Source organism: Stegodyphus dumicola, chromosome 9 (assembly GCF_044657685.1).
Source record: "Stegodyphus dumicola isolate Sdum_Otavi_A_Nest chromosome 9, ASM4465768v1".
In the NCBI taxonomy this organism is placed as follows: Eukaryota; Metazoa; Arthropoda; class Arachnida; order Araneae; family Eresidae; genus Stegodyphus; species Stegodyphus dumicola.
In genome coordinates this window covers 58,358,803-58,601,280 of record NC_140776.1, presented here as the reverse complement: position 1 = coordinate 58,601,280, position 242,478 = coordinate 58,358,803, and the positions used below count along the sequence as shown (strand labels likewise).

General features: G+C 34.2%; 1 protein-coding gene across 1 annotated transcript; it reads right to left on the bottom strand.

Moving 5' to 3' along the window:
• Positions 1-105,314: 105,314 nt before the first annotated feature.
• On the bottom strand, positions 105,315-236,995 carry ENGase (cytosolic endo-beta-N-acetylglucosaminidase). The gene is made up of 12 exons (XM_085823494.1): positions 236,843-236,995; positions 221,068-221,225; positions 211,905-212,053; positions 185,736-185,890; positions 173,962-174,110; positions 164,273-164,438; positions 149,812-149,915; positions 138,465-138,573; positions 138,125-138,303; positions 131,952-132,224; positions 128,069-128,192; positions 105,315-105,716 (listed from the first exon to the last, which is right to left on the bottom strand). The coding sequence occupies exons 1-12, from the start codon at positions 236,858-236,860 to the stop codon at positions 105,405-105,407; spliced, it is 1,896 nt and encodes a 631-aa protein (XP_085679620.1). The 5' UTR covers positions 236,861-236,995; the 3' UTR covers positions 105,315-105,404.
• Between the last annotated feature and the right edge of the window lie 5,483 nt (positions 236,996-242,478).

Here is a 242,478-nt window from a genome sequence, read left to right as displayed (position 1 = left end):
ATATAATAAACAAATTAGAGGTTGCTCTCTATAATCGTATTACTTTCGATTAAGCTCAAGATTCTTAGTACCAAGCACATATCGAAAACTATTATAATTCGGTTAATTGTATTGCAATTTTTCAGGCAGCATGAGGTTAAAAGTTCGCAGATATATAACTATATAAAATCATTATATAAAATAATCTCTCTCTAAATATAGATATAACTAATTATAACTATATAAAAACATTAGAACTCAAGGTTGAAAAAGCATTTTATTCCGTTTTAGAAGTTCTTTAGATATACTCTTAATTTTTTCATCTTGCAAAAGCTCAACTGCCAAAGGATGATCTTGTTGACGTATCCATTTACCATCTAATCCTACTTGAGCAGCGAAGGCTTGTACAGCAAACTTATAGCTGACTGTTAGATGCCAAAACTTGAAATTCCCACCAACATCTTGATACTCTTCGTGATCAATCGTGTCTCCGAAAACTTTGCAGCATTCTATGACTCGTTTGATGACCTTACGAAGAGGCTGCAAATTTCTAATAATAATCGTTGAAGTCGGGGGAAAATTATTGTTTACTATCTGAATAAGCTCTTTTTCAATATCAACAATAAGCTGAAGGTAACTTCCAATATTTATAGCTTTGAAAAGATAATAGTTGTATGGAGGTTCATTATTATTCAAAAGGTGAAGGAACTGCTGAGCCAGAAGTTTATTAGGAAATAAAAATACCGCTCCAATTTCCCTTACTTTCATGCTTCGTTTAATGCACCGACTGACGCATCCCATCTGAAAAAGTGGAATATGAAAATGATGTATTTTCACTCGGCTTCGTTTTTCTTAATAGAAAAAACTACATAAAGAAAAAAGTGAATATTTATTCATAAAACATTTGCTCATAAATCGTGATAAACTTCTATAATATCTGATTAAGCTGCCACTGCCCCTTTTTCTGAAAGAGAAAACTATCACCATTTTTTCTTAATTTGTTGAAGAATTTGTGTGTATATGTCAGAGGCATACATTCACGGCACATTAGGTGGCGGTGCCCCATGGCATAGTAATTCCACTGATATATTTTTGAATTAATTCTTATAAAATAACATCTGGGACTTTACTGGTTACGTGAGATTTCTAGTATAATACTAATCTCAGCTGAAAAAGATATATTTTGATGCATAAACATTGCCTACAAATTCCATTTGTAGGAGCTTTCTGACATATACAGCTTCCATATTCCACTCCCATGAATGCTTTTGGGATACAAGAGATTAGCGCGTCCAGCTAGAAAAAAAATCTATGACTAAAATCCTTGCGAAGGCTAGTTGATATTGCATATTTCTTGCTTTAAAAAAAAAAAAAAAAAAAAAAAAAAAAAAAAAAAAACCTAAGCGATTGTTCGAAATAAAACACAGTAGACCTCATCACCACCTATATTTGGCGGACTGGGTTTCATGCTTCTCTCAAATCGCCCTTTAAAAATAGGTGATCTTGGTACCTATTCCTCAGCTGAGAGAACAATATCAGTTCTTTGTACCATGGCAATACAGCCGACGGCGGGAGGCGAGCAATCTAGCCACTTGAGAAACGCATGCTTCCGGCGTGAATCCGTGATTCCAGCGTGATATATGGAGCATAATAATCTGTTTACATAGATTGCTCCCACCGATGGTAGAATTCTTGTTGGAAGCCTGCCAGGAAAGTTTCATTTCCATTTTTTTAGAGGATAAATGTTTCTAAGACCTAAGATCTAAGAGAAATGTTTCTAAGATGAAATTTTTCTAAGATCTCATCTCACATAAAAACTGACATTTTACCGTTATTACTAACTACAAACATTATGACCGCTTTTGTGCCTTTTTGATTGCTTGTGATAAGCAGTAGATTTTTGAAAAAGAGAGACAGAAAGAGATTGCAAAAAGATTTTACCCAAACATGAAATATATCATAATGCTTCTTGGTAAAACTGTCTATCACTTTTTTGGGCTTACCAGCAGCCGAGCGGTAAAGACGCTGAACACTGGTAGTTCGGCCCAAGGTTCGAATACCGCGAACGGGATGGCTGCATGGGCGTTTTCGTGGTTTTCCCCATATGTAAAGTGTATACGAGCCAGTTTCCCTTAGAAAGTCCTCCACGAAGGCATCCTTCCCCTTAGGCAGACAGCCATTGTGTGCTTTGCCATAATTAAATTAATTAAACTATCACTTTTTTGCAAATGGATCGATTTTTTACGCCCATGCGCAGAAACTTTGCGGAGTTAAACTTCTTAATGTGGGTGAACAATATTATTGGGTGCTCAAAAAATGTGGATAAAACTTGTAGCCTACAATTTTACTGATCCTAGACATTTGTTTCTAATACTATAAAGTTTCGTTAAAAAAGTATTTTAATTTTATTAGAATAATTCTTGCCTGGTAGGAGGGACGGTTTTACAAAAATAATATCTGATTAAATTATTACTTGTAAAAGGTTAGGTTAATTGATTAAGACAAAGCAGATCGAAGTTTCATTTGTTTGAGTGATTACTTATGTAATAAACATTATAATTAGTAAAACAAATTTATTTAGAATTTTATTTTTGTTTCGAAAGGAATCAGTGGGAAACAGAAGATTAATGGCTGTACACTTAATTTATTTTTATGATTTAGCAATTTATTTTTAAGGAATTATCGTATTTACTCACGTATTTTTTTTTCTCCTACCTTTTTATCTCAATGCTTTGAAAATTTTTTTAAATTCATGCAATTTTCCTCTTCCTCAAGGCATTCAGAACACGGGCTTCCTTAAATTAAAAAAAAAAAAAAAAAAAAAATGGATTCGTTGACGTAGTGGTTGTTTTTGTCTTAATAACTTTGTTAGTGGATTTTGGGTGTATGGGCTCTGACTAATGTAACAGTTCTAGTGAAGAAATTTTAGAAACAGGAGTATCTAAAGCTCTTTGATGATTCTGAAAATCATTATACAAGGTAAGACAGATTGAATGGTAAGGAAGACGATGACAACGGTGGAGATGGCAACGACTTGCAAACTGTAGAAGACCAGAATACCGACGCAGTTCCAGCAGCCCTTTTAATTTGAACCCCAGGGAGCAGCTGTGAACAGCAATACGAGCGGACGAGATTCGAAACACAGCAAAATAGAAATAAAGATATCTTACTAGATACTGTAATGTTAATATTATTATGCATTCGTATTAGAAGGTAGGTTTCTTTTAAATAAATAACATTATGATAGTCACCAGGATTTTATCTGCATATAGTTTTCATTTGTTACGTTTTTTACACTAAACACATCCTCCAGAATTATTCGCATAATTTTGCCCTTGATTTTCTCTATTTTGTTATGATAAAATTAGTAAAAAAACTATTCCAGTAAATACGGTCTATAACAATATACCAAATAATATACAGTTAAATTACATATTATTGTGAATAAAAATAATACCTATATACTTTAACATCCTCTACTATCACTGCTATTGTACCACGCATTATTTTCTCCTTTTTGTATTTCTCGTAGATTTTTTGCTCAATTCTTATGGTTTGTGATAGTAATTTTTTCATTCTTCTGCATTAAAAATGTAGAATCATTAGGTTATTTTGAAGCAAAAGACGTGAAAAATTAGCAATGTCCTCGCCGGGACTCGAACCTGGACCTCTAGAATACGCGCCGAGTGTGCTACCATTATACCACGAAGGCATGCTGGAAGGAGGGAGGAAATAAATTATATGCTCCCTCTTTTAAAAGGCGACTGGGGATTAGGGGGCCCTAGTCACCAAATTCCGATGATGACTAATTATTATTCATCACTTTTTTTCTGTTCGGGCTCCACTGTAGAGTCATAGGTTATTTTGAAGCAGAAGTGAAAAATGTGCAGTGCTCTCGCCAGGACTTCTAGAACACTGGACTTCTAGAATACATCGAGTAGCCTTCAAATTAAACTACGAAGGCATGTGGAAAGGAGGGAGAATATACCTTATCAAAACACTTAACTTTTCTTAGAAAAGGCCCGCTTTATCCATCCCCAGTTAATCAGAAGTTGGCTCTTATTATATTTTAAAACAAGTGCTGTTTTACCTAATGTAGAAAATTGATATCTAAACTGAGAGAAAAAAAAGATATCAGCCAATAAATTCATTTTCAAATATCGCCGTAATTAATAACAGTACGCGTGTATTCGATACTTTAAGAGCTAAGTATTCATTCCTTGAACTGAAGAGAGGTAACTTTATCTTTAAATCATAAATATTTTTCATGGCAAACAAATAGTTAGAAGTTATTTACGTGTAAGATGCCGTCATCGGTGTTTTTCAAAAGGTTTAAAATAATACACTTCAAAGAATGTTAATAATTCTCATGAAAGTCCTCATAATTTTAATAAAATACACTCTCATGATTAAGTGTGAATAATTCCCATGAAAATCCTTATAATTTATAACAAAATACATTCTCCTGATTAGATGTTAATAATTCTCATGAAGATCCTTATAATTTTTAATAAAATAGACTTTTCTGATTAAAATCCATATTTCAAAGTTGTTCTTAAGAAACTTTGCTCTAAATCTTGATGGGCAATTATAATAAAATCTTCATAGTCTAATTTTCTGTCTAATTTAAGCAAAGTCTAATTTACTGTCACATCAACTTAAAGTAATAATGCAAGTAAAATAAAAAATCTGTATTTGATACAAAGAAACAATAACGCTTAACAGTGAAATAAGGCTAGTTCTCCTTTTGGTTCAACAAAGCCTTTGGTCGTACTGCACTATGATAATTTTTCAAAAATTGCGTCAAAAATAAAACATTTACACACTCTTAAGTTTAATCTGAGCAAAATTTTGCTTAGTAAATCTAGGCTATCAATAGGTAAAATGTTAACATGGATAAATTCAAGAGTATACGTTGACCAAAACTTAAAAATACGCCGGAGCTTATTAGTTTTTGAGATAAATCATAATTCTAGCCGGAGCGCACCTGAGCTCCAAACAAGAAAGCTCGGGCACATCTTTAATGTAATTGAACAACAATTTCAGTAGAAATTTGATCTGGAAAATTTTATTTTTAATAATAAAATTATGTTAAATATCGATTCTGACTTTTGAATGCATGCTTCTCTTTTTTTGGAAAACAAACCCTTTGATGGAGGTCGAGACTTTTAAGGAAAGAAAAGCCCTACCCACATGTCAAAGGCTTATTCTTCAAAAAGTACAATGAATTTACAACAGTGGGTAAATTTTTCGTTCTAACGCTAGTGTCTTCCCGCGGAAAAGAGCACCTGCAGACTTTTTGGAACGATGTAACTAAAGATGGGGGATCAAAATTGTCATTTGTTGCTTTGTTCCAGCTAACCCTCACATTCGGTGAAAATTTGTTCCCCTGTCATATTCTGCTTAACAGCTAGAATTATATTGAGAGAAGATAGTGGTCAGAAAATGTTGGAACTCTTCCTTTTCTTTCATATCTGCAGGTCATCCGTTAAAATTTTCTTCATATCCTTTTATTATATATAATATTCTCCGTATTTTCATTAGTGACGCTTTAAACATTTTAACGTTTTTCATTGGTGCGCTGGAAAAAGAATAGTCTCGATTTCTGTTATCCCTTAAAGTAGTACATTATATTCGAACCTTAAATTAAACCAGTGACCGGTTCAGAAATTTCTTATTTTTTGGGTGAAATTGTAATTTTAGCCAAAACCCAAATAAGTCCAGTACTTAATTTTAATATTTAGTTAATTAGCTTTTATTTAATTCCTTATTATATTTTTATTAATAATTAAATAAATGGTGAATAATTAATCTTTACATTTTATTAAATTTTAATATTAATTTTTTAATTATTCTAATCCTCAATTATTTAATTTCAATAATTAATTATTAAATTGTTTAATTATTTTACTAGTCATTTTATTTATTTATTTTTTCATTTTTCTACTTTCCTGACGGTCTTCCACAGGGCTCCGATACTTCTAATTTTAGAAATTAAGCCCTGACGCTGACAGAAGTGCTTTTCCTAAGATTCATCTAACTAATTAAGCTATATCGATACATTTATGTCATCCTTTTTTAATATGATCTAGTAAACGTTACTAATTTATAACATAAAATCGGCCGCGAATCTGACATAAACAATAGCTAGTTTAAAAGAAAGATATCGAAATCAGTTTAGATTATGAAATGGTTATAAATTATCATTAAACTATAAACGAAACTTTTTCAGTTATGTTATAAAAAATTTTTTAAAAAGGTTTCAATCACCAAAAGAAAAAGAATTCCTTAATAAGAGTACTTCTTCCTTCAGAAATGAAATTCACGAAGAACGAAACTGGTACAATGAAAAGATACATGAAATTTAGCCTGAAGGTTTTGTGTTTCAACTCATCATGTCGTTCCAACATCATTTATAATTTGAACATAAATAATAAAGAGGAAACTATTATATTTCAACATAAATTTTAAAGAGGAAACTAATACACTTATAATTTATAATTTTAACTTAAAAATTATAAATGTTAATCACATTAATTCCCTCTTTAACATAACTGAAAAGATAATTAGCCTAAATTGACATCAGAATACTATAATAGTTAACTCCTCTTTCTAAAAAATTTCGAAGTTCCCCTTTTGGTAATGCACTATAAAATGTCTCTACTTGCGTTTTCATACTTTTTTAACCTTTAAGCATCATTTTTGTTATTTCAGTAAACAACATTCATGCGTGATAGAATGCAATGATTCAGAAACATCTCTTCGAATGCGTTTAAGCTATGCCACACGCAATAAATTTTCCAGAAATGGGGGAAAAAAAAAAAAAAAAAGAAAGAAAGAAAGAAATGGCGAATGCAATCATGTAAGCCCATCATTTCGTCTAGGACGAGTAAACAGCAAAGTAAACAAACAACATTGCTTTAAAAGATGCATCCCATTTTCTAGTAACCTGTTACGCTCTGTGTATTTCAGAAAACTTGAGAAATTACATAGTTTTAACAACACAAATACCTAACCATTGATTTCAGAAATTTTTCTCTTTTAATAAAGCATTTCTTTTCGCACGTTGTGTTTTAAGAACACTTTTGGATAATTTATGCGACGCGATGCGCTTATTTTTACATACCGACAAAGGCCTCTGAGCACTCCAATGAAAGGTAAGAGCTCTTAGTATCCGGTACGTACCACCATTGATTCGGATTCGTATGCGGGAGGCATTTCTCCTGAATAAGCCTTCTATTTCAAATAGGATGAAAGAGCGTTTCTTCTTCCCCCCCCAAAAAAAAAATATTTTCAAAATTGTTCCAGAGCTATTTCTTTGCGCTTTATCCAAAACACCAAAGGAATTTTTAGCATTTTTAAACAAGCGCATTTCAGGTGTTGCATTTATATAATGATTCTGACGCTTAAATATTTTTCAAGGTCTCTACAGTAGCTAATTCAGAGACGGTTTCAAACATAAGCTACATAGGCAGCTATGAGGCTCCCGTTTTCGGAACGTGCCAGCTAAGTTATTCTCATGAGCAACCGTAGAGAAACTGACCTTTACACCACGAAGGCATGCTAAGAAGACGGTATAAATACCTTATATACTCTCCCTTTTAAAGGGCGACTGGGGTTTAGGGGACCCAATCGCCAAATCCTGGTGGTGAAGAATCATCATTTGCTACCTTTTCTATTTCGGGCGAAATTTTAGAGACATTAGGTTATTTTAAGCAGAAGACGTGAAAAATCAGCAATGCCCTCGCCGGGACTCGAACCACGGACCTCTCGAATACGTGCCGAGCGTGCTAACCATTACACCACGAAGGCATGCTAAGAAGGCGGGAGAAATACTTTACACAATTACTAAATAAATGTATATATTTTGTTAATTATTAATATGCTTGATTTCTATAGGGGGCCAACTATACTGGTCGCCTAGGGCGCCGAAAATGCTGCAGCTATGCCTGATGTGATGATACCACTTTGTCTGTACATCGAAGAAGAAAAAAGAAGATATACTAATGTAAATCAAAGAAGCTTGTTTCATAATTTAAATCAGATGAAGGAAAACCATACATGTGAAATTTTCTGAAGCTCTTGCATGGATACTTGGTGAAATGTAAATCCTTAAGCTGTATTGAGTTCGCCTCGTTAATAACACAGCGGTCAGGCTGGCCTAGTGATAAAACGGCAGGGACTGGTCACTAAATTATCGGATCTGTGACAATTTCTGCTTAATCCGAATTTACTGAAATAACTCAATAATATCTGAAGATCCATATTCAGCACCGAGAATTCTGCAATAAATATTAACAGGTAATAACAATAGTCCAGAAAACTGATGATTTTTGTGAACAATAGCAGTTGATGCATCTCACATTAGAAATTCCTGGGGAATTATTTAGCACTGGAATCATTAAAGCAAATTAAGTACCAGATGGAGTACATTGATTTAAACTGTCACTGACTACATTGCAAATAGGGAATGCACCAATTATTTCATAGTACTACTACGAAGAGGAAAGGCTGTAGTGGTAAAATTGAAATGCCGATTTATTTTCATTTTCTTACGTATGTATGCATATTTTTTTAGTAGTTCAGAATAGTAACATAAAATCAGAAGAACCAAACACATTTAAAATATAATGTATTTTTATTGAAGTTCTTTTAGAGTTTTTTTTCTTTTATTAAAGAAGAAAGCATGTAATTATTATTTTTAGAATGCGTCCAGGTGAAGCTTCAAATCTGGTCACTCGGAAGAGTTTTATAATGCCATCATGACAGAGGAAAGTAATAGAAGTTCTGTCTTAAAATCAGGAGAGGACAAATACGAAACAAACAAGGTAGGCGTTTATGTCCTCCTCTTTGGGAATAAAAACCTGAAATATGGTTTTATCAAGTAGAAGCTTATTTCTCTAATGCTAATATTACTCAAGGTGAAACGAAATTTAACTATCGTTTCGCACAATCAGAGCCGAAATTTGTCGAAAATGTATAGGTTATTACCCAGAGTGATAAGAATGATAAATATTCAGCTGCAAAAGATAGACTCCTAAGTATTTTTGAAGAATGTGAGGGAAAAAGTATCAAACGATTGCTTACAGGAATTTCTTTTAGGTGATAAAACCTAGTCAATTTACTATGTAAAATGAAATTGCTAGTCAGAATTATATAATGAATAAAGTTTTAAGAACACTGTAGCTTGATTAATTTCCCGAATAAATAGGAAAAATTTTAGTTGTAAGCAACAAAAATTTAGATAATTTGCCCTCAATGGCAGATAAAACGCTTAAAATGTACCCCTTAACAAAAATTTAGAAGCAGGAGAGATGAAAAATGAGCAATGCCCTCTCAGAGAATCGAACCACGGATCTCTCGGATACGCGTCGAGCGTGCTGACCACTACACCACGAAGGCATGCTACGTAGGCGGAAGAAATACCTTATATACTCACCCTTTCAAAGAGCGACTGGGGATTAGGCGACCCAATCGCCAAATCCTGGTGTTGGAGAATCATCATCCCTGCCTTGGAGAACATAATATGTACCCTTCTGTTGTCGGGACTGGATTGATAAATGCGTGTATGTATGGGTGGATGTGTTCATGTATGCATGTATATATGTACGTACGTATGTGTGCGTGTGCATACGTATACACATATACGTATACACACGTACGTACATAAATACAGTTTTAATCCGGTCCTGATAACAGAGAAGTGCCACATAATGTTCGTTACTGGTAGAGGAGTAAATAGTGGTTAAATGGAAATGCCAGTGTATTTTAATTTCCTTAAGCACATATGCATATTTTTAAATATAATCTCTTTTTTTATGTTTGCGATGTATTTTTGTAATTTCAACTGGTCTCGAGGTTATAATAATTATTTTAGTAATTCAGTATGGAAAGATAAAAATAGAAGAATAAAAAAAATTTAAAATAAAATATATTATTATTTCAGTTTCTTTTGAACATTTTCTTTTTGTTAATAATAATGTATATAACTATTTTTTGAGGTGAATACCACCATCCGCAGCTATAAGGTATTGCAATTGTTGAAGCCCAATATTATATATACCGAAGAACACTCTAAAATGCATATAGTCTACGCTCGATTAACTGATGTCGAATTATCCGGATTGCGGATAAATCGAGCTAAAAAAAAAGGTTAAGTTTATTTATTGCTGAGGAATGAAAAAAATTACTTACACAAACAACCAGAATAAAGTAAAACTTCTACGTGAAAAACAAAAAGAAGAAAATGCGTGGGTTAGCAGCAGTAATAGCATATGAAATCATAGTATGTACAAATTGCATTTATGAGACCAGTACGTAATTTAATCGCGCATAATCTGGAATATACAAACATCATCCGCTAAAAAATGGCTAAGTCGCAAAAATAAATTAAGTACGTAGCACTTAAACTTCTGTTTCCCTTTGTCTGCTGTCGAAACACAAGAGTAAAAAAAAGGAAAAGTATGTTTTTTTTTTTAATACGGATGCAATTAATGTAAAGAAATGAATTTAATATCCAAAATTAAACTGCTTAAGAATACAGAAAAAATATTACTAGCATTTTTCTATAAATTATAATATAGGTTATTTCTCTTTGTTATTTTTTTTAGCCCAAAGATCGTTAGCCCAGAAGGGCTATTAATTTCGTTTTGGCATTTTGCGATAATTTACTATAAATGTCGGTTCACTTTAAAATTTTGTTGCCACCCAATTAAAGAGTCCTACGTTATATTATTGCATTGTAAAGAAATTAAATAATGATGAATCTGCATGAATGTATGTTTTCTCGCACTATGAACAAACAACAGTACCTAGAGATATCAAATTTTCAATAATGATTAAGAAACTCAACGATTTTAAAGTGAGCAATGGCAATCACTGTATGGAAAAAACATTTTTATCTCCAATGCGCGAGATTGTGTATCGGAAATTCTAAGGATATGGTCTTTTTAATTTTATGATATTGCTGTTGAACTGAATTTTATGATTTAAGTGCGAAGAACATGATAATTAATAATCAAAGGGTAAAATGCAAAATGTTTTAATAAAAAGGCCTCTTTGTGCATAATATAACATCTGAAAGGCTTTCAGACTTTTTTTTTTTTTTTTTAATGTTGTCTGATTAATTACGATCTGGGTTAACGGTAAGCGTCGTCCCCGGTATAAACCCAGTTAAATGGAAGCCCACTGTCAAACGGAAGTGTTGAGAAATACCGATGAGGTATTTTAAATTCAGTGTTAAGAAACGGATAAGATAAAATGAAATCTAAATGGATATTAAACTTTTTTGAGGAAGTGACGTAGAGATAACGCCTAGGATAATATATAATTTTTTTCTATGCGTTATGTTATCTTTTTTTTTTTTTTAAATTTTAATTTTAACTTTTAATTTACAGATTAGGTTACTATTTTCTGTACTATAGAGCAGTGCTCCGCAACCGGTGTGCCATGAGTAGGATATAAGTGTGCCGCAATCAAATACATGTATTTGACATTTTGCAATTTTTTATCATGTATTTAATACACAATGACAATTTTTTTCCTTAATAATGTCTATTTTAAATGTTGTTATATATTTCACTGTTGTGTGGTTGTGTGTGTGATTGTAAGTGTGTCAGCATTTGAATTTTTTCGGCACTTCCTTGATAACTCGGAACTCTTTGGTGTGCCACGAAATTCCAGAAAGATTTTTTGTGCGTCGCAGGTGAGAAAAGGTTGCGGAGCACTGCTATAGAGTAGTGCCAAGTTACTCAATTTTTAAGTAGTTCCCTCAAAACTAACCTTTTACGATGAGTCATGACCCCTTAATCCAAACAAAATAAATGAATTAAAACTAATATTTATTTAATTCCTTTCAGGATTTATGGCAGTTACTCTGCTGATAGTCAACGAGATTTCTGTAAGATCTACAACGTTCAAGGAATTAACAAAAATATTTTGATTTACTTTACATAAAATACATTCTTAGAGGATAGCATGTATTTGAAGATATTCAACTGCTTGAATCTAAAAGTTCAGATACACAGGGCGCTTTCATAAACGTGCCGAACCTTTATGCAAGTCGACAGCTCTTCGAAAAGAGAAAATCTTCATAACAATACTACGGCAGAATGAAAAATTCACAAGCTGAAGATCTATTTATCGCTTGAAATTGATCGTTGGAACCTTTTTTTCTAGTCCGGCAGAGCCGCCACAAAGGAGCGACAAGTGAGGCACTTGCCTCGGATGAACAACTGCAAGGGGCTCGAAATCAGCTATGAAAACTTCGAAATTCATTCTTAAAAAGAAACTATGATTAATTACTTCAATTTTAAGACATATCAAGAAGTATCAAAAGAATTTCGTGTCATAAATAACGAATTAAGAGAAAATTTACTAGCGTCAATTTATTCTCAAAAGTGCTGAGATTTCACAGTACTGTAAATGCTGTTTTCTAATATTAAAATTTATTGTGGGAAATAATCGTTCAAATTAACTTAATTATTGAAGTTAATTTATTTATTGTTTACACTAACGTACTAAGCTGCACAGACTGAATTTCTTTATGTAGAAAGCAGCCTGCTACCGACATTTGCAATTTTTTACCATCTTTCTTTTATTTGAATACCGATTTTTCTGTTTTTATCTCTCCATGACAATTTTTTTAAAGTCCACTAATTGCAAATAGATGGCGATTCAACTGCTTGAAGTTTCTTGCACAAGACCTAACACACATAAAAGGCTATAAGAATATTCTGAGTCATTTTTTATGTAGAATTTGTCATTGAACGAGATGCATAGTTCAAAATTTTATCATCCTATATCTATATTTAATTTGCGCCAGATCTGTATCGTATCGTGGCTTTCATTTACGGTTTCTTTGAATCAATTACATCTGCTACTGGAGGGATTACGTGAATTGGCATAGTAATTTGCCTCGTTTTTTGTAAAAATTGAATATAAACATATAAGGTAAGACAAGGCTTCTATTTTTGAGTTGTTCTACCGTTTGTAATGAAATAATAAAATTAAATAAGAGTTTGAAATTTTGAATTTTTAAGACAAACAGTTCTGGCTTATTTTAATATAAATGATATTGATGTGATAAGAAATAGTTCTGTTCCGTAGACTTTTAGATAATCGATATATATATATCCGATTAAAATATACTTATAATGGATAAAAATATATTTCTAAAATAAACGATTCCTACTGAAGAAATATATAAAATACAGTTCCGGAAAGATCAAAATAAGCAGGAAGAAAAACAAATGAATAAAATAAAGTTACGGATTTAAAAAGAAAAAAAACTGAAATTAAAACATCAGGCGTAATCAGACCAGAGGTGCAAACTAGTTTATTGTTGAAAATAACAATTAGTTGTAAACACGTATCATATTCGCGAAATTTAACACATTAAAAGCCCACGAGTTAAATGATGAGACCGGGTAAAAATAAAGCACGAAACATCATTAAATTTTATTAATTTTAAAACTGTACTTAATTGTAGGGATATGCTGAGAACGATAACCTATTAAAATTATTAAGTGATCGCTGATCTTTTGGCTATATTTAAATTACAGTTAGCTGACCTATAAAGTTCTGCTCAAGCTCAAATAAACCTTCCTTGCAAGTCCGATTTTCGTTTCAGTTATTGATTAATTAATTAATCAAGGCATAAAATAAGTCTTCGGCACCTTTATGAAAAACGATGAATTGCTATAGAGCTGCCCGCTCCTTTATGAAAAATGCCGGATTGGAATAAAGGTACCCAGATTTTCGTCAATCAGAACAACTTTTCAGTTTGTGTTTCTTAAGGAAGAATATTAACTAAACTAAATTAAGTTTTATTAAAAATTTACTTATTTTAAAGTTAAATTAAACTTTATTTTCATCGAAACGACAAACTGCTGTACATACAGAGGTGATGTACACATACATCCTTTGTCAGAAAAGTTCCAGGACAAAAGTCGTAAAAAAAAATAAAAAATTGCATTTACCAAGTAGTGATCTTTGCTATTAAAGCAGTCCCGTTGGCTATATATACACAACTGCCAACGTTTCTGAAGGTCTTGGAAGCAAGCAGGGAAATCTTCAACTCCGATACTTGCAAGCTAATTTGTTATAGCTCCGTTGGATGTCTGCAGTAATCTTGATGAAGCTTTCCTTTCAGTCACCTTTTCACTCACGGAAACAAGAAAAAAATCATAATAATCTTTGACACAAATGCGGGATCACGTCCAGCAGAAATTTTTTGTTCATCTGTTAGTAAGTGAGGGAAGATTAGTGCATTAAGTTTCCGTTTTCCTAAATCTTCGCGTAAAATCTTGACACACATCACGATTCAAATTCAGTTCTTTTGGTATTATACGCACAGTTACACGACGGTCTTCTTGCAATAACTGCCTTACACACTCCAAGTTTGTATCTGTGTGTGCTATAGACAGGCGACTAGCTTTGGGATCGTGTTGAAATTGAATCTCTATCTTCACGCAAACTTTTTTTACCACTTGAAAACACAACTTCTTGAAAGTGCCTCGCCTGCATATGCTTGCTTAACCATGTTCCACGTTTAACTAGGGATTTTAGTGAGCTTAAAGCAGAACTTAGTGATCACTCTTTACTCACAGTCAGCATCCATTGTGTCACCTTAACAAATGCAACAACGATTCGAATAGTGTGTTGATAAGCACAGCCCTGCCACATAGTAAGTTTGCGCGGAAACATGGACAAGGTAGTGTCAAGTAAGAATGCATACCAGGAGTAACATAAAAACATTTGTTCCTTTATAGCATTGCAAACTCAGAATTTTAAAAAACAAAAAATTGTCCTGGAACTTTTCTGACAAAGAATGCATATATTTTTAATCTAATCTTTCTTTTAGGGAAAGATTTAGAATGAGTATAGACCGCGCCTATAATAAAAACATCTCACACTAAATATTCAATATTCTATCACATATTCAATTTTTCATTCGTACTATCTAATAGTTTAAATATTCTGCCCGATTTCCTTTCAGTTATCATACATGTCGGTTTGAAATATAAAAAGGCATTTTTACTCTTAGTAAAGGAATGTTCGGAATTCCACTCCCTCCAGTCTATTTTTTTCTCAGTGTTTCCCAAAATAAGCATCGCATTGCGATTACGAGTGTTCTTGGGGGGAAAAAGTTGCTTTACAGAAACTCTCTAGAAAAAGTTATCTCTATGAAGGAATCCGGAAGAAAATAATATTAACTCGAAGAACGAATCTGGAAGAAAATAATGTTATAACAGATTAATAATAAATAAATATGAAAAACTATCAACAATAAATTTAATCAATAATTATAAATTAATTCATAATTTAAATGCATATACATAACTGTAAAACAAAACAAACAAACAAAAAAAAAAAAAAAAAAAAAAAGTTCAAATATCTTTTTACTTCTCAACAAAACTTATTTCATGACACGACCAATCGTTTGGGGACCACTGTTTTAGTTTGTTTAGTACACTTAAAAGTCTTTAATCCGGATGTCCATAATACGGACATCAAAGCTGCACACTTTCTGCGCATGCGTCAACTCATTATAATAATAACGCATTATATAATGCGTAAACGCATAATGCGTGCGCGTTTAATGTATAACGGACAGTGTAAGTTAAGCTAAAATTATCTAATTATCTATTTCAGTTAATGTTGGAGATTGCGTTGTTCCTTAATCTTCTAATTGGATCCGGCTTATTACTTTTTGCAAACTGTTAGAGCAATTTTATAAAAGTAAACTTAAATTTTCGATTATGTCAAAAAGAATGTCCGATTCTGGAGCTGCCAAAGGGTCTACAAAGCGAAAGCATGTTTCGATGTCCATCAAACAAAAAGTGGAATTGCTGCAAAAAATGGATAAAGGCATATCCTTTGTTTCTCTAACCATTCCGAAATCTGTTTATCAATTTCACGCTGCTCTGCGAGGGGGGGGGGAACATCGCGGCGCGCAATGAACTGGAAGTTGATCTGTTAACACTATCATCATCTTCAGGGCAGATGTTTTTACTTTATTCGGCTTATAATTCCTTACTAAATGTAGAATTTCATCTCGATGTACTACGTCTTTCATATGATTTAAATCAAATTCCTCGTCATTATAAATATCACGAATACACATCAAATAGTTGCAATTTTCTAATTTCGACTATGCGTAAAGTATGCTTTACGCATGCGCGCGTAGAAAGAAATGTTTAATAAAGTAAACAAATAAATATTAAGCTCTTTTTTTGTAAATTTTTATACCTTTTAGATCATAATTGCTCTTTATTTCATAAATTACGGTTTCATATTTTTAATTTTATAATTTCTGCATGTCATCTTATCACATTTAAATTGTTGATCTATAATCCGAGAAAACAGATAATCCGGAATCGTCGAAGTCCTGACGAGTCCGAATTAAAGACTTTTGACTGTATTTGAAATCTGAGTTTCCATAAAGCAGGACCGGCTCTTTCTACAAACGGAAGCAAATGCGCAGCTTTATGAAGAACGCAGGTTGGCATAAGTGTGCTGTCGGTCCGCTTGTGCACCTTCCCTATGCAGCGGTATCGTTATGAAGATGGCAGTCTTTAGAACGACGGCCAACTTTATAAAGGTGCGGCACTGTTATGAAGCTGTCTATATTTCTTGCAGTTAATAGGTATCAATGTAACAGAAGTTCGGCAATTGAGATTTTACAATTCATGATACATTATTCCTGAATTCTTTAAACTAAAATGAATTATAACCACAATCAGTTAAAATTGTTATATGAATTTACTTCTCTGGCTTTAAGACTCAGAAATGCAGCTATTTCATTAGACATTTCTCTCAGGTCTTGCAACCACACGGCAACAGCGCATTCAAAATCCAGACCTATATTTTTCAAGCATTGCATAAGTTCAGTATTAGAACTAAATTTCTTTTTTCTTGAGGTATGTAATTTTTTCCGTAATCTCTTTTGGCTCATTCTTCACCTACCTGTTCTTAAAAAATAAAACAAAGCTTATAAAGCATTAATATTAATCAAATTCTTATAAAATATAGGGTGTCCCAAAACGGCGCTGGTCTGTCAGACCGTGACGAACAAGTTTTACATAGGAAGCTGTGTGCAAAAATAACATCGTGCTATGCTACAGCAAGCACAGAAAGGGAGTCGATAGCGTCATGCGAACATGCCTATGCGCAAAAAAAGCTTAACGATGCAGATGAAGGAAATAATCATGGTTACAGAAAATGTTCAAAATTCCTTTCATCCACTGCAATGCAACGTCGACGCATGGATTCATGGACTCGTTTAAATTGGCCAAATGTATTACGGACACGTGCCGCTGCTTCTACGAAGCTGGCGACGAGGTCGATGTCAGATGATTTGTGTGTTATCGCATATACAGGGACTCCATGTATTCCCAAAGAAAAAATCCATAGGTGCGAGGTCCAGAGGATCGTAGATCGTTCATACGATTTGCATGACGCTTTGATCGATGTCTGTAGCCTCTGAATGTAGTAGGAATATATCGTGAACTCATGCAATATGCGCGTAACGTTGGAGCGAGGTACACTTAAGTCGTGTTCGATTGCTCTGATATTTGTAACCGGATTCTTCTCAATTCACAGTAGTATAACTTCATCTAAGGCAAGTATATGTGGAGTACATTGTCGAATGATGTGGCTGGTCACTCGGAAAAACCCAGCTTCTCTTAATTTGCGGTGTTCTTGGAATTAAACACGCTGGATGACTGGGCAGTGGTCTGTTTGAGAAGCGCTCTCAATACATGCGTTTCGTTGCTGGTCCATTTCCATTCATGGCCCAATAAACGTAATGCATATCGGCCAGTTCCTCATTTCTGAACCGATGCATCCGTCTTCTGTAACTCGTCGAATGAAATGATCCCACTTTCCTCACTCCAATACGCGTACGAACATCGCGGCCTCGGTTTCTGACACATTTTTCTGTGTAAAACTTGTTTATCATGGTCTGACAAACCAGCACGTAAAGTCTGCAAATGACTTTTGGAGACACCACGCATTTCAAATATTGATTTAATGGACGCGGGACAAAAAAAAAAAAAAAAAAATATATATATATATATTTTGTGACGCTCTGGAATGTTTTGTTTGTCGTTTTTAAACCTGGCAGCTTTAGAAACAAATAAGTTAAAAATTAAGACTCATCAGCCTCCTGAATATAAATACCAAATTACTTATAACGGCAAAGAACTGCAGGGTTATTTCTCCTTAGGGATGCTTTTGAAATAACAGATAACTGTGTCCATAAAAGTTCTTAACCGGCACTTACTTTCGCAACCGTTGATCGTAGCGCATACTTCATTTAAAGAAATGTTTTAAATGACGCAAATATTCATATTTTGGCCTTTTAAATTAAAGAAATCAATTTTGTAAAAATTACAAAATCTAACTTTTTAATGTTTTCTTCTTCCCTATACTTATATTTAGGAAAATATGATATTTTACTGATTAAAGTAATAAAACGCAGAGACTTTGAATCGTGCGACAAAGTAATCGAGATATTTAATATCAAAATTTTCAGCTTTTGACGTGACACGGGCCTTGAGAGTTGGGTTCATAAGTAAATTAGAATATATTGAGGTTGATTTTTTCCATCTTACCTGCCATGCAATGGTATTCTTTTGTGACTGACTAGTCTTTAGTTTATAAGTATGTCATATTTGGTATGCCGAAAGAATTTTCACACCAACAATATATAAGTTTTTCAAACGCTAAAAATGTGTTATTAATATTCTCACGTAGTTTTTATTACTTTAGAGTCATAATCTGATAATCATATAAAAATTTGTTAAAATAGAGCTATTTTAAATTATGAATGTATGCAAGTAATATACGAGTTTACTTGTACTGAAGCCTGCCTAATGCTTTTTTAGAACACGAATTCTGTAAGATTATGTGAATAAGATCGCCTTTTTTTTTCGGGGGGGGGGGTATTTATCACGACGCGTATAGCTGCTTATCTCCTAATCAATTAACATCAAAAAACTTGTCTTAATCTGATATTTTATTTTTAGTTGCGCACAAAAGCAGACATTTCTCTTTTCAAATTGCATACGACCCCAGAATACGAAATCTGATTTCAATAATAAATATCAGTTTTTGTAGCACACGGAGGCCACAATTTTCGTATCTTATTTTTTCTAATTAGTATAAAATTCTCCTAAATATAAATATAGGGATAACTTCATAATTATTATAAAATTGATCTGTTAAAATTTTAAACTGCCAAAACATGAATATTTGCATCGTTTAAAACTTTTGTAATTAGAACTCTATATCTATGATCAACGGGTGCGAAAACAGCTTCCGTATTGACTTTTGTAGACACGGCGTATATATTTATATTGTATTGCACCAAAATATAAATCTTCGTTTCAAACACAATTTTTTAATAACAGCCTCTTTCGTTCAAGTAGGTGTCAGTCAGTCGAATGGATAAGACTGCTAACACTTCTCCAAATTCAGTTCGCAGAGAATAAGCTAACTGCACGAGGGTTTATGTTTTTTTCCCTGTAACAAAAATGACAGTCAGTTTCTTGTAAAACATCCCTGAAACTTTCGTGGGCATTTCTAAAATACTTCACTGAAGTCTACAAAGATTTCATTCCTGAGATAGATAGACAGATCTTGCATGCTTTGCCATAATTAACAAATGAACCAATTTTTCAAATTTTCGAAATCTAATTTTTAAATTATCTTTATGACGGGAAAAAAAGATGGTAAGATCTTCTCGATGTTTTAATAGTGACGCTAGTTCATTAAAAATTTACTTAGAATAAGAACATTAAAGCAAACATATAAATTTTTAGAAAAATTTAAAAAGACGTTTGATTGAGTCATTCAGATTTACGAGAATAATAGTAAAATACTAAAACTAATAAAACTAACACTAAAATACTAAAATAATTGCAACAGTAAAAAAAATTATTAGCTAAATATAAATTTATGAGTTGACATAACTTATTCCTTTTGGTTGTCTTTAAAAATGTTGCACTGAAAACTTGAAGACCAAAGATTGCAGTTTTACCCGTTTTATATTTAAATAAAAATGTATAGGAAAATATTAAAAGGGGGAAATTTACTTTCAATTAAATTCAAAGACATCACAAACACTAAAGACATGTTTTTATCATCATTATGATGATAAAATGTAAAGTTTATAGAGATGATGCTAACAAAATTACCAGATGCTACAGGCCAAATTATCGAGTCAGAAATTACGATAAACTAGCGTAAGTATTTACTCACTTTTATTGATGGCCATGAAATAAGAAATGAGACATAATTCAAATATAACATTTTACATCTTGGTTGTTTGAGTAAAACTGAAATGAATGCAGTAGTTGATACTTTTAGTGGAATAATTTAATATCAAATGTGAAATTTCTATTGTCTTTATGGCATATATTTATAATAATGCTTTTCTGAAACAATATATCATCAACAATAAATGATAGTAAATGAAGCTAGCAAGCAACAATAACCCTTTCGGGAAACACATTAGGAATCTTTTTCCCATGTGATTTCTCATAAGCATGAAGATTTATAAATAAGAAAAATAGTAGTACGAGTCCGACACTTTCAAGCAAGAAAATCAAAGGAATATTTTTGATAAATTAGATGAAATGATAAATTTTGTAAAAAGATAACTTTATAAACATTATGAATAATATTTATAGCACTTTCATAGGTCATAAACGAGGAATTATATTCATTGTTTCATTCTTACTGCAAAAGGGAATGAAATGAAGATAACTGGATCTGTTCGAGCTGCAGGGTACTTCTGTATAACTAAAAAAAATTGAAGAAGACAAAGCTGAACTGACAGTATTTGCAGTAAATTGTGAAACAGTAATACATCACTTAGGGTATTGATATTGTGTAATAGATATTTCATTGAAGATCAGGGCTTAATTTCTAAATTCACAAGTACCGGAGTCCTATGCAAGACGAACAAAAATAAATAATTAAAATAATAAATAAAATTCAATAAAATATAAATAGATAACTAAATATTTAATAAATTTAGTTAAATTAATGATAATAGTTAAAAAATACCGAACCTCCTATTAATTGGAGATATGGATGAAGTTATAATGTAATTCAAAAATAAGAAATAGCTTAGCCGAACTCCAGTTCAATTTACGCCTTGAGTATATAGCACAATTTACTATTTCAAGAGACGATAGAAACAAAGATTACCTTTTCCAATACATCAAATAAAAAAGGAGTAAAAAGATTAAAGCGCAACTAATGAAAATAGAGAAAATACCAATTTAGTCAACGGCCATCTAAGTTACAGTGCCCTATCTAGTAGCATAAATAAACCTCGTAGGCCCATCCATATTAAAAAAAAAAAAAAGAAGAATGCTTTTAGATTTTACATTACGCCCACATGGGCGTTTTTTTAACGTTTTGTGTATTATCTTGATTTATTAACTATCATGTTCTTTGCACTTAAACCACAAAATTCAGTTCAACAGCAAAATGGCAAAATAATTTTTAAATGAGCATATCTTTAGAATTTCAGATACACAGACTTCGCAAGCTGGAGATAATTTTTTTTTTTTTTTTTTTTTTTTTTTTTTTTTGTACAGTATTGCCATTGCTCGCTTTGAAATCGTTGACTTTGTTAATCAAAAATTCGTTAAACGTTTACAAAATATGAAATAGATTATAAAACAAATTCCAAATTTGGGCCTCCAGACGCCCATATTCGGGTGGAAAGTATGTTATTCAACATTTGATGGCTCTAGGTACCATTGTTTTATCACATTGCGAGAAACATACATACATTTATGCAGATTCTTCATTATTTAATTTCTTTAAGTATAATACAGGGCTCTAATATTTGGTGGCAACAATTTAAAAAGTGAAACAACGCTTGTAGTGAATCAAGGCAAAATGCCAAAAAAAAAAATTAATAGTCCTTCTGGGCAAATTGCCCCTCTGGACTAAAAAATTCTGAAAGGCTTCAGATTTTACATTACGCCCAAAGGGGCGTTTTCTTAATGTTTTGTGTGTTACCTTTATTTATTAAATATCATATTCTTTGCACTTAAGCCATAAAATTCAGTTCAAGAGAAATATCGCAAAATAATTTTAAAAATCAGCGATGCTCTCGCCGGGATTCGAACTCCGGATCCCCCCACTTCTTCGCACGAAGACATGCAGCAGGGAAAAGCAGAAATTGTTTACAGTCTTATATCTGAGATGTGAAAGCTTTAACACTAAAAGTTAACTCCTTGTATTAATAATCATCAATGGATAAGAACCCAGTTTCATATGATGATTTTACGGCATTGGTATTTTTCTTTCATGCATTTTTCCATCACAGCTTTCATCCTTAGTTATTTACGATAGCATTTGGCTTCTTTAAAATACAAGGCAAAAGAAGTAAGCCCATTGCTAAGAGCAGTAGCTATTAATAGCAAGGAAATTTATTAGATAATAATAATAAAAAGTCCAAAGTGGCGTTTTTTAACATTGTCTGATTCCTTTATTTATTAAATATCACGTTCTTCGCACTTAAACCATAAAATTCAGTTCAAGAGCAATATCGCAAAATAGTTTTAAATTGAGCATATGTTTAGAATTTCCGATACGCAGTCTCACGCGCTGGAGATAAAAATGTTTTTTTCTGTACAACGTTGCCATTGCATATCCTTGAGTTTGTTAATCAAAAATTCCTTAAAGATTTACAAAATATGAAATCGATAATAAAACAAATTTCAAATTTGGTCTTCCATATGCCCATATTCGCAGTAGGATTACGCCATTAAAAATTAGATGCCTCTATGTACCGTTGTTATCACAATGCGAGAAATATACATGCATTTATGTAGATTTTTCATTATTTAATTTCTTCAAATATAATACAGGTCTGCAACACTTGGTGGCAACAGTTTGAAAAATGAAACGGAGATTTAAAGTGAACCAACGCAAAATCGCAAAACAAAAACGATAGTCCTTCAGGGACAAAGACCCTTTGGACTAAAAATGAACATATCTTTAGAATTTCCGATGCACAATCTCGAGCGCTGGAGATAAAAATATTTTTTGTATAGTATTGCCGTTACTCCCTTTGAAATCGTTATGTTTGTTAATAAAACAATCTTTAAAGTTTTACAAAATGTGAAATAGGTAACACATCAAATTAGAAATTTCAAAATTGGGCTTCCAGATTCCCATATTCGAGTGCAAACGTACGTTATTCAAAATTCGATGGCTCTATGTACCGTTGTTTTATCACAATGCGAGAAACATACATACATTTATGCAGATTCTTCATTATTTAATTTCTTTAAATATTATACAGGGCGATAATATTTAGCAGCAACAATTTGAAAAATAAAACAACGCTTATAGTGAATCAACGGTAAAATGCCAAAACGAAATTAATAGTCCTTCTGAACAAACTAAAAATAATCCTTTGAACTAAAAATAAATCATAAACAATCATTAACTGGAAAATCTGAATTTTATTTCTTTAAATATAATACAGGGCTCTAATATTTGGTGGCAACAATTTGAAAAGTGAACCGACATTTATAGCGAACCAACGCAAAATGCCAAAATGAAATTAATAGCCTTTCTCGGCTAACGCCCTTTGGACTAAAAATTCCCTATTCCCCGTAAGTTCCCTTATTTCTACCATTCCAAAAAATATGTAAGAAATGAACGACATAATAAAAAATTGAAGAGTTTTTGAACAACTAGGATTTTTGTCGGGGGTTGGATTAATTATAAGTGCGTGTTTAAAAATTACCGAGATAGAAAACAATTAGAATTCTTTTGAAGAAAAAATTATGAAGTTTTCTTATCCCAATTTTTAGGTCAACAATGTTAAGGAGAATCAAAACTGTAAATTCCTTCGTGGCACCTTTGGATTTTTATTTCAGCTTTGCTGATTTCGGAGGTCATAATTTTAGGTAATACGGCAAAAACAAAAATAAAAAATAAAAAATATGGAGAAAGAAAATATGCCATTCAAAATACAGGCTTCAGAAAAATATGCAAATTATAGCACTTAAGAGAGGAGCTCTAAATTAAAAAAGGATTTTATGCAAAATTTTGTTTTGAATTTTATGTGAAATTCGCACCAATTTAAAGTTTCTTTATCATACATTATTATATATTATTTTTAAGAAATGAATAAATGACTGGTTAAGTTACATACAGACAAACAGCATAGAAGTAAACATACTGTAACGGATTTTGTATATATGTAAATAATTTTAGTGAAATTATATATGAAACTAGTATTTTTTGCTTAATCTAACATAAAGTATTTGAAAAAGACGAAGCTCTGCGAGAAAAATAGGATTGAAAGGGCAAGTTTATTTAACATTGTAGTAAAGGGCTATCTCGCTAAACTGGCGAGATATCGCCAAGCTAACGATGGTTTTAACGACTAATTTATGTCGCCAAATTTGTCACAAAATCGTCAAAAGGTGCCAAACTTGGCTACGGTTCGTGACATTTTGGTGAATAGCCGTAATTGATCCCTAAGTGAAAGGTATCCGGCCCTTCTATGTAACTTTATCCGTGTATGCCTTCCAGTAAATTCGAGAAGTGGAAGGTACTAGAGATTTCTTGGAGGCCAGGTGAAAACTATAAATGACTGGAGACAGCATCTGCTCTCAGTTCACAGCTGACTTTAGAGTATTGAGATGGCTGTGAGAGCTACGCCTTTTAGATCAACTTTGCGTTGCGTTGCGTTTAACATTCTTAGTAGTGACGTTAGTTCTTTTCAGTATCATATAGCAGAATTATCAATAAGTGTGACTAGTAGTTATGCTGTAAGATACTGAGAACAGTTGTACGAGCGCTTGTAATCTCTACCGAAGGTGTGTGTACGGATCCATAAAATGTGTCAGCAGTTGAAGATTGGAGATGCTCAAAAAATGTTCATCAGCTGAGAAGTTTCTTGGGGCTTTGCAACGATTATAAAAGATTTATGAAAGACTTTTCTTCCATCACATGATCCTTTCATAAGCTGACAGAGAGAAAGCAAAAGCTCTTGTGGGCAAAAGAATGTCAGGATGCATTTAACAAACTGAAGGAAGCTTTAACGTCTTGACGTCATATTGCAGTGCTGCCCATGAGACTATCGGCTATTCCCCATCCCAAGTATTTTTCGGTGGTACCTTCGTCTGCCTTGTGATCTAATGTTCGCTCGTTCCCTGGATGCGCCTTCTTCACCTGAAGAGTACATTTAAGAACTCCTATGACGATTTGAAATGATTCACAATTTTGCTCGAGAGCGAGCGGCGGAGAAGATGAAGACCGAATAACGACTATAAAGCTACAAAACCTCGATTTAACAAAGGTGTCTTTATGGAATCGGATTCGACAGAAAAAAATCTCTCCTAAACTACAGTCGCCCTGGAACGGTCCTTACACAGTTTTAAACAGGATGCACAACGCCGTAGTTTGGATTCGTAACTCATCAAATTCTAAATCAAAAGTCGTTCATTACGATAGACTAGCTCTTACTATGGCCGTAGTGCGCAGTCCCCATAATTTATATAATATAAATAGACTATGATCCTATTTTTATAGAAAGTTATAAATTTATGCATTTATTTATTGGTTTATGTTATTCACTGAAATTACTATTTTAGTGTTGCACTGATTTTCCTTAGTTGTAAGTATGGCTTTCTGTCCAGGGATTCTTTTGCCCGCAATGTGCAGTCTTTGGGAAGGAAGAAATTTAATAGATTTTCTACACATATATCCTCGAAAACTTTTACGAAGACAAGTAGTAAAATATAACATTTTATATAGTCTGCCTCGAGTAAAGTAGAATACGGTACTGAAACAGAACACAGAGAATAAAGAAATCATTGATGTTAACAGACCCCTTTACTTTTAACGACTTCTGGCAAAATAACTCATACGTCTAAAATCAGTTATTGCCCAAATTTGGAAAACTACCCTGGAGGTTAGCAGTCTTATAATTAAAAAATCTTTTCCCCTTTCCCTCCAGAATTTTAGTTAAACAGTCGAGAATGTTTTCTCCTTTTTATAATAGGCCTTTCATCAAACGCAATATTACTCTTGTGGGCTCTCTCATTTAAAACTGGACTGCTTCTGATTACTTCAGTTCTCATGCTTTTTATAATAGTCCCTTCCTGTTCCTATTTTCTGGAATGCACTTAGAACTTTCAAAGATTACATGGGCAATCCATTTCCAGTTCTACTTGTCTCCAGATATTTTTTATGTCGGAATTATCTGATTTCTGTAAAAATACATAAGGATAGAGCTTCGGTCCACAATTTTCAGACAAATAAATGTAGTCGTTTCTTACAATTTTGAATTACATGCAAAGTTAAAATAAGCTAAGTTAAATACAGTAGTTTATGATAAGAAGTTTGAACATATTATTCATAATGTTGGGAATTTGCATTAGGTGCACCTGATGAGCCGAAACATTATGACCACCCCCATATTTTTCAGTGAATTCACCTAGATGACGACAAGGACAGTAAAACAGAGCCGGAGCCCCGTCCCTAGAAGGTCCGAAGCTTCCCATACAAGGCCTATAGAACTGAGACTCTAGGGCCTATCGGAGAGGGCGCCACCCCTCCCGGTCGCTTCAGAGGGAACAAAATCCCTAGACAAAATTTATCAATTTATCGGTGAAGAGACCGACGGGCGACCATTACTAAGAGATCCACAGGGTCGATCTCAACTTCGACTACTCAAATCATAAAGTTTACAATTCCCATGAGCGGCGTCACCACTCCCTCTCGCGGTACTATTTTTTAGACACTACAAAAGCCAGACATCGTCCGTCTCTCCACACCGACCTCCGAACCAACCCCCTCGGACGGCCATCGAAATCTGGCCCAAGACAAGACAGTACCAATACGGTCTTTGCCAAGCCCGAACCGACCACAGAATAAACGATGGTTCTAATCTATGTGAAGACTGATTATTTGCTCTGCAGGCCGAAGCTGCCTAGACACACAAGTCTAGCCAGTGATCTGGAAAACCCCGGGTCTCCCCCCATAAATGGTCGGTTCCGGTAATTCTGTCCAGTTGGACCACAGAGTTTGTTGTCCAGCACCGTTAGCCTACGCCAGCCGAAGCCGACATAGTTACCAGCGAGCGCCAGGAGGAAGCCGATGCTGAACTGAGGGAGATATGGCTAACCACCTCCCTCGGCACCCGCACCCTTAGATCAAACCCCGGGTCTTCTACCACCAGTGGTCGGTTCCGGAAATTTGTTCTCAGGACGACAAAGACACGTGATTAAATGCAAGTGGCAAACTGCTGATGGAAAAGGTAAGGAATCATTCTTGCACTTTTTTGCGAGTAATGAGAAAGGCTGCTGATCTAAGCGAATTTGACAGAGGCCATGTGGTAATGGCCCGAAGACTCGGAAGGAGTATCTCCGAAATTGCACGACTGGTAGGTTGTTCACTATCTGCCGTTGTTAGTATATATGCAAAGTGGTTAAATGACGGTGAAATCAACAATAGACGTCAAGGTGTTGGACATCCCGCGTCATCAAAGAAAAAGGACATCATAGACTGTTCCGCTTCGTAGAGCAAAATCGGCGTCAGACAGTGGTTCAGTAGGCAGCCCAGTACAATGCAGCTCCAAGTGCAAATGTTTCGGAACACACAATTCAGCGCATACTGTTGGATATGGGACTGCGCAGCAGACGTCCCACTCCCCCACAGCAGTTCAACCTCTGTATAAAATATTTAACCAAGCGTCATTTTAAACGACGCCTACTGTGTGCCCGGGAACATCCAGACTGGAACATGGATAAGTGGCAGACAGTTTCCTGGTCGGATGAATCACGATTTCTCATACTTCACGTCGTTGATTGTGTCAGAATACGCCATCTTCCTGGCGAACAGTTGCTCCCCCCTGTACAGGTCATACAGAGGCTGCTGGTAGTGGTATTATGCTTTGGGGGACGTTTTTGTGGTAGAACAGACCATGAAAGGTGTGAACTATCTGAACATAACTGCGAATCAGTGGCACCCTTACATGGCGTTTGTCTTTCCAACTGGAAATGGTATCTTCCAGTAGGACAGCGCCCCATGTCACAAGGTTCAACTTGTGTTGAAATGATTCGAAGAGCATAAGGATGAACTCAAATTAATGTCCTGGCCGTCTAACTTGCCGGATCTTAACCCGATAGAGCACATTTGAAATGTCATGGAGCAGCAGCTCAGAGCTTAAACACCACCATGTCGGAATATCTTGACTTTGTGTGACCGCTGATTCAACATTTGGTACAACCTGTCTCCAGTCATCTACTGAGAACTTGTGGCATCCATGTCAAGAGTAGTTGCAGCTTATTTGCCTACCAAAGTTCGCGCTACGCATTATTGAGTAGGTGGTCATAATGGTTTGGATCGTCAGTGTATATAACTACCCCCAAAACTTATTTTATGCCATTTATCAAGCACTATTTGAAAGCTAATGGAATAAAAATGCATATTCATAAGTTGGATTATCTTATGCATAATATTAGTTAAGAAGTACTTAACTCTTTAACGGTTTGACCCGGAATATCTTGTACTTTTACGCAGGCTCCTTAACGGTTTGTGCCCACCAGCGGCCGAGCGGTAAAAGTCGCTGAACACTGGTAGTTCGGTCCGAGGTCCGAATCCCGCGAACGGGCTGGCTGCATGGGTGTTTTCGTGGTTTTCCCCATGTGTAACGTGTATACGAGCCAGTTTCCCTTAGAAAGTCCTCCACGAAAGGCATCCCTCCTCTTAGGCAGATAGCCCTAGTGTGCTTTGCCATAATTAAATACACCACACCACCTTAACGGTTTGTCCCGGAATATTGTCATTTCAAACATAACCTCAAAATCTGACCGTCCCGTGCTTTTGTTAGACTTAAAAAATGCGATGGCTAGCCCGGTATTTTGTCTTACTTCCACCACCATATGCCTAAGGGGATAAGCATCGCTCCAACCCAACGACTTCATATAACAGTATATATCTCGTTGCTCCAACCCTGACGACAATAGGAAATAATCCTCAATAGCGCGGGGAGAACTCTTCTTGATGTTTTACGGTAACGGCCTTACACTGGTTATAAAGAAACAAGAAATTTGTTACCAGTTAGAAACTGAATAGATAAGGAACTAAGAATTTTTGTTTTAGAGTTATAATTAAGAAATAAAAAAGATTTTTATTGAATAAGCTTTTTATCTACAACTCATAAAATGGATTAATAAGTTGTAGGGTTTATATTTATTTTAACTAACATTTATTTTAAGTTTAAACTATCTTTCCTGTCAAGCCTTACTTTCCCCTGGAACTGCCAATGCCAGAATATGTAAATTTGAGTAGAACGCGCAAGCATTCAAATTATCAGCGGAAGTATTCTGATTTAAATAGAGAGGAAACGAGTTCGGTGTGTGATATTCTTACTTCACGAGCGCGGAGGTAGTTAGCGAGAAATTGAAGAACCCCGCGTTTCGGCCTATGTGCTTGGCGGGAAGTAGTGTTAACCGTTCAAGTGAGCTTCAAGTCTGCTGAATTAGCAGCGGTGTTGTAAAACGCGGTGAGTTAGTTATTTTAGAGAGCCTCGTAGTTAGAGTCTTGTCTTTAAGTTCTTTTCAGGTTATTATTTTTATTTGACCGCCGAGTTGGCGCCGTCTGTAAGCGTCAAGACCACGCAATTGTAATTTATTACGTTGAATAAAAAGGGACTTAAACCCTTCACAAGACTCGGTGTTTTATCCAGTTTCCAAAGTCACCTCTTGGTTGCGTGCAAGTTGGAGGCGCGCAACGTAACATTGGCGCCCGAACAATTATCGAACTGAAATGGCCGAAAATTGGATGGAAGCCGCTGGACAACACCAAGAAATGACAAGCCAGTTAGAAGGATTTGGATACCTGGTCCAGACTTTGAGAGCATCAATCAAGCCAAACGTCCATTTCGACGGAAAAAATTCGGTGGCGGTATTTCTAGAAGGTCTAGAAAAGCACTTTCAGCTCTACCCTGTTCCCGAAAGACAAAAAGTTGCCATCGCCACATCAGCACTAAGAGGACAGGCCGCGCTATGGTGGAAGAATATAGGCAAATTTTTATTAGGGGAATTTGGAAGCCAGACATATACATTTGAAAATTTCAAAAAATCGTTAGTAAAGGCCTTCCCCATAGTGAAAGATCGCGCACGGCTGGAAGCCGAACTATATAGTTTCTATCAACGGGATACAGCAGAATTGACGGACTTTATTCTACGAAAAATTAAGCTAACGGATATGCTGTATGGGAAGAAACCCGATGCGGAGATAATCCAAATAATATTACCAAGATTGTTACCCGCTGTTCAAGACTACTTTGAAATTAGAAACCCAAGCACATAGCAGGAACTCTTCGAATTGGCGGTGAAGTTTCAAAATCGCAGAATAGCGGAAAAAGCGAGAGGGGAAACATATTCTCAAAGTACCCGAAGGAAATCTTCAAAGGAGGAAACCAGAAATGGAAATCGCTCTTATGGAGGAAAGAACTATCAAGCTAACGCATCGGAACTCGAAGGTCAAGGTCCAAAAAGAAAATTTGAAAATAAGCATCCGCGTACCCAGAAGACACAGATTGAAAGGAAAGCGTTAAACGAGTAGAGGGGCCTGTGAAAGGGAGGGTCCAGACCCCGGAAGTTTTAAAAAAAACCCTCAAATAGACATTTAAATACGGTCATCGTAAAAAACTCACAGCTACCAATTATACAAGTCCTGGTTGGCGATGTACCAGTAGAAGCCCTCATCGATACAGGAGCAGAAGGAAATTTTATGAGTGAAAATTTCTTCAAAAAGAATTTTTATAGGGTACGACTATTTAAAACCAAAAATACGGAAATTATAGCGGCGCAAGGAAAAACATGTCACTGCATCGGGAAATTATCATTAAACTTACAGGTAAAAGAGGAAAGTCTCAAAGTATTAATTTTTGTGGTGAAAAATCTGCAACATTCTCTTATTTTAGGTATGGAGTTTTTAAGGGCCACGAGGGCCAAATTAAATTTTCAAGATAGTTCCGTGGTGTTGGAGATGGACCAGAGGGTGGTGGAACCTGTGGAGACACCTCAATTGGACCTTAGCCATTTGAATGACCATGAAAGTAAAGCAATACAGCAAGTGGTGAGTAATTTTTCTCATTTGTTTTCAGAAAAACCAGGAAACTGCCAAATAGTAACGCACAAGATTCAATTAAATGCCGAAAAATCTTGTAGGACTAAACCGTATCGTTATGATAAACAAAAAGACCTAATCATCGAAGAACATATTCAGGAGATGTTAAAGAATAAAATAATAACGCCCATAAATAGTGAGTACGCGAGTCCAGTCGTACTATGTAGGAAAAAGAACGAGTTTCCTCCTTCGGATAAAAGGGCTTGGAGGTTTGGTATTGATTATAGAAAACTAAATAGTATTACCAAATTTCTAGTTTACCCTTTGCCGGTTATAGACGAGATCATTAGACAGATCAAATCGACAAGATATATGTCTACTTTGGACTTAACGTCTGGCTACTATCAAATAGCTATGAGACCCGAAGATACACATAAAACCGCGTTTATAACAAAATCGGGCACTTATGCACTTTTACGCATGCCCTTTGGGTTGTGTGGGGCCCCATCAACATTCCAGAGAGCTATGGACATTGTTCTAAAGCCTGTCCTAGGAAAGTCAACTTTAATTTATCTAGATGATATAATTATAACGAGTAGTACGTTGGAACAACATATGAATGATCTAGAACAAGTTTTTAAATTATTAAAAGAGGCCGGTCTTACAATTAACGCCTCAAAATGCAAGTTCGCAACTAAAGAACTTAAATATCTCGGTTATAAAATTTCGCAAAAGGCTATAGAAACGCAAGATTCAAAAATAAAAGCTATTAAGAATTTCCCACCGCCCAACACCGCCAAGAAACTTTCATCCTTCCTTGGGTTATGTTCTTACTATCGATCTTTCATAAAAGATTTCGCTAATATTGTTGAACCACTCTTAGTAATCAAAAGAAAGAAGGGTAAATTTACGTGGACAGCGGAAGCTAACACAGCTTTTGAAAGATTAAAAGAAGCGCTTATTAATGCCCCTGTTTTAAAATTCCCGGAGGGGGACGAAAACCTGGAAATTGCAGCAGATGCGTCAGACTATGCGGTGGGTGCGGTTCTTATGCAAAATAACCATCCTCTGGCATTTTTTAGTAAAACGTTGAATCAGACACAAAGGAATTATACAGCTACAGAAAGAGAAACATTAGCCGTATTAATGGCTGTACACAAATTTCGAGTTTATTTCGGCAAATCGCCAGTAACAGTCTTTTCGGATCATGCGGCTGTTGGTAGACTTTACTCGGGGAAAAACCTAACGCCCAGGTTAATAAGATGGGCTTTAAAACTCCAAGAATTTAATATCAGAATAAAATATAAACCGGGTAAGGAAAACAACGTAGCTGACGCACTTTCTCGTATAAAACTGGACGATGAAGGAAATGAACTTAAATGCGCTGTGTTGACTTCAAAAATTTTAGATTCTAGAGATACGGTTATTACTGAACTGAAAGCTGATCCTGAAGTTGGAAATATCTATGCTTATTTGAAAGACCCCGAAAGCTTTGAGCATACAGATATCGATGCGATAAGAAATAGAGCAAAAACTATGAAATAATAGATAATTTATTATTCTATACGAAAACAACAAACGAAAATCTTGAGTATAAGCCAGTCATCCCAGCCTCGCTTCGATTTACCATTTTGAAGGAGTTGCACGAAGGAAAAACAGCGGGCCACCTAGGGGTCAGAAAGACTTTAAAAAGGGTACGCGAGGCGGTATATTTCCCGCAATTATACAAAATAGTAACGGCATATGTCAGGTCCTGCAATCAATGTCAGTTAATAAATGATATTAATTACAGCCCGGCCGGGTACTTAAATAGCATTCGCGCTACATTTCCGAATGAAATTTTAGGCATAGATCTTCTTTGTCCCTTCCCCCAGAGCGAGTTAAATAAAAATCGTTTTCTTTTAGTAATAGTAGATCATTTTTCAAAATGGACAGAAATTGTTCCACTTAAACGCGCGTCAGCCAAAACAGTCGCAGATGCATTCTTACACAGATACATTTTAAAATATGGTGCACCGATAAAAGTCATTAGCGATAACGGAAAACAATTCATTAGTCAAATATTTGAAAACATATGCAATGGACTTGGCATACGCCATATCAAAATTGTTCCGTATAGACCACAAGCTAACATAGCAGAAAGAGTTAATAAAAATATAGTAAAAATAATTCGCAGTTACGTGAGCACACATCACAAGCGCTGGGATGGCTACATAAATGAATTAGCTTATGCTTTAAGAACGGCACATCATGATACTACGGGAAAAACTCCAGCAGAATTATTCTTAGGCCGAAAATTAATTACGCCTTTAGATAAATTATTCTTTGTGCAACAAAGAGAGCAGGAGTTTAAACAAAAAGATGTGCAAAAGCTAATTGATCAGGCGCTTAAAACCTCGGATACGGCAAGAAATAGACAGAAACTATATTATGATAGAAAACGCCGTGAATCAGATTTTAAAGTTGGGGATAAAGTATTGAAGCGGAAATTTTCTTTATCAAGTGCCCCAGACAATTTTATGGCAAAGCTAGCTCCAAAGTTTGAAGGCCCCTATGTAATTAAGGAAATCAAAGGAGTAGTCTTATATCTTAAGAACGAGAGAGAGGAAATCTGTAAAGCAAGTCCCGACCAGGTGAAAAAATACTATAATCCAAATGATTTTGAAATCCTTAAAAGTTTCTTGCAGGACCCAAGTCTAAACGAAATAGAAGGTCCAGAGACAACAACTATTCCACCACCCAAGAAACAGAGAACTGAAGAGAGACCTAGCACTTCTACAACCCGGACGTCGGTATCAAAAAGAAAAAATAATTTTCAAACGCCGGCGTTTAAGAAAAACAAAAATACAGATGCACCGGGTAAAGAAACCGTGGTAAAGAGAAAAACACCACCTACAAAGGATTGCAGGAAAAATTATACATCAAGGAGAACGCGCACACGGCCACAGAGTCAGGTGCCAGCAAGGCCGCCGTTCCGGAAACTGAAACACCAACAGGAGGCACAAAAATACGAGGAACAGAAGAAATTCAAGGACTCCAGACCGGAGGACGTCAAGACCAGCCGTCCCAGGGAGAAACGGAAATGCCAACAACCAGACGATTACTCCGCCAAGAGGCCAGCATGTAGAGGACGCAAAAGAAAAAGTCAGGTGGACGACACTCGGAGGGCAGTAAGGAGAAGATTAACATCCATGAAACCTCTAACTTGGGACCAATTCTGCCAAAAACGAATGACGGAGTTTCAAGCATCGAAAATTCAAAGATAAGTTAAAACCTTCTATAATTTTTTTTTCTCTTTTGTTCCGAAATGTTATGCATAAGTACGAAGTTCTATGTTTTGACGAAAGTCAATATGTCTCGGTTGAGACTTAGTTTTGTTTTACTTTATTTAGCTAAGGCAAAAGTATTATTTTCTTTAAGTGTAAAAGCTAAAAACAAGCATTTTCTGTTGGTCGAAAGACTAATTCTGTTATGTTAAAGCCAAAATTTGGCCGAAGATAAAAATAACTTCGTATTCTTGTACTAATAAGAATTTTAGTTTCAGTGCCGCCAGCTTGGCGAAGAAAGAGTAAAGTAAAAATTTATTTTCTCTTATTCATTTTATGGTAAATTGTAAAAATCATATGTATTAAAATCTTGTAAATGTACGTAAATACTTGAATGTTATGTAAAAGTAGAATTAGTCTAGAAGCATAAAATTGTAGATGCTAAAAGTGAATGCTTAAAAGCAATGAAGTCAAAATTTAAGTATTAAATTGTAGATAAAGTCATGCTTTAGAGCGAAAGCCTGCATGTTTAAAGATGAATGAGGGGGAAATTAGAATGAATGTGTTTTGTAGGGTTCTCCACCTACATTTGAATTTTTAAGAATATTAAAGTAGCTCATGGAGTTGTAGAATGTCGAGTAAGGTGTGTCTATTTGGTTGTTGAATTCTAACAAATCATGGTGGTTAGGGGAAGTGTTGTAAGACTAAAACACGAATATTCCCGTTTGACACCACACACGGTGGAGAGCCAGGATAAAGTTAACTTAATGCTTGAAAAATTGAATGAATGTGAAGTAAGCAATAACTAAGAAAAACGAATCGTTTAAAAACAAAAATTTATTGTGTCAAGAAAGTGTAAATTATAATGTATGTAGAAAGATACTGATACTTAGAGAGCTTTATAACGAGCAACAGAATTTTAGTATACAAATTGTTACATAAGATATTTTTTGTGTAAACGAGGTTCTCGCCAATTAGTTCAGAATTAGAGAAACTTACAACAGGTCGTTTGTAGGACCTGCTTCCAAGTTTTCCAAATTCTGCCAGCGGCAAATGTAGGGTTTATATTTATTTTAACTAACATTTATTTTAAGTTTAAACTATCTTTCCTGTCAAGCCTTACTTTCCCCTGGAACTGCCAATGCCAGAATATGTAAATTTGAGTAGAACGCGCAAGCATTCAAATTATCAGCGTAAGTATTCTGATTTAAATAGAGAGGAAACGAGTTCGGTGTGTGATATTCTTACTTCACGAGCGCGGAGGTAGTTAGCGAGAAATTGAAGAACCCCGCGTTTCGGCCTATGTGCTTGGCGGGAAGTAGTGTTAATCGTTCAAGTGAGCTTCAAGTCTGCTGAATTAGCAGCGGTGTTGTAAAACGCGGTGAGTTAGTTATTTTAGAAAGCCTCGGTAGTTAGAGTCTTGTCTTTAAGTTCTTTTCAGATTATTATTTTTATTTGACCGCCGAGTTGGCGCCGTCTGTAAGCGTCAAGAGCACGCAATTGTAATTTATTACGTTGAATAAAAAGGGACTTAAACCCTTCACAAGACTCGGTGTTTTATCCAGTTTCCACAGTCACCTCTTGGTTGCGTGCAAGTTGGAGGCGCGCAACGTTACAAAGTTAAAAAGATAAAAGTAATTAAATAAAATTCTGCTATCGGGAGCGATTCAAGAATGCATGTGTACACGTATGTATGTTTCTGTGTGCATACATGTGTAAACATATTGTTACGAATTTGGTATTTAAAAAGCTAATGTTAGTTCAATTATAAATTAAATGGTTTTATTTCTCGCGCAGTGCAGCGCGTGACGAATGTTAAAAGAAAGCTAAGCCGGAAAAATTAAAAATACAAGAGCGCGTGCGTTAAATAAATAAATATCTCTTTTTGATTTCGAGAAAGTACTGGAAAATTCTAGCGCGTGATTTTAAAATCTTATAAAAGGAGGAAAACATCTCAGTTTGTAGTAGTTGCTTAGTTTGTTGTTGTTTAGAAAACTGCCGTTGTTGATTGTAGCGAATTCGCGGATTAGCGTTCTTTAGCTGTTTTGAATTACGTTCTATTGTACATTTAAGTAGATAAAGATAACTACTGTGAGATATTGTGATACTGCATGATAATTTGAGAAAATTTAAGCATTTCTGTTGTGATAATAATAAATTTTTGTTCATTTTTCATCGGACTTGTGCATTCATTTCATAACGAACCCGTACTCACGCAACAATTTTTGGTGTCAGGAGTGGGGTTTGAATGCCAATAACAAGAGGGATGGAAGAACAATTGAGACAGCTCATTACTGCTTTTGCTGCTTTCCAAGAAAAGATGGAAGCTGGCCAAACATCTTTTAAAGAAGAAATTAAAGAGAAAATGGATGCTGGTCAAAGGTCCGTTAAAGAAGAAATGAAATTGGGCCAGGAATTCCTCAAGGAAGAAATGAAAACGGCACAGGAACAAATGAAATTGGGCCAGGAATCCGTTAAGGAAGAGATGAAATCTCTTAAAAATGAGATGAAAGCAGGTCAAGACGAAATGAAAAGAGAAATTACCTGCGTAATAGAAAATAAATTTGAGGCTATGGAAGGCAGAATAGACGCGGTTGAAACTAAAGTTGGACAAATAGAAGAAAGAGTTTCTTCGGTAAAAGAACAAGTAGAAGAAAGAATTTCTTCTGTAAAAGAACATATAGAAGAGAGAGTTTCTGCCGTCGAACAACAAATTGATGATAGGGTTTCTGCTGCCGTCGCCAAAGAAGTTGACAGCCTAAAGAAGTGCATAGCGATGGTAGGAAACAATTCTGAATGTTTCAAATTTTTATCGATGCCTGCTCGTTCCGTTCTGAAACTATCTACATATGATGGGAAGACCTCCTGGCAGGTGTATAGGACACAATTTTCTATCGTTGCGGATGCGAATGGATGGGATTCCCAAGCTAAGGCCTGTCATCTCGCCGCTTCTCTGAGAGCAGACGCAGCGGATATCCTGCAGACGCTTCCCGAAAATCAAAGGCTAGATTTCGAAGCTCTATCCGGCGCTTTGGAGCTGCGCTTCGGCGAGAAATGTTTAAAAGACTACAGCAGACTCCAATTAAAATCTCGTCAACAGAAGCTCACCGAAACGCTTCAGGAGCTCGCCACGGATGTTGAAAGGCTGTCACATCATGCCTTTTCGGAGTGCCCGACAGAAACAAGGGAAATCCTGTCCCTGCAATATTTCATCGATGGCATCCGGGACCCTGAAATACAGAAAGCACTGCGAATGGCGGATGTTAAAGATCTAAAAAGCGCTTTAGTGTATGCCATGAAATTAGAGGCAACCCAGCAAGCCACCCGTCGAGACCGCCATCCAGGCAGAGCTGCTCAAGTCCAGGAGCCAGGGGATCAAGTCACTGCTCGTCTAGACGATTTAACTAGACAACTGAACGCCTTGAGACAGAATATTGGTGACAAGAAACCGACCGTAAAGTGCTGGAACTGCGGTGCTGAAGGACACATCCGACGAAACTGCAGAACACCCCAGGGCACGGATGCTAAGACCGCTCCTAACAAACAGCAGGGAAACTAATTAGTGGCCATCTCGCAGGGCGGAGGTTGCCAGATCATGAAAAGCCCCAGTTTAAAGCGCTTCAGATTTCTGCAGTGAGAGGCGGCAGTAATGGACTTTTCATAATAGGACATATTAATGGAGTTCCCTGCAATATGACGATAGATACAGGAGCCAACGTTACCATCATTCGAAAAGATTTGGCTCAACAACTGGGAAGCAAACTTATCTGGACGCCGCCCTGCGTTACCCTACAGACTGTGTCCGGTGAGAAGATCAACATCGATGGAAAAGTAAATGCTAACATCACGTTTGGAAGTGCCGCTTACCATCACACGGCATATGTAGCAGAGATCACTGATTCTTGCATACTCGGATTGGACTTTCTAAGGAAATACAATTTTTCCTTGGACTTTAAAAATAACGAATTGCATTCTACATCTGAGGACATAGTGTTATTTGGAGTCAATGATGAAGTTAAATCTGTCCATAAAATCATAGCACAAGACAATATCACAATACCGGCAAGAACAGAAATTTTACTTCCTGGATCCATAGCCGAAAACAGAAATTTCCGCTACGGCATCATAGAATATCCCAATAACTGTAATAGCCCAAAAGGAGTACTAGTAGCCTCAACACTCGTCGACCTATCCAGAACGGTTATCCCGGTGAGAGTCGCCAATGTAACTGAGAAGGGGAGAATTATTAAGAAAGGTGAAGTGGTTGCAGCATGTACTCCAGTAACCACCGTTGAAAGAAAGAGTAACATCCAAGAATCCGTGTCCTCAGAGAGAATTACATCGGAGTTATTGCAGAATGCGCAATTAAACGATAAAGAGAGGAATGCTACCAATCGCGTCATTAAAGATCTTCAAGTTGTTTTCTCCCGCTCGTCTTCTGACGTGGGTCGAACTAGTTTGACACAACATAGAATAGATACCGGCGATCATCCCCCGATCAAGCAACATCCAAGACGTCTACCGTTTGCTAAACAGGAAGAGGTGCGAACACTGTTAAAAGATATGAAAGAAAGCGATGTCATCGAGCCTTCAGTAAGTCCATGGGCATCTCCCATCGTCCTAGTCAGAAAGAAAGACGGCTCAACAAGATTTTGCGTCGACTATCGCCGGTTGAATGAGGTTACGAAGAAAGACAGTTACCCTCTTCCTAGAATTGACGACATTCTAGACACTCTTTCTGGAAGCAAGTGGTTCTCAACACTTGATTTAAAGAGTGGGTATTGGCAGGTAGAAATACAGCCTGAAGACCGAGAAAAGACGGCATTTACTACGGGACAAGGGCTTTGGCAATTCAAGGTGATGCCGTTTGGACTGTGTAATGCGCCGGCAACATTCGAACGTCTTATGGAAACTGTTTTGAAAGGCCTTTCCTACGAAGCCTGCCTCATATACCTGGACGACATCATCATCGTCGGAAAGAGTTTTGAAGAACATTTAGAAAATCTTAGGAAGGTGCTTCAGAAACTGAAAGAAGCCAATCTGAAGCTGAGTCCCGCTAAATGCAAATTGTTCCGAAAGGAAGTGACTTACCTGGGACATGTCATCTCTGCAGAAGGTGTGCGCACGGATCCTGAAAAGGTATCAGCCGTTAAATCCTGGAAACGTCTCGAAAATGTCCATCAGCTGAGAAGCTTCCTAGGGCTTTGCACCTACTATAGGAAATTCGTGAAGGACTTTTCTTCCATCGCAAGACCCCTACACAAGCTGACAGAGAGCAACCAAAAGTTCTTGTGGACAAAAGAATGCGAGGATGCATTTAACAACTTAAAGGAGGCTTTAACATCTGCTCCAATCCTGACGTATCCTCAGCTTGACCGACCATTTATTCTCGACACCGACGCGAGTAATGAAAGTGTTGGTGCTGTTTTGTCCCAAGAAATAGACGGCCAAGAACGTGTAGTGGCATACTGGAGCAAGTGCCTGTCTAAACCGGAGAGGAATTATTGTGTCACCAGGAAAGAGTTGCTCGCCATAGTCAAAGCTGTAGAACAGTTCCATCACTATCTATACGGCAGAAAATTCCTGCTCCGCACCGATCATGCATCATTGACCTGGCTTTTAAATTTCAAGAATCCTGAGGGTCAAATAGCCAGCAGGATACAGAGACTCCAAGAATATGACATCACTATCCGTCATCGTAAGGGATCATCACACGGAAACGCCGACGCCCTGTCTAGAAGACCTTGCCAAGAAAGCTGCCGATATTGTTCCAGGGTGGAAGCGAAATACGAGCTGCTGACTCCGGTCGCAAGACAAATTACAACATCAACATCGGCTGATCGAGAACCGTGGAGTGATGATGAAGTCAGGAAAGACCAGCTGGAAGACCGCGACATTAAACCCATAAGTGATTTAATGGAGTCATCAAACAGAAAACCTACCTGGCAGGACATTTCTATCTGTAGTCCTACAACCAAACAATATTGGGCACTCTGGGATTCACTTCACATTCGAAACGGCGTCTTATACCGGAAATTCGAATCGGATGATGGGAAGACGTTCCGATGGCAACTTATACTTCCAAGATCCCGAGTTACATAGCACCCCTACTGGAGGTCACTTTGGAATAATGAAGACCTTGCAGAGAGTTCGTGAGCGCTTTTACTGGAATAATGCAAAGGATGACGTGCAAAAGTGGTGCCGATCTTGCGATGCCTGTGCAGGTCGGAAAGGACCGAGGAGACGCAGCCGAGGCAAGCTGCAACGTTATAACGTAGGGGCGCCTTTTGAACGTATCGCCTTTGACATCCTGGGACCTCTGCCACGAACTGCTGATGGCAACAAATACATACTCGTTGTCATTGACTACTTCACCAAGTGGCCTGAAGCTTATCCTATTCCTGATCAAGAGGCTGTCACAGTAACTGAGATAATGATACAGCACTGGATTTCCAGGTTCGGAGTGCCTCTTCATTCGATCAGGGAAGGAATTTTGTCTCGGCAGTAATCAAAGAACTATGCAAACTACTCGGCATTGACAAAACTCAAACGACGCCATTGCATCCCCAGTCGGACGGCATGGTAGAGAGGTTCAATCGAACCATCCTTAATAACCTCTCATTAGTGGTTTCCAGAAACCAACAGGACTGGGACAAGAAATTACCACTCTTTTTACTGGCTTACCGCAGTGCTGTCCACGAGACTACCGGCTATTCTCCATCACAGATGCTCTTCGGTCGTGACCTTCGTCTGCCTTGTGATCTATTGTTTGGCCGCCCTCCGGATGCTCCTTCATCGTCTGAGGAATATATTCAAGATCTCCAGGCCCGGTTTGAAGTGATGCACAACTTTGCACGAGAGCGAGTCAACTTGGCGACGGAGAAGATGAAGACCCGCTACGACACAAGAGCTACTGAACATCAGTTCTACGAAGGAGACAAGGTGTGGTTGTGGAATCCGACTCGACGGAAAGGACTTTGTCCGAAATTACAGTCACCTTGGGATGGCCCGTATACAGTCCTAAAAAGGCTGAATGACGTCGTGGTTCGGATTCGTAAGTCTTCGAACTCTAAACCTAAAGTCGTTCATTACGACAGGTTAGCTCATTACTATGGCCATAGTACGTAATGTAAATAATTGTAAATAGTATCAGACCATGGTCCTTTTTGTTTATAAATGTGTATTTAGTATTTGATTTGCATTTAGTATTTGATTTGTGTTTAGTATTTGATTTGCATTTAGTATTTGATTTGTATTTAGTATTTGATAGCATTTGATTTGTTTAAGTTAGTTATTGCATTTATTGTTTATATTGTTTGATATTGTAATGTAATGTTTATGCCTCAGTTGCATTTATGCCACAGTTGTAAGTTTAGCTTCCTGTCCAGGGATTGTACTGCCCGGGACGTGCAGTCCTTGGGAAGGGGGCAGTGTTACGAATTTGGTATTTAAAATGCTAATGTTAGTTCAATTATAAATTAAATGGTTTTATTTCTCGCGCAGTGCAGCGCGTGACGAATATTAAAAGAAAGCTAAGCCGGAAAAATTAAAAATACAAGAGCGCGTGCGTTAAATAAATAAATATCTCTTTTTGATTTCGAGAAAGTACTGGAAAATTCTAGCGCGTGATTTTAAAATCTTATAAAAGGAGGAAAACATCTCAGTTTGTAGTAGTTGCTTAGTTTGTTGTTGTTTAGAAAACTGCCGTTGTTGATTATAGCGAATTCGCGGATTAGCGTTCTTTAGCTGTTTTGAATTACGTTCTATTGTACATTTAAGTAGTTAAAAGATAACTACTGTGAGATATTGTGATACTGCATGATAATTTGAGAAAATTTAAGCATTTCTGTTGTGATAATAATAAATTTTTGTTCATTTTCCATCGGACTTGTGCATTCATTTCATAACGAACCCGTACGCACGCAACAATATACATATGTTCGCACATATATACACGCATACATGAACACATACATCTATATATACTACATGCATACGTATATACACTTTTGAATCGTTTTCCGATAACAAAAGAGTACCATAATTTAATAAGTAGATCAATATGAAAAAGTGATTAAATAATATTCTTTACTAAATTCATCTACAAATTTATATCATGAATAATAAAGAAATTGGCGCCCTTGATATATTTATAAAGGCTTATATTTCTGACACTGCTATTCGACTACTTTATTTCGTTATTTAAGTTCCTACATTTTTATGATAAATTGCACATGAATATTGTAATGAGGCTTAATTAATATCTTACTTCCAATAAAATATGTTATAAATTATACTTTGCTTTCCGCTTTTTAAGAATTTATGAGTTTTGAATAAAAGCTTATTTTATATAAACTTTTAAAAATTTTTATCTTTTTAGTCTTAATAACGCGTTTTCAATAAAATTTTCCAGTTGAAAAATCATTTTTCAAAAATGAATAATCATTTATTTTAACTTCCAATAATTCTCTCATCTCCAATAGTCGAAAACATTTTCTAACTTGATTAATTCGCCCAGAAATTAGAAGTTACTTAAAAAATTTCATACAAATTCCCAGTCTTTCATATAGATTCCCAGCGTAAAAGAATGTTTTACGCTCGGAAAACATTAAAGTTTTAAGATTTTTATACTTTATATTGTAAACGAAAATATGTGCAAAAAATCGTATCAACATTCAATTTAAAAAAACTTTAATGGAATTTCTAAACTCGATTTACCATATTGTAGTGTCATCTTCAATCAATATGTATACAAAATTTGAACTCGATAGCTTATCAGTAAGTAGTTTAAAAATCTTTTACGACCTTCTATTCATAGCAACAAATACCATGAGTGAACTAAATATGTGCTACTTGTATGCAGAAATATTATTCTCTTTCAAACAGTTCATCAGAAGAATTTTCGTATATTTTTAATTACTTGAGTTGTATATAACTACTTATACTCGCGTATGAGATTTACTGTCATTTTGTAAAAATGATCTTCTTTAAAATATTATTTCGTCACTCCCACTCTTAATGATCTTATTACATTCTGATGAATGGAAGGTTGTGAAAACCAAACATTGAGTAGGTACTCATAAATCTAACTAATAAATGCTATGAAAATACACTTCATATACAAGTAGAATTTTTAGTTCCTGATGGAAAGAAATTTATGTTAGATTAATCTAGTAATCAGTAAAGTTTTATATCAATTTTAGTTTTTTTTTTTTTTTTTTTTTTTTTTTTTTTTGGGGGGGGGGTCTAACTTTCAGTTGCTTATGTGTGCATTCAAAAGCTTTGTTGCTTAAAATGTTAATAGCTTAAAAATATTCTCCGTCATACTTGATATTTACATGTTTTTACCTTAAGATTTCTTTAAAGAGATAGAATTATAATTGTATTCAATACAGATGGATTTAATGTACTTGAACTATGGCGAAGCGCGCGATTGTTTATCTGCTCATGAGGAAGGAAGCTTTCTAAGAGGATCTGGCTAGTATTATCTCCCAATTAACAATTACAGAAATAAAAAACTAAATAAAATAATGAAAAAAGTAAACATGTAAAACACGTCGAATAATCGAGAATTTACAAGAATACAAGCTAAAATGCATCAGGAAGATTTTGGGATGCGAAACTAACGGAACAAGTACTTCCTGCTATTCATTACCGGAAAGGTCTCTTATGGCTTATACATCACTCTGAGGGGAAGCGAACATACAGCTCTAGGCAATGGGCCTTCTTAACAGCGTTTTGTGAAAGCGAAACAGACTTTTGGGAGGGAGTTGTTAGACAAAAATACAGCCGTTTTCAAAAGCATTTTGTTCTGAAGGATCAGCTCGTGAATGGGTTAAGCAAAATGTAAGATTTAAAAATAGTTAAGCTACCTGATTTTGAGTTAACATGAAGTTCTTAGAATTTACATGTAGAAATTCTCGAATAAAGTGTTTTTCACCCCACTCCACTGGCAGACACTTAGCTGACTTAGGCTTCCTTACTGCTAAGGCCGGAAATGTTGGCCACTCTGTTGTGGAAGCACTTAATATGTGGTCCACCGATACCCTTATGAAGGGATAGACTACAAAAAATTCAAAAATCATTTAATGATTTTGGATTTCTAATTTCAATAAAATCTTGCAATATAGGCAACAATTTTGGAATGACTGCATTCAGAATTTTATTTTCACCCTAACCGGCATACAGCAATTGGCAAATTTCAGTTTTTCTTACAATGAATTTTGTCAATTCCTCGCCCTCCATTTGAAATCTACAATATAGTTCATTTTCTAATTTTACTTATTGCATACGAGGGAAAATGTTTTTAACATGGTCTGTTTAAAATTTTTGTACGAGCGTGCATTTGAACCGACAGTACCAGCTAAAGCCTTACCGATATATTTATATCAACTTAGAGCTTTACCTTTTAGTGCTGATCCCGCTGCTATTGCTTTCTGGTAATCTAGCATTATAAAGTGAATTTCTAACTTGTAAAAAATATGTACAACTGAACTCGATTCATCAAAACTTTGGTTGGGTTCTACGGTTGCTCTAAACACCTCTAGTAATTTACCAAAACCATCTAAACGGGTCGTTTGCTTGCTTAGGATCAAACCTAGCAGGAGCTAAAACATTTCTTTCTAGTCCAGGCGTTTCACTCGCCCTTGGAACTATTTTATTAATCAATACAAGATACATTTAAAATACAGTTTTTAAACCCAATTATTTCACTAAAATCGTAACAATAATTTCAGAACACACCATTATTTCAATTTTCTTTTCCAATTTAGCACTAATTTAACTTTACGGCTAGTTTAATCGCAAAATATGTTCAAAAGGCGTTACCCTAGTATGTTCAAAAAACGTTGAGTAACAATAAGTTCAAAATATATTGGGCAACAATAAGTTAAAAATACGTTGGACGCCAGTATGACTTTTGCTTCGTGTTTGCTTAAGATGTTTGGATTAATGTGACCAATGCAACTAGCTCAATGGAATCTAATTACAAAGTGCATCTAACTTTCTTTCGCGAGTTATCGAGATGGAAGGAGTAACTGCATGTAGAATGAAACTGAATAGCATTTAACATTAAAACTTTAATGAGTCTCTTTTTGAGTATTACACAGAACGTATAAAGATAACAGTCTACTCCACGAAACTAAAATTCACAATTCACAAATATAATCCTACGAAGAACCACAATTCACAACTTTTTATCAAGCTAGTCATAAAATCTTTTAACTTACCGATTTGTACAGGACTTTCTTTGCCATTACTTACTTCAGTCTGAATAATCAACAGCTACTGCTTCTAGTGATTCCATACGAGGTGTGACATAAAAAAACGAGACTAAGTGTGTAGCTTGAAAACACAGTGGAGTTGGCAACAACTGTTTTGGTGACGTCATGCCACACAACTCCTCTGTCCATGCGGCCAGTTTCGACTTAACCGACCAAGCCAGTGGGGAGTACTGCGTCATTGAGTGAACACATGCAACTGTATTCTGCTGGAAAAATGCCTAATGTTAAAACCGAACAGTGAATCAACATCAAGTTTCTTGTGAAACTTAAGAAATCAGCCACAGAGGAAACATTTCAAATGTTAACCGAGGCTTATGAAGATGAAACTTTGTCTCATGCATGTGTGTTGGAATGGCATAAGCGGTTTTCAGGGAAAAGGGACAGTGTGGAAGATGATGAACGCGCTGGGCACCTGCTTGGGCGTTCATCATGATTGAATGGGTTCCCAGTAGTCAGACTGTTCATCAATACTACTATATTGAAGCACTAAAACGACTTCGCGAAAAATTTAGGAAAAAAAGAGGCCACAGCTGTTGGAGTGATGGATGGCTGTTGCACCAAGACAATGCAACCGCTCACTCGGCCCTATCTGTTAAGCAGTTTCTGAAAAGCAAAAATATTACTGTGATAGGGTATCCTCCTTATTCACCTGATTTGGCTCCATGCGACTTTTTTTATTTCCTAAAGTTAAATCTTACTTAAAAAGAACCCATTTTACCTCAGCTGAAGAGGTTCAGGCAAACGCGGAGAATCTTTTGAAGGGCCTTCCAAAAACCTCGTTCCAGAACTGTTACCAGCAATGACAGCACCGAATGTAGAAGTGTGTGAATGCTGAAGGGAACTACTTTGAAGGTGATAATGTCATGAAGAACTGATTCTGTAAGTACAATGATTTATTGGACCAGTCTCGTCTTTTTTGTGTCACAACTTGTATATGATCTGCCACGCTTATGACCAGATTCAGTTGCTGTGCGTTAGGTAGACTCAGCTTAGGCGGGATGAGACATCCGACATAACTGCCAGCTACGCCGACTGACTACCGGTTCCAGTTAACAGCTTAAATCCTACGCTCTTCTCAAAATTTTTCATAACCCTCTGGACGGAACAAGCTCGTGACTAAATTCGAAGTGATAGAACCATATGCGATTTTCACGAAGTAAGTAATATATTATAGATTTTTATAGAAACTGTGAAAAGGGGAAATTAGAACTTTGCACAGAATGTGATGTGGTTTAAAATATTTTATTTTTTATTGATTCCATTTCATTCAATATTTACACTAAATGTGAGCTAAGTAAGTAATTATCTAACCAAAGCAGTAACGGATATGCAGTCAACAATGAGTCCAGGAGTCATTATTTAACTTTACCTAAAACTACCTTTTTTCGTGTATGGAAAAATGTTTGACATATAGTAACATTTCTGTGCACTGGGAGATCTAATGAATTACAGACGGTTCTGATGCCCGTCCTTCATTTTTGCAGCCTTCTCAACTTGGATCCAGAAATTCGAAAATTGCTTTCAAAATAAGCTCGATCTATGTCACTACAACAGAAGCAATTATCATTAACGACATCATTAAGGACTTGAAAGCTTCACCTTCATCATTAACCACTTGAAAGCTCTCATGTAGCGAGGAATCAGAATAACAATATGTAGTTTATTTTATTTTGTATTTGAATTTCTTTCAACTGGGTAACTTCCTTTTTTGTGAAGTTCCTGATGCTGCATATCTATAACGACAAAAAAAAAAAAAAAAAAAAAAAAACCCGAAGCTAGAGCGAAGCTTAAGAGCCCCCATCTGAGACAATACAAATCGCTGCTTCTATAAAACCATTATATATACTTGCATATATGTGTGTGTGTGTGAGAGAGAGAGATGGTGTGTGTATATGTATCTATGAATATGGAGCAGAAATGCCAGCCTCTTTCTACTTCCTTTCTAATCAAAATTTAAAGATGTAAATCTAGTTCATTAGCACATCTCAGTGCCTTCTAAGATCTTGAGCCCCTACGTAACTGCTCTTTTCGATAGCCCTTGTTTACGCTATTGGCCCTATCCTGATCTATGTGCTATTAAATTTTCTAGCCCTTAGTAGCATGAACGTTGAGTAGCAAGCTGAGCTTTAAGAGTTGATTTAGTATAAAAGTATCTCGCCTTAGCATCACGATTATAAGTTGAGATATTTTCCTAACCGATGCGATTCGAAGGAATGTTTTATGCAGTCGCTTTGTCTGAGTCAATCTGCTTCCTGACCTTGAAAAGGGTAATGTGTGTAGCACTTTTTTGCGCGTCCTCGCATTTGAGCGAGTTAATCCAAGTTTAGTGTTTTCCTTCTGTTGTTAGAATGGTGCTAACTTTGTGACAGCGAGTATTCCTAGTTGAATATGTCTTCCGTAATCATGGCCAGTACACATAAACAGTGAAAGAGCAGTTTGCCAGTAACTTTCCAGGTGACACCTGTGCCTAAAATCAAAACAGTATCAGAACGGCTGAAAACGAAAATGTTCTAGTTCAAAATTCGAATCTCTCATAATCCAAAATGAGATGCCTGGCCTGTTGAGTTTTTCATAAATTTTAATTAAACTTAATATTTACATATACACAATGTAGGCTAAAATGCCTGAATCGATTATTAAAGCTCAAAAAGCAAGAACTGAATAGTTCCCTCTAAGAATCTAAATCGAATTCTATTGCGTAGTGCATCGAATTCTACCTTCAACAAGAAAAATATTTTTCCAAGTCACGTGTTCAGAAGGGGAAGGGTTAAGTAAGCCAATAGATGGACTCCTATCGCCATCTCTTGGCGATATCGAAGAATATTCCTTAACACACTCCCCACATAAACTCTGGCAAGAGTTCATCTAACTCAGTTATACATACAATCAAGTACATAAATCACTCTTATATAAAAATACAAAAAATACTAATTAGTCAAACATTTCAATTCCAAAAAGGTTATACACATCATGTATCAATTAATAAATGTTATAACTAATAAATGAACTAAAATTTTTTTAATATTTTTAACTTAACTAAGAATATTCAATTGAATCATTAATAGGCAAAAAGAAAAGAAAAATACATAACTAAATCGTTAAAGTTCAAAATATCTAAAGTTCAAGAGGATATAGATGTTGAACAGTACGTTTTAAAGTCCCATTATCAGTTTTTAATTCGAATGATAGGACTTTACCATCACGTCCAGGAATAGTTTTTATGATTCTACCAAGTTTCCATAACAGTTTGTTTTTATTATCTCCTTCAATTAAAACATCTCCTTCTTTTAGTTCTGGTTGAAGTTTCAGATTCTTCAAGAAATGGGCAGTTCTAAGATCTATAGAGGCTGTCCACACATTTTTTAGACGATGTATATTGTATTCACAAAACTAAATTACATAAAATTCTTGTGTTTTAAATGTTCTATTTGACATCCCTTATTCTGAACTATCTTTCGACACCACAATTTCCAGGATAATAATGCCTTTTCAAGTGGCAGAAGAGGTATTCTATCCCATTCCTCCCGAACAGCTTTCCAGAGTCCAGTTAGGGTTTTGGGACAACGTTTGGATAATGCAGGTTTTAAAAGTCCGAAAGCACAAAAATCCATAGGTGACACATGGGGAGATTTAGTAGGGATATCAGTGAAGGGTATGCTTTGATACCAGTTTTTTGTTCCATTTCTTTTAGGAAATTTACAGTGGATTTCGATGTGTGACTGCTAGCTTTGTCCTGATGGAGTCTCACAGATTGATGGCACTGTGGGTAAAGCGATGGTATTTCATTCAGAAAAATTGGCGATAAAATATGTTCCTGATAGTATTTGGAGTTAATCTTGACATTTTTTGCACTCTCTTTATTTTTAACTTGCCATTATACGAAAAACCAGCAACAATCATGAATCCCTTAGAAAATTCTTTGAACCATGTACTTAAATTTTTTTCTCCCCTTTTATAATAACAAATGGCTCTTTTTTTTTTTTTGTTACAATCGTTTAAATGCACCCTTGCTTCATCTATTGTGACAATTGTTTTCCATTTTTCTTTGGATAAGTGTTTCTCATAGAATTCTGCAGCGTGTCCTGCGTTGAGCGATATGCCTTGGAAGAAGACGATGCGCATTGCGTTTTTCGCTTTCTTAAGATTTAAACCAACGTTTATCATTTTGTTTACAGTGGACTCCGAGCATTTTAATGATATGGTAACTGTCCTTTGACCAGGGGGATTTTCTTTTAACATTAAACAACGTACCTTTGCAATAGTCGAAGATGTCCGTTTTCCCTTGGATACATGTTTGGAATTTTTGTCCCACTTGAGGCTCCAACTTGACGTTGGAAATGTAGCGCGAATGCTATTTAAGTACCCAGCTGGGCTGTAATTAATATCATTTATTAACTGACATTGATTGCAGGACCTGACATACGCAGTTACTATTTTGTATAATTGCGGGAAATATACCACCTCGCGTACACTTTTTAAAGTCTTTCTGACCCCTAAATGACCCGCTGTTTTCGCGTCGTGTAATTCCTTCAAAATGCTTAATCGAAGAGAGGCTGGGATGACTGGTTTGTACTCGAGATTTTCGTTTGTTGTTTTCGTATAAAATAATAAATTATCTATTATTTCATAGTTTTCTGCTCTATTTCTTATCGCATCGATATCTGTGTGCTCAAAGCTTTCGGGGTCTTTCAAATATGCATAGAAATTTACAAATTCAGGATCAGCTTTCAGTTCAGTGATAATCGTATCTCTAGAATCTAAAATTTTTGAAGCCAACACAGCGCATTTAAGTTCATTTCCTTCATCGTCCAGTTTTATACGAGAAAGTGCGTCAGCTACATTGTTTTCCTTACCCGGTTTATATTTTATTCTGAGATTATATTCTTGGAGTTTTAAAGCCCATCTTATTAAACTGGGCGTTAGGTTTTTCCCCGAGTAATGTCTACTAACAGCCGCATGATCCGAAAAGACTGTTACTGGCGCTTTGCCGAAATAAACTCGAAATTTTTGTACAGCCATTAATATGGCTAATGTTTCTCTCTCTGTAGCTGTATAATTCCTTTGTGTCTGATTCAACGTTTTACTAAAAAATGCCAGAGGATGGCTATTTTGCATAAGAACCGCACCCACCGCATAGTCAGACGCATCTGCTACAATTTCCAAATTTTCGTCCCCCTCCGGGAATTTTAAAACAGGGGCATTAATAAGCGCTTCTTTTAATCTTTCAAAAGCTGTGTTAGCTTCCGCTGTCCACGTAAATTTACCCTTCTTTCTTTTGATTACTAAGAGTGGTTCAACAATATTAGCGAAATCTTTTATGAAAGACCGATAGTAAGAACATAACCCAAGGAAAGAAGAAAGTTTCTTGGCCGTGTTGGGCGGTGGAAAATTCTTGATTGCTTTTATTTTTGAATCTTGCGTTTCTATACCCTTTTGCGAAATTTTATAACCGAGATATTTGAGTTCTTTAGTTGCGAACTTGCATTTTGAGGCGTTAATTGTAAGACCGGCCTCTTTTAATAATTTAAAAACTTGTTCTAGATCATTCATATGTTGTTCCAACGTACTACTCGTTATAATTATATCATCTACATAGATTAAAGTCGATTTTCCTAGGACAGGCTTTAGAACAATGTCCATAGCTCTCTGGAATGTTGATGGGGCCCCACACAACCCAAAGGGCATGCCTAAAAGTGCATAAGTGCCCGATTTTGTTATAAACGCGGTTTTATGTATGTCTTCCGGTCTCATAGCTATTTGATAGTAGCCAGACGTTAAGTCCAAAGTAGACATGTATCTTGTAGATTTGATCTTTCTAATAATTTCCTCTATAACCGGCAAAGGATAAACTGGGAATTTAGTAATACTATTTAGTTTTCTGTAATCGATAGCAAGCCTCCAAGCCCTTTTATCCGAAGGAGGAAACTCGTTTTTTTCCTACATAGTACGACTGGACTCGCGTACTCACTATTTGTGGGCGTTATTATTTTATTCTTTAACATCTCCTGAATATGTTCTTCGATGATTACGTCTTTTTGTTTGTCATAACGATAAGGTTTAGTCCTACAAGGTTTTTCGGCAGTTAATTGTATCTGATGCGTAACTATTTGAAAACTACCCGGCTTTTCTGAAAACAAGTTAGAAAAATTACTCACCACTTGCTGGATGGCTTGACTTCATGGTCATTCAGATGGCTAAGGTCCACTTGCAGTTGTTCCACAGGTTCCACCACCCTGTGGTCCATCTCCAGAACAACGGAACTGTCTTGAAAATTCAATTTGGCCCTCGCGGCCCTTAAAAAGTCCATACCTAAAATAAGAGGATTTTGCAGATTCTTCACTACAAAAATTAATACTTTGAGACTTTCCTCTTTTACCTGTATGTTTAATGATAATTTCCCGATGCAGTGACAGGTTTTTCCTTGCGCCGCTATAATTTCCGTATTTTTGGTTTTTAATAATCGTAACCTATAAAAATTCTTTTTGAAGAATGTTTCGCTCATAAAATTTCCTTCTGCTTCTGTATCGATGAGGGCTTCTACTGGTACATCGCCAACCAGGACTTGTATAATTGGTAGATGTGAGTTTTTTACGATGACCGTATTTAAATGTCTTTTTGAGGGTTTTTTTTAAACTTCCGGGGTCTGGACCCTCGCTTTCACAGGCCCCTCTACTCGTTCAAAGGTTTCCTTTCAAGTTCTGCCTTCTGGGTACGCGGATGTTTGTTTTCGAATTTTCTTTTTGGGCCTTGACCTTCGAGGTTCGATGAGTTAGCTTGATAGCTCTTTCCCCCATAAAAGCGGTTTGCATTTCTGGTTTCCTCATTTGAATATTTCCTTCGGGTACTTTGAGAATACTTTGCCCCTCTAGCTTTTCCTGCTATTCTTCGATTTTGAAACTTCACCGCCAATTCGAAGAGCTCCTGCAACGTGCTTGGGTTTCTAATTTCGAAGTAGTCTTGAACAGCAGGTAACAATCTTGGTAAGATTATTTCAATAATCTCCGCGTCGGGTTCCTTCCCATACAGCATATCCGTCAGCTTAATTTTTCGCAAAATAAAGTCCGTCAACTCTTCTATATCCCGTTGATAGAAACTATATAGTTCGGCTTCCAGCCTTGCTCGATCTTTCACTATGGGGAAGGCCTTTACTAACGATTTTTTGAAATTTTCAAATGTATATGTCTGGCTTCCAAATTCCCCTAATAAAAATTTGCCTATATTCTTCCACCATAGCGCGGCCTGTCCTCTTAGTGCAGATGTGGCGATGGCAACTTTTTGTCTTTCAGGCACAGGGTAGAGCTGAAAGTGATTTTCTAGACCTTCTAGAAATATCGCCACCGAATTTTTTCCGTCGAAATTGACGTTTGGCTTGATTGATGCTCTCAAAGTCTGGACCAGGTATCCAAATCCTTCCAATTGGCTTGCCATTTCTTGGTGTTGTCCCGCGGCTTCCATCCGATTTTCGGCCATTTCAGTTCGATAAGTGTTCGGGCGCCAATGTAGAGTTGCGCGCCTCCAACTTGCACGCAACCAAGAGGTGACTGTTGAAACTGGAAAACAGACAGAGTCTTGCTAAGAGTTTAAGTCCCTTTTTATTCAACTTAAGAAGTTACAACTGCGAGCTCTTGATACTCACAAACTACGCCGACCCGGCGGTAAAATAAAAATAAGAACCTGAAAAGAAATAATAACAAGACTCTAACTACGAGGCTCTCTAAAAGTAACTAAACTCACCGCGTTTTACAATGCCGCTGCTAATTCAGCAAACTTTGAATATCACGTTGAACGATTAACAATTCTCCAAGGCAAGCACACAGGCCGAAACGCGGGGTTCTTCAATTTCTGGCTTACTACCTCCGCGCTCGTGAAGTAAGAACAGCACACCTCGAACTCGTTTCCTTTCTATTTAACTCAGAATACTTCCGCTGATAATTTGAATCCTTGCGCGTTCTACTAAAATTTACATACTCTGGCATTGGCAGTTCCAGGGGAAAGTAAGGCTTGACAGGAAAGATAGTTTAAACTTAAAATAAATGTTAGTTAAAATAAATATAAACCCTACAGGTTTAAAAGGTGAATCGCGCCGGACTATTCTTTGAACGTCTGAATCTTGTAGTATGATTTGTCTATACATTTTCTTTATGTCCGCAGTTATAGCTATTCTGTGAATTCTAAAACGAATAATTAATATTGTCAGATCAGTCTGTAACTGTGGACCAACCATCAATTTCTCAGTAAGAGACATACCGCTAGAAGATTTAGCAGAACCATCAAATGCCACTCGAAATTTATCACTATTTTTATCCGGAACTGAGTGGTGCGGAAAGTAAAAACTAGAATTGGCTGGAACATGAATTTCGTTTTATGGAATCAATTCCATATGACCAAGTTGTTGATAGTTCTCCATAAATTTGTGGTATTGACTGGAAAGAGATTTATTCCTAATAAATTGACGTTCAGTGTGTTGTAAACGATGTACAGCACCATTCCTAGACGACCCAAGTTCACTGCTAGACTTACGAAATGGAAACTTAATAACAAATCTACCTGTTGCGTCACGAGAAAAACTCTGCTTGAAAGGATTTTTCACACTAAATTTCTTCCTCTGTGTAAGGATTTATTTCTGAAATTTCTTCTAATTTCCAAAAATTTTCAAGCTGAAATTGAACATTGGTACAACTATCATAATTAGATATAATTGCTTGTGATACACATTTTGTCTTGCCGATAATGACCCAACCGAATATTGATTCCAAGGCTGCTAACGAATGTCTCGGAACAGTTAAACGTCCATGAAGCATTATCTCGCCAAATACATCTGCAACTAAAAGAATATCTATTGGGTCAGGCTGGAAGCAAGCTGTATCTGTCAACCGCAAGTGTTTAAAAGCTATCAAAACAGACCTATCAACTTGATATTTAGGAAGGTCGCATGTGATCTTGGGTATAATTAATGCATTAACTTAAATGTTTGCGTTTTTATAAAATAGAGATGTTACTTGTAATTGAACTGACCTGAAACCTTACAAATTTTTTGCGAGCCATTTACACTTATGTTCGCACTAGTACGCTTTAGATGCAATAAATTTACACAATGCTTCCGAATAAATGAGCCCTAGCCACCTGAATCAATTAGTATTCTGAATTTTTGTAAATTGCCATTAATATCTTTAACATAAACAATTGCAGTATGCAACAAAACTGCTGCGTGACAGGCTCTGGCGTTATTGCTACTAATAGTAGAAGTTTCGTGTGTGCATTATATTTTTCATCATTTGAGTTTTTGGAACATAAACCGTATTATGTGGCTTTGAACAAGATTTACACATGCCTGCACGACATTTGAAAATGAGATGCGTTTTACTACCTTTCAAACAATTAGCACATAATTTATTCTTTTAATAATATCCCATTTTTCTTTGATAGGAAGTTCTAAAAAGCTATCCCATTTAAATAATTGAGAATGAGAATTACTCTTACAATGAACGGACAAATTAGCCACAAGGTTGGGACGAAAAAAGCGTACCTACCACCCGAAGTGTGAGTTTTAGTTTCAGAAAGCAAACCCGCCTTCTCCCTCTGGCACTTTGTCAAAGAAGCAATAGCATCCGCTCCGTTTAAAATAAAAAGTTTGAATTCAGCGAAAACAGAATTTTTTCATTATTATTTTATTATTTTGTTCGCTCCAACGTTTATTTTCTTAGTGTTTCATGATCAGGTTTTCTTTTTAACAGAAAAATAATCATAGTATCCCAATTCTCTATTGGCTGTTTAAGGATTTTTAATGTATCAATATACCGTTGTGTTGTATCAATTAATCTCCGCAAACCTGAAACTGATTGATGTTTTAGAATATGCTGTGAAATTAATTTATTTTAACACTGCGTCTGTTATTTCTGTTTCGTTTTCATAACGTTCAGTAAGCGCTTTCCACGCCTTTTCATAATTCGCGTTTGAAATTTGAACTGATTGTAGCAAAACAGCAGCTTGACCTCTCATAGAAAACTTAAGATATTGCAATTTTTGACTGTCACTTAATGTGCTATTCTTTCCAACACTGGCAAGAAATAAATCCCGAAATGATATCCAATCAACGTAATGAGAAGTAAACACTGACAGTTCTACGCGAGGAACTTTTAAACCAATTGCATTACCATTCATTATATCTTGACATGCATTAGTAAGTTTTCTTGATTCTTTATTTAAAGTAATTTTTAATACATCCAATTTAGAAAACAGTACATGTATTCCGCACAACAAAAGGCATAACACTCCATAGGAGAAACGTCAAGGCACTTCGCAGGAATACGTTGAAAAGGTATATATGCAATACCTGTATCAGTCTTGATTTTTTCAAGGAATACAGTGGTACTTTCAGAAGTATGACTTGCTGCTTTGCCTTGATGATGTTCTCATCTTTGAAAGTCATTGGAATAAAGAAATGAAATTGAGCCTGTAAATATCGGACGTACAAATTTTTCTTGATAAGTACATCTAGATCATTTTAACAAGTTTTCACACCATTCTTGCTTTTAATTTCCCACTGTAAGAGAAACCTGCGACAATTTTTACTAAACCCTTTACTGAAATTTTCTGTGCATTAACAGATAGTAGTTTTAAGGCTTTGTTTTAAAACCTCTTTTAAGAAGATTTATAATTAAATATTAAGAATCATTTAATGGAACAAAGAGTTAAAAGAAAGTTAAGTACATTGAATTATGACTGTAAAGAAAAATCAGAGAGAGGACAATAGAGAGATTCCAGGTGTCACTGACAAGATCAGATGGAAACGCGCTAGCTGGAATTATTCAAATAAGAACTAGTTTTGTAAATAGCCGCGAGCTCAGGTAGCCGACAACCGGCCCCAACACAACTTAAGACCTTGATATTAGGCAGAAGGTGGGTCTGTCAGGCGCGTTTCTTCTTCTTGAAGCTTGGCTTCCTTTTGGCGCCTTATGCTTCAACTCATATATAATGTTATTAACATGTTAAACCACAAGGACGCATTCCCTCCAATTTAGGGAAAACGTCGGTCCGAAAACCAACCCTTACAGGTACGTTTCAATTCCAACGACAGCATATGGAAATTCACTATGTTGCCGCCCGTCCCTTACTTACAAGTGTCAGACTGTAATTAGAATTCCTAACCTATGGCTGAACTGCTTGACTGGGTTCACCATTCCCAGCGAGAAGAGACCATACGGGGTGTGACTCTATAAGCCTGGATATTTGGCTGTTAATTGCTATCTGCCAGTACTACGATGGACGCCTGATGTTGCATTGGTCTTACAAAAGGACTTACACCACCTCGTCCTGTCGGTAACTCGAATAAACGAGGACTGGACTCCTGCGAACACACACGGGTCATGGGGAACGGCCGTGAATTTATACCTCCGTTGCCAAGACTGCCTAGGTACCGCTCCCAGCCAGTAGCTTCACAGATTTCCCTGCGTTAACTCCCGAGGAGGGAGATTCAGATGAGAGGTAAACCGATGGCTTCGAGGCGCTTCATTTCCATAGCAACGCTTCCTGCGGATTAAGAGAAGCATTGTAACTATTTTCTAAGATAGCACCCAATAAAACTAAACCTTGGACCATCCTGGAGGTTCGAATCCCTCGAACGGGCTGGCTGCATGGGTGTTTTCGTGGTTTTCCCCATGTGTAACGTGTATACGAGCCAGTTTCCCTTAAAACGTCCTCCACGAAGGCATCCCTCCCCTTAGGTAGATAGCCCTCGAGGCTTTGCCGTATTTAAATAACCTAACCTAACCTAACCTTGGACCATCCTGAATTAATGAAATAATTCAAATTAATGTACACTGCTAAAAAAAAGGGGGGACAATTCTATATCTCTCGTTCTACTGGGCCGATTAACGAAATTCAAATAGTGTTCTTCATGTCTCGAAAGCGCGACTTAGGATATATATTAGATTTATATATAGCACTATTCTAACATAGGTATTTTGACACAAAATCGGACTTTTTCTGAAATAACATACCAATTGTTTTACATATTTCGATTCTACGACTCAAATTAAGCCTAAATATTAAATTTTGTAAAATTTGGTGCGAAATTTACGGAGAAATTCAACAATTTATGTTGGCGCTTTTTATTGAGTTGGCGCTAAAATTAGTTCACTTGGCGAACTTCTTAATATGTGGCAACCTATTTTCATTTCCATTTTTACATAGTGCGTGAGAGGAAAAAAAACTCAATCGTTCTTCCTTTCAAATAATGTTCTTTATATTATATTTTTAATTACAATTGTTATTAATTTTAAGCATTTTTTTTTTCTTTTTCGAATTTCATTTTAATTGTTCACACTGCATAGTTTCTTTCGAATAACTGTTTTAAAAATTTCTATTTACTCATTCGAACTGCGTAGTTTAAATCAAAGGCGCATCGTTTATTTTTTTTTTTTTTTCAAATAGTTTTCTTTATACTATATTTTTAGTCACAGTTACTATTTTAGGTAATTTTTAAATTTTTAGACTTTTATTTTAATTGTTAGTATTGCATTGTCTCTTCAGATAATTATTTAAAAATTTTCTATTTATTCATTCGAACTGAGCCTTTTAAATATATTTATTAATATAAATTTTCCAGAATTTGATTTTATTTATTTGAACTGCATTCCTTTCGGAAGAATACTTTGTAACCCAGACTACGATGCATTTGAAAATTGCATATATTAAAAGAGACAATACAGTAAAGCACACTTAACACGCCTTTCAATGTTCCGTTCAGAAAAGATATATATAACTAAGAGAGATGTATAACCGACATTTTAACTTAGGATGACTTGCATGCACTGCTTTAAACAGTTTTATCATTGTGCCCATTGCTTTACTCAATTTTATCCTACATTTGGTTTCTTAAAATGTTATTCATATTTTAGTCAAATATTTTATTTTTGAAATCGCAAGAATCTAATATAAGATTAAAAAGTTTTTAATTAAAAAAAAGTACAAATACTAAATTTTGCGGTAAAATTTATTTTTTCTTCTCTTTTTCTTCAGGCATTTTGCTTCATTCTTGCTCTTTTTCTTTAGGCAATCAGCAAGTAGGTAGGTAGGTAAGTAGGTAGGTAGGTGACGGAAGACGGGGACGCCTAGTGGCTACCAGAGATTAACAGGCATGTGTCCCTCGCCTTCCACTATCTAATGGCAACAACTCCTTGTGGCCTCAAGAGACCACACCGGGAACTTATTAAGAGCGCAGGAGTTTACATGGCCAAACTGGGGCGACTTATTGACATTGCTTGACTAATAACATAATTACAGGTATGAGACTTGTGGGACGGATTTACAGATGAGGGGCTCAGTACTAAATGTATGAAAACACAAAAACAAAAAAATGTACAGAAAACACACACATAGAGGGAAGAGGGAAAAAGGGTGGAAATGGATGCACTTGATTAACACTGTAGACTTATGACAAATGAAATACACTTAAAAAATAATAATACACATATACCACATGTCAGATGCATATTTGGCCTCATTTGACCACATATATTGTACATTGTTTACAGACGAGGAGCCATAATATGGGATTAACATGTGATTGCTGTACATTGATATGGGGGACACGGAGAGGTCCTGGCGAATATATATTTGTGGAGCGCATAGTTTGCTGAGTGTATGAGCACGCCGAGCGCGGTGAAATGTTAGCTGCACAGGGTGATGTGCATGTTGACTTCTGTTAGTGGCGGTCGTTGTGGGATTATGCAGCGTCGCATATATCTTGGCTCGTAGCTGCGAGCTGGTCAATTACCTTACAGATTTTATTGATTGCAGGTTTGTTTTGAATAATGAACCGTTGAAAGGCGTCTGTAGGAGGAGTGGGATGCTTAATGTGGTTGTCTGCTGTGAGTGGGGAAAGAGTAGATATAGTGTTCTGGTGATCCAAGTTGGCCGCACACGCAAGCATCTGTAGTGGAGATGTTGTGCCTATAATAATTCGCTGGATAGGGGCCATGTCCCGTTATGAACCGGGTGAGTTGGGGTATAGCAATGAGGCGTGATGGATAGACTTTTGGTAGGAGATTGTAGGTCCGCCGGCCGGTGTCACACGCGTTCCATTCCTCTTGCCATATTTTGAGTAGGTCTTCTTTGAGAAGCCTCTTTAGATGCGATGGTGGTGCACGGATACGGATTTGCTGAACTTCAGAACTGATGGCGGCTTCTTTGGCTAGGATGTCTGCTGCCTCGTTTCCATCTAAACCAGCATGCCCCTTGACCCAGGTGAGGTGAATGCGTTGCTGGTGGTTTACAGAGAGTAGCTTTTGGATTTCGGAAATAATTGGGGAGGTGTGGCGTAAGTTTTGAATTGCCAGGAGTGAAGATTGGCTGTCTGTATAGATGCATGCTTGGTGGTAGCCGTTATTCAGTATGTCGTTGGTGGCGTTGAGGATGGCCAAGGCTTCTGCCTGGAATACACTATTGAAGTGCCGCAGTGCTGCCTTCCAGCTGGTATGTTCATCATTTTGATGGTAGCAAATGTAGGCGCTTCCAACTCCGTCTTTAATCTTAGATCCATCGGTGTAGTAGACGTACGTAGCGTTGGGAATACTAGAAGTGCTAGTGTTGTCTATGGTAATGCGAAAGTTTCTACCTTGAATGCCTGGATGTGGGCGTTGGGTGGGGCGAGGGTTTTCATATAAGGTCGGACTGTGGGTTGTATTGTGGAAGGTGGCGTCTTTGCGTAGTTGCAGGACTCTGGTTATTGTAGCTTCTTGCTCGGCTCTAAGATATAGTGGTGGTATGCCTGCAAGGATGATGGCCGCAGAGGTGGCTGTGGTGCTAAAACCTTTGCACATCATTAGTACGAAAGGTCTTTGGATGGTCTGTAGTTGTTTAAGTTTTCGGCTTTGCATTGGCGTCGCCCATATTGCGGCAGCGTACAGGACTATGGTTTCAATCACTGTCGTGTATAAAATCTTGTTAATATATGGGTTTCGTCCCCAATTTATACCTTGAAATTGACGGGCCTTGCGTGCAATGCCTTGTGTCTTAATTTTGAGTTGCTGTAGATGTGGGATCCATGTAAGGCCTTTGTCTCATATTAAGTCAAAATACTTGAGCTCTTTGACGATTTTTAGATTTTTCTGTTGGAGTTTCATACATGGATTTCTGCTTGGGTTGGTGCCTGGCTTGGGAATGATAAGAGCGGTTGATTTGGCAATGGATATAGTTAATTTGAGTTCTTGGCAGAGGAAGCTGAATTTTTGCAATATTTTAGTGCTTCTGTGTTCCAATTCGTTTCTGGTGCGACCCTGGATTAGGAACGCAACGTCGTCTTGCATAGGCAACTAGTTGTGTATGCTGTGGCCAGTTAGTGGAGATGATGCTGTTGAAAGTTAGATTCCAGAGCACTGGGCCGGCGCAAGATCCTTGTTTGATGGTTGTCCCGTTGTTGTGTGGGACCAGGAGGAAACGTTTCTGGAGGTAACTGTAAAATATGCCACAGATGTTACGGGGGCATCGAGATGAGCGAAGAGCTTGTTTAATGGCCGGTCACCAGAGGGTGTCAACTCTGAAGCTCAATTGAGACAAAGGCCGTGTGAAGCTGTTGTTCTTTGTTGTGGTGGATTATCGGTCGAACTTCCTCCAAAGTGTAGAGAGGCCAGAGCGGAAGCCGAACTGCCTGCTGCTTAGGATGCGGTTGTCTTGCAGATGAAAGATGAGTCTTTGTACTACCGTCTTTTTTCGAAAATAAGACACTGTCTTACTTTCTTTTTTTGGTCCAAAATACGCGCTAGGGCTTATTTTCGGAGGAGGGCAAAAATAAAAGTATATTTATATATTTTTATTTAATATTTATTTTACACAGAATACAGAAATTTAAATTTATTCAATTACAGTCATGTCATTTTCTTCTGGAACATCGTCATAAATGAAATTCTGAATTATATTCTAATTTTCTTCCAAATCCATTTCCTGTTGAATCATTGGTCCGAATCTCTCATGTCTTGCGATATAACTATCGTTAAATGAATACTTCTTGTCTAAGTAGCCTGTTCGTAGTGCATTGGAAACATCACTATCAGTTATTTTTTCCCATGAATTTTTTACCCAATTCACAACTTCTTGTAAGCCTGGTTTTACAAAATTACCTTGATGATTTCTCACCATTCTGTTTCCAATATATTCATTGATTTTCATCCGAAAATGATCCTTGAATGGCTTGTTTATTGCAATGTCAAGTGTCTGGAGGTAACCAGTCATTCCTACCGGAATCATTATTTGATCAAGCTTCCTCTCAACAAGAAAGGTTTTCATGTCTTTAGCACGGTGAGTGCTGGCTGAATCCCAAACTGGTAAACCTCTATTCTGACCCCTCAACAGTGGTGGCAGCATAAAATCAACCCACTTTCTTATAACTGCTTGGGTGCACCAGGCTTTTTCACTTTCAATGACATAAATTCCTGAAACACGTTGAATCTGGTCTTTTTTACCTTTAGTGATTAAAAATGGCGATACTTTCTTGCCATCTAGACGAATCGCCAAAATACAGGTATCACGTGCACTATAATCGGTAGAAGGAACGTAAACTGACGAAGAAGCCTTGTGGTGAACTGTCGCTTGAGCTCCTTGGCCTAGGAATACCGAGGTCTTATCCATAGCAATCATGTTGGAGAGTTGGTATTTCGAAAAATCGATGCCATCAGCAAAAAGCTTAAACGAAAGTGCACGCTTAACAACTTCATTGTCTTCCAGCTTAAACAATATTGTTGATCTCCTTAGAAACAGTTCACATCGTTTAAGGAAGTTGTCCAACCAGTGTGACGATGCTTTAAATTCTTCTGTAAATATATCAGATTCAATTGCTGTTTCAAGGGCAAATTTTTAAATATCAGCCCTGCGCATAACCAAAGCCATTGCTCTCCTGCCTGCAATCCATTCCTAGATGCAATCTTCCAACTCAGAAAATAACGGCTGCCGACCTGATCCAACTCTGCGTTTTTTTCTCATTTCCTTGGTCCACCAGTTGACACAGGTAATCGTAGTCTGCATGCCATTTACGAACCATACGGAGATCCCGCATCTTCTCTTTACAGAATGCTACAAGATTTACACCACTGGAGTCTTCCACGATTCCCTTTTTGTACTCGACGGAATAGCTCTTTCGTTTTGTACTCATTTTAACTGGGGTTAAAAATCATTCACTTTATTTTTAAATAAAATTACGTTTGAGGAAATAATCAGACTTACAAGACTGAAATGAATGAACGTTGTATACCTGCACTGTCGCTCAATGTAGACTGCTGCCTTATGTTGTATTTTTAACCAGTTCGCCGTTAGAAAAATCGCAAACATTTCGTGCCATTTTTCGCATCCAAAGGTAAACGTTTTGTGTCTAAAACTGGGCTCAGAGTATTTCCCCCTTTCACCACCTGTGAAAGCCTATTTAGAAGTTCTGTTCAAATCAGATTGAACAGCGTACCTGTCACACTGAAGGATGGTGAATAACGACCCCCTAAGGGGCAACATAAAACACAAAGACTGGTGTAGTACTTAGAGCAGATATTTTGCCCTTTGCATCCAACCCCACTTCCACTTCCTGCACCCAACCCAAATCTATTGCAATCTATTACAATGTAAATGTAATTTTTAATTGTCAAGAAAAAGCTTTATATAAAGTAAAAATAAGGGCATTAGCTAGTATTTGAAATGTCCTTGAATTTTGTTTTATTATTTTCTTGACGGCCTGTAACAAAAGAGAAGAATTGAATCGGTAAGAATTGAAAAGATAGCATTTAAATCCCTTTGTTCGTTAATAGAAAGGGAGAAAGCTGTTGTGGATCTCATAAGATATGTTGAGGGGGTAGCTATTCCAAGAAAGTGTCCCCATCCTTTACTTTCCTGAAACAGTCCCGCTGTTTTCCTAATGCGACACCGCTGAGAAGATAAGTAACGCATCAATCACCCCTTTTGATTTTCGACTCACTTTGTGGGGGTTGGAAAAAGGTCGCTGCGTCGTATGTGTCTCGGGGGTTACGGTTCAGCCCAAATTTCACCCCGACTAGAGTCTGCCGACGCTAACGGATGACGATGCTTTTCCTGTGAACGTATCTCTCTCGGGGCAAACAGTGAACTGGTTAAGATAAATTCCAAGAATTAATTTGAAACGAACTGCAGAGGTAAACAATTAATTTCTCGGAATATTTTGTTTCAAACATTTCTCTGAAATACGAGTATTTGAAAAGCTAAACATATTATTACTTATATTTAATAAATCAACAGCATTTTTTAAGGAATTCTTTTTGTCACATTATTTTAACTAGAGATTATTTTCAGGGGATGTCTTATTTTACAAAAAGTTCCGAAAATCACGATAGGGCTTATTTGCGGAGGATGTCTTATTTTCAGAAAAAGACTGTATTAGTTTTTCGTAGACTTTCCCTAGAGGGGGCAACAGGCAGATCGGTCGGAGAGAGCTTGGGCTTTGGGGATCTTTGTTCTTTTTAGTGAAGAAGACTACATGAGCAGTTTTAAAGGCGCTTGGGAAGAGCTCATGTTTTAGTAGGGTGTTGAAGAAGTGAAGAAAGAAGATGGGATGTGATTTGTAGGCGACCTTGAGGATGCTATAGTCTAGGCCGTCAGGGCCTAATGCTTTCTTTTTGGGCAGGGTACGATAGATTTGTGTGATTTCTTGCCTGCTGAAGGGAATGTCGTCTTGGGTCATCGGTGCTGCGTGGTTGCTTCTAAGAAGCTTTTGTTCCGGTGAATCATCAGCTGGGTTATCTGAGGAAAAGACGGTGCTCAAGATAATTGCAGCAGTGTTTGTGGTAAGGCTGGTGTTCGAGTTCGCAGTTTGTTGCTGCAAGTAGATTTCGTGGGGTCGAAAAACTTTGCTTGTTGAGATTTTGTGGAGAATTTCGAAGGGATCAGAGTTCTCCCTGCAGAATTTCTTCCAGGTGGTAGTTTTTGCAGTCAGTATGCTTCGTTTGTATGTAGCTCTCTCTTTCTGAACTGTGTTAGGAAGAAGGCGCGTTCCTCTGGGGTGTCTGCTTTGGTAAGGCGGCGTCTAGTGCTCGGCATTTTTGCCGTTGCTGGCGAAGGTCCTTCGACCACCATGAAAGACCTTAAATTTTCTTGGCTGTGCGGATGGGGAGAGTGTTGTCACAGCATTTTTGTAGCTCCTGCGTTAGATGGTTTGTATACTGGTCGAGGTCTGCGGCGTTGTGGCAGCTTTGCAGTGATGGAAGTTCTCTGGTAAGTAGGTCGTGAAACTGCCTTTTCAGTGTCTTGATTTTTGCTTTTGGTAGTATGTAGCGTTTAAGTATTGGGATGGTGGTGCTGGTGCTGATACTGAAGTGGATGTATTTGTGATCCGACAGGCTACAATCGTCTGACACCTCCCAGTTTTGCAATTAGTGGCTGGCGTTGTTGCTGGTAAGGGTCAGGCCTGGCCATCCTTTGTTGCAGGTGTTCTCAAAACGTAGGGGGGATCTATGGAATTGTGAAGGTGGAGATTGTTGGCAGCTATGTAGTCTTCTAATTCTTGACCTTTCCTATTGATGTCGGTGTAGCACCAGATTGTGTGATGGGCATTCAAGTCGCCGCTGATGTTGGTGGGAGCGGAAGGGTATTTGAGACGAATTCTGTCCATTGCGGCAGTTGCTTCTGTGATGGTGTCCGCGGGAAAGGAGTAGATGGAGCTGAGGATGAAAGTCATGTCTGAAGTTTCGAAGAGGATAGCGACACAGTCTCTTTCTGTTGTTACTATTACGGGAGTCCAAATCGGGTTACATATTATGATGGCTGCTCGTGGGGCTTGGGTGTTTTCGTTCACTTGGATTGTTCTCCAGGAAAGCGGGAAAGAAGCTACTTGGCCGTTCTTGCAATAAGGCTCCTGAATGACAAGAATGTCGGTATCGCTTTGGATGGCATGTGCTGTTGCTTGTATGGTTGGAGCCTTTGCTCGTTGCAAATTTATTTGAATGCACTTGAGGAGGCTGTCTGGAGTTGTGACTGTTAAATTGCATATAACTGGTGGGGAGTGAGCTGGCGGTAGATTGTGACAGGCTCTGGAGCTCTGAATTGGGAGCTTGTAAGCTTGTGCAGAATTTAGGTAAGACTGACTTGGTTGGGGTATGGTAGGATTAGTAGTTGGTGCTGCGTCGAATCCTCTCGATGTACTTCTGGTAGGTGGGACAGGTGGGGTGGTACGCTGGGTGTCCACAAGGGATTGTGCCTTTTGGTTGGTGCTGGCTGATTCAAAGTCCGTAGTATTCCTTGGTGGAGAAGGGACGTGGTCCGTGTTGGTTGCGCAATCTTTTGTGGTCTTTAGATTGGAGCCGCTTAGGGCTAAGGTCTTGAGCGCTTGCAGGAACCGCACTAAAGGTTCTCTTAAGTCGGTTGGCAGTAAGTGCCTGCCGCTTCGTTTAGATGTACCGATTTCGAGACACTCCTCGTGCAGGGCAGAGACTTTATCTTCGTAAGAGAGAGAGGTGGAGTCTAGGATTGCGTCCAAATTGAGTTTGCTGACGTAGTATGAGATATCTGTATTTGGCATTTTGTGAAGGTGCCCCGTTGCGCTGTGCGCTGCAAGGACCAAGCTTAGAGTCCCTAAATGTGGTAAGCACACTAGGAAATTGCTTGAGAGGTCGAGTCACTAGAGTTGCGCACGCACTATTGCACGCGCAGTTGCTGAGGAGTCACAGTTGAGGTGCTATATAGTTGGTAGTCACTACTTCGCAAGGTCACAAAGACGCTGAATAATTGAATGGCAGTCACTGAGGAGTTTCTGTATAGTTGGAAGTCACTAAGTCACAGAGTCACTAGTTGACAGTTACTAAAGATTTACAGATGATTGATGTATGTGGTAAGTTATGTGCTCATCATTGCGGGTGTTTGAATGGTATGAAACAGGAATACAGGGAAGAACAATAAATTGCGGGCAATCAATTAAATGCAGGTAATCAGTTAATTGCAGGCATACAGATTAAATCAATCATATAACGATAAGAACAATCAATAATAAACAGGATGCGGTATAAATCAAATATGAAGGACAGGGAATGGATTAATTCATATATAAGAATCAGATATGGTGAAATTAATCAGAATACAGTCAATTAGGAAGTATTGGTTACTATATAACTGCTAGTGGTTTCAGTAAATCCTGGCCTTTGATATTGAGGACACACATAATCGTACAATTAGTTAGCCAATTAATGCAATGGTATAGACATTACATTTGTATGCATAACCCACGAAAATGTCGTTTGTACCGGTAATCCGATCAAAATAAACACTATTTATGCAGAAACAGGTAGGCTATACAAAAGACTAAATTGCAAAACTTACGCTAATTACACAAGGACCAGTCAGATCATAATTTCAACTATGCAGGAACTAGCTTATGGGAATTTAGTTTGCTATATTGAAAAGTTACAAAGCTAATTATTACAAAAAAATACTTATAATCCTTTAATAATGGTAAGGTAATGAAATAAAGCTAATAATACTGAATAAATGAGTTATGTCCTAATTAACCAATTAAAGTTGTCAGCAAAAGAACTATATTGTCAAAAATACTTAGGTGTAATATAAACACATAGATTTAATATTTGAATGAAAGTAAGCATAATCACTATTAAAGCAATTTGAGAAGAAATTCCAAGTTTCTGAGTAAAACTGAGATAATTAAAACTAGTTGACAGCGTAATCAAATGTATGTAAATAGTAGCATACCTTGGCCACAAAACTTCATCTGTTCTTTTGTGCTTGTAAGTATAACGGTAATACAGTAAGGAACATACAAGTAAGTTGGAAACACACAAGTAAGCTGAAGAAACACACTGTGTATTGGAATTCAATTAGTGCTGTTGTTGATCGCACAAAGCTGAAACACTGGCACAGCACAACACTGCAACACGAAGAAAACTCCAGGCACTAATTACACTAATTAGTAAGGCACTTAGATGAAGTTCACAAATTCGTTGGAAATAGTTTAAAAAAAAAAACTGAACTATAGAAATTTAACTAACTGACCGATTTTCTTGAATATTTTTAATCTTGTGTCGCGCAAGCGATGAGATCGACTTTAGGCATGGCTCTGTGAAGGTACGATGCTAATTAGTTGAGTAATTGAATTAATTAAAATCTTCCAGTACCTTGTATTGCCGGGGAAAGCAACTTTCTTTGGTTAACGGTCGCTAAGTCCGAACATTAGGCAAAAAAGTTGTGAAAATTCAACTAATGAAATGATGAAAATAACGATGGAAATAACGTGAAATAATAATGTGAAAATTCAACTAATGAAATGATGAAAATAACGATCAGGCGATGAAAATAACTTCCGTCCTAGTACTATTAAGATACGATGGTAATTAGCAGAGTTATGAAGATAATTAAAAGCTCTCAGTTCCCTTTGTTGCTCTGGGGGAGGGGAGCTTCCTTTTGTTAACCGTCGTAAACGGTCGCTGAGTTATGCGATGACTCGCGCTTCAGTATGCTTGCAACGTTCGAAAACCATACTTTTGCTCGTAATTAATTAACTAATCAACCGATTCACTTGAAACTTGCACCAAATTATTCCTCAGGATGTCGTGCGTATACTGATGTAAGACACTTAGATGTCGAGAAAGCAAGGGCTTCTCCAGGGGCTCCTAAGCTCTGATGAAAGTCCGCGGTGAATGGTAGTTATTACGAATTTTTGAAAAAAATTAATTAAACAGGAACTAATGATCACAGCATCAAACATTTGGTATCGTTATATTCCTTACGTAATGCACTTTCCTTTGATGTTACTTTTAGCAGTGTGGACTGAAGTAATCCGCTGTAAAGGACTTGGAAGACGGAGCGACAAAATGTCGACCTACTCGCGTTGGATGTCTCGCTTATTCAGCAAGTATATTAAAAAGCATCCAACTTTACGAAACATCTTGGTATTTCTGACAATCATTTTAAATAAAGTTAGGGCCGAATTCAGGCTTCAAAAATTACAAATTAGCGATCTGTAGGAAAATGATTTCCAGATTGTACGCACTTGTGCGAGTGATTTGCGATCTCACATTTTCTAATGCTAATTTGTGGTTTTCACAGACGAATTTCTCCCTTACACGGATGGCGCACTCGACTTTTATCGCATTTAACGCCTTTAAATGGTAATTTGCTTACTTCAAAGTTTCTTAAGGGTATACAACATATTAAACCCGTGTAACAAAAGGTTAAGCTAGATTCCGACTCATATTTCATTTTAACAATATTGCATACAGCGCCATTTCCCTCCTGGTGGTGAGACTTTCGAACATTCTTTTTTTCGCGGAAAATAAATTCCCATGACCTTCTTTGCACGGTTACCAAGTTTGATAACATTTGATCCAGTAGTTTTCCTTTTATGACCTTTTCAAAGTGGAACTTTAATTATAACCACCCTGTATATTATTAAATTTTAATTTGAAGCTATGCGTTATATGTATACCATGCGTAAGATTTTCACTTTTATGGAAAAAATAAAGAATCGAAGCAAATATACTTAGGATAATGGATCAAAACTGAAAAAATTTCCTCTCCCTCCGAAAATAAAATATTGAAACTTCGACCTTGAATTTATTGGATTATCGAAATATTCAATTTTAATTATCTTTTAAGTCCTAGTTCCGACAACAATTCCGTCAAAAATTCCGAATTACTGAAGCTGAAGTATAAGGTTTAGTATGTATTCACTGTATGCTAATAAAGTAATCAGAGTGTAATAAAAATAGGTTATAGAATTTACGCTGATCCAACTATTTGTCTGAATGCACAACATGTAATGGAAGAGAAGGCTTGCAGAGATCTATTTTTGACATGCCTCTAAAAGTAGATGTCATACTCCTTTTGTCTCTTCAATGTCAAAAAACTTTCCTTTGAGAGGCAACTTCAGTTTTTGGGAAAGAACAAAAATCACAAGAAGACAAATGTGATGCAATACTAAACATTCGGAATACGTTTTCTGACTGAATAACGTAAGATTAAAAGTCATCTACTTAATTCACAGCCATTTGCAAGTCAACTACTCGGGCAATTGCAGAATCGTTTTGATCCTGAGCTTGTAAGACAAACCTAATATCACTCGATTTAAACACTTCTTTAAGCTTTCGAGAACATTCCTTCTTTAGCTCATATTCGAAGAATATTAAGTGAATTCACTTAATATTCTTCGGAATTCTATGGAAAATTTATTTTGTTTTTATTACAGTTTAGAAATACTTTTTTAAAGCTTGTTCATGTAGATGCTTTATCATTTGAATATTATGTACTAATAAATTTGAGCATACCTTCCTTAAAAATGATCTTGCATGATTCAATTTTTCAACTAATGTGATGTGGCCGAGCAAAAAGAATGTTTTTTTATGTTTTAAAAAATGTACTAATTATATTTCGCGAGCAAAAAAGGTAAGTTTTATTAATGAAATAAACATTGAAATATTTAATGTGTTTATTACTTACTGAATGGGGTAGACAAGACATACAAGCTTAAGGAATCTTTTTTCCACTACTAAAATTATGTGAAAATTTAGATGATCATAGTAGCTTACATTGTTTTTTCTTTTTGGTCTATTTTTCTTTACAAGTATGAGACTAGAACCACATTTTTACATTAAATATTTTGTGCTATTTTGTTAAAACACATATAATCATTTTTATGCATACTTTAATTTTCATTATTATTAGTTTGATGAAGAAAATTTCAAATGTGTTTTTCATAAATTGCTTTTGAAATAGAAATAGATTTGTGAATAAGATTTATGTAATATTAAATGTACTAGTCTTGGGAGTATAAAAAGTGAATTATTTATTTGAAAAAAATTACATTAAGTTGAAACCTCATATAGTGGTTATTTTCTTAAATGACCACCTCTGATAATGGCACATTTGTCAGGACAATAATTAAATAACAGAAAAATCATTCATAGTTTTGTCAGGCTACAGGAAACTGGCATTATCTCGAATTGTGGAGTTGATTGTTTTAGGAACTTTTGCTGTATAATCAATTGACTTCGGTGTAGTAATGTTTACGTGGGTATGAATTTTGCAGAAGTAATTGAACGTTTTTACGAGACATTTAAAACCAAAGCTTTTCGGATCATGAGTCTTATAAGGGCGCTGTTATAGCATTGCTTTCAAATATAGTTACAGTAATATTTAAACATTTTTTTCGGAAGCACTTCCACAGGAAATCCGGTTGTTCTCTGCGTATGAAAAACCCATATAAATAAATCTTCTGTACAGCCTTATACAAATGCAGTTAAAATTACTGTCATTACAATTAAGCGAATATAGCTACATTTGTTTACAAAAAGTTATTGCTAAATACTGCACTATATCAATTTCATTTGGCATTGTAATTTCAGAAAATGCTCAGCATGAGGTATTTTTATATTATATAATCTACTGTCAAAAACAATAGCTACCTTTTCAGTACTTTAAATTTTACTATTGAGAATTTTTATGGTTCAAAATAATTTATGGTTTCTATACATTATTTCAAGTATTCTTTCTACAATAGAAATCTAAATAACTTGCACCTAAAACACTGACTCAAATTTATTCCAATAATGCATTGCTTTAATTAAATTTATGTTCCTTTGAGATGATATATGAAAAACCTTGTGTAATAATAAATTATTAATATATATAGGTAAATGGTATTTTTATATATTTTTTCGGGTAAAGTGCAGAATCGCCCACTTATTTATTTGGCACTTTGTACAAAAGTAAAAGGAATTGGATTTTTGTCAATTTTCTTTTGACTTTTTAAGTGAAAATAGGTCGATGTGTACATGAATAAAGTCAAAGGAGTGCACAATGGCATTTTTGTGCAATTCTGGGATGTTTTTTTAAGTGAAAATATGTCGATGTGTACATGGATACCGAGTATGTGCAATTCTTAAAAACACTCCAAGCAGTGGGCGATTCTACACTTTCCCCATTTTTCTATAGGAATTTAGTTTCATTAAATTAGTTATTTAGTATAATTATGTGTATATGAGTATATTCACACTTATTCGCATAGATGGAATTTTTACAGTACGAAAGTTAATCTTTTTTACATCAAGAACTATATATACTATAAATACCCATTATGTTATAGATTTTATTTATATAAAATTTGTGGAAGATTATATAGCACTAAAAGTGAGATACGGAATAAAACATTATACGCTATGAGATATTTTCTTAATTCCCGAACTGTGCGTTAAGAATTGGTATTTGTTGAAACTTGTAAATTTTTTAAAATTCATTTTGTTACAATATAATTTATTGTATTTTGGGTACTATTAAGTTTATTATATGTTATCTTCATGTTTCATTTATTTTTTGAGAGATACAGGTAACATTCAAAGTATTGTAATAAGGGGTCGACACAGTGTTTGTATATTATTAGTTCTTCACTACATTATATTCTTGGATTCATCCTTTCTTCCACGCAAAACATCTATGTGTATGCATGTCATAATAAGCTGCAGGGTGTTACTATCATTGGTAAGCGAGCTTTAAGGGGATAGCAAGTATGCTAAATTTGAACTCTATGTTAAGTTTCTAATTTGCAAGTCCGGTATTCTTTTTGCTTGCTTGTTAATAATGTTTCTCTTCCTGAAAATTTGGGTTTCTTCTAGTTTTGTTTTTTAATTTGGTTTAGTGCATTGTAGGTAACTTAAAATTTAAGCAGATGCTAGAAAGTACCATCCTTTGGCAATACATTTCTCATTAGGTATCAAATTGTTAAACAAGCTGATGTGATTAAATACAATTGTTTAATTTCCCAATTAAAGAACTGAAATACAAATATATGCAATGAGGTACAGTACTATATGTATATATTTATAATGAAATGAATAATATATATACAGTCAAAGTAATGATTCGCAACCATCAAATGAAATGATATTATATATATATGTAATGGATTCTGTAGTCGAATACAAGCAGCTGAATCCGTAATGAACAGCAAGAATTTTGATGGCTTAGAGATGTTGAAACTCTAATCCACAATGAATAAGAAATTTGGCAGTTGAGGTAGATTTAATTCAACTTTTCTTTCAGCAAATATGTTGCAACCACAAACAAGTTGGCACATTATTTATGCCTATTCCAAAAATTAACATTTTTGATAAATGTGTAGTAAGAAACAATGACTGCAATCCAGCAAATACAAAGCGTAAAAAGCAAATGCGTTATGTTAAGGGTGAAATCTTAATTAAGACCGAGTTAATTTTGGTTTTCGATGCATTTTTACTCGTATTTGATAGTTAATACTGCTCTAAAATTACAATTGGCTGTTTGAGTTTTAGTTTCTTTTACAACATCAAATTATGTAAGAGTCATATGACATGAATTAATCTCGAAATGATGCAGTGCAGAAAGAAACTGTTTTTAGAATAGAGAAGGAAAATTAATTTTACGCTGCTAATTTAATCTTTTGCATATTCCTTATTTTTCTTACATATATACATGTACATATATCATTCGATGGTTGTGAATCATGACTTTGGTTATTATCTTTCTATTTATTTTATTTTCAGAATTATATAAAGGTAGTTTAAAATTTTGTAATATGTTTATAGATATTGACGTGCATTAAGGACAGGCTCGTAGGCTTCTAGATATTTTAAAATTTTTATTTATTCGCATTGAGTTTTATTTAAAATTACTTTACATGCTTTCTCCGCGATTTAGTTCTGTTCAATGCTAATTATGTACTTCTGCTGGTTTATGTTTTTATGTAAATTTGATTTACAGTTCTATTTTTGTGTATTGTTTTTTTATAGGGATTCTGTATATGGATACTCCACTATCGTATAATGCTATTGGTTCTGTTTATGGGTTTTGTGCAGCGATTTTTCCAAGAGGTACCTTTATTGGTCTGTGGATTTTTGTGTAGTGGTTTTTACAGGATTTGGCATATGGGTGCCTGTATAGGTGTACATGCTTTTGTTTACTGGTTTTTACAAGGCATAGACCTACGGAATATCCATTTTTTTTTTTATGGAAATTTGGCCAATGGATATGCATATAAAGTTTTGATTTTTGGCTATGGGTTTTTACTGGGATTTTGTTTATAGTGCCTACAGTTCTACAGGTTTCTACAGAGATTTGGCCTATTCGTATCCGTATAGTCGTACGGGTTTCTGTTTACAGGTTTTTTTTACGGGTATTTGGCCTACAGGTACCTATACAGCCGTGCAGGTTTCTTTCTATGGGTTTTTACGGGAATTTGGCCTACGGGTACCCGTACAAACGTACGGGTTTCTTTTTATGGGTTTTTACGGTATTTGGCCTACGGGTACCCGTACAACTGTACGGGTTTCTTTCTATGGGTTTTTACGGGGATTTGGCCTACGGGTACCCGTACAACCGTACGGGTTTCTTTCTATGGGTTTTTACGGGGATTTGGCCTACGGGTACCCGTACAGTTGTACGGGTTTTTGTCTATGGGTTTTTACGGGGATTTGGCCTACGGGTACCCGCAGAGCTGTACGGGTACCCGTAGGCCAATTCCCCGTAAAAAATTTTATGGGTTTCTACGCGGCATTTTTAGCAGGGAATACAATTATTGCAAAAGAAATTGAATATTCATTTGCACTACGGCTTGGTAGTTTACTAACGAGTTAACAAAACTTAAATTCTGCTTTTTGTGTCTAAGAATACAACAATATTTTAAATATTTACAAATAAAATATTAAATTGGAGATTTAATTGTAGCCTCACCAGTTGCTTTTGAAGATTGTTAAATACTAATTGTTTGTTGTGAAGTCTAACCCAGGCTTTTGCATGGTTGGTTTTCGTAGTTTTCTAGGTTCTCTTTACAAAGGTTCTCTCTCTATGAAAGCATCTTAACCAAATAGCTCTCATCTTCTTTCTATGTTCAAATAACCAAATGACCTAGTTTAAGCGTGATTTCCAAGTGAAGTTACTAGAAAAACCCGAATAATCATTAAAAATCATGTAGCTTTGCCAATCGGGAGTAACAGGAAAGATACGGCGCCAATAATTGAATTGCTGTTACGGTACGGTGTTTCTAAACTTAGATGGTCATTCCTTAATTAAATACTAATTAATTTGTAACTTCTACTAGAGCTGCCGGTAAGAATTGAAGTGCAAATAAATAATATCGTGTGCAGTCTTGGTTAATATAAAATTAGAAATATTTGCATTCCGACAGAAAATTTTTTGAAATATTTGCAATTACTTTATAAGAAGGATTTATTAATAAGATACGGCGCCAATAATTGAATTGCTGTTACGGTACGGTGTTTCTAAACTTAGATGGTCATTCCTTAATTAAACACTAATTGATTTGTAACTTCTACTAGAGCTGACGGTAAGAATTGAAGTGCAAATAAATAATATCGTGTGCAGTCTTGGTTAATATAAAATTAGAAATATTTGCATTCCGACAGAAAATTTTTTGAAATATTTGCAATTACTTTATAAGAAGGATTTATTAATAAGATATATTAATAAGATACGGCGCCAATAATTGAATTGCTGTTACGGTACGGTGTTTCTAAACTTAGATGGTCATTCCTTAATTAAACACTAATTGATTTGTAACTTCTACTAGAGCTGACGGTAAGAATTGAAGTGCAAATAAATAATATCGTGTGCAGTCTTGGTTAATATAAAATTAGAAATATTTGCATTCCGACAGAAAATTTTTTGAAATATTTGCAATTACTTTATAAGAAGGATTTATTAATAAGATACGGCGCCAATAATTGAATTGCTGTTACGGTACGGTGTTTCTAAACTTAGATGGTCATTCCTTAATTAAACACTAATTGATTTGTAACTTCTACTAGAGCTGACGGTAAGAATTGAAGTGCAAATAAATAATATCGTGTGCAGTCTTGGTTAATATAAAATTAGAAATATTTGCATTCCGACAGAAAATTTTTTGAAATATTTGCAATTACTTTATAAGAAGGATTTATTAATAAGATACGGCGCCAATAATTGAATTGCTGTTACGGTACGGTGTTTCTAAACTTAGATGGTCATTCCTTAATTAAACACTAATTGATTTGTAACTTCTACTAGAGCTGACGGTAAGAATTGAAGTGCAAATAAATAATATCGTGTGCAGTCTTGGTTAATATAAAATTAGAAATATTTGCATTCCGACAGAAAATTTTTTGAAATATTTGCAATTACTTTGTAAGAAGGATTTATTAATAAGATACGGCGCCAATAATTGAATTGCTGTTACGGTACGGTGTTTCTAAACTTAGATGGTCATTCCTTAATTAAATACTAATTAATTTGTAACTTCTACTAGAGCTGCCGGTAAGAATTGAAGTGCAAATAAATAATATCGTGTGCAGTCTTGGTTAATATAAAATTAGAAATATTTGCATTCCGACAGAAAATTTTTTGAAATATTTGCAATTACTTTATAAGAAGGATTTATTAATAAGATACGGCGCCAATAATTGAATTGCTGTTACGGTACGGTGTTTCTAAACTTAGATGGTCATTCCTTAATTAAATACTAATTAATTTGTAACTTCTACTAGAGCTGCCGGTAAGAATTGAAGTGCAAATAAATAATATCGTGTGCAGTCTTGGTTAATATAAAATTAGAAATATTTGCATTCCGACAGAAAATTTTTTGAAATATTTGCAATTACTTTATAAGAAGGATTTATTAATAAGATACGGCGCCAATAATTGAATTGCTGTTACGGTATGGTGTTTCTAAACTTAGATGGTCATTCCTTAATTAAACACTAATTGATTTGTAACTTCTACTAGAGCTGACGGTAAGAATTGAAGTGCAAATAAATAATATCGTGTGCAGTCTTGGTTAATATAAAATTAGAAATATTTGCGTTCCGATAGAAAATTTTTTGAAATATTTGCAATTACTTTATAAGAAGGATTTATTAATAACCGTAATAATTACTTATTATATTACTGATGATTAGAATTCAGTTCTTGACAATTACATTCTAAATTAGAATTTTAAAGATATAATGAAAATACGCTATGCATAAAAATACATTTTAGAATAAAAAATGAGTTGATTTTTTATGTTTAAAAACTTCTTAAATTCATTTAATAAATATCGTACCCTCGTTTTTAATTGAATCCAGAATTTGGGTGTCGTTTATATAATTATTCTTACTTGTCCACAGAACCTGCTGACTTATCCAGCCATTAAGTAGCTGCAGATCATTTCTACATAATCATTGAACTTCCATTAATTCGTCTCTAAAGGGTTGTATCATAATTTGACTTTTATAAAAATGATTATTCTAAATCTATTGTTTCTATAAAAATATCAGCCGCTCTTTCAGCCATTTCATAAGCAACAGCTTGTTTAGAAATAAATTATGCAGTTAATGTCATGAAATATTTTCGTAAAATTCAAATAAACATCAAACGAAAGTTCTCAGTTTTAGACAATTCGATTTAAACGAAGTTAAAATAAAGTAGTAGACGATAAAACGCCGAAGATAAAAATTTACTCTTACAAATATTAAAAAAAAAAAAAAAAAAGGAAGAAAGAGAGAAATTTTAAAAAATAGTTAAAAATTTGAATAATATCATCTATAATTTAAAAAAATAGCTTTTCATATAGTATTAATAAATATTATTACGCATCATTGATTGAAAAATTTCATATAACTAATTCTCCATAAAATTTTACTTTAAGGTTAAAAATAGCTGTGGCAATTCACTGTAACAAAAATCCATAAACCACATTTGGCGTTATTATCGCTCAAAAAAAAGATGCCAAATTTCAAAACACGAAAATATGGAAATTCGTGTATATCTTAGAAAATTTTGAAAAAAGTCTAATTTTTTGCAGGTATGCTTAGAAATCCACCTACTTTAAGATGATGGTAAAAATTGTATAGGTTATAATTCAAAATTTTTTTCGAAAAATTTATAAAAATTACTTAAAAATAGAAATTAAAAAAATAAAACACAAAAAATGGGTAAATTTTATTTGGAATGAACCTAAATTTCGAAATGTGAAAGGAAACATAATAAAAGTTTAATAAAAAAAAGAGATATTAATAAATATTTGCCAAATTCAATTAACATTGAGGAGCAAAAATTTTGAGAGCTAATATTTTAAATACTACTCCATTAATTTTACAAATTGATTTTTACAAAACTGGGTATTCTGGCATAATTTGAGTCGTAGCATCGAAATATGGAAAAAAATTGGTATGTTATTTCAGAAAAAGTCCGATTTTGTGTCAAAATACCTAAGTTAGAATAGTGCTATATATAAATCTAATATATATCCTATGTCGCGCTTTCGAGACATGAAAAACGCAGTTTGAATTTTGTTAATCGGCCTAGTAGAACGGGAGATATAGCACTGTCCCCCCCTTTTTTTTAACAGTGTACGTCTAGCATAATATACAATAAACTGTCAACGTGAACTGTGTCTCCAAGAAATGATGTAATGTTCTAGCTAAAATAAAGCTCTTTAACTTAGTAGAACTATGTAGTGACAATTCGCTAAGTTCTTGCGCGTAAGTAACAGTTCCGAATATGGTTAAAATATCCTTTTATTTTAACTCAAAAATATTCATAGATGGTTCTTCTTGGGCGTACAGGAAAGCGAAAACCTTTGGCCTTGAACTTAAAATTAGAAAATGTAAAATTAAGCTAATGCTAAGTAGAATAATTCGCTAAGGAAAACGAGGAAGCCTAAGCTGCATAGAGTTGTTTACCGCGTAGTTGGGTCATAACTAAAGTCATCGGCATAGACTAACAGGCACGTAACAAGCCTGGCTGTAAACTAGCAAGCTTTAACTCGTAACAACAACGTGGCCGAAAGGCAGAGAACGCTCCCCCTCTCTAACTGAAGTTGCTCAAATTTCAGCTTAAATATTAGTTGCTTTTCTATTTGCATACTGAAAACTCATTTTGGCAGGAAAGAGTAAGTAGGAAAACGAGGAAGTAAAGGAAAGCTATTTCTAAAATAAAAATAATTATTAGAAAAATAAAATACCACTGTACAATGAAGCATGGCATTTAGATTTTTTGCAGCCAGTCCATAACTTAGCTTCGCCTTTGACTTTAATCGGAATAGTGGCCCTCGTTTCCGCTGTTTAAAACTCGATTTATTATTATTTTGTTATTTTTTTAGTTTTGAGGTTTCTTTTGTTTCATTTTTTAAATTTGTCTGCTTTCGGTAGTTCGCTCTTTATTTAGGAAGACACAATCATTTAGATGGAGCACGCATCCACGGACGCAGCATGTGGAGACTAATTACATTAGTTTTTAGTTATTCTTTATTGAGGCAAGTCATAATGTATTTTATTTAGGGTAAAAGAAATTATGAGCGCACCTAGAAAAAATTCTCGAGAATATCCAAGTGATGAAAATCGAAAAAAATTCCAAATATCGAAAAAAATCCATATGATGAGGGAAAAAATGGCTTCAGGAGAAGAGGTGAACCGTCAGACTCTTCCGCAACTTCCGATGATGCTGAGATTCTACAGGATATTAATATTTCCTGCAATTTACATGACCAAGATTTGCAATCTGCATGACCGAGAATCTTCATTTACCATCCCCAATAAGTCAGCCCCAATAAGACCTATAAAGCCCCGTTTACAAGAGCAGATTCGACCGGTAGCGAAAACCGGTTCTTCCAACGTGTCCCGTTCACATGGGACAAGCATTAACTGCCTCGCCGAATTGGAGGTAGTACTTCGTTGAATATTCCTTACCTCTCGGGAGCAGGGCAAATGGGGAGATTTCCCGTACTATACTGCGCGGTTCACTTAATTTTAGTTACTGCTCGCTGGACTGTTAGCGAAATAATCGCGCTGATAGATGTCTGGGGATGTGATAGCATCCCCCCCAAAAAAAAAATTAGATAGAACTGTACAAGATACGGAAATTATAGACAAATACAGACAAGGTTATCTGATGCTAGGTATTCCAGAAATATCGTTCAAATTAAAGCTAAAGTTACGACAAGTGCATATCGGCTTCAACGCGAAAAGGGACTCAGTATCTTTTGAATGATTTTTTAAAAAAAAATTTAAGCATTTTCATCTACTTTTTATGAATATTATTAAATGGTTTTGTGAGACAAAATAATTTTAAGCTGGAAAAAAAAAAAAAAAAAAAAAAAAAAAAAAAAAAAAAAAAAAACGCTTTTGCTAGTATTTTTTTAATTTAAATTTTTGAAGAAAAATTTTACAATTAAAATGTCTTTCTTCTCCTACAGTTTTCAATGTCTCCCCCCCCCAGTTTTTTATTGTATTTATTAGAGTGTTCTTAATAACTTCAAGGAATGATTTTGCAATTAATGAATTAGTTTCTGAGGGGGAAAAATACACTTTTATCTAAAATCTTTAAAACAAATATGATCTCAGTCACATTTTTATTTCAAATAATTTTTTCCTTTCAGTATTTTGCAAAATCCATCCTTGTTTCTATAAAGTATATAATTTTATATAAGCAGTAAAAATAATAAAAAATTTAGTCCATACCTGTATATGTTTTAGGACTTTAAGTAAAAGGATTTATTGAAAAAAGTGCAAAAGGTTTCTCAGTTTGCATTTGCAGTTTAAAGAATACAAACTGTCTAAATAGATATTTAATCATTTCAAATCTTTAAAATTTTATTACTGAATTTCGATACACACATATGTATATAAATCAAACCTAGTGCTGTTTATTCAATTGGTAAATATAAACATAAATTACAATCCTTTTTTTAAAACCTTTTCTTTACCTGTTTTTGTTTTTTAAAACACGTTCAAAACAACTTTAATACATTAATTAATTATAATATTGTTGCGTGCGTACGGGCTTGTAATAGATTGATAATAGTTCCTAAATGATTGTCATTTCAATCAAATCCGACGATAGCTTAATAAAATTTATTTTAGCAACATAAACACTTCAAAGTTCTGGAATTTTCCACAGAAATACTCGTACAAGTGTTTAGAAAATCACTAAGTATAATCAGTAGTTATGCTTTAATCTAATAAGAACGTTAAACACAACGGAATGCAAAACGCATCTTAAGAGAATGTTAACTCAGAAATATCTCCAATCTCACGCTGAACTAACAACTGGTAATAATAACAACTTATATAGCATAAATAATGTCATAAAAATAGTGTGGTATAATGAGATTATTACTTTGAAACCGATGTTTCGAATTGATGCCCAAGAAGAACCAATATTTCCCATTCTGCTTTATTGCATATCTTTCAAAAAAGTAAAAAAATCATCCAATTAATTCCCTTTATCATTTTTTTTAAATGCGAAAAGTTTGTTTTATAAGCTGTGAAAATTTCGGAAGTTTGTCACCGATATATTTTTAGATATGAAATTTTAAAATTACTGGGCGTCAAAATGTCTAAAAATATGAACGCTTTTCAAAAATTCTCCCAAAATATTAAAAAAAAAAACTACGCTAAAAATTTAATTTTTTTTTCTTCCACAGTGTGTTATGGTGCAAACTATAATATTTTGAGATTCTCAGTTTATTTGTTAATATTTGCAAAAGTCGTTTCAACTTTAAATTTGAAAAAAATCTAATCCTCTAAAAATCAAAAGCGTGACACCACATTCACAAGCAGTGTATGTACAAAGTTTGAGTTCTATATTTTATCGGGAAGCAGTTTAAAAATCCATTACCATCTTTTAACCATAGCGACAAGCACCAAGAGTGAACTAAATAACAGCTTATAAAATAATAATAATAATTAAAAAGCATATATTTTTCAGGAACCATTACGAAAGTTCAGGTACCAGTTGCGAAAGTACAGATTACAAAATTAATAACAGTAAACCACGTTAAAAATGTGCAAACAGTATTAGAAATCTGCCAATTCGGAGACGTGATTGTTCACAGAGGCTTTAGGTGTAAAGGGCAAGGAAGATGGTGGTCTTCTGAACGGGTCCAAAAGACGAAACTCTTTCATGTCTCCTTTTTCTCCCCTTGCTAACGGCAGCTGTGCAAAGGAGCGTTGCATGTGAACGGGGCTTAAGTCAGCACCTGAGAAAACAGCCTTCTTCTTTAACTTCAAACAAACACCTGTATGACATGAAGCCAGCATATAAAGTATCTCCTCATTTAGGTGGGAGATAAACAGCAAGAAGTAGAAAATTTAAACACTTTTGGTTTGTCGAACCCAGGCAGTTGGTCAGTCCTAGAAGACATGAACGATCAGCAACAATCTTTCTTAGCAGTCAAGCAGTACAATCTTTCAAGCAGTATTATTAGCTAGAAAACGTAAACCACTGAACGTGATGGCAAGGATTTGGCATTTTCTGTGTGATACAGAACACTGGCAAATAATGAAAAGTTTTAAAGTAGCAGACGTCGCTACATCAAGACTGTGTACTACAAAGTTAAAAAGATCTTGACTTTTATATTCTAAAACTAAAAATTAAATATTTTTATAACCTGCAAGATTTAACAGAAACATGCTGCTGTCGCTACATCAGCACTGGATTGATTAATTGGAAAAAAGCTTCAGAAAGATTACCTGAGCACGAAGCATTTTAATACACAGATAGTGCATGATTAAGTGGAAAATTCGGATACAACATACGAAATCGTGTCAGGATATCTATCGTGAGACTGAGCGACTAATTCAAAGGAAGAAAGAAAACTCAAGAGAGATATCTTACACATAGTTAATGCATGCTATATTGTACCTTTCAAAGAACTGTCTTTCTGTGGGTATGATGAAACCTCCAGCAGCCTATTCACAAAGTGTCTACGGCCTAGTGAAGGAACTATTTAAAACTTAATATCTGTACTTTTGCAAACATAATTGAACTCTTTAGAGCACCTAAAAAAGAGACAGATATCATATATATAATGGTGAAAACTGTTCGAAACAGTATTTTAAACGATATCAATGACATCAAATACTACACAATAATGTCCATTTAACTACAGATGAACGCATATAAAACAAATGAACCAGGTGATTCGGTACGTAAAAAAATGCGGTGATTATGTGAAATAGAGGAAAGCTTTATTGATTTCACAGAAGTTGGTAGCAAGACAGGAGAATGTATTTTTCAACGGATTGTGAAAAAGTTGAAACTTGATGGCTGGATATAGAACAACATCGGGTCAGTCTTAGAATAGGTGACAGGTGACAACAGGGCCGGACAACCGGACGGCTTTCAAAGACTAATCGGGTTTAGTCCAGGACCTGCCCCATCTAGAGCATAACATGTTTACAACATAAAATACGTAGCGTTGCATTACCTACACGACAGGAGAGCATTGCATGGCGACATAACATAGCTCAGCACAGACATAACATGGCATAGCATTCGACGGGACATAGTATAGAATACAGTCATTGCATAGTGACATAACATATTTACAACATTAAATACACAACGTAATGCAACTGACACGACAGGTGGACATAGTATAGCAACACAACATAGTTAAGCATAGATAAGACATAGCGACATAAAATATTGTGGTTACATATTTACAACATACGATTCGCAGTATGGCATGACCTATGCGACAGGTGGACATTGCATGATGACATATCATAGCTTAGCGTAGACATAACATGACGCAGCATTAACATTGCAACATCATGTGACATAACGTAGAATAAGGATTACATATTTACAGCATTAAATACACAACGTAACTTAACTACATGAAAGGTGGATATAGCGTAGCGACATACCATAGCATAGACATAATACACATAGTAATGCGACATAACATATTGACATCACAGATTTACGACATAAAATACACAGCGTCATATAGCCTGCACGGCATACAGAACATAGCCTTGCATATGAACATAGCTTAGAGGCATATATATTGACAAAACGTTTTTATAATAAACAAACAATATATATATATATATATATATATAAACAGCATAACATGACCTGTACAGCAGGTGGGCATAGCATAGCATAGACAAATGTGACTGAATATAGCATAGCATATTGTCATAGCATACATGGCCTACACAACATTGCATACAGAAACATGACTTTTTGTGAATTAGTACAAAAAGACAAAAACAGGACGTCAAGCAGTATATATGTAGCGTTACCAGGCATATAAATATAGACTTACTAAGCAAATATTTTGCTGCACATAACTTAGCTCACTACTTAGAGCTTCTTAGACATCATTCTGCTTGACACAGCTCTTGTCCAAGCGCTTCGAGCTTATCCATTATACATTTAATTTTATTTGTAAGTGCCGGTTGTTTTATGAGAAAGCGCTTGAACGGGACCTCAGATCCACCGAAGCTAATGTGCCATTTCTGTGTTAAAGGGCATTCCACAAGATAATGATCGGGCCACCTTTCATTGGCGCAGACACAGATATTGGTGGTAGATATGCCTCTGTCTTTGAAATAAGACGGGAAAGGTCCATGACCCGTTATGAAGCACGTGAGGTAAGGTGCGGAGATAACCCGATCTGTTGTCACTCTATGTACAAAGTCATGAGTTCTCCGGCCTTGTTGGATTGTATCCCATTCCTCCTGCCTTAGGGCCGTTTCCCGCGCCTTTTTCTTTTAGGTGCGATTTCGGCAGCAAAATCGAAACTTCTTCTGCGTCCTAATTTCGGGCTGCCTGCTTTGCCAATTCGTCTGCTTTCTCATTACCCTGGGTTCCAGCGTGTGCCTTTACCCAGGATATGCGGAACTTTGAAGTGGGGGTGTTCTCTCTTACCGTTTTTTGCACCTCCGTAATAAGATGTCGTGGGTTTTTAATTGCATGAATTGCTGAGAGGCTGTCGGTGAAGATTGTTGCGTACCGTTGGTGGGATGTTGTTAGCCAACCTATTGCCTTATGCAGTGCCAGAACTTTCGCCTGGAACAGGGTTCCAGGGTTTTTATGTCCAGGCAGTAACGGGCGAACTTTCCAGGGTTCATATGTCCGTTCCAGGTTGCTAGTACATCTCCTTTATTATATTCTACAAAAGCGCACCCCACTTCTCCATCTAATTTGGACCCGTCTGTAAATATGATTACTCCTGGGCCGTCTGTGTTTGGTGCGGGAGCTGGGTCGTGGTGCGTGAAGTCTCCCTTCCGTAAAGGGGACGGGTGCGTATCCAGCTGGGAACTCTTGAACTCATATTTAGAAGCGTCATAAGTGGCGTCCCCGAAAGTCTTACACATTTGCAGTTGGAAAACCGAGTCAATTGCAGCCTCTTGCATCGCTTTAATTGGCAGTGGTATTAGCCCTGCTAGGACTGATGCGGCTGCTGTTGAAGTCGTTCGGTACGCCCTAGTTATAGCAAGAACGAAAGGTCTCTGAATGCTGTTTAGCACTTTGGCTTTTCTTGTCGTCATCGGGCAGGCCCAAATCGCCGTTCCATAAGTAATTATCTTCTCTACGACTGTAGAATAGAGAATTTTTATGATTGTGAGGACGTAACCCCACCATTTGATCCCTGCATTCTTTTGAGGTTGTTTGCAATGCGGTGCGCTTTCTCACCTTGGCCCCGTAGGTGGGGTACCCAAGTAAAAGCCTCATCCAACGTGATGCCAAGGAGCTTTAGTTCTTTAACACGTTTGATTTTCCTCCCCTGCATAGAGATACAAGGATTTCGTGTGATTGTTTGCCCCGGCTTATGAAATATCATGTATTTGGACTTGGCCTCAGAAATTTTTAACTTCTTTTCCCAGCACAGATTATTAAACATTGAGATAACTTCATTACAATTATTTGCTAGAATGTCTCTGCTCCTGCCACTAACTACAAAGGTTGCATCGTCTGCAAATGCAATTAATTACCTTTGAGTGAGCTGGCCAGTTCGCGTTGAGAACGGAATTGAAGGTGATATTCTATAAATCCGGATCTGCACAAGATCCCTGCGAACAGCCCCTTAATTGCTTTTTGGTGATAAGTCCTCCATTACGCACAGCTACGAAGGTCCTGTCACTGAGATAGCTCTTGAAAACCTGTAATATGTTGTCAGGTATTTGAGCTTTGTGAAGTGCATCTAAGATTGTCGGCCACCACAGGGAAGCGAACGCACTTTGCAGGTCCAGACTTAAGACTGCTGCATGAAGTTTGTTATTATGAAAGTTTTTCACCTGCCTACATATTAAGTCTAATGCGTTAAGTGTTGATCGGTGTTCTCGAAAGCCGAACTGTGCTTCTGAGAGAGTTTGTTTCTGCGCTAGAAAGTATTTTAGTCTCAGGGAAATCAACTTCTCATATAACTTGCCTAACACTGGTAAGAGGCAGATTGGTCTGATGCTGGATTACTTTGATCCTTCCCTTCCTTGGCGAAGAGAATCACTTGCCCTGTCTTGAAAGTTTGAGGGAAGTATTTAAGTTCCAGGAGTTTGTTAAAGAATTTTGCAAGGAAACCCGGGCGTGCTCTGTGCATTGCCCTCAGAATTGTATAATCGATTGAGTCAGGGCCTGGTGCTTTATTAATAGGAAGTGACCTAATGACTGTACTCACCTCTTGATTCGTGAATGGCACGTCGTTGGGCGTGCTGGTTCCCAGATTGTAAGCCGAGTGAGTGAGTATCTCTGTCTTCCTGATCTGCATTGAGAAAAACCGCATCCAGAATTTGCCGAAGGGTATCCTCCATTATGCCAGCAGGCCATGTATGTAGACTTGCATAGATTCGATGTTGAGGGAGACGAAACACCTTGTTTGACGCTATTTCATGCAGGACTCCATAAATTTCTGTGTTTCTCCTGCAAAAGTCCCTCCAGCTTTTTAATTTCGCGTTTAAAATTGCCTTTTTTAATAAGCTTGCGCTTTGTTATAAATTATGCTGAATTCTTGTCTTCGTGCCGCATCTCGCTCCTTTTTCATTTTACGTCTCATGGCCCTTGTACGGCTTCGTAGAGTCCTAAGCTCCCTTGTCCACCAGTTAGTTCACTTAATTTCTTATTTCTCTCTATCAGTTTCGGCGCCCACTAACCACATTTTTCAGACTTCCCATTAGTTTTTTTTTCTGTCCGTAGACAGCCAACATATTGTTAACACTAATTCAAACCTCTGATCTCCCCCCTTTTAATCACTTTTAACAGCCTTTAATACAATTTACTTTTCTGATAGCTTGCCTTTATATCAACCTAAAGTTTCTTAATAAACTCCATCCAATTTTATTTAATTCTCACTTTTTTCCTATCACTCATCCCATCTCCTTCAAACACCTCGTATTTTGCATCACCTTATAATTCATTTTTATTTCTCTCATATCTCCTCTTCTTATTAATCTAGAGCAATCTAGAAACCTCCATCTATCGCCTTATAATATCTTTCATCTAGAACCACTCTCGACCGCAAATAACCTCCGTCAGCTAACCCCTTTTAATTTTTTTTCGAACTATAAGCCTTCCAAGAAACTCCCTTTAACTTCTTTCAATTTAAACTTTCTTCTGACTTCACACTCAACTCTCTCTGACTCCCCTTCTTTTCACCCTCATATTTACCGTGGTTTAAATTATCCTGTTCTTCTCCTCTAATTAATGTAGAGACTCCAAACAAACTTTCTTTTAGTAATACCTTCTCACTGAATTAATTTAATTTTCTCTGACACCCCTTAATCTTGGTCCCTTTTAGTTAATCTATTTTAACACTTCGGAATAATTCTCGCGGCTCAGAAATCTTAGCTCTGCAGTTATTTAATTCTATTATTATAATTATCAACCATTTTCATCTTACACACTGTAGTTGTGCGTACTGACTCACCTACTGATCAGCTAGTTTTATCTGATGAAAAATGAAAGATACATGCACTGAAAGATCTGAAAGTTGCCTAGACTTGGCAACACTAATTTCGTCAAATTCAACCACCCATGAGGAGAAAGTGCATTTAATCTTTAAAGGGTGCACAAATATTGTAACATCAAAAAAGAGGAATAAGTTTCTTCTACCAACGGAAGATCGTGAGCATATAGTTAAGGCTCTTGCTGCTCTTCAAACCCTCGCTTTGCAAGGCTCCGCATATAGAACATCGCCACCATCAGTTGAAGCAGCTGTAAATACAGATTTTGTACTTTATCCGACGTCTGGAACAGCTACCACAAACAATCTGCCACCAGAGCACATGCCCAAATCCTTTGCGGACGTATTACGGCGACCAAAGAAACCAAGTTTAGTCATTCAGCCTCGTGGTGAAGTCTCTGCAGAAGAGCTAAGAAACCTACTTAATTCAAAGGTTCCAATAGCACAGCTAGGTGTGGCAGTGGATAAAATAACATCCACTAGAAGGGGCGGAATAGAGGTACACTGCAAAACAGCGGAAGATGTTCTCAGACTTGAAGAGCGACTTCAGCAAGCGAAAGTTTCAGCTGACATCAAGAAACCAGCAAGGCGGAAACCCCGCTGCGTCATCCATGATGTCGCGGAATGCACTAAGCCAGAAGAAATCATTGATGAATTCTGTGCAATTACAAGAATGCCGAGAAGCTCCTATAAGCCCCTTTTCCGCCTCAAGGAAAGGAGGAATGGCCGAGTCAAGTGGGTTATTGAATGTGACTGCGTCAGCTTCGCAGCAGCACTCAGAGTACAAAAAGTATACACGGGATGGACAGCGCATGGTATTAAAGAATACCTCGGTATCATGCGGTGTTTCAGGTGCCAGCTATATGGCCACATCCAGGAAGTCTGCCAGAGTAAAAGAAATTACTGTGGATACTGCGGGGGAAATCATGCAACAAGAGAGTGCATGGCCAATAGTGCAGAATGTATCAACTGTGGAGAGGCCAATCACAAATACGGCACCCATCACGACTACAGGCACCCAGCATATCATCCAAGCTGCCCTGAATTCCAGCGAAGCTTACGTCCGCAGTATTACAAAGTACTAAGGCAGTAACGGGGAAACGAACAGTTGTCACAGAGCTCAATTCCTTAGCAATCCAGAAGACTGACACGTACTCAGGCAACAGAGCATCCGATAAGAATCCTGAACGTATATCTCAGGAACCCACATCTTCCATAACTCACGAAAGCAATTTTCCTTTTATGCCAATAAATACTAACATCTTTGAGCATGATGAGATTAAGATACTCCAGATAAATTTACGAAGAGCCAGAGCCGCAACGGCCCAGTTGGTGCAACAAGCGATGGAAACGGAAGTAGACTTTATTCTTGCTCAGGAGCCGTATCTGCAAGCAAACAATGTAGCTGGCCTCCCTCTAATGTGGACTATCATCCAGTCACATGATGGAGAAAGCCCAAGAGTAGCTACTATTTGCTGTAATCAAAAATGGGTACCCACTATCATCAAAGCTACCAGAGATGCAGTAACAATGGCGATTGAGGCAAAAAATCTTAAAATACTAGTTACTAACATCTACATCCCTCCCACGGCAGACATTTCTGAATCACTAGATCTACAACAAAGAATTCTGGCTGATTACCCCAACGAACAGCACCTTCTTGCGGGGGACTTTAATGTGCATTCTGAAATCTGGGGATATCCACATACGGATCTGAGAGGACGTGCAGTAGAAGACTTTGTGGCAAGTAATGATCTATCCATTCATAATGAGCCTGAATGCCTGCCTACGTTTGAAACCGTTAATGGCAAAGGGTGGCCGGATTTAACGCTCTTATCTTCAGCCCTGACCCCAAACATAAAAAATTGGACAGTTGAGGATTCCATTACCATCTCAGACCATAAGTACATTACCTACAGTATAAACCAACAGCATGAAAGGCTAGTAATGAAGCGCTACAAGCTTACCAGAAGTAAAACTACTCAATTTTCCAGGAAAGCACGTCCAATCCTAAATAGATTATTAATGGAGCTGCCAAACACCATGACAGTCAAAGACGCGGAAGAATTGACCAATAATTTGATCAGTGACCTCCAAATTATCTGTGACAGCACCTTTGCGCTGAAAACCCCCAAAATGCTACACGCTGCAAACTGGTGGACCAGGGACCTCAGAACACAGCGTAGCCGTACCAGAGCTATGCGCAGGCGCATGAAAGCAGAAAGAGATCAGGATGCTAGACAATTACTATCCATAGAATATAATAAAGCGCAAGCCAAGTATAAAAAGGCCATATTACGGGGCAAACTTGAAAGCTGGAAAAAATTCTGCACTGATCATAGAGATACCTATGGAATTATGCACCAAATAGCCAGCGAAAAAGTTTTTAAATCGACTCTACATCACACTTTTCATGGTCATGCCTATGGGGAGTCAGGTATTATGGAAGCAACCATAAGAAGAATCCTAGATGCGGTTTTTCCATCAGATGAGGATGACACATCAGACTTGCAATTGCATCCGGCGTTCTCACTTATATCAGGCACTCCAAATGATGTACCTTATACCGATTCAGAAGTAAATGCAATTATGCGAAATCTGCCGAAGAAGAAAGCTCCAGGTCCCGATTCTTTAGATTACGATATCATTAAAGCGGTGCACAGAGCGAATCCGAAATTTCTTGTCACCTACTTCAATAAGCTCCTCTCTCTGCAATATTTTCCTAAGTCCTTTAAGATCGGGCAAGTGGTCCTATTTCAGAAATCCAGAAGAGACAAAGAAGATCCTTCTTCCTTTCAACCCATCTGTCTTCTTTCGGCTTTAGGCAAAATTTATGAAAAGCTGACATTACTCAGGATCAAGCATCATTTAACTTTGTCTGGCCACATCTCAGAGGCGCAGTTTGGCTTCAGGGAGAACCGTTCCATTCTTAACGCTCTTGACATTGTTAAAGAAGATAACCAGCATGCGGCCGTCCTCAGCCTTGACTTACAGAGTGCGTTTGACTCCCTGTGGTGGTCTGCCATCATTGAAGCTTTACATGCGGCAAGCGTGCCTAATAATCTTCTACAAGTAATTAAAAGCTATCTCAGCGACCGCACTTTTACCGTGGTCTATAATGGCGGCATAGTAAATAAAAAGCAAATATGAGGCTGTCCACAGGGGTCATGCGCTGGACCAGATCTCTGGAATCTCACATTTAACTCCATACTAAATGCGCGTTGGCCGTCGCATACAAAGACAGTAGCCTTTGCAGATGATGCCACTTTCATCGTTCGAGGCCACAGCAGGCACGAATTGGAGAAAAACTGCAACGAGGTTATCTCGCTCTTTGACAACCTCTGCACTGAAAAACACTTAAAAATATCACAGGATAAATCAAAATACATTATATTTCACAAGCCTAAACAAACTATCATAAGGAACCCGTGCATCAAGTTAAGAGGAGTGACGGTGAAGACGGTCAAGGAGTTAAAACTCCTTGGCCTCATTTTGGATGAAAACCTCACTTGGATTCCTCACTTGCAAGCCCAAAGGGTCAAAGCCACAAGAATAGCGACTAGAATTAAAAATATGCAGGGCAAAGATTGGGGATTACGACCCCACATCCTCAAGACTATTTACAAGACGGTAGTGGAAAAAATAGTTTTGTATGGGGCAGCTATTTGGGCTCTATCCATGACTGCGAGAAAATTGAATTTACTTAATAGCATCCTACGACCTTTCGTCCTTGCTATCACGAAAACATACAGGACAACGGCCACAGCAGCGGCAGCGGTTCTAGCTGGACTTACTCCTCTGCCAATAGCCGCACTACAAGAGGCAACTGTCTCTACTGTCATGCTTCTTAGGAAGTCAGCCTCATTTAGGGGAACTACATTTGTACCATCAGACTTTGAGAACAAAAATTCTCAGCTCAAAGTTCATCCCGCTAGTTATGGGTTGGGCATTCGTGCCCATACCTCTATGTCTCAGGATTTATAGGTAAGAGACACAGGCGGTGCAAATACCATCAGCATATTCACTGATGGCTCAAAAATCAACGAAGAGGCAGGCTGCGCTTTTATTTCTCATTATTATCATGATAGTCTTAGAAACATGGAAAGGATACCTTGGACTTAATAGATCGGTATTCCAAGCTGAAGCAGTAGCATTGCGCCCGGCTATAACAGCAGCTATGAAGTTTGTTGACCAAGAAGTTTGTATTTTCTCAGATAGCCAGTCGGCAATCTTTGCTCTTCGTGATCCATTCCATCCATCACCGATCATAGCAGATATACAATGCCTGCTCAAAGAAAATGCGCATGACTGCAACATCCAGATTTTATGGATTAAAGCGCACGTGGGCCACAGGGGCAATGAGGATGCAGACACTCTTGCAAAGGAAGCTGCAAAGAATATCGGTGCGCAAGATGTTCAGATCCCGCTTCCCAAATCTTATCTGAAGCGAGTCTGTCGCATTAAATCGCAGCAACAATGGCAAGAGGAATGGGACTCTATATCGCAAGGCCGTAGAACCCATGACTTTGTCCATAGAGTTTCCCAAGATCGACTCATGTCAGCCCCTTTTCTTTCCCGTTTCATTACAGGCCACGGACCATTTCCCCAATATTTCTATCAAAGGGGAATATCAACAACTGATCATTGTGTCTGTAATGATGTAGGTACACCTGATCATTACGTTACGTCTTGCCCTCTCACGGAAGAATGGCACATGAGGCTTCCTGATACTGACATTGCTTATAAACGCTTCTTCATTAAGCAGCCAGCCTATCTCAAGAAGCTCAAAAGCATTATGAACAAACTTGAAGCACTAGGACTAGAATTATGCAGCCCACAATAACAGACTTAAATTTCGCAGAGATTCAAAGCACACTGGTTTCCAGTGGCTTCTGCAAGAAGCCCATCTTGAGTCAGTACGCAGAGTAACATTAGGCTTGGAACACGAAAAACAAATGTAAATATGATTTAATATTATCCAAAAGTAAATAGTTTAATTATGTATATTTGTAATGACCATATTAATGCATGGGTGCAATATTGTAAGCATGTGCATTTTATAAATAGAATATTGTGCAGCGTATTGTGAATAATGTATTGTACAGCACACTGTGTATAGTACCTTGGTAAAATGTGTAAGTGCTCGTACCATGCAGAGCTGTGCTTTGAGCCGAAGGAAGCATAATAATTATAACTGTAGTACTACAACTTAATGTATTCAAGAGCACAGAATGTAAATATTATAGTGGTAATTATTATAGTAGTTATATGTATGTAAATATTATTGCATTCTGTAAATTTTAGTGCATTGAGTGATTTATATATAGTAGTGTGTTAACGTGCATATTATGAAATGTATAGCGCATGGTAAATACGGTATTTAATGTATCTAGCACATGTAATTTTTTCCCTCAATGTGTATTTCTAACAGTGTTTTTATAAGCTTTTTGTATTAAGAATTATGTTGTATATAACAAAGAGTTACTACCACTGCCTATATTATTTAATCAAGAGTAATGTTCAATGTAATATGTAGCCAATACACACAGTGCATTAAGTGTAGAAATGAGTTTTGTAAGGTGTCCTAAATATAGTGCATGTTCAATGTAATACAGTCAAAAGTCGTTAATTCGGACACCCATAATTCGGAATGATCTATAATCCGGACCTCAAAACTAAAAACTTTCTGCGCATGCGCCGCGTTGACACATGCGCATAGGCGTTTACGCGTGCGCGTAAGACCTTTTACGACTGCGCATATGAGTGTGCGCAAGTGCAGAATACGTTTTCGCGCGTTTTATGTATAATGGACGTATAAGCTAAAATTATCTAATTATCTATTTCAGATAATATTGATGATTGCGTGGTTCCTTAATTTTCGAATTGGATCCGGCTTATTATTTTTTGCAGACCGTAAGAGCAATTTTATAAAAGTAAGCTTAAACTTTCGATTATATCAAATAGAATTTCCGATATATATTTGTTAATATGTAAAGGATCTAAAGCGAAAGTATGTTTTGAAATCCGAAATCTGTTTATCAATTTCACGCTGCTCGGCGGGGGGGGGATCGCCGCGGCGGGCGCGTAATGAATTGGAAGTTGATCTGTCAACACTATCCTTATCTTCAGCGCAGATGTTTTTATTTTATTTGGCTTATAATTCCTTACCAAATGTAGTATTTCATCTCGATATGCTCCGTCTTTGATATGATTTAAAACAAGTTCCTCGTCATTATAATTCGCTTCTGATAGCGAAGAAAGTGACACAGAGGTTATTGAAAATGAAAAAATTTCAACTGACAAATTAGTCGGTACTCTCGACACAGCAATTATAGGACTTGAACAGCGGAACTTTGTAACTGAACAAGAAATTATGTCTGTTTATAGAATTAAAGAGAAAGTATTATCACATAAAAAATGAAGCAACTTAAACAACTTACATTGAAAGAAATGTTTAATAAAGTAAACAAATAAATTTTAAACTTTTTTTTGGCAAATTTTGATACCCTTTAGATCATAATTGTTCTTTATTTCATAAATTACGTTTTCATATTTTTGATTTTAGAATTTCTGCATGCCATCTTACGAGATTTAAACTGATGATCTATAATCCGGAAAAATCGATAATCCGGAATCGCCGAAGTCCCGACGAGTCCGGATTAACGACTTTTGACTGTATGTATTATAAAAATTTTAGTGTATTGGGTGTTTTATATACAGCAGTATGTTAAGGTGCAATGTAACCAGTAGAATGTTTAATTAAAAAGTTATTTTTGGTATGTTTTAAGAATACAGCCAAAATATATGCCACAATTAACTTTTAACATGTTATTTAATCAAAAGTAATACGGCCTGTACTATGTCCTCAAATCTGTATTTTGTATAAAGTACAGCACAAAGTAAACAAAGAGGATTTCTGTGTGCAAAATGTGTAATCTGTTTGTAATGTGCAATTTTGCTCTTTATTTAAGAGCTTTTAATTTATTTATCTGTTGTATCAAGTTATTTATTTATGTCTGTTTTATATAACGAAGTTATGTACTTTATAATCCAGTTATGTCTTATTTAAACAATTACATTGTTCAGAATCTATGTTGAATTGTCAAGAATAATGTTCAACGTAATATGTTGCAAAGTATAGTGTATCAAGTGAAGAATTGAGTTGTAAATGTGCCTTAAGTACAGTGCAATGATCAACACAATGCATATTATGAAATGTATATTGTAGCGAGTATGTGTAGCAATGTGTTAACATGCGATGTAGCCAGGAAAATGTTTAATTTCGCATGCAGAAAAATCTATATTTTGCCCTTGTATGGCCATGTACTTTGCCTTTGTATTGTTTTCGGAGTGTAGCTTCAGATAGTTGCGGGTTCCGGACGATACCCGATTTGTCTATGTAAGCCGTCCGGGTGTCCAGACCTGCTCTCACATGTCACCTGCCTTAAGACGTTTTAGGGACTTGATGCCAAAGGTAGTGTTACAGATGGACTTTATAATGTTATTCGATATGGTGTCAGCTTCTTTTGCATCTCTGCACGCTATTAGAGCGTCCTCTATTCGTGCCAGTGATGGGCCCACTTTATTCGTGAACTGCTTTACCTGGCGCTGTGAGGTTTTATATCTTCGAACGGTAAATATGGTATGGGGATGGCTTATGCTTAATGTGATATACCGATGATCTGAATTTGAAGGGACATCCTGGACAGTCTACTTCTGGTTTTTCGAAGCAAGGGCAGCAGTTGACAGAGTCAGATCAGGCCAGTCTGGTCTCATGATCATTTCAAATGTCGGAAGATAGTCTGGTGTATTGTGGAGTACAAGGTCATTGGTGGCAATATAGTCCTCTACTTCTCTCCCCCTCAGATCCGTGTTGGGATATCCCCACGTTTCGGAATGCGAATTATAGTCACCTGCCAGAAGATGATGGGCATTTGAGAATTCTCTAAGGACTTTTTGTTGCTGTTCTAGCGACTCTGTTATATTCGCAGCTGACGGGATGTAGGAATTAGTGATAAAAATGCTGAGTTCCTCTGTCTCCACTGAAATTGTCACTATATCTCTTGATTTGGCTATAGTGACTGGAGACCACTTATGGCTACAGCATACGGTAGCTGCTCTTGGACCCAAATTGTCACTATATCTCTTGATTTTGCTATAGTGACTGGAGACCACTTATGGCTACAGCATACGGTAGCTGCTCTTGGACCCTTCCCTTCCTGTTGCTATATTATTTTCCAAGAATGGGAAAATCCAGCTACTTGTTTTGCTTGGAGGAAAGGCTCCTGAATTAGCAGAAAGTCTGCATCTTCCTCCATAGCAAACTGGACCAGTTGTGCCGTGGCAGTTCTCGCTCTCTGCAGATTGATTTGAATGATTTTAATTTTGTCATGCTTCTCAATGTGGGAACTGATGTCCTGTTCTGTGAGCAAATCAGGCTGGATATTGGACATAATGTTAAGTATTAAGATGAGTGAGTAGACAAAACTGTTGAATAGATGGAGTACTGTAGCTTTGACTTTTTGGATGATGCTGATAAATATGGGAGCCGTTAAAAGGTTTTGTCTCAGTATTCTGTAGGGGCTTGGACTTTTTGTATCTGCTTGCGGTAAGAGGGGCAATCTGATACATATGCTGCGTGCATGGTATCTAGTGCTTCATTTGTTCTATCATTACTCAGCTGACAGTTTATACAGTGCGGTCTCTCTGCTCTACAGTCTTTGATTTCGTGATTGCCTCCACAATATGCACAGTAGAGTTTCTGTGGACAGTCTTAGGATAACGGGTCTAATCTTGCACATGCTTCAGAAATGCGGTACAAGTGACTTGCGGGACCACCACAGCTTGTCGGCAGATGCGTCAATCCGCGCATGCTGACGTCACTCTGGCTGCACCTGCACCCCTCCTTCTTCCCACATTTCCTTGTTCCAACCATGTTCGCCATAGCTGATGCACCGTGCTCGCATCCATGTGGGTATCAGCTGCAATTTGACGTAAGGACCAACCCGCTCTTCTCAGTCCGATCACCATATCCCTTGTAAAATCGTCTGTCTGGGGCTGGAAATGCCTTGATTGACGGCGGCCTGGCATTCTCTCCTATTACACGTATCCTCCTGGACAAAAACCAACTTTCTTCGATAATTCGTCTGGCAGAAATAACGACACGAATATTGCCCAATCTGCACGTTACTTCCCTTATATCTTACTTCACGTGCGTCGGAGAGCTGCGCATTTCACATCATTTGCATAACTCAGTGACGTGCGTCTACTCTAAAATTTGCATAAATTTCTGACCACTCCTTCTTGGTGTTGCATTTTTAATGTCGAGCAGTGTACAAGAAGTAGTAAAATTCTTGAAAGGAATTAAAGATATTTCTTTTAATGCGGAATCAAAGCAAGAGGCAGGACATCTACAAGCTGTGAAAATTTTTGAATTGATTATCAACTTGACAATTTAGATTAATATTCTTCGAAAAATTAATCAATTCAATAGTGAAATTGAAAAGGATGATATTATCTTCGTGTTCCGCCGTATTAATGGAAGGTCTGACCAAAACCTTGCAAACAATGAGGGAAAATCCTATGGAATATTCGACAGAGCAAAAGTAATTTGGCGGATTGTGAGAAGACGAAACACAAACACTTCCATTTCTTTCTCATAAGAACAGAGTTAACTTCTATTCCCAGTCCTATTGATTTATGGAAACCATCAGCGAGATGATAAAAGCATGTTTTGATTAAGCCTCTCTACCATGCCGTCTGACTGGCGTTGTAAAGGCGTAATTTGAGTTTTGTCGTTGCCAAGTAACTTGCAGAATTCTTTACAGCCTAGATAAAATTCCTTCCATGATCGGAATGTAACTGAAGAGAAACTCTAAAGTCGGAAATCCAATGCTGTATCATTACCTCTGATACCGCGACAGTCGCTTGATCAGGAATAGAATACGCTTCAGGCCATTTGGTGACGTAATCAATGACAACGAGGACATATTTGTTGTCATTAGCAGTTCGTGGCAGAGTTCCCAGGATGTCGAAGGCTCAAAAAGGCGCTCCTACATTCTAATGTTATAGCTTCCCTCGGCTGTGTTTCTTCGGTCCTTTCCGACTCGCAGAAGCATCGCATGATTGGTATGATTTTTCCACGTCAGCTCTTGTTTTACTACAGTAGAAGCGTTCTTGAACTCTATGCAAAGTTTTTATTATTCCGAAGTGGCCTCCTGTAGGGCTGCTACGTAGTTACTTTAAGCAGATCCGGAATCTTGGAAGTATAAGCTGCCATTGGAATGCCTTTTCCATCATTCGATTCGAATTTTCGGTATAAGATACGGTTTCGAATATGGAGTGAGTCCCACAGAGCCCAATATTGTTTTCTCGTAGGACTATAGATGGAAATATAATGCCAGGTAGGTTTCCTGTCTGAAGACTCCATAAATTCAATTATGAGTTTAATATTGACTTGAGCAGCTTTGATTGGGTGGCGGTTCCTACGAGTTGCCTCGAATTTCACGTCGTATACTAGAGCTCCCTTTAAATCCTTGACACCCGCCATCGCAGAGCTTTCTGTACTTCAGGATTCCGAATGCCATCGATGAAGTACTGCAGGGACAGGATTTCCCTTGTTTCTTACCAGCATTCCGAAAACGCGATATGAAACAGCCTTTCAACATCCGTGGCAAGTTCCTGGTGTGTTTCCGTGGGCTTCTCTTGACGGGACTTTAATTGAAGCATTCTATAATATTTTAAACACTTCTTCCCAGAGCGTTGCTCCAATGCCCGCATAGATCTTCGAAGTATATCCTCTGATCTTCGGGAAGAGTTTGAAGGATTGGATTGGATTATTTAATTACGGCAAAGCACACAAGAGCTATCTGCCTAAAGGAAGAGATGCCTTCGTGGAGGACTTTCTAAGGGAAACTGGCTTGTATACACGTGAAGAGTTTGAAGGATATTCACTGCGCCTCCTCTCAGAGAAGCGGCTAGATGACAGGCCTTAGCTTGGAAATTTCATCCATTCGCACTATAGAAAATTGTGTCTAATACACTTGCCAGGAGGTCTTCCCATCATATGTGGGCAGCTTCAGAGAGGGATCAGGAGGCATGAGTAAAAATTTAAAACCATTACAATTCCTACCTATTACAACTATGCATTTTTTTAATGACAGCAGCGGAAACCTTGTATTTAATTTGTTCTTGGAGGCAGAAAACCTTTCTTTAGTTTTTCCAACTGTTTCCAACCATGTATATTCTGCCTTCCATAGACTTGAATTTGCTTTATATTATGGCAGTAATTTCTCTTTTCATTTTTATTTGTGCAGCTTTCATCCCTTCTCTAACGAAGTTGACATCTTTCCTTGTCAAGCTTTCATCTCTACTTTAACGGAATCTTGTCCTGCTTCCATCTCTTCTTTCAATGCAACAAAGGCTGCCACCAGCTGTCTTATTCGCTCTTGTCGCTGGCATTCAACCCCATTCCTGATATTAAAAAGTGTTGCATGAGTACAGGTTCGTAACAGATTGAATGCACACAGGACCAATGACAGGTTGATAGAATTTATTTTATATTTAAAAAAAAAAAAAAAAAAAATTCAGAGTTCCAGAACTTTCCAAGAAAAAACCCACTCCAATAAATCTTTATCACGGAGCACAACCAGTAGTGACACTTCAAATTGCTAAGAAAGTATAACACAACGCAATGCAAAGGAGCAGCTAATGAGCGAAACCACTCGACATAATACTCGGAACTCATGCTGAGCTAACAGCTGAGAGCAGATATTCTCTCCAACCTTATTATAGTTTTCACCTGGCGGCCGATATACTTCTAGTACTTTCTGCTTCTCGAAATTACTGGAAGGCAATATGAGGGTCGAATTACGGTTACAGCTGATATAGTGAACAGTTGCATTTACATAGACTCCAACTTGCAGCAAAACTTGTCAGCAGTCAACGCGCGAACTACATTTTTACAAATGCGCACGTAACGCATGCTGTAACTAACCATTCATTAATTTTTAATTAATCATTAATTGTAATCAATTTTATTACATTTAAATCCATATACATATAAGACTGATAAATTAAACATATGCAAAGCAAATTATATGCACATTTAATTAGAAATTTTCATTTAACTCCTCAAGCCCATTGAAAGAAATGTTTAATAAAGTAAACAAATAAATATTAAGCCTTTTTTTTTTTATAAATTTTGATACCCTTTAGATCATAATTTTTCTTTATATCATAAATTACGGTTTCATATTTTTAATTTTATAATTTATGCATGCCATCTTACCAGATTTAAACTGATGATCTATAATTCGGAATCGCCGAAGTCCCGACGAGTCCGGATTAACGACTTTTGACTGTATACAGAGGCTGTTCGCACATATTTTAGACGATTTTGGTAAGCGGTAATAAAAAATCGTTTGCTGCAAAAGAAGTAATTGAAATTGTACTATGTTTTTAAAAGTCAAAATTATCGTCTGTGGCTTGAAAGTTTTGTTTTTATTCAAAATGGCGAATTTAACAAAGCAGTGGTTCGAAGGCTACACTTACGCTCTTTCCGAAGAGAAATATACATACTCTGTTATCCAAAAACAATGTGAGAGTCATGGTTTTGTGATATCTAAAGTGGCGATAGGTAACAAGAAAGGAAAAGATCATCAACAAGAAAGGAAAAAAAACGTCAAATTGGAGCCTCAAGTGGGACAAAAATTCCAAACAAGTATCCAAAAATTCCAAACAAGTATCCAAGGAAAAAACGGACATCTTCGACTATTGCAAAGGTATGCTTTTTAATGTTAAAAGAAATCCCCCTAGTCAAAGGACAGTTGCAAAATCATTAAAATGCTCGGAGTCCAATGTAAACAAAGTGATAAACGTTGATTTAAATCTTAAAAAAGCGAAAAAATGCAATGTGCATCGTCGTCTTCTAAAGCATATCGCTCAACTCAGGACACGCTGCAGAATTCTATATGAGAAACACTTATCCAAAGAAAAATGGAAAACAATTGTCACAATAGATGAAGCATGAGTGTATTTAAGTGATTCTGACAACAACAACAAAAAAAAAAAAAAAAAAAAGAGTCATTTATTATTATAAAAGGAGAGAAAAGAATTTAAGTACATGATTCAAAGAATCGAAAGAAAGTTTTTCTAAGGGATTCATGATTGTTGCTGGTTTTTTTTATAATGGCAAGTTAAAAATAAAGAGAGTGCAAAAAATGTCAAGATTAACTCCAAATACTATCAGGAACATATTTTATCGCCAATTTCTCTGAATGAAATACCATCGCTTTACCTACAGTGCTATCAATCTGTGAGACTCCATCAGGACAAAGCTAGCAGTCACACATCAAAATCCACTGTAAATTTCCTAAAAGAAATGGAACAAAAAACTGGTATCAAAGCATACCCTTCACTGATATCCCCACTAAATCTCCCGATATGTCACCTATGGATTTTTGTGCTTTGAGACTTTTAAATCCTGCATTATCCAAACGTTGTCCCCAAACCCTAACAGGACTCTGGAAAGCTGTTCGGGAGGAATGGGATAGAATACCTCTTCTGCCACTTGAAAAGGCATTATTTATCCTGGAAATTGCGGTGTCGAAAGATAGTTCAGAATAAGGGATGTCAAATGTAACATTTAAAACACAAGAATTTTGCGTAATCTAGTTTTGTGAATACAATATACATCGTCTAAAAAATGTGTTAACAGCTTCTGTATTAAAGCCTGCTGAGTCTCCTTCTAAAGTGGGGACAAAAAGTAAACTACACTTAATGTATGAAGACACTGGATTAAAAAAATAAAAAAGAGAAAAAGAAAGAAACAATTGGATACAGTTTTGCATTGATATTATTGTTTCCATCCACAGAGAGGGAGAATGCACCTTTTTTTTAATAGGTTACTGAAGATTTATTTTTCATATCAATTTCTTGTTCTAATAATTAGCTGTGCTGTATATTTAAAGCCTGCTGAATCTCTTTCTAAAGTGGGGGCAGAAAGTAAACTGCACTTAATTTATGAAGACACTGGATTAAAAAATAAAAAACTGAACACAGTTTTGCATTAATATTATTGTTTCCATCCGCAGAGAGGGAGAATGCAACTGTTTTAATGCAGTCGGTAACTGGAGATTTATTTTTCATACAAATTTCCTCAAACCATTTCTTTTACAATTGTCGCCGTTTTTGTCCTTTCAGTTGAATATTTATTAGCGATTTCACTGCCTGGTAATATTTTTCTAAATAAAGCTTCAGTCTGATCTGACGCATTCAGTGGCAGGTTGTGCTCCAGTAAAAAGACAGAGAACAGGTATTCTGCATTAATAACTTTTTGGTCCATTGGTTTCCAAAGATTTTTCCCCCTCTCCACTATAACTAACTCACTTTGTTCTTATGTGAGCACAGAACATCAGAATGCATCAGGTATGCAGAAGCTTGATCCATTTATTTGTTTCTTAAAGGTGAGATATGTGAATAACTTTATTGAAGGGCATCATTTATCAAAAAATGGATCTCTAATCTATAGCCAGAATTTTCTAATTCTTGACTCTAAAATCATCATGTATGTGAGAATTTGTATGTATGAATCATCCTTGAAGATATACAGAAATCACTTGCTGATCTTATTTGTAAGTACATTCATGGCAGATTTAAATTCAGAAATATATCTTCTTTGAGAGTCACCTTGAAGGTTTTCATCTAGAATGCTGAGTATTTTTTGTAGTTTGGCATTTTAATTATCTGATTAAGAGGAGTAGGATTTAAAAATGTATCAAACGTGAAAAACTGAGTTATGATCACATGAAAGTATCATTAAATTCTCAGACTGAAACAAGTATAATAAATAAGAGATTAAAAAAAATCAATACACAGCTCTGTGGTTATAGCAAGTGAATTCCAAGAGAATACAGAATAAAGTATTTGATGTAAAAGTAATGTATTTGGTTTAATCCATATAGCTGTTGCTATAAGAATTGCAGATTCCCCCCTCCCATTGAAATCATTGCCTACTATAGCATGTTTACTGTAAAATGGTTAACAGGTTCATTAATTTTGTTGCATAAAACTAAAAAAGTATTTATGAAGGTCACATTTTTTATTAAAGAGCTGTAAGTATGATTATTATATTTTCAAAGTTATTCTGGTTTAATGATATGTACTGTATTCTTACAAATGTGATGCTGCTACTGCTGCCTCAAAGCAGCACTTTGCATGAAAAGCCTGCTAGTTAGAGGTCTTTCGACATAGATTTTAAATGTTTCTTGAAAAGACATGATAAGAGTTATCTTTTCAATACAAAGAGCAAAGAGACCGTCAGCAAAGAGGAGCAAGAGTAAATAAATAAAACGACTATTAAACTCATTAATAATTTAAAAATTAAATAGTTAATTATTATCAAATTAATTAATAGCTATTTAATTAATGTTTATAAATTGTTATTCAATCAATAATTATTATATAATTAACTATAATTTAATTTATAATTGTTAGATAATTGATTAATTATAATTTAATTGATAATTATTAGATAATTAATTATTATTTATAGAAATAATTAAGGATTGAAGTAATTAAATAAAATGTAAAGAGATAAATTGAAATTTAATAAGCAATTTTTAATATAACTTTATTGTCAAAATAAAATTTTTGAGATAAAATTTCTACTGAAATTGTTATTCAATTACATAAAAGAAGTGCCGCAGCCTTCTTATTCAGGGCTCCAGTGCGTTCTGGCTAGATGATTTATTGCAAAAACTAAGAAGCACCGAAAACGAGATCCGGTGGGCTCAGGCCCAATTTAAGCTCTGATCGGGGGGGGGGGGAGTTCTTTTATCATCACAAAAATTAAATATACTTAATGCATAGCTGATGAAAATTCCAGGGCGAAACAGAATGAGGGGAATCTTGGTGAGAGAGAACGTTCCCTTTGGCCGGGGCTCTCTGCTGATATAATTATAGCCATCAAGCACATGTGTGTAAGGAGTAAAATGAGTCCTGAATCTGGCTCCTAAGGATGAATGTAAAGTTGATGGTTACGCTTCCCCCATTTAGTGGATACTCTGGGAAGACTACGTATAGGACGTGCTTGAGCAGTTTATCTCAGTATTTCACTCTTATTGTACTCGCTGTCACTTAATGCACATTTAAGAACATAAAACTTTCCTTCCTGTGAAGATAACTAACTGTAAGCGTCGATAACAATACATTAGATACGATGGCATGGCAAGAAATTTACGCATTCCTAAACAAACTCCCCAAAATTTATTGCCCTTCTTAAAGGGAAAGGATTCCTCATGTGAATGAGGGGACTTTAATTGAATGTCTCATGTTCTCCTAGGGAAATAGAGTACTGCAAGTTCTGCTTATTGTTAAACTAAAACGTTAAAATCCCTTTAAATTGTGGTTCAGTTTTATAAAAAGAAGTACCGAAGCTCATCTCATTTAGGGCTTCGGCTAAAATTGTAATTTATCTTAAAAATTGAGAAGTACTGGAGCCGGGCTCCAGCGCAATTTAAGCACTGCAGTATACAAGATCTTACATTTCAAGACGTGCTCATACTATTCATGTTGGTCCTTGAGTACTGATTAGACATATTCAGATAAAATCTCAACAGAATCAGTTATAACAATTATTTTACCTAACAGTTTGCCTTTTTCTTTCCTTTTTTCCACTGTAAACCATCACAGATGATGTCCCATAATTTAATGACGCTCGAGAAATAAAAAAGCTTGAAAAAAAGAGTTTAATTTGGAAGTATTTTAGATGTTATTTGTTGAGCTATCCTCATTTCCTTTGAAAAGGGAGGAAAATCCTGTATTTTACTGCTATTAAGAACAATTAATGGTTTTTATTCAATTTTGCTTGGATAGCTACTTGTTTTAAATTCATTAGCAATCACAATCTTCAGATATACGAAGACAGTCTGAATGTAAGGTATAATTTGGAATTTCAGAAGCTCAATAGTTTCCAGAAAGGCATTTTCTGAGCATTTGGAATTTTCTCAATAGAATAATGAATTGTGATAAACTTCTTAAAACTCACAGGACTGGGCAGGCTGAGGCTTCTTGTAAAAATATTCTGTTTGAGTTAACCATATACGGTACTATTAAACATTTCCTTATTTATTTTCATTTCTAAGTATACACATAAAATATAAAAGTAATCCCTGATTTTTGTTTCTGTTAAGAAGCTGAATTTTTGCTTCCGTTAAGCTCGCATGTAAGCCAAGGAATCATGGTTCAGAACTTAACTCCTTTTCATATCTAACTATTGCACAGCTGACAACCTTGAAATGTTAAAAATTATGAGTTTCTGGAAAGTTTTAAAGCTGTATAGTGCCGCTATTTAAAAAGAACTCCAAATTGACTTAAACTTTCTTCACAATGCATGATTCAGGTTATTCAACTATTTATAATAGTGCCTGGAGACAAGTGAAGATTTCCTGTCCCTTCCTGTTTGCCAAGAATGGAAAACATTTTATTCTAAAATTGTGTAACATCAATTTGGCACCTTTGGATACTGCACCTAGGAACAGATGTTTTCCCTTGCTCCTTCCCCCTAGTTGCACCACTGAGGAAAGCTTTCATTTATCAAAGTACTTTAAAATGCAATGAAAATAAAATTAACAAGTAATACTACTGCATAGATAAATTTAGTAAAGTTCCATATATTGATGTAAAAGAAAATTAAATATAAATTAAATCTTCATATAAATTTATAACTTGATGACGAAAATCTAGTGCCTCCAATTCATATTAACAGATAGTAGCACCAAAGACATTTCAAATAGCCCCCTTCTCAAAATACTTATATATTTATAGTTAAATATACATGTTATATATGCATCATGAATGGAAGTAAATGCAAACAGCATATTATTCTTTGAATATTAAACAGTTATGCTATTAAATACTTCAATAAAAATTATCAAATTTACTGTTAGCTGAAAAATATAAAATTCAATTTATTTTTTCTTTAAAAAAATTCTCGATTCATCAATTTTTGCCATTGTATTTATGTAATACTCCAGAGATTTAATTTTTCTTTAATGGTATTTTCAATAAAAATGGATCAAAATGTTTATGTCCATAGCTTTGAGGATATAACAGAACTTCTAATTCTTCTTCTGGCGACTCCTCAACAGAATACTTGAATTCATAGAAAAACTGAGAAGTTGTACCAAGATATAACTTTTCATTATTCCTTGTATGAATAAATACATCAGAACAGTGAATAGAAGGATCCTCAGTCCACTGAACAAGAACAAGCCATGTTGTGATGTTATTTTCAAAAGTATACGACAAATCTTTACATACAAATCGAAATTTCCTCTGAACTGGCACAATCTAAGGGGAAAAATATCATTAATTCTACAATATTTAAAAATGCAACAGTATTATTTATTATCAGAATAAAGAGAGAGATTAAGCCTTTTCCTTTTGATAATGAAGAAAAACTTTACTAAAAAATAATACAGCATTTTATCAATGACAATATATAAATTATTCAGCTCTTAAAAATCTTGGTATCAACTTGGTTTAAGGCCTGTAAAATTATATTTCCAGCATAAGAACAAAGAATGTAAAATAATAATAATAAAAACTAGTTAAAATTTTTTTCACAATTTGAATAAGTTAAAATACAAATTAAAAAGTTGCTAATTCCTGTAAAATTACAAAAGTAGGCCTCAAGCTTTAAACGATATATGAAATACCCAAAGAACTAGACACAATCAACAAGTAGTTTAGCTCTAATAACAGAAATTCAGTATCAATGCTATTCAAATCAACATCAGAAATTCAATATCAGTGCTATAATTCATTGTCAGTACACAATAGAGGGCAAAAACTAAATGATAAACACATGTACGTCACCGAAAGAAGAACATACAATTTTAACTAGGTATGCAGTCAAAAAACCACATGGAAACACTACACTTTCAGACAGGAAAAACTACCATAATTGAAAACTGAAGCTAGAGCAAGTACAGTGGTTGCTACCTAAAATCAACCGTTCATTAACCCCTTCACGACAGCGTGTTGCTGAACTAAAAACCCTCTGCAGAAGGGTGTGTCATATATTCATCAGTCCCAAATGTCACTAGCAGCCGGGTGATGCACTGGTGCATCGCATGCTGCATTGCACTAATGCAACACACTGTCTCCAAGGTGAATTGCACTAAGTGGCATGCTGTCTCGTAAGAGGATTAGCTGCTGATGCATATATGATACACTCATCATGAAAGGGTTAAAATCAAAACCTAAGGAATGAATTCAAATGAATACAATAACATTATAAAATAACTGCTTAATAAAATCAAACTGCTTTTAAAATTGTCAAAAACAAAAGATTGTGTTTCAAGTTTAGTGATTTTGTTCAAAATCGATTCACTTCCACATTTGGAAGAGAAAATGCTAGAATTTTCTCATCTGGAATTGTGAAAACCCCCAAGTCTGTGTGTTAATGTCAGTGATCTTATTTAAGGCTGATTCACTTTTACATGTGGAGCTGCAAATGGTAGAATTTTCTTATCTGGAAAAATCATGGGGGTAGGTCACGAGAGGTTTGCCAGAACTGGTTCAGACCAGTTGGGAAAAAGGGGGCAACACATGGGAAAATCTGAATAAAAAATTGTCTTTCTTGCCCACACAGTTCACCCAACCCCATCGTGCTTATTGTTTGGTCATGCCTCAAAATGTCCAAATGCAAGGACATTTTGAGAAACATAAAGAATTGTTGAAGCAATATAATGCTTTACCAAAATTCAGAAAACGTGAAGTTTCTGTAGAACTTGCAATTTCACAATCTGCATGTATATTGTTGAAAAGAAGAGAGGCAATTTTGGATGAACTGATGGCAAGTGCAACTGTCTCACATAAGAAGAAGCGAAATGGAAAGCTACCAATGCAGAAACTGCCCTCTCGGAGTGGCTTCAAAGTGCCAGGAACAAGAATGCCATCATGTTGTAAGAAATCCAGTATCAAAAGGCAATAGAGTTCGCTAAAATGCTTGGAGAGGAGCTTGTCCCCTACTGTTGGATGGCTCACAAGATAGAAAGAAAGAAACAATATTATTTTTAGAAAATTACATAAAGAGAAAAAAGATGCAAACTCTAATGAAGCCGATAATTGGATAGAAAAGAATTTAGCTGGACTTTTGCAAGAATACAAACTGCATCAAATTTTTAATATTGATGAGACTGGTCTTTATTATTGAGTCCTACCTCACACTTTAATGTTTAAACGTGAGTCATCAGCTGGCTGTAAAAAATTAAACATGTTATTGTGTTAGTAACGTGTAATATCACTGAGACAGTTAAAAAGACACCATTAGTCATCCATCCAAGAAAAAAAACCCTTATTGTCTGAAGAGTATCAAGCATTTGCCTGTGACTTATTACAACAATAAAAATGCTTGGATGATAAGCAATATTTTTAGTGGTTTTCTTACGAAGTGGGATAAAGAACTTCAACATTGAAAAGTGGCATTCTTGTTAGATAACTGTGCTGCCCATCCAAAAGACCTCTAAATGAAGAACATAATTTAGTTTTCCATCCTTCTACTACAACTTCATTCTTCAGCCATTAGATCAGGATGCTATAAAGACATTCAAGAGTCATTACAGAAAATAAGTGGTTCAAAATATTATTAATGAAACTGATATGACTGATGCAGTTGGCTCTTCTAATGAAATTGCCAAGTCGATTTCTCTCTTAGATGCCATTCATGTTATTTTAAATGAGTGGGGTGAAGTAACTTTGCAAACGATTTAAAATTGTTTTAATAAAGCTGGCTTCCATCCAAAGAAAATTTCTGAAACTCTTAAGATATGCCAGATGACAAGGGTGACGATGAAGAAATGCATGCTGAGGCTTTCTTCGAATATTTGGGAATCGATGAAAATATCAAGACTTGCTACAAAAAGAGTTATGCAGAGATTATTGAAGTTATCATACGAAACATAGGAATTAGTGAAAATGAAAGTGTGTTCGGAGATTCGAATGGTGAAATGAATAACAAAATGGACGACACTGAATAATTTGATGCTAAAAAAGACAATGCAAAGAAAAATATCAGATTATTTTCCAAAAACTCAATAAATGTTTTGTTTTTCAAAAAACTTAAAATTTTTGTATTAAATTTCATTAAATTCTTGTGGATGTTTTTGTTTTATTGATTTTTACTAAATAAATGCATATATACATATCTATGTAAATAAAATATACTCTAATAAACTCTATTTTGTTGAATATATGTTTTTTTTTAAATATCCTTTAACATGAAAAAATATTTCAGTCCCCTCAGCTTCGTGTTAGACGATTTTCACTGTATTTATTAATCTCTCTTTTTTTTAATCAAACTTACTTGATTCCTTCTTTCAAAATTCAAAATTTAGATTCAACCCTATTAAAATATGCAATTTATTTTTAAATTTGCATTTTAAAATAATTTTTTTAAAAAATTTGAATTATGACCTATAAGATTTTTTTTCATGATCTTAAAACAGATATAATTCTACTCATATCTGCAAAAACAATTTTTTATTCAAAATTTCCCAAGTTATACAGTGTCTCACAAAAATGATCAGGCACAACAATATTTTTACTTTTTTAAGTAATAGGAAAAAAGCTTTGCAGTAAACTAAAAATGAATATTTTCCCTATGAGTACATATTTTCTTAGCTATCTCTTTGTACTGAATAAATTTGGAAAAACTCCTAAATTTGTGTGTGTAACTTCCTGAATTATACGGAATATATGTAAATTCAGAAACTGTAAGAAGAGTAAGTGTTGTTTGCCAATGAAAGTAAATTTAACATCTTTGGCTCAGATGGACGAGTGTCGGTGTACAGAAAACCAACAGAGGAGTTTCGAAAAGAAAACTTAGTACCAAGTGTTAAACATGGAGGGGGAGGAGTTACGGTATTGGGATCTATGGCACATTCTGCTCTTGGTGATATAGAATTTGTAATATACAGTTACTACATCAGTATAAAATAACCTTGACATCTTGAAGCAAAATTTGGCATCGTCAGCACAAAAACTTAAAATACAAAATAGTTTTAAATTCTACCACGACAATGACCCAAAGCATACTGTGCACAGTGTCAGACTCTGCCTGTTATATAAGTGTCCAGAAGTAATTAAGGCACCACCCCAATTGCCAGATCTTAATCTTATACAACATATTTGGCAGGAACTAGAATCGAAAATTCGAAAACAGAGTATATCTGTGACAGCAACTGAAAACAGTGATTCAAGAAGAGTGACATAAAATAAGTCCAGGGAAAAAAAAAAAAAAAAAATACTTGTGGAGTCAATGCTCAAAAGATTAAATGAAATGAACATGTGTTAAGGTTATCCTACAAAATATTAGGAAGCAAAAGCAATGCAAGTTTTTGTAATTTTTGGCTGTTATTAACCGCTTGCCTGATTATCCCAAGTTATCTCGGGTTCGTATATATTGCAGTTAATTATTATCCCAAATTGAATTAAAGTGGCAAGATTTAAAGTGGCAAGATGGGCGTTACTTCTAGAAGAATTCGACTATGAAATTGTTCACAGATCTGGGCAGCAAATGAAGCACGTAAAATCGTTGAGCAGAAATACTGTCATGATGGTTACCTATTTTTTCAGAGAGAAGTTACAGCCAAAATTGCAGTCACGCAAAAAATTGATGAGCATCTTTAGTTGCTAACATCCTTAGTCGAGCAAGGACTAAAGAAAGATTTCCTAGTGAAGAATGTGTATTATACAAGTTTAACAGTGGTCACGAGCTACTTGTGGTACCCGAAGCATTGGAGTTAGAAATCATACATAGTATCTACAACAAGGGACACTTCGCAGTGTCTAAAAAGGAAGATCTGCTGAAAATGGACTTTTATATTCCTAACCTTAGAAGATGAATTGAACAAGTTATCTCAAATTGTGTAGAGTGTATTTTGTGTGACAAAAAAACGAGGTAAGTGTAAAGGGATGCTGAATTCCATATCAAAAGATAGTATCCCTTTGAACACATTTCATATTAATTTTATAGGAATTATAGGACAATTACTACAATAAGAACTACAATCATATCTTGACCATGGCTGACACATTTACAAAGTTCGTGTGGCTCTATCCAGTAAAGTCTACATCAGCTCAAGATGCACTGCAGAAGCTGAAACTGCAGCAATCAACTTTCGGTATTCCTTTGAGAATAATAAGCGATAAAGGTACAGCTTTTACCTCTAAAGACTTTGAAGACTATTGTAGTCAAGAGAAGATGCAGCACATACTTACGTCTAACTACAGGCATTCCTAGAGGAAATGGACAAGTGGAAAGAATTCATCTGACTCTGATTCCAGTCCTATCCAAATTATCCATAGATGATCCTACCAAGTGGTACAAATATGTTAGAGATGTACAATGGATCTTGAACAGCACTAAGAGCAGAAGCATAAAGAGCTCTCCATTTGAGCTCCTCACTGGTGTTAAAATGAGAAATCAAGAGGGCTTAAAGATTATGAAAATTCTCGAAGAAGAAACAAATATTATGATGAAAGATCGAGAAGATATGAGAGAGGAAGCAAGGAAAAACATCCTAAAAATTCAGGAAGAGAACAGAAAAACATATAACAAGAAGAGAAAAGAGGCAGAGGTATACAAGTGAACGATCTAGTTGCCATATAAAGAATGCAGTATGGAGGTGGTCTAAAGTTAAGGCCAAAGTTCTTCAGTCCGTATCGTGTAACAGTAAAAAAAGGCATAGACCGGTACCAGATGGAAACAGTAAGACAACATGAAGGTCCTGGTTGTCCCACTACAGCAGCTGATCACATGAAGCCCAGAACTGTTAGGTCCCTGCTTAGGACTTTGCAGCTCTCTGCACTTGCATTTTTTTTTTTTTTTTTTTAAATTTATTTTCAGGTGCTGTCTTGATATACCAGTGTTGCTAATCCGTGTTTATGAGGCCGAAAACAGAATCAGGATCACTGAGCTGTGGGACCTGCAAGTTCCACAGCCACCAGAGGGCATCACTTGTGCACCTGCAGCGAGGGGGGGTGGTGGAAAAATGAGGATGTCAGAAACCACGCGAAGGTGGTGACAATGATAGCAAGAATGAAATGATATGCAATGATAGCAAGCCGTGCTGAGCGGCTATTTAACCCTTTCGTGATGGCGCACCTTTGTTTAAGACGCTCATGCGGGACAAGTGGGGAATCGAAGGCAGTCACCATACAGGACAGAGGTTTAGCATCGCTGAGCCTAATTTTATAAAAAAAATCAGAAACAAAAAGTTTCACTTTTATAGCATTGTAATTCTTCGCATCATTTTCGATCATTACTTGAGCTCTTATATATGTTATAATTAGCACTTAATAATGGTTTTTTCTTTATTTTACATAAAAATATACTTAAAAAATTGCTTATATTATCCATTCTGTTACTCAGCTCAGTGATCTCAGTTTTTTTATTCTTGTATGTTTGTAAATTGTGCATGTTTTCCTTTAAAAATTATTGAATTAATTGTTCTTATCTTCGGGTTACGGTTTTTATGCGTTTAGTAAATATGCATGTAATATTTGTAGAATTATCAACATTTTAAAAGTTGTTTAAGTGCTGCCCGCTAAGGATAATTATATTTACCATAGCAGCCATATTTGTTTTCATTTGAAACTTAGGAGAATAGTGGATTTGTTGCCAATCTAGAGAAACTAAGCTTCACAACAACAAAGATAACCTTCTTTCATTATTATGAATTAAATCATGCTTAATCCATTCTGGAACTTATTAGAGGAAATAAGTGTTAATGATGTTTATGAATAAGTGTTTATGATTTACTTTGTAATTTTTAACAAAGCTGTTTTGAGTTTTTATGCATTTTTGCCTTGTCCGGAAGTAAGAATTGTCCGGAAAAAGGAATTATAAACCAAATAAAATAAAAACACCTGCCTTGAAGATAAGGATAGTGCTGACAGATCAACTTTCAATTAATTGCGCGCCGCGGCGTCCCCCCCCCCACACGCTGCATAGGAGCGTGAAATTGATAAACAGATTTCGGAATGGTTAGAGTAACAAAGGATATGCCTTCATCCATTTTTTGCAGCAATTCCACTTTTTGTTTAATGGACTTCGAAACATACTTTCGCTTTGTAGATCCTTTACATATTAGTAAATATATATCGAAAATTCTATTTGACATAATCGAAAGTTCAAGCTTACTTTTATAAAATTGCTCTAACAGTCTGCAAAAAATAATAAGCCGGATCCAATTCGAAGATTAAGGAACAACGCAATCTGCAACATTAACTGAATTAGATAATTTTAGCTTAGCTTATACCGTCCGTTATACATTAAACGCGCTTGTGTAAACGTATTATGCGCATGCGCACATGCATATTCGCAGCCGTAAAGGTCTTACACATGTGCAGAAAGTTTGTAGCTTTGAGGTCCGGTTTATAGATCATTCCGGATTATGGGTGTCTGAATTAACGACTTTTGACTGTATATCAATAAAATTGCGTTTAATTTCTATTTTTTAACCCTTAAACACAGAGATGAGGTCTATATGACGACACCAATACTTTAGAATTGTGATATTGCTTATAAGTTATAGAGTTATTCCTCTCCTTTTCAGTACTTTCAAGTTGACATAAAATATAACTTTTCCTAAATTTTTATTAAACTTTATCCATTAGTTTTTTTTAAATAATTTTTAAAATTGAGTCGCTGTGATATGGACCTCACCTCTGCGTTTACGTCATGTTTTTCCCCCATGACGAGAAGATGGCTTTATTACTACTTAAGTGTCGAACTTGTACAAGAACTTAACTATAGAGGTTTGATATATGTCAGTACTATGAACAGAAAATAGGAGGGAAATACAATATATTGAAACACATTTGTGGCCGAAAGGTAAGCAATCATACATCATCTCTGCTAGCATTAAACATACCATGAGGGATTTTCTTCATATTCATGTTTGCAATTTTTTAACAGTTTATAGTTCATAGTGCCTTAGAATTAGGAATTAAAGAGACTACTAATGGCCAAGTCAAAGCTAAACTTGTGATGGACTTGAGACAGTACAATTTCTGTACAAGCATATGTCTTGCCAAATAAAATGAAGTGTGAAGGAGCTTCCCTTTATGCATTCACAGATAGAAAGACTCTCACTTCTTATATAATTCAAAAATTAAAAACTGTTATTCTCATTTCTTCAATGTGTCATTCGAAATCAGAAGACTTTGAAACTGAGAAACTAGTAATAATAACATTTTATAATGTGACTAAAGGCGGTGTAGATGCATTGGATGAAAAATCTTCTAAACATTCTACAAGCCAAAGAACAAGCCGATGGCAAATGGCCAAGGTTACTTGATGTCAGTGGAATTTGCACATGTAATATATCAATTGTTAAGAAAGAGTCAAATTGGGGGGAAACGAATTTTTGATGCAGTTATTAGAATTAGTGAAACCACATATGGAACGGAGGCTAGCCAACTGTGAACCAAGAAATAAAAATTTGCATTTAGAGGGTGCTAGGAGTTTCCAGTGGAATCTATTCTAGCCCAGATGTAACTGATACCCCTAAAAAGCAAAGAACATGTTTTTTTGTCCCCCTCTCCTAGACTGAGAAGAAAAACTACATATCTATGTTTCAGCTTCAAGAATCCAATATGCAATGAATGTGCCAAGAGAATTTGCAAAAATTTTGTTGAGAATGCTTAAAATAATGTGCTGTAGTTTTTTAATATTCTTTATATATTATACTCTTTTGTATTATTTTATATAATCCAGATTCTGTAGATGGAAAAATTTATTAAATAACTTATTTTGTACGCATTTGCAAGTAAGTAGTGTTTATTTTATTTATTTGATTAAGTATTCCATACTTTTTCATATGTGATTTAAAAATTAATTTTTAATGCATTAATTTTAGAGTTTTAAAAACAATTAATTACCTCAATATAACAAGCAAAGTGTATTAATGCTTATATAATAGCAATATCACATTATTTTAAAATTTTATATTTTTTAAATGCATACAATAGAGCGCAGTCTGAGAGATTCCTTCTATGTGTTTACGTAGCAGAAAATGGACATCTGTACTTAAGGGTTAAGGTTAGAAACTGAAATAAAACTTTAACAAAGACTATAAATTAAAGTGAGTTTTAATAAATGAAAATTAGCTCAGTATATCTGAGTTAAAGTTTGTAAAATTAAATTTGCTTAAATTATACCTAATACTAGGTAAAACATACTAGTCATTATAAGAAAAAGAATTTAGTTAATAATTATGAAAGTCATTACAAGAATTTGTTATACTGATCTAAAGCCAGAATAATTAAATAAAAAGAATAATTTATCAACATAATATTTAATTTAAAGATATATACTTTAAAATAATACTAGGCAGTTAAAAGCTACATTATAGAGAAAGAAATCATTAAACATTGAATAATTCTCATTTAAGAATTAATAGTTCATTTGATCAGAGGATATTGATAAATAGATCTTGATAAATAAGCAACAGAATAATTTCAGATTGCTTAAATCTGCAAAATTAGGTATGCTAACCAAATATACATAATCAGGGTTCGTACATTCACATGGAAATTAAGTACTTTTAAGGACCATTAATAAAAAAATTTATGGACCTATCAGCAAATAGGAACTGAATAAATTCAAGATAGATACACGCAAGATATTATCTATGCGTGAACTCCACTTTTGTAATATCATCCTAAAAATGAAATAGATCCATAAGCAGGAAGCATTACTATTAAACATAATTATCAATACGTTTGAGAATAAAATAAATTTTATGAAATTTATCAAGTAGCGTTAAATACTAGTATTTTACACTGATAATAAATAGTTGGGCATATTTGAAAAATAAGTGACATTTTATTTACATTTTACTAACTGTTGGCTTTATGGTGATATATATATATATATATATATATTTTGTGTGTGTGTGTGTGTGTGTGTGTGTCTCATTTTGTGACACACTTGCTCAGTCTAGAGCAGGGGTTCTCAAGCGATGGTACACAAGGAAAAAAAAAAAAAAAAAAAAGAAATAGGTGGTAGCCAAAGAAGCAAAGTATTTTTAACTATTAAATTCAAAAATTAAAACCCCAACATCCTGATTGAGTTTTTTCTCCAACACTCATAAATCTATGCGATCTGAGATTTGTTCAAGAGTGGTGGTGGTAGTAGTACTTTGTAGTGGTGGTACTAAAGATTTTCAAATTTTGTTTAGATGGAACACGTTAGTCAAAAGGTTTGAGAACCACTGGTCTAGAGGTTCAAATAGTAGGGGCAGATTTTATGCCAAGCAGCATAAGTTAAAATGAGAACTAAAAATGAATAATTCACAACAAAAGACTGGCTGTTGTCACCACTGATGCTTGCCTAGAGAGAGGCCTACTGATCAGAATAAACCTGAAAGGCCTGATCTAGGTACAGTTGGCAAGTTTTGAAAGTTAGTTGGGCTTTGTCTGACACAGTTAGTGTTGTAGCTTCGTATAAAGTTCCAGGGGTTGTAACCCAGGTAATACACTTTAAGGTTCCAATAAGCCAAAGCACCAGATTGATTAGTTGTTCTGTATTATTTTAAGTCTAACTAAACACAAAAAGTAAGTTTTACATGAATTTTACATTTTTGAGTTTTATCTAGTGACCATGGTAAGGATAAATGAAATGTAATAACTCCCTTTTAATATGCAGAGATAATTTTTAAGGGTAAGCAGTTAGTTATAAATAATTTAATTAAATTAGCTAGTTAGATAATCTTAGTCCTTATGGATTTACATGGCAATTATTAAATTTTATTTATTTTTTAACAATATTTGCTACAAAAGCCCTATTAAAATCCCAATCTAATAAAATTTCACAATTTAAAATATATGTAATTTATGACATTGATTCTTAAATGATATTAGGATAATTACACATTAAAACCTACAAAGCATTTATGTTTTGTAGCAACAACACTCAACAAAATATTTATGTGTCTTTCTAACACTTTACTGACCGCTAGCGGTTCAACAGCATACGCACGTCCGACCGGCCGCAGATTCTTGCTGCCATCACTTTTGTCACCAGTATCACTTCCTGAATAACCGTCAGGAGACAATCTGATAAATTGTCTAAATAAAACTCTCCAGTACCATTTTTTTCACTCATCCTGAATGGTAAATTTTTTAAAAACGGTGTGAAAATGTGGAAGTTTACGAAGCAAAGCACTTAGCGCAAGTGAGCAATGTACCTCAATACTAATAATAATATGCAGATGATATAGAAAACGGCAATTGTTTATCGCTATGACTAGTGATTGATAGGGATGTTGCAACTCAACTCTTGTTGAGATCTGATGGCTGAGTGACGTCATCTCGAACTATGAACTCTCGTTTAGAGATCACATGAGAACTCAGAATGGAGAAGTCATACACTGCATTGTGCCACATTTAAACACGTTTCATTATGTAAATATTCTGTAACCCATTTGCGTCTTCATTAAATATGTTTGTGTAAAGAATGTATTTATCACTTATGGATTATTCCCTTCAAGATTTTGCAGATAGAGATGCACAGAGGAGATCATTTCAACCAGCGGCCCTGGCAGAACCCACTGGGACAAGGTAACCAGTTTTGTTTTACTTTGATTAATTAGTTAGAATTGTAATTAATATCGATACAGAAAATAAATAAGAACATTGTGGCGCCATAATGTGGGGCCATTGGGTTGAATTTGAACTGAAATTTAATAGATTTTGCTTAAAGCAAAAACATGTATTTAGAAAAATTAAAAAAGAAACGATCTGCTACAAGAGCAGTAGTTACGAGGCTGATAAATATAATAGAAACAAAAATTGCTAATGAGGGGGATAAAAATGTAATTGAAGAAATGGTTGCTCAGTTAATTAGTAAAGAAGAAGAACTAATCTTAGCGGATAATGGTATTGAAACTTTAATTGATGTAACAAATTTAGAAGATGAAATAATGTCTAGAGAAGAGTATAAAAGTAAAATTATTGTTTGGAAATTACACGCAAAAAGATAGATACTAATTCACATAACGCTAATTCTATCTGGAACTGTCACTGAATAGCAGAACAAAGTTAAACTCCCCAAATTGGCCCTGGAAACGTTTTCTGGAAAGGATGTGTGCAGTTGGCCTGGGTTTTGGGCACGATTTGAGACAGCTGTACACGAAAACGAAAGTCTACACGCAGTAAATAAATTTAACTATTTAAAGTCAAATCTTACTTCCGATGCAGGAACTGCAATACAAGGGTTGGCGTTAACAGCGGAGAATTACGAGAAGGCTGTGAAGATATTAAAAGGTCGCTTCGGACACAAAGAACTAATAATAGATACCCATATGAACAATTTATTAACTCTGACTTCGGTTAAAAGGTCTTGCGATGTAACAGCAGTTAAAAAATTATATGATTGAAGTACAAATTAGAGGATTAGAATCGTGTAATATTTTACCGGATTCATACAGTAACTTATTGTATCTGATATTAATAAAGGTGATTCCGAATGATTTAGCACTAGAATTTAATAGGAAATAGGAAGATGATAACGAGACAAAAATTACAAATTTGCTAAATTTTCCAAGAAAAGAAATAGAAAATCGAGAACATACAGGATTTTTAACTAAGCCAACGGATTCTGAAGTCCCTGAAAAGAAATCCCATTTTGAAAATAAGCGGCAGTTTCAAGAACGTTTTCGAGACAATGAAAGAAATCGGGATTGTAATAAGGGTAGAATTCCTTCAGTGGCAGTGTTAAACTTTCTAACAGCTATTTATTCTGTTCTGAAAATCATACCTCAGAATCATGTCAAAAGAGTGTGCCATAAAAAAAGGAAACGTTAAAGTGAAGTGGAATTTGTTTCATGTGTCTCAAAAGGTATCATTTAGCGAGGAACTGCAAATCGAAACTAACTTTGCTATTTGCGATCGACGACATCATACATTGATACTGACGAAACGAATGTGCCAGACAAGAGTCCCATCCAAGGGGCAGTAGTCTCTTCTGTTTCCGACTGCGCAACAGTAAATAATTCATTTCTTCTGACAGTACGAGCTGAAATTATAAACACAGGCAATTGGCGCCAGCAAAGCGTGCGCATCTTGTTTGGTTTAGGATCGCAGCGAACATTTATTAGGGAGGCTATCTGTAAGAAATTAAAACTTCCGGTGATTGGAGAAGAAAAAATAAAAATATTCTCTTTCAGTTGCACGATGTCTGAAGTGCAGAATGTTTAAAAAAAAAAAAAAAAAAAAGTCTTATTTTGTGTAATTCGAAGTATCGATATGAAACCAAAATGGAAGCTTTAATTATTCCTGTCCTTAATGGATCACATATTCATTCCCCTAGAAATGAAATAGTTAATCTTATAATCTTATTAAAAAACAGGGCATACAACTTTCCGATAAATGGGGACAAGGGAATAAAACGCCGAAAATTTCTTTGCTGATAGGAGCGGATTTTTATTGGAAAATAGTCCCGGGTAAGGTTCACAGACTAATTCCTTAGCAGCAGTTGAAACAAAATTGGGTTGGACCATTAATGGAACAGAAAGGGCTTACGGAATTTCATCAACTAATGTGAATACGATGAAGGTTGTGGTTCATAATAATAAAGATACACAGAACAAATCACTGTCTAGTTTGCTGAAGAATCTATGGGGATAAATTATGATTCGGATACAGAACTCGAATTAGAAGATAATTTAGTTTTCTGATCTGTGAAAAAGATCTGTGAAATTTGAAAACAATCGTTATATTGTGCGCCATCTCTGGAATCATAATTCAAATGAGCTTGGAAATAATCTGGGGATTGCAAAAATTAGATTTAAGAGTTTAAATCGTAGATTTCAGAATAATCAACAGTTCTATGACAGATATCGCGAAGTAATTGATAAACTTAACGAACTTAAACGAAGAAATCGCCAAAGAGACTAACATTGAAATTGGACCAAAAACGAATTTTATGCCGTATCAAGCCATTATAAAAACAAGGAAACTACAAAACTCTGTGTGGTTTCTGACGCTTTGTCACATGCGGAGAATTGTTTGTCATTAAATGACTGTTTACATTCAGGTTCCAAGATGTGTCCAGACATACTGGAATTGCTTCTTAAGTTCCGTCAAAATTGAACTGTGTTTACAGCTGACATCGAAAAGCATTTTTGTAGATTTCTCTTGCTGATGAAGACAATAACGCAGTCAAGTTTCTAAGGAACGATGGTGAATTAAATGGAACCAAAATAAAAGCTCTTCGTTTGACAAGGGTAATATTTGGAGCAACATCTAGTCCGTTTCTCCTCAGAGCAACTCTTAATGTACACGCTGACAAATACAAGTCACAGTATCCGAACGTATTTTCCATGCTAACTGAAAATATGTATGTTGACGACTTAATCGCTGGAGCAGATGAAGAATCAGAACATATTAAACGCATACTGAAAGGTGGATTTAACATGCGGAACTGGAAAACAAATGAAACGAATTTACAAAAAGTATGGACTGAAGAAATTTTTCACAAAATTCGACTTGTTCTAAAGTATTGGGGTATATGCCAAAAGGATAGATAACATACCCACTAAAAGAGAAATCTTGAGATTTGTAGGACGTTTCTTTGAACCACTGGGGTTTTTAAATCCATACACCATTCAAGCTAGGATTTTATTGCAAGATTTATGGGAACAAAAGATAGCATAGGACACTGAAATACCAGAAAAATATGATAACATAAGCCATTTGTAAGTGCAGGTAAGAGGTATGGGCCTACGAAGTAGTCATTAACAATACCCGCCCACACATTCACGGAGAAGCGAGTTTGGAATGCATGTGGACGTGTGCCGTGTGGGTTATGAGTTGTCCACACGTGCATGTTGTGGCTATTGAAGATGCCGTCCTGTGAGAAAGTTGCCTCGTCCATGAATAGCACATCCAATGGGAAATCCGCCTGCGCCGCACACTGCTGCAAGAACCAATGGCAGAAATGAACTTGAAGAGGGTAATCTGAATCTTGCAAGGCTTGGACTCTCTGCAAATGGTATGGGTGCAAATCATTTTCATGCAATACTCTCCAAACAGTGGAATAACTCAACTGCAGAGGACGTGCAATAGCTCTTGTACTTGCCCGAGGTGATTCATGCGCAATGTTCAAGATGGATTCTTCAATACGAGGTTGTCGTGCACTTCTTCCACTGCTAGTGTTGGAGGTGGCTTAAAAATGACCCGTTTTCACACAGAGACTGATGCAACCTCTTGAACATCGTGTGCGGAAACCGTTCCTGGTACAACAGTAGAGCTGCTCTGCTGTTCCCATTAGCAGCACCATACATGAGATGCATGTCAGCTTTTTCCTTGTGCTTTCCCATGTCAGCTTTTCCTTTTTCCTCTGCTGTCGAGTGTGATGGGTGAATTTAAAAACTCACCGATCACGCTCGACATCAGCTTTGCGATGATCCTCTGATGCATCAAATCGTGGTTTGTCCAGCTCACTACTGCCCTCTACCACTGCATTGAAAGCCAATCACAGCTGTATTCCTATTCAGGGATAAATAGAAGGGCTAGCTCATTTCTTTGTTCGACTCCTCGCCGACGCGAGCCTAATGGGGGGACGTAACAGGCAATAATCTGACGTCACTGTGATGCCACCTGTCCTGATTTCCCGCGTTTAAAACAGTAGTTTCATTGAGCTGCGAGACGATTTTCTAGAGGTTACATATCCCAAATTAATTTTAATAATATATATATATCTGTTTTCTAATAATGTATATATTTAAAATAATTTATATATATGTAATTTTAGTCAGTTTTTATTTTAAATTCTATATTGTAAAGTAGCGTTTACGTAATATGGCTTTTTGCGCTGCAGTAACGTGCTGTAGCACTTACAGAAGTATGAAAGGATGAGATATTTTATTTCATGGGACCAAAGGATCCAAATGAGAGTTTGCTTTTGAAGAAAGAATGGATACACAAATGTCAAAGAGAAGATTCTATTAATGTGAAGAGCGGAAAAATCTGCAGCGAACATTTTCTATGCAGTGTTTATGAAGATGATATGAAAAATCGCTTGTTTGGATAGCCACAAAAAGAAACTGTTGAAATGGAATGCTGTGCCGAAAGTAAATTATAATGACAATAATAAATCGAAATTGATGATGACAATAATAAATCAAATTTTAATGATTTTGAAATAAAACTCGCAAATGAAAACGTAGATCATCTTGAATGTTTAAGGATAAACAAGAATGCATTGATAATTTGAAGAACAAAATAATATCCTTAGAAAATCGTATTAAATTGTATTAAAGTATTGAAAAATAGAAAAAAGAAAAATTTTAGAATGTTTGTTCAGCTACAAAGAAGGTGGACGACATCTAAACAGAAATTGGTATCAGAAATTAAAATCTCAAATAGCGAAATTTGGGGGGGGGGGAGCACAAATAGGAGAATTTGGAAAAATGTCTAAAGCCTATTTTTATAAAGACGTAGATTAATGCATTACTGAAAAAGAAGAAAAAAATCAGGTGGACTAGTGAAAATATTTCACGTTGCATCATCATAAGAGTTCTGTCATCTTAAAGCTATGATTTTTGGAAAGAAAAAAAATTAAGAAAAAAATTGGAATATCTTTACATAGTATTATCAAATTAAAGAAATGGTGTTTATTTTATTTTTTTAGTGTTTTCTAAATTTTAGTGTAGTCCAAGAATTCAAAGTAATGTTCTTACTCTAAAGAAGGAAAGAGGCGAATATTTGTATTCTGTAGAAAAAATATGCGTTCTCAGTTACGACAAAATGCATATAGATTGAAAACTCCACTATGACTCTAAGCTGAACTAAGTTGGTTCTTTTCAAAATGTGCAGCTTGTTTTAATCAGAGGTCTCATTTCGCGCTCTGCCTCAAATTACTGAGAAACTGCGTTTTATATAGAGGATTTGTTTTAGAAGATGTAACTGTTTTAAATTTTGATATTATTAAAGAGGTTTTAAATAGAGATTGAGAAGAAATCAAATTGTGTCACAAACTAAAACCAAATTATTTAATGGTCAAAGGAAACGAGAGACAAAAAGTCGCTCCAGAGAAAACATTTTTTTCAAAAAGTACCGCAAAAGGTATACTCTACCCCACAGAAAATCAGAAAGCATCTGACTTCTATGAGTTAATCGATAATATCTTCGGTATTATGAATAGTACCAAAATAATACCAACAAGAATAACAAGTATTTAACAAACTAATTTTGTTAAGTACTTGTTAAAGTTATTCTTATTGTATCCTTTGTAACTAATTATTGATTAGATTTTGTGCTAGATTAGCATTCTAGATAAAATATAATAGTACAAAACATCAAAGTAATTAGCATAAAAAGACCTGCTTCCTTTACTCACACTTTTGAAAATTTAAATAACTGTTTTAGGTACTCTGAATACAGCTATTTTTTCAAAATTAAGGTAACAATCTTATATACATTTATTTAATTGTAATATAGATATAAGTATAAATTACAAAATTATTTAAAAAATATCTATTATATTGAATCGGAAGAGAATTATAACAATGTAAAATTTACAATTAGGCAAAAAATCAAATGTAGGTTAGCAGAAATGTTGCCATATATGTCATATATGTTTAAACCTATGTCAATGTAAAGTTGTTTTTTGAGTAAATTTAAATAGCTGCTATTATAGTTATCTTAGAAGCAGTATAAAAATTCTCTCAGTTAGCATGCAAATAAAGAAATGATTAGAAATAAACGTGCATTAAATAAAAAACCTGCAAATAAAAATTAAAAAAAAAAAAAAAAAAAAAAACCATGGAACTTTATGTTAAAAGAGTAGCACATTTTATCTATTATTTTAAAATTGAGTAAGCATTATTAAATTTTTTAATGGTTCAGTCTAAAATGCATAAAGCAGTAACATTGCCTCTTCCAAATTATAGCTATCTTTCACACACAGCTCATTTTAAACGCTGGTTCAAAAACGCTAATTTCCAAGCTGTGAATTATATTGGCGCGCTCAGTGTCATCATGGCTACGTCATCACTTCTCACTTTCTGCTTCAGGGGGAAAAGCTCTATGAGCTAGCCCTTCTCTTCTAAGTCCTGGTTCCTATTACTGTTAGTGTTCTCTTTTTGAACATTTATTGTGGATACTGTATTGCTGCTAAGAAGCACTTTGCATTGATTTTTGTACATAAAAACATTTTCCTCTCGTGTTGTTTTTTTTGCATTCCTGCCTTAACCCATCACTTTAGAACCTACATTCCTATACAAAAAAAAAAAAAAAAAAAAATTGCATGATTTAGTATGCTCTACCACCCCTCCAAGTTTGTCCCATGATCTATGAAACACCCTGCATAGTAAGGGCTGGTTACAGATCTGGTGTGGCAGAATTTTTAGAATTTAATGACACACCACGCAACAAAATCTAGAAATGACAAAACTTTTAGAATTTAGAGAGCAGGCACTGGAAGCAGAATTAAAAAAGGCACTGGGCTGCAGAATTTAGGATCCACAGAGATTGCATCAGGTGAGAAAATGCCTAACGCCAGCCCTATGTATGATGCATTGAGACATATTAGATGAATCTGTTAAATTGTCAGTTTTCAATTTCTTTATTAATGAAAAAATTCCTTTCTATAATGCCTGTCCATGTCATACGATTAGAAACATTTCTGCTATTTTCCATGCCTGTGTCTAGTAAAAAGTAGGGAAAATAAGGGGAAGATAAACATGTTAAGAAAAAGATTTTAGTATCGGAAGTAAAACATTCAAATATTATGTTTTCATTGTTCTTCCAGATGTTCTCCAAAAAATAAGAAATTCATTGCAAGCTTTCTGTAAAATATATCCATTACATGTTAAAACCATGGAGTCATTTTTCATTTTGTCACTTTTGTCTGGAATCATCTATCTTGTTAATTAGTGTAATCTTGTCTAATTAGTGTCTATAAATCTTGTCTTCAAATACGCCTAAACTTTCCAAGCTGCAGTGTCTAAATTCCTAAAGAAAAACTACTCCTATGAATTCTTTAATAGCAAAAAGCCAGAAATATTTTGGGGGAAAAAAAATCGGACTGGAAAAGTGTAAAATTAATTTTATCGAGAAAACTGATAGAAAGAATTACAATATTTTTAATGTTCTGAGAATTCTGAGACAATATCATGGGAAAAACTCTTAGCATAAAAAAATTAAAAAGAAGATATTTTTAATTAATTACATAGCTATTTTGCTTTTGCTAAGAACTGTTTCATAAAATGTACTTTATAGCATTATACCTTGCTTATTTTTCAGATTCAAAATATTGTACAATAAGTGGCCAAAATGGAACTATATAATATGACAGCAAAAAATGTTTTATTTTAATGTTATTTTTTAAATATAATTTCAATATATCACCATTATTTTAATGAAATTTATCAATGTTACAATGTTTTAAAAAAAATTGTCGAAAAATTCCCAGATATAGGAATTAAAAAAATATTTTATAGACACTGATCTCAAAATCGCCGAATTTAGAACCATTTAATAAAAGAATTCACATCCCCAAAAGCGAAAAGTTCTTTAAGGGCTCTTTATTAGAAAAAATGAAATAATTTCAAAATTCTTATGTTTCATGTCTTGCTCAGAAACTCAAGTATCCCACCATTTTATTAGAAACTAGCAGCTTCACTGCCAGCCTTCGTCTGGCTTTTAAATGTATCAGAAAAATGGCTGAAGGAAACACCAAGTGTTAAATTTAAAAATTGCGTAGAATTTTACTTTGCAGAACAACTTCATAAAAATAAGTTATGATGTATAACAAAATTACAATGAAATAAGCAATATCTCTTAATACAAATATTAATTATCCTAATAAATAAATTAACCAACTTCCATTTGCAAAATCTTAAGAACTCAAATGGTATAAAGGAGGTTAAGAACTTTGTTTCCTAAAAAAAATCACTCAAAACTTTTCAATATCGTAAAAATAGTGAAAGGAGCAATAAATATAACATAAAAGAATACAAAAAATAAAAAATTCTGAAAAGCAAAGTATAATTAATTATTTTATCTTATATTTTCAAGAGGAAAAAATTACAATGAAATAAGCTATATCCCTTAATACAAATATTAATTATCCTAATAAAAAAAATTAACCAACTTTCCGTTGAAGGAAAAAAAATCATGCAAAACTTTTCTATATCTTACAAACAGTGAAATAAGCAAAAAATAACATGAAAGAAACTCAAAAAACAAAAAATTCCGCGCACAATTTTACTCTGCTGAACAACTTTATAAAAAATCTGATGTGTAACCACATGACTTCCTTGTATTGGAATATTAAATTATACGCAATTTTTCTTGCATTTCATTTAAACTTATTGGATTGAATTAAATCTACTTCGACGACAGCACATAACCCATAATAGAATAAATGCATTCTTTAAAATTCACTCTGCTATTTGTTTACCATAGCGATACTCTGGCGCTAGATTCATTTAACAGTATTAATAATTATAGAACAGTTAAACGGAAACTAAGTTAACTGTTATATAATCCAATAATTATATAACAGTTAACTTATATATTTCGTTCATATTATAACTCATAATGTACAAAATTTATATCATTTAAAGAATAGAATTATCTAATCATTGCCACATGTTCTATTCAAATACTATAATAAAGCTAGAATGATGTATAAAAGAAATTAAGCAAACAAAACAAAAAAGAAACAGTTTTTCACAAACGAATGAACATTTCTCATTTAATTAATTCAGTTCTCACTTCGCGAGAAGGCAAAAATACATAAAAACTCAATATATCTATATTAAAAATTATGAAGTAAATCTTAAACACCTATTTCCTCGAAAAAATTCCAGAAAGAATTAAGCATGATTTAATTGGCAATAATAAACGAATGCGTTATCTTTGTTGTTGGGAAGCTAAGTTTCTCTAGATTGGCAACAAATCCACTAGTCTCCTGTTTCAATGTAAACATCAATGGCCACCATTAAAAAAGACTTAACGGCACTTAGACAACTTTAAAATTGTTGATAATTCTAAAAATATTGCATACAGATTTACTTAAGGCATAAAAACCTTAACCGGAAGATAAAAACAACATAATATTATAATTTTTAAAGCAAAAAATGTACAATTTACAAACATATAAGAGTAAAGAAACTGAGATCACTGAGCCAGGTAACAGAGTGGATATATATATATAAATATATTTATATACGTTTGGTGCAGCCGATTGCAACCAAAATACGAGGTGCACATCTACATGTTATAGCAGTCCTATATACAAAATTTCAACGTTCTGAGTCTACTCGTTTTTGAGTTATGCGAGATACGTTCGTACAGACGCCACGAAAAATTCTCTTCAGGCTTAATTTTAAAGCATTTTTATAATTTTTTGAAGGAAAAGAGTATTTTATTCTGTCCTTACGTAGAGATATCATGCAAAAACATTGTTAAATTGCATTCGATAGCGGTCAAAATGAATATTTTCGTCGAAATATGCTGCCTGAAACTTTTCGTGATTACAATACTTCCTTTTTACTTTGTACAAGGAAGTAAAAACAACAATAAAAATGTATTATATATATATATAAAAATGACAATGAAATATACCAATCTCTTAAAAACAGTGACATAAGAAATACGATAAAAAATTGTTGCCAAACCCATATTTCTAAAAGAATGAAATTATTCAAAATGATATGATTTCATCAAAAATCTATCAACAACAATAAGAAAGAAAAATTGTTGCCAAAATCACATTTTTAAAGATGCGAGATGTGAGAAGTGTACTTGGAAGCTTCATTTAAAAAAAATTTTTAAAATACAAAATATTATCATTTTTCCAAAATTCTTTTTGTAAAAGCAGTCGCAAGGATGAAAGTTTAACGTGTCCAAAAATCAAAGAAAAATAAACTGTACATTTTTAAACATAAACGTTTTTAGAAAAAATCTCGTTGAAAAGGTGTTAAGCTCACTTTGTTAAATAAATTTGTATTTAATCGATTTATTCAAACACGAAATTTATTTTAAGTTTGTAAAATAGCTAAATGCCTACATTTCATGACGATGTGAAAATGGAGTGCGTAGAGTAAAATCTCGCTTTCCTACAGCCCATTATATGTCAAAATGATGCGATTTCGTCACAAAACATAAAATTTAAAAAATTCTAATTCGAATTTCGAAAAAATCGCTTCGAGGTGCACTGGCTCTTGTCTAGATACACATATGTACCAAATTTCGTAGCCGTGGGTCTATTAGCTTACGCGCAACGCAAACGAAAGACACACACACAGAGAATCTTTGTTTTATTATATGTAGAGATAGGAACAATTTATAACCCATGAACCCATTCAAAAGATAACCATGTTTGTCAGTGAATTGCCAAAAATATTCCTCCAAAATGCTAATTCACACTAAAAATGGCAGTTGTAAACACAGACAGAAATTTCTGATGATTAAAATTAAGGACCTTCTACCCCGTTTAACCAAAATTAAGGACTTTTAAGGGCCAAAAATCAATTTAGAAAAAAAAAAAAAACAAAAACTAAGGTATTTTAAGGACCATACAAACCCTGATAATTACTTTATAAATGCATCTAGATTATTACGTCACATTGAATATTTTATAAAGTAAAGCTGTTTTTTAAATTTAAAAAACTTACTTCCAGATGACCAAGAAGCAGTGAAAAATTCTCATCAATATTTGTAAAGGCCCGATTGTGCACTCTAACAGCAATATTTTTAATGAGATGAAGATCAAAGCAATCCACATGTAAGATGTAGGTCCTAAAAAATAATTATATGATCTATCATATAATTAACAATATATCCATTTCTTTTTTAATGTAGAATTATTATAAATTATATTTATTACAATTTTTATAATTAATAATTTATTAATTAATATTTTCAATTCAGAATTATTATTATTATTATGAGTTATTTTGATATTATACTGTTAAATTGGCATTTTAGAAAGATTCCAACTTAATTCTGAAAACTAATTTTAACCTTGAAGGAAAACAATATACTGCCCAGCCCCCAAATCTTAATGTACAAAAAATGCCGATTTTATGGTCGCATCTTAGAATGAAATTTTAATTTTTGAAATAAGCTATACAGATATATATATTGTGGAATAAAATTCTCCCACCTTTCAAAAACAATTATTAAAATAATTACACATCAAATTTAAAAAAATATTTCACACTTAAAATAAAAAATCTGATATGTACACCACGATTTCCTTGTGCAGAATATTAAATTATACGCAATTTTCCTGCATTTCATTTAAACATATTGAATTAGCAGTTAACAAATTTTGAATTAAATCTACTTCGTGGATAGCATATAAACTACAATAGAATAAATGCACTCTTTAAAGTTCACTTTAATTATTTACCATGCTGACACTTCGCCTCCAGGTTCACTTAACAGCATTACATCTCATTCATTTTATAGCTCTGAGAGCACAAAAATTATATCGTCGGAAGAATTACCACAAATTTTGTTTAAATACTATAATAAATCTAAATCAATGTACAAAAGAAATTAAACAAATAAAAAAGAAACAGTTTTTCGCTGGCGATTCAGCGCTGCTGACATAATGTGCACACGCTACTAATCAATTCAGTTCTCACTTCTCAGGAAGGCAAAAATACATAAAAATTCAAAATATTTTTATTAAAATTTAAAAGATATAGAAAAACATAAAACACCAAGTACAGTTAAAACAATTTAAAAAAAACAATTTTTACAATTAAAATTACAGTTTCTACGTAAAATCAAGCTAATGACCGGCTAACCAAGCTAAAACCAAGGTAAACTGGTTTTAAACTGAAGAAGCTGTACTTGATATTCTTTTATTTCATCCATATTTTAAAGCAAATCATTTAATATTTTTAAAAATTAGTTCGTAAGTATTGATGAATTCACAATATCAAAAGCTGACGTTATTTAAAGTTAAATCGGAATCATATTATCCTTTGCAAAGGAATCAAAATGATATTACCCTTCCTAAAATCAAAAGTGCCAGAGCACTACAGAAGGCACAGAAAAGATAAACAAAAGTGAATACATTAAACAGTGACAAAATACAACAAAAGCATAAAGATTATTAAATTGATTTAAATTAAACAACAAACAGTTAAATAACAAATTAAAATATAAAAGCTCAACTAATATTCAATTCAACTGGAAATATCATTTCAGATGAAAACTAAGAATTACCAAAGTCTGATTTCAGTAAGCTCCGAACTCAATTTAAGCTCTGCTTTTGCAGTTTAGGTTCAAAAGATGTTTAAATCATTTTCATTTACTTAAGACCCAAATCTAATTTCTTCGAACACCTATGGTTCTAAGTTGCATCTCTTATCACGAAAATACCTTTGATTCAAATAAAATAAAATAAATGAAATAAAATGCTAAAATAATTTTTCAGTAATCAGCTTTGTTTTATTTATTAACCCGCGAGCATGTGCGCCGGGTATCTCATACTCGGGGGCATATTCTTTGTCCCTTATCTAAAAATCCCTTTCCTTGAAATGGACAAAACCTTTTGCAGCTGAACTCAAGGTAACATTCATGAAGCTGGGAAATCTGTGGAGTGATTCTTCGAATACTTTTCTAGGAATTGTACTGTTTGGGTATGTGACTACCGTGTGCCTTCTTGCGTCTTTCAGATTTTCACCCTCACTTTCTTAGTTAGTCAGCATGGTGTAGCATCTAAGTTATAAAAAAATGGAAAAGGTTGAGAAATATGCTGGAAACCATTTCAACAGATGATGAAACGTTTAGAGAAGAGAGGGAAGAATTCATAGATGAAGAAAATAACAGTACTTATAATTCATCAACAGACAGTGATACAGACACTGAATTAGAAAATCAATGAAATGATGCAAATTATGTTGGTAAAAATGGCTTGGTGTGGAAGAGAAACAAATTTCAAATGAATGGTAGTTCGACTAGTTTTAAAAGCATTATCTTTAAAATTCTAGGAAATACTGGTTATTCGAAAGTGGAAAATTACTCAAATCAACGGCGGCAGTAAATCATGCTCCCTTTGAAACTAAAAGAAAAAGTAATTTCAGGAGATTGCAACATGGAACCACCGTCTAAAAAGATGAAAAACGTTTACAGAAGATGCGCTGAGTGAACTAAAAACAAGGACAGAAAGACACGGTTTCTGTACGAGAAATGTAATATCAGTATTTGTATAGATCATATGTGTTCAGTCTGCCAGAGATGTGCAAAATAATTGTATGTTAAGTACTTCATTTATTATATTCTTTATAATATTCTAAAGTTCATTGCTCTTCATGTTAATTCACATTTATACTCATATTTATATTATTAATGTAATTTAAAACGTGTTAATTGCTTTCAGGTATGACATACCCAGTGCGCCTTCTCGTGTTCGTAATTTTGGCGTGTGCTCGCAGGTTAACAATATATATCAGTTCAGCAAAGAAATCGGGGAACTCTTGCAGATTTTTGAATTTTAATGTTTAAACATTGCTTAGCTATACTATAATTGAAAGGATTCAAACCGCATTTTTCAGAAGGCGTATTTCGCTGATATGTAAATTTTAGTTAATTATTAATTAAAAAATGCAATACATATAGCAAATCTCTAAATTTTAGCCGTTTATTTTTATTTCTTATTAGAATACAGAATTTTGAGGAACATTTTCTAAATGGAATAATGAAGAAATAGGTTTCCTAGATTAGCCATCATTGCCAAGGATTGTATGAAGCCGTGTCCACAATTTTCTGATGTTTTTTTAGTGAAGACGGATTGCTGTGTACTTCAGAAGAAGAATAACACAAACAAATTACAGAATGATCTTGAAAATGAATGCGTTTTATTTTTTAAAGTATTCTGCCCTTATTGAATAATTAAAATTTGTATTTTAAATTGCTAAAGTATGCTTTCTTTGGTATGTTGATAATGTTTACTGATTTAAATAAATATTGATAGTTTGGGAATCTTTCTTAAAAAAAAAAAAAAGTGTGAAACCACCAACTTGCACTAGTTAAGTAGCTTTTGTTAATACCTAAATATCAGAAATTATTTACTTAAGGTAATAATAAATAATTCATTCATAGAACTAAATAAAAGTTGAATTTTTGATCAGTTATATATATATATTCCAAAGAACTACTGCTTTAAAGAAAACTAAAAATTAAGTTTAAGAATGCTAACTTGATAAAGTTTAGATACAGTTTTAGATACGGAAAATTTAGCTTCAAAAGAAAACTTCAAATATGCAAATACAATTTGATAATAAAATATTCCTTTAGAAAGAAATTTTTAGAATATTTGGCCATATTTTGATTATTAAAAAATTTTAAAACTGAAAATTCTCTATTATTAGGAATAAGCAATAAAATTTATTCAGCAATTACAGCCTTCATCTATAACTTAAGAATAAGACTGCTGTTCCTAAAATTTTATTTCAAGATTCAGCATTTCCTAGAATAGTGCGTTTTTTAACAAAATTAATAAAGTACAATATATTGAAGGAAACTTTAAAGAGTCTCTACCTCTTGATCCAATTTGTCTCATATAGTAAAATTTCATCTGCCTCTGTATAGGTAGTACTCAATAATTCATCTCTTGATACTGGCATTTTATATTTCACAGAAGCATCAACTTGTATAATTTCATTTTCTTTCTCTTCAGTTAAACAGAGTTCATAAGAACCTTCATAACATTGTATGTTGAGTATTAACATCACATCTAAACCACCTACTAATGGTTTAAATGTATAGCTAATAATGTAAGAATTTTTCAATGAAAACTCTGTTGAAAAAATCCTAAAAATAAAAATGTATGCTATAAATGCATAAAAAATAAACATTGATACATTTAAAATTCCAAAAATCTGTTACATCTAAAATCCAAACTTAATAGAACTGCATATAGTTTTGTTAAGAAAGACATTACACTAAATACGTAAATGATATTTAGTGTTCTGTCAGCCATTTTCAGCATAAAATTTATTACATCTGTTTGTTCACTATTACATATTAAATTGTACACAAGGTGCAGGGCAGGAGAGGAGTCTATTGAAAAGTCGTTTGTTTTGTATGTTAACATAATCTAAAAACTAGAACCCAGTCTCTCACATGTAACTCTTCATATATTTTCAAAAGCGGCAATTCTTGAAGAAAAGCCTTCTTCTCCAATGGCTGAGCACTTCCTTTTTAAGCACTGATTGTGAATGGCCACACTCATTAGTCACTTAGCTCATGGGGTTCCAACTTTTTCCATATATATTGCAGCTTTCAATATACAGTCAAAAGTCGTTAATTCAGACACCCATAATCCGGAATGATATATAATCCGGACCTCAAAGCTACAAACTTTCTGTGCAAGCATCACTTTGACGCATGTGCATAAGACCTTTATGGCTGCAAATATGCGTGTGCACATGCGCAAAGTACGTTTACGAATGCGCGTTTAACGTATAACGGACGGTATAAGCTAAGCTAAAATTATCTAATTCAGTTAATGTTGCAGATTGCGTAGTTCCTTAATCTTCGAATTGGATCCGGCTTATTATTTTTTGCAGACTGTTAGAGCAATTTTATAAAAGTAAGCTTGAACTTAGAATTTCTGATATATATTTACTAATATGTAAAGGATCGACAAAGCGAAAGTATGTTTGGAAGTCTATTAAACAAAAAGTGGAATTGCTGCAAAAAATGGATAAAGGCATATTCTTTGTTTATCTAACCATTCCGAAATCTGTTTATCAATTTCACGCTGCTCTGTGGCGGGAGGACGCCGTGGCGCGCAATGAATTGGAAGTTGATCTGACAGCAATATCCTTATCATCAGGGCAGATGTTTTTATTTTATTTGGCTTATAATTCCTTACTAAATGTAGTATTTCATCTTGATGTACTCCGTCTTTGATATGATTTAAATCAAATTTCTTGTCATTATAATTCGCTTCTGATAGCGAAGAAAGTGACACAGAGGTTATTGAAAATGAAAAAATTTCAACTGACAAATTAGTCGGTACTCTCGACACAGCAATTATAGGACTTGAACAGCGGAACTTTGTAACTGAACAAGAAATTATGTCTGTTTATAGAATTAAAGAGAAAGTATTATCACATAAAAAATGAAGCAACTTAAACAACTTACATTGAAAGAAATGTTTAATAAAGTAAACAAATAAATTTTAAACTTTTTTTTTGGCAAATTTTGATACCCTTTAGATCATAATTGTTCTTTATTTCATAAATTACGGTTTCATATTTTTAATTTTATAATTTCTGCATGCCATCTTACCAGATTTAAACTGATGACCTATAATCCAGAAAAATCGGTAATCCGGAATCGCCGAAGTCCCGACGAGTCCGGATTAACGACTTTTGACTGTATACTGTAATGCGGTGCACTTACAGTTTTATTATTTTATCGCAGCACTCCGGTTGGAACGTTTCTACCATACCATTAATCAGGCACAAAAGTGGGAAAAAAAAATATTTTAGTGAAAAAGTATAATAGTTTTAATTGATATGAAATCATACAAATAACAGAAACCCTCAATGCCAAATTAGAGAGGCAATGTGAGAGGTGAGCTTTTTAATACCCATGAAACTTTTAAATCACAGGCTTGATACGGCTATTTTCACTTCTTGTTCTACACTGATTTCCACATAATATTAGATCTTTATTAAAGTGATAGCTGAAAATCCAGCTTCAAACAGATAGAATGTTGCAAAGAGCATGAGAATCCTTAGAGCTTTAGAACTTAAAGTTGGACACTCAATTTCAATTGAATTCCAAAACTCCATTAAATAAGAGCAAGCAAATTTTGTTTTCAGGCCTTGTCATAAGATAGTTCAATTAAACTCTCTTTGTCCTATAAAGTAAAGTCCCGAAGAGCTTGAGAATGAAAAGGATTTTAAATCAATATAAATTTCTCTACATTATCTTTCAAGAAGTATTTTGCAAACCAGTCAGTGATTCCTGGAGAACAATGATTTCATTAAAAAACAATCCTGAGCACCACCATAATTCAATTTTCTTACCCACAGCTGCAGCTTTTTCCTAAACCACTGAAATCTTTTCTACAAGTATCAAGATGTCCATATATTACCCTGTAAACAGATTCAAGACATTTAGTTTATGACATATGTCACACTAACTAGTTTCAGCAAAAAGTCTGATCAGCGTTACAACTTGCTGATGGCTATGGAATGCTTAAAAGCAATTACACGTAGAAGTCTACATTCCTTAGGAAAGGTAATTATTGATTGTATAATTATCAAAGTCTGCATTTATAACTTATGGCCATAAAAATCTTCAAGGTAGTTAGTTGGAATTTAAAAATTAAAAACATATACCTTATTCATTCAAGTTAGATCTTTTAAATTTTGTAAATAAAATTCTACACTGCATTACAATATGAATCACATAATTCTGTGAATATAAAAGAAAATAAACTTCATAATTTTATCTGTTTAGAGAGGGCTTTTAAAACTTCTCAAATATAAAATTTTTAAATACTGTTATCTACATTACATAATCAGAGAAATTTCAAATTATTATAACGTAATAAATTTTTCATTCGAAACATTTGAAATACTATTACTAAATGTATTCTATCATTGACATTTCTAATTTACTTATTTTGTACAAAATGAAAGACCCCACAGCTTTCTCTTAACACAAATATTTCCATCTATTAGGCACATCTACATGAATGAATTGGTGTATGAATGTTCAGCAATGGTTAAGGATGCTTGCGGCAGTTACTTATAAAGGCCTCTGTTCCTTGTTTAAAGGCAACTGGCCTTTCTGAACTGCACTATAACATTTCATTTATACATATATAAAAAAATTAACTACATTTTATTACATATAAAAAAAATAAAAATAATAATTATATGAAAAAAAAAAACATTTTGGAAAGTTTAACATAATTCTATACTTATGATAATTATTCAGTTTCTTGAAGTGCTCATATTTTTATAATATTATTACACTATTCTATATGAAAACACTGAAAATTTACCGTAGTAAGACTCAAAATACTATTTGCATAAAATTCTTATCAACACTCCAAAATTTTCAGCATAAATTCAAAAACATAATTATTTACCTTAACACCCTTCCTTAAAAACAGTTTAAATATACATATTTTTGCAAAACAGCACAATCAAATTGCAGAAACTTTAAGCGAAATTTAAATGCAAAATATAGGATTTGCAGTATATTTAATAATTTTCTCTCATTGGAAAATAAGCTTAGTTAAGTTCACAAGAAGATAAAAATTTCGAGCTTCCAAATGAAGAAATCCTGTTAGGAATAGCAGAAGTGCAAAAAGTAATTTTCTGTCATACATACTTTAATCACATTTAATACAGATCGACGGCCATCAACCAACTGTAATGTTGAATCTTCTAAACGGTAATTCACTGATGATTTAAAACACATCCTCCCCTCTTTTAAATATAGTAGAGATAGCCAAGACAAATTGTACACTTTGTTACACAAGACAATAGAACTTTTGGATTTGCAGATGAGCCAACACACTTTTTTGAATGTCATAAATATTTTACCAAAATACAGTTGGGGAATAATGCTCAGGGCCAGATAAGCTACACAAGCTATAGGCCCCAAGAAAGTCTAAATCTGGCTCTGATAATGTTCCATTCCGCTTTTGAGGCATCTTGTCTAACTAAAAATGTAGTGCAAAAAATAAAAAAAGACATAGTAAAGTTGATGGTGTAACACGTAGAAATTCACAGAACATAGTAGATCCATATTGAAGAGGAAACTTGGCAGTCGAAGCAGATTAAATTCAATTTTTATTTGAATTCACATTTGTGGCCCAATTTACCTGACATTCTAATCGCGTCTATTGAAGAACATTTACATTTTTGATAGTATTGCGATAAGAAGAGAGCATAGCAGAATAGTTGTTGTGTTTTAAAGTAACTTCAATGTAAATTATTTAAAATGTTTTACATGGACTTGAATATAAATCACTAATAACAAAATTTCAAACTTTGAAAAAGAAATTGATTAAAAGCAAGTAATTATCGCTATTGATCGGAAATTAGTTGACTTTTCAAAGGGAACAAACCAACTCCCGTTCAAAGAACAATAATTAATAAATGCAAAGGTGTTTCGTCTTTTACTCAAGTAAGAATGTTGATGCCAAACTCGCAAATTAAGTTAGGCCAAAATTGTAGTTCCATGAAGTGATGGGATTTAAAACCAAAGTAGCGTACCAAAGAACTCACTCTGAATTAAGCATTTTTGCTGATACAAGATTCTTTATAAATTTTGAGTGAAAAGCAATTTATGTATTAAAATTTACAAAATACTTGAGTAAATGTCCCCCAACACCTTCGTGTTTATGCATGTTAATTCTAAACTATTTGTATAAAAATTAAACAGTGGTAATCTTTGGAATTATGAAATAGAACTCATAAAAAGAAATTGAAATAAACATTAGAAAATTAAGAAACAGAATACTATCTTTGCGAAAATAAATGAAATAATAAAAATTGAAAAATTAATATATATATAATAAGAAAAAATGTGAAATGTACATGAAGATATAAAGGGCCAGAAAATGCATTAATTCACTTACTTTCTTTCTAGTGGGATGTCAGTAAAGTATTCTCTTCTGTGTCTTACTCAGAAGGTGTGTGTGTCCAAAATTCCATTAGCGGGGATACTTTAAATCATTTCAGGTGGCGAAACTTGTGAGAAGTAATGTATGGGATGTGGGAGGGACTAGGAATGCTTGAGGGACGTTTGTTGCGAAGTTCTTGTGTGAGTGAAAACGTCTGTTAAAATTTTGAATATACTAACTAGCGAATGGAAATTAATTCATTTCTAGCTAATTGTCGTATCGGAACGAGGAAGAAAATTAGAAAAGAAAAAAAAGTAATTTTCACTGTCAACAAGCTATTTGACAGACTAAAGATTATGAAACCAAATAGGCTCATTTTTTAATTCATTTCATTACTTCTCACAAGTTTTGCCACCTGAAATAATTCAAAGTATCCCCGCTAGCGGAATTTCGGACACATACCCCTTCTGAGTAAGACATAGAAGAGAACACTTTATCGACATACAACTAGAAAGAACGTAAGTTAATTAATGCATTTTCTGGCCCTTTATATCTTCATGTACATTTCACATTTTTTTCTTATTATATATATATTAATTTTTCAGTTTTTAATATTTGATTTGTTTTTGCAAAGATAGCATTCTGTTTCTTAATTTTCTAATGTTTATTTCAATTCCTTTTTATGAGTTCTATTTCATAATTCCAAAGACTACCACTGTTTAACTTTTATACAAATAGTTTAGAATTAACATGCATAAACACGAAGGTGTTGGGGGACATTTACTTAAGTATTTTGTAAATTTTAATACATAAATTGCTTTTCACTCAAAATTTATAAAGTTACTTTAAAACACAACTTTTGAAATTAAACTTCCTACATATGGGTTCCCTCTTTTTTGATACTTCTACTAAATTTATATTAGGAGATAATATAATCAATATTTCTTTAGTAAATAAATTATTATTATCTTACTTTGCAGCTATTGCACAAGTATTAGAAAAACTTGTTTTCAAACTAAGTGAATTTAAGATCATTCAACATTTAATATGTTATATATATATATATATATATATATATATAATGAATATAATTAAGAAAATGCATAGTTACTTAAAATCATAAAATCTTTTATAATCACTAAATCTTCCATCTAAGCGTAGGCAGCCTCCTCCGTCGTAAGCATCTTCAATATGCATTACAACATTATTTCCCTTTAAAGAATTTGATGCATATAAAGTAGGCTGAGGTTGTTGAAGGCTTATGTTATACCAAGGTTCATTACATACCACCTACAAAATATTCAAAACACATTTTCAGGAACATTAGTACATTTTATAATTTATTCACTATTATTATTTTTATCATATATACATACATATTTGATGACATTTTCCACATTTTGAGCGTGAAAAATGTTATTATTCTCAAATGCTATAATTTTAATAGTTACTTTTCCATTTCTAAACAACTTTTTCCCAAATCCAGGACAGAAGGATGAAGCAAAAGGTAAACTTTTAAATGCCCTTGCAGCACAAACTTCATTTAAAGCACTCCAAAACCTGAAATTTTTTCACATAGTGAATTAGTTACATACACATATATATAATAGCTTCATAAAAGGGCTTTAAAAAAATTTTAAAAATTTTTTATTTTAAATGCCTTTGTAGTACAAACTTCATTTAAAGCACTTCAAAATCTGAAATATATCCACATAACGAATTTGTTAATATACGTAAAAGTGTCATGAAAATGCTTTAAAAAAACCTAACAATATTTTTTATTTCAAGAAATGCAAACTTCTTTAGAACAGAATGTTATCACAAAGCTTCTCTTTGTTCTGACTGTAATAACATTTACTAAGATTATATATTATATTTTTAGCACTGATATTCATCCAAGGGCATTCCTTTCCAATAGAACCTTATGAAATTTTTTGCTGAACAACTACAAAACATTATTAAATATATTAATTATCATTTATAAAAAGTCACCAAATATAATTTTGAATATTTTTAGTGCAAAACACTGGTCTGCCAGAAAATTATCTGACAAAAAATTTTGGACTTTCTCGAGATGGTGATGATGATAATGAAAATTGCCCTTCTAAATAATACAGAACTGAATTTCATTTTAATGTAATTTTTCTACTTCCACAATAAAAGATTAGCAGTTAAGCGAATAAAAGCTAAGACAATGATTTGATGAATATTTTACTCAATCATAACAAACTGGAAATTTTTTTACATTATTTTAACCTGAAATTCAAGACAATATTATCTTCAAACTATGTATCAGCAAGCAATCAATATTATTCTCATTTTGAAACTAGGCTAGAAAACTAGGTTTCAAGTCATTCTCTTTATCATCATACATAATGGTTAAATAGTAAGGAGTAGAAAAATTAACCCTCTGAGCACCATGACCGGCTTTATCTGGTCATGAGATTGTTTTTTTTTTTTTTTTTTTTTGTCATTTGTTATATATTAGCTTATAATTTAAGATATTTTGCTTTCTTATATTCATTAACAATATAAATGCCATCTTGATGAATATAAATTTATGAAAATAGAGACTAAAATAGGTAAATATACATATTTAGTTAATAGAGACTCATGACAGATCCAAAAACTCAGGCTGCTTCAGAGCGTTTAATAACCATCTTCCTTTCAAGTTTGCTACAAAATATGCTAGTAACTAAGAGTAACAAATAACTAAAATTTGGTAACCAAGAGTAAATTCTATAAAACATCTCTTTTCATCTTAAAACTTTTCATAGTTGAAAGAGTTCTTTTGTCAGAGATCACATATAAATTTCTAATGCTGACAGTCTGAAGTCATCAGTAAAATAGGACAACACTCTGCTACTGACTGGTGTTTTATTTCTTAGCAAACAAAGAAGCATGCTTCAGTATCAGTTGACTATACTTTCTTAAGACAATTCTAAAAAACTGCATGCTAATTTTATTTAAACATAAGTTTATTTCCTTCTACAGAAATTAAAACTTTAAAGAGAGTTAAGTCTAAAAAAACAAAGTATTTTTAATGGAAGGGGGGAACTTGAAATTTACAGTAAACTGGATAAAACATTTAGTAATCATATAAAGTTGGCAAACACGTTGAGAATTTCCACTTTTATTTACTATTTTTAAAAGAATTTTATACTATTTTTTAAATACTATTGCAAAAATTAGGAAGGCTAGTAGAAGAATAGTTTTGAACTATTAAAAAAAATTCATTCTCAAAAAAAAAAAAAAAAAAAAAAAAACTGCTTTTAAAATAATGAAAATAAAAAAAGAGAGAGAGAGAAAGAAAAGCATGAAAAGCAAACAGTTTCATGTTCTAAAAACAGAAAAATGAAACTTTGTCCATGGTTCTTAAATTGGTAACAATTAATTATTAGATACAAGTTGGCAGTTTTTTAAAAAAGGATTTTAAAACTATGGATATTTATTTAAGTTAGCAAATATTATCACCATACCAAAAGAAAGCACACTACAACAATTTAAAATCCAAATTAAAATTTTTAAATAAGAATTATGTGATTTATTAAACATCACACACATATATATTTTATAATTACATAATTTTTTTTAAAACAAAACATAATCATGGCATATTTATTAAATATATATATTATTAAATATTTTCGTGCATTTAAAGAAAAAAAAATGGGGAAGAAGAGAGAGAAAGCTGCAAAACTTCAGCACTATGCATATTAATCATTATATATAGAGTATGGTCCATTGTTGTTCTCTCTGTGTACAGAGCAATATGTTTTCACAGGCCAAAAACATCAAAGATCTGCATAAATCTGGCACTTCACATCAGTTATCACTGGTTACCAGAATAAAATCATTATCTAACAAGGAAATTGACAAACTAGTTATGCACAAGATACTTCAATTTAGTTCTTGAATTTACTACACATTATTTTTATTGCAGCTCTTTCAATGCTTATGAAATTAGTCTCTTATAATTCCCAGTGAGCTAAAAAGGAAAATGTTAGGGAGGCTAGAAATGCAAACTTCATACAATAGTTCTTTCAGCTGTGAACTCTAATCGACATAAGAAATTAAGAGTGATAGGGAACATACAAGTGTTTTAAAATTTTTGAATCTTTTTTATGAAGCACATCTATAATAAAAAATCCATAGAAAACTGAGAACTTATTTAATGACTTTAATTTATTTAATGGTCAAAAGAGCTGATCGTAAAATAACATGCTTGAATAGGAAAACATTTTTTTCATCAACAGAACTTTCCTCGTAGGTCAAATTATGATTTTATAAACCTAAGAGTAGTATTTTTTCCAAAAAAATTTTCAGAATCATTAGATTTTTTATTTTTGGTACAACAAATATAAGAACAACTATGTCCTTGCAGAATCCAAACTTTATACCTCCCAAATGAAAGGCAGATATGTTTCCAACTACGTCACGAAGGTTCGAAGAGAAGAAAATACCTCGTGAACTACATAACTCAGTAACTTAGCTATCTAAAATGAAATGCAGAAAGATGAATATTGATTTACCTGGAAAAAAAATCTCAAAGAGTAACATATAAATGCAGTGTTCTTGATATGATTAGTTTTATCCAAGCCTCATGGAGTAAAAAAAAATCAAGTAATTGCTATGAAAAATAGTATTTTTATTATACAATTAAGTTCAATGTGAGCTACCCATCACCACAGAGAACTGTGAGAAGTATGGAATAAAATTTTTTCCAGATCTATCAATTTTTAGACCATACGCTAATTGACACTGATTCGCCAAGTTTTGGCATACAGTATTATGATAATGAAGGAAACAGAGATGGAGTACTTAAATGTTTTCCAAAACCAGAAAAGAAGTTTGGAGAAAGAAATTTTGAAAAATATTATCATCTTGGGGGGGGACTGCAGATTCTAATCTCAGATTTCATTTCTACCCCCTTTTTTGTAATAAAAAACAATTACACACAATATAAAATATATTTTATTAGTTACTCCAGTTCTTATCATTTTATAACTCTAATTGCCCTTTAGAAGAAATTTCCTTATATGTCTTTTATTTTCACTTCCGTTGGTAAAGAGGGCAGTAACCTCAGAATAATAGAATTAACAATACTACCATTTTACTGTCCAACATAATTCTCCTTGGATAGTTTAAAAAAAAAAAAAATTGCTTTTGTACTAATTACTTTTAATTCAATCCTTTGCAGCTTAAGCACAGGAATTTTTCAATTAAATGTTTCTCAATTTCTTTTCGTACTTTTGTTTACATACCCACATTTGTCTTTAGTAGTTAATTTACAAAAAGTTGTATATTAAAGCTAGCTTTAGATATATATTCAGAGCTCCTTAATTATTAAGATTCTGATGCTTCAAATTATAACCCATTGATAAGTCAATTTGAGGCCCTGAAATTTGAATAATTACACTGCATCTACTGAGTTTTTTAATTTTTAGTTTAAATTTAAATTTTTCTAAAAAGTTTACAAAATATATTTTAACTTTTGGTTTTTATCTTACTTCATTTCAAAATTTAATAGCTACTCATGGTTTTCAAACTAAATCATTTTTAACTTCTTTTTTAAAAAATTCTTTGCCAGATAGCATAATCTTTTTCTTCTAATTTTTAAGCTTTATTACATATACATATCATATACATGTATGCACACACATACACACACACACACACACACACACACACACACACATATATATATATATATAATATATATATATAATATATAATATAGGCGAGCTTTCTACAATTTTTATTTTTTACTTATTTTGCAGCATATTGCGCAAGATGTTTTCTTGACCAAAATTGTTATTACTGCTTTGCTTGATATATATATATATATATATATATATACTAAAGAAATATTGATTATATTATCTCCTAAGATTTTTTAGTAGAATTATATAATAGAATTATCTAAAAAGAGTATTGTAGTATGCTTTGCCATAATTAAATAATCTAACCCTTTTTGATAAATTCAACTTTAAGTCATATCTATTTACATTATCAAAGCTGGTACAACCCGTGTGGCTGCAGCGAGTGGCAAAATCATACAGATGGCAAAATTTTTAGAATCTTGAAAGGCACCATAAAGAAAAATTTAGGAATGACAATTTTTTTTATTTATTTATTTATTTTATTTATGGAGGCACTGGGCAGCAGAATTCAGACAGTAAATTATTTTTAATTTAGGGCCTGCAAACATTGCACCAGGTGGCAAAATACCAAATGCCAGTTCTGTATATTATAAACCGTAATTTCCGGAAGAAACGCCGCAGCTTTTACGTGTTTAAAACTATTTTCAGCGGGTATGACATTTCTACCCATGTGGCATTCAGGTGCACTAAAAATAAAATATTTCCTTTGATGGTCATTGTGCATAGTTTGAATAACTTTGTCATTATTGTACATAGTTTGGATGGCCTTGTCATTGTACATAGACCACTCAGTTGCTTTTTGCGAACGTTATTTTGTTTACATTCTTTCCCTTGAACGGACCTACACGCCTTATTCACCCTAAACAGGATCTCAGAACAATAACATTCTTCCTTTCAAATCAGCATTCTCATCATTTTGAATAGTCTCTCTCCTCTGCCATTCGATGAATCTTCCAGGACAAATCCTCTCCCCACCCCTGCCTTTTCTGCAATTTTTTTTGAAGGCGGACACGACTCCACCTGCCTCACGATAACGAACTCTGATGTATTTTCTCTTCAGCATGAATCGATTTTTCTTGGCATTCTGCCAGATACAGATCCCATCAGTTTAGGTACAAGTATATGTTGGATAGTTTTTAAGTAAGAAGGGAGCGAAAAATTTTTGAAAATGGCACCTAAACGGCACAGAAGCTATACTGCTGGTTTTAAGCTTAATGTTATTTCACGTGCTGAACAAATTGGAAATAGAGCAGCAGCTCGAGAGTTTGAAGTGGACGAGTTCAACGTTGTAAAACTGAAAAAGAACTTTAAAATATGCCACAACCACAGCCAACTCTATAATGGCCTTGAAGCGCAAAAGTCACGCGATCAAGATGGTCGATTTGTTCTGACCAAGGAGGTCAGAGGTCTATTCTAACCCCCTTGGTTCTTATGGTAGCGTGTGGCTACGAAACTGTGGTCGTGAATTTTGTGGATATATATTTTGCCAATAGTGTTATGTAAGTAGATTATTTTGGTATTCTAAGTGATTTTAAATAACGTGAGCTTTATGTAATTATAAATAATAGTTTTATCTATATTTCGTTTTATATATTTTTAATTTTTAGATTTATTTGGGAAAATATGTAGCTGTTTTCAAGCCTATGCAAGTGTTTCGTTTTAACAGCGAATGCATTTACTTTAGTTTGAACATTTTGAGTAGTATTGGTTTGACTATTTGTTTGGAAATCAGGAATTCTTTATTATTTTTGATTATTTGTTTCTAATAACATATTGGAATACAGAATGCCTCGACATTGCAGTGTATTTGGCTGCAAATCCAATTATGACAAAAATGAGAATGTAACTACTTACTCTTTACCTAAATCACCTAAAAGAAGAGCTCAGTGGTTAAGGAAAATTCCGAGAGATTTAAGCAAATTAAAAAACCCCGTAATTTGTATAAAGCATTTTGATGAATCACAGATAATAAGAAAGGACTGTGTAATCTATAAAAATGAATATAAAGAATATGACAGAAAAATCCCTGGTCTTATTCAAGGCGCTGTGCCATGTATATTTGAAAATGCTCCCTCATATTTAAGTACAAATAAATCCAAACCTCGCAGACTTGTTGATGTAGAAGAAGTAAATTATAAGAAAGCCGTTCAGGAAAGTTTACTTCAGCAGAAAGCTGATTTAGAAAAAAGTGCATTAAAATGTCCTCAAGATGTGGTCAATTACTTTCGGGAAAACATATGTAAATATAAAAATAAATGGTTTTACTTAGATGACGATGATGATGATATAATTCGCTTATGTTTATATGCAGCTCATGAAAATTGTCCAAAAATTTTGGGATGCATCATTATAAGTACTGACATGAATTTTGAAGTATACGTTGAAAATCGGAAAGAAAGTAAGAAGAAATTTTCAAAATCACCCGTTGTTGATACAATTTCAGTATTACATGATTTAATGAACAATGTTGAAACTTCTGTTACTAATACAACATTTCCAACTGTGTTAGAATCAGCAATTACATTACTAAATTCTGTTGATTGTAATTTAGATAATTCTGAACATATTTCTTTTATAATAGAGCAATTACAATTGTTAAGAGTATCAAAAAATAATAGGCGTTACAGTAATAGAACTTTAATTTTAGCTTCAACATTATTTGTGCAATCTTCTTCGGCATACAATGCTTTACTAAACTGCGACTATTTGTGCATTCCAAGTACTCGAGTCTTACACAATATTATGAGTAGTTATTCATTGTCAAAATTAAGTTTGGCTGGCAGCATTAATTATTTAGAGAGGAAAAAATTTTTTCTTAATGAACAAGAACTTGTAGTAAATGTTTTATTAGATGAAATTTACATTCAGCCTATGTTCAACTTTAAAGGTGGTTCTATTTATGGAGGTTCTCATGATAAACCAGCACTTGCTGCCAAAACAGCTCAGGTTTTCATGATAACATCAGTTTTCTCTTCATATAAGGATGTAGTTAGTATTGTTCCAGTTAATGGATTGCAAGCTAATGAGCTACAAGATATGATTCATCAGATTTTAATAGCATTAGAAAATATAGGATTTAAAGTTGTTTGTTTGATTTCTGATAATAATGCTGTGAATAAACGCGCATTTGAACTAATGACCCCTAATAAAACTTTGCAGCCATATATTAAGCACCCTTTAGATGATTCAAGGCTTCTCTTCTTTCTTTTTGACACAGTTCATATGTTAAAATCAGTACGCAATAATTGGTGCAACAAAAAATTAATTACATTTCCTGATCTAGAAAATAATGATATTTTAAAGAAAGCTAACTTTAAGCATTTGGAAATCATGTATGATATAGAGAAATCTTCCATTGTTAAATATGGCGATTTACTTACAAATAAAGCTCTTTATCCTTCAACAATTCAGAAACAAAACGTGAAACTAGCACTTCAAGTCTTAAATGAAAAAAACATAGCAGCATTAAAATGTATATCAAAGGATCATGCAGATGTTTTTGTGAACTCAGATAAAACTTGTGATTTTATTTCAGTATTCACAACATGGTGGAAAATTGTAAACTGTAAAAGCAATTTTGAAAGTAAGCGCTTTAATGATAAATTTCGTGATGCTATTAACTCTCAGAATGTTGAGCAGATTAATTTCTTAAAGAAACTAGTATTGTGGCTTAAGATATGGAAACAGTCTGTTCCAATAAAAGAAACTTTATCACCACAAACATTTCAGGCATTGATAATAACTACAGATGCATTCATTCAATTGATTCCATATTTGTTTCAAAAGTATGAGGCTGAATACATATTATTAGGAAAATTTCAAACTGATGCTCTTGAATCACGTTTTGGAATGTATCGGCAAATGTCAGGTTCAAATTATTACATAAATTACCTACAATTATTAGAAAGTGAGAAGAAGCTTCGTTTTAAAAGCAATATTATAATTTCATCATCAAATATCAATATCCCTTTAACTTCTCTTTTACCAGATTATGATAAGGATTCTATCTTTACCTTTGTGAATATTGATGATTATTCAAATTTACTAGTTAATGATTTTTCTACAGAAAATGTTCCTTCTGATATTTTACCAGTGCTAGTTTATATTTCAGGTTATGCTTCCATGAAAGAATTAAGGGTGGTAAAATGCAGTATTTGCCAGGACTGGTTGCAAAGTGTTCATTCGGTAGATATAACAGATGATATTTTTGGTTTTCTTAAAGAATTAGATAGGGGTAAATTAACTTTACCGTCTGAAGTTGCTTTACTAACATCTTCAATTGTACATTTCTTATTTGGTGGAATTCTCGAAAGCATGGAAGATACATTTCTTATATCAGGAAAGCAACTGGGTATTTTATATAAGTTATCTTGCATACAGTTAGGTAGAATTAACTTTAATTTAACAGATTCTTGCATTTGTGGAATGACTTTGCAAACCCGATTAGAAAATATCTGTTTGATAACTTGTAAAATAATGTTAAATAATTACACAAAACATAAAAAAATACAAAATTAATATAAAATGTTCATATAAAAAAGTTAAAAAATTTACCAGTTAATTTCAATTAATAAGTCACAACTGTTTGTTTTTATGTATGCTTCTGCATAAATGATGTATGATATGTAGGATGTGTGTATATGGCACAGCTCCAAGTTTTATGAATCTATTTTTGATAGTGGAATAGGCCTGTAATTTGGGGACACCACTGTAAAAAAAAAACGAGCCTGATCACTTACCTCTTCGGTGGTTTGGAAAAAGTGATACAACATAAAATTGGAGCTGGCACAAATAGAAGGTTGTCCTTTTTATGAATGTAATTAGCATTTAATTTGCCAAAATTTTCTTGAAAGATTTATTTATAGCATAACATGCATGTAAGTTTGTTTTTATACACAAATTTCCTAGCATTTAAGGAATTTTTAATTCATTTCCCTGTTTTGATAAAATTGTGATATTTAAGTTTTTATTAGTGAATGAAGTGATGAGAGATGACTATGAATATTTGCATTCTAAAAATTTATATAGCTGATGCGATGGGAGCGGCATGAATTTTTACAAAATATTCTGCTCTTAATATTTATTTTAGTGTTAAGAAAATCTAAATAAAATTTACATCTATAAACCTATTGAATTTTTCCCCTTTTGTGGATTTTATTTAGATTACATAAATGGATTCCATTTTTATTAAAATTGCAGAAATAAAGTTTTTTCTGGTGATTCTCAATGATATTTTTAGTTACATAAACAAAGTACAATTGTTTTAAAAATTATTGAAGATATTCATTTTACCGGCTGTGAAAATATTACACTATGAAAAATTTAATGCAAGTCATGCGACCTAGTCACGTTTATTAATTTTACTTATATTTATATTAAGAGAAAACTATTATTTTTGGCAAGTTAAATTTTGCGCTTATAGCGAAGAGAAAAAGATCGACTATTTTGATCACGTGACCTTCCGAAACTGATTTCGCTTCAAGGCCATGATAGAGTTGGCTGTGGCCACAACAGAAACGAGCCAAAAGAAGTGGTACTGTAAGGTGGCCGAATCTAGAGGACGACCTTGCAAACTGGATAAAGGAGCAACGAGGAAATGGAATGGCAATTTGACTGTAAAAATTCACTTACAAGCAAAATTTATAGCAAAACAAATGAACATAAATGATTTCAAAAGAGGGCCTAGCTGGTGTAGCAGATTTATGAAAAGAAAAAATATTCTGGGCGTACTAGAACAACAGTCGGGCAACAATTACCAATGGACTGGCGGGATAAAAAGGCATCTTTTCTAAAATATGTGACAGATATTATTGACAAAAAAAAAAAAAAAAAATTCTTTGGTTACAGATAATAAATATAGATGAAACGCCGTTAGCTTTCGACTATCCTGCAAACAGAACTGTTGATGAAACTGGTGCAAAAACTGTATCTGTGCTTACGACAGGGCATGAAAGAACGTCATTTACATTAGCTTGTGCCGCAAATGGTGACAAACTAAAGCCGATGATCATTTTTAAACGAAAAACTATTTCGAAGCGAGATTTTCCTAATGATGTAATTATTTGTGCAAACGAGAACGACTGGATGTGCGAAACAATCATGCATGAGTGGCTACAAAAAAGTTTGGCAGTGTCATAAGGGATCTTTTTTCCAACCAAAAGGGTTATTGACAATAGATTTGATGCATGCTCATTAACTTGAGTCAGTGAAAACCAGATATCAAAAATTGTCTACGACCGTAGCAATAATTCCTGGTGGTTTGATAAAAATCTTACAACTATTAGATTTGGCAGGTAATAAATCCTTTCGAAAGCGGTGGAGTGTTGGATGAGTGAAGGATTGCATACGTATACCAAAAGCGGTAAAATGCATAAAGCATCTTATGAAGAAGTTGCAAAGTGGGTAGGAAGTGCGTGGAAATCGGTAAAAACATCGTCAATAATAGCAGGGTCCAAAGAAGCTGAAATTATATCCTTAGATAAAGAGACTGTAAACCAAGAGGATGAATGTGATGATTTGGAAGACTTAGATCAGGATTTGCTAAATCTTTTTAATTCAGATAGTGAAGAATCAGATTTTGATGGCTTCATATGATGTATAGTTTCCTTTTGTAAGTAAAATTTAAAATTTCCTTTTGTCATCCAAATTTAATATTTCGTTGTTGCAACATTTTTTATAATATAGTCTGAGTATTACAAATATGGACTTCTTTAGTGGGTAAATATAAGTATATTCGTGAACATAAATATATTTTCAACATCTCTTACCTTTAATTTGTTTTTGAGTTATGGTTGCATTTCATGCATTTTTCTTAACTGATATGTCATATATCAGGACACAGGTTGAGATTTTGCAACTATACGGGCCATGACGATGTCACGCGCAATTTAATCTACTGCAGCGTTTTTCTGTAATTTTAATTTTTTTCCCGCCATTTTTCTCAAGTGCGGCGTTTACGCTGCTGTGGCCTTTCTTCCGGAAATTACGGTATATATATTTATTCATAGTTCGAACAATTTTTTGAAGTGAGTAACTCTTATTTCCCTATGATTAATCCTATGTATCCTAAATAGTGAACTTCATATACTGATTATTTTTCAAAACTACTTTAAAGGAGAATGAAATTAACCCTTACTTTTGTTGATTTACTGGAAAATCTTTAACATCCAAACATTCGTGTACCCAACCAGGTGCAAAGATGGCAATGGATAAACCATATTTCCTTGCTTCTTCAGCAGCCTAAAAGTTATCAAAATAAACTTTATTTGAAGTAAATTTTCTCAAACAATACGGCATTTTATATGAATTTATACAAAATACCCTTAAAATTTTAGCAAACAAAGAAGCATTACATGGTGAATATATGAAAAAATACTGAACAATTAAATACATAGTTATTGACAGCAAGAAAATAAAGACAGACCTCAAGCACAAATATATTAGCAGAATTACCTGGCATTGCCCAGACTTTAAGCAGAATGAAGAGGCTTCATTTAGGGATATGCGTGTAATATTTTTTTAAATCTCAGGTAGACAATGATTTCCCTCTTATTTTGGTTCAAGGTGAATTGTGCAAAATTTTACCAAGCTCAAGACTGTAAAACAGTGTAAAATCAACATGGTGCCATGCAATATGTCTATGTAAAAGGTTTTAGTAAGAACTGGTACTTCTTTGTTAACAGTTACAGGGTCTTTTTTTTTTTTTTTTTTTTTCCTGATATGAACTTTTTATCAGCATCTACTGTGAGCAATTTTTTTCACCATTTTCTAAGTATTCAAAAAATCAGCATCTACTGTGACCAATTTTTTTCACCATTTTCAAGGTATTCACAAAAAATTGATACACAGTGCCCATAAATTTTAATTTAAAGTTTCTACACTGTTCTGTAAAGTTCTTAGGTGTAAATAAACACAGCATCATCTAAAGGTTTTATCAAGAATGCACTGGCATGATTTCAAAATTGATACTATGCAGAAATATTAATATTTATTTTTAAAAAAACTAGGAGTTCCTTGCTTAGCATGTAAGACTTCCACAGGTAATGGGAATGCAACAATGGCATAAGCACAACTTTCTAATATAAATGCTCAGCCTATGGACCTCATGAAATGGTTTTCCAAAATTTTATGTAGACATTATCCTCTTGTTTTGAAGGCCAAGCATGCAAAATTTTATCAAGATCAGAGGAAAATTGTAGATTTGTAAGATTATACATACACAAACATTCAGATGATTTTGTGACGTCGTGGATGCTTCAGTGGGAACGGAATCAACACTGGTATTGGTGATGAATCACTTTAATTACACAACATAACACAGATACAACATTTAATTAATACATTTAGAAAACTTTAGTAGATATCCGAGCTGGTGACACGATCAGAGACGTTAACGAAGATGGCCCTCGTCATCACTGGACGAACAAAGTCTCCACACCTCAGCTCGCTGGCGGAGCTTCCCAGAACTCTCTCTCACAGGCCTCTCAACAGAACTCTCATCTCTATACGCATGCGTAATTCTCAGTTAAGTCGTTGCCATTCACAGTTCTTTAAATAAGGTGTTAAAATGAGTTATAGTACTCGTAGTGTGAGGAGTTTGCTAACGACGTTCTCTCTAGTCAAAAGCATCATAGGTCTTTCTAGTAGAGTTCAGGAGCGTTCTTTACAGACTAACTCCTTCCGCCTCCAGATTTTGTTTTCCTCGGACACAGAGGAAACAAAACTTTGCAGGATAAAATAGAAGTTCAGGCAGGCGTTCGCTACAAACAAACACCTTCCGCCTCCAGTTTTTGTTTCTCCGGACACAGGAGAAGTAAACCTCCACAGTTCACAGTTTCTGGTTTCAATAGAGATTGTTCAACATTTTACCAGTTAATTCTAAATCACACTGTTACAAAGGTTCTCCACTCTCATAACCAGGCCATCATAAAAAAAAACACATATAACAATACATATACAATATATGAAAAACCAACACAGAAATTTTGTCTTTAAGAATAAAGCTAACAATTTACTATATAGTATGAATTTGAAAAAAGATACGATATACATAATCAAATAATAAGACAACTTAAAAGAAATGATAACTAGTCTATTTAACTGGCATGTACAGAGTTTCTACTTAAGCAGTTTACATTTAAGTTGTCACTTCCCTTTTTATGATGTATCGTAAAATTATAAGATTGCAAGGCTAAGGGCCCAGCGTAATAATCGACCATTTCTACCTGCATTATTTTTTAGCCATACTAGTGGGTTATGGTCCGTTTGAATTGAAAATTTAGTCTGCTCATCTATATACCCTTTCAATTTTTTTATTCCATAGAGAATTGCGGCACACTCTTTTTCAGTGGTGGAATACTTCCACTCACTATCAGTAAATTTTTTACTGAGATACAATATGGGATGTTCTTTTCCTTTATCATCCTTTTGGGCTAAAACAACACCATATCCTTGATCTGACGCGTCTGTCTGTAGTATAAATGGTTTAGAAAAATCGGGTGCATGTAGCACAGGCCTACTAGATAGCTTTTCTTTTAAGGATTTGAATGATTCATTACATTCATCATTCCAAACAATTTTACCCTTTTTGTTATTCCCTTTTAACAAATCTGTCAAAGGTGCGGCTATAGCAGAAAACATGGGTATATATTGTCTGTAGTATCCAGCTAACCCTAAGAAAGCTCTAATCTCAGTTTTAGTTGTGGGAACAGGAAAATTTTGAACCGCCTCGATTTTTAGTTCTGCTGGAGAACGTTTTCCTCGACCTATTATGTGACCGAGATATTGCACTTCTTCTTGTGCAAACTTGCACTTAGAGGGTTTAATAGTTAAATTGGCTTTTCTTATTCTTTCTAAAATTTCATGTAAATGTTGTAAATGTTCCTCCCACGTTTCAGAAAAAATAGCAATATCATCTAAATAAGGGGTTGCATATTTCTCACATCCGCACAATATTTCGCTCATCATTTTACTAAAATAATAAGGAGCATTTTTAAGCCCAAATGGCATTCGCAATGGCCTATATATGCCAAAATTTGTAGCAAATGCAGCGATTTTCTGAGCCCTAGGGGTCAGCGGAATTTGCCAATAACCTTTAGTTAAGTCTATCAAGGTGATAAATTTGGCTGTTGCAACAGTTTCAACACGTTGCTCTATATTATGGATTGGGTAGAACTCAGTACGCGTTATTTCGTTTAACTTTCTGTAATCAATACACGGCCTAGGATCCCTACCTGGTGCTTCAACAAGGATCATGGGTGAAGTATACTCAGAGGGTCCTGGTTCAATAATCTTGTATTTTAACATTTTTTCAATCTCGACTTTAAGAATTTCGTTCTGTCGATTTGTCATTCTATAAGGCTTATGCTGTACGCGTTTGTCACTGATTAGTTCGATATCATGTTCGACTAAATTTGTTTTCCCTGGAATATTCGAAAATATAGCAGAAAACTTTACCAACAACTTTCCCAACTGCAGGATTTGTTCATCACTAAGTCTTTCTTTAAGATTATCTTTTGCTATTATTTCATTAAAATCAAACACATTGGGGTCGGTTAACATATAAAGAAAATCCTCCTCTAATTCCGAGGGTTCAATTATCTCCTCGTTGTCAAGGAGCACCATATTCAAAAGTTCAGGTCTCTTATGATAAGGTTTTAATATATTGATGTGATACACTTTATTCCCTTCCTGATTCCCTTCAAAACTAACCACATAGTTTGTTTCTGATAATCTTTTCTCTATTTTTCCCGGCCCTTTCCATTGAGGAGCGAGTTTATGGGGTTGGTTCACTGCTAATACTAATACAGAATCTCCTTGCTGGAATTCCCTTTTCACGGCATTTTTGTCATACCATTTCTTCCTTTTTTCTCTCACCTCTTCCATTTTCTCTGTAGCTAATTCTCTACTTTTCTTTAACCTATTGATTAATTCGAAAACATATTCTATTACGGTATCTTCTTTTTCCTGAGGATCTAACCATTTCTCATACAATAATGCGACAGGTGTTCTGAGGTTGGTCCCGTACACTAATTCAGCTGGACTAAATCCTGTACTATCATGCGTTACTGTTCGCAGGGCAAAGTATCCAGCGAACAGTAATGCATGATAAAGGTAATTGTACTTCCCAATTTGGGGCAGCTTCAATACATAATACCTTTAAGACCCTTTTTATTGACCTATGGAACCGTTCTACAGGATTGCTCTGGGGGTGGTAAACCGAACTTCTGGAAATTTTTATACCAAACCTCTTCAAAAATTCAACGGTTAAGAGACTCATGAAAGATTTTCCTTGATCAGTTTGAACCTCCCTTGGAAAACCCATCCGACTAAATACCTGCAAGAGTGCACTTACAACAGATTTCAACGTTATATCCAGTACCGGGACGGCGTCAGGATATTTAGATGCTAAGCACATAACTGTAATAAGATATTTATTACCTTCAGTAGATGTAGGCATAGGCCCGCAAGCATCTACATTAACCTTACTAAAGACTTCCGATATCACAGGTACTATTACCAACGGTGCCTTCTTTTTGTCATTTGTTTTTCCTACACGTTGACAGGAGTCGCATGTTTTAACGAATTCCTCAATGTCTTTATAACAATTTGGCCAGAAAAAATGTCTTAGTAACCGGTCTTTTGTTTTCAGAACTCCTAAGTGACCTGAAGTTCCTTCATGACAAATTGCTTTAATTTGCTCTCTGAGGTTTTCTGGAACAACAATTAAATGTTCTTCTCCTCCTAACTTATTTACCTTCTTTTTTACTAAAACCCCATTTTTAATCCCATAACTTGTTTTACTTCCGCTTTTTACTAGTTCTAATAAAGGTGCAAGTTCTTTACTTTTTTGTTGTTCATCAATAAAAGTACTTGAGTCTATTTGAATCGCAGGACTTGTGGGGACACAAAGGTTGACAGGAGGTAATATCTCTCTGTTTTCAGACCTCTCATGAGCATCGTCCTCCTCTTCCAATTCTAACTCATTCTGCTCAGAATTTTGATTCGTCTCACATAAATTTTCCGCTTCCTTACATTGTCGTGCTTGAGATGGAGTAACGACCGCATTAACATTACCGACATACGAGGAATAATTTTTCTCAGTTCCTCTGAGAAGAGCCGCTGTCTGGTTTCCTAATATATATCGTCCTTGGTCTAAGTGGTCTCCTATAACAGCTGCTTTGGTGGTTACTGTACCCAAATCGCATTCAATATCTACTTCAGCAACAGGTAAACAAGTCATATGATCATCCAACAAATGTCGAACCCACACATGTTCCCCCTTCATTCTATTTCTGTCTACATATTTCTGACAAATAACATCTACCGTTGCTCCTGTATCTCTTAGAATAGGTACTTCAAAACCATTTACTGTTCCATTTAATGTATAGGGATCTAACAGATTCTTCTCTGATCTCCCGCTTATCCGATACAAATCTGCCTTTTGGGTTTTAAAATTAGGGCACTGAGGACGTAAATGGTCAAAAGATCCACATTCATAGCACTGGAGTCTTTTTCTCCTATCAAAATTCGAGTCTGACTTTTTCCCAACATTGCGTGCATCATCATCTTTTTTAAATTGTGTACCTTGAGGGTTTTTTCTATTTTTGAAAACGTTACCAGTGGACTGAAAAACACCCATCTGTCTACCTGATATTTTCGTTTTCATTTCACCCAATTTCGTTTTCCCAACCATCGTCTTTTTCGCATCTTCAAATTCCTCTATTTTACCCACCAACAGTTTTGGTGAAGTGATCGTAGCCCATTCATCTATAAAATGTTCCTTAAACTCATTAGGCGTGCGCCTTTTAATCTGATCTACCAACATTAAATCCTTGAGTTGCTCAAATGTTTCGATTGTTAATCCCTTAAGCCACCCATCTAAAAATGTCTTATCGTGATAAAAATCGTACCACGTAGAATCCGGATTTTTCTGAGTCTTAACAAGGAGTTGCCGAAACTTTTCCGCACTTAATTTAAATCTTTTAAGTAGTAATTCTTTAATATGTTGGTAATCTCTAGCCTGTTCTTCAGGTTCCCTAGCAATTATATTATTTACCTCAACCGGAAGGACACCAATGAGATATGCCACCCATTGATCCGTGGGCAATTTTAGAACTTTAGCTTGCCTCTCAAAAAGTTCTAAGAATAAACTGATATCATCAGTTTTTAAATTAAACTTGGGCATTAGTTTCTGAAAATTCTGATTAAATACCGTTTCACCTCCAGGTTTAGCAGATTCAGTGTTCTGTTTTGCTTTAAGGCATTCTAGTTCTAACTGTTGCTTTTCAATTTCTTTATTTTGCTGTAGTATCTGAAATTCCCTCTCCCTAGCTTCCTGTTTTAACTGTAATTCTTTCGCTCTTGTTTGCTTCTCTTAAGTTTTCCTTTTCTATCCTATCAGTCATAATACTTTCTAACAAATTTTTAACAAATTCTTCCTCATAATTTTTACTATTCGTTATTAATTGTTTTAAATCTATCACTTTCATATCTTCTAAAGCTATTTCCCCAAGTTCTGAAGCGACAAGGAATAGATCCCTTTTCTTAGCTTTCCCCAAAAATGCCATTTTCGCAAAAGTACTTGTTCAAAACAAATAAGAACTCAAATAGTTATTCACAAATAATACACATAAAAATATATCAGAGATATAAAAAAACACTTTCTTCTTTCTTACAAAATTAGGCAAATAAAAATAAAAGGTTAATAAAAGCATTAATCATTTTGGATTTATTTCCATTCAAACATAAAACGAATAAACAACCTTACTGAATACTTCGTATAAAAAAAATAATAACAAATTCTTTTCATTTGGTACAGCCAGACAGAAAAAAAACCAAAGTGGCGCCAATAAATATAAACACCTTTAATTAACTATGGATACTTCCGTTAGCAACCACATGGCCAACGCAAATACTACGTAAATTCGATAGGCGCAGGTTTAAATCAGAACACTATTAGAACTTTTCTTTACTGCTCAAAGCTTTAAAATGAAAATGAAATGATAAAATTTAACATTCTACTTCTCAGAAAATACGCATCCTATTAAAATACAGCACTGGTGTGCTTTCATGAGAAAACAAAAGTAACAAGTTTTTAATATATCCAACAACATATTTCTTTCACAAGAATTTAACATAAATTTTCTTCTAATGACTTAGAAATGAAAATTGCAATATTGCACTGATGTGCTTTCACATATACACAAAATAAACAGTTCAGATTCTATCACACCAATTGATAGCGAAACGTTAAATATAAATACACTGATGTGCTGTTTATTTACGGGAATGGATTTTTCCCATTATCATACAAAAGAAAAATATCTCGTTAGATATATAAGTGCAACACTTTGATTGTTTTAAAAACTCTTATGCACTGACGTGCTATAAAATGCACTGATGTACTACGTGTTAATGGGAAAATGTTTTCCTGAATATACCACAAAAGGAAAATATCTTGTTAGATATACTATAAACCAAATACATTGAGTGTTTAAAACTCTTATGCACTGATGTGCTACTTCTGCTTTGGGAATTGATTTCCCGAATAAGTAATAAATAACTACATTATACACTTCAGGCCTGGAAATGAATATTGTGGAGAACACATACCTGGTCTCTTGTCACACAAATCTCGGTGGAACCTCCAAATTTTTTTTATTTCTTTTGTCTGTGACGTCGTGGATGCTTCAGTGGGAACGGAATCAACACTGGTATTGGTGATGAATCACTTTAATTACACAACATAACACAGATACAACATTTAATTAATACATTTAGAAAACTTTAGTAGATATCCGAGCTGGTGACACGATCAGAGATGTTAACGAAGATGGCCCTCGTCATCACTGGATGAACAGTCTCCACACCTCAGCTCGCTGGCGGAGCTTCCCAGAACTCTCTCTCACAGGCCTCTCAACAGAACTCTCATCTCTATACGCATGCGTAATTCTCAGTTAAGTCGTTGCCATTCACAGTTCTTTAAATAAGGTGTTAAAATGAATTATAGTACTCGTAGTGTGAGGAGTTTGCTAACGACGTTCTCTCTAGTCAAGAGCATCATAGGTCTTTCTAGTAGAGTTCAGGAGCGTTCTTTACAATTTTAATGAATCCAGCAAGTGTCATTTCACAGATGAGTCTGCTTTTATTGCTTTTAGATCACTTAGTATGTTAATGAATAACAGAAAAAATTAGAAAGAAAAATTAAATATCTTAACCTTTGTTGAATGATAAAATATTTAATATTTTTAATTAGATAGCTCTCGATTTAAATTCATTTTTACTTAAAGTAATCACATTAAAAAACAGAAAAAAATATTCTTAAGAACTGCATTTATTGCTTCTAAATCTCTTGGTTTGTTAATCAGTAATAAGAAGATTAAATTTGAACATTAAATATTTTATGTTTTACCAAATGGCAACAAGCTAGCACAAGAAAAACAAAAGTATTTTATTTCAGGCAGTGGCAACACACTGCTTTTAAACAGTTGAGTTTTTTTATTAGAACTGAAAAATAAATGTCTTCCATTTTGCCGAATGGCAACAGTCTCATATACAGAGTTGAAATGTCTTATTCCCAAAAGTGTTGCCACTGCTGGCTTTCAAATAACTGAGTTTGTTAATAAAAAATTTATTAAATTTCCATAAAATATGAAATAAATAAAAAAATAAATTTGAAATTCAAAATTTGGGTTTAGAGTTGCACATGTTCAGTCGGATGACTATGTATATTCAAAATCTGGTGCCATCATTTTTCCACAATGCAAAAAACATAGCATAGATATATTTATAAAAGTTCCTCATGATTTAAAAGTACAGATGTGATAAAAAATTTACAGAGTTAATTCTACAAAATGAAAAATATATACATTACATTGAAATACTTATATTTTAAAATTTTTATTAGTTTTTCAAGTAACTGCAATTTATTTTAGTGATGTAGTTCCTCATGTAGTTATAACTCTGGATGTTACCTTAGTTAGCACCAACCTCAGCCTCACCTGTAATTGCAGAGTCCTTGAGAATATAGGAAGTGATCATCTTCCAATTCTGTTTGGAATAGGAATAGGAGGCAAACTGTTTATAAGTCCAGTAATAGACGTTGGAATTTAAAACGTGCCGACTGGCAAGCTGTCACTGATAGAACTGAAAATTTAGTGTGTGCAAAACTCTTTACTGATAACCTAGAGACTGACTGGCTGTCCTTCAAGCAGATTATTTACAGTGTTGCTGGCCAGTCCATTCCTAGGGGCAAATTTAAAAGGAAAAAGCCTTACTTAACTCTTTGAAATCCAGACCCTTCGCTAACCTGTATCCTCAAAATACCGGACCGCCCGAAATAGTTTTCCAGTTTCACAGCAATTTCCTCCCCTCCCCATCCATTAACGCAGAAAATAGGTGTGAAGATTTCCAATGGCATCCTTTGTACTTTCTAACAGATATTCCATTAGCCTTTGACCCCGTTCTTTATCAAACTATTCTGAAGGTCAGACCAACAAGCCTTTTCAGCTTTGTTATGATCAGGACTGAGATTTTGTTTATTTCCGTTATTTTTATAGGAAGGAATGAATTGTTTAAAAATATATATAATCCTTAAATTTTTAAACTCTTTTATTGTTGTTTAATGCTTAAAAGCACACTGAACCACAAAAGAATCAACAACGAAATGTCACGATCGACCAAAAGATAATACAACCTTTTAGGGCAAGCTGTCTGCAGTAAACTGATACAATGCATTTGGGGAAATTGCACCTGCTACTGCATATCTTAGAAGGAGGGAAGAAAACAAGATTACAATCTCGGCCATTTTCGGGCGGTTCTGGTTGTTTCAATGCAGGGCCGTGTCGGGCGGTTTGAATGTGAAGGAGTTAACCAGTAACATGCCTGTTCTCCTGCCCTTGATTGTGGAGATAACACAAATACTGAGTAATCTAATCTGGATTCTGACCACAGTCACACTAACAGAATCAAACTAAATAGAGTGAATGCCCAATTAAAAAGTACGCACAGATCAAGAGAGTTAAGTGGAATGAACTTTGTGCCGGTCTGAATTCAAGATCATCTAATAGTAAATTGTGGAAGCTGGTGAAAGGCATTAGCAAAGAACAACCCCATTTTGAAAAGTGCAATACTATTTATTCTAGGAGTGGAGTCTTGGCTCAGAATGATGAACAAGCTAATATTTTAGAGGAGCATTACCAATTAATGAGTAGTCTGAATTTCACTGACAACAACAAATATGTGAAGACCGTGGTGAGTAATGTTATTCATAGCTGTCATAGTAATCCTCATGTGGGCCCGGCTATTTTCAGCAGAGCCTTTTCAGTTCAGGAGTTTGATACTGCGATCGCAAGTTTGAAATTAATTCTTCACCTGGGTCAGATGGTATTCAAGGTCATATATCCATGTGGATCCAATAATCTTTCATTTGGGTCCATATGGAAAACAGAGACTTTTAGACATCATAAACGACTCTTGGAGACGGTCATCTTCCTCGTGATTGGAAAAAGGCAGTTGTGGTGCCTATTAGAAAACCTGGTAGGGACATTGCTTCTGTTGAGAGTTTTAGACCCATGGCTTCTATCTCATGTAAAATTATGGAAAAAATGATTTTAAAGAGACTCGCTTTTTATTTGGATTCCCACAACCTTCTCCCAATAGAGCAATATGGTTTTAGAGAAAGACACAGCACAATTGACCAGGTGCTTTATTTTAGCCAAAGAAATTTCATGATTAAGTTCCTCAGAGATTCTCATAACAAGAAACTTACACATCACACTATAGCTGCTTTCCTGGACCTTTCTAAGGCCTTCAACAGAGTTTGGACGCAGAGACTGACTGCCAAATTAAATTATAAGTTCGGCATACGTGGTAGAGCACTGTCTTGGATTTATAATTTTTTTAGAAATAGACAAGTTAGGGTGAGGTTCAATGGTTTGACTTCAAATAGTTTTAAAATAAGCCAAGGTGTTCCTCAAGGTTCATTTTTGAGCCTTGCTTTGTTTATGCTTTTTATTGCAGGAATTGAAAAGTCATTCCTGGGAACTGTAAAACTGGACTATTTGCAGATGACATTGTTCTTTGGAGTTCCGGCTCTGATATTGGAAAGGTGGAGGAGAGTATGAATCTGGCTCTAACTGACATGTGGAGCTTTGCTGTAGACCACAAATTAAGTTTTAACCCTTCACAACCAATAGTAAATTATATAATTTTTGACCAAGAATCCTGTTGAACAGTCAGCCTTTGAAAGTGAAGAAACACCCAAAGTATTTGGGCTTCATGTTGGATCCTGAGATTTTGGGTAATAGTCACTTGGAACATCTTGTTCTGAGAGCTAGGAAATGCATTAATATCCTTAAGTACATCTTGGGCCGTGATTGGGGTGCCGAAGCTAGTACCCTCAGAAATACTTATGTTTTCCTTATTCGACCCATTTTGGAGTACGACTTCCCCATCTTCTGTTGTGGCTCTGATTCAAACCTACAGAAACTTGAACATGCACAGCTTAGTGCTGCAAGGATTATTACTAGCCATCACAATTCATGCCCAAAAAATATTGTACTTTATGAAGCCAATCTGCAGCCTTTAAGTCTTAGGAGAAATGCATGTTTAGTGAAGTACTACAATAAGCTGTCTAGCCTTGGCCTCCAGAATCGTACCTCAAAATTTCTAGGGTCATGGAGCAATAACCAGAGGCTCAAACGTGGTAGTCCCTATGGACAAGTTGTTTCTAACCACCTTATTGCCAGTTCTATAGAACATCAAAGCTTATCTCAGATTATCTACCCCTCTGAAGGTCTATGGGGTTTACTTTCATGTTAACCTTTCTGTACAAATTGGCAAACAGACGGAATTGCCATGCTACTTGAAACAGTTAGCTCTTGAAATAATTAATAATGTCTCTATGGACGCTGTCCACATGTATATAGACGGCAGTAAACTTGTTAACGACAGTTCTGGCAGTGGCATTTATATTAGATTTTGGGATCAAGAAATAAGAATTCAAAGAAGAAAACCAGACCTTCTGGTTGGTGTTTTGAAGCGAGCTTATTGCAATTCTGAAGGGTCTGGACTCCATCATGTGGCTTCTTCAGTTAAAAGATATCTGGAAATTTTTGGATAGTAAAAGTGCTGTGCAGCACTTAGCTGATTGGCCTAATGTGAGGGATAATACAAGTGCAGACATCCTCAGGAAACTAAAACAACTTTCCCTTTCTCATTGGAACCACTTTCAGTGGATTCCGTCCCATGTCGATGTTGCTGGAAATGAAATTTCGGACAGCTTGGCTACAGCTGGCGCTAGCGAGACCACGTCGTCTGCTGCTCCTCTTACTTATATGGAACTATTTTCTAAATCTAAGGCAAAGAATAAGGCCATTTGGATGGTCCCATGAGTAAACCCATGGTATCAGAGTAAGTGCCCTGGTGGATCCTTGGTTCAGAGCAGCAATAGGCAAGATCAAACTGCACTTACTAGATCCCTTAGTGGCCATCTGTTATCAATGACTTTTGTCGGTGGTAATAAACACTTTGAAATATGTACTAAGTGTTCTACTGCACAGGCCTCTCCTGATCACATCTTATCTTGTCTGGAGCTTACCAGACAGAATCTGGTTCAAGACCCCCCTTTTTATACTAGACTCTTTAAGGGTGAATGGGCTCATGGACCTGATCTAGCTCTGCTGGTCACAGGGATGAGAAACAACAACATAGCTGATTTTCAAATTAATATCAAACATTGCTTGATAATTAATTTCAATTTTTGTTACAAATAATTTTTTGAAAAGAAAATTTAAATTTCATGACATTATTAAAACACATAAAAATTTATGAATTCCTAGTTTGTAAAAAAGGCTATTGATATAAAATTCTCATCAAATGATTTACTTTTTCCATAGGATAAAAAATGATAAAAATTGATTAGAAATTTTACCAACAAAGTTATCCTTTCATTTCCTACAAGGTTAAATTACACTGGTGAAATAAATTAAGAGAATTTGCCTATTTTATCGATTTGCATGAAAACAACTGAACTGAATGAAAAACCACTGCTTCTAGATAAAAACGCAAATCTTGTACCGTAAATACGTAAGCATACACGTGTGTGTAGGCGAAGCCAGCAGAAAAACAGGCTTTATAAGCGTGTGGAGGATAAGACAAATTGCGTTGAGGGTTTAATTTAACGCCCAGCGTCGTGTGTAAACTTTGGAAACAGTTCCAGGATACTAGATCCATCGAGAGAAAGCCTGGGCGAGGTTGTCCAAGAGCTACGACAGCTAGAGAAGATCACTATTTGTCCATCTTCGTGAGGCTAACAGAGGGTCTACAGCTTCTCAGCTCTCTCGGGACCTATGCAGCCACAGAAGCTCGTGTAACAAGGGTGACTGTTTCCAAAAGACTGAATGAGAGAGGACCGTTTGCCAGAAGACCGGCTCTTTGCGTCCCGCTCACGTCTACAGACAGGAGAGTCTGATTAGCATGGTGCAGGCGGCGTAGTGATTGAAGTACGGAGAAATGAGTGACCGTTCTGTTCACCAACAAATCCGTTTTAGCCCAAACAACGATTCTCGCCGTACTTTCACGTGGGGAGAGCCATATACCCTCTGCAAAATCAACAAGGTGTAATGGTAAATGGAGGTGGCGGTGTAATGGTCTGGACAGTGATCATGTTGGATGGCTGCACACCTCTCCACATCTTTGACAGAGCTCTGTGACTGGTGTGAGGTATAGTGATGAGGTCTTGGAACCCTATGTTCTCCTTTTCCGGGGTGCAGTAGGCTGCAAGTTCATCTTACAGGATGATAACGATAGACCACATGGAGCTCTTTTGGTCAGTGAATTTCTTGAGAGTGAGGATATACGCCGGATGGATTGGCCAGCCAGGTCTCCAGTCCTCAACCCTATACAGCATGTCTGGGGCACTCTGGGGAGAGCAATTGCAACTCCCCTCCGAGAACCATCCTGGAACTGAAAACAGTGTTGCTGAATGAGTGGGACCAATGGCCACAGGCACTGCCTTATTTCCAGTATGACATCATGCTGCGAGACCTGAATGGCTGTAAGAAGGCACCATACCCCCTATTAACCTATTTCTTTCGTGTCTTCTGATACCGCTGTTTCAGACCTTCAGACTCCCATGAGTGTTACACACGAACATGTGTGTCTATTATAACTGTTGAATGTTGATTTTGTTTGTATAATACCAACCTATGTTCACACCAAATTTTATTAAAATCTGTCGAGTTGTTCTGGAGATTGTAGATCAAATATGAATATTATCTTTATTTATTTCACCAGTGTAATAAAAATTGAAACTCTTTAATAAATACATTCTCATTGCTCTCAACATTCAAAGAACATTTTTATACATTTCACATCTATATTTTCGTGTTTATATTTATTTTAAAAAAAAATTAAATTAAAGTATGAGAGGCATTATCACACACATTTAATTATCAGTATGTAGCTTAACAAAGATCATATTTTATATAAAGTGCTAAATATTTTATAAAAGAAATTCAAAATAAATATTAAAAGTATTTATTAAAATATTAAAAAATAAATGTATATATTAAAATATAAAACTACATATTTACAATATTTGTAGAAAATCCACCACCACCATGGCAACCTCTGCCAAACACATCCAAACCAACATATATATCAGTCTTGCGAAGACCTGCCTCATAAGCAGACAGTTTCAAATCTTCACCTTTCCAGTTATAGTTTAAAAAGATTCCATCACATCCATCGAAGAAGTCTCTATTAAAAAAAAAAATTAATAAAATAATACGTGAGAAATTTTTGTAAATTTTTTTTTTTTAACATGAGAGGCAATTAACTATTACTTTTATCATGAATTAAACAAGTTACATAATAACAAATGAATTTAAAAACATATTTAAAGTATTTTAAAATTAAATAATACTTATGTTTAAGCAGAATGTGTCTGTTAAATAATTTGAAAGGAAAAAAGGCTAGAGGACGCAGATGCTCACATGTTGCGAGAGAATAAAGATTGTTTATGTTGAAGGCGGCGGCCTAAGAATATGCTCTGAACATATAGTGAATTAAAATAATGTTAAAAATGTTAAAATTAGTAAACGATCATCTGATTTAGAAACGCACAATTATTATAGCGTCCGAGTCACTTCTATAAAGTGGCAATAGACACACAGAGGCTTTTTCCCATTCACTGTTCAATTTTTGAGACTTCCCAATTTATTATGTAAACAACACCATAAGGGGTAAAATAATGGCATTTTCTCTCAAAGTATATCTGTATCTTCTTTATGCAAATTCTAAAGTTCTGGAGTTTAAGATGGACAGTCACTATTCCTTCACTTTAGAAGTTAAGCATTTAATTAACAACGATATGCAAGTACAGCTTAAAGAATTTACCAAGGACAAAATCAGAATATATAGGCAAACAGATAAACGTTACAAAATGTCGTTGGAGATGTTTTATTTCCGAAACATTGTTATCAAGAATATATCAGCCAGGATAACTAGTAAGTACCACATTTTTCCTTTCCTGCATCTCCAATTACAGAAAAGAATTCTCATACATAAATTAATGAAATTAAATGAAAGTAGAAGTATTCATGTAGTTTTACTTGAATACTACCAGAAAGCACAATTAGATGAATACTCTCTTAGACTGAAGAAAGAATGAAAGAGGAACGGAAGGAATTAAAATACTCATATACTACAATGCAAATTTTTTAGAACACTTAATTTTGAAGTAATTTCCCACACCCGTTGTATGCTTAATATTAAGTATTACAAGCTATGTTGCCATTATTATTAAACATTTAGAACTGCTTTAAAGCCAGAAAAATCCTAATCTAATAACAATTGTATAAAAAATTCATGGATTAATCTTTTCTTGCATGTAGCCTGAATTTTCAAGAGGAAATGAATAAAATATGACACAGATCTTACAAAATGGTTCTTGAAGATAGACAGAGAAAAATTTGCAAATTTATTAATTTCACAAGATTTTTGACAGTTTTCCTATTCACAGAATTTGTAATCAAATAGAAAATTATAAATAAAAATAGAAGCAGAATTAAAGAAGTAAATTACCTCTTTATATTTAATATTTCTCCTAACAATGAAAAACTTTGCAAGTCCATTAAAAACAAATTTAGATATTTCACAAAAAAAAACTATTATTAAAATTTAATTCTTGTTCACTGGATGTTTCGTGTTTAAAATAAAGGAACAGTTGATTTTTTTTTTTTGCTGAAATGAATGCTGTAAATTATATTATGAAATTAATATTTATATACAGTCAAAAGTCGTTAATTCGGACACCCATAATCCGGAATGATCTATAATCCGAACCTCAAAACTAAAATCTTTCTGCGCATGCGCCGCGTTGACGCATGCGCATAGGCGTTTTACGCGTGCGCGCAAGACATTTACGACTGCGCATATGCGTTTGCGCAGGCACAGAATACGTTTTAGCGTGCGCGTTTAATGTATAACGGATGGTATAAGCTCTAATTATCTATTTCAGTTAATGATGATGATTGCGTTGTTCCTTAATCTTCGAATTGGATCTGGCTTATTATTTTTTGCAGACTGTAAGAGCAATTTTATAAAAGTAAGCTTGAACTTTCGATTACGTCAAATAGAATTTCCGATGCTGGAGCTCCCAAAGGATCTAGAAAACGAAAGTATGTTTCGATGTCCATCAAACAAAAAACGAATTGCTACAAAAAATGGATAAAGCCATATCCTTTGTTTATCTAACCGTTCGGAAATCTGTTTATCAATTTCACGCTGCTCTGTGCGGAAGGGGGGGGGGACGTCGCCACGTGCTATGAACTGGAAGTTGATCTGTCAGCACTATCGTTATCTTCAGGGAAGATGTTTTTATTTTATTTGGCTTATAATTCCTTACCAAATGTAGAATTTCATCTTGATGTACTACGTCTTTCATATGATTTAAATCAAATTCCTCATCATTATAAATATCACGAATACACATCAAATAGTTGCAATTTTCTAATTTCGACTATGCGTAAGGTATGCTTTACGCATGCGCGCGTTGAAAGAAATGTTTAATAAAGTAAACAAATAAATATTAAGCTTCTTTTTTTGTAAATTTTGATACCCTTTAGATCATAACTGCTCATTATTTTATAAATTACGGTTTCATATTTTTAATTTTATAATTTCTGTATGCCATCTTACCAGATTTAAACTGATGATCTATAATCCGGAAAAATCGATAATCCGGAATTGCCGAAGTCCTGACGAGTCCGGATTAAAGACTTTTGACTGTATTATGAAATGAATGATGTAAATTATGTTTACTGATGTTATGAAAATTAGAATTTTCTACACGAACACATCAATAAAAAGGTTGATATATTTGATTTGTTTTAAACACAACAAAATCATTATTTCATTAATTTTTCTTTATGTTATTTGACTGTACTGCAATTTTTTTTTTAAAAAAGGTTCAGAAGTGTTTCAATGATTTTATTTTTGATACTGATTGCAACTCTATGATATATACCATATTTGACAGCATATAAGACACACCCTTATTTAGAAGGCCCCACACACAAGAGAAAAAGTTTCAATAGTCCATGGGACAGTGCAGTACCACAATAACTTAAAATGTGGTTTCTTTTAGTTCTCACATTTTGTAAAAGCCAAATAAACAATCATTGAATGCAATTACCAAACATATTTTTATTAAGGAAAATTAACAAATGGCAAACTATTTTGAACATGATATGTAAATTTCAATAATGAATAAATGAATGAATGGCAAGCAATCAAACATAATACAAAATAAAGCAGAAACAACAAAAAAACACAGATTCAAGGAAAACGTTACCTATCATGAAATTATAATTTAATCACTTTCAAAACCATAAAAATCCTTTTCACTATCATCATCATCGAAAACAAGAATACCGTCATCACTACTGTTTCTGTCATCGCTAGTATCACCTTCTTCAAATAATGCATCGTCTTCTGTTCCGTCAAGAGCATTACTGATTCCGCACTTCTTAAAGGACTTAACAATTACTTCAGCCTTTACATCCTCCCAAGATCTTTTTACCCATTTGCAGCACACTTGTGTAATAGAGGGCCGCTTCATTCTACCTGAGAGCGTGATGTGGCTCTCCTATCCACTTGATCCATCGTTCTCGCACTTTTTCCTTAAATGGCTTATTCACTGATACATCTAACTGCTGCAATAGGCTAGTCAATCCACCAGGAATGACAGCTATCTGGGTTTTTAATTCTCTCGCTTTATTCTTGATGGTTTCAGTTCTATGGGTGCTAAACTGATCCAAAACCAAAAGAGAGGGTTTTCTTAAGAGTCCACCAGGTTGCCTTGCCTGTAACCAGTTTCATTCCAGCTTTGTCCATCCGGCCTTTCGGATGAACATGAACAATTACACCCGTTGGAAGTTTTTCTTTTGAATATGAAAAACGGCGGTAGTTTTGTGCCATCAGCACAACATATTAAAACTACCGTATTATCAGGTTTTTCATGACCTGTGGTTTTTATGGTTATTGATTTAGATGCTTTAATACTCACAGTCTTATTGAATGGTACAGCAAATGTGAGTGGAATTTAATCCATATTTCCTATTTGACCGAACTCAAAAGAAGTTTTCTTGCGTGCATTTATAACAAACCTATGAAATGCTAGTATTTTTTCTATGCTGGCATTTTCTGTGCCATAGTTGTTTTTGTGCTCATTGATAAGCCTTGCCTTTTCATGAACCTGTAGCACCAGCCCTCAGACCCTGAAAAGTTCCGATTCCCATGTTTTTCTGCAAATCTTTTGGCCTCATTGATTATCATTTTGGTTGAAACACTTATCCCAGATTTCCTCTTATCTATCACCCACATTTTTATGGCATTTCCAAGTTCAGGCTAAGATGGAGCTGGGCATCGAAGGTTATGTTTTTGTTTTTTAGCAGTCTTCAGTTGATCTTCCTGCGGTTGCCAAGTACGTATCAATTTTTTGATAGGTGATGGACCGAAATGCCTTGCTGCTGCTCTGTTTCCATGCACTTTGGCGTAGTTTAACACTCCTAGTTTATACTGAATAGTATAGCTTAATCTCTTGTTTCCTGTAGTCATATTTTCCAGGGTATTTTTTTTAAACAAATAGTTTTAAGCACCGATACTAACACGTTTATACAGAGTAGCACCGATACTGACACGTGTGTTGGCTGAGTCAAAGAAAGTCTATGTAAAGAAGGAACTCCATAGACGTAATGTGACCGTCGAACCTATTTGAACTTCAACATCAGCTTCGAGCTTTGGCGCTTTTTCGCGATAGATATTTCGCGCATGCGCAAAATAATTATGGCAGATGTAGAAAAAGTTATGTGTGTCTAGACCTTTATCCGGGCTAAAAATAGCATTCAGTATTGAAAGTTAACCTGTGTCCTTCATGTATAAGATGCAGGTAACTTTTTTGAGACCAAATTTAGGAAAAAAAGTGCATCTTATATGCCGTCAAATACAGCATTTGTACATGCAGTTCATAAATAAAAATTAAACTATAAAAACTACATTTTTAGATGCTTTAAAATCTAGATTTTATAGAATATGTTTATTTTCATAAAGTTTTATGTTGGCTTCTCAGACGTTTAAGTATGATTTTAGATCAGATAAACAAATGTATTAATAAATTTTCTTATTGTTCATGGATCAAACGTGTTTGTACGTGGTAAACCTTTTGAAAAGAAAAATATTGTTAAACATATTTTTTTGTGATATAAATGCAATATTTCAGTTTTTACTGATTTTTATGAAAAGCTAACTCATGCGGACAATTTAAACTTTAGATGTTTAACCATAGAAAGATGTTTTTATATTGTTACGAACTGTACAACCACGGTAAGATAGTTTCCCTGCAAAGCAGGTTTAGGGTTGCTATAAAATGGCAAGGGAAGGCAGGGTTGCCACATTTGGTGGCAAAATTAGCGATATGCCATGGATGGATGGAGAACCTTCTGGAACGAATATTAGCCCAGAATATTCTCGAACACAAGCCAAAAGCTATATACCTCCTCGTACGTGGAGAGTCAGTCAATTAGCGTCTCATCCAGTGAGCTAGTTAGTCCGTGTGGAGTCCATCGAGTTGATAGTCACTGAGTGCTGAGTCAGTCATCGAGTGCACCGAAAGAGTCTCTTAGTGTATTGCAGTTAGTGCATCGTCGAGAGAGCATTTTGAGCTCCAGGAATGACTGAACCGAGAAGTCAAGAGCTGTACTCTGATGTGTCGTTGAGTGCATCGTGAGTTGTAGCATAGAAGAGTCTCGAGAGTACGTGGAGTTCCGAGAACAACTGGGCAGAGTTGGGAGCTGTACTCTGGTGCTTTGCACTGAAGCTGTCTCCACCATTATAGTCCGATAACCTGGAGGCTGTGTTGCTGATTGTATAAGCGTGTTTTTAGTAGCTCTACGACAACTGTAAAAACATGATTTTGGAGCTGTCCTGAGAATACTGGCTAATAAAGTGTGTTTCCATATTCCATCAAGTGCTGTCGTCATTTTTCACTCCAAATCTACGAACCCCGTATGAATGTGAAGGAAAAAAATAACATAACACTATTTTGCTATATCAACTTTTTATAGCATTAAAATGTTACACACCTACAGCTGCCAACAACTTATGAAAATAATGTATTAGCAAAATTTTATGCATGCAAGGCATCTTCTTATACCAATGCTTTAAAACACACATGTACATTTTTAAGTTTAAATGTACATTTTTAAGTTTAAATATTTTATTTCTAATCAATAAATTCAGTAAAAGAATTTTATAACTGATTCAAATATAAATACAGTATACACATAACTGTATACATGTACACAATATTAATAAAAAAATGTAATCATTCAATACCTTTTGCACTCGCGTATTATGGTGATGCTGAAGATAAATACATATAGGAGACATTTTTTGGCAGTAACTGTTTAAAACCTTTATTTTAAATTAAGGTTTCTTGTAACATCCAGTACAAGTACAAAAGCATCCTCAGATTATATTTTTCTTAAATTTCTAATAAAATTACTAGTGCATTAAATAATGTTCTTAAGACACAGATAAGAAAGTTTACCTAAAATAGCTTTTATTGCATAGAAAAAACAGTTGACAACAAAATGAAAAAACATACATTTGTCTTTCAGAGATTATAATAATACATGTATTAACATTATCAAAATTTTAAAGTAAACATAAAAATTAAAATAATTACATGAGAAATCAAGAAGGAAAATTTAACATAATTGTGCCTTCATTCTAATACTCTTTATGAAAAAAATTAGGGAAAATTTGATATTGAGTGTTCCTGAACATATGTCTCATTTCTACCCAATGATTATAAGACTACAGATTAGAAAAATTTAATATTCACTCTCATTCGTCTTTCAACCTAGGCTAAAATAATAAAAATCTAGGCTATCATGTTTAGTTCCTCCCCTCTTGTTCCAGTAAAATTTTGATTCTGTCACATATGTGCTACTAGAATGAAGATATCAATTATGATGATAATAAGTTTCAGCAGTATGAATAACAAATAAATTAACAAATTCAGTGCTTACTTTTCCGTTTCGCTGGCACAAATCTCGCCAAGCAGACATTATTGGCGACAACATACAGTATACACATAAAAAATGTTAACAAATGTTAGTTCTTAAGAGTTTTTTATTTTAAAGGCATAAATATTTTAATATCGTTTAAAATTTTGTAAAAAGCCAATGAATGCAGACAATAAATTTGTAAAAAGAAATTAATTTAAGAATTTATTATGCTTTTATGGTTCAACATCCTAATTCGCCGGTTCATACTACGTGACCCCAAGTGATCTCATCTCAAGTAAACTATGCTACAATAGTCTAATTCTCTCAGTAATTATCTACATTAATTTCAAGTTAAATCTTAATTTGGAATATTTGAAGTTCAAATGCACGAATTATTTCAATTCGTACGAGTAGCTTACTCAGAAATTATGTAAAACTGCAGTGTTGTACTTCACTAGTGCATTCTCATTAGAATTGATGAATTTAAGCCTTGATTTTGCTTTTTCTACATTTTCGCCTTTGGGTGAGTGGTGTGATTGCCTCCTAATTGACTTAATTACCACGAATGGTTTTTTTTCTCGTTTTCAAGATCTAGAACCATAATACAGATTTCACCATTCATTAACAATTTGATGATTGAGAAGCATTGTCATCACAATGAAAAACCTCTTTTATATCATCTACATTTATTACCGCTGCTCCACATTTCTTTATAATATCCGTTAACTGGAAAATTTCACCTTTGTTTTGCGATATCAGAAAACCTTTAAAATTAGCGGCTATCATCATCAAATTTAGCTATCCTTCACTATATACATATTTGGCTATGCATCATGAGCTTGGCGACTAACGAAAAGTTGTTCCATTAAATCTTCCTGCTTCTATTGCACACTGAGACAATTAAGCCTACATTGCATTAGTTTAGGTATACTGTTAAAAATTTAACAAGTATAATAAAGATATTTATTAGACATAAATATAATAAATATATTTATTTTACTTATGTCTATTTCTTGCACATGCTTAAGGCTTATCAGAGTTCTGAATAAATAAATTCCAACATATATACATAGACTTTATTGAGGGCCAGTGCTAGATATCTTACTATGTGATGCAGTCTCTGCGAGTCCTAAATTCTGTGACGTGGTGTGGCCATACAAGCCCTGGCACTGGTTCTGAGTTTATGTGAATAACAAATCAATTATTCTTAATTCAAATAGCCCAAAATGTAATCTTTGGGTCTATGAGTATCATCAACAAAATCTATTTTTAGCATACGGAAAGAAATTTTTGGTAAATTTTTCCTTGTCAACATTTTTTAGCGCATTTAACTTAAATCTGTAATCATCGCCAAGCATAATGTCAACATAAAAGGTTACCATACTGCTTTATTATTCTATTACTAAAGTTAAAAAAAAAAAAATGATTAGGCATCACTACATGAGTCATTACTCAAGTTGTCATGTTTTGATAAACATGGGGTGATGAAAGGAAAGTATAATAAATAATGATTTGCAAGGTTGGCGTCAGATCAATGATGTATCTATGTGGAATGTTTCAGTTTGAGATGTGTGCCAAAGCAGATACGCAGCAATGGATCCCAATTACTGATCGTACAAGTTTTATACTAAAATGATTGTTTCTTCAATAACAAGGTATTTTATTTGGTGTCAAAGTGAAATTAAGAATCGGGCTCTCTGGATGTTTTATTATGCGCTGAGAGGGGGAATCAAATGAGCATGTGTAAAGCCTACGAGAAAACATTGTTGGTGTTTTTGAGGTCTGGATTTTAGATCATTCCGGATAATGGATGTCCGGATTTTGGACTTTGTACTGTATATATGGAAAACTGCATTCGCAGAGAATTTTATACTTGATGACAATTGTGGTAGAAAAACCTTGAGAAACAGCAATATCATTCAGAATATCAAGCCTTCTATTTAAAGATGGCAGAAAAGGAGCATAAATGAATTGTTCTGTGAACAAAGCTATAGAGACAGCAAAACATAAATGGCAGCAATGAATGTTTTCTACAGTTCATCATTTTGCATGTGAAAGTAAATAAATGCTACACAAATGCTTACAGTAATTTAATAGAAATAAACTGTACTGCATATACATTTTCTTCAAGTCACATGAATTATGAATCTAGTTTACAATTAACCACAAATAAAACTCTGAAAAAGATAACTTTCTCAAATAATTAAGAGAATGTATGAGCAGAAACAGTATTTAACATATTTTTAAAGGACTAAAGTTACTTTTCTGTTAAGAGGGTACCAGCTGCAAAATGTGAACTAAAATACAAGTACTAAATGTGGTATTTTGTTTAAAACACATCATAAATAGCTATGCAATGGTTAATGTGTGTAATGCCAAGTGATGCTGATGGTAACTTTTACAGTTCTCCAGTTTTTTGTTTTTAAATGAGAATATATTGTATACATAGTAAAAACAGTTTTCCCTGTACACGTAGTGATCATCATTATATGCATTATATGATACATAATTATTTTTACAAGTTAATTTACTTTTTGATGAAGCTGTATGTTTTGTTAGGGTTGCTGCCATCTAGATAAGATTCCATGCCAGCATTTAAGTCTGTTGCTAAGTGATACCCTATTAACAGAAAAGTACCAGACAAAGTCTTGAAACTTCATTTCTTAATTTACTATTTATATATTGAAATGAACTTTCTTAGTAAATACCTGTTATGTTCATTTAATGCATTTTGCCATTCGAGATCTCCACTTGTAGTGACACTATCATACCAAAGGACAAGAGTGTGTGACCGAAATGAATGCATCATATCTGTCAACAAGTTAATGAATTGCTTTACGAGAGGTATTTGGTTTATCTAAATGAATTAAAAGCAGATTATAATTTTATTCACTAAATATTCTAATTACATACTAAAAATGTTTTTTCATAATATAAATAAATTTGTTATTTGTTGTGCTTATTTTACTATATTGATAAACTATTGCAACAAAAAGTGCTTATTTTGCATTCTTAAAATAACATCATAAGCTATGCAAGTTTCATAAACTTTTCCATACATGTTGTTATTATGACTTATCTTGCTTGTCTGACAGTCATCAGTACAAGCCCATAAAATTCAACATGGCAAGGAGTGCAAGATTGCACCTGTATTGGCCAAATGCCTTGAGTATCATACACGTGACATTATGACTTTGCCCAGTTCTGCTCCCAATTTTGATGAAAAGCACCATGGGGGGGACGCAGATCCAAGGGTCTCCCACCCTTCTTCCCCTATCGCAACCTCTCAAGAGGACTTCTGGATTGTTGCATATTTAGAGTGCCCCAATGCCACACAGCTACTATATATTTACGAACATCTATACCTTTTCTGGGATTCAAACTCGGGCACTTTGGTACAGCATACAGCATTGCTAACTGCTATCCTGGTTGGGCAGCTTTTTCATAGATTATTAACATGTCATTTGATCAGGTTTAATGGGAACAAGCCTTGCTCTAGCAATTTCAGCATCCTAGGTGATCAGTACATTTTACATGCTATGCAAATTAAATACACTAATAATTCAAAGTGAAATATACATTCGCTTAGTTGTTACTTGTGAAAGCAATTCAGTTGCTCTTTGCAATTTGTTGCCCTAGGTTCTTATATGTGGTGTTGGCTCAAGAATCTCTCATATATAATATAACTAAATATATTTAGAGGATCTGCATTTTATCATAAATACACTTCATACACAATTAATATATGAAGAACTTTCATGATTAAAATGATAACCTAAAACAAATCACAAAGTTAATAGTTGTTTTCAAAATTATTATTTATTCCACAGTTTTTAAATTATAAAAAATGAAAACTTTCGGATTTAAATTTCTAAAAGAAACATATTTTGTGTATATTCATATCCCATGTTTAAAAAGAAAATATCAGTTACTTTTTTTCATTCAAAATTATTGCGCTCATCCCCAAAGGGAATATTTAAAGTATTATTTATATATATACTTAAAATTTTTTAGGTTTTTTCTGATTATCTGCATCCCCCTAACAAAAAGTTGCCAACTGTTGGAGGGCAATTTTTGAGCAAGCTAAGATGCAAAAGATAACAGCCATTTTCAAAAATGGTATTACACCAACATAAAACAGCAACCAATTAACAAAATTTAAAGTGCAAGAAATATCTATAAAACATTTACTGTTTTTTGTGCTGTTCTCCCTATATACACAATCATGCAGAAACTGGAGCACATTATCACTCTCCCCATGTAAACATCAATCTTTTCAATTAAACAAACTTCAGAGCATTGCACAAATTTGACAACAACAAAAAAATTCTGATCCATAAAATTCAATCATTTACATATGGAATGTAAATTTTTGCATTTCATTCCTGTTGTGCAAAATTTCTTATTTCTGAAGGCATGTGATGCTTTCTTTTTCAGCTGTTGGCAAACTCTATTGTATTATTAGTGTCCCATTACGATTGCTTTCAAGGGGGAAAAAATTATTTGAATATACTTCATACATACATAAAGAAGAACTTTCATGATCAGAATGACAACCTAAAACAAACCTAACCTAAACAAACTTACAAAAAAAAAAAAAAAAAAAAAAAAAAAAAAAAAAAAGGATACTTATTGTAAAATGCATTAATATTTAATTAGATAGTCTAAATTTCATGTCCTTTGACTAATTTCATGTAATTTTCTGACACATTTAATACCAAAAAAAGTCTAGAATGGGAGGAGAAAAGCTTTTATTTATCAAAGTACTTTTTAATATGATGAAAATAAATGTAATAATTAATGTGTTTTGGATAAACTTAGTCATATACCCCATATTAAGGTAAAACAAAATAAACTATAAATATATTAATAGATTAAATTTAGCTTGAATCTCCATATAAAGTTTTACAAATGTCAATAGTGGGCTGACACAATTCAGGTCAAAGGAAATTTTAATATGAAAAATTTTAAAAGGAAAAGATCATAAAATGTGATAAAAAAAAATAAAACAATTCAGATGAAACAAAATTTAACAGAAAACATTATTCTCAAATTCACTAGATATGGAGGGAATGTAATTTGTGCAATTTAAGTTTCCTTTCCTCAATAAACTTCACTCACAACAAGTAACAAGTCTTAGTAGCAGCTTTCCTTAATAGCTGTCCTTCTTCTTCTTCAATGGCCAGACAGCCCAGGATGGGCCCTTGCCTTCCTCAGAATCGAATTACAAGCTCTTCTATCCCTGGCCATGGACATCCAATTGGTTATTTTTAAAATTATTAAGTCTGTTTCCAAAGAGCCGAGCCACCTAAGTTTAGGTCTCCCTCTTTTTCGGGTGTCAAATGGTCTGGCCAAGAAGATCTTTTTAGTTACTTGATTTTCATCCATTCTGCACAGGTGTCCTGCCCGTTTAATTATCTGAATCCTTATATATTTTACTATATCTATTTCTTTAAAAGATTTATAGAGTTCAGAGTTAGTTCTTCTAATAGCTGTCCTTGGTAAAAGATAAAAAAAAAAAATTAAGATGGGATATTCGATGATCTAACAGGGGATGCTGAAAAATCGCATGAGTTGGCAGCTATGAAACACTAATTTTAAAAAAAAATTACCATTGAAATTTGAAAGTGTAAATAAACTCATGTCTACTGTGTACATTCCTGAATAGAATATTTTGATGACATAGTGCACTGCTTTGTAAAATTTTTTTCAGGAGTTGTCTGTAATCAAAAGGTACTGATTTTGTAATCATAATGGTATATCGTAATTACTCAATTATCCCCTACCAGATTTTTTAGCACATGATTTAGAAATTTCTGATTTATGGTTACAATGTAAAATACAAACATAAATAGGAAAGTAATTTTTGTACATAAAAAGAATATTAATGAAATTGATGAGTCCTTTGAAAAACATTATAATAATATTTGTGTGCCTTTATGTGTATTTTTTAATGCACAATGTTTACCATTTAAGCTGTCATTTCAGAAATATACACAGTATATTTTCCTATTTCTGGTTTTAAAGTGGTATAATTAGCAGATAAAGGGGAGAAAATATGTGAGTAAATATAGTAATTCTATAAGAATATATCAGGTTGTAACAAAAGTTTTCTGTCAAAAAGTGTTCTTATACAGTTAGGTGGTAAATAATACAAAAGCTTTAATACCTTTAGTGTGGGTAGTAATCACCAGCCAAATGTATGACTTTCTGCCAATGTTTTGTTAGTTTTTCAAAGCCTTCAAACCAGAAACTCAGTGGAAGTCCAAAAGCAGATCAACCTCATTTTGGACGTCCTATGCAGAATGGAAGATAGCATCAGCAAGATGTAGCTGTAGGTGTGAAAAAAGGTAAAAGTCTGAAGGAGAGATGTTGGGGCTATATGGTGGGTGAAGAAAAATATTCCATTCAAGTCCATACTGAGTCCAGTCAGTGAATGCAGACACATGTGGTCTTGTATTATCTTGACAAAACTTTACCATTTTGTGCTGGAACTCAGTTTGATGTTTTTCCTTGATAGCAACATCAACATGGATTAGCATCTCGCTGTACCTTACTGTTGAGGATTTTACTTTTTTCCGGATAATCTTTGTGGATAATACCATAGTAATCCCGCCAGATACAAAGCATGATCTTTATGTTAGTGAAATTGTGCTTTGTGACGCTACTGACAGGCTCAACAGGCGCCAACCAACCGCCTTTTTGGCCTGTGTTGTTAAAGAAAACCCAATAATCATAGTGCTGAAAGTGACAAAGAGATTTTTAAGAATGAAAAGATTTTGAATGACAGCTTAGTAGACATGACAATTACAGGATCTGATCAAATAATAAGCTAGATTATAGAAGAAGAAATTATGTCTGTCTATAAATTTAAACAAAAAGTACTACCACAAAAAAATAAAACAGCTTAAAAATTTTACATTGAAAAAAATGTTTAATAAAACAAATAAATACTCGAGCTCTTTTTTATAAATTTTGGTTTCTTTAAAATCATAAATGCTTCATTACTTCACTTTTTTCATTTTAGTTTTTGCATTGTATCTTTTAAGATTTAAAATGATGATCTAAAATTTGGAAATTTTCAAATTCAGAATCATCAAAGTCCCCCCAAATCAGCATTTTGAGCTTTGTATTAAAATTTTCCAGTATCATGATCAAAACAATATGCTTCAACAAAATGCAATGACAAGGAATATGGATTATGTTCTTAAAATTATTGTTATTCAGCAAAAAAAGTCTGGCTCTATAACTTATACAAAAAAATTCGAATATCCAGTTTATGTTTTCTTTATCAAAGATTAAAATATATTGTCTGATGATGACTAATTTGAAATGACTGATGAGCAATAACTCCACTCCTCATCTATACAATAACAGATTATATGGCTGAAAATAGGAAAGGTTTTATAAAATATAAATTTTTATAAAAATTGCTTTTATTCTTTTTAGTACAAAGCTTTGAACCCCCTTACACGAATGAAAAATTTCTTATAATACCACTTTCAGGATTTTTATATGTAGTACACATTTTATTTATTAATAGCTGAAACTTCATAAGCATCATCTTAATAAACAAAACTTAAACTATGTAAAGCAGCTATGTAATGATTTGGAACTTCCTTATTACTATGAACCGGAATTTTCAAACATCAAATTTGTGCCAAGATTATTGTCAAATTTATATTTACTTCTCGCATACACTTTGTGGCTTTCATGTTTCTGTAATTGTTTTTAATATAGCATCAGAAGCATTTTCACTACAATACCTGTGCAAAATAAGACTCATGATGATTTTGAATGATACCTAATTGTATTCCGTCACTTTGTGGAATGTCGCAGTCTTTCAACATTTTGTATACACGCAGTTGTTGTTGAATCAACAAAATGAAATTAAGTTTTGCAATAAAATATCTCTAACCTGCATTTTTAAATTCCTTTGTTTTATATGGAAAAACAGCGTAAATATATCTGTTCAGGCATTAGGACAGTTTAGCTTTAAAATTACATAATTTTTTTCTCTTCTTGTCGCCTTCCATGGTGTGGAAGGTCATTACTATTATTATTGTTGTTGTTAGAAATGTGTGCAATTCTTAAATTTAACAGTCAAGAAACGATTTTAATTTGTAAAGACAAAAAAAAAAAAAAAAAAAAAACTGTGTTTCAAATGTTTACCTTCGGTCCACATAATTAAGGACTGTAAAAGTTCTAATACATGCAGAAAATGTCAAAAATTCCACAATTCGCTGTTACTTTTTGATCGAAGTGAAGAAAATTTCGAATGAGCAAATGGCACATCAAATCAAACACAAACAAGACTAATAAATTTAGCAGTAACCTTTCTCCAAATGCTGATACATTTACTCCAATGGCAAGCAACCAAATGGTTAGTGGCATTAGTGAAACCAACCAAGCAAATTCTATTAACAGTACTGCATTGAATATTTCCAGTTCTTTTAATAAACAAGTTCTACTTTCAACTGCAATTATTTTTGCTACAGGTGATGATGGAAAATTTATTTCCCCGAGAGCCTTGCTTGATTCTGGTTCTCAAAATAATTTCATTACTAAAGAATGTATTGAATTATTGAATTTGAAGAAAAGAAAAATAAATGCTTCTATTTCAGGTGCAGTTATGGGTGTTAAGGAAAATGCTATAGCGACCATCACTAACGCTACTAGAGATTTTATTTGTACCTTACAATTTTGTTGTTCCAAAAATAACTTGCATAATGCCTGCTAGATAACTAAACATTCCTGATCTTGAGCAGCTGCAATCCATTGTTTTAGCTGATATAGGGCTTTATAAACCTGGTCAAATACATGCTTTATTATCTAAAGAAGTTTTTTTTTTTATTATTATTTACTAAGAACAAATAAAATAAATATGCAAGATCTGATTCTCCATCAGTCAGTTTTTGGATACATCGTTAGCGGGTCAGTACGCATGCCATATCATGGCAATGTTGATAATTATTGTAGGGTTGTTAAAACTGCAGATAATTTATCTTACAATATGAGAAGGTTTTGAGAGATCGAAGGGATTAAGGAAGCAAAAAAAGTGAAGAGTCAGGAAGAGGAATTCTGCAAATCTTCGTACGCAGAGGAGGCAAGATGACGGCAGATATGTAGTGGAAATGCCAATCAAGGAAGAAGGGCCTTTTAAGCGAATTCAGAGAAAATGATAGTAAAAGACTGTTCTCTACTTAAACGCTTCTCTCGCAATCCTGCAATGAAACCGTTATATGAAGATTTCTATATGAAATATAAATTAGGCCCTTCCGAAGAAATTGCTGAAGGAAATAGCTATAGTTTTTCATATTACCTTCCTCATCATGGGGTTTTAAGGCTCGATAAACCTAGCACTAAACTTAGGGTAATGTTTGATGCCACTGCTCCTACGACTACTGGAATTTCGTTAAACGATATTCTACTGAATGGAGGGTTAGTTCAAGGCAAACTATTTGATATTTGCACATTTTGAACACATAAAATTGCCTTCACAGCAGACATTGAAAAAATGTATCGTCAGATTTTTAATAAAGAGCATCAAACAGATTTATTATGCAACTTATGTAAGAGTAGTGAAGAACCATTTAAAGTTTATAGACTGAAGACTATAACTTATGGTATTTCCAACGCACCATATCTGGCAACACGCACACTTAACCAATTAGTAGAGGATGAGAGAAACAATTTTTCATTAGCAGCGCAAACAGTACAAAGGGATTTTTACATCGATGACATACTCACGGAGCCTATACTCAAATAGAGGCTAAAGAATTACAGTCACAGTTGACTGACCTATTATCGTTTGGAGGAATGCGTCTGCACAGATGGTGTGCTAATCAACCTGATCTTTTGCATTTTCCGGATGAACAAGAGGAATATTTTTTCAGTAATTTCGATGATGATCAGAGCATCAAAACTTTGGGATTATTATGGAATCCAAAGGTAGACTGTTTTTTGTAAAAATCAACGATCAAGAAACCAGCTACTTACACAAAGAGAACAGTGTTGTCTGACATTGCCCGCATTTATGATCCATTAGGACTGCTTGGTCCAGGGATAACAAAAGCAAAAATTTCATCCCAAGGCTTTGGTTACTGAAGCTTGATTGGAATGATCTGCTACCCGAGAAGATAATTAAGGAGTGGCAACTTTTTATTGATTCCATGCAATCTGTCAACAATTTACAAGTGAGCAGATATGTTTTACAGGACAGTTTTTCAGAGATACAAATTCATGGATTTTCAGATGCATCAGAATACGCATATGGGGCAGCCATCTATTTACAGTGTAGAAGTGTTAATAATTTATCTTCACATTTGCTTTGCAGCAAGTCCAGAGTAGCTCCACTAAAACCGTTGACAGTACCACGACTGGAACTCTGCACGCTGTACTGATATAGCTTGTTACAAAGGTGGTGCCTTTACTGAAATTGGACATCAGAAAAATATGTCTGTGGTGTGACTCAACCATAGTGTTAGCGTGGCTCCAGAATCCCCCACATGTACTAAAAACCTTTGTTGCTAACCGAGTGTTGAAGATCCAAGAGCTGACACAGACATGCCAGTGGAATTATGTGCATTCAGCGGAGAACCCAGCAGACCTTATTTCCCGAGGACTGAATTTGGACAAGCGGCATGTTGCTATCTCTGGTGGAAAGGTCCTCTATTCTTCAGGGAAGGTGTCATACCTAGCAAGAACATTGAACAATTAGGGAAAAAAAAAAAAAAAGAGAGAGAGAGATTTTCTAGTGAACTGCGAAAAAGAATGACATTGCTTGTTTATGCACTTTGCCTTCAAAATTTATTGATTATATCCTAAATATCACTAACAATTACTTAAAATTATTACGTATTATTAGTTATATTTTCAGGTTCATTTGGAACTCTAGGTGTGCAAAACAGAAAGAAGCACAGAGAAGAACAGGAGGGGTAGGTTCAATGAAGTTAAATGAGGCAGAATCCTTTTTAGTAAGAGAGGTTCAAAAATGTAGTTTTTATTTAGATTACAACCTCCTCGCACAAGGTAAATCCATTAATAATAAAAGTCATTTACTTTCTTTGAAAACTTTTTTGGATGTAAATAATGTAATGAGAGTAGGAGGCCGATTACTAGAGGCCAATGTAAGGTTTTTCACAAAAACATTAAATAATTTTGCCTGTTAAATACAAACTAACTAAACTGATTGCTGAGCATTCTCATAAGAAAAATTTATATATAGGTTCACAAACATTATTGTGTTTTATGAGAGAGAAATTTTGGTCGTTACAAGGTAAAAAATTTAACTAGAACGATTACCCATGAATGTACAATTTGTAGTAAAAACAAACCAGTCACTATCAAACAAATTACGGGGTCATTACCTGCAGGAGCGCATAAATTTGAACTCACCCTTTAACCATGTTGGGATCGATTTTTGCAGCCCATTTTTTTATTAGATACAAGGGACAAAGGAAAGAGCTCTTCATAAGGTATATTTAATCTTTTTATTTGCCTTATAACATAGGCAGTGCATCTCGAACTAGTGAGTGACCTTACCAACTGATGCATTTATTGCCAGCTTAAGGAGATTTATTGCTCAACATGGAAAATGCTCAATCATTTTCTCAGACAATGCAAAAAAACTTCGTTGGCACAAAATGCCGAAATGCAAAGAGATAACAATTTAATTAGAAATCCTGACAAAAAATTAGCAAATTATTTAGCTGAAGAATGAATCGTTTGGAAGTTTATTCCCCCATGGGCACCTAATATTGGTGGGCTATGGGAATCTGGAATTAAATCCGTGAAATATCACTTAAAGCAGATTATAGGTAATGTAAGGCTGACTTTTGAGGAGTTATTAACTGTAGTAAGTCAGATAGAGTTTGTGTTAAATTCTTGTCCAATTATTCCCTTATCTTCCAATGTAAGTGATTTAGAGGCCTTAACACCAGGCCATTTTCTCATTGGAAGATTCTCGAATGCTATAGTAGAACCTGAATTGATTGATATACCTGAAAAGACTTTCAAGATGGAAACAGATTTGTCCAATTGATATGGAATCATTAGCATTGGGACTATTTAAACACACTACAACAGCATTCAAAATGGAAGGCAGAACAAACGAATATCAAAATTGGTATGTTAGTACACTTAAGGAAGATGAGCTTCCTATCAGTAGATGAGTGTTAGGACAAATTACAAGACTTTTTCCTGGAGTTGACGGCAAGGTTAAATAATAGAAATACGAATAGCAAAAGGCATCATTAAGCGTGCAATTACAAAATTCGCAATTTTACCCCAGGAAGAAGCTTCCTAAATTAATTGTGTAAGCTTATTATTATAAAACTTGTACTGTGTACAAAATTTTGCATTGGAAATTGAATATTATTGTATTTAATTGAGATACAGTCAAAAGTCGTTAATCAAGACACTAATAATCCGGAATGATCTATAATCCAGACCTCAAAGCTACAAACTTTCTGCGCATGCGTCAAAGCATAATGCGTTCACACATGCGCATAATACGTTTACGCATGCACGTTTAATGTATAACGGACGGTATAAGCTAAGCTAAAATTATCTAATTATCTATTTTAGTTAATGTTGCAGATTGTGTTGTTCCTTAATCTTCGAATTGGATACGGCTTATTATTTTTTGCAGACTGTTAGAGCAATTTTATAAAAGTAAGCTTGAACTTTCTATTATGTCAAAAAGAATTTCCGATTCTGGAGCTGCTAAAGGATCTACAAAGCGAAAGCATGTTTCGGTGTCCATCAGACAAAAAGTGGAATTGCTGCAAAAAATGGATAAAGGCATATCCTTTGTTTCTCTAACCATTCCGAAATCTATTTATCAATTTCATGCTGCTCTACGGGGGGGGGGGGGGGCGTCGCGGCGCGGCGCGCAATGAACTGGAAGTTGATCTGCCAGCACTATTCTTATCTTCAGGACAGATGTTTTTATTTCATTCGGCTTATAATTCCTTACTAAATGTAGTATTTCATCTCGATGTAAATGAAATTCCTCGTCATTATAAATATCACGAATACACATCAAATAGTTTTCTGGGTTGCAATTTTCTAATTTCGACTATGCGTAATGTATGCTTTACGCATGCGCGCGTTGAAAGAAATGTTTAATAAAGTAAACAAATAAATATTAAGCTTTTTTATGTAAATTTTGATACCCTTTAAATCATAATTGCTCTTTATTTCATAAATTATGGTTTCATATTTTTAATTTTATAATTTCTGCATGCCATCTTACCAGATTTAAACTGATAATCTATAATCCGGAATCGCCAAAGTCCCGACGAGTCCAGATTAAAGACTTTTGACTATATTATTAGTATTGCTATATTGTATAAGGTTGTAGTTATAAAATTTTGTATGAGTATTATCGCATGAAATTATTGAAGTAACCCTTCAATGTCAGGGGTGTATGTGCAGTCATTAGGACAGTTTAGCTTTAAAATTACGTCATTTTTTCTCTTCTTCATGCCTTGCATGGCACAGATGGTCATTACAGCAACTCTGTAACACTCGCTCAGTTTTATTGTTGTTGTTGTTAGATAAGTAAGTCATCGCCTGAAAAGATGACATGCATGTGATTAAGGTTCTAAAATAAAATATTAATACAGTCCATATCTAGTTAATTTTAAATTGTTTGTATAACAACGCACACATCGCATGAACAATATCATTTATCCCTCTTGGTCAATGATTTTTGCCACGAATGCAGTTGCCTCTCTATTCAGAACCTGAGCAAGAAAGAATTCACCAGTTTCTCAATATAACTCGTCAAACTGTATTGTGGAAGAACCTTGCCAGCTTTGTTATTTCCCCCATTTGAACAGATTTTCGTTTATGTCCACAATATTTTTAAATGCCACCTATTTGCTTTGTTGGATTAGATGTAGAGAACATGGTACCTCTCTCATAAAACTATTCCAATCAACATTTTCATAAAGTATGAGTTTCTTCTCTCACTATTTTACAGATGCCAGTTCCTCTGATGAAGAGTAAATAAATCATTACACTGTTATGGTGTTCTAAAACTACTGAACCAGTAGTCAAAATGAATGCTTTTCCTTCACTTACAACTTTTCACACAGCACCTCAAAATGCTTTCATTGATATGTGGTTTTAATGAATGGACATTTTTGCATATTTTAATTTAAAGTAAAAGCACCTTTCTCATTTCTTAGTAAATCAAACATTTTTGACACTTCCTTGAAAAAGAAACATAACACGGAATATTCAGTAGTCTTCTCATGATAAGAGAATTAACAGTTATCATGAATTGTCAACATTTATGTGAAAAAATATAATGTGGTTTACTCAGAGCTCTTCTGATCGCAAGCAAACTAAACATAACTGATGTTAGGACCGTCACCCATATGAAAATTTATGCATTGGTAACTTATCAATAAACTTCACACCATTTATAAAAGGAAATTTATAATAACAAGGAAGTACAATAAATTCTTACCTTTAGTTTATTTTCTATATTAATCAACCATCCATCAAAATTGTAAAGTGCTGCAATTCTAGCCAACTGCCTAGAATAATGTATGACATTATTGCTATCTTTAAACAGTTCTTCACAGACCTTTTCACCAGAATCCCATTCTGTGATAAAAGTGCCTAAAATAGTATAAAATATAAAAATTATTTATCATTTTAATACAATTTGAACCCACTAATATATAATCAATAATACAGACTTCTGTTGCCAGACCTGAAAATACAATTTTTTAAATTACAAAAATAAATTCTTATTCAATACTTTCTAATAAATGTTCTTAAGTCACAAATTCATCACTGAAAAATGCATAAAGTTTACAATATGATGAAAATCAAACTGATTTTGCAAAGTAATTTTTTTTCCAAACTGATTAGTTATCCATTTTTTTAATCACACAGCTATTTAGCTTTACAGGGTTACAAAAAAAAATCTGATGTGAACACCATGACTTCCTTGTATGGCCTATTAAATTATACATATTTTTGCTGCCTTTCGTTTAAACTCACCTCCTTGAATTTCATTAGAGATATATTTCTCATTCAATTAATTTTCAGTCTTCAATTCACAGCAAGGCACAAATACATAAGGACTCAAAACATCTTCATTAAAATTGTAAAGCGTAGAAAAAATAAAACAACAAATACGGTTAAAAAGAGTTCAAAAAAAGAACTTTTAGAATTAGAATTTCTACTACAAGCAATTCAGCCGGTGGGCAGAGAGACAGAAACGAAAAAGAGAGATGCACAACTACATGTTATAGCAGTCCAATATACAAAATTTCAACATTCCATGGCTACTCATTTTTGAGTTATGTGAGATACATAAATACCTACGTACTTACAAATGTCATGAAAAAAAACCTCTTCTGAATCCATTTTACAATCCATTTCTTTAAAAAAAAGGGGGGGAGTCCTCTATCCTGTCTGTACATACAGATATTATGGGAAAACATTCTTCAAATGGATTTGAGAGTGGTCAAAATGGGATTATTTTCATTGAAATACGATACCTGAAATTTTTCCCAATTATAATACTTTACATTATACAAGGAATTAAAAAGGCTTGTGGTATTATATTATACTTTAAGAGTTTCTTTTTATTGAAATTAATATTAAATAACGTTAAATTTTGCTAATTTATGGATAGATAATATAAAGGATAACAATAAATTCATGAATATCTATTTCATCTATCTAAACATATCCAAATTATTTATTCAATTATAAACAGTGGTACCACTTTGCTGCAATACAGTGATTTTTTACGGATGAAAAGGTAGAAGTTACTTATAGGTGCAAGTTGCTCTTTTTCATACCTTTTTTTAAAGAAAGATTCCCATGCTATCGATGTTTATCATAAGGCAGTAAATATTATCAATATATGAAAAAAAAATATACTAAAGCAATTTAAAACACAAATTTTAATTATTAAATAAAAATCACTTAATACATAAAAAAATAAATAAATAAAAAACTCTTTAAATCCTTCTGTAATTTTTTGGTTCAGTTCTTCTCCCAAAGTACACAGGGATCTGTTTTCACTTGATGCATTTCCTCATTGTTGCCATTAAAAAGTTTTCAGCCAAATTCCTTATTCTTACAGAAGTTTTACTACAGTTTCTTCCATTGATGGTAATTTCCCCAAACTCATATTTTAAAACTAAGTTTAAGGCAAAAAATAGCATGATTTGTTTATAAAAAAAAACATTGAAGCTTGGAATACAACAAAAAAGAATTGCATACGAAAATGGTTGACTGAAGGACTGTTACGAGTATGGCTGCCAGAATGGTTATGCAAATGGTTACATGAGTTTGGCAGATTCTGAAAATTTGGCAACTTATAATATAATGGTCACATTAATACATAAATACCCAAACATTTTTTAAAGGGCTCGCACTTAATAGAAATATAAAATTAAATGTCGTAATTTTTACAAAAGCCAAAAATACAAATAATTATGCATGAACAATTTTTTTTTTAAAATTTTGAAAATCAAATGAAACTACAAGCAGATTTAATTATACTGCATAATTTATGCCAGATATTGTCTACTTTCTTCTTTCCTGTCAGTTGATTTTCTAGTAGATACCAAGGCTTTGCAAAAATTTTTCGAAAAGGTTTTTCATAAGGTTTAGATTTAAATCTAAATATGTTGTGCAGTAAAAGATAATCCTTGCCAAGGAAATATTGTTGACTGAGATGAAAGTTCATTCAGCTTTAGCATTCCGAATCGCGATAGTCTCTAATAATAAATTTAGCTTTCCTTTATACTGCACTACAAAGTTCGAGATCTGAATTCATTGAGATTTTAACAATTCTGCATTTCAGAATTTTTAAGATTTTAAATGATCAATTTAAATCTAGGAAGATTACACATAGAAACTATAAAATTAAAAATATTAAATATTTGTTTATGAAATAACAAAGCATTTATGACCAAAATGAATTCAAAATTCATTAAAAAACCTCAATATTTACTTATTTGTAAACATTTCTTTCAATGTAATAGCTAAAGCTGCTTCCTTTTTGGGGTTAATACTTCTCTTTAATTTTATAAATAGGTTAGGTTATGTTATTCAATTATGGCAAAGCCTCAAGGGCTATCTGCCTCAAGGGCCTCTTACCTAAGGGGAGGGATGCCTTCGTGGAGGACTTTCTAAGGGAAACTGGCTCGTATACACGTTACACATGGGGAAAACCTCGAAAACACCCATGCAGCCAGCCCGTTCGCGGGATTCGAACCTCGGACCAAACTACCAGTGTTCAGCGTCTTTACCGCTCGGCCGCTGGTGGGCTTCTTTGTCAAAAAGGAGCAGTGTTCCAAACTACCAGTGGACCAAACTACCAGTGTTCAGCGACTTTTTTACACCGCTCGGCCGCTGGTGGGCGCAATTTTATAAATAGACATAACATTTTGTTCAGTTATAAAGTTTCGCTATTTAAGTCCTGACTAAGAATTCCCACTAAACTGTCACTCGAAATCTTCACATTCTCAAAAACTTCCTTGTCCTTTTCTTCCCTACTGGTAGCAATATTTCTGGATTTAAAACTCTACGACATGTTTCACCATTCGTTACATGATTTCTGATTTGACATCCTAATTGTAATGGAAAACTTCTCTTATATCATCTTCATTTACTATCACCTCTCCATACTTTTTCCAATTTCCATTAATTGCAAAATTTTGCCTTCTGTAGCATTCAAAATCTATGTCAAAATAAAGTTATTGTTTTACCTAATTTTGAATTTGCATTTTCTTAAATCCAAATTGCACCAAGGCTGCTATAGAAGGTAAGTACCAAATGTGCTTTCACTTTGCTGATTCTACTACAGCTCCAGAATTAGAAACTCTTTTCAAGATTAATCTTCCATAAGTGGAGTGAATGCTAAACCTGGCAAGAGTTTTTATTTGATGCGATTTCGATTTGGTTGTGGTTTCCAGCTGTATGTTTTCTTGTGGCAAACATAGAGCTTTATTTCAGAGATTGTAATGAGTGTAAGTTTAGTGTAGCCAGAAGTTTTTTTTTTTTTAAATTTAATTTCGAAATATTATGTTTATTTTTAAAAGCTTTACTGTTTAATATTTGTAGGAAGTTAAGCTGTTGTTGGTGGATTTCAGATGGCGTATAGTTTATAATTTATGAATGTTTCATTTAATTTCATTTAGTTAATGTTTTTGGGGTCACTTTTTTATTTTTTATTTATTTATTATTATTATTTGTTTGTTTCTTGCATGTGGCAACCAAGAGATGTGCAAAATTAAAGTGTTGAGTTCACTCAACGCTTTAATGGTTCGTGTATTGAAGGTATTGAAGTCTATGACAGTTCAGTGTATTGAAGTCTATGACAATAATAACTTGTATATTTTAGTGAGTTCATCATGCATCCATTGTCAGTGAATCTGAACATATTTACTTGGTTGACAAATTTTTGATGCAAGTGAAGTGACATTTTGTATGTATTATTTTTGTATTTTTATATTTTTAGTTTCATGTTTGCGACTTGAATTTTTTAGAATTTATTTTAAATTTATGTTTTTTGTAGTAATTTATGCTTGTATTGTATTTAGCATCATTTTCGTTTGGCAATGTTAGATTTTACATCGTCGTTTCTTTTTGAAATTGGCAATTGCAAAATGAAACAACGATGTGATGTTCGATATCGCAAATAAAAAGAGTTTGGTGCCAACTTACCCCAGTAATGGAAGATTAAGCCTTTTTGACATAAACGAAATTTCAAACTTTAATTTTGATAAGATAGCTCTAATAATTATGGCCTACAAAAAAAAAAAAAAAAAAAAAAAAAAAAAAACAAGATGCTAAAAAAAAGTTTAGAAAGTTTAGGAACAGGACTGTGAGGTTAATTGAGCATAAGTTTCTTGGAATGGAAGTCTTTTCTTCTCCCTGTTACTCTGACAGCAAAAGAAAACTTGTATGAGCAACATCCATTTCAAACAAGTATGTCTTGGCACTTTACATATGGTATACGTCAGATACAAAAATGTTCCCCATCTCCTCCACAACCATTCAAGGGCCAGAAGTTTGATTGTGGCTAACATCAGTCATATTGTAATTCCTCAGAAAGTGAAAATAAAAGAAAAGCTACTAAACAAGTGCTACCATCTGACGACTTTCAATGTGTTAAAATTAACTGAGTAACTACACTGCTGGCCATTAAAATTGCAACATCATTAACGAGAGCAAATACAAAATATATATTTATTGCACGTAAACAGTATGGATGAAGATAAAATGATTAAATTTGTAAGCACTTTGGAGGTTTACAGAGGTGCGAAATTACAGGGCTGCCATCCCTGGCAGCTAAAATGGCCTTTATCCCATTGAATCAAACTGGGCTTGGATGATAAAAATGGGCAACTCATTCCATGCTGCTTTAAGTCTATGCCACACTTCCTCAACTGTATTAGCCGAAGGGCCAGTCTCTCAGCAACTTATGACCAGATGTATTTAATGGGTGACAGATCTGAAGATTGTGCAGGCCAGGGCAGCAATCAAATAACCTGTGTATCCAGGAAGGTCAGAGCATGACATACTACATGTGATCCTTCATTATCTTGTTGGAACATGGAGTTTGGGGGCCTCGAAGATAGTGCACAACCACTGGGCGTAGGATGCCAGAAATGTACCCATCTGTGTTCAAATTACCATTGATCCGAACTAGAGAAGTGCGTGTCATGTACCCAATGGCTGCTCAAACCATCACACCAGGTGCAGGGCCCCTGTGCGGATATTGAATGCAGACAGGCGACTTGTGGGCTTCTCAGACGCTCCAGATACTCCTATACACACATACACAACCACCAGAATACTGCATGTAGAACTGGGACTCGTTTGAAAAGGAAACATTGGGCCACTCCTGTCGTTTAGTGCACCAGAGTCATCGTCTCTATCTCTATGGTGCATTGTCAAGGGAAGCCAAAGCAATGGTCACCCTGCTGATAGTTCATGCTGCTGCAAATGTCAATGCACCTACCTTATTGTGTCACTATCTGCCTCAATTTTGTGCTGCTGACTAAACAGCAATGCAAGCTCCTGGCTGCATCTCAAGACTATGTGCCCATGTCTCTCTCTGGAAGTCTCTCAAACCTCTATGCCTGCCTCCTCCTGCTGCCAAACTTACTCCTGTGCTTGACTAGATCACTTTTCCAAGATGCAATGACTTTTTCAGATGTGAAAGTGCTTTCCTTTTTCTGATCCTCTAAGAAGTCTACACGGGGAATTCCCCCCGTCAGACCTCTTCATGGGAGGATCCACTTTGACAACTGGTAAGAGCTGCTAAGAATTAGCACTTGAATGACAGTTTTAGTATAAATATCCAAGTATCTGTCAATTAATGTATTGTCATTAAAGTGACATACAGAAATATCAGGAGAACAACTGCTTTTATTACATGCATTTTATTATTATGCTATTTTATTATCATTTCCCAGACTTAAAAAAATGCTTGTGATCTAGAAATCCAGATATTAGACCACTCTGGATATTGGATGTTCAGATTTCAGATTTTATACTGGGTGAGGTTTATTTATTTATTTTTAACTAATAGTTCATTTTAAGTTGAAAAAGCCTTTCCTATTACTTTCTTTTCACCCATGCTCTTCATGCCAGAATGTAAATGAGATAGCAGATAAAGGTAAAATGAAGTGCTTTTTAAGCAAGATTTTCAGAAGTTAGTTTTAGAGCATGTCTGTCTATTCCAGGCCACGTTGTGCTGTGATTATAGCAACTTGTGTTAGTGGCATTGAGTGTTCTAACTATGTCTCAACGATTGTCTCACTGATTTACTAAAACCAGAGCTCTTCCTGCACGTTAAAATACTTTGTGAGCCATTAGGCTAATCTACCACACCTTGAAATTAGTATTTGTTATGTTATTCTGTTAAGTCAGAAGTGCACGGCTTCTTGTAACCCAAGTTTGTTAATTTTACATTTGAATAAAAGGGTCTTATACACCCTTCTTCTGATTTCTGTTTTGTTTCACAAGGCTAGAAGATAATTATTCAAGAGTCCTTTTTAAAGTTTATGTTCCCAAAGAGAAAAAGACTGGCACTCAATATTTAAAAAGAACCACGATGTCACAGGAAACTTCCCATTTAGCATTTTGTCTTCAGCATCGCAAGCCCCGTCAACCACGGTGAATCACATGGAGGGATTTGGTTTTATTGTTGACACCCATGGAGCTCTTATATAACCAGCAGAAATTTTTGATGGAAAGACATCTGCCTTAAGTTTAGAGCAGTTAAATTCGCATTTTTTTGCTGCATCTGGTACAGGAATCACAAAAGTTACTACCACCATATCCACGCTTAGAGGTCAGGCTGCAACGTAGCATAAATGCAATGACAAATTTGTTTTGGGTGAGTCTGGTAGCTAGGTAGTAGAAACCTACAAGCAGATGTAATTCTAGGGATAGACTTCTTAAAAGCAGGAGGGGCTCGTTTTAACTTTTGTGATTCTATTCTAGAATAAGAGATGAAGATAACTGAATATGTAAAGCCAGCAACCACAACTTGACTTGGAACGCCTGTAGAAAGAAGAGAAAGAAAAAGAGAAGCATTGGTAAAGCCATTTTGTAAACCTTTTTGATGATAACCCAAGTTTTACTAATATAGTAGGTTTGGTTTGGTTTACTTTAATTATGGCAAAGCACACTAGGGCTATCTGCCTAACAAGAGGGATGCCTTTGTGGAGGGCTTTTTAAGGGAAACTGGCTTCTATACACGTTACACATGGGGAAAACCACGAAAACGCCCATGCAGCCAGCCCGTTTGCGGGATTTGAACCTCAGACCGAACTACCAGTTTTCAGCGACTTTACCGTTTGGTCGCTGGTGGACCTTACTAATATAGTAAACCATGAGATTAATACTGTTAATTCGAACCCAATCAGAAGTAAACCATACAGGTATAACACTGTTATTGGAGAGTAAATTCCAGAAACACATTCAAAATATGTTAAAACAAAAAATAATTATTCCTATCAGTAGTCCATATGTGAGCCCCATGGTTCTATGCAGAAAAAAAAATTATTTACCACCTAATAATCACAAAGGATGGTGGTGCGCTGTTGATTACAGGAAGTTGAACTCAGTCACGAAATACCGCGTCTATCCCCTGCCCATAAATGAAAAAATAAAATCAACCAAATACATGACAATGTTGGACCTTACGACTGGATATTTCCAAATTGGCATGAAACCTCAAGATGTACCTAAAACAGCATTTATCACAAAGTCTGGGATCTATGCTTTCTTAAGAATACCGTTTGGATTATGTGGGGTACCTGCTACTTTCCAAAGAGCCTTGGACACAATATCGCACCCAGTGCTCGGGAAAAGCACTTTTATTTATTTAGATGACATTATAAATACAAGAGAAAACATACAGCAGCATGCAAAAGATTTACATGACGTATTTTCACTTTTAAGTTAAGCCGGACTAAAAGTAATTGCCACAAAATATAAGTTCGCCACCCCAGAACTTCAGTATCCAAGATACAAAATATCCATTAAAGGCATAGAAACAGAAAAGTCAAAATAATAGTGAAAAAAATTATCCTCCACCAAATACCACAAAGAAACTTTCAACCTTTTTAGGGATGTGTTCTTACTATAGCACATTTAGTAAAGACTTTGAACAAATCGAAGAACTGCTATTACAACTAAAATGGAAGAAAACTCGCTTTAACCTGATAGCCAAGGCCAATATGGCATTTGAAAAGTTAAAACAGGCACTCATCGAAGCCCCATGCTAAAATTCACGGAAGGAGATGAAACCTAGAAATTTTGGCAGATGTCTCTGATTTTGCTGTGGGTGCAGTCCTCATGCAGAAATGAAAATTGATAGTACATTTTAGTAAAAGACTAAATTCCAAACAGGGGAATTATACTGAGACTGAAAGAGGAACACTTGTAGTGCTGTTAGCTGTACAGAAATGAATTTACGGAAAATCACTGATTACAATTCAGATCATGCTGCCTAGGACGTTTGTACTCGGGAAATAATTTATTGCCAAGACTGATCTTAAACTGCAGGAGTTTAACTTAATCATAAAATATACCACGGGTAAAGGAAACACAGTGGCTGATGCAATGTCAAGAATAAAGTTAGATGATGAAGAAAATGCATTAAAATGCACGTTATGTTAACAGCGAAAATACTTGACGCACGAGAGACAATTATTGAAGAACTGACAAGGGAACCTGAATTCAAAAATATTTAATTTTACCTAAAGGATCTGGATCATTTTGAGTACATTGTGGCAATATGAAATAAGAGTTGAAAATTATAAAGTCATTGACAATCTCTTGTTTTATTAAAAATTATGAAATATGCCCAGTTATTCCAGCGACATTAAGGTTCAATATTTTATATGAATTATATGATTCACGCAGGTCTGGCCACATGGGAATCAAGAAAACTGTAAAACAAGTTCGTGAGGCAGTATATTTTCCACAGTTACAAAAATTCATAACTGCATACGAGCTCTTATACTTGCCAGTTAAATAATGATGTTAACTACAACCTGGCCGGGTATTTAATATAAAAGCAACATTTCTTAATGAATTAGTCGGAATCAACTTTTTGGGCATGTTTCTGAGCAGTGAAATTATTAAAAATCATTATTTACTCATTATAGTAGATCCTTTTTCTAAATGGGTTGAAATAGTCCCCCTGAGAAGAGCCTCGGAAAAACAGAATCGTTTTTAGATAAATATGTCTTAAAATACAGAGTTCTGTTAAAATTAATTTCTGACAATAGCAAACAGCTTGTGCCACGCAAATATTTGAAGGGCTATGTACAGGATTTCGCATTTGCCACCTAAAAATGGTACCTTATCGGAAATTAAATTCAATTTTCTATGTTTATGTAAACGTAATCATGAAGGAAGAATGCAATTTTAGTCCAAGAGACTCCTATCAGGAAACGCGAGTGCAAATGTTAAGAAATTCAAAGTAATTTGTGAATCTCGATGTAAAGTGCAAGCTGAATTCTATTGCAAATAGTTATTCAGTGTATTTTATTTTGTTGTGAAAAGTATTCACAAATATATGTTTAGTTTAGAAAGACTTATCTAGTTATAAGAATTTAATTATATTGCATGAATGAAATACAAGTGAAAACTTTCAACTTGAGAAACTTAAGTTAAAAAAATTAAATTTAGATGTGTGCATAAATAAGTTAGGCTCTTCAGCCAACACTTAAAGTTAAATCACGCTCTCTTTAGCACATTAAGTGCAGTTTTTAAATAGATATCTTCGAGGTGTCGAATGTCAAATTCTAATAACACAAAGATTGTTGGTTAGTTGGTTGTATCTGTAAACACACTTACAAAAGACACTGTTTTTACTTCTACACTCCAATTCCTCTGGAAAGCATGGGGGAAGATATTTAACTGTGGAATAAATGTGTGGCATAAAAGAACAAAGAAAATTTAATGAAAAGTTGTGAAAATTTTATACCATGTTTGAAAATTTTATATCATCTTTTCCTTTCTTTCTGGAAGGATGTGAGCAGCTTAAATTTTGTACATGCCAAGAAAAGACTAAAGATGTAATATAAATTTTGAATTTTTTAATTTAATTACACTCAAAGATCTAATCTTATTGCAAGAGGTGGGATCTGGTAAGGTTAGATAGTTTAGATAGATTTTTAAGCTCTTAACGAGGTCGTTAAGGACCTCTTTTTCATGTACTTAAATTCTGGCAGGGAAAGATGTGAAGTTTATCTATTTATTTTTAACTAACACAGTACAAAGTCCGAAATCTGGATGTCCATTATCTGGAATAATCTAAAATCCGGACCTCAAAGCCACAAACTTTTTTTTTTTTTTTTGTATGCTTTACGTATGTGCATTTGATTTTTCCTTCCATAATACAGTGTGTCGATTTCCACTTAAAAATTCTCATTCTTAATTTCACTTAGGCACTAAATAAAATACCTTGTTATGGAAAAACAATCATGTAAGCATAAATTTGTGAGATTAATAATTTGGCTCCGTAGCTGAGTGTCTGCTTGGCATACATCTCAAACCGAAACATTCATCTACTTTATATCCCTGCCCTGGCAATCATTATTTATTATATTTTGCTTTCATCACGGCATGTTTATCAATACATGACAGCTTTAGTAAAATACATTTTGTTAATAAAACTCATAGGCCAAGAAATTACGTTTAGTGTTATTTTAATTAAGAATAACTGATATGTTATTCACCATAAACCCAGAAGCAGCAGCAGAATATGTCGCTACTAGGCAGCATTTATTTAAGGAAAAGAAAATGTTTATAATTTGGGGAAGTACTGAGGGGCAAAATTAAGGGATGAGAAGTTTTTTATAACACAAACTTTTCATAATCAGAAAACAAGCAGGACCTCGAGCACTTAAAGGAGTAACGATTTTCCCCGATATGATTTTCCCCCGTTATATATCGTGCAAATAAAAAAGCATGGATGACACAAGCGTTAATGAATGATTGGTTTGAAAAAACATTTTATACCCGAGGCTCGGCAACATATGAATTCGGTTGGTTTACCCGATGACTCAAAAATAGTCCTGATTGTAGACAACTGTTCGGCTTATACTTCAGTTAAAGTTTTAGTTGAAAGATAATGCATTCGTATTATTCTTCCCTCCAAATTGTACGTCTGTCATTCAGCCTATGGATATCGAATAGTGTGCGTGCTGAAATGCAAATATGAAGTGGCATTTTTAAAATCCATGTTAAATTTCTTGAACAATGGCAAGACTATTCAAGAATTTTTTAAATATTTTAGCATAAAATCTGCTGTGTGGAGCATCGCAAGATCGTGGAAGGATGTGTCTCCACTCCAGTTTTTGTCATTTGTTGGACAGTTTGAATTTGAAATGAAATTAAAATGAATTGAAAAACATTAATGACAAGCTGAGTTATTATTTTTATTTATGGACTATATGCATTAATAAATAGTTGTTTTCTATTTTATTGACATATTAATAAATAAATATAAGGGAGGAAGATGGATGTAATATTTGCCATTAGTGATTAAACTGGTGCAATTAGTTACAAATTTCAATGATAAATTTAGGTAAGCAGCAAGAACTCCCAAAATTGATCCCATTCTTAGGAAGCAAGCAGGAAAAGGAGCAATTATTGATCAAGCAACGTGATAAGGAAGTACATATTTGATGATAAATAGGTTAGAATTAGGAACTTTTTTAGAAGATGTAGATAACCCTAATGCTTCACTAACAGAAAGACTGTGGAATGATTTTGCAGAATTGGAAACTCTTCTTTCTATATCGTATATAGCCACAAAAAAGCTGAAGAATTGACAGGAGGCGAGAATGGAAGAATGTGATGTTTGTTCTTTCTGAAATGGAGGGTTTATTGCAGAAGGAATCATTTCTTCTGCAATAATTTCATTCTCAACACAGCAATTACAGAACTGAACAGTGAAACTTTGTAACTGAACAAGAAATTATGTCTATTTATAGAGTTAAAGAGAAAGCATCAGCACAAAAAAAAAGAAGCAACTTAAACAACTTACATTGAAAGAAATGTTTAATAAAGTAAACAAATAAATATTAAGCTCTTTTTTTTTTTTTGTAACCCTTTAGATCATAATTGCTCTTTATTTCATAAATTACAATTTCATGTTTTGAATTGTATAATTTCTGCATGCCATCTTACCTGATTTAAATTGATGATCTAATAACCGAAAAAAATCCCAAATCTGGAATTGCCGAAGTACCGACAAGTTCGGATTACGGAGTTTGTACCATAGTTCACTTTAAGTTGAAAAGCCTTTCGTGCTACTCTCGTTTCACACACGCTTTTCATGCCAGAATGTAAATCAGATAAAGTTAGAATGAAGTGCTATTTAAGCATTTCATTCAGAGTTTCGGAAGTTTGTTTTAGAGTATGTCTACCTATTCCAGGCCATGTGTGCTATGATTATTAGCAACTTGCGTTAGCAGCGTTGAGTGTTCTAACCATTAGGGCTTCTCTTGCCAGTTTACTACAAACCAGAGCTCTTCCTGCATGTTAAAGTATTCTGTAAGGCATTAGACTACCTTGAAATTAGTATTTGTTACGTTATTCTGTTAAGCCAGAAGTGCATAGCTTCTTGTAACCCAAGTTGGGTCATTGTTAATTTTATGTTTGAATAAGTCTTATATACCCTTTTCTGATTTCTATTTTGTTTCACAAGGCTAGAAGATAATTCTTCAAGAGTCCTTTTAAAAGTTTATGTTCCTAAAGACACAAAAACTTTACAACTATATTAAGAATTTTGGGTACTTTTCCGTTTTGCCAGCGCAAATCTCGCCAAAGCAGACCTTGCTGGTGACAACATACAATATACACATAAAATATGTTAACAAACGTTAGTTCTAAGAATTTTTTATTTTGAAGGTATAAACATTTCAATAAATTTGTAAAAAGACATTAAAATTTTTCTATGCTTTCATGGTTCAACATCCTGATTCGTAGGTTCGAATCACATGACCCCACGTGATCTCATCTCATGTAAACTATGCTACAAAAATCTAATTCTCTCAGTAATTATCTACATTAATTTCAAGTTAAATCTTAATTTGGAATACAAGTTTAAATGCACGAATTATTTCAAGTCGTATGAATAGCTTACTCAGAAATTATGTAAAACCGCAGTGCGTTACATCACTAGAGCATTCTCGTTAGAATTGATGAATTTTAACCCTTGATTTTGCCTTTTCTATATTTTTGCTTTTGGGTGAGCGGTGTGATTGCATTCTAATTGACTTTAATTACTGTGAATGGTCTTAGGGCATAAAATTTAACTATCTTGTAAAAATTCTATGTAATTGTATGCCAGTATTGAAAGAAACAATCAATCTGATAAGAAATGGCTGCAACTTGCTTCGAAAATGAGGCATAAAAGGTTAACAGCGAAGATATTTCATTTGGCGACTTTATCGTTTGCGCCAGCAAAATGGAAAAGTACTGAATTTTGTTACAAAGTGTTCCTGTTAAGCAATTTCAATAATATCCTAACCAACACTTTTTTTATTTTGTGTTTTAATTCAAAACTAAATTGTCTGTATCCTTTCATCTCCATCGGGCCATGGGTATGTTACTTCTTCAATGTTCTATAATTCTGGATAACGAACATTGATTTTAATTCTTCATCACTGAGCTCTTCACCATTTTAATTTTTTATTACTTATTTTGCAGCAGTACTCTATTTTTAAAGATGTTGTAAGGTAGTTCAGTAACATTTCTCATGATATTTTACGAAATTTATTCTTTCTTTCGATTCTTAACCTTTCGAATGTCTTTGATTTTAACAAAGAAATATTTATTTCTCTTAAGCCCAAAAAAGGGGGGACTTGCAAATTAAAGATAATTTAACAAATGGCTTGAAGAGCTCCCTACAGCTAACTACTGATAGCAAGATCATCACAGGAAACAAAAAATGAAAAAATAAAAAAATACAATTAATGATATCAACTGTATTAAAGAAAGATTTTAATGCAAAGGACGTTTTTTAAAAATAAAAAAAGGCTAACTTGCAAATGATTAAAGAAGATATATATATAAAAGTAGGTAAGAAAATAATCATATTTTGATGAACATTTTAGATAAAACTCTAATCAAGTTCAATAGTGACAGAAAAGAGTTCCTCTTTTTTGGATGCAAAAATACTTTGCAAAAAAAAAAAAAATTTTTTTTGCTTCTCAAAAAATTTTCATTCTACTAATACTACTCAAGAATTCCGCATTTTGGATGTATTTTTCTTTTATATAAATTTGAATTAAGCAAAAGAAAATTTTTAATCTTAAAGCAGTTTTTCATTCAATAACAAGTTCAATAAATATAATTTAACATACTGTTCACTATTTTGGTAAAAGCAATCTTAACATATGGGTTCACTGAGCACTTGCCCAGGAGCTCCATGTTAATTTATTTACATTTCATTTCTATGAATGGTTGTCGTAAGGGCCCCAACACACTCGTTTCTCCAATGGCCCATAATACTATTAAGGGAGCACTGGTATTATATAGTTATGAATTTTGTATGTACACAAATAATTTTAGTGAAATTATATGTAGTGCTACTTTGGTAGAAACAGATTTTGGCTTTTTTTTTTTTTTTTTTCGAGCGATACGACTTATGGTAAACCCATTGCTAGACAAGTTATTTATGGTAACCAATACTTCGTTGTCATTTTATTTAAAAAAGAATGTGTTTTATTATGCATAAATTAAGTGTTTTAAATATTATTTATGGTTTCTAAATATTAAAAATCAATTTAATTTTGCATTTTTATTTGAAATAATAATTTTATTGTTTATGATATTTTATGTATGTTATAATTTTATGTTGTGGATGATGTAATAAATGATGTCACATTACTTTAAAAGTAATTGGTTTTAATATCTATAAATTTAATCTAATGTTATAAATATTATTTATGTTATAAATATTAAAATACAATTTAATTTTGCCTTTTTTTAAATGATTTTATTAAGTATTATTTAAATAATTTTAATTCTATTCATAATGTAATCAGTTCCCTGATTAGTTACAGAATATTTGTGCATTACCGCGCCATTTTAAAATTTTTTTATTCATCTCTTCGAATTCCTTAGATTACATTTAAAATTTTTTTTACAAATGTTTTCACATTTTTTCCCTTAGATTACAATTTTAAAATTATATTACATTTTTCAAATTGTTTTCATTGATATCTATATAATGATTTTGATTTTTTTTTAGGTACTTATCAATATATACACGACAGGTTAAATACTAAAAAAAAATGTAAGTACACATTTTTCTTTCACTTTAATAATTGTATACTTCAATTTTTATTAAAAAAATTAATACATTATTTTCAAAAATTGCCGAGATATTTATTGCCACATGTTTTAATGTTAAATAATTATATCCTATAAAACTTATTTGAATTCAAGTAATATTTTAATTCTTTTAAACTTTGGTATGATGTTTTTAATTTGATATTCAATTTAAGTAATATTTTGATTCTTTTAAAAGTTGGTATAATGCTTTTAATTCAATATTCAATTTAAGTAATATTTAATCCAATTAAATGTTGGCGCAATGTTTTTATTCTATTTCTTTGCTATATGAAAGTAATAATAACCTTCAAAATCATAAAAACAACCTTGTATTTAGCGTAAGAATATTGAAACACTCAATCGATTTCGAGGGCAGCTAAAGGTCCCTCCTCATCAGGAGAACGAAATACCTAGAAAGAAAGAAAAATAAAGGGGAAGGAGTCTCAGAAACACGTGGTCCTTATCAGCACTGCACGTGATTATAAACGGATTTTTAATCAGAGTTACACTGGCCGCCTACTTTTACTGAACCAGGCTATCTGATCAAACATATAACACAAAGGACAAGAAAAATTAGCGAAGTTAAAAATAGGAAGCGAGGGGCAAATGCACCTTCATGCTAAAAATCTGAACTTCGAATAATGTTCGAATTATTAAAAGTAGGCGGCCAGTGTAAGTAAAAGTAGGCAGCTAGTGTAACTCTGATTAAAAATCCATTTATAACCACGTGCAGTGCTGATAAGGACCACGTGTTTCTGAGACTCCTTCCCCTTTATTTTTCTTTCTTTCTAGGTATTTCTTTCTCCTGATGAGGAGGGACCTTTAGCTGCCCTCGAAATCGATTGAGTGTTTCAATACTCTTACGCTAAATACAAGGTTGTTTTTACGATTTTGATTGTCACATTAGCGTGTTTCTCTTCTTGTCTAATAATAACCTTACTTTAGTATTTTATACTCATAGTAAATGTATTTATTTACATTTGCCTGCCATCTTAAAAACGACAATTTCAACAAAAAATGAATCCATTACTTTTAATGATATTTATTTTTTTAAAGTTTTGAATACTTTACTATGCATAAAATACATAAAAACAGCATTTTTCAAGATGGCTGACTATTGTAAAAAAAAGTGCCAACAATTGCGCCAACATAAATCGCCAAAAATCCGTGCAACCGTCTACCAAAGTAGCACCTTATATGTGAAATTTTAGTATCTTTTGCATAATGTAACATGAAATATCTGAAGAGATGAAATTCTGTCAGAAAAATATGATTACAGAGACAGGTCTATCTGACATTGAGGTAAATGACTATCTCAGTAAATTGGTAATATTTTGACGAGCTGACCATGGTTTTGGCAATTAATTTTGTCGCCAAATGTGGCAAGAAATCACCAAAAGTCACCAAATTTGGTGACATTTTGGTCCAATCCCTGTATAACTAATCCTTATATGTAACTGCAACTGTACTCACTCTTTAGATGTAACCTTATATGCCTTCCAGTAATTTTAAAAAATGGAAGGTACCAGAGATTTCTCGGGAGCTGGGTGAAAACCAGAGAGACATCTGAGTTCTTACAATTTAGAGCCGACTTTCGAGTACTGAGATTAACTCCGTGTGAGCTTTGCTGTAGATGCCCTTTGCATTGAATTGCGTTTAACGTTCCTAGTAGTATGAATCATAATTATTGTTGTGCTCTGTGATACTGAGAAAGGCTGTATAAGTATTTTGGTAGTCTATATTTTGATGTATCCCTTGGATTATCATTAAGTTGTTGATTCATTTACGGTCACTTGAGTATTTCCTGTTGTATGTTTTGGAAACCTTATCATGACATGATTGGTTGGACTCTATTATGATGTGATTGGTTGTAATGTGTGATTACAATGATTTTGATTATTGGGAGAATATTTCTCAGGGCTTATTTCTGCATTGGATGTTAGTTATGAAGTAGGCTGCTCATTTTGTGCTTTACACCATATAGTGGCTGCCAGTGGTAAAATTAACCTGAAGTTTCTGTAAAATTTGAAATAAATGGGAAAGAAAGCATTGATTGACTGGTGTGTAAATGAAGGTTTAAATGGCTTCGTTGACCTCTCAGTAAATCACACAGTGACATTCGTGACATTTAAGGATCCAAAAACTGGAGCTCATATCAACACGATCAAAAGTATTTCAGTTGTAATAAAAAATGAATTTTGAAAGAAATGCCACAGACAGTCTGGCTATATGGAGGATATTTTGGATTCTTACTTTTATGAATTTATGTGGTGATGGTAGTATACAGATTCTAGTTCAGATAATTTTAAACAGTTTTTGGATGCTGTTAAGGAATTCTGTACGCTACCTACCAAAGACACAGAAATTTATAAGTAAGGCAAGTCAATATTTCCTTTTTGTACTGTGCAGATTAGATAATATGTATTTCCATCTTTATGTTATTTCTTTGCTTTTTATGTTTTTATTATGTTTTGCATGCCATTTTACTTTGGAAGGCATTGCACGTAAATTGGAACGGCAAAATAACTGGCAATTTTTATAAGGGGGGACCCTTGGGGGTAAAGTTACCCAAGTCCACGATTATCCTTAAGTCACATGTGCCCCCTGGGTGGTGCTAAATGGGTAACTGCCACAAAGTCCTGTGGCATACCGGGGTTTAGTGGGATGAGGTTCGGTCTGATGATGAATAATCTTAGACGACCCAACGGACCGGTCCTCCCTGGGAAAACCTGCAATTGTGGGGAAGATTTGAAATTCCGAGGACCTTTGATCTGGAGAGGAGGGGTCTTGGAGGAAGCAGCCATGTAGAGGATACAGGAGAAAAACTGAGTTTTGTGTCTAATGCCGCCAGATAGTACAGGAGCCCAAGGCAGCCTAACCAGCATGTTCTGGCTGCTCTATCAGCTGGTGTATAATCTCGCCTGCTTTGTAGTTCCAGGTGGTGCCTGGGTGGGGTCCTGCGTAGCAGGGAGGGGGGGCTCTTCCGAGGTCACTGCTGGCTGCTGAATCCGGGGCTAGCCCTTCCAAACTGGCTCTTAGAAAATCGGAAGGAATTTTTCTCCCCCTTTTTTCAATCAAAACCAAAATGGATGATAGCAATATATAATCAGATAAAATTGCATCCTCTGAAACCCTGACTTTAACAACTGTAGCTCCTTCTAAGGGAGTGAATGCGCCCTTGGGTGCAGACGCTCTTCTCTTTAGGACTACAGAAACCAGAACCGCTGGTGAAGGGGTGAATGTGCCTTTGGACACGGACGCCTTGAACCCAGTGGGGATGGATACTGACTCCTCTAACAGAAGAGCTGTGCCAGATGCACAAGCGGATGACCAGTCACCAATGATGGAGGTTGTAAATAAAAGAAGAGAAAAGAGACAATGCCAGAAAGAGCAGAAATGGCTGGAGAGGGCCATGGAAGGGATCTCGATCTACGGGGAGAAGGGAGCGAGAGAGAAAATAGATAAAGCTGGGACCTCTGGAGCGACCTCCAAACTGGTGAGGGAGAGCCATCCAAGCAATGAAGATTCTCGTAAGAGAGAACGCATTGCTGGTGACACCCCGGAAATGGCCCTCAAGAAACGACGGCTTTATAGTCAAGCTGTGAGGAACGCAATTATTCGGTGGGTCGTCTGCAAGGATGACTCCAGAGACATAATGTCGGCGGATTCTGACTTCATCACTTCTATAATTGATGACCGAATTATCGAAGGCTCCATCACCACCTGTAGGGTCTACAAGACAGTCCTGCACCCGAATGGCCTCAACATTGCATGTGAGGACTAGGAGACTATGGACGTCCTATAGAATCAATGATCTACCTGGCCCTGAAGAAAACCATCCCGGTTATCAAAGCATGGCTCTCGGGGACAGACCATCCCCCATGAAGAGGTTTTTCGCTTGGTTTCCTGGTAACAGATCCCCAAAAGCTAACATCAAGCTTCTTGATGCCTGTAACAAGGGCTTGGATGTTAAGAAGATTGCCATCAAGGCAGTCATCCCTGGAGACGAAGGTAACACTCTAGTGCTGGGAGTGGAACCTGATCTCATGGATCACCTGGAGGCCCACAATTTCAAACTTTTTTGTGGTGCCCGTGGCTCTGTACAGCTGAAGGAACCAAGACAACAGGAGAAATCAATACCTCCACCCAAGGATCCTCTGAGGAAACAGTTGATGGAAGAAGGGGAAACCGAGAAGGAGTCAGAACCAGAGCTTTCTTTGGAGGCTCTGGAGAATACCTCTGAATAGGTTTCTCCTGTCACGACTTCCCTTGAAGTCGTGGGTTAAGGACGCAGCTTTTAACTAAGTCTCTCCTAAAATCCTTCAGGGTAAGTTCTTATCTCTCATTTAACCTGTTTTGATGGTTAAGGTTAGTCAGCTAAACCTGCAACATAGCAGAGCAGAGCAGCTTCATACAATTTAGCTGCTCAATTAGGTAAGCAAGGCACTTTTGTTGCCTTAATTCAAGAACCTTGGTTCTTCAAAGGTAAAATCCTTGGTAGGCCCACGAACACACACTTCTTTTCGTCAGAAGGACCTAATAAAAGACATAGAACTAGCATTTACATTTCTAAAAATATAAAGGCTATAAAATTATCTCAATTTACATCAGAGGACTTAACTGCTATTTTAACCAAGGACATAAACAGTTCACTGAAAGGAAACATTTGTTTTTGCTCGGTTTACATGGCTTATGACCTTAACAGTCCGCAAGAATATATAGATCTTGCAAGTTTCTGTGAAATAAACAATTTTCCTATGGTTATCGGTGGTGATGTTAACGCTCACCACCTATCATGGGGCACTTCTGATACCAATCCTAGAGGAGAAAAACTCATGGAATTTATAATGAATACCAACCTAACTTGGGTAAACAAGGGAAATCGTCCCACCTTTGTCAACAGAAGAAGAGAAGAAATCACTGACCTCACACTAACTTCTGATATTTATAACCTTATTGAGAATTGGCATGTAAGTGACAATTCCTCACTTTCAGACCATCACCTTATACAATTTTGTATTAGAGATGAAATTCCAGCTGTATATTTCAGAAACATTAAAAATACAATTGGGACCTTTATAAGGACTCCCTGGTTTCTAATGTCATTTTTAGACAATAATTGTTCAGTCAAGGAGCTTGATACTCAAGCAAACAACCTGACAAATATTATTGAATCTTATCATGCATCATGCCCTCTCAAACGAAGGAAGTACTCTTTTAGCAAGAGAGTCTGGTGGACCAAGGAACTTGAAAGCCTCCGCCTAGATGTTCGGAGAGCTCACAGGAAGGCAGTCAGAAATAAATCTGAAGTTAATTGTTTAACTTCAAAATTCTACAAAGCAAATTTAAAAGTGAAATTAGGAAAACTAAATACAACTCATGGAGATCCTTCTGCACAGACATTCTGTCCTACCATGAGACTGCCAGAGTACATGAGATTCTTAAGAGATCTCAGGAGTCTCAACTCTCATCAGTTATGCGACCACATGGCAGTTATACTTTAAACCCTTTGGATACACTTTCAAGCATGTTGAATTTTCATCTGGGGGACAAAAGTGTCACCTCTGACCCCCAGGAAAATCCATTGGAACTACTTCATAATCCATTAGATTTTGATTTTACTAAAACAATAGTGAACTTTGAAAAGGCTAAAGTGGCCTTTGATGTATTTCTTCCCTTTAAATCTCCAGGGAAGGATGGAAATTACCCAATTCTGCTTCAGAAAGGCTAGGATATTTTTGGCTACATTCTCGTGGACATATTCGAATCCAGTTTAATTTTAGGATATGTTCCTAAGGTAACCTGGCACCTCTCAGATAATAATCTGAACCATACATTTGGCTCAGAAAAACATGGTTTTAGGCCTGGCTTCTCCACTGAATTGGCCCTACACTAAATGGTGTGAAGAATAGAAAAAAAATATAGATGGACACTTTGCCATTGGGATTCTACTGGATATTGTAGGAGCCTTTGATAACTTTGGTTTCGATAAAATACATAAAGCCCTTATTGGAAGTCATATTCACCCTAAGATAACTAGATGGGTCATCTTTATGATTAAAAACAGGAGTATCTGCGTTAGTCTTATTGACTGTGAAGTAAAGAGAGATATTACTAAAGGTTGTCCACAGGGTGGTATTCCTTCTCTGTTTCTGTGGAACCTGGTATTCAACTCACTCTTAGTACTTTTACGGGAGGAACCTGGCATGTCACAGGCTTATGCAGATGACTTTATTGTGTTACTGCAGGGTTTCGATATTGGAACCCTACACAATCAAGCTCAGCAAATCTTGAATAAAGTATCACACTGGGGTGAAACAAATGTCCTATCTGCTGAAAAATCAGAGGTCATAATTTTCACGTGGAAAAGGAAATGGAAACTGGCAGATTTGTATCTGGGTAACCAGATTATCAGACGTAAGGAATGCATTAAATACCTAGGATGTTACCTGGACAGTAAACTCACATGGATCACTCATATAAGAGAAAAGGCACAAACAGCCACAAATGTACTAGCACTTTGCAGGCGAATCGTTGGTAAATAATGGGCCCTTAACCCAAAATCTACTCTATGGATTTATACTGCCATAGTCCGGCCAATACTTTCTTAAGGATGCGTGGTCTGCATCAATACTATTAACAAAACCACATATTAAACATTTTACAAAAGGTAGACTTGCTTGCCTATGCATTAGTGGGGCTTTAAACAATACCCCTACTGCTGCATTAGAATTTTTATTGCAAATTCCACCCTTGAAATTATTCTTGAGCGGAGAAGCAATTAAAGCAATGTATAGGTTGAATAAAAATGGCACATGTTGCCAAAGGACAGTTTTCGGTCATAAAAGCCACATTGACATATGCCTGGACTTGGGCAATGAGATCTCTATAATCTATATGCCCAAAGATGCCATTACTAAAACAATAGTTTCAGATAAACTATTCTCAACTTATATACCAAAAAGCAATGAGATAGAATCTCTAATTGACCTAATTCCAACAGGATCAATTGAATGCATACTTGACAACCTATGACACTCAAAAATCAGGAGATGTTAAAAAGACTTTTTAAATGATAAAAATATAGTTTTTAATAATGAATTAACTTTAAATAGTTACTAATTCTTAAATGCAAGCAACACAAAAATACCTTACACATAAAAAACATTTTTATTACTTGCATCGTTTAAACACACACAACAACAACAAAACAAAAAAAACAAAAAAAAAAAAAAAAAAAAAAAGAGAGAGAGACTTTAATCAGTTTTCGTACAAATGTTACAAGTAGTGCAAGATTTTGCTTTCGTTAAAAAAGAAACTTCATAATTTTGTTCATAGCAATTGCCACGTAGGCCTGCTTTCACTAATAAAAGTTTTTCTAATGTGTCATCACTAACATTAGATCTACATTTAGTCCTTGTTTTCGCAACAACACTGAAAATCCCCTCACACTCTGCATTACCATGGGGAACTGTCAAGATGGCCAACATATTTCTAGACAGTTCAATATATTTCAAAATTCTATCAGCACCTTTCAGTTTTCCAATTAAACTCCACTGGGTGTCAATCCTAGCTGATTTTATAACTTCATCCAGTTTTCTAATTGTAAACTGCAAAATTTCGACTGAGATATCATCAGTGGCAACATCAATATCATCATCTTTCATGACTAAATGAAGTAACACAGGAAATCTGTTCAAAAAGTATATCAGAAAAAGATGCATTTGCTAGAACAGAAACATCAGTAACTTTAGCATGCAAAATAACTTCATTGTTGACTGGAAATTTATGTAATCACATACTTGACAGAAATAACCTCTAACATGAAAATAAAACTTATTTTTGTCTTCTTCTGAAAAGTTCTTCCACTACTTTTGTAGTTGCAGCTCCTATTACCAAATCTTCATATTTCTTCCGATTTTCCATTTCACCATAAATCACATTATATATATAGAATTACAAGACGAAACACAGACTTGTTTTAAAAACTTTGATAAAATGTCTTTAAACAGATCATAAATCACTAATTGCAAAACATGAATTAATGGAATTCTGCTTTGTAGAACTGTGTTAAAAACATCAAATGAATTGTAAAATGAATGAATTGTAAAAAAAAAAAAAAAAAAAAAAAAAAGCAAAAAGCTTTTTTTAAGATCCGAAGAAACAAATACATATATTCATACTTCACAAGATAAACATACAGTAATCGGAAACTGTTTCGTGTGTTGAGCCTTTTTTCTATTTTGAGAGAAATTTGTATCAGCTTTATGCTTATATTTTGCAGTATTATTTTGTGAACTGCTGAATGGTGCAGAAATTACTTTATTTTTCTCAATCCTATTTTTAACAATGGAAGTAGTGACTACATCTCCATTCACTTTAGGTATTTTGTAACTTTCAACAGAGCCTTTTATCTTAACTCTCAAAGCACTTATTTCTTCTTTAAAATATGCACGTGGGTTAAATTGATCGAGAATTCAAGATAAGCATTTCTTTAAAGACAGCCAGCATGTACACCTGTTTCAAAAATTTTCTCATTTCAGTATTATGCAGCTGTTGGAACTGTTTCAATTTTCCCTTCCTTTCAGAACTCCTTTCAAGATCATAATAAATATCAACAATGTGTTCATCCACATTTATTGGTAAAGAAGCTGCCCCTTTCCAAATTTAAGAGGTGATAGGTGCACCTTATAATCTGCAAATCCGAATTTTCCTTTCTTAAGATGCCTGCAACACCAGTCTTCAAGCCTACCATTACTGGTACATTATCGGCACCCAGTGCTAATCAATTATCCAGAGGGACTGCATTTTCTTTTAAAGTTTTAATAATTAGCTGTGCTATATTAAAGCCTGTCGAATGTCCTTCTAAAGTGGGGACAGAAAGTAAACTGCACTCAATTTTTGAAGACTCTGGATTAAAAAAAGAAACAATAATTGGATACAGTTTTAAATTGGTATCAATGCTTCCATCCTTAGAGAGGCAGAACGAAGCCATTTCAATGCAATCAATAACTGAAGATTTATTTTTCAAACTCATTTTTTTTTAATAACTGCACCTGTTTTGGTCCTTGCACTTGAGTATTTCTTAGCGATTTCACTATTGGGAAACATTTTTCTAAATAAAGCTGCAGCGTGATCCGATGCATTCAGTGGCAGGTTGTGCTCCAGTAAAAAAGCAGAGAATAGACATTCTGCATTAATAACTTTTTGGTCCCTTGTTTCCGATGAAAAATTTAATTTTTCGTTTTTTCAAAACAACTCTTGTTGCCCTTGTGTTTTTGTGGACGCGCATGTTTGAAGACATCCGCCCTTCCACCATGCGAAATCGAAACATCGCAAAGACAGATGGTACACATTGCAAATTTATTATATTTCTTTGAGGAAATAATGGAAGGAAAGTCAACTGTGTACGATTTTTGAAACGTACACGAGTATTTCACCTTTCTCGCAAACATAACAAAAGATGATAATTTCTAAAACTAATTCCCGAAGGCACATGTACTCACACAACTCAGGACAAGATGAACGAAATAACTAAAGAACATACAAATAATAGCCTTGATCTTGCTTTGTGCTCATTGGCTAATATATGCCAGATGACATGCAGTGGAGTTCGATGCCCATTGGAGAACTGGAGAACAACGTTTCTGGATACGTATATTCTCTCACTCACAAAGCAGAAGTTCTCATTTGATTCACAAGGTTTTGTTTTAGATATAATCTAGAGAAAATTCAATGGCTTTCAGACGTCCAAAATCACTTTTTTTTTTCCCTCTCTCTGGCATAATAGGGTTTGTGAGATGTATACTAAACACCTACCTACAGGTAAGGTGAATTTGAAACCACAAGAAACAAGCTTTGAGATGCCCTGTGAGGGTTTTTTTTTTTTTTTTTTTTTTTTTTGTAAAAGAAACTATGCAGGGATTTCCCTTTCATAGCTGTGTTTTGGAATATAATTTGGAAATAGATATCAAATCTTTATACACCTTCTGGCCATTTGGCTTAAGAAAGTACCTCTGCCCTCCTTATTTAATTAATTATTTATTCTTATTTATTTTTTTAATTTTAGACTCACCATCGCACCCTTCCTGGTCAGGAGTTTAGGTTTGGTGATTTAGGAGGGACTGAATCGGCTCTTCATCAAATTGGGAAGTTTTAACGATTTAACCGACACCCTGAATTTAGAGATGGGATCTTTTGCTGATACTATATATTTGGTGTCAGTTTGAGATCTTATCCATTTATTTATTATTTACCTTTCACAGGAGTTACCATTTAAAACCTTTGACTTAAATGATCAAATGGCGGAAGAGCAATGGGCAACATTGCCTAAGCTCTTTTCCTTCTTTTCACAAGAAGGAAGAGCCACTATTGTTATGTTATATTAAGGAGAGACCCTGAAATATATTTTTCCTGAGTATTTTTGTGGAAATTTCCAGAACTTTAAAGTGTTTCTTTTGGTAAAATAAATTTTATCAAGCTATCATCAGTTGAGTGTGCATTTGATTCATTATGAACCCGAACACATGCAACAATATACATTGTTTTACCATCAATAATTTATAACTAGAAACTAAAATCAATGCTTTTTTTAATATTCATCATTAATGTTCTTTACTGAATAATTCTGACAGAACAGGGAATGATGGAAATTAGTAGGAAAATGTTTAATGCATATACATAATTTAAGGAACACTGTACTCATTAATATATTTAAGTATACCTGATAACATATTTTCATCAAGTAGTTTTATAAAATATCAATTTATTTTCAATAAAGAACACTTACCTAAAACTTTCACACCATTGTTATGAGCTGCAGAAATCCATCCACATGGTGGAATAGTTACTAAATGATGACTAAAGTATACAAAAATATCTACAAGAGACCAGTGTGTGAAATAATAACAATCTTCAGCTTTACAGCCATGCACAAACCTATTCAAAATTCAATCATATTAGTTTCTGTATTTTTATATACACTATATTAGTCCTGCTGCAAAGAAGTCAAAATGAGAATATGGTACTTCCGGCTAAATCGCAGAATAGGCTGCATCGGTCAATGCTGTGTTTACTTCTCTTATGCTTGGACACGCCTTTTTCTAATGTAATATTGGTTATGCCCAGGGATAAATAGAACGGCTAGGTCATTCCTTTGTTCGACTCCTCGCCGACGCAAGCCACATAGAGCGGGTGAACTGGAAGTAATCTGACGTGTCTGTATTGCACCTGCTCTGATTTCGCGCGTTTAAAACTGTAGTTTCATTCATTTGCGAGACGATTTTCTGGAGGTCGCATATCCCAAATTAATTTTAATCGTACATAGTTGTTTTCTAATAATGCAAATATTTAATAATTTGTGTATATATATATAGTTTTAATCAGTTTTCCTTTTAAATTCTATATTTAAAGTATCCTTTATGTAATATGGCTTCTTGTGCTGTAGCAACGTGCCGTAACGCTTATAGAAATACGAAAGGAAGAGATATTGTATTTCATGTTTTTCCAAAGGACAATTTGCTTTTAACGAAAGAATGGATACATAAATGTCGAAGACAGGATTCTATTAATGTGAAAAACGTAAGAATTTGCGGCGAACATTTTCTGTGCAGTGATTATGAAGATGACATAAGAAATCGCTTGCTTGGTTTGCCCCAAAAGAAATTGTTGAAATGCAATACTGTGCCGAAAGTAAATTTATCATGTGCAGTAAATGAAATAACACTAAGGAATCGGAGACATCTGAAAAGAAAACTAATGCAGAGTGCTTTTGAAAGATGAATTAAGCCCAAAGAAAATTTATTTTGAGGCTGAGAACAAAATTGAAGCTGATAATAATAAATCAAATGTGAATGATTTTGAAATAAAATTCACAAGTGACAATGTCCTAAGCGATAATATCTCTGAATGCCCTAAGTGTAAAGATAAACAAGAATGTATTGATAATTTGAAGAACAAAATAATATCCTTAGAAAATTGTAATAAAATATTGAAAAATAAAGACAGAAAAATTTTAGAATGTTTGCTCAGCGACAAAGAAGGTGGACGACATCTAGAAAGAAATTTCTATCGGAAATTCAGGAATTAAAATCCCAAACAGCGAAATTTAGGAAAAAACAGCACGAATCGGAGTATTTGGAAAAAGCATATTTTTACAAAGACGCAGATTAACACATTGCTAGAAAAGAAGGAAAAAATAAGGTGGACTAGTGAAGATATTTCATGTTGCATTGTCATAAAAGCTCTATTATCTAAAGGCTACAATTTTTGGAAAGAAAAAATGGGAATTCCTTTACCTAGCACTAACACATTAAGGAGATGTAAGGAGATGATGCGCTAAATTTTCATGTAGTCCAGGAATTCAGAGTGATGTTCTTGCTGTAATGAAGGAACAATGCGAATATTTGAATTCTGTAGAAAAAATAGGCATTCTCGGTTTCGACGAAATGCATATAAATTCTAAACTCTGACTCTAAACTGGACCAAATTCTCGGTACTTTTCAAAAAATGCAGTTTGTTTTAATCAGAGGTCTCATTTTGCAGTGGAAACAATATTTTTTTTTTTTTTTTTATTTTTTTTATTTTAACACTCCAATGAAGAAAGAACTTCTTTTTTCATTCATAAGACATATTCAATCATCTGGAGTAGAAGTGAAAGCAATAGTGTCTGATTTAGGACGACCTAATACTTTGTGGAAAGAGTTACAGATTTAGATTAATAGTTCTCAGTTTCCAAATCCAGTATTGCAAACGAAAAAATATGGGATTTTGCAGATTTAGCGCACTGCTTCAAATTACTGTTTTAGAAGATGGAACTGTTTTAAATGTTGATATTATTAAGGAGGTTTTTAAATTGAGATTCGGGAGAAATAAAATTGTGTCACAAACTAAAACCAAATTATTTAATGGTCAAGGGAGAGACAAAAAGTCGTCCCAGCGAAAACATTATTTTCAAGAACTACCGCAAAAGGTATACTCCACCTCACAGGAAATCAAAAAGCATCTTACTTCTTTGAGTTAATCGACAATTTTTTGATGTTAGGAATAGTACCAAGCCATACCCTTCTTCAGATAAAATACTTAAAGCAGCATTTGGATTAAATTAACATCATGAAAAATAAATTCAAGTTTTGTAATTAATGAAGAAAGTCATTAGTGGATTACGAGTTCAGGGAAAATCCAGCATACTGCCTTTCCAAGAAAAGAATAATAATTTCAATAAATTCTCTTTTTGGCCTACACCAGGATTTGAAATCATTGTATGATGCTAAATATATTTTAACCTCTAGATTAACTCCGATTGCACTTGAAAGTCTCTTTAGTCAGATTCGATAGCTTGGTAGGTTTAATGACCATCCATCACCTAGTGAAGTTATACGCCGTTTGAAGCAATTAATACTCGTTAATAAGCTGTCAAATTTATCTTCCTAAATGTGCATGACTACAGAAAGCAGAAATATTGATTCATATTTAACATCAGAAATACTTGAAAGGGCTTTGAAAACTGAGGTGGAAGGTGCTTTTCCATTAAATACTATTGATGATTTGGATATCATAGAGGAACCTTCTGCTATGGCTTAGCGATTAGAATTGAATTCCGCCAGACAAATTTCGACCGCCAAAAAGAAGCATTAACTTATGTTGCAGGTTATATTGCCTACCGTGTGCGAGACAAAGACCCATCATTGGGAACAATATCTAAAAATAGCGCTGATGAGCCAATATATTATTCAGAATGGATTAAATTATTGTCCTTAGGAAGTTTAACTACACCTTCCCATTCATGGATGAATACAGTTTACGAGTTCGAAAACATATTTTGTGCAGTTCAGGTACAACTTACTATAAAGGGAAGCATGTAATTGGCTCTTTAATAAACTGGAGAAACATTATCCTGAAGTTAATAGAGAAGCAAATTCGTTTATTTTGCAGAGGGCGAACTTTTATTAGAATACGTTTCTTAAATAGAAATGCATATGTTTTTTCCCAAAGAAAAGCAACCCAAAAGGCAAAAAGTGGATTGCTTCGAATGTGGCAGCCAATAAATAATATTTCAACAACTTGAAATTGCATTATGACTGTACAAGTAAGCATATATAATATGTTTTGATTTGAAATATTTCTAGATGACATTTTAGAAGTAAATAGCGTAACACATATTTCAAATGAGAACTAATTTTGTTAAGTTATTGTTAAAGTTATTTTTATAGTATCCTGTGTTGTTATTGATTCGATTTTGTGCTAGCTTAGCATTCTACATAAAATATAATAACATAACATTAAAGTAATTAACATAAGACCTGCCTCCTTAACCTCCACTTTTGAAAAATTAAATAATTTTTTTAGGTAATGTGAGTAAAGTTGTTTTGTCTAAATTAAGATAACACTGTTACATATATTTATTTAAATGTAATACTGATGTAAGCAGAGTTATAAAATTATTTTAAAAAATATATGCTATTATATTGAATCGGGAGAAAAATATACCAATGTAAAATTTACAATTAGACTCAAACTTAGATTAGCAAAAATTCTGAAAACTATGCTAATTTAAGGTTGTTTTTTTGATTAATTTTAAATAGCTGTTATTATAGTTATCTTAGAAGCAGTAGCAGAGTTCTCTTAGTTAGCACGCAGATAAAGAAATGATTAGAAATAAACAGGCATTTAAAGAAAAAACTCCCTGCAAATTAAAAAAAAAAAAGGAACTTGCTAAGAGTAGCGTATTTTATCTGTTATTTTAAAATTGAGTAAGTACTATTAAATTTTTTAATGTTCGGTGTAAAACGCATACTGCAGTAACATTGTCTCTTCTAAATTATAACTATCTTTCACACACAGCTCATTTTAAACGCTGGTTCTTAGAATTTAAAACGCTAATTTCTATGTTGTCAATTGCATCTCCGCACTCAGTGTCATCATGGCTACATCATCACTCCCCACTGCCTGTTTCAGGGGGAAAAGCTCTATGAGCTAGCCCGTCCTGGGTTATGCCTCTTCTCAAAAACAGGTTGTAAGTATGCTATAGCTTTGTATTTAAAGAAGACTTAAATTATATTTTAACTGAGTTGAAATGTTAGGCTTATAATGTTCTGAGCGAGATTTTTTTAATTATAAATCACTCACAAATGTTCTCACAAATATCTCTCACAAATGTATTATTAAGATACCAAATGATTGAAAATATCGAATGCATAATTTAAAAATTATAACCGTCACTTCTGAAAATACAGAAAAGAATTCTTTTACTTAAAGAACGATTTGATTATTGATGAGTGTGTCTAATTCGGTGTTTACTGCAGAATGGATGAGTATCTGAATTTGGATTTTTTTTATCAGTTGGAGCAAAGAGGTAAAGAAGCGTTATTGAGTAGTGTATGGAGAAAAGTTTGATTGCAATATTGTATAAGTGCCCAATTTGTGAAATTTATATGAAACTAGTAGAACAAAAGAACTATATAGATGGATTTGAGTGGATGTGTAGAGTTACTGGAGGCGAATGTAAGCACAGAATTTCAAGGTCTGTTCGAAAGAACTTGTGGTTTGCGAAGAGTAAACTGAGCATGTGTGATGTTTTGCGGGTTACCTATATGTGGTTGGGTAAGTGCAGGAATGATTTTACACAAACGGAATTACGTATTGCTAAAAATACGGTGACAGATTGGAAAAATTTTTGTAGAGAAGTATGCATGGAGTTATTCCTGAAGGAGAAGGTGATGTTGGGTGGGGAAGGCGTGATTGTGAAAACTGACGAAAGTAAGTTTGGCAAGCAAAAGTATCATAGAGGAAAAAGAGTCGAAGGAAGATGGGTTTTTCATTTGGTTGAAAGAAAAAAAGATAAATGCATGTTTAGAGTGGTTGAAAACAGAGGTGCCGAAATATTGTTGGAAATCATTAAAGAGAATGTTCTACCAGGATCGACTGTTATATCGGATTGCTGGAAAGCATACGACTGTCTCGAGTTCGAAGGATATGCGCACCTGAAAGTCAATCATAGCTTGCATTTTAAAGATCCAGAGACAGGTGCGCATATTAATAGTACTGAGGAAACTTGGGCAGCAATCAAAAGAAGTTTCCGTGCTTCTCGTAACGCAAAAGGACAGTTTGATTCCTATCTTGCAGAATACATTTGGAGAAGGAAACACAAGAAATCCGATGCCAGCCAATTGATGCATATATTTCTCAGTGAGATCACAGACATATATTCTGCCAAAAGGAGAGGACTGAAAGTAAGTTTCATTTATTATTATTGACTTAAGTAAAATATTGGGTGCTTGTCAAATACTGCAGTTTGGATGTTCGGTAGTTGCTTTATTCTGGTAGCTTTATTTTTGTTTTGTATCATTTTATTGGGACACATTTTTTTACAACTCGAATCAATGGAGTTGACTGCGTGCGAGTTCTCGTAATTCTCTGATTTTTTTAAGTGAAAGCAGATTTCTGAGTATATGAGCAATGCAGAGTTTATTTAATGTCTGATTTTTTTAAGTGAAAATAAATTGACGTGTACATGGCCAAAGCCAATGTAGTGTGCAATGCCGAGTTTGTGCAATTCTCTGATGTTTTCTAATGTGAAAATAGATCGATGTGTACATGGGAAAAGCCAATGTGGTGCGCAATGCCGAGGTTGTGCGTGATGCTGAGTTTACACAATTGTCTGATGTTTTTTTAAGTGAAAATAGATCTATGTGTACATGGGCAAAGCCAATGTGGTACACAATGCCGAGTTTGTGTAATTCTCTGATGTTTTTTAAGTGAAAATAGATCGATGTGTATATGGGCAAAGCCAATGTGGGGCGCAATGCCGAGGTTGTGTGCGATGCCGAGTTTGTGCAATTCTATGATGCTTAAGCGAAAATAGATCGATGTATACATGGGCAAAGTCAACGTGGTGCGCAATGCCGAGTTTGAGCAATTCTCTAATTTTTTTTTAAGTGAAAATAGATGGATGTGCACATGGACACCGAGTTTGTGGAGTTCTTTGATGTTTTTTGTGCGAATACTGATCTCTGTTTACAAGGGCAAACGAGGTTGTGTGCGATGCGGAGCAGTAATGTAACTTTATTTATGTGCAATGTTTAACAAATCGTTTGTGTGTTTTAAATTTGTATTATTGTGTTCATTGTAAATCATATAATCATATTTGAGACATCTTTTTTGTTATTTACATTGTATTTTTAATTGTTTGGTTTTGATATGTTGATAATGCTTTCCGACTTACGATAAATATCAATAGTCGAACGATCTACTCAACAGTAGCAAAACTGTAAATTTTGACTCTTTAAGTAATGTTTACCTCATTATTTTAATATGTAGTGTTTGGTATCATAATTGCACTTGATAATATGTGTGTGTATGCATATGTGAAGCATTGTTTATTGTTCCAAATTTGTAGCATTTATTTTCTTATATTATTTTCTTTCATTGCGAGAAATTAGATTTTTTTTAAATGCATAGAATTCTAGTATGCCTACTATGGCGTGATTTAGGAATTTTAAAAACTGATATGAAAGCTGTAATGATGTTCATATGCAATAAAAAATATTCTTCTTTTTTATTAATGTAAAGTTTAAAATTTTTAGAAAATAATGAAAATTGTCTAATTATTGGTATGTAAGGAATTATGTCATTACGTAGCAATAAGGTAATTTGTAAAAATGATAAAATTGAAATGTTCCACAATAGGAATTTAAATTTAAAAAAAAAAAATTATTTGCGTATAAATGCTTTAATAAAAATCTTTGAAAATATTGAAGCTGTACAAGTATTAGAGACTACGACGTTGTTTATCATTTTAATAATTGGTAGAATTTGCTCACTGTATCATAGTAATTTTAAATATAAACAATTTATTATACTTATTATCAGTAACGCCAAAGCTTAAATGTTATAAATGTAAACTTAAAGAATTTGACATTAATTTACAATAATAAACAATTTATTATTGTTATTTTTAAGAGAAAATTGAAAGTACGCGTAGTGTAAATGTGAGAATACATTGTGATGTCACAAGCTTAGTCCCACCCATTTATGGACGTCACATAGCTCCGCCTTCTCAACTTTGTTGATGCAGCCTATTCCGCGCTCTTACCGTACTTCCTTATTATATCAGGCCCCCAAATTAAATAGCTAAAAAACGAAGATATATCTCCAAAATATTGCCACATGTTCTTTTACCTCGCTACATGTTACACCTCAGTTGACTGGTGATTAATTTTGGAGGGTTGCTATAATACGGAAGTATGGAGAATACTACTTAGCAGTTCAATTAAATTTCACCATGACCATGCATTATCGAGCATATCAGAAATTAAATGTTCAAGCCAAGACAACTTTACAATACTGTAATGATAAGATAATTTAAACACATTCAGTTAATAAAAAAGGTAGACTTTTTATTATGTTTTTTGCATTTAATTAAGTTTTAAATTTATTTTAGGTGACTTACTACAAATAAACCTTCACACAAATTTTAAGCTTGCTTAGTTTATCAAGGCTTCATTGTTATAAATATATATAAGTCACTTTCTCTAAGAAGCTTCAAATGAAGCTTTAATCAACTAAAACTGCACATAAAACAATTGTTACATTGTAAGAACAATATTTAAACTAATAATGACTGCTGCCATTACATATAATTTTAGTGCTGCCAACAATATTGTTACGAAATGTACAGGTACGGTGAGATAGCTCTTCCCCGCAAAGAAGGTTTAGGGTTGCTATAAAATGGCAAAGGAATGCAGAGCTGCCACATATGGCAAGAAATCACCCATTTGGCGACAAAATTGGCGATATGCCATGGACGGATGAAGAACATTCTGACACGAATTTTTGCTGGTTTAGCCCAAAATGTTCTCGAACATAAGACATAAGCTATATAAACTCTGCTGGTCCACAGTCAGTGTGTGCCTGGTCTAGAGAGCGAGTCAATCAAGCTGACAGCCGGGCAGCGAGTGCCGAGTGGGTTGTCGAGTGAACCGAAGGAGTCTCATAGTGTATCACAGTTAGTGCATTGTCGAGAGAGCGTGTTAAGCTCCGGGAACAACTGAACCGAAGAGTCGGGAGCTATGCTCTGTGTGTCCTCGAGTGCATCACGAATTGTAACGTGGAGAGTCTCAAGAGTACGTGAAGTTCCAAGAACGACCGAGCACAGTCAGGAGCTGTACTCTGGTGCTTTGCAGTGAAGCTGTCTCCGTTATTGCCTGACAGTGTGAAGGTTATGTCGCTGATTGTTCCAGCATGTTTATTGTAGATCTTTGACGACTGTAAAAGTGACTTTGGAGCTGTCCTGATCAGTATTGGCTAAATAAAGTGTGTTTCGATATTTCATCATCAAGTGTCGCAATTATTCATTCCAAATCCTCACGAACACCATACGAACGTGAAGGAAGAATATAACGTAACGACTGGTGTCAGAAAATAACATAACAATATTAAATATACCACATTCATATACTCTTTGATAATTTAAAAATTGAAGATGTACATAACTGTGATTACCAGCAGTACTACAGCAGAAAAATTCAAATTTCTGTTAGTTGTAAGGATTACTTTCTGTAATCTAGTAATATGAATGTCAATTAAAGTATATTTATCAATACCACATCACTTTAAACAGAACTTCTCATTAAGATTTTTAAGATATAAAATTAAAGTGCAGCTTAAATTCAAAAGTATTTTTTATTTTCTCTATTTTTTTAATTTTAAAATCTTACCTGCAGCTTAATTTTGAAGTAATATAGTACTAAATTGCATATTATATTTCTTTTTTTCACTTTCTAAACTTTTTTATACTTCTTTTATATACTATTCTTGGGAAATTATAGTTTATGCAACTCTATTTTGCATGAAAAAGATTTTCAAAAACCTAAATTGAGATTTCACGAATCAATCACAGATACAGCGATGTTCTAATTTTGTTAGTTTAAGTAGCAGGTTTTAAAAATACATACCTATCCTCTAAATATCCTCCTTTCATATCATGGCAGATTAAGGTTTTTGGACAATCACGTTCAATTCTATTTCTCAGGGGGGCGGCTGTTACATATTTTGCAATCGCATCTTCCCATTCCTTTAGTTCTTCTATTTGTGTAATAGGGGAGCATTCAGCCTATAAAAACAATAGATTGTTAATGTTAATAAAGTATAACTTAAATAACTCATGAAATTACTTACATTCATTATCTACGTATTCAAAATAGTTACTGCACATTTCATAATTCATAAGCTAAACTTTAAACTTCAATTTGCAGCATAAAGATGAATTGAAGGGTTGTCAAAATAGATATCTCAGTGTTTAAAAGAAAATAAATAGAAGCACCAACCTGAACTACCACTAATAACAAATACGTTTACAATCTGCAACCTATGCGCTAAAATGAATTAAAAAAAAGAAAAAGAAAGGAAAGAAAGGAAAAGGGAGAAAGAAGATTAACAAGAAACTTTCCGAATTTTTCAGCTGATTATAACATTGCATTATTCTTTATCTTATAAACTAATCGGCATCTAACTTAAATAGTTAATGAAGTTATCTTAGCTATTCTCAAATATAGATTCTCTCTATTCTCAAATATAGCTATTCTCTATCTTAGCTATTCTCAAATATATTTCAAATATAGAGGGTGTACTGTAAATGTTGTGGCAATAAGGATATCATAAGGATTAAGAATTGCATAGGAACCCATGCCCGGAAATGTCAGGGGTAAGTGGTAGCAGAGGTAGACGATGGGAAAAGAAACAAGAGTGATTAATTTGAAATATTTATTGAACGTGAATACAAATGGTGTATGACATCTTGAATGTTACAACAGATGCTAAGTTTGCACCATCAGACGCCAAACATGCCTGACATACACGGACCATTTATTGCCGAACATGTTCAAACACATCAGGAGTTTCTTTGATTGTAGCAGCTGCGCAGGCGAGTCTTGCCAGATTGTGATACAAGACACTTTTGATGGCTTCTCACAAAAAGAAATCAAGGCTTGATGAATCCGGTAAGCATGGGGGCCAGGGAACTGGTCCACCAAGGCCAATCCATCGAAGTGGAAATGATCTGTTTAAATGGCTACAAACATCCAATCCAAAATGAGCAGGCACCTCTAATGTTGGAAACATTTGGTGTAACATCATCATGCAAATCGGGAAGAATCTACTCCAGAAAGATAAAATAATTTGTGACATTCAAATGGTGTGTCGGTGTCAGGCATGTTTAGCGTCTGATGGTGAAACTTAGAGCATCTGTTGCAACATTCCAGCTATTGTATACCATTTGTATTCATGTCCAATAAATGATTCAAATTAATCACTCTTGCTTCTTTTCCCATCTTCTACCTCTGCTACCATTTACTCTGGACATTTCCAGGTATAGGATTCTATGCAACTCTTAATCCTTATGATCTGCCCTAACTCCCCTAAAAGTTCGTCGAAACATTTACGGTACACCCTGTATATTTAGTTATGTTGCTCCTATAAAAGGATGATTCATTTTTAAGCCTATGACATTCTTTTCCAAAACTTTTTTCCCACAAGTACGTGAAAAGGAGATAATCAGATAACCGGCACTTGGCGAAGTTCCGAAAATCGCATTCGCCAACTTGGGAGATAGGCACCAAACAGTTGGAAGAGTGTTTAGGTTGCTAGCCCAGATGTTAAGAAAGATAGGGAAAATGAAAGGGATATTTTCTTTCTATATGGTTGATACTTTGCACTGGGTGTGGTGACTTTGCAGATAAATCTTTGTGCTGATGATTAGATGACTTTGTCAGTAGACGTTTTGAATTCGCTGTTTAATTATTTTCTAAATAAATTAATTATACTTGTAATTAGAATAAGATAATTTTATTTTTATAAAAGAAAATTAGGTACTATTCGGTTTCGAGGGCCATAAAAAATCGCCAACTATTGTTGATGCCAATGCTGCCAAAAATAATTGTGGCAATCCTAATAATTGTGGCAAGAAAGGAAGTATAATACAGTCAAAAGTCGTTAATCCGGACTCGTCGGGACTTCGCCGATTCCGGATTATCGATTTTTCCGGATTATAGATCATCAGTTTAAATCGCATAAGATGGCATGCAGAAATTCTAAAATTAAAAATATGAAACCGTAATTTATGAAATAAAGAACAATTATGATCTAAAGGGTATCAAAATTTACAAAAAAAAAGCTTAATATTTATTTGTTTACTTTATTAAACATTTCTTTCAATGTAAGTTGTTTCGTTTTATGTGATAATACTTTCTCTTTAATTCTATAAACAGACATAATTTTTTGTTCACTTACAAAGTTCCGCTGTTCAAGTCCCGTTAATTGCTGTGCCGAGAATACCGACTAACTTGTCAATCGAAATTTTTTCGTTTTCACTAACCTCTCTGTCACATTCTTCATGTCTTTATCCATTTTTTGCAGCAATTCCACTTTTTGTTTGATGGACATCGAAATATACTTTCGTTTTGTACGATCCTTTGGGAGCTCCAGAATCAAAAATTCTATTTGACATAATCGAAAGTTAAAGTTTACTTTTTTAGTATTGCTCTTACAGTTTGCAAAAAATAATAAGCCGGATCCAATTCGAAAATTAAGGAACAACGCAATCATCAACATTAACTGAAATAGATAATTAGATAATTTTAGCTTACACCGTCCGTTATACATAAAATGCACACGCGAAAATGTATTCTGCGCTTGCGCACACGCAAATACGCAGTCGTAAGAGGTCTTACGCGCACGCGTAAACGCCTATGCGCATGTGTCAACGTGGAGCATGCGCAGAAAGTTTTTAGCTTTGAGGTCCGGATTATAGATCATTCCAAATTATGGGTGTCCGAATTAACGACTTTTGACTGTAGTAAATAACGAAGACTGATGTTTTAATTTAGATGAAAGGTTAATTTCATATAATACTTTTTTATTATTATAATCAGTTTTATTATTATAATCCTAGGATTTTTTTGGAAGAGTAAAAATACTCCATGACTTTATGGCAGGTTGCGTTCTGTATGGTCACAAATAAATTACTTATTAAATCAATGACATTTATTTACAATTTACATAGTGAAGAAAAAAGAACATTCTACAAAACATATCACGCCGCATTTATGCACGCTAGCTATAACAGCACACGCACGAGGAAGACTAACTACAACAAATCAGTTCACTTCACTTGAGAGAAAAGTACAGAGTTTAGTTGCAGCACTGCTATATATGAAAACACAAACAGTTAACATTTAATTTAAAAGTTCATTGCATGGTTGCCGCAACTTTTTTAGGAGGAGTGAAATACGGAAATAGCATAAACTACATAGACACAAATTTTCTATTAAAAAAAAAAAAAGCACTTTTTTAATGGACAAAATGAAATAGAAAAAAAGGAGGATGATATTTTGGTTTTTGACAATTACTGCATATGTTAAGTATTAGTAGAAAATATTAAACATTATAAATAAAAGAATTTGTTTTACATTAAACATTCTAAATGAAATATTTATTCAATATTACAAATTTAATATCCTTTTCCTCTGATTTTTCCACAATGTTACAGCTGATTTCCTTACAATATCAAAACTCTTTCAAAATTAAAGTTACAAAAAACATTTATTCTTGGTTACATTACAATTTTAATCTCTTTTCCCTGATTTCCTTACAGTATCACAGCTCTTTCAAAATTAAAGTCACAAAAAACATTTTTCCTTGGTTACGTTACAATTCTAATCTCCTTTTCCTCTGATTTTTTCACAAGGTTACTGCTCTTTCAAAATTAAAATCACCAAAACCATTTCCCCTTTGTTCTTTGAAATTTGTGCTTTTCTCAAATATTCTCCTTAGACTATCCAGTTGTTTTTCCTCCAATCTATTTCTCCTATTTGATTTGATCCTATTTTGAGTAGAAAACCCTCTTTCACAAACAGCCGTTGACAAAGGTATAGTCATGACTATTTGTGCCAGGGCTGTAAATCCAGGGTATGACAAAGGTATAGTCATGACTATTTGTGCCAGGGATATAAGAGTTCAACATCTAAACTCGATGAGAACAACAAATTGGCAAACTGTTTAAATTTGAATTCTCTGTAGCGTGAATAAAAACACTCTATTTCAAGGTGCTCTTGCTTTAACTCTTCTCCTGAAACACCCAAAACCGAAGCAGAATCTGGCCTATCATAATGTTTAATAACATTATCTCATGACTCCAATCTTGATGATCCTGTTTTTGTAACACAAGAGGGATTCAACAAAACATCAAAATCCTGCAAAAGATGCATCTGCTGCAAATTAAATCTTTCTTGCAGATTCTCTATCAGTGCACTCAAAAAAGCATTTTAGCACTCATGAAATCATTTAAAGATTTAGTAGAAATAGATAATTTAATATCTTGAACTCGATGATACCCATTATTAAGAGTTGACTCTAAATTTCCTTTAGATGAGTGCCACGACCTTCCTCCTTTTTCATTTCCTGCATGTGATTAACAGTTGATTCTAGACTGTTAACCAACACAGAGAAGTCCACATCATTGCTCTGAAAAATTCTACTGACTTTGTTCATAATCAGTAACACATCTCTCAAAAATGACAAGGTGGCTGCAAATGAAAATTGTAAGCATTGTTTAAGTAGTCCTGAGCCCTTTTCCATAGGATTTCTTGTTTTTCTGTTTGAAATTATGTCTGTCAGGACAAGGATCACAGCATCATAACTGATATGACATGCATCAATTGCATTCCCAAATGACAACCACCGAACAGCATTTATGTCTTTGAGAGTTATGCTTGGCTCATTTAACACATCTTGCATCAATTTCAACTTTTCAATTCTAATATTGGACGTGTGAAAATAAGCATAGAATGAACCTAAAATTCTCTGGCAGCTTTGAAATAGGGATATTCCATCCGCAACTTGGGAAACAGCTAAAGCTAAACGGTGAGCTATGCAGTGATAGTGCAATAAACCAGGTATCATATCCTGAAATTTTTTGCCAAGTCTGTTGTTTTTTTCCTAACAGCAGCACCATCTGTTGAAAGACCAACAACTTTTGATAACGGTACTTTTTTTTTGTTGAGAAATTTTATTATTATTTCTTTCAGTGCATCTGCATTGCATTCACCCAATAGTTTTAAATTTGCCCAATGACTGTTCTGACTTTCATTGTTTTTCAAATATTTCACATAATTAATAATATAATTAATTTCATATAATTAATTTATGGTCAACAGAAATATCTGTTGACTCATCTATCATTAAAGATATATAAGGGCTATGTGAAACATCCTCATCCAAATTTGATTCTAATACTTCCGAATTAGCTCTAGTTATGCCTATAACTGAATTTTGAGATAAATTCAATTAAGTCTCTTTCACAGTCTCATTTCCACAGGATTTCATAAGCATCATTAAAGGCTTAAATGTTGTTAAAGGAAGTTCTTTTCCAATAGCGTAAAAAGTTTTGAACACTGCCAAAACGCCATTTGTTGCTGTAGATTTTTCCTTTTTGATGATATTTTCAAGAGCTTTAGCATCTTTCTTGGCATTTAAAGAAAGCCTGTGTTCCGTAGTTTTTTCGTGGCGAGACAGAGTACTTCCTTGGAAACATGATGAACCCATCACACCCACGCCATTCTTCATACTGGCAGATTTACATGTTTTACAAAACATTTTATTTTCCTCTTGACCCAGAGAAATTCTTTAAGCCACTTACTTAAAAACTTATCATGTTTAGAAGTAATTTCTTCTGGTTGTTCATGAATCTTTGGTTTCTTAGCTGACGGTTCTGAGCTGGTTGACACTTGGCTTGATGGCTTTTTTATAAAAAACTCCTTGATTGATTTAGAACTCATAATTAAATATTTAAATTAATTTTTTTCCTGGAATAATTGCTTCGGTCTCAAGGGGACCACCCTATTAAATTAAAGAGTTTGAAAAAATTAGTTAGATAGAAACTAAAAAATATTTTTGATGTGCTTCTCCTACAAGCTGATCACTTGTAGAAACTTTCGTTTCGTTTTGCAGACTGTATGGAATTTCTTAAATTTAAAATTTTCTTCATATGCGATCTTTATTTTGCTTAAAATATTAATTTTTATATGAAAGGAATTTATCTTATAAGCGCGAATACAAATTACAATCGTTTTAAGAGCGACATTTAGTTAAACTCGGTAATGAATTTGGCGATCTTGTGCCATCAAATTAAAACAATAATAATAATAAAAATTATACTTCTCTCCTACAGAATATTTAAAAAAAAAACATGAGTATTTACAGCAGGGTTTGTACAATCCGAAAAAGTACTTATTTTTGCCTAAAAATCTCAAAATTTATGCAAAATACTAATTTTTGAATAGATAGATGTCAGCTACATATCGATTTTTGCATGGGGTGACTCTTAGACGAATTAATTTCATATAACCAGGTCGTTAAGTCCCGATTTGCCCACTAGAAGATCGCATGGAGATATCTTTTTATCATAGCCGACAATTATCGATGCAATTCCAATTTTTGTACCGAAAAACGTGATTAAATTGCAATTTTTTTAACGAAATAGCAATAAAACACCCAGATTTGTGCTGTAAGACTAGTGAAGATCATTATTTTTTAAAAAGAAGATTGGAATTAAAATTTTATTTTTGTAATGGTAGTTCTCGGTAAAATTTCGACTTTTTCCTGACTAGCACAGAATAATGAAAGAATTAAAAATCCAAACATTATAAGCATACAAATAATTTAAAGGCATATTAAAAATCATGCTAGAAAAATTTGAAAAAACTTAATTACCTTTATATATGCTTTTACTTCGCCTTCATTTTCCTGAAAAGAATGCAAAAGATTTTTCCAGCTCATAATGTGAAATTTCACAGAACTCCCAAACCATGTGTGTCGATAACCAATTCTACTATTCGAATTACCATTCAGTAACATGGAATGTGTGACGAAATCAGTACTCTAAATAAATATACAATGAAACTTCAATTTCATTAGCCAGCTTCTTTCTTCTACCCTCTGGCCATGATCACTGAGTCAGAATGGCGCCCCGCAGTGTCGTGCCTATATTCTTTGTCGCAGAGAAGTCGGGCAAAAATGTCTCGGTGGTGTTTTGAGTAGAAAAAAATATTATTTGTTGATTTTGATGGGGCGCTATGCATATTTTAAGCTAAACCATTGTTAAAAATTTAATGCGTGAAAATACGCCTGGCTAGTTTTTTAAAGCGTATTTCCGATTTTCAATCCGTGAAATACCCTCTCAGAGGCGTTAAAAATATCTCTGATTATAATTTATATGAAAAAGGCTAAACATGACTGAATGGAAGCATAAGAGTAAATAACTATTTCAGATCATTATTATAATTTATATAAAAATTGCTAAACATAACTGAATGGATGCCTGCATCGCTATTTCGCTACCGACTTATTGCTAAAGCATAATTTCACCTCGTTGGTTGTTCAAACGTTATTTTCTATAATGAATGATGCCTTTTCTTTGAAAATAATCTCAGTAAAAATCGCTCACTTATTTGTTTGCCGCTTTTTACAAGAGAAAAAGCAATTGGATTTTTGTCAATTTTCTTTTACTTTTTAAGTGAAAATAAGTCGATGTGTACATAAAGTCAAGGGTGTGCGCCATGCCATTTTTGTGCAATTCTGGGATTTTTTTTTAAGTGAAAATAGGTCAATGTGCGCATGGATACCGAGTATGTGCAATTCTTAAAAACGTGTCAAGCAGTGGGTGGTTCTGCACTTTAACCAAAATTCTATTGCTGACTTTTGTCTTGGGCAATTCCCAAATTGTTAAATCCATAGGATATTAAAAAAGGATTTAAAAATTAAATTTTATTTTTAGTATTATTATAAATTAGTATTTCAATGGCATCTTAAGAAATATAGAACTATATAAACTTATGCAATCTGAAATCAATGCCTACGTTAGATTTGGAACTTTTGCTCATACATTTTTGCTGCAATTTTTTTACGGCCCTCAAAATAGAATAGTACCGAAAATTACAATATATGGTCCTTTTCCGTACTTATGGCTCACATTATGAAATGTGTATTTACATATAATTAATTTCTAAATAAATTAATTAAAAAATTATTTAAAATTTTTAATTATAGACTAATATTTAAATATATGGGAGTCTGGCCATAACAAATAAATTAATTGTACTTCTAATAAGATTTTTTTTTTTTTAATTTACACAAGTCATTTGTTTAATCTAACCAAATGCTTTTTTCTAATTATGTCCATGTATAAATACGATTAGGATTATTTAGAATATCAAAAGCACTCCTGGGCTATTTGCTTAAGGAGAGGGAAGTCTGTTAGCTACGGCTTGACTCCGATACAAACTACCAATGAGCAACAATTTTACCCTTCAGCCGCTGAAAGACACCCTATATCATAAAAGCAGTTATTTAACCCATCATAATCAAATTTATATTCAAATATAATTATTAAAAATACAATAAAATGATAATCAGACTTTGAAATGCTAATAAGTTAGCATAAAATATTAAACAAACATTATTCTGCTGTTTTTCTACATCAAGCATATTTCACTGATTTCTTTATATAGAAGATTTTGTGGATTAAAAGTTGGGTATACAGTCAAAAGTCGTTAATCCGGACTCGTCGGGACTTCGGCGATTCCGGATTATCGATTTTTCCGGATTATACATCATCAGTTTAAATCGCGTAAGATGGCATGCAGAAATTCTAAAATTAAAAATATGAAACCGTAATTTATGAAATAAAGAACAATTATGATCTAAAGGGTATCAAAATTTGCAAAAAGAAAAAGCTTAATATTTATTTGTTTACTTTATTAAACATTTCTTTCAATGTAAGTTGTTTAAGTTTTGCTTCGTTTCATGTGATAATACTTTCTCTTTAATTCTATTGAACAGACATAATTTCTTGTTCAGTTACAAAGTTCCGCTGTACAAGTCCTATAATTGCTGTGTCGAGAACACCGACTAATTTGTCAATCGAAATTTTTTCGTTTTCAATAACCTGTCACTTTTCTTCGCTATCGGAAGCGAATTATAATGATGAGGAACTTGTTTTAAATCATATCAAAGAGGGAGCGCATATCGAGATGAAATACTACATTTGGTAAGGAATTATAAGCCAAATAAAATAAAAACATCTGCGCTGAAGATAAGGATAGTGCTGACAGATCAACTTCCAATTCATTACGCAGCCTGCCGCGGCGTTCCCCCCGCCGAGCAACGTGAAATTGATAAACAGGTTTCGGATTTCAAAACATACTTTCGCTTTAGATCCTTTACATATTAACAAATATATATCGAAAATTCTATTTGATATAATCGAAAGTTTAAACTTACTTTTATAAAATTGCTCTTACAGTCTGCAAAAAATAATAAGCCGGAACCAATTCGAAAATTAAGGTACAATGCAATCATCAACATTAACTGAAATAGATAATTATATAATTTTAGCTTATACGTCCATTATACATAAAACGCGCACGCGAAAACGTATTCTGCACTTGCGCACACTCACATGCGCAGTCGTAAAAGGTCTTACGCGCACGAGTAAAGCCTATGCGCATGTGTCAACGCAGCGCTTGCGCAGAAAGTTTTTAGTTTTGAGGTCCGGATTATAGATCATTCCGAATTATGGGTGTCCGAATTAACGACTTTTGACTGTATCAGTAAAAAATCTAAACCATTATCCAAAACATGAGCATTTCTTTATTTTTTCACAAAAAAAGAGAATAAAAGCTAATTAAATTTGTATCTTCAAATCGCTGAATAAGATTTATATTTATAGATTTTTCTGACATGTTACTCATGTTCAATAGTAATGAATGTAAAATAAACTGAAAACTTCAAATTAGTAAAACATAGAAGGCTTTGCATCATTGTATTTGCAACAAATGCATAACTTAAATACATTCGTCGATCACTTCAAATTGCTTCGGGACCAGCAGTTTGAAACCACTGTTATAGACAATGTTCCAAATTGCACAAAATAATATTTTAGGACTTAACTTTTCATGGAATAAATACAGACAAATTCAAATAACCTTATCCTATTCTATTTGATTGGTCTGTTTCTGAAATTCAAACAATTGCATAACATTGTGAAAAGCCATAGAAGCGCTTGTTACAAATTTTGTTTCCCTGCAGTTATGGAATTCAGGATTACATTTCTTTGGTTACCTACATGAAAATTATTTTCGCACTTCTTTACATTACGGTAACTTGGCGACCAACTCTGCTACAGCAACCTGCTAGTTTTGTTTTGGACGCCAGTTTGTTTTCACGAAGTAAAGGCATTTTTTTTTTTAAACTCAACATTTTTTCCAACAATCTGCTAGCCGAATTACACGTATACTAGAACTTTTATGGGGTTTTCTTCCGCAAAGGATCCGTTGGCCCCGGTACATATTTATTCGGCGTATTTATTCAACGGCTAATCGGCCATGATTTTAGCGGTGTATTACGTTGCAAGATATTTAACATATGGAAGCGGTGTACAGTCAAGTTATAAGATATATATGTCATATAGAAGTAAAATAAATAGGTTAACCATGACATTTAGCGGAGTATAGTTAACCCGGGAGGACGCGCGCTGTATTATGTAACACTAGAACTCGTGTCGCAATTAAATGCTGTACAAATGTAATAATGCAAAATAATGTATTCTATATTAATTACAACATTTATTATATAAAATTGCTGTAAAATGTTAATTTTAAAATTAATAGCAAATAAATCAAAAGTACGTTTTTTTCATATGACTAGAAATCATTGATTTCTATGAGAAATTTATGTTTTTTATTTTTGAATGCAATTATAATCCAAATTATGCAGAATTATTACACGGACAATGAGTTATATAATTAATTTTCAAATCAATAGGCTCAAGAAGAATTAGATATTTTGTAGTTTGAATGAAGCTTCTATTTTATTGTGTTCTTGACTTATATTTTTTTACACTTCACACATATGATTTTCTCTTTTTTCCCTTTGAGCACATATAACATCTCCGGTAACATAATTTTCTTTTTTTTGTTTGAGAATCTTCATTGTATTCCTTCTGTTTCTGTCGTGATTTTAAATGAGGATCTAAAAGTGCAAAGGCCAAATCAGAAGTGCCTCCTATTCCTGAACTTCTCTGGTGGAGTTTTAGTAGATAAAAGCAAGATCTTTGAATTTATGCCGGCACTATTTATTACGAAAAAATATGTCCATAGGCCATTGGTTTGATATTCTTGCCATAGAATAAGTGCCACCCATTTCGTCAACTATATCAACTGCTCCTTTTGTCATGTTATAAAACGTAATTATTTCAGATTTTTTCAAATCTCCCATGCTTTCATAAATATGGTCATCATTGTGCATAGTTGACAAAAGGTTGACATATTTGTTCTTTTTAGCCATATAAGAAAGTAGCATTATATCCTTTCGAAACCCAAAGAGGGTTGAATGCTGTTCTCTATTCTTATTTGACACAAATTCAGGTGGGATAATCTTCTTATCCTTGCATATTGTTCCAATGAGAAAAATTTTATTTTCCTGTAAGAAATTGGCCAATTTATAAACTGGTATACCAACTGTCTGTGGCAACATTTCTTTCAGAATTGTATAATGGAGCTAGGATGCACTTTGCTTTTTCGCAAGAACTGTTGACTTTCTTGTATGGCTCGTCTGGCTACTGACATGAGTAAATTTCCATGTTGAAAGTATAGAAGGTTCTAAAATCAACCACAGTAAATATCTTTATACCATATCTTACAGGTTTCTTAGACATATACTTAAGAAAGGAGCATCGTCCTTGAAAAGGTTCTAGCTTTTCGTCCAAAGTCACGTATTTTCCTACAAGATATAATTTCTGACAATTCTTGACAAAATTTTCAAACAAATCTCTTATTGGAGCTAATTTATCACTCTTTCTTCTGCCATCCCGTGTTCCGACACCATCAAATCATAAGGCACGAATGAAAAGAAAATGCTTATAGTTCATTGTTTTATGAAAAATATCCAATTCTGTTCCATCAGTCGCCCATAATTCCATTATCTATTATTATTATTACCTAAATAAGCAAGAAATATTTCTTTCTCCATAGGTTTTGCATCTCTTTAAAATTTCCCGAGATATTTTTTACATTAATATTAGAGCATTTCACAATCATTTCAATCATTGTGTCATCAAATATTAGCTTCCATGCATCGATGTGTATTGCCAGGCAATATTTTTATGATATTATGGGATGCCATGCATCTTTGAATTCGAAAGGTTCTTTCTTCCATTTTGTTGTTTTATCTTTTCCTACAAAATAGTCACTTAATCGCAAGGAATGTCTTCTGAAGAGTCGCACTGTTTTTTGGATTCAGATTGATGATCACTAAATTTATCTTCATTATCTGAATCTTGTGAGAAAGTCCATTTCTGAAAAGATGTTTCGAAACTTATAAGAAATGATGTTCCGTAAATTTACCTTAAAATGGACATAATTCAATGCTGTATATATTATTGCAATTTAGAATATCCAAAGTGAGAATGGAAAAAGCAATATTCTAATTTCCATTTATGAAATAACCAATGCTGTTGACAAATTAATATGTATCCTAGGATAATTCCAGTTCCAAGATATCATTGAAATTATTTCTTATAACAGATGTGGGAAAAACCAGCAGTTCCAGTATTTTATTCTGCATCAGGCCTGATGAAATGAAACATGACAACATCATTTTTTTTCTGAATGATGCAGCCATACGCATGAAAAAGGCAGATGAAACACTTCTCAAAATGTTGTATCTGAAATGAGTCGTAAATGCTTTGCATGAAAAGTTTATGAATTGTTGCCAGGCTTGACAAACCTATTTGTATTCTAAGAAAGATCTTTTTAAATCTCTGTTATAGTGAGAGTCTTTGGAGAGACTGCAGCTGATATATTAATTTTGACAAAGTGGGTAACATAGTCAAATGAGATTGTTATTATGCTAAGCAGTAATAACTTTAGGGGGCATGACAGTGTGATGGCCCAAGATACAGAATACTGAAGATTCAAACTTGGGTCAAACTACCAGTATTCAGCAATTGTATTGCTCAACTGCTTGTAAACTTGAACAAAAGTATGAATATCTTGTTAGTGAAACTCATAACATCAGAAAATCGGAAAAATTTATAAAGTTTTCAAGATTAAAACATGGTTGATTTTGTTATGAATCCTATGGTTCTGACATGTTTTAAATATACTCCTGCCACATGGATAGAAGCTGAATTATCATTGTCCTGCTTATAACAGATATAGCAGGTCAATGTAGAATCTAAAAGAAAGTTTAGGTTATTCGAATATGGCAAAGAAGGATCGACCTGAAGAAGGATGCCTTTTTGAACAACTTTCTAAGGGAAACTGGCTTGTATTTGCATTACATATGAGAAAAACTAGAAAAATCAACCATGCAGCCAGCCCTTTAGCCATGATATGAAACCAGATCAAACTACCAGTACTCAATGGTCTTAACCAGTTATAGGAAAAATCTAAAGAAAATGCTTGCAATATCATGTAATCAAAAATTAACTATGTGTTGCATAGTAGGATTACTTTTTTAAGTCTCGAGGTAGAGAATACATTTTTTTTTTTTGGTTGTTGTTGTTGTTGTTGTTTCTTTTTCTTTATATAGGTATTTGGCCATGGTATGCATTACATATCATACAGAATACTAATATTTTTAGTAAAAAATGTCTTTTTCATTCAGTGCTTTGCTTGTCGATATTCTCAAAATTATGTTTAATAATTAGTGCTACTGTACATATAATAGATTAATGGATTCATTTCTAAATAATACATTTAAAACATTCATTTTACACAAGCAATTTTTCAAAGTTGTTTTTTGAATTTACTTGCTGATAGCTTAAAATATTTTATTTTGAAACAACTGCCTTTTTCATAATAAATTTGACACTGCCAAGAATCTTTAATAATATTCAAATCCTTTAAAGTAGCATTGTAAATAAAACTAGAAGCAACATTATAGTACATCTTGTTATCTTTGAAGATTCATTCAAACTTTGATTAATAACTCAAAGCAGTGGTTTACTAACTTTGATGAATCTGGGAATACATAAAAGTATTTTGTCATCTCAGAGAACCAATAATAATTTTTATTTCTTTCGGTTAATCTTTGGATTATGGTAACTTGGCGATTTTTTGGCGACCAACCCTGCTACAGCAACCTGCTAATTTTTGTTTGGACGCCATTTTGTTTTCACGAAGTAAAGGCATTTTTTTTTTCCCCCTCAACATTTCCAACATTTTTTTCCAACAAGCTGCTAGCCGAATTACGCTTATGCTAGAACTTTTATGGAACAAAAGTGCTTAATCATGACGAAGATTAGGTGCGAAATTGGGACAAAGTGCAGAATCGCCCACTGCTTGCCGCGTTTTTACGAATTGCACATACAATGTGTATTGCACATACACACGGTATCCATGTACACGTCGACCTATTTTCACTTAAAAAAACATCCCAGAATTGCACAAAAATGGCATTGCGCACACTCTCGACTAAGTGCTTATTAGCTAAAATCACGATCGGAATTTTCCGGAAAATGTGGTTCCCATTTCTCTGAGACAAATTAATCTGTGATTCAAACTATGTACTTCTCAGATTATTGCTCCAGTCCTAGCTAGTAACCTTTATCACATTACCAAAATGTCGCCAAACTACCTGTTACAATATTCGAAAGATTAGCCACTTCGGGTGATTCATCTATAATTATGTGATATATATCGCATTTTCGTGATCATTGCTGCATTTATATAAAGAACATGTTTTCAAACATATAAACATTATTACAGATAGGGCTAAAGTGCAGAATCGGCCACTTATTTGGGTTTAATCCTAGTATCCGGTGCACATGGGATTTGGCTACTTTGATGATGAGCAGTAAAAACGGGTCATTCGAAGAATATATATAGTTATACATAGTATGTACAATGTATATACACTATAGTATATTGTGTATAGTATATATATAGACGTTCTTTGGATCATGTTTGGTGTTGGCGATAATTTTCAAAATCGCGCCAAGGCTGCACCGTATACTAGGATTTCCTTATTTGTTTGGCGCTTCTTCGCAAGAGTAAGAATTGGATTTTTGTCAATTTTCTTTGACCTTTTTAAGTAAAAATAGGTCGATGTGTATATGGATACCGAGTATGTGAAATTCTTAAAAAACGCGCCAAGCAGTGGGCGATTCTGCACTTTTCCCACAAATAGTTGTTTAAATTAATGGTAAGAAGTAAGTTCCCACAAATAGTTGTTTAAATTAATGTTAAGTATAAAAGTTAATAATACTGGAGTTATATATATCATAATGTAAAATATTAAGATGAAATAAAGTACGTAGATTTACTTAATCACAACAATAATCATTTACAATGTGTTTTACATGTATGGTTTACCATCTCAATGCAAACGTGTCAATTTGTCTTGCGCGATTTTCGCCCAGCAGAGCTTTTCGCCGGATATTGGGGCTGAAGAGGTAATTTTTGGAAAGCGCCTTTTGATGCCATTTTCCTCTTGGCGTCAAAAAATTCCTTCCGAGGATACAGCGATTTTTCGCGATTCAAGATGGTGGAAAAAATTGCGCCAAGTGCCGCTTATTTGAGTTTTCCCCATGAAAGCAATCTAAGACAATAGTAGAACTAATTCAAGAGTTTCAAACTAAATTAAACTGCATTAAAGAGTATTACGTTCACTCACATGTTCCAAATCTTCCATTATTTGGAGTCAGAAGTTCCTGAAACGATTCCGTAAGCGGCAAAAATTTTTTGACATCACAATCAAGGGTGGTTGCCATCGGAACAAGCGTCTAGACCCCAAACCTCACTTTTGCTCATAACCGGTTTTCCCCTTCTCTGGGAAATGAAGAAGGGAAAGGGATTTTGAGTATAGGGAATTTTAGTCCATAGCGTTCTTCATATCGTATTACTGTGAATATGTCTTCAGAAAATATTAGCGTATCTTCTAAAATAATAAAGCGGCCTTTTTCAGGGCCAAGTAATTTCTCTTCGGAAATCCAGCCGATACACCTGGAAACATCTGAAGGATCTTTTTCAGGCCCAGATATTGCTGACATTGAAAATCAAGTGTTGACTTCAATACGCGTGGAAACATATCAAGGATCTTTTTCATGCCCAGATATTGCTGACCCTTCTCCTTAAATATTCTTTGGTGAACGCTCCGGAGAATAGTTCTTTGTTATATCAAGTTGATATAGGTTGGCCTTTAAGTTAGCCTTGGTTATGGTTATATTCTGTGCTAGAGGAAAGATGTCATCCGCAAATTTTGCTCATCGCACGGGTTTCGGAATGAGAGAGGGAAAAAGGGAATTTCGCCCAAGCTCTCACAATTTCATCCAAGCGCTCACAATTGCTCATGGTCGAAGATGGCGTGCGTATGTTACTAGCGCTTGAGACGAATATGAGTGATACTATATTTACTTAGCGTAATTACATTCAGTCTATTGTGTAAGATTAATTGTGTGTAAAATTTCCGTTTGTAAATTGTGCAAAATTTTGTCTGAATGCAAATATTTCGCATATTTATATTATCAATATGAGCAGGCGATCTTATGCCAGCAGGTGACTGCATTTTAGTTAATTAATTGTTAATTGCATTAATTTTAATCTCATCTCTATAATTGGTATATAAGGGTATTATCGGACTTTTGTGTGAGGAAAATAAAAAGTTTTACTTTTCATTAGCAGCAGCTTTGATTTATGAATGTAAAAACCCTTCTTTGTATGAGATTGAAACTTTTTCAAAGCATTATTAGTCCAAAGGGGCTTTGTCCCTGAAGGACTATTGTTTTCGTTTTGCGTCGGACTCATAAACGTCGGTTCACTTTTCAAACTGTTGCCACAAAATGTTAGAGTCCTGCATTATATTTGAAGAAATTAAATAATGAAAAATCTGCATAAATGATTGTCTATTTCATTGTGATAAAACAATGGAACATAGAGCCATCGAATTTTGAATGACGAAATCCTACTGCGAATATGGGCATCTGAAATCCCAAATTTGGAATTTGTTTTATTATAGATTTTATATTTTGTAAAACTTTAACGAATTTTTGATTTACAAACTCAATGCTTTAAAAGCGAGAAATGGCAACGTTATATAGAAAAAAAAATACTTTTATCTCCAGCTCGCGAGACTGTGTATATCGGAAATTCTAAAGATATGCTTAATTTAACATTATTTTGCGATATTGCTCTTGAACTGAATTTTATGGTTTAAGTGCAAAGAACATGATATTTAATAAATAAAGGTAACACTCAAAACGTTAAAAAAAACGCCCCTTTGGACGTAATTTAAAATCTGAAACATTTCAGATTTTTTTAAAATATTTTTCTTATCTTACGCTTATTATCTTCTGATTCATTCAACTAATTGACGACTTTGTAAATTGGCAAAAATTGTGTGACTCATAGGTATTATGGCTCATAGGTAATATTCTGTTCTTAAATAAACAGGAAATTGAATGTGAAAGAAGAACAACCTTTATATGGTTGTTATTTACATTTTAAGAGCAAGTAGGTAATTTTCTGCGAAATATACAGTTAAATAAAGCATGTTATTTAATTCCAGAAACACATGTGTGGTACATGCAAGCACGGATCGGCTGCTGTCGTCTTTATGCACAAAAAAATTATTTAAAAATTGAAACTGATTGTTAAATAAGCAGATATTTGGGTCAAGTGCAGAATTGGATTTTTGTTAATTTTCTTTGACTTTTTAAGTGAAAATAGGTCGATGTGTACATAGATAAAGTCAAGAGAGTGCGCAATGCCATTTCTGTGCAATTCTGGGATGTTTTCTGTAAGTGAAAATAGGTCGATGTGTACATGGATACCGAGTATATGCAATTCTTAAAAACGCGCCAAACAATGGGTGATTCTGCACTTCCCCTGATTTTTTTAAAAGGAGGCGTAATAGGCTATATTGTAAATTATTTTTCCTCTTATCTTTGGTTTGGTTTGGCAAATTTAATAATGAATTTCAAGCATTCTGCAAAAATAAAACTCTCATAAAAATTTGCTAGTTCATTTGCTAGAATGCTTCATATTTTTTTAACTATTAAGTGCATACACATATTGGAGAAATTTATCTGATAGTTCTTCCCTACCCTCAACATTTTTAATGTTAAATATGTAATTGATTGTATCCCTCCCTTAATCTAAGATTATTTAGTACTATTCCATGTACATAAACCACATGACTGTTTACTCATTACTGGAAGGGGGGGAATTTAAACTAAGAGTAGTGAAAATGGTCCACTGAAGCATGCATTATACAAATTATGTTATTTTAATACATGTACATATCAAAAGAAAAATAGGGTAAAGTGCAGAATCGGCCACTGCTTAGCACATTTTTTAGTGAAATTGGTCTACTGAAGCATGCATTATACAAATTATGTTATTTTAATACATGTACATATCAAAAGAAAAATAGGGTAAAGTGCAGAATCGGCCACTGCTTAGCACATTTTTAAGAATTGCACATACTCAGTATCCATGTACACGTCGATCTATTTTCACTTAAAAAAACATCCCAGAATTGCACAAAAATAGCATTGCGCACACTTTTGACTTTATCCACGTACACTGCTAGTAGTAACCGTTATCGCCTTACCAAGTCCTAGCTAGTAAGCTTTATCGCCTTACCAAAATGTTGCCAAACTACCTGTTACCATATTCCAAAGATTAGCCAAAACATCTCAGAATTGCACAAAAATGGCATTGCGCACTTTCCTGACTTTATCCATGTACACGGCGACCTATTTTCACTTACAAAAAATCCCAGAATTGCACAAAAATGGCATTGCACACTCTCTTGACTTTACCCATGTACACGTCGACCTATTTTTACCTAAAATGTCAAAGAAAATTGACAAAAATCCAATTCTTCTTTAGTCTTGTAAAAAGCGCCAAACAAATAAGTGGGCGATTCTGCACTTTAGCTGAAAAATAAATGACTAAGTGTATTCATATATTGCTACAGCAGTACCTAAAGTTAGAACTGGAGAAGATATTATAAGAATTACACAGCTGCATTAAAAGTAACCAAAGAAACAAATACCATATGTGTTACGTTATTGATGAGGATAGAAAAGGCAACAAAGGAATAAAATGTTATTATCATAAATATTTATATTGCAGTCTTTCTAGTTGTTAGATTCCATTATGCTACCAGGACATTTATAATCCAAAGTTAATAGAATGGCAACACTTGCCATGACATCTTTAGTTTATCATCTATGCTACTTTGGAAAATAACATTCTTAGAGACATTTATTCATTATAGTGCATCTTAAATTAAAATTATACATTGCTTATTTATTTGATTTAATATAATAATCAGACTTCTTGACAATTGATATTGAAGTTGGTCCATGATTTGTGTGTAACATCAATTCCATAGTGCTCCGTTTAATTTTTTATATTATTTTCACTCATCTTCATCTGTTAAAAAATAATATCTAATCAATGTTATTTATAATCCATATTTGTAAAAAATACATAGCTTTTATATGGTGTACAAAAGACCTAGGTGATATATTTTATAAAAATTTTAAGTTCTTTGTGTGCAAGATTTTTCATGTTATGTTCACAATATTCGTTAAATATTGTAAAATAGTGTTTAGAATTTCATAGTTTCTGGAAGTTTAATAATATGGAAAGAGAACTCGGTTGTAGCTTCTTCCATTTATAGGTTTTATAGTCCAGTTAATAGCTATGCTTTAAACATGGGATATCAAGAAATGTGGAGGGAAATGTGGCTCCGTCAGACTGAAGAGACACATTATGTATATCCCTGAAGCTTATTTTAAAGGGGCAATCCATCCACCCTCTGTACCTCACTGCGCATGTGCGAAATAACATCCAGCATGCCGTCGGCCATATTAGCAATCTTTTACCGCGTTGTTCGAAAAGGTTCTTTGCTGTTGTAGTCAGAGATACTTTGTTCTAGTTATGTGAAATTCTTTAAAAGACTTTTTTAATGTAATGCTGTAAGTTAAATGGTTTTGGCTATTGGGTGCAAACTTTGCTCTTGGTTTTTATAATGGTCATTCCAAATAATTGTCTAAAAGTTTTCATGGTAAATTCTTTTTAAAGTTGTTATTGTAAAATGAACTGAAGTAATAACCAGCGCGAGGCGCTGCTGTTTGTGACGTCAGCCTGCGTGCTGAGTGTTTCGAATGTTTTGCTTGTAGACGAACGAAAGCTGATCTCGGAAGAGTGATACTGTTTTGATGGAAATAAAGAATGACTTATTAAGAATTTTTTGTCTTTATTCATAATGCACCCAGCCTCGGGTAGAGGCAGACCCGCAACTGAACGAACTGTTTTGAATAAACAGTTTAACCCTCGGCAGGACAGGGTGCTTTGAATTAGAATTTTCCGATTGAACTTTTGATATTGAATTTCGATTTTGAATATACTTTGAAGATGGATTTGATCGCTTTAAGGGCTCAAAGAAAAGGACTTAGAATTGCGTTTTCGCAAACCTCAAGGAAAACCGAAAGTGAATTAACTAAAGAAGTAAGAGATTTAAAAATACTTTCGATTTTGCAGTGTCAACTTTGTGATTAATTCCAGAGACTTGACGTATGCCAGAGTGCTATATCGCAGCAGATTTTGCAGACTGAAGATGGAGAAAAATTATTTAGTGATGATTTTCAAGAAGCGGAGAATTATCGAGATAAGTTTCTAGAACAGTGTGCTCAAATAGATGCGGAAATACAAGCCTCCTCTCCTCCAAGTAACTCCGAATTTAGGAAATTTAAATTGCCTAAATTTGAGCTTAAAAAATTCAGTGGTGAAGCTAAAGATTACCTGACTTTTTGGAGTCAGTTCCAGAAAATCCACGACGACAGAAGTATCGCGGATGAAGATAAAATGCAGTATCTGTTGCAGGCTATGGAACCCAAATCGAAAGCAGAACGCCTAGTCCTTAGCTTCCCGGCAACGGCAGCTAATTATCCTAAAGCCATCGAACAACTAAGAGAGCGCTTTGGACGCGAAGATTTACTTGTGCAAATCTATGTGAGAGACTTGTTAAGCCTAGTGATGAAGAACGCTGTAACCGGAAGAGCAAAAACGGATCTACCCTCCCTGTATGATGAACTAGAAGGAAAATTGCGAGCGTTGGAAAGTTTGGGGAGAACTCAAGAAAAATATGGGGATCTTTTGACCCCTTTAGTGGAAAGTTGCTTACCAGAAGAAGTATTGATGGCATGGGAAAGAAGCAGAAATCATGACTCCATTGAAACTAAAGGGAATCGATCTTTGAAACATTTAATGAATTTCTTAAAACAGGAAGTTAAGGGG

Excerpts from the sequence above, each read along its gene's own strand:
- ENGase (XM_085823494.1), bottom strand. Across the intron at positions 185,891-211,904 it reads CAATGGTGTGAAAGTTTTAG|GCACTTTTATCACAGAATGG; the intron begins GTAAGTGTTCTT and ends ATACTATTTTAG. Across the intron at positions 174,111-185,735 it reads ATATAGAAAATAAACTAAAG|ATAAACCAAATACCTCTCGT; the intron begins GTAAGAATTTAT and ends TAATTCATTTAG.